The 239,048-nt window shown below is 41.2% G+C and overlaps 15 protein-coding genes, 1 long non-coding RNA gene and 4 other non-coding genes across 30 annotated transcripts; 13 read left to right on the top strand and 7 right to left on the bottom strand.

Annotated features, from left to right (window-relative positions):
* The first annotated feature begins 21,521 nt into the window (after positions 1-21,521).
* On the top strand, positions 21,522-25,338 carry LOC130201574 (peptidase M20 domain-containing protein 2-like). Its single transcript, XM_056426641.1, is given in 8 exon segments — positions 21,522-21,580; positions 21,582-21,894; positions 22,779-22,927; positions 23,026-23,168; positions 23,662-23,816; positions 24,136-24,262; positions 24,438-24,545; positions 24,712-25,338. Coding segments are annotated over 8 exon segments (1,194 nt in total). The 3' UTR covers positions 24,852-25,338.
* A 5,816-nt stretch (positions 25,339-31,154) lies between these two features.
* Positions 31,155-46,592, bottom strand: LOC130202038 (gamma-aminobutyric acid receptor subunit rho-1-like). Its single transcript, XM_056427324.1, has 10 exons — positions 46,497-46,592; positions 41,781-41,831; positions 41,553-41,659; positions 40,373-40,440; positions 40,000-40,223; positions 39,273-39,355; positions 38,749-38,889; positions 38,136-38,288; positions 33,829-34,025; positions 31,155-32,878 (listed from the first exon to the last, which is right to left on the bottom strand). Exons 2-10 carry the CDS (start codon positions 41,810-41,812, stop codon positions 32,558-32,560), a joined length of 1,326 nt encoding a protein of 441 aa, XP_056283299.1. The 5' UTR covers positions 41,813-41,831; positions 46,497-46,592; the 3' UTR covers positions 31,155-32,557.
* A 2,414-nt stretch (positions 46,593-49,006) lies between these two features.
* On the top strand, positions 49,007-60,647 carry tonsl (tonsoku-like, DNA repair protein). Its single transcript, XM_056427323.1, has 28 exons — positions 49,007-49,379; positions 49,469-49,564; positions 50,078-50,220; positions 50,403-50,586; positions 50,699-50,828; positions 50,950-51,121; positions 51,237-51,351; positions 51,461-51,612; positions 51,734-51,886; positions 52,329-52,454; positions 52,639-52,837; positions 52,947-53,002; positions 53,120-53,209; positions 53,310-53,382; positions 53,486-53,649; positions 54,268-54,391; positions 54,499-54,740; positions 55,008-55,473; positions 55,569-55,762; positions 55,937-56,046; positions 56,699-56,855; positions 56,938-57,016; positions 57,101-57,408; positions 58,024-58,195; positions 59,054-59,229; positions 59,343-59,416; positions 59,637-59,770; positions 60,121-60,647. The coding sequence occupies exons 1-28, from the start codon at positions 49,355-49,357 to the stop codon at positions 60,318-60,320; spliced, it is 4,314 nt and encodes a 1,437-aa protein (XP_056283298.1). The 5' UTR covers positions 49,007-49,354; the 3' UTR covers positions 60,321-60,647.
* Positions 60,648-61,731: 1,084 nt separating this feature from the next.
* Positions 61,732-63,621, bottom strand: LOC130202041 (antimicrobial peptide NK-lysin). Its single transcript, XM_056427330.1, has 5 exons — positions 63,510-63,621; positions 63,348-63,433; positions 62,566-62,643; positions 62,316-62,470; positions 61,732-61,843 (listed from the first exon to the last, which is right to left on the bottom strand). Exons 1-5 carry the CDS (start codon positions 63,556-63,558, stop codon positions 61,768-61,770), a joined length of 444 nt encoding a protein of 147 aa, XP_056283305.1. The 5' UTR covers positions 63,559-63,621; the 3' UTR covers positions 61,732-61,767.
* A 2,563-nt stretch (positions 63,622-66,184) lies between these two features.
* Positions 66,185-97,750, bottom strand: stac (SH3 and cysteine rich domain). Of its 2 annotated transcripts, XM_056427325.1 has the most exons (12): positions 97,319-97,750; positions 96,089-96,121; positions 94,102-94,435; positions 88,079-88,212; positions 84,454-84,535; positions 83,550-83,656; positions 82,680-82,761; positions 76,592-76,659; positions 73,783-73,880; positions 69,646-69,697; positions 68,998-69,135; positions 66,185-67,554 (listed from the first exon to the last, which is right to left on the bottom strand). In XM_056427325.1, exons 1-12 carry the CDS (start codon positions 97,430-97,432, stop codon positions 67,456-67,458), a joined length of 1,341 nt encoding a protein of 446 aa, XP_056283300.1. In that variant the 5' UTR covers positions 97,433-97,750; the 3' UTR covers positions 66,185-67,455. The 2 variants fall into 2 exon arrangements, with proteins under 2 accessions (XP_056283300.1, XP_056283301.1); XM_056427326.1 differs by lacking the exon at positions 96,089-96,121.
* Positions 97,751-108,802: 11,052 nt separating this feature from the next.
* mtfr1l (mitochondrial fission regulator 1-like) lies at positions 108,803-114,592 on the bottom strand. Of its 3 annotated transcripts, XM_056427328.1 has the most exons (8): positions 114,496-114,592; positions 113,105-113,216; positions 112,832-112,939; positions 112,619-112,728; positions 111,854-112,065; positions 110,920-111,283; positions 110,510-110,671; positions 108,803-110,340 (listed from the first exon to the last, which is right to left on the bottom strand). In XM_056427328.1, exons 2-7 carry the CDS (start codon positions 113,117-113,119, stop codon positions 110,554-110,556), a joined length of 927 nt encoding a protein of 308 aa, XP_056283303.1. In that variant the 5' UTR covers positions 113,120-113,216; positions 114,496-114,592; the 3' UTR covers positions 108,803-110,340; positions 110,510-110,553. The 3 variants fall into 3 exon arrangements, with proteins under 3 accessions (XP_056283303.1, XP_056283302.1, XP_056283304.1); XM_056427327.1 differs by having other exon boundaries at positions 108,803-110,671; XM_056427329.1 differs by having other exon boundaries at positions 108,803-110,671; positions 112,832-112,918.
* Positions 114,593-115,665: 1,073 nt separating this feature from the next.
* si:ch211-15d5.11 (oxidation resistance protein 1) lies at positions 115,666-127,475 on the top strand. 3 transcript variants are annotated; one of them, XM_056426533.1, is made up of 16 exons: positions 115,666-115,748; positions 116,489-116,702; positions 117,555-117,748; positions 117,990-118,069; positions 119,080-119,226; positions 119,703-119,834; positions 121,361-121,492; positions 121,582-121,766; positions 121,871-122,253; positions 122,353-122,515; positions 123,635-123,815; positions 124,847-124,960; positions 125,945-126,097; positions 126,200-126,295; positions 126,483-126,556; positions 126,644-127,475. In XM_056426533.1, the coding sequence occupies exons 2-16, from the start codon at positions 116,602-116,604 to the stop codon at positions 126,777-126,779; spliced, it is 2,271 nt and encodes a 756-aa protein (XP_056282508.1). In that variant the 5' UTR covers positions 115,666-115,748; positions 116,489-116,601; the 3' UTR covers positions 126,780-127,475. The 3 variants fall into 3 exon arrangements, with proteins under 3 accessions (XP_056282508.1, XP_056282507.1, XP_056282505.1); XM_056426532.1 differs by having other exon boundaries at positions 119,700-119,834; positions 121,874-122,253; XM_056426530.1 differs by having other exon boundaries at positions 119,700-119,834.
* Positions 127,476-127,615: 140 nt separating this feature from the next.
* selenon (selenoprotein N) lies at positions 127,616-134,231 on the bottom strand. Its single transcript, XM_056426534.1, has 12 exons — positions 133,814-134,231; positions 132,934-133,051; positions 132,714-132,844; positions 132,093-132,305; positions 131,893-132,017; positions 131,042-131,179; positions 130,865-130,946; positions 130,222-130,410; positions 130,026-130,131; positions 129,441-129,553; positions 129,230-129,331; positions 127,616-128,996 (listed from the first exon to the last, which is right to left on the bottom strand). Exons 1-12 carry the CDS (start codon positions 134,000-134,002, stop codon positions 128,832-128,834), a joined length of 1,671 nt encoding a protein of 556 aa, XP_056282509.1. The 5' UTR covers positions 134,003-134,231; the 3' UTR covers positions 127,616-128,831.
* Positions 134,232-137,463: 3,232 nt separating this feature from the next.
* znf593 (zinc finger protein 593) lies at positions 137,464-140,004 on the bottom strand. Of its 2 annotated transcripts, none has more exons than XM_056426431.1 (4): positions 139,922-140,004; positions 138,799-139,006; positions 138,041-138,103; positions 137,464-137,887 (listed from the first exon to the last, which is right to left on the bottom strand). In XM_056426431.1, the coding sequence occupies exons 2-4, from the start codon at positions 138,996-138,998 to the stop codon at positions 137,761-137,763; spliced, it is 390 nt and encodes a 129-aa protein (XP_056282406.1). In that variant the 5' UTR covers positions 138,999-139,006; positions 139,922-140,004; the 3' UTR covers positions 137,464-137,760. The 2 variants fall into 2 exon arrangements, with proteins under 2 accessions (XP_056282406.1, XP_056282407.1); XM_056426432.1 differs by lacking the exon at positions 139,922-140,004 and adding an exon at positions 139,204-139,262.
* On the top strand, positions 137,902-155,567 carry rlf (RLF zinc finger). Its single transcript, XM_056426429.1, has 9 exons — positions 137,902-137,994; positions 139,889-140,122; positions 142,219-142,373; positions 144,601-144,682; positions 145,823-145,958; positions 146,083-146,285; positions 148,646-148,782; positions 149,279-149,420; positions 150,130-155,567. The coding sequence occupies exons 2-9, from the start codon at positions 139,943-139,945 to the stop codon at positions 154,720-154,722; spliced, it is 5,628 nt and encodes a 1,875-aa protein (XP_056282404.1). The 5' UTR covers positions 137,902-137,994; positions 139,889-139,942; the 3' UTR covers positions 154,723-155,567.
* Positions 155,568-157,100: 1,533 nt separating this feature from the next.
* On the top strand, positions 157,101-162,290 carry zmpste24 (zinc metallopeptidase, STE24 homolog). Its single transcript, XM_056426866.1, has 9 exons — positions 157,101-157,491; positions 157,880-158,026; positions 158,314-158,517; positions 159,045-159,197; positions 159,344-159,485; positions 159,628-159,803; positions 160,369-160,470; positions 160,600-160,743; positions 160,844-162,290. Exons 1-9 carry the CDS (start codon positions 157,384-157,386, stop codon positions 161,066-161,068), a joined length of 1,401 nt encoding a protein of 466 aa, XP_056282841.1. The 5' UTR covers positions 157,101-157,383; the 3' UTR covers positions 161,069-162,290.
* A 2,865-nt stretch (positions 162,291-165,155) lies between these two features.
* Positions 165,156-166,391, top strand: atp5if1b (ATP synthase inhibitory factor subunit 1b). The gene is made up of 3 exons (XM_056426867.1): positions 165,156-165,267; positions 165,798-165,910; positions 166,088-166,391. The coding sequence occupies exons 1-3, from the start codon at positions 165,199-165,201 to the stop codon at positions 166,227-166,229; spliced, it is 324 nt and encodes a 107-aa protein (XP_056282842.1). The 5' UTR covers positions 165,156-165,198; the 3' UTR covers positions 166,230-166,391.
* A 2,579-nt stretch (positions 166,392-168,970) lies between these two features.
* rpl13a (ribosomal protein L13a) lies at positions 168,971-191,828 on the top strand. Of its 2 annotated transcripts, none has more exons than XM_056425600.1 (6): positions 168,971-169,151; positions 169,392-169,457; positions 170,240-170,341; positions 170,888-170,973; positions 190,936-190,995; positions 191,571-191,828. In XM_056425600.1, exons 3-6 carry the CDS (start codon positions 170,269-170,271, stop codon positions 191,778-191,780), a joined length of 429 nt encoding a protein of 142 aa, XP_056281575.1. In that variant the 5' UTR covers positions 168,971-169,151; positions 169,392-169,457; positions 170,240-170,268; the 3' UTR covers positions 191,781-191,828. The 2 variants fall into 2 exon arrangements, with proteins under 2 accessions (XP_056281575.1, XP_056281574.1); XM_056425599.1 differs by lacking the exons at positions 169,392-169,457; positions 170,240-170,341; positions 170,888-170,973 and adding exons at positions 189,896-189,961; positions 190,183-190,284; positions 190,648-190,733 and having other exon boundaries at positions 169,117-169,151.
* Positions 169,241-169,322, top strand: LOC130202060 (small nucleolar RNA Z195/SNORD33/SNORD32 family). Its single transcript, XR_008833286.1, has one exon. It is a non-coding gene; the product is annotated as a small nucleolar RNA Z195/SNORD33/SNORD32 family (small nucleolar RNA).
* LOC130202063 (small nucleolar RNA Z195/SNORD33/SNORD32 family) lies at positions 170,078-170,158 on the top strand. The gene has a single exon (XR_008833289.1). It is a non-coding gene; the product is annotated as a small nucleolar RNA Z195/SNORD33/SNORD32 family (small nucleolar RNA).
* On the top strand, positions 171,547-175,328 carry LOC130201004 (uncharacterized). Of its 4 annotated transcripts, none has more exons than XR_008833119.1 (5): positions 171,547-171,587; positions 171,774-171,831; positions 172,049-172,401; positions 172,668-174,104; positions 174,735-175,328. It is a non-coding gene; the product is annotated as an uncharacterized LOC130201004 (long non-coding RNA). The 4 variants fall into 4 exon arrangements; XR_008833117.1 differs by lacking the exon at positions 174,735-175,328 and having other exon boundaries at positions 172,049-172,135; positions 172,344-172,401; positions 172,668-174,661; XR_008833118.1 differs by lacking the exon at positions 174,735-175,328 and having other exon boundaries at positions 172,668-172,748; positions 172,935-174,661.
* LOC130201002 (uncharacterized) lies at positions 176,960-181,747 on the bottom strand. The gene is made up of 2 exons (XM_056425597.1): positions 181,440-181,747; positions 176,960-181,385 (listed from the first exon to the last, which is right to left on the bottom strand). Exons 1-2 carry the CDS (start codon positions 181,722-181,724, stop codon positions 180,561-180,563), a joined length of 1,110 nt encoding a protein of 369 aa, XP_056281572.1. The 5' UTR covers positions 181,725-181,747; the 3' UTR covers positions 176,960-180,560.
* Positions 181,998-184,618, top strand: LOC130201001 (zona pellucida sperm-binding protein 4-like). Its single transcript, XM_056425596.1, is given in 9 exon segments — positions 181,998-182,685; positions 182,688-182,798; positions 182,911-183,095; positions 183,185-183,282; positions 183,368-183,525; positions 183,601-183,793; positions 183,963-184,110; positions 184,193-184,271; positions 184,353-184,618. Coding segments are annotated over 9 exon segments (1,221 nt in total). The 5' UTR covers positions 181,998-182,528; the 3' UTR covers positions 184,445-184,618.
* LOC130202061 (small nucleolar RNA Z195/SNORD33/SNORD32 family) lies at positions 189,750-189,831 on the top strand. Its single transcript, XR_008833287.1, has one exon. It is a non-coding gene; the product is annotated as a small nucleolar RNA Z195/SNORD33/SNORD32 family (small nucleolar RNA).
* LOC130202062 (small nucleolar RNA Z195/SNORD33/SNORD32 family) lies at positions 190,021-190,101 on the top strand. The gene has a single exon (XR_008833288.1). It is a non-coding gene; the product is annotated as a small nucleolar RNA Z195/SNORD33/SNORD32 family (small nucleolar RNA).
* Positions 191,829-239,048: the final 47,220 nt, after the last annotated feature.

Genomic DNA, 239,048 nt, shown 5'->3' with positions numbered 1-239,048 from the left:
ATGTGCTTATGTTCCTTTGTCTTTTAAGTCATCAGCTGTCTGGTCCTCATTAACCACTTCATGAAACAATTTATTTATCCATCAACCTGGCGTCATAAGGCAAATCATAGGTCTATGGTGATGTTGCGCAACACTTTTAATTGAACAGAAGACTCTTCACCCAGAAAACAACAATGTTTTTAATAAGAATATTTACATCCTGCATCAGATTATTAGGACAGATCTTCCTTGCAGGGAATAAAGCAGAGAGTATTTGTACTTAATACCTTGTGACTGAATTGTTTATGGTCTGTATCAAAACTTCAAAACCAGTACAACAAACTAAATAAATATAAATGATCAAAGTTCAATATACTTCTTTCATTTCCGATAGACAATTTAAGTATGTCGACCAGCTGTCATGCATGACTTCCTGTTGCAGACGTGGTGGTTTTTCGTAGATTAGGCAACGTGATGGTCAGTGGGTCGAATCCCCTTCATGCACCATTTAATCACATAAAGACCTTTTTTAGGCTCTCTCAGTAGAACACAGTGGTAATCACAAAGATTTAGCAGGCAGTTCAGTGAGTGCTCGCCTGCGTAAACACTATGCAAATGAATGTGACAGGCACAGATGAATTACTCAGGCAGCTCAGAGCTCCAAATCACAGCCCAGTTGAACAGTTTTTTTTCTCAGTGTTATTCCTCATGATTTTCAGGAGGACGAGTGATTCGGTAGCTGCAGTCGTCGCCCCGTGGCTTCAGAGGAACGAGCCCCAAACGGTAAGAGCAGGATCTGGAACAGAGAATAATGTATTTGCCCTCCGTCCAGCTGCAGAGACGAGAGCCCCGAATGGACCTGACATCCATGAGACCAACAGTCACCTGTAATCACATTAGGAGGAAGAGTTGGGAAATGAAATGTATTTTGAGCAGTTCACTAACCTAATTCCTTTTATACTCATCCGAATTCATGCTAACATTCAGTGATATATAATATATCAGCATACTATCAGTTATAAGTATTGCAACCTGCAATAACTGATCTTTTGGCCACTTGAGGACTTTGGAAAGCAGCCGTGAATATAACATTGACATTTTATTAAATTTGGGTTGATATGGCTTGTTTGTCAATTCTATATTTTACATACATCCAACAGATAAGGAGAACACAAGCTTTCATTTGGAGTCATGTCTCTGGCCACTCGATTCATTTGAGTCCAATATGTAGTCTACTTTTATATCTGATTTGGTCTCCAACACCTGTCTTTATTCACAAAAAGCTGAATGAAGAATTAAAGGGACATTGGAAATCACTAAACATGAGTCATCTGTCATCCATGAAACAATCAAATTAATTACAGATAGATATTTATCGTATGAAAATAGAAAAGATATGCATTAAAGACATGCTAATAAACAAGCCTATTGGATTTAGATTGCAGCACAGTGGTCAAGCTAACACTCATGTGTTGCATCATATTCAGATTTCACAGTCTGAGCTTGAATTCTCTCCAGCACATGCATGAAAACGGTTCATACACCAACGTATTCATCCATTCTTATTCTGCTCACTCCATCAGGGTTATTCATCCATTACTGGCAAATGCATCCAGTAAACGATTTCAGAGTGTCCTCACATCCCAGAGGAAGTTCTTTCATGCCAGAGTTACTTTGTGTATCAGCTTTTTAGCTTCATCCCAAGATGAAGATATTGCAACACAAAAAAAGATGACATTAAAGAACAAAGAGTTTAAAATTGGTTTGGGATTAGATTTCTTGTGTTTCTCATTTAGCACAGAGTTAAAGCATCCAAATAGTGCATTTATTAAAAATGCTGCTCACTGGTTTCACTGCAGTCAGAGGAATTTAAATGCAGCATAAAGGTGTATCATATATATATATGCAAAACATGTGCTTCTCTTCTGGTGCAAGCATGGGTTTGCTTGCATTTTTCAGGAAAAGCTAAATATGTCAAGTCTCGTAGACATTGTACATCAGCCGAAATGCATTTGTGGTAAGCAGTAAAGAGCGGTTTAACTTAGTCGGTCAGTCTTGATGGATGTTAGCGAGTGTTTCGCATTCAATTCCACGTGAGGCATTACCGTTGTATTGACTGTTGGTAATACGTGGGTTGTGGGTGAACTCATCAGTATTGAGCGAACACAACCAACATTGACTATAATAAAGGGAAAAAAGGCTCCATCTGATGCTGATGAAAGTTTTTCTCCTCCTTTTGATATTTGTCATTCTCCCTTGAACTTTCCATTACTGCCTGCACACTTTCATAAAAGCATATTTTGCAAATAATAATAATAATCATTTATTTTATATAGCGCTTCTCTAGACACTCGAAGTCGCTTTACAGTCCAGAGTCCAGTAGTCATACACACACACACAGTCATCCCGGTGGTGGTAAGCTACATCAGTAGCCACAGCTACCCTGGGGCAGACTGACGGAAGCGTGGCTGCCAATCAGCGCCTACGGCCCCTCCCCCACCACCAACATTCATTCACATCCATACGAACCGGGGTGAGGCTGCGGAGCATGTCTTTATGATGGTGGGGGAAACCGGAGTACCCGGAGGAAACCCACGCAGACACGAGGAGAACATGCAAACTCCATACAGAAAGGACCTGGAACGACCGGGATTCGAACCCAGGGCCTTCTTGCTGTGAGTTAGTTCATAGTTTCATGGTGCACTCTATTATGAAAACAACTTCTCATCCAATAATGTTGTATTCACAGTTCAATGCAGCAAATCCACAAGAGGTTTAATAAAGTCTCAGGGTCATGATGGCAAGAGTAGAGAATCTATGCCAAGCCCTTCTTGATAAAAGGCTTGGGTCAAAGGTGAACATTAGCGACAGATGGCATTTCATCTCCATCTTTTAATTGCTGTGACAAGATACTTAACGGTGTATTGTACAAGTGGAACACATCCACATCAGGTCTGGGAAGCATCTGGTACACCACCTAACAACCACCACTGCAGGACATCTTACGAGTGTAAGCAGAGTGTAGAATAGATTATGTGATCTTTGTGGTCACTGGAATCAACTCTTGGATGCAACAATTTGTTTACATTTTCTGTCATGGTCTTGCGATTTAGTTGTAGATTGTTTCTTATTCTATTCTGAAAGTCCTTCTCCTCTCAGGTCTTGTCTTTTATTACTTACTGCCTTTGTGCTTGTCGGCCCTTTGACTTTCACCTGTCCTTTGTTTTCTTACTCATTTGTTTGTGTATGTGTTTGTGATCTGTCTTAAACTCTTGGTTTAGTATGTTTGTTGCTTCATTAAATAATTAAATACAAGTATTTTCCTCGAATCAGCCCTTGAGTCGTCTGCATTGGGTCACACCTGCCTGTGCTGCTCCATGCATCCCAAAATGTACACATTTACACCCATGTTGTTTCTTCCTGGACAATTTCTGGGAAAGTATTTAGAAATTATCAGGAATTTGTGTTCAATTGTGAAGTTGTGTAGTCCACCAAATCGATTGATGTTAACAAATAAATCAGTGTCGTGGATACAGCAATAATATCACATAAAGACAGATTTAATAAAAATCCCTGTCAGGTAGAGCTCATATCTCCCCCTCCTACAGCGATTACAGCCATCTGGGCTGGAAAAAAGATTGATGGCTGCAGAGCATAAACAACCCTGCCGGCCGCCGGCCATCAGCCTTCATGCTGAACTTGGCGAGCAGAGGCGATTCCTTCACTTCATAGCGAGATAACCTCCCCACTTCGCATCACTTCACAGCTTGTGGCCTCATCGACTTCAGACTTATACGTACGTGGCTAACCCTTGAATCATCTGTGGATATTATGCACGAGGACAGACGATTATAGAACAAGTATCAGCAATGAAAATAAAGTTCAGAAACACCTGTGGAAGTTCTAGGAGGCTTCACCTTTTCCCTTTCCTCGCCGGCTTCTGAAATGTAATTTGTCCGCGGTTACTTTGGCCAAATGGAATGAATGTTTTTCAGGCTGCTTTGAAAATTTCAATTGTTCTTTGCTTTCAGTGATTTGTTTGTTTCTTGCATCGATATTATTATTTATTCTCATCCATCCCTCAAGTAATAACAGTGAAGCCATGCAGAAAACGATTGTTCTGTGTCTAGACAAGTACATTTATTCATCTTCTTTTCTGATTTCTTTCTGATTTTGATTAACAAATTTCCCCTTGGGGATTAATAAAGTATCTATCTATCTATCTATCTATCTATTTACAAGCTGAAAGCATTATATAAGCAGTACTTTGTCCTTGTAAGCATTTCAGGTGCATCACCATGGAGACATGACTGCACAAGGTCGCCCGGCTTACAGCAGCGAGTGTGTGTCTGTGTGTGCTTTTGTGTGTGTACATTTGTGTGTTTAACACTGCAGGGACTTTGAGACGACACAAAAGAAGTCATCCAAAGTTGGTTTAATGTTTGCGGATGTGAAAAGCAGTGGGTGATGAACGAGTCATGTTCGGGTTATGTTGTTATTTGGTTCTATAGACTCGTCTGGCTTGTTGTGATCCTTCGGGTTAGACGGCTTTTTCTTTCCTTATTAATGCCGTGTGCCTGTAATTTTTTAAAAGATTGACAGATCAAATTATTATGTTGTCCATTGTTTTACTCCGTGTGGTTTCATCAAAGGGTCACTACTCAGGGTCACGGTGCTGCTTTAAAAACATGCTCTCATAGAAATGTATCCCAACATCTCAGTGTGAACGTCTTAGGAAAACTGTTATCTTAAAAATATCTTGTATTCAAATTATTATGAGTGTAATGTGAACATAGCCACTCGTAGTGATACACCCAGAGAGAACTAGCACACAACTCTGCAGTTCACCGAAGCACCTTTTTAGTATCTTTAAGCTCATTGTTGGTACAAACTTCACTATTTGGTTTGGTGTCTTTTTTTCAGTAAGAACATTTCTAAAAACCTGCTCAGCACCAAGCAGCAGACCGACACAGCCGGTGACCAGCTGGTTAACGTAGCAGAACATTTAGCAGCTAGAAGAGCCAGAATGTGCAAATCAGAGCTAATGGAGGATGAATGTTAGGGAAAGGAAGATAAATTCTATTCAGCAGGAGAACAAAACTGCAAATTTGGCCTCAAGCGGCCAACGGGACACAACTGGTTTAAAGAAACGTTGAATTTAGCCAGCAGGAGTTGATTTGTTTGAGATTATTTTCAGCAACATATTTGGTGCTCGAGTGAGAATGTATTGCACCATGTGGAATTAAATCCAACCAACAGTCCCCATGTTCATCGTATAAATAAAAAAAAGTCCCACAGTGCAAAATTGTGGTTCATAGTTGTGTTTCTAACAATGGAGCTCAATGGCACTGGAGAACCAATCAGGTTTTGGCTTTATACTTGTTAGTGATCGATTCATGATTGGTTCAGTCGGTCTTTTCTTGTTGACAATAAGAAAAATCACTTATCCTTTCATTTGTGTTATAAGCCACAACACAAAGCATGTTTCTCAAAGATAAATTAGCCTAGTTTGTATTTGCAGGTTTCTTGCACCTCTTTTTAGAATATGTGTAACATTAGCAGCAAATGTGTTATATCAGTTCTGGCTCAGCGGTTTGAGACAGTGTTGGGTTCACGCAGGTTCAACCCTCATCAGTCTTTCTCAAATACATGTTTGTGGATGAGGTCAAAGATCATGACCACCAGAGTCAGGAGTTCATTGTTAAGTTGTGATTGATTGATGACGTGTCATGCAACAACACCTGTTCCTACAAAGAATTTAGCATTTTATCAATTTTATTTTCTAATGAGCCCCAAATTCAGAGTCACTGAGTGTGAGGCTTTCTGTGCATTTCACAGTTTGCTTTCCCAAGTGTGTGTGTGTGTGTGTGTGTGTGTGTGTGTCTAAGAGAGAGAGAGAGAGGTGTCTGTGGCGTCAGAGGAGGTGTCTAGATTACTTCTTTGATGTACGAGCTCTGGGAGCTCGGGACAGACAGCCTGATATTACGTTGTTAAATCCGAAAGGTTTTGGATATAATCACTTGAAGAAGTAAATGTATTAGTAGCGATTTGTTTCTCATCTTGTCTTTGAGGTGTCATTATTGTCCCAACAGCCATTTGGTTCTGTTCAACAAAGCTAACATTAACACTGTTGACATCTGAAAGGATAAAGTATGTCTTTCATTTTCATAAAATATCAGGCGTCTACAAAAAAGCTTCAAACGCTTTCTGTCCTCTTTTCATTTGTGCCTGCGAGACTTGCATGCTAGAATCAATAATACTTCTATTTGTATCAAAAATACATTTTATCCTCCCGAAGATTTTTATTTTGTGTAGGTAATGTAAAGACTAACAGATATGCCAACAGTATTACATCCAACAAGAGGACACATGTCTCTCTCTTCTGAAAAATAGCCTGAGTGATATTGAAAAGAGATAAATACAGTTGAAAGCATCACCGTTCTGTTCTGTTTGTCTCTATTTTGTTTTGTAACTTGTTTTATCTTGAAGCTGAAAGCAAAACAAAAACTGTGGGACAGCCTCCTAAAAATGTAAGATTGCAATTATCGGAAAAAAAACCGTCTTTTGCTATTCTACAAACAAGAGAAACTCAGATTGAGGCGTTTATCTTCTGCTCTGGGATCATTCAAATAAAAAAGGATTTGTCTCCTCTGAAGCTTAAATGTGCTCCGTAAATGACCTGCTATTTAGTGGGCGAGCAAATTAGACTTGACCAAGCATGGCGATAGAATGCAGAACGTCAGTGCGTTTCATCCGGTGTTCGGCGGCGCATGCTTCTAGTGCAGGGGTCAGGAACCTTTTTGACTGGGAGAGCCATAAAAGCCAAATATTTCTAAATATATTTAATTGAGAGCCATATAGTATTTTTAACAGATAATAAATTAAATATGTCTTGCTTTTAATGCGACTGCTGGTGCTGCATGATGGGGGTGGACACTGCGCGCACACGCCGGCATCGGAGCTCTGCGGCGCGCGAGCCGAGAAGTGTTAACGCGACACGTAGAGACAGAGTGACATGCTGCTGGTTAGATACGATCAATAACAGACGTTTAGTTTAATAAAAGAACAAAGACGTCTTTAAGAAAAGGACCTGACATTACTTCTGCTGTACAGGGGGGCGGGCGGAGATTTTTTTTTTTCAAACTCAAAGTTGTCTGCGAGCCATATGCCGTCACCGGAAGAGCCATATTTGGCTCGCGAGCCTTAGGTTCCCGAGTCCGACCCCTGTTCCAGTGCAATAGTGCATTCGAGCATGTTAAAGTTCACTGTCACCGTGGAGGCGTAGCACCCAGCCTCCGGTTCCCCTCAGGTAAACACTGTTCGCTCTGGCAGCACATTCGCCTTAGTTAGCATCGTTAGCGCTGTTAGCACCATTAGCGCCGTTGGCACTGTTAGCAATGTGATGCCGGCGCACCATCATTATGTTGGGAGCCGTCGAGAGGCAATCCCAATGCTCCTGTAATCCAATGTCACAGATATAAATCAAATTAAAATATTAACCGAGAGAACATAAAAAGTAAGATAAATGAATCACGAATAAAATAAATAGAAAGCTGAGGGTCTAAGTGGACACATTTGATGGCGGTGTTATTGTTTTAAATTTTTTTTAAGTAAGCTGTTACACAATTTCTTTGGAGGGATAATCAGTGATTACCCAAAAGCAGGAAACTCTTTTCATAATGGGCTCTCTCTGACACTGCTGCTTCCCATTTTAATCAGGCTGTGAACGGCGTCCCGTGGTGAGTTTCCCTTTCTTCACATCCTGCATGATCATTGTTTAGAGCAGAGAGTAATCAAATGGCTGTTGAGTGAGACTTTCATGGAAATTACAGCTGCAGTAACTTACATTTTAATTATTGCTGTCTTCATCTTTATTACACTACAGGTAATCTATCGCAATTTGAACAGCATGATTAACTATTTAAAGCCAATATAATACTGACACATTTTCTGACCACCGATAATTACATAGATGTAGTTTTAACAGGGGTCAAAATCTATAAATTCAGTTCAGAAAAACTTAAATTGTGTTTATAAGGTAAAAAATAATTAATATTGAGTCCATATTAAAATCATGGTCTGTTTGTTTAATGTAATTGATTCATGCTGTTTGAAAATAATAATAATAATAATAATAACAATAATAATAATAATAATAACAATATTAATTTATCAGTTGATACAACATATCACTCACACATATCGGGTTTAATCTCCATCAAACATGATATCAAAACAAATGAAAAAGTATTGTGCGGATTAGCCTCTTGTAACACTAATCTTCTACAAAATCAAATGAGACAAAAGCAATTTCACGAGCACACATTATCTCACTTTAGCTATTGGTGTAATTCAGGCATTTCACTTTTCAGATTCAGAAATATGACCTCTGGACCCGCATGCAGCAAGAGATATATTAAAAATTAAGTTACATTTTTGTGGAGGGAATTAATCGATTTTTTAAATTGTTACACTCAAATACAAACCACACCAGTAAGCCAATCAAAGGACCTTGATCGGTGAGATTAAGGTTAAAACACCAACTACACTATGTGAAATGTCAACTGAGTTCAGTCTCAAATATTAATCTTGTGCTTGGCAGTATAATATTATTTTTAATATCATCCATTACTGAATGAGCTTATTTAAAAGAATATTTAGGAAAATATTATGTTAGATAATCCTACATATTTGCTGTGCAGACATATTTTCTTTGAACACTTTACAGGTAGAAGGGGGTACACATCAAAGCTGGTTTCATTTAAACCCGCAACATCTGAAAAACAACATTCCCATGGTGTCTGTCGTATAACAATTAATCCAGCTGTGTCAGCCGGGGTTTAATTTTTTCTGTGCGAAAGTATTATTCACGCACAACAGGTCACCAGAGTCTAAAAAGAATAATAAGCATGTTCATTATTCAGGATTAGCTATGAATTCGAGAGAGCCGTGGCAATCACATTAGCCGATAAACACAGAGGACAAGAAAGACGCCTACAAGTTCCCGTGGGAGAGCTTCCAATTAACACTTGAGCTTTGTCTCTGACATGACGGCTGGCTCAAGAATGTGAAGAGATGGAAGGACATGCGGCGAAAGAGCGAGGGACAACACAGGGAGGGAAAGCATTCATTTGTAAAGGTGAAAGATATGTACTCTGTGAGAATTATGGTCTTTAGAAAACAAGTGTACACTGTGAATTTTGTAATAACTATCTTCATGGTTTGATTAACCTTGGTTTCTAGCTCTATTCCTAAGGGTGTTTTCACTGCTGCAGCGAGGCTCCAAGGATGGAAATATTAGTCGGTCTCTCTGTCCTTCACAAGTAGCTCAGCAGCTATTAGATTGATTGTCATTACATTTTGTACATACCTTCATGATGCCCAGAGGAGAAGTCCTAATTACTTTGCAGGAGCCTTAATTTTGCATTTAGCGCCAACATGAGATTAACATTTGTGTTTTCTTTAGTCACAATTATTGGAAGTATTTCCATTATTTGAACATTTTAAATACGGGCACATGCATGTGGACACAACCCCTGAGGAGGAATTTTTTGATGGTGGTTTACCGATATCAGGTCAAAATTTGTATTTGTCCAACACAAAAACTGCGTTTAACACTTATTAGCCAATGTTAATATGATAGATTTAGAGTAATAAAGCTCTATATCACGCAAACGTTACAAATAGATCGATTTTTGCAAGTCAGTTTGTTTGTAACTTTTGATCTTGCGACGCTTTCAGGAGATGTGCAAAATGTTCTTCACGTTACACTAAAGATTACAAGCACTGTGAGCATGTGAGGCATTGCATACGCTCGAAGCACCGCTGTTAGCATCGCTGTTAGCATCGCTGTTAGCATCGCTGTAGACTCTTAAACCCGAATAATATCTGCAAATCCCACACATCTTAATCGGAAAATGCTCCTTTCGGAATAAGACTTTATTTGGAAAACCCAAAAGGAATATAATGAGCCATATCAAATTCTGAATATTGTCACATTTGGAACTAGAATGGGCACTCGGTAGAGTGCATACCTTCGCATATCACAAGATTGGGCATTGAATTATGAACATTTTGGCATTAGTTGCATGCCAATTGGACAAAAATTTATCGTGCTATGGTAAAAAAAAAGATTTGGACCTTTCCATGACCTTGAATTCCATGTGATTCAAGAAGATTTGACCTGTTCATGACCTTTGACCTTGACCTTTGACCCGATCGATCCCAAAATCTAATCAACTGGTCCCCGGATAATAAACAATCATCCCACCAAATTTCATGCGATTCGGTTCAATACTTTTTGAGTTCTGCGAAAGATTTTGACCTGTTCATGACCTTTGACCTTGACCGTTGACCCGATCGATCCCAAAATCTAATCAACTGGTCCTCGGATAATAAACAATCATCCCACCAAATTTCATGCGATTCGGTTCAATACTTTTTGAGTTCTGCGAAAGATTTTGACCTGTTCATGACCTTTGACCTTGACCTTTGACCCGATCGATCCCAAAATCTAATCAACTGGTCCCCGGATAATAAACAATCATCCCACCAAATTGCATGCGATTCGGTTCAATACTTTTTGAGTTTTGCGAATAACATGCATACAAATAAATAAATAAATAAATACACGGCGATCAAAACATAACCTTCCGGCATTTTCAATGCGAAGGTAATAATAGTTACCTTCGCATTGAAAATGCGGAAGGTTATGTTTTGATCGCCATGTATTTATTTATTTATTTGTATGCGTGTTATTCGTATAACAAAACAAGTTTTAAACCGAATCGCATGAAATTTGGTGGGATGATTGATTATTCGGGATTTTGATTTTGGGATCGATCGGGTCAAAGGTCAAGGTCATGAAAAGGTTCAAATCTTCTTTTTACCACAGCGCGGTCAATTTATATCCAATTGGCATGCAACTAATGCCAACATGTTCATAATTCAATGCCCAATCTTGTGATATGCGAAGGTATGTGCTCTACCGAGTGCCCGTTCTAGTTGAATATGAAAACGTCACTCACGACCGTCGAAGGTGCCGCACGCTTATATTTAAGCGTTAAACTAGCGTTACTCTGTCACGAAAACACTGACAACTAGAATGGGCACTCGGTAGAGCGCATACCTTCGCATATCACAAGATTGGGCATTGAATTATGAACATTTTGGCATTAGTTGCATGCCAATTGGACAAAAATGTATCGTGCTATGGTAAAAAAAGAGTTTGACCTTTCCATGACCTTGACCTTGACCTTTGACCCGATTGATCCCAAAATCTAATCAAATGGTCCCCGGATAATAACCAATCATCCCACCAAATTTCATGCGATTCAAGAACATTTTGACCTGTTCATGACCTTTGACCTTGACCTTTGACCCGATCGATCCCAAAATCTAGTCAACTGGTCCCCGGATAATAAACAATCATCCCACCAAATTTCATGCGATTCGGTTCAATACTTTTAGAGTTCTGCGAAAGATTTTGACCTGTTCATGACCTTTGACCTTTGACCCGATCGATCCCAAAATCTAATCAACTGGTCCCCAGATAATAAACAATCATCCCACCAAATTTCATGCGATTCGGTTCAATACTTTTTGAGTTCTGCGAAAGATTTTGACCTGTTCATGACCTTTGACCCGATCGATCCCAAAATCTAATCAACTGGTCCCCGGATAATAAACAATCATCCCACCAAATTTCATGCGATTCGGTTCAATACTTTTTGAGTTCTGCGAAAGATTTTGACCTGTTCATGACCTTTGACCTTTGACCCGATCGATCCCAAAATCTAATCAATTGGTCCCCGGATAATAAACAATCATCCCACCAAATTTCATGCGATTTGGTTAAATACTTTTTGAGTTCTGCGAAAGATTTTGACCTGTTCATGACCTTTGACCCGATTGATCCCAAAATCTAATCAACTGGTCCCCGGATAATAAACAATCATCCCACCAAATTTCATGCGATTCGGTTCAATACTTTTTGAGATTTGCGAATAACACGCATACAAATAAATAAATAAATAAATAAATACACGGCGATCAAAACATAACCTTCCGGCATTTTCAATGCGAAGGTAATCACTGTAATATTCTTTCTGACTAAATCTAGAATATATGTTTGCTGTAATCTTGGTCCTGCTTGTGCACTGACTTAATATATTTCAATGAAAATTATCATGAATTGTATTCTACTTTTAGTCTTCCTGTGACAAAGATGCCTCGTGCAGGCTCCTCTTTATCCGCCGGTCTCTCCTCTTGTGTTGCTTCACAAAGACCGTCAAGCCTGTCGGTGGGCGGGTCCATTCTGACACAGCAGTTTCCCTCGTGCCCCTTGAAACGGTTGGGGAAAAAAACATATTTCTCTTGTGTTGTCTCCGACCTTTTAGAGACAAAAACTGAACCCTAATTGATCCCCCAGGCTTGTCTGCAGACTTCCCCCACCCCCGGTTGTCTGGCAGTCTAACCAGTCAATGTTTTATTTAAACGGTTTGTGCTTGTGGCAATTATCAGAGATGGGGTATCCTCTGAAGAGAAGGAGGCGTTTCTTCCCTCCCTTGGAGCAGAAAACTGAAATTAATTCTGCTCCCTCAGGAACTCATAGGGGGAATTTAGAAGACATGCAGCATACAGTGCACCGAGGAGAGTATACAACAACCTTTTGAACGCAATACATGTCATCTTAAAATCAGGCTAAGCTGTGGTCTGTTCTGCACAATCAATTACGTCAACTGTCTCTGGGTGTAGCAATTATTTTCAACAAGTCTTCCTGTTGCTGATATAAAAAAGAGGTGTAACCTACAAGAAAACTGTAATACATAATAAATAATAATAATAAATCTGCTTGGTGTTTTTTGAGGACAAAAGCTTTTCAGATTTCTTAGCGCTGTTGTATTTTCTGTAATCATAAAAGACCATCCAACAACTTAGTTAGAGTGTAAGTCGACCTTTTGCACACACCCTGTTGTCTTATTGCAACCCCTCCGTGGAGGGACTCCTCGCACTCCCACTGTTCTACACACTGCCCACAAAAGTTGATGTTATGCGGGAAGACAGCAGCCTTTTCAGCGTTGTCGCACAAAGAAAGGCCACTGCTAGCCGTGCAGACAGACAAGAAAACATAGGATTCAGACGGAAGAGAGGAAAAATGTGTTCTGTTCAAAAAGCAATCTAGGTTGTGTATATTCATGAGACATTTTCACTTTGGACTGTGATGTCTTTGCACTGTGTGGATAGCCCTAAGACAGCTCTTTATCCAAATCTACCATTGCATTTGGTGCTCCTCTCTTTTTCTGCACAGCAATCATGGCTCCTACTGCCTGTGTAGACTGTTAACTTCATCCTCCATCCATTACAGACAAATCACTTCCTGTCTGTTGCAACCCGAGATGAGAAAATGTGTCACTATCAGTGTGCCAGAGGATCGTTTCTGACAAGTGTTAGGAACAGCACATGTAAAAGCTTTTTTTTTACTGGAAATGACTTGAAGCAGTAATAAACTGTTTAATTTACAATAAACAAAGACAATAATGTAAATGGACAATGTGGAATTTCGGCTCTCAATGAGTCATTATTTAATAGAGTCCACATGGGAATGCCCTGACAGTGTAACAAATAGTTCACATTATTCAGAGACCAGGCTGAACCGACGTTCAATCATAAACCATCACAAAAATAATAACAAATGCTGTGCGCTGCCATCCCACCCCCACTCCACCGCCTGAAGATGCAGGACGACTTGATAACCGAGGTGTTAATGTATTCCAGCTCGGCGAAGGCAGAGGCCTACTGTGTGCATTGATGTGGCCATAATGACAGAAACGGGGCTGTCAAGTAGCACATGCACCCACACACATGCACACTCATATTCCTGAGGCCCTCAGGTGATGTTTTCCTACTACCGACCAGCTTGCTGCACGATATAGAATGTTGCAGGCTGGATTTCCGGGGGTCTCCTCTAAGGGTGCATTTTGTTAGTTAGTGATGCTGACAGGACAGAGGAAGCACGACTGACATGTTGTCAGTTTCTTTCAGTCAGCCGCAACCTCATGTCTAAAATCAGGCTCATCAATGACTTGTCAGAGTTCATATTTGTCTGTTGGAAAGAAAGTGAGGTCATATAGTTGAGGGTGATATGGTAGCCGGTTAATGCGGAAATGAACAAAGATGACAAGGTTTCATAAAAAATGCAAATGCTCATGGTGTACCAACATGTCTAGTTTGTCATTCAGTAGGTTTTGAAACACAGCAGCACATTGTTTGCAGAATAGGTAGATGTCACGTAAAGACTCATAGTTAATGGCTTCAACTGTAGTTCCAAACTTGTGTTCAAATTCTGTTAATTTTGTTAGACTTTCCTATTTTTTTTTCTTTTCTTTTTTTAAATTACAGGCCTCTAGGAATAAACAATGTCACCAGTGATGAGTTGCAAGGAGAATGTACTACCAGGTTAGAGCGCACAGATTGTGTTCCGTCTTTATCTGTTTTCACATCACAGTGACAATTTTGGACAACTGCTACATGTATTTTAAGAAGAACGGACTCAGATTCAATTCAATTCAGTTTGTATAGCCCAATTTCACAAATTACAAATTTGTCTCGGAGTGCTTTACAATCTGTACACATAGACATCCCTGCCCCAAAACCTCACATCGGACCAGGAAAAACTCCCAAATAACCCTTCAGGGGAAAAAGGAAGAAACCTGGAGGAGAGCAACAGAGGAGGATCCCTCTCCTAGGATGGACAGATGCAATAGATGTAATGTGTACAGAAGGACAGATTTAGAGTTAAAATACATTCAATGAATATGACAGAGTGTATGAATAGTTCATAGTAGGCATATTCCACGATGGAGACCTCCACGATCCATCAGGCAGATGGCGGTGGGGAGGAGGAGTGGGCTGTGTCTCAACAGGACAGTGGCGTAGTCATGAGCAGGAATTCCACGACCCAGACGATCCATCAGGCAGATAGGATCTATGCCGTCTCATAGGGTCCGATGACCCCATGAGACGTAAAGTCAAAAGGACTTCGGGAGAAAGCAGAGTTAGTAACGTGTGATTGAGAGATGAAAATTCATCCTTAAGGAGAGAAAAAAGGAGATAGGTACTCAGTGCATCCTAAAACGTCCTCCGGCAGCTATAAGCCTATAGCAGCATATCAAGGGGCTGGACCAGGGCAAACCTGATTCAGCCCTAACTATAAGCTCTGTCAAAGAGGAAGGTCTTAAGTCTACTCTTAAACGAGGTGACTGTGTCTGCCTCCCGGACTGAAATTGGAAGCTGGTTCCATAAAAGAGGAGCTTGATAACTAAAGGCTCTGGCTCCCATTCTACTTTAAGACTCTAGGAACTACAAGTAGTCCCGCATTTAGTGAGCGTAGCTCTCTAGTGGGGCAATATGGTACGACAAGCTCCTTAAGATATGATGGAGCATCACCAATCAAGGCTTTGTAGGTTAAGAGAAGAATTTTAAAAGTGATTCTTGATTTTACTGGGAGCCAGTGCAGAGCAGCTAGTGCAGGAGTGATGTGATCTCTTTTCTTAGTTTTAGTGAGAACACGAGCTGCAGCATTCTGGATCAACTGGAGGGACCTAAGAGATTTATTAGAGCAGCCTGCTAATAAGGAGTTGCAGTAATCCAGTCTCAAAGTAACGAACGCGTGAACCAATTTTTCTGCATCTTTTTGAGACAAGATGTGCCTGATTTTTGAAATATTACGTAGATGAAAGAATGCAGTCCTTGAGATTTGCTTTACGTGGTTAAAGGACAAGTCCCGATCAAAGATAACGCCAAGATTCTTTACAGTGGTGTTGGATGCCAGGGCAATGCCGTCTACAGAATCCACATCACCAGATAATTGATCTCTGAGGTGCTCAGGGCCGATTAAAATTACTTCGGTTTTGTCTGAGTTTAACATCAAGAAGTTGCAGGTCATCCATGTTTTTATGTCTTTAAGACATGCTTGAATTTTACAGAGTTGGTTGCTCTCCTCTGGTTTTATCGATAAATATAGTTGAGTGTCATCTGCATAACAATGAAAGTTTATGGAGTGTTTCCTGATAATATTGCCCAAAGGAAGCATGTATAAGGTAAATAAAATTGGTCCAAGCACAGAACCTTGTGGAACTCCGTGATTAACGTTGGTGGTTATCGGTCATACAAATACAAACTGAGATCGATCTGATAAATAGGATTTAAACCAAATTAGTGCCGTGCCTGAAATGCCAATCGACTGCTCCAGTCTCTGTAACAGGATGTCATGAATTGGAAAAACTTCTTAATGTGCAATAAACAAAAGATGAGGAAAAAGATTAGATTGTAACAACAATATTGAATGATGCTTAATATCAGACTATCAATATGTTGAAACTGCTGCTGTACAAATGGTCACTCCATCGCTCTCTGTCAAAATAATAATAATAATAAAAAAGTCCAAATCATTTCTTACAATGCATTTTTATTTGAATCAAGACACGCTTTTGTGTTGGCTTGGGCTTCCATACTAAAGCTAAAGCAGAGGCACAAATACATTCATATGTGGACCACACTCTGTGATGTGGCCAGACACACACACACACACACACACAAGCAAAGTCTGTTTGTTTCAGCTCCCATTTCAGACTGAGCAGTGTCATCGGGAGCACGTCCATAGAGCCCATCAAACCAGCCTTCCTGCTGTTGTGACGCATACAGGACTGTCTCAGAAAATTAGAATATTGTGATGAAGTTCTTTATTTTCTGTAATGACATGCATTCTGGATTCATTACAAATCAACTGAAATATTGCAAGCCTTTTATTCTTTTAATATTGCTGATTATGGCTTACAGCTTAAGAAAACTCAAATATCCTATCTCTAAATATTAGAATATCATGAAAAAGTATACTAGTAGGGTATTAAACAAATCACTTGAATTGTCTAATTAACTCGAAACACCTGCAAGGGTTTCCTGAGCCTTGACAAACACTCAGCTGTTATAAATCTTTTTTTTTACTTGGTCTGAGGAAATATTAAAATTTTATGAGATAGGATTTTAGAGTTTTCTTAAGCTGTAAGCCATAATCAGCAATATTAAAAGAATAAAAGGCTTGCAATATTTCAGTTGATTTGTAATGAATCCAGAATGCATGACATTTTTGTTTTTTTAATTGCATTACAGAAAATAAAGAACTTTATCACAATATTCTAATTTTCTGAGACAGTCCTGTATATCACAACTCATGCATCACTCCCACTGGGCGGCTCAACATAAAATATCTATGCTGGTTGAAAAATGGAATGCTTGCTCGGGCATGTATCGTGAGCTCAGTGTCATGAGAGGTATTGTGGATGCAATCGCTTTTACTTTTGTCTCTAGGGCAGTTGGCTTTCTTCCTGCAACTATTTTATCATCAGAATCTAAAGGGATGCGCTGTTTAAGACAACTATCTTGCAATAAATTACAAAAATAATTCTAAAATGAACATTTGTGCAAAGAATCTCTGGTTTTGTGGAAGCACTGCTCAAAAACAAGTGCAATAATGTGAAATTAACCACATGCTCTTAGGGCAAATCCCTGAATAAGACAATGGAGTGACACATGGATGCTCCCCTTCGATGTCACTTAATTGATACACAATGGAGAGTGTCGGCATCAGCGGCGGGGCGTAGAGTAAGCTGACAGACAGGCCATGTCAGATGTCAGCTTGCTCAGCGCTGTTCAACATGTCTCCTCCTGTGACTGACAGACGCCCCCAATTAACCTCCAACTCAATACAGACAGAAAACACATACAAGTACACCTGCTCTCCCACACACACACACACACACACACACTGGGTATGTGTCAGCTGTGGAGCTTTGTCTTTATTCATCCAGCGCTAATTGACCTTATTTTACAAGGTTCTCCATTAGTTCCTCTTTGTTTAGTTCTTGTATGGTTTGCTTGCTGCATGTCTCCAGTCATCTGAGTTTCTACAGGCAAATACATCAATTCATTAATATTAAAATAATATTGTCATGGTTTATCAATTCATTAAAAATGTTCACGGTGAAAATGTGAAACACAGCAGAATACCGATATATATTCACTTCTAATTAAATGCAGAACCATGAGCAGAAGGAGCCTTCTTTACCAAAGTATGTCACTCTGGGTCCCTCTAGTGTGGTAACAGACGGATGAGAGAGGGAGTTTAATCCTGGCCTGCTATTCATTGCATACAGCACAGCACACAGGCCTGAAAGAAGGCGTGTGGTTAATCTTGATCAAGTTAATTCGATTTCAATAACATCGAACAAATGTGCTTTGGTTTGTCTCGGGTTATGTTCGATAGCACTTCTAACTGCAGCCTCCAAGATACAGTTTGCATATGTTAAATAAAACAGTTTAAACTAAAGCTGGACTCTATAACCTTCACGAAGGGAGGATTTATTACAGGTACTGGTGGAATGTAACATGCACTGGATATATTTACTCAAGTTCTGTTCTTATAGTTTTGAGGTCATTGTTCTTTAATTATTTACATTGTATGTCTCACTTCAATTTGGACGAAAATACTGTTTGATGCATTCATGTGACAGATTCAGCTGTTAGTTCATTTGTATACTAAGATTGTTAACACCATATATAAACTAATACAGTATGATATACTGTAAGAGATTAAACTACTCCGCAGCATAGCTGAATTGTATTGTATTTCACTTATGCTCATTATCTTGCTCTAAGTTGCATTAATGATATAGTAAAAAAAGAGTGAAAAAAACCAGGTCACTAGTACCGACCAGAGGTACTAGAGTGACCTGGTACTGGGTAAAACTTATCCATTTCCTGTGAGTGTAAAAACACACAAAATCATCAATCACACCCAAAAATATATTAGTTTGACCCAGTGAAATGGGTGTCATATTTACATTAGCTTTGGGTCCTAAAATAAAAGCAAAAAGGGTGGCAAGTATTACCCAGTGATCTTGTTATTGTTAATATTTATAGTGTGTCAATACAACAAGTTTTTTAAAGTCAATTTGATCTTAAAATGTCCACCACAATAGTATATGACATTCCAAAAATCAATATGTGACATACATTCATAAAAAGTTGACTGAGATGAATTCAATCCTCTACATCAGTGGTCCCCAAACTACGGCCCGCGGGCCGGATGCGGCCCGCCTCCACATTTGGACCGGCCCCCTGAACAATACCAGACGGGTTCGATTTATTATTTTTCACCCTGCCTGAGATTGCAGTGAGCCGTGAAAATGTGAAGTGGTTAAAACATCTTTGATGGGACGGTCGGTCGCTCGGCCAATCAGCGTTCAGATGTCCACAGCGTTTGGGAAGTTAGGAATTTTTGTCCGCTACATCTGCTGCTGTCCGGTGGAGCGATAACATTAAAAACGATGTGATTTAGCATATTTTTAGTGTCGATACTTCATTAAAAGAGCGATCAGAGCGCACGCGCTGCTCCGTTAAATGCGCGCACAGGTGAGCACACTCTCACTTCTCACTAGCACTAGCTAGCCCTCCAGCAGACAAGGGAAACGTTATGTGGCCCTCTCAAGTTTGGGGACCCCTGCTCTACATATATCTAGATCTACCGACATCTACTTCAGGCTCCGCCCACTCTACATGGACTGAACGGTGCAAACGGTTTCCAGGACAACAGATTGAGGTATTGTGGATGCAATCGCTTTACTTTTGTCTCTAGGGCAGTTGGCTTTCTTCCTGCAACTATTTTATCATCAGAATCTAAAGGGATGCGCTGTTTAAGACAACTATCTTGCAATAAATTACAAAAAAAATTCTAAAATGAACATTTGTGCAAAGAATCTGTGGTTTTGTGGAAGCACTGCTCAAAAACAAGTGCAATCATGTGAAATTAACCACATGCTCTAAGGGCAAATCCCTGAATAAGACAATGGAGTGACACATGGATGCTCCCCTTCGATGTCACTTCATTGATACACAATGGAGAGTGTCGGCATCAGCGGCGGGGCGTAGAGTAAGCTGACAGACAGGCCATGTCAGATGTCAGCTTGCTCAGCGCTGTTCAACATGTCTCCTCCTGTGACTGACCCCCAAATGACGAACCAACTCCAAATTAACCTCCTCCCAATACAACAGAAACACATACAAGTACACACCTCCACCACACACACACACACACACACTGTGTCAGCTGTGGAGCTGAACTTTGTCTTTATTCATCCAGCGCTAATTGACCTTATTTTAAGGTCTCCATTTCCTCTTCTTTGTTTAGTTCTTGTATGGTTTGTTTGCTGCATGTCTCCAGTCATCTGAGTTTCTACAGGCAAATACATCAATTCATTAATTTTAAAATAATATTGTCATGGTTTATCAATTCATTAAAAATGTTCACGGTGAAAATGTGAAACACAGCAGAATACCGATATATTTTCACTTCTAATTAAATGCAGAACCATGAGCAGAAGGAGCCTTCTTTACCAAAGTATGTCACTCTGGGTCCCTCTAGTGTGGTAACAGACGGATGAGAGAGGGAGTTTAACCCCGGCCTGCTATTCATTGCATACAGCACAGCACACAGGCCTGAAAGAAGGCGTGTGATTAATCTTGATCAAGTTAATTCGATTTGAATAACATCGAACAAATGTGCTTTGGTTTGTCTCGGGTTATGTTCGATAGCACTTCTAACTGCAGCCTCCAAGATACAGTTTGCATATGTTAAATAAAACAGTTTAAACTAAAGCTGGACTCTATAACCTTCACGAAGGGAGGATTTATTACAGGTACTGGTGGAATGTAACATGCACTGTATATATTTACTCAAGTTCTGTTCTTATAGTTTCTTAAATTATTTACATTGTATGTCTCACTTCAATTTGGAGGAAAATACTGTTTGATGCATTTATGTGACAGATTCAGCTGTTAGTTCATTTGTATCCTAAGATTTTTAACACCATATAAAAACTAATACAGTATGATATACTGTAAGAGATTAAACTACTCCGCAGCATAGCTGAATTGTATTGTATTTCACTTATGCTCATTATCTTGCTCTAAGTTGCATTAATGATATAGTAAAAAAAGAGTGAAAAAAACCAGGTCACTAGTACCGACCAGAGGTACTAGAGTGACCTGGTACTGGGTAAAACTTATCCATTTCCTGTGAGTGTAAAAACACACAAAATCATCAATCACACCCAAAAATATATTAGTTTGACCCAGTGAAATGGGTGTCATATTTACATTAGCTTTGGGCCCTAAAATAAAAGCAAAAAGGGTGGCAAGTATTACCCTGTGATCTTGTTATTGTTAATATTTATAGTGTGTCAATACAAGTTTTTTAAAGTCAATTTGATCTTAAAATGTCAACCACAATAGTATATGATATTCCAAAAATCAATATGTGACATACACATTCATAAAAAGTTGACTGAGATGAATTCAATCCTCTACATATATCTATTCTAGATCTACCGACATCTACTTCAGGCTCCGCCCACTCTACATGGACTGAACGGTGCAAACGGTTTCCAGGACAACAGATTAATTAGCCAATCGACCTGTGCGTCCGCATGGCGACGCCGCCGCGGATGAAGGACGCGCTGCAGCGGTGCATCGACGTCAATAAAGACGAGCCGTCCCGAACTCGCCGGAAACGAGACGCACGCGCACGACAGGCTGGTCGGCTTCTTCTCTCAGGACGAGACATGGACGGTGGAATCTCACTACCGATTACCGACCGCCTTCCGGGCCAGCTGGGGCCCGGTCGGCGGCGGGGAGGGAGAGCAACCGGTGCTCAACGTGGGCTTCCTGTGCGAGTACGACGCGCTTCCGAGTATCGGGCACGCGTGCGGTCACAACCTGATAGCAGAGGTGGGAGCCGCCGCAGCCCTGGGGCTGAAAGCTGCTTTAGAGATCCAGACCGAACTCCCTCAACCAGTGAAGGTTCAGCCAGATGACTGCAGCTGCATCAACACACTGGCACAAGTCAAACATTGACAGCTCAATGTTTTAAATATTTTTGTATTACTTATATTTGCCATAACTTATTCAGTCTACAGCTCAGAAGATAAAGTTTTTCACAATATTTTGCCCATATAATAGTCGAAAATATATCTTTTATTTTATATAAATGCATTTATTCCATAGATTATATCTATATATATATATATAATGTATATTATCTGTTTTATTTATTAAGTTAATTCTAACTTAAGTAGCCTACTGATATTAAGGAGTGTAAAACTGACTCGTACCCTCCCGAATTAAGTGTCAAAAATAAATTCAATAAAACTTAAGTAAGTTTTGTCTTTTTTCTTTTCATGGCCTCACCATACCTCAGCCATCTCCATTACTGACAGAGCAAAAATCCTTCAACTGAGGAAGACTGCAAGATGCAGTTGAAAGTCGTCTTCACAGATTCATATACTTTGTTGGCGTGCACATACTTGGCATATAAAGCATTCTGTTTTAGTTTGTATGTCTTTTTGGAGCTTTCAACTGCATCTTGCAGTCTCCCTCAGTTGTTCTGGAGATGGCGGAGGTATGGTGAAGACATGGGGCCCAGCTTGAAAAAGAGAGAGAAGTGCAACCCCTGTCTCAAAAAGGGCAGCCTTTGGTTACATTTAAAGCCAACTCCATCCACTGAGAGACGGTTTAAACTGAATTTAGTGAAAAAGCTAGTAATTGGATGTGAGTCAAAACCACTGTTTCCATGTCAAGAGTGAACTTCCACCTTATTTGTGACTTTTTTGTCCAGTGAGGCGGACTGACACATGTGAGCTGACGTGATAATGTCAAATGACTGAATTCAACGTTTTCTATGCCAGATAATAGTTCTGGGAACTCCTGCAGAGGAAGCTATAGGAGGAAAGATCGACTTGATCGAGGCAGGAGCCTTCGCTGACGTCGACCTCGTCTTCATGGCTCACCCGGCTCAGCAAGACGTGTCATTCCTGCCCTGTGTCGCACTGGATGTGTAAGTTTCTGCTTTCAGCATTTATTGATCCACAACTTGCTCTTTAAACCTCTCCGTATTCCAAATCACCCTTAAAGCATGACGCTGATGTCACACAGGGTGTCGGTAAAGTACCACGGGAAGGCATCGCATGCCTCGGCGTACCCTTGGGAGGGGGTGAACGCCCTGGATGCTGCTGTGCTGGCCGACAACAATCTCTCTGCACTCAGACAGCAACTCAAGCCAGAGTGGAGGCTTCACGGTGAGGAACAGGCAGAGGCTGCGATCAACCGAGCTTCAACATTCATCTAAAACAATCTCACCTCAAAGTCCATGTATTGCTTCAACCCACAAAGAAGAAAAGTCTTTATTGTCCTCGGAAATAATGGACCGTGTAAACTCCATCTGCTGGGTGACGCTTGTGATGCATTTTCAGAGTTCAAAATGAATGCAACAAAATTTGCATTCAATCATTTTTGAAAACTTGGACGTGTTTGTGAGGTCTTCATATTACGGGGAAGTTATACACGACCAGTTGTACACTAATTAAATGAGGATAGCAACCATAGGGTATCTATGTTAGGCAATTTCTCCAAATATCTGTAACATATTTTGATTTGCCTTTTTTTAAATAAGGGAAGGGCTGTTTTCCCTCTGATGGTAATTAGAAATGACGCACAGTCCAACCTGGATAACATGTGCAATAGTTGAGTGTTGCATCCCATCCTCTATTGTTTCCATCTTCTCCACGACAGGTATCATCAAACATGGAGGGGAGAAGCCCAACATTATCCCCGCCTACACCGAGTTAGAGTTTTATCTGCGCACTCCGCGGGTTAAGGATCTTTGTGACCTGAAGGCTAAAGCAGAGGCTTGCTTCAGGGCTGCTGCTGTTGCCACCGGCTGCCAAGTAAGCTTACCTAAACACGTTGTCTTCCCATTAGCAGCGCCGTAAGAACAAACGGTGTATGTAGATATAACTGAGCAATGCAGCTCTTCTGTTATATAGCATGGCCCTTTTTATCATAGCCCTGTAATTATGCTCCGAGGGTTGTTCTCCTCTCACAAGTCACCGCTCTCTTCAGGCTGCCTTCCTCCTACGTCTGCTTTTGCTTCACTTCAGGGAGGTTAAACTCAGACAACAGGGCATGCATGTTGTTCCATATTCTGTTGATGTATTATAGTAATCTTTTGTTTTATGGACGACTGCCTACCTGTGTTTCCTACAGGTGGAGATAATCTACCCGAGCCACGGCTATTGTAACATTCTGCCTAATGCCACGCTGGCAAGCCTGCATGAAAATAATGCAAGAGCTTTGGGGATCCAGTCTCCAGAGCGGTCCGCTGACTTCTCTGGTATGTGGAAATACAAATAAATACAGAAATGGATATTATTTACACTTGAGAATATCTTTCTTTACCTGCCTTGTGAAGAAGTATGACAGCAGAACAGCAATTTCCACAGTCTTTATTGTTGTTCACTTAATCACCAAATAATCGTCATCACAGGGTATTTATATATATTTGGCAGGTTCTACAGACTTTGGCAACCTCTCATTCATCGTCCCCGGCATGCATCCTTTCTTCTACATCTGCACCGACGCGTTTAACCACACCGAGGAATACGCCGAAGCAGCAGGTACCGCAGCACTGGGAGGGGAGGTTGTTTCTTGTGATGAAATTGGATTGTACTGCGATCAGACAATTTCAGACATCTTCATCTTTCCAGGTCACTTGGTTTGTCTGTGAAGTTTCTATTTGCTTCGATGCTTTATTTCCCCCCTCTGCTCTTTCCCCTGTGCCAGGAGCTGAAGAGGCCCAGTTGTTCACCCTGAGGACAGCCAAAGCTCTGGCTATGACAGCTGTAGATGTCGTGTGCTGCCCTGCTCTGCTGAGGCAAGTGAGGGAGGACTTCCGCCTGGCCAAGCTGAAGCGGGAGAAATAACTCAAAGGCAGCAGTACAGCCCTGACGGTTCCACAAATACCATTGCTTTAATAATAATTATAGGAATTTTAATATAGATGTGGTTAAAGGACAGAACCGTAAAATTACAACTGTGTTGTATACAATATTTTTGACAACGGGGCCTCCCTGAGTTGCTCGGTGTAACATGGCCTTTCCTCTAGCGCCACCCTGAGGATGACATCTTTTATTTTTATTTTGTTATCTCCTAATAACTTTTGGATGGATTTCTGTCCAAATTTGAACATGTCTAATTCTATCTGAAATATCTGCAGAACTAATTGCATTCACAGAATCATCAGCTGTATTTCTCATTTAGCACTTATTAACAAATGTTGGCAAGCTAAACTCAGATGTGTTGGCATTCATGGCAAAGCACCACATATTAATATATCGATGAATATGAAAAGTATAAACTAAAGTGTTTAAGAATGTGCCTGGAAATATGCAATTAAACTGTATAGCTTCATACTGTGTACTTCTACTTCATAGGAAAATATTAGCACTGCATTTACCTGGCATTCTTTTTTGAATTTATGTTGCAGATGTATTATTATAATTCATTAAATTATCATGGATCATATCAGAATTGAAAGCTCCACCTTGATGGTGAAGTAAATCATGCAGTAAATTGAGACTAATTTTTCATTTGAAGTAAACATTTGAATGTAGGGAGTTTACTGTCAATTATTAAAAGTTTAACTATTAATCGTTTAAATTCAGAGGACTTTTTTGAGCAGGCCTACTACTTCTATCAACATTCCCAGTGAGAGAACGGGTGAAAAATAAAGCAAGGCGGCGTTTGCTTGGGCTCCCAGGTTTCTAAACCCACCTTTGACCAACACACAGTCGCTGTTTCCTACGGTCAGAAATTTTGGTGAAATACACTTAGCGGAGGTAATTCTAGCAGTATTAATTGCTTTCTATGACATAACAACCACCGCAATTTTAAAGTAAAGCGTGGATTTAATTAGAAGAGGAATTGTGACATTATTTGTCGCTTACTCAACATATTGGTTAAATTCTGCTTTTAGTTGGCTTTCCGTTTGTGTTGACACCAGAGAAGTGAAGTGGCTGTAACTTTAATTATCCTGCATCCGTGACATGTTTTCAGCATCCAGCTTCAAAAGCGAACTGCAAAGCTGCTTTCTACAAAGGCCAGCTGCAGGCGACATGCTCTCCTCAGTCTGCAGAGCTCTGAAGCCGGCCCTCGCTGCCGAACAGAGCACTTGTTTATTAATGTTCAACGTGTCGTGACACACTTTGACCGAGCACTCGCTTGGATCCCCAGGAATACAACCATCAAGTGTGAAGTAGATCGGATGAGCATTTTTTGAGCTATGTGAAGGACTAACCCAAAGACACACAGACACAGATTCCTTGCTTTAGAATTAATTGTAATTTCCACTCATGACTTTTCATTCATATACACTACCGTTCAAAAGTTTGGGATCACTTAGAAATGTCCTTATTTTTCAAAGAAAAGCATTGTTTTTTTCAATGAAGATAACATTAAATCAATCAGAAATACACTCTATACATTGTTAATGTGGTAAATGACTATTCTAGGTGGAAACGTCTGGTTTCTAATGAAATATCTCCATAGGTGTATAGAGGCCCATTTCCATCAACGATCACTCCAGTGTTCTAATGGTACATTGTGTTTGCTAATCGCCTTTGAAGACTAATGGATGATTAGAAAACCCTTGAAAACCCTTGTGCAATTATGTTAGCACAGCTGAAAACTGTTTTGCTGATGAGAGAAGCTATAAAACTGGCCTTCCTTTGAGCTAGTTGATTATCTGGAGCATCACATTTGTGGGTTCGATAAGACTCTCAAAATGGCCAGAAAAAAAGAACTTTCATGTGAAATTCACCAGTCTATTTTTGTTCTTAGAAATGAAGGCTATTCCATGCGAGAAATTGCAAAGAAACTGAAAATTTCCTCCAGCGGTGTGTACTACTCCCTTCAGAGAACAGCACAAACGGGCCCTAACCAGAGCAGAAAGAGAAGTGGGAGGCCCCGGTGCACAACTCAGCAAGAAGACAAGTACATTAGAGTCTCTAGTTTGAGAAATAGACGCCTCACAGGTCCTCAACTGGCAGCTTCTTTAAATGGTACCCGCAAAACGCCAGTGTCAACGTCGACAGTGAAGAGCCGACTCTGGGATGCTGGCCTTCTAGGCAGTGGCAAAGAAAAAGCCATATCTGAGACTGGCCAATAAAAAGAAAAGATTGGTATGGGCAAAAGAACACAGGCATTGGACAGAGGAAGATTGGAAAAATGTGTTATGGACAGATGAATCCAAGTTCGAGTTGTTTGGATCACACAGAAGAACATTTGTGAGACGCAGAACAGGTGAAAAGATGCTGGAAGAGTGCCTGACACCATCTGTCAAGCATGGTGGAGGTCATGTGATGGTCTGGGGCTGCTTTGGTGCTGGTAAAGTGGGAGATTTGTACCAGGTAAAAGGGATTTTAAATAAGGAAGGCTATCACTCCATTTTGCAACGCCATGCCATACCCTGTGGGCAGCGCTTGATTGGAGCCAATTTCCTCCTCCAACAGGACAATGACCCAAAGCACACCTCCAAATTGTGCAAGAACTATTTAGGGAAGAAGCAGGCAGCTGGTATGCTGTCTGTAATGGAGTGGCCAGCACAGTCACCAGATCTCAACCCCATTGAGCTGTTGTGGGAGCAGCTTGACCGTATGGTCCGCAAGAAGTGGCCATCAAGCCAATCCAACTTGTGGCAGGTGCTTCAGGAAGCGTGGGGTGACATTTCAACAGATTACCTCAACAAATTAACAGCTAGAATGCCAAAGGTCTGCAATGCTGTAATTGCTGCAAAAGGAGCATTCTTTGACGAAAGCAAAGTTTGAAAAAAAATATGAATACTTCAAATACAAATCATTATTTCTAACCTTGTCAATGTCTTGACTATATTTTCTATACATTTTGCAACTCATTTGATAAATAAAAGTGTGAGTTTTCATGGAAAACACGAAATTGTCTGGGTGATCCCAAACTTTTGAACGGTAGTGTAGATTCCCAGCATACAGGTTGATTCAAAACTTCTCTTTGAGAGATCACAGATGTGGTGTCCCAGCAGGTTCTGGGTGTCTTTTTGATGCGTTATCCTTTTCATGTCTTTTATCTGCAGGGATGCCTTTGTTGAAGTTTTTTGAGGGAGGATGATGCACAAAGTTTGAATTGTCAACTTTCCCTTCGGGGATGTTACTTTTACAAAGAAAGGTAACAAAATAAATTAAAAGGAAGAAACATTCTTCAACGTAATCCACGCATTTGACTGGGAGCAATCTGAAAATTGTCCGACTATATCCCTTTAAGACACGTGTGAGCAGATAATGGTATTACAGAATATGCAGTTTATATGATTTGGCATGAAAGCTCATCAGCAAACATGTTCAATAGAAAGGAGAGTGATTCTGCAGCTGGTGGCAGTCCAATGTCTGATAACTGTGAAATCCTATTCTACAGCACTGTTTGAATATTCTTTATGAAAGAGCAGGAAAATAGGATGAAAATGTGGTACCGAGACTTCAGAGTTCCTACCAGAAAAATGTTTTAGCAGATTTTAATTGATGTCTACAGAAGCAATATTCAGATCAAGCAATACTCATCCATGCATCTCAATCCGTTTATATGTGTACATCCTAAATGTCTTACATGGAGATTAAAAATGTAAAATATTGTGTTGTTCAGCACCCAAGCTCTGCTCAAATAATGTTCACATTTTCAGAAAAACACATTTATTAAACATTTTTCCCATAAATAACATTTTTCCAGAGCTTCATTTAACATGTGTATGTTCGCTCTTTAAATTGTTAGAAACCCCCAAAAGATATTTTTTGATATTATATATATATATTATACTTTGTTAGGCAAAAGATATTTTTATATATCTTTTGCCTAACAAAGTATAATATTGTTTTAAACTGAAAAAGACAATACAACTAACAACTAACAGTTGAACCTCAAAGCCCCACAACACCAAACAGAGGAGATGAGCTTCAGTTGTGTCAAAGAAAAAGGGACATTTTCTAAAAGTGCATACCATAATCCGTGTTTTGTATTTAATTAACATAGATTATCTCATTTGTGTTTAGTTTAGTTTAGTTTAGTTTATTGGACATAAATACAATACATGAAACAAAAGGTCACGCATCATAAAAATATCAAGGATAGCACAAAAAGTCACAGACTTATTTCCGTTGTGGTCCTTGGTCTTGGCACAAAAAATACACACATTCACACATTACCAACCTACATCTTAAAAAGCAATACAGTAATACACATAATACTACATTGACATACAAGTTTAATCATGGACTTTTTCTAGGAGCCATTTCCTAACGTTCCCCTTGAAACTAATTGGGTTCAGGCATTGTTTAATGGCCAAAGGCAATTCATTCCACTCTTGAGCTCCTATGTGAGCAAATGTGCTTTGCCCCATCTTTGATCTACACCTTGGTGGATGCAGGTTGGCTAAGCTAGATCGTGTTCCATAGCTGTGCACTTCCCGAACACTAGGAAAATAGTTATTAAGATATTTGGGGCCCTATTGTTGACTATTTTGTGCACCATGTTGAGCCTAAGCTGAGCCACTCTGGCCTCAACTGGAAGCCAGTTAAGTTCCTTAAAGTGGCTTCTCCCAACATGATCACAGGGGCCGAGTCCCATCACAACTCTTACCAACTTGTTTTGTGACACCTGCAGTTTTTTTTTGGATGAAACTGACAGCCCCCCAAACCATGATACACTAGCATAATCAAAATGACACTGCACCAGGCTGTTAGCCAGTAGTTTAAGACTTTCCCTGTCAAGCAGATTGGCCTTTCTAGCCAAAAACCTGGTGCGGGCATTTACTTTCCCCAGCACCTGTATGGCCATTCCCTCCCCCCCAAGACTGTCCTCTAACCAACAGCCCAGGTACTTCACTGTTGTTTTTGCTGCTATGACCTCACTGACTAAATCCACCTTGAGTCTCGGAGCCTTACGTAATCTAGGTTTCGATCCGAACAAAATAGACTCAGTTTTCCCTAAGTGAAGTGATAGTCTATTGTCGGACAGCCAGTTACTAATCTTGGAGAGCTCTTCTCCTAACATTCTTTGGAGCGTATTCAACTCTTTATGCGAGATGAGCAAGGTTGCATCATCTGCATATAAAAACAGATTACAGGAACATGCATCACTCATATCATTAATATACAGTAAAAATAATAATGGTCCTAAAACACTTCCTTGCGGCACCCCGCAGTCAATTTGTCTGGCATCCGACATAGAGCCATTGACCTCTACTTTCTGGTCTCTGCCTGTCAGATATGAAGCAATCCACCTGACAGATAAATCGTTCAGACCCAGAGCCTTCATCTTACCAAGTAATAGACCATGGTTTACTGTGTCAAAGGCCTTTTGGAGATCTAATAAGACCATTCCACACAGTTTCCCATCATCCATCTCCTTTCTAATAAAATCAGTTAGATACAGGAGGCATGTATCTGTAGAATAAGATTTCCTAAACCCTGATTGAAACTTGTATAAAAGGCTTTCTCTACCTACATATTCCGATATCTGCTCGTGCACCACCTTTTCTAAAATCTTGGATAAAACACTCAAAATGGACACAGGCCTATAATTACCTTGCTCGGATCTACTCCCTTTTTGTACAAGGAATAATCTTTGCGTGTTTGGTGCTACTTGGAACAATGCCTTGCTCCAAGGAGAGGTTAATTAAGTGGGAAACACAGGAGCTATTTCACGCACCATCTCTTAAAAACCGAGCAGGAATGTTGTCTAGGCCCGTGGCTTTAGCTATATTGAGCTCGGCCAACAACACAGCTACCTTCTCAACTGACACCTTGGACATGGCAAATGAACCAGCCAGTACCCCTCGACTAGAATAAAACCTCTGTGTAAACTCCTCTCCATATACACCAGTCTTAGGAGGCAATGCTTCAACAAGTTCTTTGGCTACAGAGGTAAAAAAGATGTTAAAATAATTGGCTACCTTTGCTTTGTTAAAATCAATCTTGCCATTGATATCCAAGCCAATATTGGGCTTGCCGCTGTTGGCCTTTCCCCCACATCCCAAGTCTTTCAGAGCTTTCCATAGCTTCTTTGGCTCATTTTGTTATCCTTTATTAGGTTCATATAGTAGTCCTTTTTTGCTACCTTAATCCTTCTCTGTGCTTCGTTTCTGCATTTTTTATATGCATCAGCATCTACTTCCTCATGAGATTTCAGAAACCTCCAAGGCCTCCTCCCTTTGTTTTATAGCAGTTAAAATATCTGCGTTAAGCCACGGGCTTGATCTCTGCTTTACCCTAACTTGTTTATATGGAGCCAACTTATTCACTATACTAAGGAAAATTTGATTAAACAGATCCCATGCACTATCAACAGAATCATTTTCCAACACTGAAGACCAGTCAATTTTCCTAAGCTGCTCTCTAAATGTGTCAACACAGTAGTTCTTAAGAGATCTGATTTTAATGATTTTATGGCTTGAAAAAGTTTCTCTATGGACCTTCCTGGTACAAAATGTGATGAAATGGTCACTAATCCCATATGCAATCACACCATGATGCGAGATATTATATTTGTCTGACACCATAATAAGATCGATGGTTGTTTTAGTCTTTTGGCTTACACGAGTAGGTTCATTAACCAGCTGCTTTAAATCAAAAAGTTTACTAAATTTAGAAAAAGCACCATATGTAGGACAGCCCTTGTTAGATACATCACTATTGAAATCTCCCATCAGAATACATTCATTTTTTGTTCCATCGCAGCTAGTCAATAAATTTTCTAGATTTTCATAAAAAGTACTTTGATCAGGCGGTCTGTAACATACTCCCATTAGCAATGGTTTCGTTTTGGGCAGGTGAATGTCCAACAGAATAACTTCAACCTCATCGCCCAGGTCCTTTTTCACCGTGAAATTAATATCGTTTCTCACGAAAGCACAGACCCCGCCTCCTTTTTAATAGACATCATTATTTTTGCCTTTTTACTGAACTTTATCAGATCACAAATGCAACGCAGTAAGTAGCTTGAGAGCAAAACAATCGCATTGATACAAAGATCACGAGAAAATTTAATACATACTGAGTCGTACTTATGTGCTGCTCTAAAAAAAAATCTAATTTAAATAATCTTGAGACTGGTTTTCTCAGCCAAGAGTCAGATAAGAGGCTTGATACCACTAACAATCTAACTTTCCACCAGAAAACAAATAAGCCAAACTATTTCTGAAAGTATTTTTAGTTTTCCATTGATTGTCAAGTATAGTTCATATGGAAAAGAGAAGGAATCTGTCAGAAATCTGTTTTCACTTCATGTTTTCGGTTTTGAAATGTGGTCGAAGAGTCACTGCATCGGGAACTGAAATGGCTCTGGAACGCACAGTTACACAGGTTAATACATCTCTGTGCTGTCAGTCTAAACAGCTTTCTATCAACAGCATTATAGTTACAACATGAACATTTGATCCATTGACATTGACATCCATTGTCTTGTTGGTCAGTATCTCATTTATAAACTCTTCAGTTTGAAGTGGCTGGGTCGAGAAGGCAATGGTCCCCAATCTGTCAGAGGTCTGAAAAGCATCATATTCAATGTTTTCTTTTCTTGCTCTTTCACAAATGAGCCACACTCCAAGAGTCTACTTCTTCATTCCGGGTTGCGAGTAGATGGACCAGTAGATGATGTTAAAGAGGATGTACGCTCCAGGAAACAAAACCCTTGAGTACTTGTCTATGGCGTGGGTGTCTATCCAGATGTTCACGTAGCCTCTTGATGGCCTAACCTGGCCTGTGATCTGCGGGTCATTCAGGGAAACCTGGGCAAACATTCGATCCTGGCGACCGCCGTTCTCTGGCATCCCATAATTCCCTGTGGTGTTGACATCTATGGAACCGTAGCCACTGATCTGGGAGTCGATCATCATGTCGTCTGGGTCGCCAATGCCGCATGTACACGGCAGCTAGAAGGGCATGAAGGAAACAAAGTCATTTTTACACTTTGTAATCTATTCATTGTAGACACTGTTTTCTATAAAGTCAAAAATGACTACAAGATTATAATTAAATTAGTTTGGTAAATGTTTAGCAAACACGTAGGGCCTTTAAATAGCTTCTGCATGAAACATTTGTGGAAGGATGTTTGTTCTAGAAATGTTCCTCGGGGTATGTTGGCAATTTGGCTCCATATGCAGCAGCATTTGGCAGATGTAGAATAGCAATATAGTACACAAGCTGTAGTCCCAGAAATAATTTGCCATAGCCTCGAGACTGAGCCAATTTAGAAAAATATTTATCTGTTTCTTGGAAACGCGGATTAAGTGTTAATTAATGTTTCTCAGTGTTTATAATGATATTAATGTGTACAATATTTTAATGTAAAATCAGGTCATCCTTGTCCGATGTTGACTTAGAGAGAGCTATTAATGTGTCTGGTTCATTTTCACTTGCTTTTAATGAGAACATTTTATATGCAGCTATTACTGGGTGTAACGAGAGTTTTAACAGTTTAAGGACAAATCAAACCATCCCATAGGGAGATGTAAATCATATGAGCTTCATTGTAAATTTGATCTTTTTGTTTGAATATTAAGTAATTTCATTTCCCCTCTAAACCACATATAACAGTCATGATGTCCTCTGCACAGATCCAAATCTATGTGGTGAAGAACATGTTTGTTTCACAGTCAAACGGTCGTAATTCATAATGTATAAAAACATCACAGTGTTTACTTGCTTATTGAGAATGAGTAGATCACACATTAATTATGTACGTCCTATGAAACAAAATGTGATGTGAAGACTAAAGCTTCTTTTACTCAAATGTTGTAAATCAACATTTCTGAGTTTAATTGTGTTTTTAACTGCAGGCAAAGAACAACCACAAAGAGAAGTCACATTAAATCACACTTACTCTCTCTCTCAGTTTCCTCTCTTTCCTCTCCTGCACGGTGGACAGGTAGTTGACTGCCGCGTACTCTATCACCGACAGGAAGACGAAGACAAAACTGACCCAGAGGTAAACGTCCACTGCCTTGATGTAGGAGACCCGCGGCATGGAGGCGTTGACCCCGGTAATGATGGTGGACATGGTCAACACGGTGGTGATGCCTGGAGTGAAAAACACAAACAGTTAAATCATGCTCGTCAGGGTCAAACTCAATGCTAAATATAATCACCTTCCTAAAATAATGACATACGTCATTTTTATAGGTTTTTCATAAAACACAAACAATTTGACCACCTATCATATGATATTGTGACATATTATCTTACAGGGGTAGAATCACATTATGTGTTCAACTGAGGATGTAGGCGATTTTACCAGAGGTGGCCAGTAGACTATCATGAGGAGATGAGGCAAAATAATATTTAAAAAAAAAAGATTACTTGGGCCATTATTTTAGGAAGGTGACGATATGATAGAAAGGCCTGTGCATGAGAAATGTATACCCTGTTTCATTTTGTGACCGACTTGTTGAATGACTCGGGACACAACAACCTGCAGGTCGGGAACCCATGAAAGGGTCAACAGAAGGTCAATAGATTGAGGACAACACATTTTTCTCTGCTTTTTCTTTAATCTTGGCTTTATTCTCATGAATTAACACAAAGCATTGACCTCCTCAGTCCAATAAGAATGTTTTTAAATATACAACCAGGAATGGAAAATCACTTAGAGCTACTTTAATCTACTCATAGCTCAGAAAACCTGTGACAAGTTGCTTCAGTTTGAAGAGATACTGTCACATTTGAGGAAATATGCTAATTTACTTTCTTGCTTAGCGTTACATGTGAAGATTGATTCCACTCTCATGTCTGCAGATTAGATCTGAAGCTGCAACCAATTAGCCCAATGACTGAAAACAAGAGAAAACAACTGAGAGAGGGCGAGTGCAATCACTGGCACCGACAACTCAATGGCAACTCACTGGCACCTCAGTGGCAAGTCTGTGGCAAGTGCCGCTCGGTGCCAGTACTCAGCGACAACTCACTGGCACCTCACTGGCACCTCAGTGGCACCTCAGTGGCAAGTCTGTGGCAAGTGCCACAGACTTGCATAGATAATGTATTTTTTTAGACTTACTTACAATATGCAATACGATATTGCTGTACAATACTGCTGTACTATATTGAATATTGTTTTGCTACTACTACGTTTCACTTCGTAATATATAACACTTATATACCATGATATGTATAATGTACCCGCCTTTCTTTAATAATAATAAATATATAATTAATTTTTTTACCATGTCATACTGTTATACCTCCATGAAATTCTCCTTTGAGGAGATGCCACTGTTAGTCTAAAGTGTAAGCACTGGCACTCAGTGACACTTGCCAGCAGTTGCCAGCAGATGCCGCAGCTAGTCAAAAAGTGCCACGACTAGTTAAAAGGTGCCACAGCTAGTCAAAAAGTGCCACTACTAGTCAAAAAGCGCCAGCGGACGGAGGGTCGGCCAGGCGCGTCTGCGGCATGTCTGCGCATTGACGAGTCTGCGACGACTCAGTGACAAGCTCCACTGAAGTGCCCGGACAGCGGAATAAATCACTTTCATGATCACAGAATGGAGGAGCTGCGGTTTAGCTAGATAGATAGATAGCTAAAATAGCTAGATACACAGATGGATATATATATATATATATATATATATATATATATATATATTGTCTTTTTGTAGATACTTATTTACAATATGCAATAAGATAGTGCTGTACATAACTGCTGTACTGTATTTAATATTGTTTTGCTACTACTACGTTTCACTTCGTAACCTATTACACTTATATACCATGATATTGTAACGTCTCGGACGTTATGGCACTGATGACACGGAGACGGGACGACGTTATTAATCCTCCCTTTATTAGGCATCCACCAACACAGACAGCTGCTCCTCTCAGTTTAGCAGCTCGAACGTCAACAACAACGGTTCCCGTCAACCACCCTTAACTTCCGTTTTCCGACAGGTTAACCCGCCTCCTCTACTCCGCCAATCACAGGCACGCCCCCTCGACCAGCACGCACGGTGCCACACTGTGATTGACAGCCACTTCACAGGGTCGCTACAAAATGTATAATGTACCCGCCTTTCTTTAATAATAATTTAAAAAAAAGAGATATATATATATAATTTATTGTTTTACCATGTCATACTGTTATACCGCCATGAAATTCTACTTTGAGGAGATGCCACTGTTAGTCTAAAGTGTAAGCACTGGCACTCAGTGACACTTGCCGGCACTTGCCAGCAGTTGCCAGCAGTTGCCAGCAGTTGCCAGCAGATGCCACTACTAGTCAAAAAGTGCCACTACTAGTTAAAAAGTGCCACTACTAGTTAAAAAGTGCCACTACTAGTCAAAAAGTGCCAGCAGACGGAGGGTCGGCCGCAGTGACGAGTCTGCGACGATTTAGTGACAAGCTTCACTGAAGTGCCCGGACAGCGGAAGAAATCACTTTCATGATCACAGAATGGAGGTGCTGCGGTTTAGCTAGATTGATAGATAGATAGATAGATAGCTAAAATAGCTAGATACACAGATGGATATATATATATATATATATATATATATATATATAATTAGTGTCTTTTTGTAGACACTTACTTACAATATGCGATAGTGCTGTACATTACTGCTGTACTATATTTAATATTGTTTTGCTTCTACTACGTTTCACTTCGTAATATATTGTAGCGACCCTGTGAAGTGGCTGTCAATCAAAGTGTGGCACCGTGCGTGCTGGTCGAGGGGGCGTGCCTGTGATTGGCGGAGTAGAGGGGAGGCGGGGTTAACCTGTCGGGAAACGGGAGTTAAGGGTGGTTGACGGGAACCGTTGTTGTTGATGTTCGACCTGCTAAGCTGAGAGGAACACGCTGTATGTGTTGGTGGATGCCCAATAAAGGGAGGATTAATAACGTCATCCCGTCTCATCAGTGCCATAACGTCCGAGACGTTACAATATCATGGTATATAAGTGTAATAGATTACGAAGTGAAACGTAGTAGTAGCAAAACAATATTAAATATAGTACAGCAGTAATGTACAGCACTATCTTATTGCATATTGTCAGTAAGTGTCTACAAAAGACACTAATTAATATATATATATATATATATATTAATTAGTGTCTTTTTTATATATATATACACACACATCCATCTGTGTATCTAGCTATTTTAGCTATCTATCTAGCTAAACCGCAGCTCCTCCATTGTGTGATCATGAAAGTGATTTCTTCCGCTGTCCGGGCACTTCAGTAGAGCTTGTCACTGAGTCGTCGCAGAACTGCCACCGCGCAGACATGCCGCAGACGCGCCTGGCCGACCCTCCGTCTGCTGGCACTTTTTGACTAGCTGTGGCACTTTTTGACTAGTAGTGGCACTTTTTGACTAGTAGTGGCATCTGCTGGCAACTGCTGGCAACTGCTGGCAACTGCTGGCAAGTGCCGGCAAGTGCCGGCAAGTGCCACTGAGTAGCTGCGGCACCTGCTGGCAAGTGCCACTGAGTGCCAGCGTCGCTAGGGGGATCTCGCCCCTACTGAAACAACTAGCCCTGCTCTGTCAGAAGGTTCAAAGCCAACCAGCACTTCTAAATATCATTCATTTTAATGTGAAATATTGTTTAATTCTGAAATAAACCACAGTGTACAGAGTGTGGTTTTATGTGCCAGATGAGAGGCAGCATAGCTGTTTTCCTTTGTCTGCTTTCTGTCTTCAGCTAAGCTACGCTAACCACCTCCTGGAAAGAAATCTGCCCAGCAACACTTCTAAAGCTCACTAATTATAATTGTGTATCTTAGTTGATTAAGTGGAAAAAACAACAACTTGCGGTTGTTTGGGTTTAGTGCCCGTCTTTGCCCGGGACTAGTAACTTCCTGGAATCTCATCTCGTAAAATGAGAGATAATTAATGAGACGGAGAGTCCGGTTTTGTTTCCTTTGGACAGACCCAGACTAGTTGTTTCCTCCTGTTTCCAGTCGTCATGCTAAGCTAAGCTACCTCTACCTTTAGCTACGGTAGAGTTGAGACCGGTGTTGATCTTCTCATTTAAATCTCTGGAAGAAAACAGTGTAGAGACTTTTCCCACATTTTTGTTCACTAAGAAGTTGGGAACCACTGCACCCAGTTTACATTTTTATTTATGATACAAAATAATCATTTTGCAAAGCTGGGTTTTTATTGCTAAGGCCTTGCCCTGTAAAGGAAACGATCCTACCTAGTGGCACCCTGGCAGGGACGGCCCGGCGGTCGATCCAGAAGGACACCCAGGACAGCATGACCATCAGAGTAGCGGGGAAGTAGGTCTGCAGCAGGAAGAAGAAGATGTGGCGCCTCAGGGTGAAGTGGATGTACAAACGATTGTACCAGCCTGGGAAGAGGAAATATCACCATTACATTGTCGTATGTTAGCTGCTGATACACTGTAAGAACACTCAAAGCCGAGGTTCCCAGCGATTGTGGCAGTGAGAGATAAGACGGAAACTCCTTTATGTGCTTGAGGGTGCTGTCGGGAGCTAGAAAGTGACACGCAGTTATAGGATGCTGCAGGGCTCACTGTGGCTTCTCAGCAGAGTACAAGTGGTTGTCAGTAGTTTGATTCAATTTGTTTCGCTGGAAGGATTAAATATTAGTCCATTATTCTTGGTGTGACGTTCAAAGGACATTTAAGGCAGACTTAATCCTTTAGTTGGAAATGTCTTATAAAATAAAATGATATTCATTAAAGTTGTAATTCAAGTGATCTCGATGTTCTATGCATGATGGTCCATTTGCATATTCAGTTCAGTCTACTATATGTGGAGGAAGTACTTGTGTGGTGGATTACATACCTGTGCTGCTGTAGAAAGCCAGCTTGGTGGTGGTGTGAAATTTCTGAATGAGGAACTGGGACAGAGATATCCTGTCGTCCGTGTTCAGGGATTCGTTGCCTTTCTTCCAGTACAACATCAGGTCGTCGTCTGTGTACGCATCTGCAGGGGAAAGAAGTTAAAGTAGGAAAATCTGTCAGACTTAGTATAAACTTTGTTGGATGTTGTGATAATAAATGAGGCACAATTTAACAAGACATAAAAAATGTTAAGCATCACTGAACGGTAATAGCCATTGGAATATTATGGCGTGATATATCTGAGATCTCATGAGATATCTGGTGAGCAAACTGGACATTTTGGCTCAAGGGGAGCACAAGAAAAAAGCTTATAGACATATCCACAAAATGGAAATGGAAAAAAATGTGCGTATGTGCTCAGGAGCCTATATGTGAAAAGCGTGTCACGTCGTTGGTGAGGAGAGGTAAAACATGTTGGATCCACACTCTGGAAAACATGAATACTTGTTTTCCATTTCCACTTACAGCTCTCGATCTCCAGCGAGCAGGTTTGAGTGTCCAGAGGGAAGCGGCTGAGGTCCATGTTGCACATGGCGGTGACAGTGACTCTGCCGGGAAGATGGACACAAAGGAAAACAAACACTGTAATTTAACTTCCTCAAGTAACAGCAATGGGGAGTTTACAAATGTTTGTATATGGGTTGCTATGTCAGTCGACCCAAAACAAAAAGTGTGTGGTCAACAGTGATGTTTAACCCTCCCCATCACGTGGCCTGCACACTTTCTTTGTTTATAACATCTTTATAGATATATAATACATATATTTCCTGATTAAATACCAGTTCAGAAGTCCCTGCAGTAAATTGATGAAGGTCACACAGAATGTGTCGTTCTCCTCTGATAACTTGACATATTTGTTTTCTTCAGATTGCAAATTGGAAAATGAGACAGACATGTTATTATTCCACAGAATGTATCACCTGCTGTGAAAATCATCAAAGTAAATCATCAAGGACCTTTAGCTATTTGATCTTTTTATGTTTTATGTTTTTGTAAAAAATAATTCTGACGTGATGTTTTTCTTTGTTTTTGCAGCACGTGAAAATATACCTTCGCCAATGCTTTCTATTTCAGTGATGAATGACCAAGATCTTTATTTTAAAAGGTATTTTTATAAATAAACACATATCTGGATCTCTCGTCTGACTCGTGTCCTCCTTGGCTGAGTTGAGACTCGTGTCCATGTGTTTACCTGAGGCTGTAGAGGACGTTGCCGTCAGGGTAAACCCTCAGCATGACGTTATCGGTGGTGGTGTCGTGGATAAAAGAGCGCTTGGAGTGGATGAAGAACATGTCAGGAACCCAAATCTTCTTCACCAGGCGACTGTCAAAGGTCATGCTCTGGTTATTGGTGCTCGGAAACGACAGACGCTCGTCCTTCCAGTAGTGACGCAGATACAATGTCATGGTGAAGTCCTATAGCCCAACAGATTGCTCATATTAATCACCGGTTTATCTTTTACATTCAATTGTGTTCGATTATCATACATTTTAAAGTCAAATCTGAGTGAAATAAAAGTATGGTGTTTTATATTATAAATACCAACAGGCTCTTTCATACTTACCATATCCACCTCGGAGATGGTGTCCAGAGATTCAACCTGAACATCCACTCCAACGGGAATCGGAGGACCTGAAAGAAAATGGACTCAGTTGAAATATTCATAAAATAAAAAATGTTAACGATTTTTTGTCTGCGTAGAAGCTTGTTGAGCTCTGCTTGATTACCTTTGCATTGAAAATGTGGAAGGTTATGTTTTGATCGCCGTGTATTTATTTATTTATTTGTAGCCAATGCGTGTTACTCGCATAACTCAAAAATTATTAAACCGAATCGCATGAAATTTGGTGGGATGATTGGTTATTATCGATCGGGTCAAAGGTCAAGGTCATGAAAAGGTACCAAAAAAGTGTCTGCGGCGAAGGTATGCGCTCTACCGAGTGCCCGTTCTAGTTTTGGATGTGATGGTGGGTGAAACAGTCAAGATGACCATAAGGGGCTGTTTGAACCTTTTGTTTTGAAAATCACGTTTAGTAAAAGAACAATGACTCACACAAATGTCGAGCAACTGCCGTGTCGGTCTGGCTCGGATTTTACTTTTGACCTATTTCCGCCTTTCTACTCCGAATCATCATCCACCAATAGCACACTAATACAATCAGGTCACATTAGTGGATCAAAGATGATTATAGCGGTGGATGAAATCAAGCTCTCTTTTCCACCTCCAGCTGAGACACGCTTGATGTATGAATTCAAACACAGCGTCACTCGGTCTGTTTTCAGCAGCAGATTTCCGTGTGATTAAAAGTAGTCGCGGTCTGATCACAACAGCATGTGTCATGGCTGATTTCTTTGTACTTAAATACAGCTCTCGTGTTTTTTGAATGACAACACAATATAAAAGAATACCTAAAAGGATTATTAATACATATTTTCTTCCAATCTTCTCGAAAAAACAAAAGCCTGTGTACCCTTTTGACATCAAATCCCTTTTAATACGCAGTGATAATGATAAAAAAAGATGTGCATCAAACCTCAAGTCATGGAAAGAACCGCGCTGCAGTTGGAAACCCAAGCACAGCTTGCATTGATTGTGTCATTAAGATCTCCAAGAGTTTAATGTTCTCTCCCTAACGACCGCGACACACGTCTTTTCCTGAGCGTGTCGTGTGCACTCAACACTTCTGAGCTTCAAATAAAACCCTTTTTATTTAAAAGCTCTGAAGTAAGATTCATTTTCTGACCTCCGAATGCTGGCCTCATGGTGAAATCATGGTCGTCAATTCTCAGGAGTTGCTCAGATTTTGTCATCAGAGATTTTGTCATGTCTGGACTTCGCTTGTAAATTGGGCTGGAAAACAAACAGAAAAGAAAGACGTGTGGTCACAATGAGCCTTCAAGGGTTCGGTGAGTCCAAATGAACTGGACAAAGAATCAAAACTGGTCAAATCAAAGATTTTGAAAAGACTTACTTTCCAGAATTGTGACCTCCATCTCCATCCATTCTGGTCTCTCTTCGCGACCTGATAAGTTCACAACAGTAAAACATAAATGACACTCTTTGTCACAAAGCCGCTTTATTATACAAAGTAATTGAGTTGCTGAGCTTTTATAGTCAAATTAAATTGTTCTTTCTTTGTTACTTTCTTTCCAAAGTATATTTTATGTATGAAGAGTTCCAACAATTTAGCGTGTTAATTGATTAGTCGATCCACGGAAATTAAATATGCAGCTTTTTTGATAATTAAACGATAATTATCAGTTCCTGTTTATGGATTAAGAGGGTTTGATGCTTTTCTTTGTCGTTTGTGAGCCTTAGCTGAATATCTTTGGGCTTTGGGCTGTTGGTTGACCAAAGTAAGATATCTCAAGACGTCACATAGGACGGTGGGAAATTATAATCACTATTCGTAACTGACAACATGATTACATGTTCCAATCTGTCAGTTCTATATTTTACAATGTTAAACTTAATATCTTTGTGTTTTGGGCCATTGGTTGGAAAAAAAATATTAACTTAAATCTTGTTTTATGAGAAATGATACTCGTCACTGTAGATTTAAATCTATTAAGTAAAGACTATATCAATTACATGAGAAAGTAATCCGGACACATCACACATTTTATCCACAAAACGCCACATTTTCAAAAAAGCATTTCCTCATCACATCTGGTTTAGAGGAATCCAGCTCTTCTCTGCTGTCACTTATCAAGAGGGTTGTCTCTCTATACTTGTCTTTCAGGCCGCCTTTTCAGTTCACGAACAGAGAGAGAAGGAGAGAACAAAAGATTTCCTCAAACCCTAAAATGGATTATTAGAGTAGAGCATGCTGTGACAGACAGGGACAAATCCCTATGCCTATCCCTATACATGCATTAAGGAAATACCACAGAGGGAGCGAGAGAGATGGAGGGGGGAGAGGTGAACGGCACGAATGCAGAAGAAAAGAGTGTTTCTCCGGCTAGCTGCAGAGCTCTGATGGGCAATGGGTGCTACTCGTCTGTGTCCATCCAGCAGCTGGTTCCTAATCCTCTTGGCAGAAATGCTTCTCCAACCCCCCTCTGCCTGTCTCCGCCACACAGCACACTGTCTGTTGGCTGCTTCTGCTCTGCAGCTTGGACCTGCATGCCGACGTCACTGCAGGAGCTGCATCAGGTTGATGGGCCAGAATACTCTAGAGATCACTCTGGACACATGAGTGTATGCAGAGAGCGTGGCAGAACACACTGAAGTAGAGACAAAGGGATTTAGAGTAGATGGCTGCCTGGGCTCGGCTGTACAACATGCAAAGGGTGTAATGTTTTGATTGTATGTGCAATGATGGTGGTGGAGGGTAACTCAAGTACAATGTTGAGGTACTGGTGCTTTATTTGAGTATGTCCATGTTATGCTACTTTATATTTTATATTCCAACATTAGCTATCTAACAAGTTACTAAATAGTTACTTTGCAGATTCTTGAGATAATTTAAGAAAGAAAGAAATGAGATTATGGATGGAAGACTTGTACTTATCAACTGTGACATTGCCAATTTCACTTCCAGTTGTGGTTGCTTTGGTTCTTCAACAATATTGTTTGTAATAGCTGTTGAAATTCTTTAAAAAGCCCCACAGCAATCAATAAATGAAATGCTCTGACAAAGATAAATATGTAGCCACTGCAGGACTGTATCCGTCCAATCTGATTGGCCAGGCTACCTGCCTATACGTGCACACACTCTGCTCATGCATTCATTGGCTGTCATCCGAACAGCTGAACGTGGGGTGTCTGCAGTCACTCCTGACACATTTTGCAAAAACTATAGGGAGGCTGAAAAACAAAAGCAAACTATGTGGTATCTCACAAAACTGCTGAGCATAGTAAGAATAATGGAGAATTGTCACTCAGTCATTAAAACCCTCCCTCGCTTTAGATGTGGAGGTGTGAAAGAAAAGCAAAAGTAGAGGGAAATCCAAAATGTATTTTTCCGTCGCAATAATCATCAATCCACCATTCAAAAAATCTAAAAGCGCTGACTTCGTACCACAGCTGAGAAGATTAGTCGATTAATCAATTAGTACATTGACAAAATGAATCAGCAAATATTTGGACGACAGCAAACGTGTTGGTTCTAATCAAACGTCAAAATGTGTTATTTTTCTTTCTCTTTTTTGAGAATATATTGAATATCTTAGTCTGTTTGGTGAAAACAAGACATTTGTAGACATACATTTTTTCGCTTTAGCAAAATATGAAGGGTATTTTCAAAATGTTTTGGTATTTTATTAACAACAAAGAATCTATAGATTTATCGGAAATGACAATAATCATAAGTTGCAGCCTCACTGAGCTATTGTTGTGCTCACAGCACCTGCCAGGTGGTCAAAGCCATCTGAGGGTGTTATTTAAATTATTTCTGACAATTTAGTTGTGCATTTAATGTTCATCTTTTGAACACCTAACAGCTGTTTTATGATTCAAACGGTGCTCCAAAGATAACTGAACTGAAATAATCAAATTTTAATTTCTAATGTACGTCAGACTTAAGATGCTGTATTTAGTTTTGTACAGTGAAAGTCCGATTTCTGTATGTGAAGCTGCATCTCTTAACCCTTGTGTTGCCTTAGGGTCATTTTGACCCGAATCAATATTACACCCTCCCCCCGCCTTTGGGTCATTTTGACCCGATTCAATGTTTCACCCTCCTGTTACCTTTATATTTACTAACATATTTTACCCTTTGGGTTCAATTTGACGCCAGCAATTAAAACCTCCAGAAAATTATTAGAAGTAATATTGTTTTCCAAGTTTAAGTGTGAGGCACTTTATGTTTGTTTGTTGACAACCGAAAGAACACCGACATTAAACATTGAATGGGGTCAAATTAATCCTAAAGCGGGGGGAGAGTGTAATATTGATTCGGGTCAAAATGACCCTAAGGCAACACAAGGGTTAAATGTGAATATTTTATGGTTTTCTTTGGGTTTGGGACTGCTGGTCGGACTAAACAAGACATTGTAAGATGCCACTTGTGGCGCTGGTCATGTTTTTGTTAAACGATTAATTGGGGAAATAATCCTAAAATGCATCAATTGTGAAATTAATTGCGCTTGCATCCTTTTGTACACAGCAGTTTTGAATATTACGATGATTCATAAATAATTATTTATGACAATTGTGCTATGTAGTTAAGCATTCACCTTTCTAAATACCCATTCATGCAAAAAATACCTATTTCATATAATTGTTATCATACTTCATTAAGTACCCCAAATTGAACTGGATCATGAAAATAATGATACATTTTCCAGCATCAATTTATCAGCATTTCTAATGTGACAAATATGCCAATAGTTAGAGTGCAAATGTTGCATTTCTTCGACCAGAGATATGTCAGGCGGCCCCTCCACATTCTGCTCGCTGCACTAAACAGCAGTGATACAACTTTTCATGAATAAACATATTCAAACCTATCTATTTACATCCCTTCCAATGTTGATGCCAATTCAGATCCCAGATCTACTTCAGTCGCATCCATAGGATGCAATAACAAGGCAGCAATTAGCCTAAATAATCACCTGGAAATGACATGTTACAACTACTGCCAGTGCACTCAAAAAAACGATTCAAGCCCTTCTTAGAGGTGACACATTTAAATTTTGTTTGATACATTTAAATAAATCAATTACAAAACGAAGATATTTATATTGAATGGGTGGAACGCAAAATGTATGAATACTTTCATTTATTAGATTTATTTAGGTTACACTCACAAAAACGATTCAAGCCCTTCTTCGAGGTGACACATTTAAATATTGTTTGATACATTTAAATAAATCAATTACAAAGATAGATATTTATATTTCATGGGTGTAACACAAAATGTATGAATACTTTCATTTATTAGATTTATTTAGGTTAGATGGTGTGCATATCAACTCAAAATAAATGTGTTTCATGGAGGATACCCTTTGCGCATGCGCCTTCTGAAAATCAGTTGTTTGCATGAGGTGAAGACATTTTCAGGGCTGTTCAGTGATGTAGTGGCTAGCACTGTCGCCTCACAGCCAGAGGGTCGTGGGTTCAATTCCCAGTCGGGGCGTTCCTTCTGTCGGGAGTTTGCATATTTTGTTAGTTAGTTAGTTTATATTTTGAGTTGGACAAACACAAATTAATTTAATTTAATGAATATCGTTATTTTATTTGAGATGTATTTGATACAAATGAGTTGGACTAAATTAATTACATTTTATTGCACTGATGTGCTAAATTTGAGTTGGAGTTGCATATAATTATTGGATGGAAAACCTGCCAACAATTTAATTGAGTTCATCCAATGAGTCATTTGTTTGAGTGTGGGGAACACAGTCAATAACTGTCCGGTAGCATTTGTGGGAAAAGAGAACACAACATGCACTAGTGGAAGTGGGGATTTAGGTCTCCCTCTCTCTCCACTCTCCAATCTGCCATCTGAATAAATCTGTTTCCATAGGGTGAGGGATCAGCACAGGTGACACAGGAAAAACTGGACAACATCGTGTTAACTTCAAAAAACATCTCTCAGAACATAATGAAGCCCGTATGCATGGGAACATAGCTTTTAACAAAAAAACATGTGCAACAAATTCATCCATTTAAAACCAGTATTCATTCTGTTGAGACAATTAAAACAAATGCATTCCAGGCTTAGTGACTCCTTTGACATTACCTGTTCTGCTTGTCGGTCTCCAGCTTGTTACCCCTCGACTGGGGAATCCTCCCAGCTGCACCTGCGAGCCAAACACAGAGGAGAACAAGGACAGCATCCACCTGCATGGTTCACATTCCCCAGAGGACGGACCTCTCGTGCCAGTCAGAATCGGCTCCCCTCAAGGGTTCGGATCACTCTGCCTTGCAGAGACATTCCCTTCATTCCCTTCTCCAGCGCCGGAGACGATAAGAGGGATGAAAAACAGCAGCGGCCGCCACACTGAGCTATTCTACGGCCTGAGTGGAAAACATCCTACGGTGTTTAATCTCCACAGTGGGAAAAGCAATTTTGACTAAACCCATAAATCCTTGAGCGTCAGATGGTACAGATTTGATCCCTGCAGCGGCGGATGTGGCTGCCTCTCTGCGCTCTGCTCAGCTCTGCACTCTGATGTGCTCTTCTTCAGTTTGCACCGCCCAGAAACACCGATTCTCACAACGATGCGGCGCATTCATCTGTTACGGTCAACGGTTTAGAAATGCAGATTCACCGAGGCTGAGAGGGAGCTCTGTGTCTGATGTGAAAGGCTTCTCGGATCCTTCTGATGCCGGAGTCTTGTGTCTGGCATGTCAAAATAAATATCTGCCGTGACTGCAAATGTATGGGGGGTTCTGAATGTGGAGTTATGTTCACGTCTGTCTGAGTTTTGTTCACAGAGGATTCACATTTGGGAATATTTTGGGATGCGCCAGAATAATTATAATTAGTAGCCTACACAGGTTGATGTGTTGGCAAAGCCAGCAGAAAAAAAGAAGAACTACATTTTTCAAACAACAGACAACAGAAGTCTACACCATGAGAGGATGTAATGTATGTAAATAAATGTTCCACACAGCTTTGTTCCTCTGTTTTGTCAGATGATTGACAGATAAATACAGGACTATGCAACAGACTGATCATCACACAGCTATCAACCTGCTTCAACCAGCTCAAGAGGATGAATAACCAGTGTATTGTTCAGCATGGCATGAGAGGCTGCACCACTGTGTGTCCGTCAGGGCGTGCTGTCCATCTGCATAAGCTAATCAAAAGACGTCTCAGTGCGTCACCGGCCATGTGGCCTCCTTTTTTCTAGCAGACTGAACAGTTGGATTATAAAATCATGTATTTGGGTTAGCTCTGTAAACGTCGATCTGAAAATTGGTGTGAGTAACGTCAGGAATTGTTTGTGTTTCAGATTTGTACAGCAGTTCTGCTGCCCGAGCAAATAACAGCTATTCACAAACTAACAAACAATGGATTTATACACAGATCTTTTTGTTATTCTACAGTGGTGTTAAAATATAATCTGATAAGGAATTAAATAAAACATTAACTTGCTTATGATTGTGTGTTTACTAATTAAATTAAAAAAAAAGATGCATCAGCCTCTTTGAACCCGGTGTCGTCTTGTGTACCACAATCGGCTTCAATGTGTAGCATCACAGCTTTACAGGGTGAGTGGAAAGGAGAATGCTGTTACCACTAGTTAGCAACAAATAACAGTATTATTACACTAGTTTAGTCTTAATAATATGTACTTAATATTAGAATTTGCTTTCTTCAATGGTAAGTAATATGTTCTGGAGAAGAGCAGGTATTTCAGTGTGTCTTGTATATCTAGCAGATGTTCATGATATTTCATAGAAGTAGAGAGGGAAACGTGAAACTTTATATTTATTTACATTACATAATCCCTTCAATTTGGCCATTTATTAATTGCTACTTCTACTTGGAACATATATTTTGTACTACAATAAAGTTCTCATATAAACCGATACAAATATAGGATCTGTGCTAAGATCAAATAAACCAATTGCATTGGCCATGACACCTTGGCAATCACATTCAACTAATTAGGATACATTATGATCTGACTTCCAATCCTGTCAGTATTATGAGGTATTTCAATATTATTTGTTCCTACCAATTCAAATAATTCAAAAATGTTTCTTCTTCTCCTTAGAAAAATGGGATCCTAACTGTTGAAATGTTTTGGCCCCTATTATTGCCAAACTGTTTTAATTGACTACTGTGCTGCACTTTGTGACACTTTGTCTGTCATAAGTGCAGTATAAATAAACGTTAGTTACTTACTTACTTATTTACTTACTTACTAATTACTATTCCCTATAAACATAAGTCTCTCTTGCTACAGCAAAAGGAGCATCCGGTTTAGATGGTAACCTTCTACCAAGTTGACTGTAACACCAAAACCACAAGAAGGTTTCTCTTGACCTCGCCCTTCTTTTTGTTGCCATGTAGAACTACGTCACGCTCTGACGTTAGCCAATGAACGGTACTCAGAAGTGAGGTCTGTTATTGTGCCCGGACTTTAGTCTGCCAGATGGACAGGCACACTCTGCAGTCTGCAGTACACCATCCACAGACTTATTAACACATCTTATACGGTATTTTTAAGTGCTAAGTTATATTGACGTTAGCGGTTGAGGGCAGTGTAGAACGCAGGACTTTATAATCATATTGAGCCAAGCGGGATGTGTGCCTGAGAGGCCGTGATCGGGGCATAGTTACTCCACTTAGTCACTGGCTCCCGGAATACTGGCGGGGCTTTGCAAAGTTGACAGAGGACTGGTAGCTGAGGCAAACTGATGTTTACTGCACGGTTTCCCTGGTCGCGCTGTTTGATGAGATGTTAGACACGATCGGATACGTGAATGACAAGCAGGACATTCATTGACATGCACATTGAAGAATAAGTGAAAGCGAAGGAAATAAGTTGGTTTGTTTATGTTTTGCCAGCTGGGGCTCGCTAAGCTAAACGCGCTGCGTGGTGGTTCGCTAACACATCGTTTACCCATCAGGGCCGCATCACGATGAGCTCCACACGGGAGATTAAACGTACGTTTTGATTAACGGTGTTGTAAGACGCGTGTTTATCACGTTTGTTTGTATTGTTTACACTGTTGACTCGTGATGTTCCTCTGCAGAGCTGCAGAAAGCAAAGAGCAAAGCGCAGAGCAGCAACAATTTAGGAGAGGAAGCGAATATCTGCAATCAGCTCGGAGAGCTGCTGTCCAGAAGTGGTAAGTGGTTCATAATATTCACAATATTGAATTTACTGTTGAGTAAAGATCTGTATGACAGTAGTGGGAATCTAGTAGGAACATATAGTATAATGTATACGGTCTTAATGATACAATACAGATAAGGACACATCAGAAGTGTTCAAACAGAATAGATGGCAGTAATATGTCTAAATAATACTGATTATACTGAGTTACTCATCATGTGATAAATATATATGGATTAACGATTGTTAGTTAAACTGCTCCTAGTGTGAAATAAAGTAGTTTAATTAATTAACTTGTGCTATAGAAATCTGAATTATTATTATTATTATTACTTGTCTTTTATTTTGAGTTATAATCCCTGAAAGTATGCAATCATTTCTGGTGTCACATGTCTGTCCCTATGCACATAATAATAATAATAATAATAATAATAATAAAACCAGGAATGTAAAGTGCAGCTCTGGCATTACTGTCCTGTTCTTAATGTACTCATTCATCCCCCCTCCTATTTGTTGTGTATCTCAGGTGATTATGAGGCTGCCATTAGGGAGCACCAGCAGGAGTTGTCTTTCTCTGAGGTGCTAAACGATGTGATTGGACGAGCTGTGGCCAATCGTAAGATAGGAGAATGCTACGCAGAGATGGGAAACATCGAAGCCGCTTTGAAAGTGAGTAGACTGGTCTGCTTCATACAGAAGGGGTTTCTGTGGCCATTTAAAGTAATTATTTCAGCTTGTAATGTCAGTGCTATAGTGATGCAAAGGTAGCGGGCAACATGCCGGCTCATATGGAAACGCTCCGTGGACATTAAGAAAGCATTTCAGGCGTCGTATGTATTTTTCTTCTTCAGCACCAGCGATGCCACCTGGACTTGGCTCGCTCTGTCAGAGATCATGCTGAGGAGCAAAGGGCACTCGCCACGATTGGTCGAACCTACCTCTTCTGTTATGAATCGGACCAATCGAGGAACAGTTTGGAGCACGCAGAGGATGCCTTCAGGAAGAGCCTGGCCATTGTAGATGACCGCCTTGAAGGTCCGCACTGTTTTCATGTACTTGTTTGTATCCTCTGGGTTTTTATGGAGCCTGTTAAGTTATCTAGTGCTCATGGTTTTTGTAATGTTTGTTTTCTTTTTCTTTCTTCCAGGGTCTGTGCCGGAGCGAGAGATTAGAGAGATGAAGGCCCGCCTCTTCCTCAATCTTGGTCTGGTCTGTGATCATCTCGGGGAGCACAAACGTTGCAGCGAGTTCATCAGACGAAGTGTCTTTATTGCAGAGTAAGAACCTCTTCAACTATAACTATAATTTGTTTGGGTACTCTTAACTTACAATGATTGTGTTTTGAAGATGACCGTAAAGTATTGGTAATTCTGCTTTCTACATTCTAATCCTGTAAAGGAAGAGTAATCTGCTGGAGGATCTCTACCGTGCAAATTTTAACCTGGGCAACATTTACTTCCGTCACGGTCAGCAGTCTAACGCTGTGCGCTGCCTGGAACAGGCCAAAGAGTGTGCAAGGAAGATCAAGGACAAGTTCAGTGAGAGCGAGTGCTTCCACTGCATCGGCAAGGTATACACCATCTCTTGAGAAAGCTTTCGCAAAAATAGTCAAATTGCAGTCACGTGTTCTGTTATCGTGGCTGTACATTTTGTAACTGGTGCATCTCCATGACATTTATCCACAGGTGCAGTTGTCTCTGGCTGATTTTGTAGCAGCCAGGCGCTCTCTGAAGAAAGCCGTCTCTCTGGGTTCCCAGCAGCCACAGGACAGGCAAGCAGTGAAGAAAGCTTTTAAATATGGTAAAAGAGCAAGTCTGTTTACCTACTCAGTCATGTTGATTATTTTTATATGGGATTGTTTTTCACAAAGATAGCTGAGTTGATGGCGTGGTTTGTTTGAATTTCATAGCGGATAAGGGTTGTAAATTGGAGGAAGACTTGGGGGAGGATCAGGGCAAAAGAGTTACCTCCCATCAGGCCGTGGGGCTGGCAGAGCAGCTGGGGGACCTTTACTGTAAGGTCGGCTGTTACAGAAAAGCTCTGGATGCATATCAAGCTCAGGTAAAGAACATTTTAATGTTTATTTGAGCACCCAATATCACTGCGTTTGAACTTCTCCCCGTTTAAGTGCATTTACATAATATATTGAATTATGTTAAGTAGCGTTTTCTATGTGTTGCAGTTAAAGGGCGCTGAAGCGTTGGGGAAGCCTGCAAGGGAGCTGGCTGTCATCCATGTGTCCCTGGCTGCGACCCACACAGACCTGAGGCAGCACAGCGAGGCAGTGGAGCACTACAGGCAGGAGCTGGCTTTACGACAGGGCAGCCCGGCCGAGGTATGCATGAACTATATGATCATAGTGACAATAGTTGGGTTTCGCGACAACAGGTTAATCATGTATATAATATACAATATATTGTTTGAGTACATAAAATAAATCACAGCTGAATTACCTTTATGATTTGGGGAGATGACCTGATTGGTTGTTGATTAGCAGTTACTTTAAACTGTCCAACTGTCCACATAATTTATCATATTCCATCCACCCATCCATCCATTTTCATTCGCTTATTCCGTGGTTGGGTCTGACCCAGACTTCCCTCTCACCCGCAACATTTTCCAACTCATTCTGGGGGATCCCGAGGCGTTCACAGGCCAGCTGGGAGATATAATCCCTCCAGCTTGTCCTGGGTCTTCCCCGGGGTCTCCTCCCAGTTGATCATATTCTAAGAATAAATCGTCCCTGTGGTTTCATCACTTGTCTGTGTGTATACCAGGAGTGTAGTACTTGGCTGAACATCGCGACAGCTCAGGAGGAGAGCGGCTGTGCCTTTGAGGAAATGGAGGGCAGCTACACTGCAGCCTCACACTGCGCTCAGAAGTCTGGCCAGACCAGACTGCAGGTGAGCTGAAAAGATGAATCGGATACGAGAACGTCAAACTGGATTCAAAAAGCAGATTCATTCACAGGTTTTCATACCGAGTTCCCCTTCAAAATAGCTGCCAATCCATATACTATGTGAAGAGAATTATACTTTCTAAAGGTTTGAAAAGCCGATGCTGTGTCCACTCACTTCTCTCCAACAGAGACGCGGGCTGAGGCTCTGGCTGGCGGCGCAGAGACGACACGGCTCATCGCAGATTGATGACACTGAGGCGAGGCTGCAGGAGCTGTGTGCTGCTGAGGGCTGGGCTCCAGATGCGAGCGATGGGGAGGACGAGGAAGAGGAGGAGATGGACAACAGTGAACCTCTGGACGACAGCGATGTCGTTCTCTCAGACTCCGGTAGAACTGACATTCTGACATCGCGAGACAAATTATAATATTTCCCAAAGTTATCATATGTTTCTGTTTGTGTATTTGTGTCACATATTACTTTTCATCTGGCTTGTAGATGATGATTTGGAAGGTTATGACAAGATGGTATCAGGAAGGAGGAAGACGGGAAGGGTGAGTGATTTGGATCTGTTGTAATTTCCCCCAGCAATCATCTCATCTTTGTAGTATATGTCCTCCCTCTGCAGTGTTTCAGCCTCTGCTCTTTTTGTATCCTTTTTCCTACTTTAGTGGAACAAGAGGAACGAGAAGGGCGAGACGACTCTGCACAGAGCTTGTATCGACGGAAACCTGAAGCAGGTCCAGTATCTGGTGGAACAGGTGAGGAAAACAAGTCATTTTTGTTTCAAGATAAGAAGAGAGTTTAAAAAAAGACAACCTGAATTGTAAGATAACCAATGATGCTCTGCTTCTATGTCAGGGTCACCCAGTGAACCCAAGAGATTATTGTGGCTGGACTCCTCTTCATGAGGCCTGCAACCACGGTCACTATGGTAACTGATTTCATAATAACTTAATATCACCTTGTTTAACAGGGTTTTTCTTTGAGTCGGAAATAGAAAAGAGCAACTCTTGCATCCTCTTTCTCTCGTGCAGACATTGTACCTGTGCTTCTGGAGCACGGCGCGAACATTAATGATCCAGGTGGGCCCTCGTGTGAAGGAGTGACGCCTCTACACGATGCCCTCTCGTGTGGCAATTTCAATGTTGCAAGACTCTTGGTGGAGCGAGGGGCGTCTGTGACCCAACGCAACTCTAAGGTGTGTGTGTGTGTGTGTGTGGCATTTTAACCTCTGGTTAATTACAGGAGCAGGTTCTGTGGTAGTAATATTTACCAATGATTATTTCACTGTAATATAAATGAAACTCAGAAATCATGACACTTTTTAAATACAATTTATTCATTTAAAATACAGTACACATTTATGTCTCATGTAATGGATATCATTAATATAACTTAAGATCATGTATATATGTTTGTTTTTCATAATGAAACCATTAATTACATCTTCCATTTAATTCCCTCTTAGTTTAAATGGGATTTGCGTCACAATTACAACTTCATATTTATTTCCAGTCATGGAGGCTTGGTCATGATTCCTGTCACCATAATCTAGTTAAAAATTCCACAGCGGAAATACTTGAAATCTAAAAGGTTATAAAACATTCATTACATTATTATAGCGGCAGCTATTTGCCAAGCAAAGTTCTGGTGGAGTTACGAGGAAGAAGTCACTCTCACGCTGCGAGTTGGAGCCTCTCTTGTTGGTTTTGGTAGCCCCGGTTGTGAGTCCCAGTCTGCGTCCTTCTGGTTAAAGAGTTTCCGCCCCTCTGAGAACGCTGAATGTCTGCCTCATGCGTCCTCCATCCTCTGTCAGGGTGACACCGCCATGGACACCCTGCGGCAGTGGCAGAGGACGTACAGCAGAGAGTTGGACAGTGACGCCAAGCAGCAGTGCGTCGCTACCGAGAGACTGCTCAGGAAGGCACTTGCAGGGGGAGGTGAGGCCTTTACATCATCAACAGTTCAGCCCCGGTTTGCCTTTAAAAAAAATATCCTTTCAGACACTGTTCCCCCCCCCCCCCATACTTATCTCTGTCTCACACAGTGCCCGGTGCTGCGGCCCCGGCCAAGGCGTTCGATGCGCTGCAGGACAGCCAGCTGTTTGATGCTGAGATGTCCGAGCCGCTGCTGTCCTCTGACGGGGGCCGCTCCTCCAGCCAAGACCGGCCCCGGGCCAACAGGAGCTCAGAGGTGGAGGCAGGACCCGCCAGCCCCAAACGGTGGACGGGCAGCGGCTCAGCGCAGCGGCACAAAGCCAGAGGAACAGAGGCTGCTGTCCTGTACGGGGTAACGTCTGCCAAATGCCTCCTTAGATAAATACTTTTTACACAATTTAAACTGCCGGTTGCTCCAGTGGATTGTGCTCCAGGAAGGAACCGTCACCGCTGCCAGCCGCAGTAACGTAGAAGGCTCATTGTAGCATACAATGTGATGTCAGAAAGGTCTGGAAAAGTTGTAAATGACCTTGGTTGCCCCTTCAGAAACCACGGCACTGAAACTGAACTCTTGATGTCTACAATTACTGTCCGTGATTTGTCTGCATGTCTTCCTTAGAATAACAGCAGCTCCTCAGAGGGCAGCGACTCCGAGTGCCAGGTGAGTCCTCTCCGTGCCGTCCGCCCTCGACACAGTTTCCCAGCGGCCCCGAGTCAAAACAGGGAGACCAACCCGATCCCCAACTCCGGTCGAGAAAGTCTCAGGGAGGCGCCCGCGCCATCTGTCTTTGCACGAGAGGAGTACCACAGTGCCATTCGAGGCTTAGGCAGCGCCAAAAGTCTTCTCCAGGGTCCGGCACAGCCTCAGTTTTCCAGCATACCAGCTGTTTCATCCAGCAACAAATCCGCTCTGGTTCCCGAGGAGGAGTATGTGGCTGATGACTGGCTGGAGGATGATTTGGGGGAAATGCAGCCAAAGAAGAAGAGGAGGCTTGTAGTGGATCAGAGTGGGATGAGAGGGGAGGACGGTGCCTCAACATCAAGAGGCCAAAACAGCCTCTTAAACTCTGACTCGGCCTACAGAAGTAATGACTTGACTTATTTGTCTTATTTTATTTCCATCCACATTTATTTACTTTCTGTACCTTCATTATGACCCTTTTTCTTTCATGTTCTGTAGTTCCTTCGTCCTCCAGCAGGAGTCTCCCTCTGAAAAAGAACAGCATCCTGAAGCCTCGACAGGTCAAAATGACTCAGATGCCAGGGATGGTCCGGTTGGGCAGACGAGAGGTCAACAGGTCACACAGCCCTACAGTTACAGACGAGGAGGACATGAGACCTGAAACGCCACCATACCCACAAATATTCATGCAGGTGAGAAAGATTATCTGATGAGTTGGAGATGGAGTCAGTTCTACTGTGGAAAAATACACAATTGGACAAATACTGCATTCACATGGAGTCAGGCAGACGTGACGACACCTTCTGGACGTGGCAAAACAAACAAAGTCTCTTCTTTGTATTTTTTTATTTGTCAATACGTTTTAGCCTGCAGCTCATTGTGTTGTTGCTGCTCCTCTGGCGGGATCACTGCCCCCACCCATCAGAATGAGGGTCAGAGTTCAGGAAGATGTTTTCCTCATCCCAGTTCCGCAAAGGTCGGTGTATATGTCACTTTTGCATGATATTAATGAATGACACCGTTCAAAAGTTTGGAGTCACTTAGAAATGTCTTTATTTTTCAGAGAAAAGCACTGTTTTTTCAATAAAGATAACATTAAATTAATCAAAAATACACTCTATACATTGTTAATGTGGTAAATTAATATTCAAGGTGGAAGTGTCTGGTTTCTAATGAAATATCTCCAGGTGTATAGAGGCCCATTTCCATCAACTATCACTCCAGTGTTCTAATGGTACATTGTGTTTGCTAATCGCCTTAGAAGACTAATGTCTGATTAGAAAACCCTTGTGCAATTATGCTAGCACAGCTGAAAACAGTTATGCTGGTGATATAAGCTATACAACTGGCCTTCCTTTGAGCTTGAAGTTTGAAGAACAAAATTAATACTTCAAATATTAATCATTATTTCTAACCTTGTCAATGTCTTGACTATATGTTCTATGAAATGTTCAATTCATTTGATAAATAAAAGTGTGAGTTTTCATGGAAGACACAAAATTGTCTGGATGACCCCAAACTTTTGAACGGTAGTGTATTTCTGTGGACTCCACATGGGCGTCGACTTTAAGCACCGTGCTTGTGGTTTTCCCTGCGTTCATCCGTGTCCTCCCTCCGCTGTGTCCCAGTGAGGCGGCCTCCTGCACCGTGTCCTGGCTGTGTGAGCAGGCCGCGCAGCGTTATTACCAGAAATGTGGCCTTCTGCCTCACCTCTCCCTGCAGAAGGAAGGGGCTCTGCTCTCCCCGCAGGACCTTCTGATGGCTGTCCTCCACACCAATGAGGAGGTAAGGACTGGCTTTAAGGGAAGTATCTTCGTTATATGACTTATTTCCATGGAGTGATGCAGGCGGTGTTGTGCTGTTGTAGGTTCTGGCCGAGGTTTGCTCCTGGGATCTTCCTCCTCTCCCTGAGCGCTATAAGAAAGCCTGTCAAAGCCTGGCAGTGGGTGAGCAACACACACAAATGCCCACAAATGCAGACACGCACATTTTTGAAAAACCCCATTGAGCTTCTGTCCGTGTCCCTGCAGATGAGAACAAGCGTGTCACCCGGCTGTGTGAGGTGCAGGATGGGAGCTCCTCTGTGTCGGTGTGCGGCCTCAGCCTGGCGGCCTCTTCCCTCAACCCGCTCCTTCGTGCCCTAAAACTGCAGGCCAGCCTCACCGAGCTGCATATTTCCGGCAACCGTCTCCATGACAACCTTCTTCCCGAGCTGGTTGCCACGACAATCACCATGCCTCGGCTTCGGCTGTTGGACATTTCTGCCAATGGCATTACAGGAGACGGGCTGGAGAAGGCGGTGAATGCTTTAAAGGGACAGAGTCATCCTGCGTTTCCGGTAAAGAGCCAGGACGGAGTTTTTTTTTCTTTTTCCACTCACTTTGATTTACATTGTAGTTAGTTTATTTAATTAATATTATCGTAACTTTAAAGCGGGCACTCACCCTTAATCACAATGTATCTTATTTGCCCACTCTTTTTACAAGCAATGCAGGTAGTTTCTGTTTTATGTGCAGCGATTTTGCCTCCACCAAGGCACTGAACAAAATAAATAAATTCCCTCGTATTTAATTGAATTTTAAAAAGTAATGGAAAGACATGCTGCGGTTGGATTCAGTACTACACACAGAATGCTAGTCTATTCTATTGTATTGCCTTTGTGGCAGGATTCTTATAAATACAGAGACGGTTTTACATTTTCCTTTTCAGAGTCTAAAAGAACGGGTGTGTCAGAAAAAGCTTGTCCTCCTTGTTGCTATTTGGGGAAATAGATTTGAGCAATTCAGGAAATAACAAGCCCTTCGTACGTCAAAAAAAAACCACCACAGTGTTGAAACAAACACCATCACACATCTCACACTCCTTGCACATCTTACCGTCACACCTGAGAATGACAGTTCAACACATTTAATCTCTTATGCACGGTGCTGTTTGTTGTTGTTTCCTCTCACAGTGCCTGGAGGAGCTTGACCTCAGCATGAACCCGCTGGGGGACAGTGTGTCCGAGACCCTGTCCTGTCTGCTGTCCTGCTGCCCTCTGTTAGCCAAGCTGTCTCTGCAGGCCTGTGGCCTCACCGCTCGCTTCCTCCAGCAGCATCGGCTGCTGCTGGCCAACGCTCTGACAGGTGACCGCCTAGAGTCCCTTTTCACACATGGAGCCTATAAATTGTTCAGGAACATGTCCTGCACGGCGCCATTTGTGAATGGAAGCGGAGGAAGTCTGCACCGCCACTTTCCTCCCCCAAGGGCCTTTCAGGGGAAACGTTGGTACGTCCGTGTTTGGAGTGAAGGGCAGTAACGTTGAAGAGATAAGCCCATAGCCGGTTACGTCCAACTACATTGTTTAATTATCCCTGACTTGTTGAAGGTTTAGCATTTACGCCCAAAGCTTTCGTAGGTGAGAGAAAAACAGCTCCTCGAACGCCATGTGGATGAAAATGACGTAGAAACACATCCGGACTCCCTCCATCTTCTTCTATTGAGTTTTATGGGGATCGGTATTCAGACGTGTCTCCCTTGCCCCCATCTGTTCCGGTTGTAATGCAGGTGTGAATAGTGGAAATCACAAGCGGGGACCAGTAATTTACAGGAAACCGTGTGTGAAAGAGGCCGAGTCAGAGTTTACTTCAGCTCAACTAAAATGCCACTGATGTGTTAGATGCCAGGTTAGTTATTGGGATGGATAACGTTGTGTTTGTTTCAATAGGTTTTAAATTAGCGCTTGAAGTGTGTGTGATAAGCGGAATGAATAAAGCTAAGAGTGTCCTGTTTTATTCAAATCCTTGTTTGAGAGGTTTAAATTACAAGCAAGCTTTTGTGTCGCGTTTTTTTAAATCGCTCGACATAACAACATCTGATATTATCGTATTTACAATCCAATATGTATCAGAAACCAACATATATTGTCCTTTAGCTTGAAAGAAAGATATATATATTTTTACAATGTGTATATAAATAAATAGATTAATACTCTGATCTTTCAGGAACCGGCCACCTGAAATCAGTGTGTCTATCCCACAATGCACTGGGCTCCACTGGCTTTGAGCTCGTGTTAAAGACGCTGCCTCTTCGCTGTCTCACACACCTGGACCTGTCTGCAGTCTGCAGGGGTCCGGCAGATTACCCGGCGCTGGAACACCTCACCAAAATCTTGTCGCAGGTACACACATGAAAATCGCGTGTTGTACTATTAAATATACGGATTTCATTCATGAGCTTTAGGTGTAACCTCAGGACATTACAGACAAATATAAGCATTGGTCTTTGTTCTAGGATGAGTGTTCACTGACCCACCTGAGTCTGGCAGCAAACGGGTTGACAGACAGCAGCGTAGCCACCTTGGCCAGGTGAGTGTGTGTGTGTGTGTGTGTGTGTGTGCTGCATTTTTCTGATAACTATATTATGATATTATGATTGGATCCATTAATGCCTCGAACATTAACACAAAGCCAAGTCCTCTTTGTCACAGTGAACCATCTTTAATTTAGGATTCCTGTGGTTTGCCTTTTGTTGGCCTCTCTATGCAATCATCCGTTTCTCTGTGAAACCTTTTGGTTCTCCGTTCAGGTGCCTGCCCTCCTGCCCGACTCTGGTGAGTCTGAACCTCTCAGGAAATCCATCTGTTACCTCAGCAGCACTTCACAACATCCTGGCCTCACTCCGAGAGGCTTGTCGACCTCTGACCCTTCTAAACCTGCAAGGTGTGTGCGTGTGTGCGTGTGTGTGCGTGCGTGTGTGTGTGTGCGTGCGTGCGTGTGCGTGCTGGTCCAAACCTACGTGTTATTTTTTATATCCAAATTGCCCTGGATGCTCACTGCCGTATATCATCTGTCACAATAGATTGTCTGTGTAGCAGATGTGAGATTTATTTTGGGGATTTGGGAGACAATTGTTCATGTTGACTTGTATTTTTTGACTGTGAGATCAAATAAATAATCATTTTAAATGTTAACAGTTAGTTTACATTTGAACTGGTGAGGATGTCTGTATTAAGTATACTATTTTAACACAAAGGTGGGCTAATATAAGCTCCTTGTTGCTTGGCCCACAGGTTGTGAGGTGTCTGGCCCCTGGGACAGTGGCGGTCTGGATGGTTTGTCAGAGCTGGTCAAGGATCTCCGTCTTTGCTCTCAGGGGCTCAACAAGCTGGACCGGCAGGCCTTGAAGCAGAGCTGGGACACAAGTCGGTCCCGCGGACACTTCATTGACCGAAACAGTAAGTGTCTGCTCACTGCTGCCACCTCCTCGTGATGGAGGGGAAACGGAGACGACGGCTGATCGTAAACCACTGACGCTGAACTTTGAGCCGTCTGAAGACATTAACACACAACTTGTATAAGAGGGCTTTTCCTTCAAGGGTCTGCTTGGTTAGCAGCGATCACTTGAAGACTGGGCTTACATCTTCGAAAGGAGCAAACTGCCAGCGCCATGGCATCCACGGACATTCTGTGTGGTTCATATGTTTCTGTTATTTATGTGCATCTGTGAGAGCCTTGAGTGTGTTTGTCGTGGTGAACCCACTGGATACTGGATTGTATAATTTCATATCTATAAAATAAAATGTAAGTGACTCGTGAAGCTTTCGTCATTCAGTGGCCTATTTGTGACCACTATTAAGGGATTATTGCTGGTTCATATAAATCCTGAACGACATATTTTACTCATTTGTTTGACAATATCGGAAACAGATTGAACATAAAACCTGCCGTGCCCTCAAACACAACCTCGCTAAGTGTGTCATATCCTGGCCGATGCAACGTGCCCAGACTGAACCTGTGGGATGGTGTGATGAGGCCAATGGGCGGTCTTCCAGACATTTGGCTGATGGGACTCTTGTTCAAAGGTCACTTTGAAATAATGTTTGCTGCACTGTTTGTACATCTGTTCACTTATGCAACATATCTTGGAAGAAGACACCAGCTGTGTACTTGTAAACTGCATTTTAACATGTATACCAGCTTGTATAACCTATTTCACACCAACTTTAAGTGGTTTTTTTTCTCCTTTTCTTTGCTGTGGTGAGACCACGGTATTGAAAGCACCCAACAACATCCTGTCAGAGGAAGGTTAGGCAATGGTTGCTTGTTTTTGCCATCTGTCCATCCTTTAAAAACTACACACAAACTGGAAGCCATGAGGGGGATGCATTTGTAGTTGATCAGTAAAAAAAAAAAAGCCCACTTTTTTTTTTTTATGATCAAATACAAATGCATCTACTGGAAAAGTGCTGAAGGCATTGCTATTTTTTGGGTGTAAAAGTGGAGTTCAAGTATCCTGAATAAAGGTTTCTGAGAAGCTTTACCACAAAACAAGAACCTCGTCAGACTATTAATATTATGTTGGTCATTTTGAATATGAAATGCAGCTTGCATAAAGGGATATACATACTTGATTACAAAATATTTTTTAAGAAAGTTTGAGCGCCTGGTACTTTTATAGTAAAAAAGTGATAGATATAGACCAACATTTTAGGTATTATATGTATAAGAGTGCAGATGCAATTCTAGAGTCACAGTGTCTCGTACTACAAAAACTATTCTTGAACATTTTAAATGCAATCATTTATTGATATATGTGCAGATTATACGTTACAGACATTGCAACGCTGTAAGAAAGAGAGTTTTGATTATATATTCTATGCACTAAGTATAAGTCAGACAACTGAAGTGCATCTTATTTATTGTTCATGCATACAACGTCAGATATATTCATTCATTTCAATCGGTAACTCCTCGTCCCTTGGATAAGAGAGCAGGTCCAACGACTCCTTGGGCCTGAAGAGAGCACATCAGGGACAAAATAATTGTAATGCTTTGTTGAATCACCTGTTTTCTGATCGAGGCAGCCAACCAAAAAAGTGACTGCGATGTGTTATTTCACAGTTGTGGGCTAATAGACGGATACCCACATGTATGTGCACAAGCACCAACAAAGTGAGTTTGTCCCCTATAAGTAAAAGTGTTCTTGTAATGTTTTACAGAATGTATGTAAAGTATCAAAAGTTATCATTATGCAGAATGGATTATTATTAATTTTGGATTAATGCAGTTGGTCGAAGTGGAGTTAATTTAATCTACAAGACAAAAGTGGAGAGTATCATGTTTCCCTCTGAAAGTATATGAAAGAAAAAGCATTTAGGAGTTGTAGTAATAGCAGAATACACATTTTTGTGGAAGGGCTTTTTGAAGAAACACTATTTCAGATGATGTTGTTAGTTAATAATAAAATGGTGGGCCGGTAACTCACTTGCAGGCTCCAGTATTGACACAGATCGTCTTCACATCATCAGTCGTCGTGAGCTCCTCAACTAATTCTGCGAGGTGCGTCTTCACAAATTTGCTGCACAGAGGTTTTAGGAGGCCAATTTGTTTGCAGACGGACTTCAACTTCAACACCAGGTTCTGTGAGAGAAGAAGAGCGCCATCATTGCTCATGACAATGCAGCAACAAGGTCATCCTGCTCCCCGAGCCGTCGGACCGCTGCACTATGCTTCACCTCCGCAGTGGCATTGGGTCCGATGGCTTTCTTCACCTTGTTTAAAGCCCACTTGCACACCCAGCACAGACCTGGAAGCTGCAGATGAAAAGGACACATACTGAGCAAAGGGATGTTTACTAAAAATAATACCGTCTGTGATGGAAAGGCGTTACATAAGAAGTCAATAAAAACCTAATAAATGGTTTCATTAGGGATGCATTCGTTGTAAGACCATATTGGGACATTTTAAATGTTTGTCACGAGAACATGGCAATATAATAAATATATTTTATCAAAATATCCTATATGTTGAAATCAGATAAAATGGGTCTTTGTGAAATTGTTGACATGCATCTCATCCTTTTTTGTCAGTGTCCATGAACAATAGCTAATATTTGAGGGGAAAAAGGATATACACGTGTTACAAAAGGATGCATCAGTAATAACAATCCTATCATGATTAATATGTGCTTCGAAGGGACTATTTTCTGACAAACATGTACTTTTAGTTTTGATACTTTAATTACATTACTTTTACTTTGCTAAAGATCTGTACACGTCCATCACTATAAATCATAAGCCTGAGTTTAATCAGGTTGTCTTTAGGCCGGGATGAGCAATACGGTCAGGTTTAAAGTTTTGATTGGCGTCAGTCTGAAGGTCAAATGTACAGTTACACACATGACACACACATGACTCATGAGACATCGCAAATAGACAAGAGACGCATTGTGGATCATATCAGATTTTGATATTTGCAGAGTGTCAGAGTGTCAGAGTGTTTGAAGCAGCCACATTACTTTGCCGGCATTCACAGAGATTTCCACTTCCAGCTGCTTCCCATCATCAGCGTTGACCTCGAAGCTTTTCCCGTGAACTGTCCAAACTGTGAAGAGACAGAACAAACAATGTTAAGTTACCACGATAAAGACAATGTTACAATGAGAAATACATCAGCTCACCTGAACATGTCACCAGAATGCACACAAGGAGGCCTGAAGATGTTTCCATTGCTGGCAGTGAGCGGTGATCTCTGAGTGTGTGTCCGGTGATAACACCTCTTATACACAACAGAGGTGAGGGGCTGCAGAACAACACTCCTGCAAGCCCCCGCAGATGGAAATTCAAACCGCAAGCTCATCACAAACCTTGACGTGGTTTTGTTATGAGACCACCGTGATGTGAAATCGTCTTCACACCACCCACTCATGCAGACTCATGTTTCCACTATCCGGTGTTGATGCTGAATGTGCATTCTGCTCTCATCTCAGTTGTGTTGCATGGCAAGACTTTTATGTGGAGACAAGGCATCAAGAGCGGCTCATCAGAAGAAGCTCAGCTGCCTTTGAGACGATGCACGTAAGTATATCATAGTGTAGTGTGTCATAAATACTGTAATAATATAGTTTTTTAATATGAGAAACAACAACATTAGAAAAACATGGCATAAACATCTCATAATATAGTGTGCAAAAGAATGACATAAACAGAAATAGTGGAGTATGGTGCAAAAATATTTCATTAAACATTTTATGGGCCATAAATATGTAATTCAATGATTTGTAGTACAGTATGACATTAAAGAATCAAATCTAAATAACATACACATGTCTTCACTGTTGTCCTGGAAAAAGTCATATTATAGTATCCAAAAAAAGTTATAATGGTATGCCATAAAATGTAATAAATAAAGTAATAGTTATTCAAGTGTGATTAGAAAAAATGTAGCGTATGCCAATAAACACATCATGATATATTTTGCCATAGTATAGGTGCCAAAGTGGGTCAATCATTGTGTGGTATCTGATACATTGTAAATTAGTACCTCTGTTGTTATCTATTGTTTGTTCTGTAAGAACTTTTTTTTTTTTTACTAACTTAAAATGAACTGTATTCTTGTGCCTGTAGACAAACAGCTATGCATACAATACAAATAGTTTACACTTTCACATTATTTGTTGTCTTTCTGTCGTGTTGATTGTTGTTTGTCATGTCCAAATGTTGCACCTTCCGCCAAAAAAAAATCCTCGTTTGTGTAAACATTCCTGGCAATAAAACTGTTTCTGATTCTGATTCTGATTCTGAAAAGTTGCTACAGCTTTTGCGGTGAAAGTGTTAAATGTGAGTGAAGTGTAATTTCCAAAGTCATAGGTGTTACTTGTGTGTCTCACGAGTTCAGAGCCACAGCACTTGGTCGTTACTCCAATGAACCAACAGGTGGCGCTAGAGTCAAGTATGTAAGAGCTGGCGGCATCCTGCAATGGCGGCCTCGTATGAATCATCACACAGAAGTATATATATATATATATATATATATATATATAGATAGATAGATAGATAGATAGATAGATTTCAATTCAACTCAGTTTATTTTGTATAGCCCATTCTCACAAATTACAAATTTGTCTCGGAGTGCTTTACAATCTGTACACATAGACATCCCTGCCCCAAAACCTCACATCAGATCAGGAAAAACTCCCAAACAACCCTCCACGGGGGGAAAAGGGAAGAACCCTTCAGGAGAGCAACAGAGGAGGATCCCTCTCCAGGATGGACAGGTGCAATAGATGTCATGTGTACAGAAGGACAAATTAGAGTTAAAACACATTCAATGAATATGACAGAGTGTATGAATAGTTGGTATGAGGCATGGACCATGATCCAGACCTCCGTGATCCATCAGGCAGATGGAGGTAGAGAGGAGGAGTGGGCAGAGCAGATATAAAACATCAGCACCAGTACACATCAGCCAGATCCATTAACGTGATGTGACATCAAAGAACCGGCCAAAAAGTGACCTTGACCTGGACAAGAACAAGGTCGATTTGCTCAAATCTGATTGGTGGAAAAGGGAAGAAAAAGGTAATTCAGACTCATTCTTCAGCGAGCAATACATTGCCCCCCGGCTGGTTGCCAGAAATCTGAATCATGTCTCTCCATCTTCATTTACCACAACATCACTTTTAGAACTTTTCATCCATGTTTGCATCAACATTTTCCTTGACCAGTTTAAGTATTAATGGTCTATTTTAAAAAGAGCTATGTTTTGGTGGTTATTACAATTATTTTTTTTATTCGAAGTTGTTGAGTGACCTTTGTAAACTTAAATCGTGTTAATGCTTTAAGTTTCAGACAGCTGTCGTCTTCCTTTTTCAACATTCAGAATGCCATAATGACATTTTCCAAGTATTAAGAGATGATCATTGCCAGCTATTTTTATGAAGTTTGAAGGCACTATTCCATAGTGACTGTCCAATTGGAATACAGCAAGGTAAAACTAACTCATTGGACAAATTCATTGTCTTATTGGTCATTGGCTAAGTGGCTAAGTGTCTTTGTGCACTGTGAATAACTCCAGTTGTTTTCTCTGTCAACTAAATAACATCATAACATGCATGGCGCATAATTTTTTAGGGGCCCACTTGAGTGAATAATGAGTTTCTTAGTGGTAACTGATGTATGCCCAAGAGAGGAGAGAGAACCATGACAGACATGTAAGAATCATTCTGAGAGACGTAGGATGAGATATGTGAAATATTAGGTATGTATGTTTTTTGAGAATTGATTGGAATAAACTCTGTGTTGCAGAAAGAACAAGAACACAAATGAGACAGAAAACATCATAATACACTCATGGTTGTTGTGATAAAGAAGACATTTTAATCTTGTATGTACACTATGTACAATGGGGAGTTCTTGGACATTCAATAATAACAAGTTTCAGTGCAGAACAACCTTCAAGAGATATACTATATCTACTATGACGCAACACCTCTCCATCCACGCACTTAGCTGGAGTCTGTACAGGGAGAGCTGTTTAGAACCGACAGTGCCGAGGAAAACCGCACAAGAGCGATAACATTAAAGTCAACAGGCAAACTACAAATGCGTCATGTTTTTACAGGCGCCACCTAGTGGTCACAGAGCACTCCTTCCTTCTCGTCCCTTTTATGGCAAAGAAGCTGTAAACTCTTTGACAAAAACAACTTCAAAGAAAGACATTTAAATTAAATCTAATACAATCTAATAGATTGGACATAATGCAAGATTTACAGTTTTGTGTCCACTGACACACCGATTTGAATTTGTATCTTTTGTTTCTGATTCTAATGATGCTACGAATGTATATTACCATCGTTATTAAATTAAATTCACGTTTGCTTTCAATGGAATATATAAAATTGTGGAATGTTAGGCTGAAAATAATTAGAATTGGTGACTTTGAGTCTTTGAATGTGTCAAACTCCTCTGAAAATTCTTCCACATCCGATGTGCTGTTTTACACCTAAAACAAAAACATTTTCATTTCTGTCTGAGGACTGCGTTTCCTAAATGGATTTGAAGGGATATTTGAGGCTGCAACGAAAGTAAATGTTCCTATTGTTTTGAATGTGTTGTTTATTCTGATCTAATGTTTTCTTCATCTTCTGACATCAAAGGAGTTTGTCATCCACAAGACTCTGATATCTGATCTCTAATAAGCTTTTTCTTGGAACATAATGGAAAAGCATGAGAAACTAAACTATTTTTAAGAGGAATGCCATTGTATGCAGTGAAATCTTGAAAAATAATCATTGTAGTAAGTACTTGTTTCCTTCTCTTTAGCTTAAACAACCAGACGGGCAGTCCCCTTTAAAAATAAGGAGGAAAACTAAGGGACAAAGAAACAGACATTGGCTCTTTGAATTAAATCAAATCCAGTGAAATCTCATGTCTCTCTGCTTACAACAAACGGTCTGTGTCTGTGCTGCGAGGGAAGAAGGTACCGACACTCTGACCAAGTGGAGTTCTCATTCACAAAACCATCATCATGTTTAAGTCCAACTCCGAATTCCTGATGAGAAAATCTCTCTCTCTCTCTCTGTGTGTGTGTGTGTGTGTGTGTGTGTGTGTGTGTGTCTCTTTGTCTCAGATGATTTCCAGAACGTCGCAGGGCACGAAGCCTCTCTTCTTTCCACTCGCCACTCTGATGAAGCCGCTGTGCTCGCCCTCACTGCTCACACAGATCTGAGGAAAAAATGTAACGCACTGTTATGGTAAAACAACAAAGAACAGAATGTAAAGTTGATAAGTACAGTCAAAATGTTCATAATTCAAACATGTTCATAATTCAATGCCCAATCTTGTGATATGCGAAGGTATGCGCTCTACCGAGTGCCCGTTCTAGTTCTGTTATGACATTATCCTGTTTACATCCACAAATGAAATCATATAGCCTCACGATATCACAATTAATTGAAATGCTGTGTCAATATGAACATCGATAACTTTAAAACAACATTAATTATTCAACCCCCTCTCGTTGTAGCCATTGATTGCAAAAATGTGATTAGGTGCAGTATAGAAATAAATGTTGAATTGTCATAGCACACATACTACTGGGGCATTAGTTTTTCATTAGAAATACACCATGTGGCCGAAAGTATATTGACAGCCTGTTGACATACAGTTACTTTTAGTCACCTATTTTAAATGTTGATTTTATTCTACGACATACTACTTACGTATTTACACGTGGTCTTGTGCAAATATAACTTTCGGGATTTAAAAAAAAAGATGATACATGAAGAATACATTCTGTTCTTTTTAATGAGCAATTAGGTGACCTCACTTTCCTTTCATTCCAACTCAGTCGTTGACCCTCATGATGGACAAGAACACATTGTATTTCCATGCTTGCTCTGAGGACTCTCAGTATCTTCCCTGGGGTTTGTGTGACAGGAAAAGAAAGCCAGCGGGTCACAGGCTCATTTTGTTTTTTCGGTGGTTTCATCTCCACTGGGGGTTACTTGCTTCAAGTCTCCTATGATTTCCAACATGCCCTGGAAAGCATTGTGGAAAAAGGAGCCTGATCTATGTACAGTCAATACACCAGAAATGCTAATCTAATGGTCATTCTCTGGAAGGATCCTCTGTCAGCCAACTCCAGTTGAGCTTTCCAGTGAATACGCACATGCAAGGGTAGAGGTGTAGGAGATACGAGGCTACGTGGGAGATGCAGGTTAGTAAGATTGCTAAAGAGCGGCTTCTCCAACCCATGATGAAGAGGATGCTCATGTGATGAAGCTTGCAAAAGTTTGGTTTTAACTAAGTCCTTGTTATCAGCTTCAAGTTTTTTCTGGCAGGTTTCTTGAAAGGCATTTATTCACAAGAAGGTTGCAGAGATTCTTGCAATAATTCCATAAAATCCAATATGTGTTATTTAACATTTCTGACTTTGGTGCTCTCCAGTGGTACCATAAACATTTAAAAAAAGTTGCAGACATTCAGGCAGTTTTTTGCATATTTGTGAACTCAGTGGGCATTGGACTTATATTTACAATACATTCCACACATGTTGTCTTTCATTTGATTTTGAGATTTTCCAGAACAATTCCACAATTGTTGTTAATAAACGGTCAGGAATGATTTAGAATAAAAAATAAACTATCTTCAGGGAAGCATTCATACCTGTCCCTCCTTCAGGGTGATCTGGCCTTGTTCTTTACAGCCGATGAACGTCCTGTGACACCTGAACACGTGGTCCTCAACCCGCAGCTGATGAGCAAAGGCTGCTGGGAAGAAACCGATCCTGTCCTCAATTACCCCCTGAAAATAAAATCAGCAAATATGAAAACAGCTGACCCCGTGGTTGGGTTGCATACTACACAAGAGGATTAGAAACTGGGGGTTGGTTACAGTACATGTAAACATTTATATTGTGGATCATACTATCTTATATATAGCTAGATCATAGACATAAAGAAGATATACTGTACATGTCTTCATGTTCAGTACTTATACATAGTCGTGTGTATGCATGTTGGAAATCAGGTAAAGTCTCGCTGTTCAAAGATAGGCCAGATGTCTTTGTTTATCTACAGCCTGTAGAGAACAGCAACAGAGTTAAAACGCGAGATGAGTTTTTACATGGTCTGGTGGCAGCCGGCTGCCTCTGTGCAGTCACAGTTTGGCCCTTTTGTGTCCCTAATTTATCTGTCATGCAGTTGTGTCCCGAGGCAGCCTGTTGCCTCGCTCCTATAATCTCCAGCTCGACTTCCTGTAATTCATCAATCCATTTTTTTTTTATGTGGGGTAATATGTCGGTTTCGTACCTACCTTCCACCAGTCGTCATTGGAGTCATCAGCCAACACGATTCTGTCTCCAGCTCTGCAGTAACGAGCAAAATAAAGTACAAATTATTCAAAAACATGTTATCTTTTCATCTGCATTGTCCGATAAAGCAATTCAACATAGAGTCCCTCCACACAGCCGGTCACAATAGCTCACCTTAGCCCCGTGCTTTGGTGGTACATGTCTACAAACACATTTTAATTATAGCAAATTACCGATTATCCTACGATAAAAGGTCAATGCTCCAATCATGGGTCATCACATGCTGAGAATACTGACTTTTTCTCTCGTACCTATGAGCCTCAGTCTTAAAGCGACAACATTTATGTGTCATGGCCTTCAGGTAAAGTAAATGTGCAAACAGGTTTAATTTGTTTGTTCTAATCTACTAGAAACATGAGCAATAGTTTCAAGTCATTTTATATATATACACTACCGTTCAAAAGTTTGGGGTCACTTAGAAATGTCTTTCTTTTTCAAAGAAAAGCACTGTTTTTTCAATAAAGATAACATTAATCAAAAATACACACTATACATTGTGAATGTGGTAAATGACTATTCTAGGTGGAAACGTCTGGTTTCTAATGAAATATCTCCATAGGTGTATAGAGGCCCATTTCCATCAACTATCACTCCAGTGTTCTAATGGTACATTGTGTTTGCTAATCGCCTTAGAAGACTAATGTCTGATTAGAAAACCCGTGCAATTATGTTAGCACAGCTGAAAACAGTTATGCTGGTGATATAAGCTATACAACTGGCCTTCCTTTGAGCTTGAAGTTTGAAGAACAAAATTAATACTTCAAATATTAATCATTATTTCTTACCTCGTCAATGTCTTGACTATATTTTCTATTCAATTTTCAATTCATTTGATAAATAAAAGTGAGTTTTCATGGAAGACACGAAATTGTCTGGATGACCCCAAACTTTTGAACGGTAGTGTATATATATATATATATATATATATATATATATATATATATTAGAAGATTAAAATGTTTGTATTCAACTCACAGTAAATTCATTGCTGCTACAGTCAAATCAGCGAACAGAATCAATGGTCATTGGCTAAAAACAAGAAGCCTGCTTGAAAAAAATAAAAAAATGTATATTTATATTAATATATACTGTATCTATATATATATGTGTGAAATTGTGGACCGAAGTTTTTAGCCACATCAAACAAGGGGGTACTGGGTTTGGCAAAGGGTGAATTAAGCAACACTGAAAAGCTCCACCTCTCCACCAGGTCTCTTTAAAATGCCCTCTTACACACACATGCCGTACACTCGAGCATTAGAGAAGCTGTTTGTGTTTTTTTCTGATTGAATGCAACTTAATCCGGTTTGCTGTGACTAATTCTTCTTTGTCCAGGAAATGAATGAATCATTTTACCCCATGTACCATAATTATTAGCATCTGTTCAAAGCCGTCGGCTAATCTGACGAATAAAAATCAAAAGGGACACAAAGTTGAGCCAAATGTTGGTTTACGCAATTCCCCTTTTTTCTTCCTCTTGTGGTTTAGTTCCAACACTGACTGTCCTTTGCTTTATATGACCGCCATGACTCAGATAACTCTGTTTACTTTAAGTGAGAAACAGCACAACACCTGACATTGTAAAAACTTCTTCGGTGAAAACAAAGCAGACACATGTTGTTTCAAAGAATAACAGGAAATGCACCGTACGAACATCTCTGAGAAGTACTGTGACATCAAATCAGGTGAATTATGAAAACAAGAACCATGAAAGGGAGAGAAGTGGTTGGTGAAATCATTGTCTCCGAAATAACAAAAAGGAAGAGTGGGTTTCCTGTATTCTAAAAGTGCAGAACTCATCATCATTACAATCACCACATAGTTGAATGTAATCAGGTAATCAGAGCAAGTGGCTGCAACCCAAACTAATCACAAACCTGATCTTCTCACTTTTGATTAAAGATTATATTTCTCCCATCATCTGTATTTTAATGTCTAAGCATTGTATGTATTAGTTACTGTCTGCAGAAACACATTGATGGAAGCCTTTCACAAGAGAATACATGAGAAACAAAGCTTGGTGAATTTAACAGATATGAGTGGAAGAGAGGAGAAGTCAATGAATAATAAATTATGCCTCACGATGGAAGTTGTTCTCGACATATCCACACACGCGCATATCCTCTGTGTGTGTGTGTGTGTGTGTGTGTGTGTGTGTGTGTGTGTGTGTGTGTGCGAAATGGATACTTGGGCTGGAGGACTGCTCGTGATGAATACTCTCTTTCTGAGGGCTTATTTCAAAGCACGTTACAGACGATGTCCTCTCAAGCACGGTGAACGAGTGGGATGCTATCTGCAGCCTGGCTTTCAGATTATATTGGGGATACTAACATAGACTCAAGTCCATTCTACAGACTAAGTGTGTATAATATTACCTTCACTGCCGGGCTTAGTCACACCAGATTTACTTTTAATTGCTGTTCTCATCGACTGCATACAATTGTTTGTTTTTTCTTGAGCAAACTGTGCATAGTTTCTGTGAACCTACTGACTTTATTGTGCTGGTGTTGCAGCAGCTCTTTTTGCCAGCACTCTGTTGACATTTCTGTGGGAGACATAATTGCTGTAGGAATTTCCCGATGTCTCCAACTCGGTATCACAACGGCTGACGAGAAAGTATTTTCTGTTTTTTTTTTTACTCCATATTTTTAGTTAACCCTCCTGTTGCCTTCGGGTCAATTTGACCCGATTCAATATTTAACCCTCCTGCCGCCTTCGGGTCAATTTGACCCGATTCAATGTTTAATGTCGGTGTTCTTTCGGTAGTCAACAAACAAACATAAAGTACCTCACACTTAAACTTGGAAAACAATATTAATTCTAATAATTTTCTGGAGATTTTAATAGCTGGGGTCAGTAAATATAAAGGTAACAGGAGGGTTAAACATTGAATCGGGTCAAATTGACCCGAAGGCAACAGGAGGGTTAAATGGGTATTTACCAGCACAAATCAAGCATCTCATCATTTAAAATATGTTTTTTCCCACATTCAAAAATAATATCTCCCCACTTACCACTGGTACACTGTGTAAGCCTCGTGTGGGAGCTAGAAATATAGTTATTTCCAAAGACTCTCAAGAAAAATCTAAAAATACATGAGATTGACTGATATTAATATACCATTATGACGCACACACAGCGACACAGGTACTATTAATGAGGCCACTCCAGAGAAATTAATCTTTGAGGACCATTACCTTCAGAGAAGAAGCTAATTAGTGCGTGTTGTCAATCTATTATTTTCTTTTTTTTACTTAATACACTGGTTACATAAGATAAAACACAGACACAGTAATTAACAGAGAACAAAATTCCTGGCATTAAAAAGCAGATGAATATTGACTAGGAGTAGACATCTCCTCACCAGCATGTCATCTTATTTAACAACATAAAAGCAACACTATGTGTACATGTGTATTCTGTGTGTTTGTGATTGTGTGCCTCGCTCTTGCATTAAATGACTCTATATGAGCATAATGTACACTGTGATTGCATTTCCCAGTTTCTTTGTTTGTTTATCTTTGCAAACTCACATGTGTTGCTGCAGAGTTTAAAAGGGAATTGCAAACAGCAGGTGCAACATGCATGAAGTTCATTATTATCTTTGCATTGAAAATGCGGAAGGTTATGTTTTGATCGCCGTGTATTTATTTATTTGTATGCGTGTTACTCGCATAACTAAAAAAGTATTAAACCGAATCCCATGAAATTTGGTGGGATGATTGGTTATTATCCGGGGACCATTTGATTCGATTTTGGGATCGATCGGGTCAAAGGTCAATTTCAAGGTCTTTTTACCATAACGCGGTCAATGTCTATCCAATTGGCATGCAACTAATACCAAAATGTTCATAATTCAATGCCCAATCTTGTGATATGCGAAGGTATGCGCTCTACCGAGTGCCCGTTCTAGTTGTTTAATGCGACTAACAGATTCCATTTATTAATCTTATATACAAGGCACCAACATTCATTTTCTCTGTCATTAATGCTGTGTGTGCATGGCAGGCAATGCCTATACAAGCCATCAGTATATTATGATTAACGTGTTAATTAGGAGAAGACGTGTGGAAACTAACCTCATGTCCAGGTCATGGCTGTCTTGGGGAGAGAAGCTGAACAAGGCCACGTAGGTGTTGAGTTTAAGGACATCCTTCTGTAGTTGGTTCTGCTCCAACTTGGAGAGACACAAGCAAGAAAACAGATCGATACACAGATGTGGTTTTGAGTCTCTTGGGAAAAGGAAATCATTGCTGACAATTTAAACAAAGCTTGTAGTCACACGTTAAGAAAACAACATCATATTCTCTATTGTCAATTCTCTCGTCGTCGTATCTCAAAATAGTCTTTTGGCATTCACACAGGCAGGAGAAGCCCTTGTTTACAGAACACTGCGAGGCCGGGTAGCAGCTTAAATTGTCCTGCAATCTGTTCCTCTTAATCCACCGTCAACATGAGTGGGAGAACCAGGAGCGGCGTTTTCAACGCACAGGAAGTTAAAATAGGACAGGGGTGTGGGTGGAGAAGAAGTTGTCAGAGAGGTGTTAGAACAATTAGCAGGGAGACGAGCCTCCATTCTGGGGCTCCTCACACCTGCTCACAAAGCTGGTGGGCATCGTCTTATTTCTTCACTGATACCGTGAGTCTGAATCCTGCCTGCAGTCTCCATGACATGATCCCTCCAATTGATAAAGTTATGAGAATTACTTTTTAAGACACACTCTCTTTGTGGTGCTGTACAGTTAATGAAAAGACGCGTTGCTGGTCTTCTGTGGCTCTCCAGGCATCATCCATGCGGCAATGTGCCTGATGAAAGAGTTAAGTTGAAAGCAGCCGTAAGGCAATCTGCTTTTGTGGCCTCTGGGTGAAAATAACAACATCAAGCGGTGGCTCTCCGTTACCGCGAACTAAGAGCTGCTCAGCGCCTTGAGAGGCGGAGCGAGAGGTCGAGATAACTGCATTCTTTGTAACTGATCTATCTGAAAAGAAGGCAGTATTTGAAGTGAAGGGCAGTGTGGTGAAAGAAAAACAAGAAAGAAGGAATTGGAAGAGCAGTGTCAATTTGTTATAATCTGTCGTAACCCGTGAAAATAACCTCAACATGTTATCACCGTATACACCTTTTTTATGATGAATGTGTCAGCCAAGTTCTATTTACATATCCAGCAAACACAGAGCAAGGATGGCTTTATGAAGTCTTATTTCTTGCCAACTGGCAATTGCAAATCCAATATTCACTCTTACTCTAACCTTGTTTTGCTCCACCAACTCCTGAGAAGAATATCTTGCTTTGTAACAGCTAAATGCTCCATTATTGCTAAACATAGTCATTTTAGGTCCGCGACAGACTGAAGTCCTGACCGAGGAACCTATTAACTTAAATTTTATTATTATTATTATTATTATTATTATTTGATCCACTGTGTTATAAAAATATTGATTTGTGCAGCTTCAGAGCTAATTTTTAAAATAAATATTAAAGAAACAGTTGTTACACATTTCACATTTTCTGCAATAACAAAAGCAACAGCAGTTTGTCTGTATGAGCGGAAGCTGCTTCAAATGGACAAATAAAACAAAACAAAAACAAAAAGCCACCAATGACAAAATCAAACTTCCCAGAGAATCCAACCCCAAAAATAAATTCCAGCATGATCCAGACTATTTTACTGTGAACTGATCTCAGGTTGATTAACTCTAAACCTGAACGAGTGAACAGATGGGGATGCTGTGTGTGACTGCATGTGTTCCATTTGTGCGTGTGAGCCTCTCATCTCAAATCGGCGGCTCCTTCTTTGGCAAAGCTGTTTTCGAGTGTTTTTCTCTGCTCGTTAGCCTGCAGAGCCTCCATCTGTCCGTCCGCCAGCCTGAGCTAATGGACCTGTCGGCTGACAGACAAACTGCCTGTTGCCAACTGTGCTTGGTCCAGCCTGATAACGCAGCACAATGCACGTCACGTCTCTTCCCCAAAAAGGTCGGCTGAACTCGTAGATGGTATTGCAGAAGATAGGTGTATGCCTGTGTGTGGGGTTTTTTCCGTGTATGGTTATTTATAATTTTTTGTGTTTGTCCTGGTGTCTGTGGTCTTTTTCCATTGTTGACAATGGAAATAAACATGTTAAACTATCAAAGTAAACAGAATAGATGGCTGCACATAGAAAATACGTGCCGATAGCACTGGTACTACAAACCCCATCATGGAAGATAGAAAGGAAAAGAGCATTTTGGAAATCTGCACATTAAATATTTAGCGTTACTCTGCAGGGGGTGCCAAGATATTCACAGAGGTTTATCACCTTTTCTCTCTCACAGGCATGAAGTGTGCACCATCCAAAGCAGCAGATCCAAACATTACGTAAGGTCAAAGCTTCTCTCTATCAGTGCTGGCCAGTGGTTCTGTCAAATCATGTACGATTTGTGACAGCAGGAAAATAAGTTTTCCCTTAGAGTCCTGGGAAATTCAGCAGTGACGATGGAGGCGAGGGGCAAAGTGCAGCATGCACAGAACACAGAATGAACTGGCTGGGTATCAGTTCTCAGAGAGACCACAAAGAGTTCAGGCCCTGGTCAGTGAACAGAGTCTGTTCTCAGACTGCACCAATAATAAACGTTACTGCTGGACTCTGAGCTGCAGAATCACATTCAGTGTGACAAATGAGGAGAAAAGTACACGCCCAGAGTTGCTGACAGGACAGTTTAAGTTTGCCATTCCTCTAAAATAGTATGCAGTACTTTCAGTTACATTTTTCTTATTTCTCCAGTATAGTTTTTTGCTAAAACACTTTCTTAATTTAAAAAAATAGCCCAAATTGTTTTTGTCTATGAGAAATATTCCTCTCAAAATGTGACAGCTTTATAGATATGTAATTAGACAAATTAATTTCTTACCAGCATTTTGTCAGGTTGTCTCTCTGGCTGGAGGTAATGATCTGAGCCGTTCTCAATAACTGTGGAAACTGAAAGGTAAAAAAAATTATAGAAAGAAATCAACAACCATTTAAATAAACAATATATTTGGTTAAAAGCCCTGTTTGCAGCCTCTAAAAGCTGCATATTTTTGTTAGATTATATGTTGGACACGTAGAAAAACATACTGATTATATCCTACTTTAAGAACTGTGCCAGAAAGGTGGCACAAATTATGATCTCTCCCGTGAATAATTACAACAAATCATAAAGGCAAATGTCATAGCAATTAACTGGTGAGGTAGCTTGTCTGCAGCTGGAAGGACGAACCTGGTGGCACTAAACCACGAGTCCCAAATTCTGTTATACTGCTGCAGTATATTGGATTGTGTATACTTATGCAGTATACTCATCTATATTATAAAATAATGTATTAATATGGCTATTATTATTACGACAATTACATTACACCATAAACTGTATCTTATAATTCCTGCTGTACTCTATGTAATACTATACCATGTTAATATCATATAGTCTTTAACCACATCATAGAGTGCGTAGTATTTTCTATATTAATACAGACAACACAAAGTATCATTACATAATCACAGAACATTAGATAGGTTCATGTCATTTATGTTCGCTTTCTCTCATTCCAGGCTTCCTGATTGTTCCTGATTGTTTTTGTCATCGTACTCCATCTCTGTCATCTCATCAGTCCCTTCGTCCCACCCCTGATTGGTCTTGTTACCATGTGCTTACCCCTGTCTCCCAGTGTTCCTGTCGTCAGTTCGGTCTGGTCTTTTTCTTACCATATCGTTTAAATCTTGTTGTCCTTAGTCTTTTTTTGATCCTCACACGTGGCTTTGCTTTCATTTGTTCACTGCAGAACCTAAAATAAAATACTAAATAACTTACTTTCCGTCTGTCTCCAATTGTCATTGGTTCCTCATGTCCTTCCTGTTCTCATTTCTTAAACTGCGACAGAAGGCGGACTGACCCCCATTTGGACCCAGCCGCCAGACCGCCGTCGGCACGCCGCGTGAGCGTGATTTTTTTTTCATCACGAGGAAAAACTGGAAAATGAAACAAAAAAATACAAGAGAAGAGAGGAGGCGGGGTTCAGTTCAATTAGATACACAGATGCAACAACTGCACTGCCAATGAAAAAAAATTTTTTCATTCATCCCATCAACAGACTGCTGGTGACAGACGTCATCCACAAGAATTTGCCTGTCAATACTCTCAGCCACCAACCCAGGTCGGCTGTTTCTCCCCCACGTGGGCTGGCTCTTCCGGAGAGGAGGAGGAGACTCTTGCAGTGCAGAGAGCCTTAGTGCAGTGTGATCTGCATTTCAACACAACCAGCAGCTTTTTATAAGTGTTCAATGTGCCATTTAGCAGCTAACGCTGCAGCCGCAGAATCTGAGAGCTGCAGAATTATCTGTTACACATTCATCCATAGATGTTTTTTACTGGATTTGACCCTGCTCACGAGATTTTTGCTAGCGCACCACTTGACTCGGAGGCCGCCAGCTCAAGCGCAACGTCAGGTGGTTGATTTAGTGGTTGATTATGCCATCAGCAGCCGGACAGCGGATGGACAGTTCCGAGCGGATGGCCTTCCGCCTTCGGAGGCTTCATGACATACCGAACGAACTGCGACTGACCAGCTGGTCTCATCTGGGAATTCCCATCGCTGTGGCCATCCGGCTCGAGCAACTGCCTTCGAAAGAGAGAGAAAGAGAGAGAGAAGCGAGATATTGTTCCCAGCAGCTTCCAGAATCGCGAGCCTCGCGGCCCGCCGGAGGCAGAGTTACTGGACCATCAGAGGACTACACTCAGACACTACAATGACCGTGAACCCAACCCAACCACCAGGCTTTCAGGCTTGGAGGAGAGAGAGCGCCGCGTGAGGTTGTTGTTGTTTTTACCAGCCGGGGTCATCAATCCGCCTGCCCCGGAAAAAAAGAAAGATTCCTCAGTCAAAAGGAAGGGTGAGCAAGCAAAGTTCCCAGACTTCCTCCTCGACCTGTTACTCAGACCATTGGTTAATAGATCAGGAGGGCTGACAGCCTTTATTTACTGGCCCAATCAAGTCACAGCTAAAAAAAAAAAACTGCGCTATATCATCCTGTGTTAGTGCCAGTGTTAGACGACGGCGGCTTGTTTACCCATCCATTTACCCATTGCACTGAGCCCGACTAGATATTATAAAATAACCATGCAGAGCGAGCATTTTTTCATATTTTTTTTGCGACTCAGCAGCTCGATTATTTTGGGGGTTTTCTGACAATCCATCCACAATCCTCACACAGACTGGCCAGGAAAGTTATAGACTGGGAGAGAGAGTTGGGGGGCAGGTGTAAAACCCGCAACCTGTTAATGCACCAACAGACTCTAGTAGGATCATATAGATCACCCTGACTATCTGATCTACACAAGGTACCTTCCCATGATTTAAGCCATCAAGTCTCAAGCCTTGTCCTCTCACCCCTTTTGACTTTCCCATTGATCTTACTCTCTCCCTGGGCCCCCCAAGGGAGGGGAGACTGATTTTTGAGACAGAGAGAACTGAAATGGATGAATACTCTCATCTTCCTCAAATCAAATCAGGATTATCCTCGCTTTCATCAGCGCCAGCCGGAGCTTGTGGGAAAAAAGAAAAAGAAAGACTCTCTCTGAGACCCTACCACTAAATGACATTACGGGTGACGTGAAGTGATCCTCCCTCTGCCACTATTCATCTGCTTTTGAACTGCTCTCAAAGCCAGATATTTCACCAAGTTGTTTTTTAAGAAATGCATATCATGGGTAGAATATAAACAAGGGAGTGGAAGACTGGATTCAACACTCAGAATGGTCACTGAGTACTTGGTAATGTTTTTTGACTGTGCAATGCACCGCTGTTTTTCAAGCTTTTGTGAATGAGTTTTGCGGGAATCTTGAATATTTTGAGTGCGTCTTCCACAGATTCTTAACAGAAGGGTGATACTAGTCTCACCTAATCATATCCAAATGGATCCTGCGAAGTCCCAGCATCCCAGTGGCACACACCAGAGGAAAAGGTTCAATTAAAAGGTTAGTTTCTCCTGCTAGTTTTATAGAAGTTCAATTAGAATGTAAATTTCTGCTGCTGCTTCTCTGCTCCTGACTTCTCCTTCTATTCAGGCGGATCTTTGCTTTCAGGACTTCTTCAAACTTCTCAGAGATAGATTCAGATCCACCATTATTCCACCTATTCAGATCCAGTTTATGGTCGAGGTATGGGTGGAATTGAGCAAATGAGGGGGAGGGAGGAGGTTTCTCTGTTCTGCAGAAGACACAGACAACATATCCATGCTTACCTGTCGCGAAGTTGACAAACAACGGGCAGCGCGGAATTATGGGGGGAAAAAAGGTTTAAGCCTAAAAAGCTGCCCTCGATGGGAGGAGACACTGGAGGAGGCAAGAGAACAACGTTTTAGTCTGGACAGATCACAATCAAAAACCGTAGTCCCTTTGTCAAGACCATCCCTTCAACCAACCACTTAACCGGTAAGACCCCTCCTTTGAGTCAGACGTTAAAGAGGCAAAAGTCATGAAAGTCAGTCGCTTCACGCTTCCCAGCAAAAAGCTTCAATCTAGTGTCCCAACAACCTGCTGTTTGTTCCTGAGGCTCTGTCTCCAAGGTCATCCGTTAGGCTCACTCACTCATCAATGTTCAGGATTCAATTCAACACGCAACCAAATATCAATGATTCAAAAACGCTTCTGTATGCCATCCATTGTCGGTGTGTGTGGTAGTATGGCCGCATGTGTCGGGTGTGTAAGTGTGCACCTCTCCAGCCGCAAGTTAATCCCCCATCGTCACATTTCACACGGATTTAGACATTTTTCACAGGATTTTTCATCCAGAGGCAAGACTACGGTTAGTGATAGATCGATTCGATCAAATTGATGGACTTTCATCCAGATGGCTCACTTCTTCTGCCAAAAGTCACACAGAGAAAGGTCTGAATCAATCACGGTCATGTCATGATGGATCCATGATCCATCATTCCCTACACATTGTCCATTTTCATTTTTCTGGATTTCTTTTTGTTTTGTCGAAAGAGTTTTGTTCCGTCATCATCATATCCATCAGTCATCAGGATGTCGGCCTCAGTCAAATGGACACAGAGAACCAGACCGTACGACGCCTGAACCGCACTCCGAACCGTGACCACTGAACCAGACCACCTGGGTCGCCACCTCCCCACACCACCATACCCTTCCACCACGGCCTCTCTCTCCATTCCATTGTGTCAATGGTTTTCCTCCCCTCACTTTTCCCAAACTTGAAGGTGTGATGGGAAGGTCGGCACATTCCATATGATCGCCAGTCGTCAGCAGCTGTTGCTCGGTGTCTGTGGCTTCTCTCTTCAGTCTTTCTCGGAATGCAGGCTTGCGGGAGCTTCATCGAGGGTCGGGTCTCCCTCTCAGTCCAGGCCAAAAGGGTTGGGCTCAAAGACTTACCACCCCACCCCATGTCGCCCAAAAAACTGGCGCTCGAGATGTGGGTCCGCTTCCAGCGTCTGCTTGCGCTGCAACCAGGACTGACCTTGCCACCAACGTTTTTCACTAGTAGAACCGAGCCGTGAGAGGACAGCACTTGTTCCCGGCCCCGCCCCCCAGTTCTTTGAAGGGGTGACGTTTACAAGGTCCGGTAGCTACTGGACTGGAGGTCCGGGGGAGGGAGGGCAAGCTGACTGTAGACTGGGAAGGTGGTGGTAGGCTGGAAGCTGGATAGCTGCTTCATTTATAAATCGTAAGACTCTTATCCTTTTTAATTTACATCAGCCTGGCCCATCAGGAGTTGGCCCTAGGGGGGGTACTGTGTTGTGCACCATATGCTAGAGCTAGAGATCATTCATGGCTTTATGCTCGCTCTTCTCCTTCTTTGTTTCACCTTTTCACTGCTGTCTCCACCCCTCTCTCCCTATCAGCCTGCCTGTCAGCCTCCCTGATTGGTCCCACCCTGTTGTGCTTAACCATGTGCTTAAATTGTCCTGTCCCAGTGTTGGTCTTCAGCCTGCCTCAGGTCATGATGTGGTGTGGTTATGCTGTGCTCTTTGAAAAGTTTTTCTCTCCTCACGTGATTTTTTTTTCATTCACTGCAGAACAAAAAAAATAAAGTACTTATAAATACTTTATCTCCCCTCCGGTCAATTGGTTCCTACTTCCTAAGTGTCTGAGCTCGTAACAAACATATTATTCTGCTACACTGTTAACGTACTAGACTTGCAGATATTAATCATAGCGTGTCACTTTATCGTGTAACTTCTCAATCTAACTTGTCACTTCCTCCCAAGTCTGTCTTTAATTGCTCTTCTTGTATTTGCATTCTTGTATTGTTTCTACTTATATCAGTTGAATATGTTTACATTGTATTTTATTTCACTTTAATGCTGCTGTAACAGCGTCCCTTAAGGGGATCAATAATGGCTTTCTTCATCTTGTCTTATCCCATCTATTTGAAGATAGTGTCGTATTGAGCTAAGTCTTTTTTTCCATTAATCAAACCACTTTCAAGAAACTAGAGCAGCGACGTGGCCGACGCCGACAAATGGCCCAGGCTAAGAACACATACGTTCCTTCTTTTGTTAAGTCAGGTGCTATTCTCTGAAGAAAATTGCTCTGCAGCATTGTATCCACGCTCCAAATAGCATTTTCCAGTGCAAGGGAGAGGAGCACCTTTCTCCTGTAGTTCTGCCTTCACTGCTCAGAGTGAATGCACCAGATTGCAAAGGGTCAGGTCAGTGCCTTGCCCTTCACTACTAAGTCAACAGCTGCACACAATGCAGATTACAAAAGAGAGGTCCAAATATTTCTTTGGCCTTTTTCTAAAGGATATTCTCGAGCAAGGTCAGAGTGAGCAAGCAACTTCAGTTCTGTGGACAACAGTTACGAATTTTTGAAGGTTCAGAGGAGAAAAATGTAATGTTGCAACTTTCTCAGACCCATGAGCAATGCCGGTGTGTTTTTTCGATGTGTCACGGCATGGCTGTAATCCAGACGCACACAGTGAACCGCAAAACATCCTCACCATCATCGTTGTGTTTTCTCGTCAGCTCCTGCCTGCTGCTGTGAGCCACCACTTCCTCTCGAACCTGATCCAAGTCACTGGTCTGCAGAGACCATTCAAAGATGATTTGAAAGCAGATAGAAGAGATTACACAGATTAGATGGAGAGAGAAATATACAGTAATGACAGATGGAGAGAAATTCACTCCTGTAATTCCGCTAAAAATAGCGAAAGATTCCCTCACGTTCACAATACAAACAGCTGTTTTTGAGAAAACTGTAGTGTCGCAAACATGCTGGTTTTGAGTCTGCATTTGGAAACGATTATCATAACCCCCGATGAGATCACGTTGTCTCTAAGAGCCTCCACAAAAGAGACGTCCATTCACTAACAGCTGCACAGGTCAGGATGGCCTAAACACAACAGCTTTCACTTGTCATCATACAGAGCCGCGTAGCCAGACTGCGTACACAGTTTAGATTACATTAAAAGTGGTACGCTGTGAAACACAGATTTACCGGTGTAGTCCATAGGGACAGAAAGGAGGCTGGAGAGTGTAGCTTGTACGCTACAATCGGTCTGGTCCATCTTCAGAGCTGTAACATGAGCGTTCGCACCAACGTCTCCCTTCATCACTGACTGTACCCGACTGCCTTTATTGGTAGTGTTTACAGCCCTGCAGCAGCAGTATCTATTTAGACCATCAGCTACAGTATGTCTGTCGCAGTGGGACGAATTATAACAAGTATAAGATATCAAGTGGATTGTGACAATCTATATGTGCACTATAGCTTGATGAAAAGAAAACTGAGAGAATAGGATAAATAAAACAGAACATTTTCGTGACCGGTATTTTGGGTTGACAAACCTGATAAATGATCCTTTTCTTACCGAGTTTCTGTGTGGCGACTCAGAGCCGCTGGCCCTCTTGGCCTTTTGTGCAAGCGACGTCCCAAACCTCAAGGCCTCATACACAGGGTCCACCTTGTTGCCACAGGCTTTAGAAAAGAATGAAGACATGATGGCAAACTAATGTTACACTTTGAAGTCATCCATGTGCTGCTCTACAATGCTATACAAACATCTCAAGTGGAAAAGGGCTTCTGGAAAAATGAAGGAAAGTTTTTGCTTTCGTGGATGTCATCCCACACAGACCGTGTTTACATGCATTCGAATAACTGGCTTCGTCGGACTGAAATCGAATTATCCGTTTCATGTAAACACCTTTGTTCGACTATGTGCGGTCCGACTACGATCCGATTAACACCCCTGGATAACTCGATCCGATCCGGTTTATAATTCGACTATCGCGGCATGTAACGGTGAATTGGATTAGGAACTGGACTTTGCGTCTTTGCGCATGCTTGAGATCCCGCCGCCCTCCTCCCCCCTCCCTCCCTCCCATGTCGTGACCCAGAAGTCGAAAGAGTCGAAAGAGACGATAATGTCACTATTAACATCATGCAAGAATAGGAGAGGGATGTAGCTTCGCCTTGCTCTCTGCTCGCCATCTTTCTCGAAATGTTGATGTTGTTGTTGGTTGTTGTTGGTAGTGGTGAAGAGGTCAAGCGGAAATGGCTGTATCACCACGAGTTGTAATGAAAACAGCGCCACCTATCGTATCGGATATGACATGCTTTCGGCCAATGATTCGAATTACTCACTGCCATGTATATTGGGATAACAGCTGATCCCCCAAAAGATAGCATAGTCCGACTAAAGCAAGATTCGAATTATACCATCATGTAAACGCACTGACTGAGTTTAAATAATTATGGAGATTTAAGGTGCTCACCGATGGGCATGACTTCTTTGATGTAGCCATACTTTCCCTGGATCAGTAATGGAGAGCTGTAGTACCGTCGAAAGCCTTTCGGCTGAAAAACAGAGAGGGAAGAAAGAAAGCTCAGCGACCGACTTTCAAGACAAATCAATACGCAGCACCACAGCAGCCCGACGTTGAAATACTGCACATAACTCTCTTTAGCCCGACGTTTCTGAGCACAAGTTCTGCCATTATGGTTGTCGGACATCACTGTTGTTAATGTTAAACAGACATCATACTATCATTCGAATGACAAAATATTAAGCACGACAGGTCTAAATCGTGCATTTCCATCGTAATTAATATCTGATTCGTTCCATACAGAGTTGAACATGGATGTGTTTCACGTACCAGATAGGAATAGTTTTTTATTAAAGTCAATGTCTTAATTATTTTTACTCATCATGTTATCCCTCCATCTCCAAAGGCCCTAAAACATATATTATTACCTTCACATTGAAAATGCGGAAGGTTATGTTTTGATCGCCGTGTATTTATTTGTATGCGTGCATGCGTGTTTGCGTGTTATTCGCATAACTCAAAAAGTATTAAACCGAATCGCATGACATTTGGTGGGATGATTGGTTATTATCCGGGGACCATTTGATTAGATTTTGTGATCGATCGGGTCAAAGGTCAAGGTCAAGGTCATGGAAAGGTCAAAATCTTCTTTTTACAATAGCACGGTCAATTTGTATCCAATTGGCATGCAACTAATGCCAACATGTTCATAATCTAATGCCCAATCTTGTGATATGCGAAGGTATGCGCTCTATCGAGTGCCCATTCTAGTTTATATATCCATTACCAACCTGCCTCCAATCAATACTTCCCCATCTCTTTTTAATCCTTCTTCAGTAAAGAAGATAGACAGGAAATTGAAATTCTCCTCAATCACTGGGTTATGATTAATTTATATATATATTCAGCTTTTTGGCATTTTTTCTTCTTCTAAAAAGTATCCTGGATAAATATTTGTCCATTTCAATTCTTTACTGGATGTAAGGATCAGCTTTGGAGACCTGCATCTCATAGGACTGCTTTGTATCTGTTTGCTTACACTTAATGTATTCAAGTGATTGGGATTCATTCTTCATTTTATACTTTTAGAGAAGGCTAAAATATCCCACCCTGAGCTCTTCTGGCCCATCTGGAGAACTGAGATGTCAGATTTTTAGGGTCAAACTCAAAAATAAATCTGGTTAATTTGGCTACAAACATCACTGTTGCTGTCAGGGACTTCATTTAATACACTGATGTTGTGATGGCAGTGATTGTGAGTTTGGGGGGATTCTGGGGATTCTTTAATTCCCAATATGCTTGTTTCTGTTCATCAAAAGTCACTCCACTTAAATTATTTATTCATGCACAGATGTTTCAGGCAGCGCAGAATAATGCACAAACATACCAAAGTTGTACAGAAACAAACACTCTTATCAGTTTTAAACCTTATGGAAAAATATCTGCCTGAATCTGCAGTGCATGAACTAATAATTGAATTTGAGAGCTGCCTTCTTCATGATTTTGGATTTTGAAGATTCAGCCCATAGAAATTAAGTAACTATTGTGTCTTATACGTTTGAGCACCTGGGAAAGAAATAATTCTGGATGATCCTGTGGCTACAAACTGGAAAAACTGTTACTGGAGTTGTCGTGACAGAAACTGTGAGTCAGAAGAAGCCAAAGCAACTCATTTTAGTGAGTGGTCAGCTTGTTAGCTTAGAGCTCTACATCCTGGGTAAGTTTCAAAATGTCACTAAAAAAACAAACTATTCATCCACAGAGTTATTGAAAATCATAATATATTAGTATCATTAGCTGATTGTTGCCAAAGCTAAATGTGAAGGAATGTTATGTGACCAAACTGTTAATGCCAACATTTCTAAACTATATCTTATGAATTCACTGTCACTGTTTCAGTAAGTAAAGACGACTCGTGAACAAAATGGTAAAACCCTGGTTTCGTGGTTAATAAAGATTCAGAGCATGATGTAACTTTATTTCTCTGCTCAAGAGTTCTCAAACCAAGAGAAACAAGCATGGCTGCTGAAGTCTACAAGTTTAGAGTAAGTTGAATTTAGAGCTGTACTCCACTGGGGGAGCTTCCTTTTTTATCTATTGACCTCTCAACCTCATTTTCCACGATCATATCGTCAAGCCTCGATCATCCCTCAGGCATCTAGTGGAGAGATGTCTCAGGGCCGCCTGTACAGTTAGTATTACTTCCATATAATTCCATAGGACATCTTAAATGTTATTCTCTGCTGATTATCACACACTCAGCTTATTTCAAATTTCCTCTACAATTTCAGACATATTTTCTCAATAGTAGTGTAGCCAAATACTGTGGGCAACAAGGCAAGAAAAGGTAGGAAATCACACATAAATTTCCCTGACAGTGCTACAATGTCGTGCTCCTCAGTGTGGGATATGTGTGAATGACTAAAGTGTCCCAGTTCAGTCCTCACTGCCAGTTTGCTGGACTGCTATGAAAGTTAAAACAATTTCGTGCAGCTGCCTATCGCTGGTGTAACTGAATCCTCCCCAGTAAAAATGCTCAGCCCTTCCCAACAGAACAACTCCAAAACCAAAGGGTTACATTTTACTGGAGGTTCACATACGATGGGGGACGAAGATGATTATAGCCAACAATTTCAATTATCATCACCCAAAAATAAGGAGAAGCCCCAAGAAAGTTGGTTGCTGGGAGGGAAAATGATATACAATGAATGACAACAAGGCTTGATTTCCCAGTCAAAGGTTTTTAAGTGAGGAGGTTATGAAAGGACATGGTCATGAAGTAATACCGCGGAAAAGCTGACTCATTGACTAGCGAATAGTTCCCCCCCCCCCCCCCACACACACACCAACAAAAAAAAAAAATTACGTTTTAACAACAGCTTTTCAGTAAGCTTTTTTGAAAAGCTTTTATGAGCATAAAGGGTTCAAGTATATCCTCAACTGTCAAGGGCTCATGATTCTTAAAACTAACAGGTACTGCCAACTTTCCCATTTTTGTGATAAAAGCTGAAATTGAATAATTAAAATGATCTGATAATTGTTCCAAATCATATTTTACGCCCCTTTATTTCACAAACATCCCATGCTTGAATTGCATATAAAAAAACAGACATCCAGGCTGAAACTGTGAAATGCCAAACACATCATACCACTCTCACATGGGACATCTTCAGTGGAGGTTATGACGTGGCTTTGGGGTGATTGTATTGATTCTGTTTCAATGGTTTATGCTGACAGCAGCATGGCAGAACAGCGGTGAGGTCAACATTTCTGTAAATAGTGCGTTGCATTGCTATTATCTAACACGCAGGCAGACAGAGTGATGATATAATGATTATGAGGACGATGACGAGGATGGATGGTGGTGACAGATGTACCAGCACACTCGCACTTAAAGTGTGATTTCTGAATAAGCACATTCTCGTGGGAAACGATCCCACAGACAATTCTAATATGTCTGTTGTGGTTTCTATCATACTGACATCGTAAGTATAAGCTCCCAAACTGCTGACAGCAAAGAGAGAAAAGTACTGAATATCTTCACGTCTTTATTATTTGGTGTCAGGCATCTTACCAGTTTGCCCACGCAGCGCTGCTGTCCCACTCCATTCTCACATTTGTGATGTAGGCTCATCTTGCAGGCTTTGCAACGGAGGCCATGCTTTGCCGTGTTTCCCGCCAGGAACACCACATGCTTGGCGGTTGTGCCTGATACACACACAGAAAAAGAGGCAACAGGTTCAGATATATTCTGCGGGAACTGAATTCAGACGGAGTCCCAAAGTAAACAGCAAATTACATGGAGAACAAGAATAAGAAAATATTGTTCAGAACGCAGTCTTACAAATGAATGAATTAATAATTAATTAATTAACTGTCTTTAAATGCTTATTTGTAGTCTAGGGTTTCTGAAGTCTTTCCCAGCATGCACGAGGGAAAACCTGTGAAGAGACATGTGGAACATTATTTTAGGCATGACATTTAGCAAATGTGAAACATAATCTGTATTTCTGCAAATCCATTTCAAACAAACTGTCTGTAATTGACCAGGTGCTATCAACACCATGAGAACCCATTTCAAAGTGCTGCCTGTGTGAGCCTCAGCCTCAATTATTTCATAAGTGACTCACAGTTGCTGGAATAAATTAAGATCAATCTGATTTATCATTGAACCAAAGTTATGCAACACTGCAACAGCAAACTTTGTGCACAATAATGCACAGAGGTGTGTGTATAAGTAACAGAGATGGATGAGGAGACAACAATGAGAAAGATAGTTTTTTAGAAATGTGAGATTGCAAAGAGAAAGGTGTTGGCAGAGAATAAATGCTCACATGGCATCCACAACAGATTGCCTCAATGAGATCTTTAATAATGAGGATTCCTGGGCCGGGGTTCTGTCATTGTGTAGGAATTAGTAATTACACCAGTGGAAAATCCATCTTTTTCGGTCATCTTAGATTGAATTACATTACAGTAGTTGTTTACTGCTAGGAGGGAGTGACATGGCCAGAACTTAAATAAAACACCATGTTTTAATAAATATTCTGCATTAAAATAATAATAAGTTTGGCTGACTGGCTGACCTTGACTTCCAGCTGTTACTGGACTGTGAAAGTGTTCAGTGTAAGACCACATATATAATAATAATTTTCTTTTCAAAAGGGTAATGTTTAAAATAATCCTCACAAAAGAGAAACTTAAAGAAGGGTCCCTGAGAAGAATGATCATGTTACACATAAAAGGAATAAAAACACCACTTGCAGCCAACAGTGGTGTATCATTTGCCCGCCATTCCACATTAGCAAGAGACGACACGGCTGGTATTAGTTGTAGCCTGTCAGATATGACCTCCAGCTCTTTATTGATCAGTCAATGAGCGTGTGCCCTGGCCTGGCCCACATTCTGCATGCATGCATTTGAAAATGCAGACGTGCAAAGGATTCATCGATCTTCAGTGTGCGTTAAGAGCACTGGGAGAATAATCGGAGAGGTAATCCTCACTGAAAGATTATCAACGCTGTTCACATTTGTCAAGTTGAGTCACGTTTTTTTGTTCATTGTGGTGAATGGGCAATGTGGCAAGGACACACTGTCCGCATTTAAGTCTCGATTGCGGCACATTGAGTTTAGTGAGCAGAGATACCACTGTAACTATGAAACCAAGCCGAACACCTGATCCCCGAACATGACAGCAAACACAAGATTCTGTGGACTTAAGGTGCAAAGCACTTTGTGTAGTTTACTTAGTAAACGGGGGGGGGGGGGGGTCTCTGCTTGCTCTTCATGTGCTGCAATGTGAACTGTTGTCACGGAGCCGGGCAGCAGTGGCAGGAACACAGTGATGGGTGGAAAACTGGATCTTATTCCCCATTTTAAGCTCTTGTGTTGCTTGGCTGAGCCCGACTGCCACAGAGCTGGCAGACCGAGAGCAATGAGATCCATGGCTGAACCTCTCACCGTTCAGCGAGGATCGACACAAAAAGCAACAAGAGCAGAAGCAGAGCGAACGAGCACGACCTAGTTCACTCTAAATCAGGTCAACGAAGACTTGTGAATTTCATTCTGTTATCTTTAAGACACCCTGACTCAAGTTCTTGTCTGTTTCTCTGAATATGCAGGAAACAAAGGAAGTCCTTAACAACGAGTTGTTGATTGGCTTGTTTGAGCTTACTCACTCCAACATGGAGGGATAATGAGATGCCTCCATGTTACTGCGTCACAGCTGCGAAAGGAACACACCACTGTGTTTCCACAGACTGATACAAGAAACTGACATTGTCGACGTCCTTCAGTAATGGTTGGGTAATTACTTAATGCATGTGTGTGTTTAGGTGCTTTTTCCTGCAGGCTTGGAGAGGAGGCCAGGACATTACAACTGTGGGGAAAGTGCAGCTCTCAATGCGATTTGCCCTTTCTAGGCTACTTTGCTTTTAAAGTCGATTCTTCATTTATACAACAGTAAAGGACAAGACTCCTGCCAGATTTCCCATACCTCTTGCCTCAAATGTTTTTCCCACACAGTGTTTCTTCCTCAATTTCACAATCTTTCTCCAAACAGACCGCACACTCGCTTTGTAATCGCCACACATCGATCCATCAAGCCACCGTTCTTACTTCACGCCTCTTGATTTTTGTGTGCAAATAACCTTAATAAACTCCTCCACCTCCTGTTGTTATTAAGCTCCTCAAAACACTAACCCGAGCAGCAGTCTTTGGTTAATTTGCATTCTTTAATTAGGTTCTCCCACGGACATTAGTTGGTGGTTTTATTTACCACTAAACATCCCATTTACCCATCGAGACAATTAGCACAATAGAAACACAATAGGAGCGAGAGTAACGCTGAATAAATACAGGAAAATGTGGTTAGATAGGCACACTGAATACACATCTTAGTTAGGTTGCAATAGTTCTCCTAACTTCTTCCTCTTCCTCTTCTTCTTCTTGAAGGAGCTCTCCACCCACACAGGTGTTTTTAATTACTCTGGCTGATTAGACAGCTACTCAGGTTAAAGTTGGGTGGAGCTGTGCTTAACTTTATGACCTAATCACAATGAAGATGTGTTTGATGTACCGCCCTCACAAGTGCATCTTAATTAACAGGCGAGTGAAGGGGAGTGTCAATCACACAGTCCTGGAAAGAGGTCTAATCAGGCAATGCTAGTGAAAACACCTGTGTGCTGGACGGTGAGTGCGTTGTGGCCAGCGGTTGAAGCTTCACCGTTCTTGTATTGGCCGGAAAGACAGAGTTTAAACTGGCTTTGACTTTTTTTAAGTCCTAAAAGGAGTCTCCTCTTATTTGTATCTAGTGACAAAGAAGAGTCAAGCAGACGAAGTGTTGCCCTTGATCTTGGTTAAAAAATAATAATAATAAAAAGGGACTAAAACATATGGTTTGCACTATCCTGTTTAACTGTATGAGCCGGTCTCTTATAAACAAATGCTTTTCAAACTAAGATACATGCCTACAGAAAAATGGTAATATATTTATGGCTCTATCAAATATTTATTGATGTAGTTCTGCTTCATCTTGTAAACCTAATGAATGAGTCAGTGAGCACTTTAATATAATTCAGCCACTTCTGTTATGAATGACACGATTAATTTGTACAAGCTTTTTGACAAGACAATAAAGTATCCTCATCTAAGAATAAGGTGGGTGTTTACAGGCTGACTTTGGCAATATTACTATATTGTTATAATCAACGTATTAGGGTGCTTTGGGAATTGTAAAACCTTTTGTCTTAAATAGTGACATTGATTATGAGATTGCCTCTAGAGGTATTGTGAGTGTGCATTTCATTTAAACCAATTAAAGTTCACCATATCAGATTATATACTATATTATTTTATCTTTTCAACTTGTGTTTATTAGGCAACAAACAAACAAACATTTCAGTTATCAAACATTTTTCTTTTCTAGTAGAAAACAATATTAATATTATATTAGTTTCAGTGGCGTATTTCTATATTATATTTGGTTTTATCGACAAGATGAACAAATAAAAATCATATCATTGTATTTTGTACTTGAGTGAACCAACAATGCGGTTTCGTGCACACTGAAATGTGTAAATGTGTATTTAGTTGGCTGTGCACTATATTCCTTCCATTACAAGTATATCTTCTACGTATCACAAGCTTATCCGTCATTATCAATGTTATAAAACACTTGTAAACAATTACTACACTGTTTTTATTCCATAAACATGCATCAATTTCTAATGGCCGGGCCTTATGATTAAATAATCATAGTATGCTTGTATTATTAGTTTGAGCCCCTCCACCATAACTATGTATTTATCTCCTGTAGAAAATACACATACAACACATACAAAAACAACTTCCCCACCCTGTCTCTCTGCTGACCGCACTGTGTTCTCATTAAAGCAGGATAAGTGAAGAAGAGGCCAGCGTCTCTTTTCATGAGTGGACCGGAGGACTCGGCACCTATCACAGAGCCAGGAAGGTCTTACATCATACTTTTATTATTAGAGACCACCAGAGGCCCATTCAAGGCTTCGGCCAGTGCATGCGTCTCACTGGCCACACACTGGTGTAAAAAAACAATGGTCATAAATGTGTATGAATATGTTCTATGGTGGGATGAACTTTGGTTTTGCTTGAGCAGTAATGAAGCCACCATGGATTTGTATCAAGCCTTTGAAGAGCATTTATCAAATGTGATGGAACACCTCTATGCATTCGATCTACAGAGGTGGGAAACAGATACCTGTGGTAGCACATGTGTGTCTGCTAAAGAGCACTGTAAACATGTGTACAGGATGTTTTGGCCACTTGAAAAATCATCTGGAAGCACAACACTGACATAGTATCAACTTTGAAGTTGAATTTGCAAATTTGTCAAAAAACAGTCGCTTATTTCGGATCCAGCAGATAATGAAAAGAGAAATATTTGTCTCTTCAGCTGCTAAACGCCCCACTGTGTTTATCAGCTGGTTGTAATGTTGTCTGTCTGCTGTTAGGTGCTGTAAGTTGTTCAGCATGCTGTGGCTGGAAACAGTGTTAATGAGAGCGGTGAGCGTGAACTAAGAGGAAAGTAGTGGGCCTGAAAACCAAAACAATGAGCTGAAACTCGCTATAAAGCCCCTTTCACATTACACATCTGATACATTGTTAACATTAAATATATTGAGCATAGTTGCCTTCAGATGTGCTGATTCGTTAAATAACCTACAATGTCCAAATCGCTAATATGAATATAAAGTATATCAAGTAGTTTTTATTTTTTTATTTGACATGTTTATTTTAAATCAAGTCTGTAACTGAGTTTTAACTCAATCTCCTTTTAAATTGACTTTTGTCAGGTTAAAAGAGGGAGACTAATGTCCATGTCAGTATACAGTATATATACACATGCTGTATACAGGCTAACAAATTCATAATCAGGGGCCCGTTGAGCTGATGCTGCGGGCCGCCCTTGTCATTATCGTGCTGCAGAGGCCCTGAGATATAAAGACTTAGTGGTCCCTCAGTACTGATGGTAACAAGGAGGGGAGCGGCCAGAGAAACCAGAACATCTGGCGAGGGGAGAGCAGGAAGAGGAGCTGGCACTGCTGTTGGCTATCTGACACGCGAGCAGACAGATGGAGGGACCTGGATCAGTGTGCCAAAAAAGGACGACTGAGGCACTTTGGTCACGTCAGCAGGTCAGGTTGGATGCTCAGGTGTCAGGTGCCTAAATGTCAGCGAGGGTTTGGATACATATGCCTTGTGTGTTCATTCTGACTAAAAAATGTGATACCTCGGATATGAAAACAAAGGTTGGTGCTTTAGGAAACGATACCCTCTTACATCCTGCTGTGTCCATCCCATATGTACATATTATTGCATTAGTATTGCTCTTATTTTGATTCTGATGACAGAAAAATTGTACTAATAACTTCAATCAAGTTATCTGATGAAGGTCTCATTATGAAAAGTTATTCTCAATGCTGTGATTGCAAAGTTTATTCGATAATGCGCAGGGCTTTTTTATTTTTTTTGTACCTCGCTTCCTCCTCGTCTCTAGTCACTGTGCTCTGTTTGCTATTCGGACCACACGAATGAAGGCGGGCGGCATTGTAACCGTACCTACGATCATGTGGTTGCAGACGTCACAGAACGTGGGCTTCTTGAAGATGTGCTCCATGAAGCAGTGTCCTGCCGAGTCTACCTGCAGCGGGTTGCGTGACTGGGAGCGCGATGTGGGCGGAGGTGCGGAGGGGATGGCCGGAGGGACCGGAGGGATGGGGAGGTGGGTGGTGTGCGGAGGGGCCATCCCGATGTTGCAGAGATGGCCCGTGCTGCTGCTCACGTCTGAGAGCAGCTCCGTCTTGTTGTCGTTGCTTGTTCGGAAGAAGTTGTCCGCGCTCTTGCTGCGGATGGTCTTGGTCTTGAAGGACAAGGAGCGCTTGAGTCTCTGCAGCTGAAAATTAGAGGGAAAAAAGGTTGAAGTAAAATGGAGCAAGGGAGAGAAACTGATAGTTGAAAGGAGAGAGAATGAAAGAGGACAGAGGAATTCGGTGGCGTGAATCAGTTCCTCTAATAACCTAAATATATTACAAACTCAGTCTCTAAAACCTTCTGGCAAATGTCTCAGTGTGCGATGGCCGATAAAACTCCATTGAGAGGGGCAACTTATCACTGCACAATGAAAAGCCTTCAGGGTTCCCCACCTGGAAGGTAATGTGATTTCCCGGTGAGAGCAATGCGTCAGGAGTCTTTCTCACACGCTTTGCCGCCATTCCTGGCTGCAGCCTCTATCAATCTCCTTAGGCTCCTCTTTTGCAGTAATGCTATTCATAACACTCCAAACTGACAACCCTCATTTAACCTCTCAGTGTGTACTTCCTCCTCCATAAATCAAACTTAATCACGGGCTCAAACACACAAGAAAGAATCTTTGAGCTATACTGGATTTGATGTAATGCTTCTGGTTTCTGGCTGCTGTGTGGCTGCAGGTCTCTGATTGAAGAAATGTATTATGTTTCAAGTGACTGATGGGTAAAGAAGGACCTCTAAGGATGAGCACACAGTACAGGCCTATAACTGTGTGGAATTACAGTTGTCCTGCTGGGTGCAGAAAGCTTGGTCCGTCCTGTTTTTTCCAAAGTATTATCGATGAACACACAGACACTGTTTATAAGTGATAACTTGTAACTGATTTGGAGTTGAGTATTTCAGACTTGAAATACACAATACAATTAAGTGAAAAACAAACGTACATTGTGAGCTGTTGATGTTGTTGGCTAAAGCATATAAACAATTAGAGCTTATCAATGAAGCTTTGGTTTGGTGAGGATCAATCAATTGAACGGGTCACTGTAGAAAAAATCAATTTGGAACCTTTCTCCACCGTTACCACACACACACACACATGTGAATGCACAACAGACATGACCACACACAGCACACACACATTCCTCTTGTTGTTCTTCACTTGCATGGCTGTTACACACCCTGAAAAGTAAGTTGATGGTCACACATCACAATAATGTTAACGCAGTTACGTCTTGATAAGTGAATTATATACATAAGCCATTTTTGACTGGACATTCTACAGGTGTTGTATCTATTTAAAAAGGCTGTATTGGTAAAGGATACTATACATCTTTTCTGTAAGGTGGTTTTATATATCTAAACTTAAATAAAGATCTATCTAAATGAATAAATGAGGCGATGTGCATGCATTGAGGAGCTCATGCTGGGTTTGATGGCACCAAATCTGTGGGGGCTTCTATCCGAAGCAGAGAAGGTAAATGGGGGCTGGACCAGGTAATGCAGAACAAAAATTAAAAGAAAAAGCCAGCTATGGCATAAGATTATATATCAAATAATTGTTCATAAATAAATGTAATGATGCATCCTCTATACAAATAGTGACCTTTAGAAACATGAGTGATGGTGGATGGAACTTTATCTGGCATTGATGCCGCTAAAGTGATCTATCTTAAAGAGCAGTAAAAGTTGTAACGCAAAACAACTTTCTTATCTTTATGTACATGCAGGTATGCTGTTATGTTACAATGAACTAGAACCAACAGTGCACGCTAGAGTTTACACAAGAGTTGAGGCTCACCTTGCGCTTGTGATGTTCAGGCCTCACAGTATTCTTAAAGGAGGAATAAAAACACAAACAAAGCTTCACTGTGTGGAACTCATTCTACTTCTACTGTCTGTAGGGATGACTAAACACTTATATAATCACTTCTTAGTCTTTCTGATGTGTTCTCCTGCTAATAAAATGAGATAATGGAAGGGAGTGTCGTTGTTTGGTAGAGACTTTCTGTGAAATGTCAGCCAGGACTCTTGAATAGTGACCAGATGTGCCAAAGTAAGAGCTCACATGAACATGCTTAAAAAGACACAGAGAAGAGGGCATATCTGTGATTCTGATTTGGAATTCCCCTTTCCTTTTTGAAAATAATAAAGATAAAGTCTCATGTGTCATTTATATGCGCCTCGAGACAGGAGAGGAGAGCTGATCCACTGGCATCACGACACGTCCAATATTGTACTGCTTGTTGTAGCCCGGGCAACATGTGACCGAGATAGATGGCAAAACGCCTGAGGCAACAGCTGTTGATCTCTATCACACAACCTACTTTCCTCCATCAGCCACAAATTGAAATTACAATCCCATTTTGCACTTATTTATTAGTGTGCACGTAATAGGAACACCATATTACTTATTTTACCACTCCAGCTCACTGTGAACATGTGTTTAGGTTCATCAAGAGCTTTAAATAGCCGTCACACGGTCATTGATCCTGCAACAATGAATACAACATTTTTATATACCATAAATCTCATATAAGTTGTGGCCTCTACCCTAAAGAACCCCCCCCCCCCCCTTCCATCACTATATGTATACGAAAGTTAGAAAAATAGAGTGTGTATGTGTGTGTGTGTGTGTGGGGGGGGCTCGTTTGTGAGTTTAAACTGACTTATTTACATTTTTTTTCTTCTTATATGGTACATTATCATGATGCTATTCTAGTGGTATTACATTACACACTGAGGTCTTTTGTATTCATGATGAGTCTGTAGTGGCCCTTCATGGCACTTTAAACGTTTTTTTGATCTGTCCTATTTTTACAGCTGGTATGGTATCCTCCTTAAAGGTCTTCGTGTTAGGCTAATGAGGCTGCTTTAAAGGGGTGATCAGTCTGAGTCATTGATGTATTTTTTTTTAAGCCACATAGTTTAAATGCATGTTTTTCTTTTTTGGGAGCTGCATGGTCCCTGTTGAGTCGATTAGTACGGATCCAACAGTATATCATCACCAGGGAGGATACATCATAAATACCTTGGTTTCCTGCTGGCTGGCGTTCGCCGACGGGGAGTTGAGAGTCTCATGCTGGTCCCGTTCGTCCTCTTTGCCCCCACTCTCGTCCTGAATCATGTTGGCCGGTGGGATCATCCTCTCTTTTTGGGATCTTTAAAAAAAACTGTTGCTCCGTAGAGTTTGCTTCCTCCCAAAGGTCTTTAAATCGTTTCCATTCCTCTGTAGTCACCGTAACCTTATAGGATAAGAGGAGGGGATGTCATTCAGCCCCACTGCTGCTGCCGCGAAGGGAGAGATCCGAGTTTCATCCGCCGTAAAGAGAAGATGAGAAACACGTTTTGTGGAGGCTGAAATAGTGCTTTCCAAATCAAAAAGTTGAACGCCAGTCCAGTTCCGCCTGAAAGTGCCCCGTCCTTCTAAATGAGGCTGTCGCGTGTATCGTGTCGTCGTGCGTAATGCCGCCAAGACATCTCCAAGTCCACGCTGCGCTCCACACACTGCCAACCCTCCGATGGGAGGAGAGCTGTAAGCGATCATGGGAGGGAAGGATGAGGAAGGAGGAGACATGTGACACAACGACTCTGTCCTGCCAGAATTCAGAGTGAAGACGTCTCAGTGTAAAAAACCCGGATAATCAAAGTAGATCACTGCAAAGTAAAACGATGTTTAAGAAGATAGACACGTCGTTTCATGTGTTTTGTTATAGATACAGATATATTATATAAATATAAATATGTATTTATATATATATTATTTTTTTATAGATATACATATACATATATACTATTTATTTATATATATATATATATATATATATATATAGAGAGAGAGAGAGAGAGAGAGAGAGAGAGAGATATTATATGTTGTCCTCATTTTCAGTCTAATTGACATGGATTGAGAGGATGTTCCTTAAAATAAATGCTTTGGACAGCAAGGCTTTCTCCTTTTACTCAAGTTAAGTCAAGATTAGGGAGAGGACATTGTTAAATTTAAGAACAGAAATAAAATTAGACATCATTTTTAAATGACTAACTCAACATGGTTTATTTCCGGGAGTTAGAAGAGAAGCTCGATGAGTATTGAGGTTTTTCTGTTCGCTAGTGTTGGCTTTCTCTAAATGTGAAGCTGCAGCATTCAGGCTGTCAAGTTATGTGAGATTAGTTTAGCATGAAGACCTGGGGGAAGTCTGGCTATCTCCCAAAAGTAACTTCCTACCTGCCAGTATCTGTAAATCCCATTGATTTACCTTTGTGCAACAACAAAAAAAGAAGCTCTTATGGAGGGCTAATGTGCCTGATCTTTTTTTGGAGGGACCACCAGTTGTCAGTTACGACTACAACAACAAACCAAGCTCACTGTTAGCAGTTGGTTAAGGTGAGCGTACCTTCCAGACTGTAGCCAAAGGTTACCTGTTGAAAAAAGAGAAGAGAAAAGAGAACCCCAAAAGACGAGTGTTTGAAGAATGTTAATTTTCAAATCAATGTTCTCACCTTGCTGAGCGACATGTTCTCCAAAACGTCAAATTATTATTTAATGAATATATATATATATATATATATATATATATATATATATATATATATATATGTACTGAAAGGTGTTGACTATGTGTTGAAATCCCTCAGGGGTCAGCCAAGGAAACAATGACACTGTCATATAAACACGTCGATAAGCCATTGTTCAGGACACGAACACCATTAAGACACGGGAGCGTTTGCCGTGACATATCACCGGCCCCAGATTGGATGTGATGCCCGCTGTGGTGATACATCACGCTGCCTCCTAAAGGCCCCCCTGTGATGTGATTGTCCATTAAGTTATATTGCGAGAGGAAGGAGGCAGACGCCAGACTGCAGCCTCCTCACTCTGACAGCGACGCACCGTCACAGTCCCAGGAAGTGAATCTACATATCCAGTTTAGTTTCTGCTGGAAATCAGAAGGTCAAACACGCAGCTACATCCCCTGACTCGAGACTTATATCATCTAAAGAATAACCATTTTAGGTCTTTTACTAAAAATGTGTGTTTTCTAAATTACCCTTAGGCTTTGACTTTTTAATGTGTCACAACATTCAGTACTTTTTGAGTTTTCTAAGGCTGGTGTTGAGATGAAACTTTGAGAGACCACCAAGGAGCTGAGGTCGTAGCCCACCACCCGAGACACAAGACGGTCCCCCGAGTTAGTCAGAGAGCCAGACGACCAGAAAAATGAGTCAATGTTGGATGTGTGCATGTATGTCCACTTGGTGTGTGTGCGTGTGTGTGCGTGTGTGTGTGGGTGTGTGTGCGTGTGTCTGGTAACTGTGAATCATGTCAGCAAAAGTGCATGAACAGTTGTACCAGGAAGCCAGAAGAGAGTGAGAGAGCGAGATGTGTGAAAAGAGGGGATGACAGACTGATAGAGATCATTATAATACTTCTCGCAGTGCCATCGTAGTGGAGGGAGGGCATGAAAAGACGAGAGAGGAAGACCAAGCGATGGAGGAGAAGACGACAGAGGATCTGGGAATATTCCAAGTGGGAGGTTTCAGCAACGTCATTTTTTTAGGATTTCTTTTCTCTCTCACAATAATGATTTCTGTTGATAAACTATACGAGACTTTAATACAAGTCTTAGAGACACCAGCGTGACCTCCATCCGGTTGTTGTTTTCCTGCCACCTGTGTGTAGAAACGAATTTGAAATGTTTAGCAGATTGCACATTCCTTTCCAGCAGACATTTCCGTTTGCAGGATCAGCGTCAAACTTTCCAGCAGAAACAGCTTTCACAGTTTGGTTTTTACAACCTGCTGTGGTCGTTTGCATGCATTTCTTAGAAATGTATTCACTTTCTCAGGGACTGAGACATTTTTGAAAGTCTGATTGCCACAGAACTGTCAAACCCAACAGACCTGAAGAGGTCTCGACCTCTTCGTCAGTGGAATCGAGTGCAGACTGTGAGGAACTCGTCGATTGGATGATGATTTATTAATTTAAAACTTCTTGTTGTGAAAAAACAATATCTATGCTGTGCACTTAACCGTGCCGTTGTCAGGATCACGCTTGGTATTACAGGTGTGTTGGCAGACCATGAGGTTGTGTATATTAGGGTGTGCTGAAAAATGTGTGTCTTTGTGTGAATAATGCTCTGCAGTAACTGTGCTTCACCAGCTGTTTGCAGGTCCACACAGTTGTAAATGGTTGTTTGAGAACCTCGCTGCATCTGTAATGACTTCACACGTCAAGGCGTTGCATTGGTTAAAAAAACGGAAAAAAGCATGTCACAGGAGCTTATTTCTGGCTTTGGAAGATTAAAAAGATCTCCAGCTGTCTGTGTTGTCGCTAGTTGGATTCAATTAATTTGGATTTAGCATATCCAGTCTACCTGAAGAAAGATATTAATGTACATTGAATATAGCCATTTGTTTTTAAGGTAACAGTTATTACTCACTATTCGGAGCTAATACAGGGTCTAAAAAATACATGCACTTTTATGGATTCAAGCATTAATTACACACTCTGAGCAAATTCTACTTTGTAGCTTAGCATGCTAACATTAGCCAATTCAGCCAGAGTTAAGGTTGATGAGGATGTAGTTTTGAAAGGTATTTAATAATGAAACAAACTGGAACTAGAACGGGCACTCGGTAGAGCGCATACCTTCGCATATCACAAGATTGGGCATTGAATTATGAACATTTTGGCATTAGTTGCATGGTAAAAAATAGATTTTGACCTTTTCATGACCTTTGATCCGATCGATCCCAAAATCTAATCAAATGGTCCCCGGATAATAACCAATCATCCTACCAAATTTTATGCGATTCGGTTTAATACTTTTTTTCTTATGCGAATAACACGCACGCACGCATACAAATACACGGCGATCAAAACATTACCTTCCGCATTTTCAATGCAAAGGTAATAAGAAGTGGAATGAGAAGAAAAGTCAATGGGTCACCAACGTCATTTGGATTAATCTTTAGGGGATTAATGAAAACATTTCATCACATTTCATCACAATCCATACTAAATGTGTCGAGATATTTGTGTTTCTCCAAAGTGTGACCACCAACCAACCAGCCAGGACCATAATGAGCCCCTTAAAACAAAGACAACATTATATTTGATCTAATAAATATAACACCTGTAGGCATTTTCTTTAATCATTCATTGTCATTGTTCATAGATAAAGGGCTTCTGTGGTAGCTACTGCTTCCGTTCCTATGTTACAACACATTTTTAGGAAAACAAGCATGATGAAAGCTGTCGAAATTGAGAAAGATTTGTTTTTAAATCATAATGGTTTCTCTCTCTCTCTCAAGCTTACTCAAGTTTCCTGCTCACATCGGTTTCTGGTGCCAAGAAGACTCACAAAGTTATAGAGCTAACTCATCATTGTAGTATCATAATTAATGATCCATTCATTTGTATCATTATGTGCGCTTTTTTAGATATAATACAACACTGACTTGTTATAAATTCCATTAAAAGGTGACTATAGTTTTGGAGGTTATTGTAAGTTATAGAGCTAACTCATCATTGTAGTATCATAATTATTGATCCATTCATTTGTATCATTATTTGCACTTTTTTTAGATTTAATACAACACTGACTTGTTATAAATTCCATTAAAAGGTGACTATAGTTTTGGAGGTCATTATAATTTGTATAATCAGTGGATCTTTTGAACCATGATGCTTTTTAATTTAACACTGCAGCAGTTCTATAATTTATATGGTTCATATTTTATTGCAAGGCATTTATATTTGTCAATGTAATGATTTCGTGCTAACAGCAAATGAAGCTTCATAATAAACACTTTGATCATATGTCCTGGAAAGTGATGGATAAAGACTAAAGTTATTCTAAGTGGTAGACATTGCCCTTTAACGCCTGCCATCTAAAAATGTTAGCAATTACCAATGACCCAGCCTGACATTATACACACACACACACACACACCCCACACACACACACACACACACAGCATGTGTTACAGTAATGGGCAAATGGATTCCCTAGAACCAAAGCTAATTAGCTCATCTTATTATGAGACATCCTAGGAATAGTCTCTGCAGGGTACACAACAAGTAATGAGAGATAGATGGATCCTCTGTGTGTGTGTGTGTGTGTGTGTGTGTGTGTGTGTGTTTGAGAGTGCGTGCATGTGTGTTTGAAGGTGAGAAAGTTCACCTTAGAGTTAAAAAGTCAAATTATATTAATATGGAAATACAACCCAAAAAAAAAAGTCTATATAACTTTTAAGAATGTATCATTTGTCATGACTCAGACTTGCTTGTATTTAAAAATGACACCCCCTTTTAATCAAAACATTTACACTATTATTATTATAGAGTTGTAGATGAAGAACATTAGCCCGCTTGTGTCTGTTAAATGTGAAGCTAAAACCAGCAGCCGGTTGGATATTAAACAAATTAGATATATTAAACAAATGAGATAATATGTGCTAATTAAAGAACATTTAAGGTGGATTTTGTTATTTTCAGACGATCTTCTCAATAAACTCTTGGAAGGAAGAAGGAATGTGACTATGTGTACTTCTTAAAATCACCATATAATTGAAATGAGTTCAAACATAACAGGTTGATATTAACAATCTAAAGATTATGAAATGCAAACTTTTTTTCAGCATCTCTCACTTTAGAGGTGTACAACTGACATATTAAACAAACATTGTCCATTTCTCTCACTGGACACTGATCTCAGTGAGTGCATCTGTTCAGATCGGAGCATTGTTCTTTCATCACTGTATTTTCTCCATATGACGCATTGGTGACCGCTCTCGGACCGTGTAACCGGTCTCCAGCTGGTCAGAGCAAATGGGCCGAGGCTAAAAACAGCACCGAACCTCAGCTGAAAGTCTGCCTCGCTGAGAGCATCACATCGCAAACAGTTGACCTTATGTGAGAGCGATACAGGTTTTGATTTTATTGGTTTTATTTTTAAACATGTGGAATGATTGGCAATTGTTTGTGGTCACAACATATTTTGCTCAATAAACACAAATTCCTTATGTGCTCTACAGGGAATGTAGTTGACTGAGTTATGTTGATAAGTCAATCAATCAACTCATGTCAAACATGAACATAATAAAGCTTACATTTTAATATGTGTATGCTTGATAATATAAACATACTTCACCACAATTTGTCATTTAATGCTCTAAGTTTTTCTGTTTTAATTTCTTCACTGTTAACGACTCATCTACTCTAAGATTTATAGAACATTTATGGTTAAATATGTATGTATTGAACCAAACACAGATGATCTCAAACTAAACTTCTGCCTGTGTTGATTGTTGTGAAGAAATATACAAATTTAATTTTGAACAACAATGGAGGTCAATAAACTTCACAGGATAAATTTATTCTTGGTTTTGTGTTTTTTTTCAATGAGATTAGTTAACAGAAGAAAAAGATTATATCATATAAACATATACATATACTTTGTACAATGAATACATATAGAACTATTCATTCATGATATATTGAAGTATTCATATTATACTTCATCAAACATTCAATTGGTGTAGAACCACAAGTCTTTTGTTCTTACAGTTTGCCTGAAGTGAGCTGTTTTATTCATACCACATGTTGCCTCAGCCAAGAAATCTGATTTATTAAAGACGGGATCCAACCATGCGATTAATCACATGCAATAAATTGGCTTTATTGGTTGCTATGCTAATTCCTATGGTAACATGGGAGCTAGTTAGTAATCTCTCTGTTTCTTTCCTGCTTTGGATTTCTATACATTTACACTTTTCTGGAGATTCTTATTATATACCTAAGGACATTCCTCAAGTGTATTTATGAGCTTTGCCCGTCGGATGCAACAGGGATGTAATACCCATAGCCACAGGTCTTAGTGAAATGATGAAGACTATGCTGTTTTCTATATTCTGTTCCTACCTTTAATCATATTGGTTTTTAGTCATATATTTGGCTCCAGTTGTTTCATCTCTGGTTGTTACCATCCAAGCACGACTTTCCAAAAGTACCTATGATGTTAGAATTTGATGGTGGTGCTAAACCAATTACCTAAAATATCTAATGGCTTTTTTTGAGTAAGAGTCTGAAGACTCCTGTTGTCTTTGTAGCAATCGTGGTTATTTGATAAATCACAGTTTTATGTGGAAATATTCAAAGCTAAAGCACAATAAACTGAAATGTGTTTAAACAGGGCTCACAGCAGGCTAGTGTCAGCTGAAAGCAGCTCTTGAAATCAAATATTTGATTTAACCACCATAAATGTATAAATAGTGTATGACCAATGTAGCTACAGTACTTGGAGAGCATATTGACATCTGCCATTTAGTTTTTTTCCTACAAAATCTGCATCATTTATGAATGGCTGACGCATAGGTCATGATACTGGGGTACCATCTGGGACTCACAAACTGGCTCATATCAATTTATTATCAAAAGTGACTGCGCTGATGGAAAAGAGAGAGGATTAAGGAGAATGAGCGTATTTTCTTTGTCTCTCTTTCTTTAGGTGAATTTCTTTAACACTATCATGAACCTGGGACCAACTTTATTTCATTGCTAACTTTTTAGAGGCTATTTGTGTTCTCATTTTACAATACGACCATTTTCCTCTAGCCAGTTGTCACCCATGAGGAGCTGGCAGTCTGAAACAAGGCCATGATGATAATTTGCTCCAATTAATGGCGTAAAATGATGGATAGGAACACACTGCAGATACCTCGGTGCTGTGCTGTCCTAGTACAGATGCCATCACTCTTTAACCCCCTCGTACTGTTCACTCTTGCTTCTTTTGATCCCATTCATCACTTCTTCCATCCTGGAGGCCACCGTTAAAGCCAACTTCACACTACACAATTTTAAAAGTCGTCACATCGAACTTTCTGTCTTGTATTAGGGAATCTTATATTGTCCTGGTTTTCTTTCCGTGGTTAGATAACAGGGTACCACTCTCATGTTGGTCATTTAAATGTATTAGCGTTGATTAGCATAAAGAGCGAAGGCATTGATTCCGGCCAAGAAATGCACGTAAAACCACAATATGTCATTTGTACACTAAAAACGAGAAAAGGTTATTCATTAATTATAGCTTTAGAGGAGCTGTGGTTTGTTACAGAGCTATCCGGTTGTTTCGGCGTCCAGTTCTTTTGCTATAAGACATGAGAGAGGTTTTCATGTTCTCATAAAATTATCAGCAAGGAAGCAAATAAGTATATTTCCCAAAACTACTGTGTTTCATTAAGGTGCTAGAAGATATTTGCATCTGCTTCACAGGAAACACGTTGATCTTAAACACAGCGCGCACACAAAAAGCATCAACGGGTCCACAGTGAGAGGCAGCGCAACGCCGCACTTAGGGCCCATCAGCAGCTCCACTTATGGACGCAATTCGCTTTGCATCACAGAGCAACAATCATAGAGGGCAAGCCCGCTAATAAGACAGAAACAACACAAAGGTCCTAAAATAGAAACAACAAGGGTGAATTCGACGGAGCTGCAGCCGCCCTCGTGGCACTGTTCCTGCTGTGAGTCATAAGTGTTAGTTGTGTGTCTTGATGACGCGGACGGATGCGTGGGTGACAGTGGGGGAGGGTGGGGGGGGGGGGCAGCAGATGCATTGCTCGCGTTCCCCCAGACCCTTGTCTCAGCTTCATTCAGCTGGTTGTTGCTACGATACAACATGGGAGACGACACTTAAAGTCAACACGCAGACAAACACACAAGAGCTGTTGTGTTTTTACACATTCAGAATTTTATTTTCCTTCTATTTCTGAAACTATCGAAATGTCCGGCCCGAGTTTTAAACAGCATGCAGTCGAACCGTCGTAATGTATCTGTGAACACTGCTGCTGCGGTGTGTACAATGGCCTTTTTAGTCAAATGAAGAGCATGAGGAGTTGTATTTCGTGGGTTCAGGGCAGCTCTTGGCTCTGGGACTCTCTTCATCTCGTGTGGATGATGAGGAGGAGAGTTCAGGAGCTGTTCTCATCATCATGAAGCTCGGGAACTCTGGTATTTCCTCTTCCAAAGTTGAAGGCCAATCAGACTATAAAACCTTTAAATTGATGCCAAAAAAAAGGGTTACAGCTTCATAACCCCATGAGTAACTAACTCTAAACCCTTGTGTTAAATGCACTTGCACCCAGATATATAAATGTATTAAATAAACATTGAGAAATAATTAGAGTCTCCCAGATTAAATGTTGACACGAATATATTAATATACATAAAGGCATATACTTTTTATAGAAGGGCAAACGTTTTCAACATTTCATCAATGTCGTCTCAATCCACACCACCAACCAAATAAAAACCCTTTCGCAACATTTGGAAAACTTTATTTTATTTTTGCAACTTTGCAATTCATATGTATGTTGTATAAGGGAAATGATAAATAACATGTTCAAATGCACAATTTTAAAAAAGATCATTGAAACTACTGGTTTAATTTTGTTTTCAATCAGGCGTAAGGATATATTAAAAACTTCGGCTTGAAAATATTTCACTGATGAATCATTTGTCTTTTGCTTTCTGGAAAGCTAGAAATATTATTTTGGGAAACCAGTTTCCAAAAGAACATTTTGTTGAGTTGCTTCTCTTTGCTCATTATCATGCACTTTCAACTATCACTTTGAATTGGAAATGCTTATGCAGCTTTTTAAGACGTGAACCGTGAATGAAGGCCTTTCCTGTGACTCCCACGGGGTGCCAATAACTAATAGGCTCTCCTGTGACATGTTTCCTGTAACACCTGCTCAATGAGCGTGATGGAGTGATCTGTGCTCCCCTGGCTTTGCTTCAGCACTGCAGCTCACAATCAACCACCCTGCTCGAAACATTTGTCAGACAGATTAATCAAACCCACAGACCCGAAATACGTTTCTTTCCAAAGTAAAACTTCAAAATACACAAGACAATTCTCCCTCCAGGTAGGAAAACGAAAAAAGCAATTCCTTTGACCACATTGCCCTTGAAAGTAACAAATGAGCTTGAAACCTGGCAGTCCCTGAGCAGCTGAATTAGAAAACATTGGAGGAAGGTTTCTGTTTCCAGTGGCAGGTCTTCTTGTGAAGAGCTTCCAGCAACATAAGGAGACATTGATAAAAAGCTCTGAGGCCCAGGGAGATGGAGGGGCCACGCTGACCCGTCAGTGTGACGGACGCTCCACCTGTCGGCGTGTTTGCTGCTTCACTGCCCGCTTGGTGGAGACACATCACAGGTGGGGCAACGTTGGTGCCTTGCAAGTTACAGTGTTAAATCAAACTCAAGTAATAAATAAAGTTAGAGGAGGGGTCAAATACTCAGGGGTAAGATTTGGATTTTGAGGGGATTGCAAATACAGATGCAGGGTGGTGTATACACTCACAAGTAAAAGATAATTAAGGGGGTGCCGGGGTTGTTTTTTATTGTTGTCGGGGGGGTTTTTGGAGGGGGGGAGGGTATGTGTGTGTATGTATGCATGTGTATATGTATGTGTGTGGGTGGGTGTAGGGGTATGTATAGGTGTGTGTATATATATATTTATGTTTATGCCTGACATTTTGTTTTACTTTTGTTTACATCACGAAACAAATTAAAAAAAATAAGTGACAAAAAAAGAAAAAGTAATAAAGTCACGCATTTACATATTTCTTTTTTTTAATGTTCAAACAGTGACGGACAATAAATTAACAGAAATGATTGGTTAATCTTTTTAGCCAGACTAGCGGTGTGGCTCTCATGACCATATCTGTTCGGCCTCGTCCCAAACACAGGCCGTGAAATGCAGATGCTTTGTCGTGCTGCTCGGCATCACAAGGAATACGATGTCACCCAAAAAAACACATTCCAAGTCTATTTTGATTTACTGAAGTCCAAACTCATCAGATCACGATTTCAGTCCGACTCGAATTTACAGCCACGCACTAAACACCCTTTCGTCACTATAAAGAGTTAATTTCACTTACATTTTTACAGAAACAGCAATAAAGTCACCAAGTGTGAGGACTTTCAGCATTGTCACTTTGAACTGAACGCTTGTATTTATAGGTTTAACAAAGCCTCGTTCTGGCACTGAGCTCTACTCACTGAGCTCTCCACAGACATCTCCCACTATCTAAAATAGGTAGGAAGTCCATTATGGAAGGTAAAGAGGGACAAAGTAGGCCAAGGACTCACACAAAATAGACTGCGACTCACGGAAGGGCCAAATCATCATGGGAAGTAATGTGGGTTAACAATAATTAAAACTCAGTGTTAAAGCCATTAGCTCCAGCGCCCTTTCTCTCCATCTTCTAATCGTCCCATTCACTGACACCAATTCATTTGATTAGTGAAATCAGATGAATCTGCTTAAGACATTTGTCAAATCTGTGTGATATATTTCAAAGGTTTATCACACATTTAAAGTAGCTCTGTACTCTATTATAGAATTTAAAAAACTCAAATGTATTTCATTCCCCTGCACTGTCCCCATGTGGTGAAAGTTGGCACTGCAAAGGCAAATGAACTGTTCCCACAGTAAACAACACATGGTCAGTTTCAAAACATCAGCCGATCTTTATTTACAAGTCCAAACATGACAAAAAGAAAATAAACATACATGTGTGGTGGCAGGTTCGACCCAGCAAATGGTGACAACCCATGACAAGAGAAACAAAGTCAAAAAAGATTTGAGGAAAATGCTCAACTAAATTCTTCTCTCTATTAGCAGGGCGAGCGATGCAGTTGGCAGTTTGCTGAGTAAGGTTGAATATCTTCAGTAAAGACACACGATTAATATATTTAAACTTGCATATAGTAGGTTTTTCTCATCCAGTTACTTTATACTTCACTCTGTCCAATGAGGAAATGAACTATTGAGAAGATCACCGAGGACAAGCTTAGGGCCACCTCTGGCAGGGCGAAACACACTTCAGCTCCACAGCATACAGTGACACACACACACACACACACACAACTGCAAAACTACACGCAAGGACTCCCATTGGTCATGCAGGCATTGGCGTGATGGATATTCTTTTTAAACAGTGACGTTGGGGGTCATGTTAAACAACCCACACACAACTTGTTTGAGAGAAAAACATGGGAATCTTAATAAAGATGAAGGGCACGTTCAGGAAAGGGCTAGCAATGAGGAGTGGGGCTGAACAGACAAGCCCATGGCACTTGAACTAACAAGGGGATAAAAATCAGGCTTTTTAACAGATCCGTGGAAAGGCGTCGACAAGAATATCATCGTCATCATCGCAACTCACACAACAAGCAATTTACCCATGTGTCAAAACTCTGCTTACAGAATGTTCTGTAATGTTGAATCATAAAAAGGTGGTTTCAGCGAGTACTTATAACAATGTAAATGTGTGTCTAGACACCTGTATATAAGCTTGTATCCATCATTGCCTTTACTGGAAACACAGACGATGACAAACAATGGTGGGTGCACATTTCACTCATAAACTTCCTTTGATTTTTACACGACACACTTACGTTTCCGTTTCGACATCAGTCCTATGGTTCAGTGACTATTCATCTATATTAATCACAAACAATAGGACAGGCGTAAGAGGTGCAGTGGAGCAAGCAACATGATGTACACAAAGCTGCGCACATCTGCCAACTCACCTGGAGTAATACAAGCAGCAAAGATCTGAAGTTCACACACAAGTACTTTTCTGCTTGTACAGTAGATCCGTTTCATCTGTACATACATTTCAAGTATTTTAGAGGGCTTTGTGATGTATGACCAGCCCCTCCACGATGTCCATTAACAGTGAAAGAACAGCATCTAAAATCCAAATAGTGCAGACACACATGAAGCTTCTTGAGCGCTTTCTGTTGAGAACTTATTCAAAAATTAATTTAACATAAAAGTATTTCCAGACAGAAATATACTGGATGCAATGTGCGTTTATTGTTATTAAGTGTTGGCAGATCCGCCTCACACTGCGCCTGCAGATTAGATTTTGAATGTCTGAGACAGTGTTTTTGTTCTAGCTCTGGCTGACAGCTATTGCCTTGGGCCTGAGGAGCAAAGTTGCGGATCCATGGGTACATATTCCACAGGGAAAAGCCTAAGATAATGAAGAGAAAATAGAAAAACAAAAGCTAAGAACCCACAAGTGAGCTAAAAACATTCTGCCACTGATCGCATTATCAACGACAGGCTACCACATGCCTTCAAGGGCTCATTATACAAAATATATATATTTTTAAACTTTCTTCAACCCTGTCCTGACTTACATGGAGCACCAGTATCGGGTGTCGATGAGAAACACGTGGCCAGGCTACTTCCGTTTCACAGCGTCAGTATCTTCTTCCTTCAGGACAAACTTTTTCCTCAGAGCTTCTGAAATTAGAGACGCGGAGTCCTCCTCTCTGAGGGACGTGCAACCTCGGTTGTACCTGAAACGACACCCACAACAACAAAAATAATACAAACCATGTCCGAGAGGGTAAAAAATGATTCATGAAGAAATATTAGCACATCAAATATTTATTGTGAAGATTATTCCTTATTAAACTAAATTGTTAATCGGTGTATTTGCTTTTTTTGCAGAGTGTGAGATAAGAAGACGGATTCCACTCTCGTGTCTGAATGGCAAACAGGGCTTTATAAGACAAACACATAAAGACCAGCAGCCAACTCTCACCTGTCCTTGCTCATCTTCATGCGGTTCATGTCCTTCAGGATGTCCATAACATCCGCAAAGCTGGTAGACTTTGATAGCGACACTGTATCCTCCTCTGCCTCCCGGAAGTCCATGGTGGGTCTGTCAAGGTGAAAGGTTGCCGATGCCGTCATGGAAACAGGGGGCACAGGGTCAGGGACGAGCTCCGACACCACAGAGACCACATCATCCTCCTCCTCTTGATCCTCCTCCGTGACATCACTGATGACAAAGGAGGCGGCAGCTGTGGCGGCCGGCTGGCAGGGCGCCGCCTCGAAAGGCGCCATGGAGAAGCTCATACTTGTGTCATCGGGGGAGAGCAGGTCAGGGGTCACGGGGTTGGAGTCTGAGAGGAAGAAAAGCAGGAAAGAGAAGAGTTGTGAGTTGTGTGTTGAGAGAAACTGATCAAAATATCAAAAGCACAGAGAGAGAAATGCCATTTCTAATGTGAATTTAATTTGAAGCCGGCATACGCTGCTGTTGCCTTCAGTGGCTCCTCCAAGGCCACGTTAGAGCTGGAGAGGAACGCTGTGGGAGAGTCTACGCTCCAAGCAATCACATTCCCTCTTTAGCAGTATGTGAATTCTTTGTGAGACAAGCATTTATAAGGATTACCGTCACATTACCTACCTCACAGATTGACTATTATATTAAAAACACACACCATCACTGAGCATGCGCGCCATAACTCTATGAGGATCATAGTCCCACAAAGACAGTATAACATGGACCTAATAAAGCAATTCTCATTCCACACTGTACTGAGCAGCTTCAGGGATCAAAATCTGAAGTATCAATAAAGAGTATCGAGTTAGGTGTCAAACCAGCTCTCATATCCCGAATCTTTATCAATTATAATCCAAGTTCAAGCTCTACAGTGGACAGGTCTATATTGAGAGTACATTTGGTTACCTACCAGAATCACTTGACACAATCTTGGCGATCTGTGCACGGAGTCTGCTGAGCTCGTCTTGCAGGGCAGTGGTACGGTTCAGCGCCGTCACCCCAGGCTTCCTAAGGCCCTCCATCCTTTTGCCTTCACGGCGGAAGTTGGGTACAGATGAGTTCCTGTGGAGCACCAGGAGAGGCGTGGGCCGCCACTCGTGTTTCAGAGGTCGACTGTCGGTCCTGAAAAGAGAAGAGTGGGCGATAAGTGTCCAGCTTTTGAAGTATGCTGCATGCCATCTCATGTCTCTTTACCGTTACCTATTCTTGAGAAGATGCAGCCCAATCCAATAAAAGTAGAATAAATCATATCTTTGTTAAAGTTATAATGTTCAGTTTTCACCACTACCTGCAGCTGCAAAAATCAGCTAAGAGTTCAACAGTGCACTGCATTTCTGTAGGCTGTTTATATTAGGCACCTAATGAGATGGAAGATCAGAGCGTCTGAAACAATGCAGTTAAAGATCAGTGACTTGGCACTAGGGCTATTATTTTAATAATCGATTAATCTGTCGATTATTTTTTTGATTTTTTGGATACAACATTTAAAAACACATTCATTTCCAACCCTTTATTCAAAAACAGACAATGCGTTACTTGCGCGAGTTTACTCGACTATTTGTGGTTCATTCACACCTTAGAGGGGGTGTGGCTTTTCTCTGTTGCCGTTGGAGCCCTACTTTGCACTACTCCATAACCTTAATGGGTGTGTCTCAGGGTGTGAGTGGATATTTACCGCACTCTGGCATACGTCTCCTCTTCATCTGCAACAATCCAGGCTATGTCTGCCAAGGTAGGAACAATGGGGCCATCCATACGGCGAAGAGCAGGAATGCCCGGTAGTTCCTGATGCACAAGGACACGAGTAAATATTGCATTTACAAAGGGAATATAATTGATAGATATAAACAAGATATAACATGCAGGACATGTAGGATTATATATTTACCTGGAAGCATGCTCTTTGTGGAGGTCTGAGTGGAAGAGTGGAGCCAATTCTTCTCACAACACTACGGGTGGATCCATGCGGCTTATTCTGCCAGATAGGAATAACTTCCTGTAAAGCATATATTATAAAAAAACAGTCTCTGCACAAAGTAAAATACTTAGACGTCAGTCTCTGAGTCTACCATTTGCATACCTGCACAGTCATGTGTGAGGAAGGCAGTGTTAAGCTATACAGTTTTAAGGAAATCATTAACAGCAGAGGAAGTAAGCTTACTGCATCTGTTTCCATGGTGACGATGGAAGTTGCACACCAACGCTCGGTGCCGACAGCAGCCGATGACGGAGCAGTTCAGTGCACAGATGCCATGTCACTGCTACTGCCAACTCTTGGAATATAAATGTGTGATTAGCTAAGAGCCTCTGTCGAGACACACGCAGGAGGAGAACACTGCTTCATTTCACCAACCAACACAAAAAGGAAACTGCTTAGAAATGATAACTAAGCATCGCAAAACGTAATGATTATATGACTGCAGGTGCTCCAGTTAACATGCGGCCCTGTTAACTGGAGACTTTCGGTCGAACGCGTCTGTTGTCGTCGTTACGGCAGTTGTTGAGAATAGCAAGAGAGCACGTAGCTGTCCTCGTGGATGCCGTATTGTTCTTCTACGTGACATTTTTGCACTAAACAGGGTCGAAATGTTATGTCGATTATGGGCTTTGTTAAAAGGAAGGGCAATTTGCTAACTTCCCGTTTGAACCCATAAACACACTAGGCCTACGTTTCAACTCGAGGACGCTTTCCCTCAAAAAAACTCAAAGAGGTTTAGTCCGGTCTGTTTACGTGAAGGTTTGACATTGAATTGTATAATTAAACAATACGGCATGTACGAGGACAGCTAACGTGGTCTCTTGCTATTCTCAATAGCTGCCGTAACCACAACAACAGACGCGTTCAGCCGTCATTCGCCAGATAACAGGGCAGCCTGTGAAAGCCTAACACCGGTAACTTTTATTATGGTCATGCATGAGCTGGATAGAAGCAGTTTCTTATATTCTTGTAAGTTGTAAATTATCATTATAATATAGAGAGGCCCGAGTGCTGTACAAGGGGCTACAGCACAAACATGGCCTGTCACACGCAAGCCAACATAAAGCATTATCAATATATGTCCGAACAAAACAATTTATGGTTATATTTGACTTTAGGAGCTAATGCTAAACAATCAAAAAGCATGAACGCGTGATCTAATTAACAGATATGTAAAGGTGTGGCGAACCAATTCATACCAGCGTTGGTACCATGTATATGCTAGTCTTCTCCTCGTGATACTATAAGGCCACACACACATTCATGAGCAGGGCAACAATAGCCAGCTAGCCAATGATCTGCATATAAACAGCTGACATTGAATGTTTCTGTATTCACGACACCGTAGCTGGAGAATTGGACAGCAGCTTTAGAGCGGTGGTTTGTGGACACCATTGCTCGGTTGATCGTCAGTCGGTAGTTACGTTACCTCAAACACAGCGGCCGTCTGTTAGCTTAGCAACAGCAATAAAGCCCCCTGGTTGACCCTCAACGAGCACCGACATAACTATTGTCCACCATGTTACTCTTCCGCTCACGAAATTAAAATCAACGCTCGCAAGAGCGCAACTTACGGTAGATTTCGCCTGCAAATGGGACCGCCGAGCCGTTCAATTATTCACGAGCAGTCACTTCTCCTCTTCGTCTTTCAGCTGGGAGTTGTGTGTTTTCGCTCATTAGGCCGGAAAACCTGTTCCTCCCATTCCTGGGATTTGATTGGCTGAAGGCCCGCGAGCTTCCTCCATCGGAACCTGTGCAACAGCGCCCCCCAGAGGTGGAGGGGAGCAGATACGACATGATAAACACTAAACAACTGTAACGTTACTTTGGAAAAAGGGTTATTTTGATCCACGACATTTGACAGGAAATCTTGCACTCACTTTAACTTATTTCTTCTTTTATGTTGACTGAATTATACATTAATTTATTAAATTAACTATAGTATGCTGCATCTGAAAATATTAGTATCTTTATTTCTCCTGCCCTCCTCTCTACCTCCATCTGCCTGATGGATCGTGGTGGTCTCCATCGTGGAATATGCCTACTATGAACTATTCATACACTCTGTCATATTCATTGAATGTATTTTAACTCTAAGTATGTCCTTCTGTACACATTACATCTGTTGCATCTGTCCATCCTGGAGAGGGATCCTCCTCTGTTGCTCTCCTGAAGGTTTATTCCCCTTTTTCCCCCGTGAAGGGTTATTTGGGAGTTTTTCCTGATACGATGTGAGGTTTTGGGACAGGGATGTCTATGTGTACAGATTGTAAAGCACTCCGAGACAAATTTGTAATTTGTGAAATTGGGCTATACAAATAAACTGAACTGAATTGAATTGAATTGCTTTGCTTGTAAACCCTATATTTCCTCATCCTCTGTGGACCTGCGTGTAGAAAAAGCACAATTTTACTCTTTAATTTTAATAATTTTAATCTATAAACATAAAGCATAGAAATACGAAAAGTCTGTTGGCGAAGATCAAGGCACATTACACGAGAAATACATCACATAGGGGGAGGGGGGACACACACACCTGATGATGGATAAAATGCACAATATCCAAACTAATAGAAAATAAATTAAAAAACGAAGAATAAATAAACAAAAGTAAAGGTCCTAAACATAGACTGTATATAACTCAAGATGTATCAGTCCCATCTACTTCCGCCTTCACTTCTGTCAGTCGGCCCACCGGGATCTCTCTTGACTGGGCGGAGCTTACATATTGAACTTGTAACTGTTCTCTGCAGTGATATCACAACACTGCAATATGAGGACACGCTCATACGACCGCCACCCGTCTCCATCCCTGGGCAAGGCACAGGTCTGTAACTATACTGCTCAGCGGACATAATGCTCCCATAAAATATTCATCTCGGTTGAGCTGCTGATGCCACATTTTGTTCTGCCAGAGCAACAGACTCGATCATTCTGTAATGTCGTCTAAAATGCTTAACGTTACTTCACGGGGATTATTGCACGCCCAGCATCAACAGGAAGCGGTCTGTGATCCCTTTAGTTCTCTGATCATCTGGGTAATGTGAAGGCTGCTGGACAACAGCATGTTGCTGCTAATGCAGAGATAACATGGTGTGAGCCTTGAGATGCATGAGATGCTGAAACAGGAATGTAGCCAGAATGCATTCCTGTGTGTCCAGAAAGGAACAGATTCTCTTTCGCCATGTCTAGACGAAGCTGTGCGCTGCTAAGAGCTAAAATACAGTTTGTTACCCATTTGCACCATACGCCTATTGATGTGTCATATTCTTGTACTCTATATTATTCTATAAATATTAAGCTATTGAAATGTAAACTGTACCTAGCCAGCAACCTTGGGCCACAAGCTCACATTGATAGTAAACACACACATGTTGATTATATGGATTGATTGATTGATTGATTGACAACCTGGCTTCATAACCTTGCAAGATGTCTAGCTCACTTCCTTATAGGGTCATATAGCTGCAGGTAGAAGTTTTACCGTCCCTTCTCCCTCCATCTACCTAGCCCTAGACTGATATTCATAACATTACCTCATGTCATATGATTTCCTGTCTTGTGTAGGTGTAACTGGGGCAAAAGGTAGGCATGGGGAGTAAAAGGAGGAGGAAGGATGCCAGCTGAGCCCCTTGTCCCACTGCAAACACTGCCAACGTCAGACTAAAGAAAGACAGACAATGGCTCAATCCGTGAGGAGGACGGAAACACTAGGAGCCATGGACCATGAGCCCCAGAGGGACAAGACCAGGACCAGCTACTTTGGCAACGTCAAGACCAGGTCAGGCCTCTTAATACATGGATTACTGGAGAGAAAACACGGGGAAAGCTCTTAGCAGACATGTGACGAGTTTGGCGTAACATTAGCTTCTTAGAGAAGACACAATTCAGTCTTTCATTATTCTCATAAGAGTGGTAACTTGTCACGACTATCATGAAGAATATGTCATGCCAGACTACGATACGAATAGTAATGCTTGTTTAGCACAAAATGCACATTTTCATCAGCTTGTTTCATACGCTGTCACTGAAGGACTTCATCAAAGAGCATCATGTGGGGGAGAGCTACAACAGGAACTATCCATTGCTCAGACAACACCCACTGCCCCTATAAATAACTCTGATCAGACTGTGAGCGCTGCTCTATTCAGTCAATCACACTTCAAATTCTTTAAACAAATGAATCTTTCAATCTCTGCTCAAAAAGGGGAATCCAGCCTGATATATAATTAATATTTCAGTGTGGACATTCAATGTTCAACTCAAGAAATAATGGAAACCTAATTAATTAAATTAGAATGAAGATAATGTGATGTGCTGGAAAGCTACAAACACTTGTAAGAGGACCTTTGAGGTTAGAATATTTTACCTGGCTTTCAAAATGATTTTTTTTGTCTTGTATGACTGTTTTTTTACTGGTTATTAGACAAACCAAGCACTTTGAAGATGCCACCCTGGGTTTTTATAGTGTTGTGATTGTCATTTTGTCAGCGGGTGAGGTTGAGGACCCAAATGCAGAAACAGAGGGTGAACTTTCACCTTAGTTTCTCACATGCTCTCAGTGTTTTGTAGAATGCATTCAGCAGATGTGTAACCTTCTTCAATACATCGTGATATAATCTGTTTTTCTCAGGCTGGGTTCCAAGCTTCCTCCTGGTGTCTCTCAGCCTCCACACGCTAAGCGGCCCTGGGAGACTCAACCTCAGGCGCGAGTGATGCAGGAGCCTGCAGCCAGCGGCCAGCGGCAGCACCAAGCCACCGTGAGCCGGCCTCTCAACCACACCCCCCACATCAGAAACCCCAAACTGCGGCAGTACTACCTGCAAGGTGCATCATTGTTTGATATCTATTTATATGCACTAAGTAGAGGCAAAATGCAGGGTGATTTCTGGGTTGAATTTACATGTTATCATACTCGTACAAAGTCTGTTTGCAATGTCAAGTCTTTGCATAAAGTTATCTTCATACAGGGAAATGAGCTTGTTGAAATAATCTTGTTTTAAAAGGTGATGAGGCACCGGAACTCGGGATGTTTTTGTGTGACAGAAATAGTCGTTTCCCCTCACAGAGACTTCATGGGACCTTAACAATACCGCAGTGAAGCAAGAGCAGATGAGAGGACTGTCAGATGACAGCACAGGCAGCAGGGTGAGTCACATGTTTTTATTTATGACTTTGTGTCAGACTATTGTACATAGAGGAACACGGCTTGTGGGAACAAGTGAGACATGAAGTCGGGAAGCGAAAGACAGATAATAGACTTATGTTATATGGTCTGATGAGATGTGCTAGATAGAGCAAGCCTTTTGTGGCTGGTAATTGGTTTCACAATTTATGGTCATGAACAACTTTGATAAAGAGCATCCAAGGTTCAGAGTTGAGTGTCAGACTCTTGTAGACTCTTCCCACAAGCGCCATGGGAAAACACAGTCGGTTTCAGAGCCTCTACAACAAATACAGCCGGAGGAATGTATGTTCAGATGTTTATTCAAAGGTATTTGTCTGCTGGGTTTTTTATTTCGCTAAATATGACAGCACATTTTGGGGGACTTTTTTTCTTTCTGCTTGAGATAATCCCGGTATTTTTCATGAATGTGGAAAGGGCATTAATGTTCATAACTAAGTGTTCCAGTCTAATTTGTTTGATCTTTGTTTGTAAATGATGTTCATCGCCTTTTCTTTTCTTACTGAATCTCCTTTTGTATTCCCTTTTCTTCTACTCCCTAAAGTCAAAACACTTTTAATCATTTTGGATGAATGCACAGTTTATGCCTCAGCGCACACACAGCTCCAGACCCATCCACATGCTTGCAGCCACACAAAAAACACAAAGTTTCTTTGTTCTCATAATCTGTCAAGTGTCGGAAATATATTTTAGGTCAGTGGGTCCATCTGTCAGCGGATGACAGCTGTGATCTATCATATTTAAAGGTTCACATCAGATTGCCAATTTTTTGAACTGATTTTATAGTAGGAGCATGCAGTGAGATCTGCAAAACAAACAGCAGTGGGTATTTGAGTCCATAATTATGATTTCCTCCGTAGGCCGCTGCGTGAATGAATATGGATGCAAAATCACATTGTGCATGAATGAAGAAAAACGTCTTGAGATCTGGTTTGTCATCAGATTTGAATCTTTTCTTTTGTTTGTTTTTCAGGGTCTCCCCGGGGACACGGTGTTCAGCGTCTCATCTCACTTCAACGGTAACAACACATCTTCAGTAGAAAAGGGCCAAATAGATCACCATCCCACCATTTGCAGTTCAAATGTACGCTCCTCGTCTGCTACCCTCGTCCCCAGAGAGGTAAGCGTGACATGTAAGCAGATGATGGCACAGTGTGTATGTTGTGTGTGGAAAAGGAAGGCAACAAAACGGGTTTCTTTTCCTGCAGTTGCTGACTGGATATGCAAAACAAAACATTTCCCCTGTGTGTCTTATGACTTCAGCTGCATGTATTTAGCTTCAGGAAGGAAGTGCATTGCTCCGTCATCTTTAACCCATTCAGGAAATCAATTCCTCACCACGAAACATATCCTTGTCAGCAAACTCCGGCTGATAATATTACATTTGTACTTGTAAATTGTTGTATTTTAGCTGTAAAGATAGGCCACCCCTCATCGACAACCCCCATGTGTGACATGGAGCTAAGATTTGACTACAAACAAAGCGAGGTGGGGAGATGCTGGCCTGTAGAAAGAGGAAGTAGTCACTCCTGGCATTGGGTTGTATCTATTTCAATGTCAGAGCGATTCTTTATCATGGCTTCCATTCTGAAGCAGCTGGTCGTCCCGAAGGGAAGAAATTCTTCCACCGGTCAAGAACTGGACTCAGACTCTGATCCGAAACGAGAAGCGGAGGCGGATTTTCTACCTCAGTCTCCCTCACCAGAAGCAGAATATGACAAACTACTGGTAAGAAAAAAACATATTTCTTTACTGCATGTTCTGCATTTGGAAATTGAAGTGAAGAGCACATGTGTTTGAGTTGTTGACGAGTTAAGTGGATTTAGGAATCAAGAGCAGAATACGTACACAGTTTTAAACAAAGTCTATTAGCAACTTTGTTGGAGTAAATGAGGGGTGAAAGTAGATCCGGAGGTTTGCGTTGGAACGGAGTGGGGAAAGCAGAGTATGGACCAAGTATTGATAGGCCCACAGCAGCCATTTTGACATCAATTTGCCTGGTAAAACACACATGTGATTAAAAAAAAATTATTGGCCCTGTTCCATTTAGGTGGGCTAGGACCCTGGTATTGTTCATGCTGGCTGTAAATAGAATGGGACCTTTTTCGGTTTTAGCAACTACAACCGGTCATGGGGATGAGGGGTCGTCCCGTAACCACAAGGTACCCGGGTCGATCCCCGCTCTCCCCACAGTTGCATGTCCTTGAGCAAGTCACTAAACCCCGGGCACTTCACTGCAGCTCGCTGTTCCTTAATAACTGAGGATGGGCCAAATGCAGAAGAGAATTTAAAGAAAGATAAATTAAAATGTTTACATGTCTTCATTAAAATTACATGATGCTGTGAAAAGGGCTCAACGAGAAAACCCAATTGAACCATGCACCATGATGAACAATATGTTGCGCTGCTGGACATATTTAGCAGGATGTTGATTGGCAGCCGGAGAGAGATTTAGTAGCACACCCAGACAGACGGCGAGATAAAAGATGAGCAGCAGACAAACCAAGAAACACAAGGAATGGGTGACACAGAAACCCGCTCGGAATGAGGAAGAGTTACACAAACTATGACAGTTGCTATCAGTTCACTAAAGTGGTTTCACCTCTAAACTTATCAGATGGATGAATGAAAATAACTGTTCAAAGATGTCAAATTATTAAATTATTTCACAACAAAATTAAAGGTTAGACAAATGTGTTAGACTAAACTTACCTAACTAAATCAAATACATTGATCCATTCAGAATCTAATTATGTAATACATAATAAAATGTTACAGGGAACATTTTACTCATTAATGACTAATTTTACTTTGATATGTTAGTTCAATTTAGCAGATTGTGTGCTTGTGCAGGGCTTTGGGAATATTTTTAAACTGGGGTATTGATACTTTTACTAATGTAAAAAATCGAAGTACTTCTGACCAGGAGAATGATGCTGTTCTGGGGTATAGAATATATATTGACCTCTTAATGCTACGAGTCAAAGTACAACTTCAATTGTCTTCCATAAACCTCTCGCAACACACATTTAAACGTAGTGTGTTGCATGAGATCTCGCTTGTATGAGAGGATCCTAAAATGAAAGTGTTCACAACATTACAGTGTCTATCATTAGGGAACCAATACATATACAGAAGTATTGCTGTAAAGACGAGTTGAATGGTTAAACAATCCTAAATCATTCCAGCTTTCGGTTGATCACGAGGCACAATTTGCGATTGATACACGCTGATACGATGTGTGATGCTGACAGGATGTGGAGGCGGTGCCGATGCCTGATGGACAGCTCTGCTTATTGGCTCTGCCGCCAGAGTTCTGCCAGGGGGAGGGACCAGAAGACATGCAGTACCTCAAACTGTTCTGCCGCAACATCACAGACCGTAAGGTCGGTGTGAACAGCTCGTCCGTCTGGTTTCAACTCTCTCGAGCAGTGGACGTCTGGACGCTAACATCAGCACTTCCTGTCTCCGTCAGGGTGTCGTTGCAGGTATCCTGTTGGTGACGTCCAACAAGATCTTCTTTGACCCGTGCAAGACGCATGCCCTGGTGAAGGAACATGGCTGTGAAGAATACCTCGTGTCCTGTTCAGTTGATAATCTGGCATCTGTCTCCTTCTTCTCTGACATCTCACACATTCGATTCAACACATCCCAGCAGAGGTCAGCACTGATTCCCCGTTTCTAAACTTAACACGCACACAAACATAAGCACACGCGCGCCAAAATGAAAGCCAACATTTTAAAAAAAAATCATTTCCCATCAGCAGAAAAGGCAAGAACATTGTCCAGAATTTGAAAACCGCCAAAAGCCGAGGTGGCGGCTTCCCAAACCCAAAAGAGGAGTCGCTCCCAGCTGCGGTGTCTTTGGCTGCATCCGATTTGTCTCGTCTGGCTCTGAGCCGGACCAAAGAGGTCTCTCGGGAGGAGGAGGATGCTGAGAGCAGAGACATGGCGAAGGCTGAGGTGGAGCTTGAAAGCAGCCCTCTGGAGGTGCTGTCGGAGCCGCCTGGAGGCGACCTGGGAGTGGCTGTCCTGAGCAGCGCTGCCACCGTCTGCTGTGGAGGTCAAGAGGCGGAGAGTAAAGTCACGACGGAGCTGCTTCACACCGATGAAACGGGGATGTCCTCTGAGAAGAGTCCGACTGCAGGTACGGATGTGAATCAGGATCGGTCTCAAAGATGGCTTATTGTTTTGTTTCTATTCTTCTTCACCACCACTCAGCCCTTGCTCTTTGTTTTACTTTCAGCGCCTCGAAGGTCATCAGCTGTAAATCCCGGGAGTCTGATGTTTGTGCGGCTGCGGGTTCAGTCGTCTGCAGGAAGGGGAAAAAAGGGCGCAGGAGGCCTTCAGCTCGGGTCGTCGCAACCTTTACAGAGAAGGGATGCCTGGCTCGCCCTTTCACAGGAGAGGTACTCAAGTAACTAATGACAGAGACATGTAAATGGACCAGAGATTTAAAGGGACACTCCAGCAATTTATTATCCCAGTTACAAGAGAGCTGAGGCAGTTGACCTGCTGTTTGTGTGGCAGAATATTTTCCTCATTTCTCATATCGGTATCTTTGACCATTGGTGCTTTATTTTTAGTTGTGGCCTCATCTGAAACTTAAATAATTGTGAATGATTTGTCGTTGTACATATTCCTACCTGTTCTTTAGGATTCCACCTACTCCTCATGTTTCTTCGTCCACCCTAATGTCCGATTGAAGAATTTGCCCTCTTTTGCTAACATAACTGTGACACTTTTTTAGTATCCTAAAACACTTACGCCTACGTTTCCCACAATGCTACCCGGTAGCATCTTTCATTAGGATCCTCCACTTTTAAATACAAACTTCATTCAAACCCCACACATCCAGTTGTTAACTCTGGGTTTTTTATGATGAATTTAACGCCTCAAGCCATACAATAACCCTCACGACATCGCTACGACATCACCTGGCTCCTCCAGAACAAATGTTTACAGCAGTTTTCACAGGCTCTGTTGTGCTCAACTGAACCACCGGTCCACTTCAGCCTGATGCTCACACACTCCGTCTACTTGTGCTGCTCAAACCGATCACTTTAGTTGATTATTTCCTTTCTCTGTATACTAATTTATTGTCAGTCAGTACACATTTCAGTAAAAGTACAAAGGTTAGGGAAAGGGCGAGTATGGCGTCCAAACAGTAAATATTTAACACCGTTGGGAGGTAATGAAACACAGCCACTTAAATACTTTACTAGATTATTTACATATTCCAAACTTGAGTATTGAACATGTATTTATTGTGCTGCTAATGCTAGTAGTTAATACTATTCCATTACATTTCAGGAAAAAATATAGTGCTTTTTCCTTATTTAATAATTCTAATTCTACATTTAATTACCAGTTACTTTTTAGATCCAATACTCAACCTCAGTTCAAATAGAATCACTCATTTGATAATATATTCATTCATGATGTCATTTCTGGCCGTGTTGACGCAGCTGTCGGGGCTGTTTGTCTATTCTACATGTCTGAGTGATTACTTGTTTTTCCCCCTGCAGCTCTGACGAGCTGTATGCCTACCTCACACACTGTCGGCCAGACTTGTGTATATTTGAGGGAGGGGAGGAGGAGAGGGAGGCGGACCGGGACGAAGAGGAGTTTGTACTCATTGAGGACAAAGAGGAAGAGGACGAGCAGGTGTTCCAGAGGCACCGCAGCTCGGGAGGTGACGACTGGGAGGTGAGTAGGTTCATTTCAGCCTCAATAAATGTTCCGAAGACTTAAATGAAATCACTTCTTGTGCTCTTCTTCCTCTCCCATACTAGTCCTACGCGAGTGTTTTAAGCTTATTATCAGCTCATGCGAAAATTTCATGTGATTGTTGTCAGCTGAGGTGAGGTCAGATCTCCTAAAACAGCACCCGTTAGGCAGGTTTTGCCAAATGGGTGAAAGAGTTTGAGTTGCGTCGGCGAGACCTGAAGGAGAAGGACATCGACTGTAATCTTGAGATGAGAAGAGATTAAAGTGTGGGTTTGTGTTTGAAGGAATATTAACTTAATGCAACAGTGTTTTTTAAATAATCTTCAACTTTACAATCAGCTGGACAATCACTTGGTTTTAATGTGAGTAGATGTATTTGCGTTGCTCCAGTCTTTTGTGAGATTATAATTATTTGTTATTTTGGGAACACTTTTAGCTGGCAAAGCTCAGAAAACTAGCCTGGATTATGAGCAGGTCTCGAGTGGCCTTCTGAAGGCACATCGGCTTGTGCCGTGAGTTTTCTCGTGAAGATGAGTAATTTTTTGCTCTATGGTGCAAGAAAATGTACTCCATCCTGAGTGTTTGGTGAGAGGTCTGTTACGTTACCCAGGTTTAGTGACAACCGGCTCAAGGAAAGTTCAAGTGCCTCGATCAGACTGTTTCCTCCCGGTGTGTCCAGTAGGGCAGAATTTGGGGTACTTTGTTGACCACTGGGTGCTTATGTGTAAACGGAGACCTCGGTTTGTGAGTGGAGGGTGGTAACACAGGTTGTGCTCCTGTTTAAATACCGTCGTGACATCCAGAACATGTCTGATGGCCATCAGCTCGCTGGCCACCTGGGTGTGAATAAGACATGTCGTCGGGTGTTGCACCATTTCTTCTGGCCCGGCTTGAAGAAGGACGTGGTACAGTGTTGTCAGTCATGTCATGTATGTCGGGGTAAGCTAAATCAGACGGTCCCGCCTGCACCATTGGGCGACTGTTTTATAATTTATCAATGTTTTTTGCAGATGGTGTTGATGGAAGAGAGTGACAAGCCAACGCTGGTCATCGACAGGGACCTGGACGGACTCAACGATATCGTAGAGAGCAGCTGCATTTTAGAGGCTTCACATGTCAGAGAGGTGAGACACACACACACACACATTTACAGCAGTCTATTAAAAATTAACACACATGCACCAGGTTTTTTGTAAAGCCAACACTAAGTTTGTGTCTTAGTAACTACAAGCAGTGACTGTCTGAATCATGGTGCGCCAGCAAAACGTTCTGATATTTCTCCTGAGACCGCTTTCTGACTATTAACAATAAAAACTATTAATAATAAACTGAAAAATCATATCGACAGGACCGCAAAAGAGATGATTAATTGTGACTTCAATGGGACTTTAAAGACTTTAGCAATGTATCAATCGGTTGCTCGGAGACATCGGCTGCCTTTCAATTAAAAGCAAACTAAAACAGGGAGTCACCGGCTGTAACAAAAATATGTAACATCAACGTTTTAAGTGATATTCAGCTTAACTGCCAATTGTTTGTAAATGTGGGTGAGAATGTTTTATGAATTCTAAATTAAATCTGTTTAGCTTCTTAAAAATTCTTGACATAAAATCTGCAATGTTGGTTAATTAAGTTATTTTTCACATTGGTTTTACAATAGCAATTGTTTGCATTGTTATTTATACAGCATTTCTATAAAATATCAATCAGATATGTAAACCGGATATACGGTTTCATATACAGTTTTTATTTAGGATATTTGTGATATGCATTTTATTATTATTGCGATAATATTTACTTTACTTGACCATAATCCTTATGTCCTTCACTTCATAGAGCTTAAAAATTAACAAGATAGTTTTGTCAGTTGGTTCAATCAGCTGTTCAGTTAGCTTCACTTTAGGAGTTAGGCGGTGTGAATATTTGACTAATCTCTATGTAAGAACTAGTTTGTGTGGTGGAGCTTTTCTTTTAAGCAGATCTCCATTTAGAAAACACTTGTGGTCAAAACTGTCACTTGGAGTAGAAGAGCACACACATATTTAGATCTCAGCGTCTGGCCCTGTTCATGTGTGACATCCTTCCTTCCTCCTCTAATCTTCTCTCAGCTATGTAAAGAACTTCCTCCGAGGATAGTTGGCTACAGCTGGCAGCTGACTTACAGTACGTCCCGTCACGGCGCCAGCCTCAAGTCCCTCTACAGGAAACTCAGAGCCACAGACTCCCCTGTGCTGGTTGTCATCAAGGATGCACTCGAGGAGGTAACAAAAAGAAATTCCATGTTTCCTCCCATATTAATTCTGGATGTTGTAATATCTTTTAAAAAATGATTGGTGCTGTCTCTTGTGACATTTCTTGATCAGATATTCGGGGCCTTCCTCTCTCACCCTCTGAGGCTCAGTGAGACGTTCTATGGCACAGGAGAGACGTTCCTCTTCATGCTGCATCCTCGCTTCAAAGTGAGCACACAAGTGTTGTTGGTTCAGCCCATTTGGAAAATATCTGCTAAATATTTTAATTCTAATTTTGTTGTGGTCAAACATAAAAAATTGTCTTCAAGAAAAGGAATGGATAACTGCGTGAATCATATTTTTCACAATAACTAACAACTGTTTTGTGGTGATTGATTCTGCCTTTTCTCTGTAGTGCTTCAAATGGACTGGAGAGAACTCCTTTTTTATTAAAGGAGACTTGGACTCCTTTGCTATTGGAGGAGGCAGGTAATGTATATTCCTTTTTATTTAGTCTGAAAAAAAAAATTCTGGATAGTCATTTCAGTCTTTTCCCTTTACTCTCTTTTTCTGCAGCGGTCACTTTGGTCTTTGGGTGGATGAGAATCTGTACCTGGGTCGCAGCAGCCCCTGCTACACTTTCAACAACTGTTGCCTCTCAGAAACTAACGACTTCCGAGTCATGGAGCTGGAGGTGTGGACGTTCACCTGAAAAGGTCGCCTCGTCGCCACAGATCAGCTTTATCAAGACGGCCTTTCCTGTATCACTGAGCAACAACATCACATTAGTTTCATGGTAACATCCATGTCAAAAACTATTACAAACTGATGGATCTCTCCATGTGATGAAGTGCTGAGGATTTTACTGAACTGAACACGGCTGTTTCACAGTGGACTCATCGCTGTTGTTTTGGCAGAAGAACTGAACTCAGTAGACCTGAATTGGATTATTTTAGTCCCAGAAATAAGTCTCAAACTGCACTTTGCTCTTAATGTGAATCAGTAACTTCATGATATCTCATCATTTATCATGTGAACTTGGCAGTACACCTGTATAAAGCATATAACTGTGTTCAGTGAATGTTGGACATTTGAAACACCTATTCATTATCTTACGAATAGACGTCTCTATTGTAAAAACACACATACACCGTTATGGGTTTGCATCAGTTGGTGTCATAAGTCAATATTGGAAATTATCTTGGGTGCACAAACATTTAAAGCTCCACATAAAGAAACGCCTTTCAATTGAAAAACATCTGAACGTGCAATGGATTGTAGCTCATTCATTAATATTCTGAACTCTTCATTTCAAGTGCTGACTCATTCACCAGTGTTTTCTGAACGCGACAGATAAAGCTTTCAATGAATGCAGTGTTGTCTCAATTAAACTGTATCCATAACAAGCTTCATGCTCTAACCAAGCACGTCTCCTTTGCTTACATTGTACAGAATAGTAGATTAGTTAGCACTCAGTGATCGTTTAAACATCCAAAAGACATTTGTATGATTTATTTATCTGTGCAGCGCATTGCAAAAAACACACGATTCAGTTTGTACAGAAAATGTTTTTATTTATATTATTTCACCTTTTGTGGTGTAAAAGATGGCACTGGTATAGAGAACAAGTGTTTTCCCCCTAAAGGCTCAAATCAGTCAGGTTTCACCTTTCACAAAGTTAAATGCAGACTTAATGTTACTCTCAATGCTATTACTACTTAACTATTACTATTTAAATGATTTGTTAATCTTTGTTTTCAGGGACACTAGGACCTGAAGAGGGAGCATTGTTTGTCATGACTGGAAAAAGTGAAAATGAGACATTGTGGAAAAATAGCTAAATGGTAGATCCAGACTTTGTTGTTAAACATCAAGGGTTTACACTTGTCTAGCTAGAGACAGGAGCAGATGCAATGTTTTGACTGGATCCTTACAGCAGAACACGGTATCATGTGCCTCTCAGTTCAAGAATCGCAACTATAACCATTTGGTTTCATTAAGTTTTATAAATATGAACTTCGACAGCTGTTCTAGCTGCAGCTTAGCTTCTGTACACATTAAAAACAAAGCTCTTTGGTGTAGTTACATCTTCCTCAAAAAAAATATGATATAATGCTCAATAATCAACACTTGGTTTAAAAAATTAAAAAAGGAATAAAATTATGTTATGTGCTGCAGCCCAGTTTAGTTTTTCCTGCTGCTTTTGTCCCCCGAGTCAGAGGGGCGTTCCCTCCAGCAGCCTCAGCAATAACATCAGGCGTTGCCCGGCCCCAAGAGAGCTTTCGAGCGACGTCTTCACAAACTGCTGAAACGCAGCTAGAGGCAACAGCTGCACCTGCCCCCCGTCTCTGGGTACGCTCAGCAGCAGGAAACCACACTCAAGTCATTGAATGTTGCACATGAAACACCGGGATGGAAAAGGAAAAAACATGCGTGTTAAGATGAGCCTCTGTCTCTAATTTATATGAACTGTAAGCATCGGCTAACGCACAGAGAGACGATTTAAATGTGTTAACATAAATATGTTACTGCTTTTTATCCCTGTACAATATACTATGTTGACAGTATCGATAGGTTTTCTGACCAGGCGATACGCCCAAATAAATAGCAGCAAAAGGCAAAAAATATGGTTTCTGCTGCCAACGCCGATGAGAAAGCTTCTCTACGTAATTGTTGGAGGCTTTTCCGTATCTTGGGTCATTGCCCAGAGGAATGATGATTGTTTCCTCCCGTTTAGTCTCTCGGGCTCTATCACCAGCACATGTTACTGTGCCAGGTACTCCTTGGCTTTTTCCAACCCCTCCTTGAGGAAACTGATATAAGTGGACGTTGAGGGGTCCTCAAACCCACCAGAGAAGCTGAACGTTGCTTCCTCCTCCGGTTTCATGGCCGTCTGGTCCAGGAAGAAGTTGGCGTTGATATGGTGGACCTTAAGCCAAACACAGGAAGTAGATGCAAGTTTTAAGTCTGACTGGAAATTGTTCCTTCTTTTCAATGAAAGATTGTGAACATTAATAAGTACCACTGAGATGGAACACATTTCCCCCTGACCTTGCTCAATCCAAGGTCAAAACAATGATTGTAACAACAATTATAAATGCTTCAATAAAATAACTTTACTTAACAGAAAGTGCATGCAGATAAAAAGAGTACAATATTTACAATAGTTCCATTGGGCAGTGCCACCATCATCTCCACAGGGAAGTTGTACTTCTCCAGGTGTAATCGGGCCTTTTCACTCAACACAGGGTTCTGCTCATCAGTCTGTTTAAAAGCACAACATTTGAACCTGTAAATGGAAAATTAAACTTCTTTTCAGTCCGCTAATCACTGGCTGAGTGGCTCTGGGTGTTCCGCCGCTCTAACTGCTCACCTGCATGTTCTCCAGCTCTCTGACCAGAGACCAGCTGCTGATGAAGCTGTGGTTGAGCAGCGCCAGGACGGGCGAACTTTCCAGGACTGTCTCCCGGAGAGTTCGCCCCGAACCTACAGAGGTGAGGAGGAGACACATGTCGAAGAAGTTCAAAATGTAAATTTGAGCTAAAACGCTAAACTAATGATAGTGAGCAGAGTGAGTCGGTACTGTGAGCAATATGGCAATCTCTTCTGAACAAGGCTGCAGCCACAAAGCCGCTGAGTCTATTGAATAAAGATGAAGTATACTTTTTATTTGTAAGAGGAAAAAGTATTCATTCTTTTCAACGTTGAAAAGTATCCATGCTATATGATATGTAGAATTGAGCTAATCTTTACTCATAATAAATTGATAGAATGGCTTTAAGAGGCTTCTAAGCAACAGTGAAGGTGTTTCCACTGACTAAAGACTACAGTAACTCCATATTTCCCAACCAAGCGCCCAGATTGTGGAAGCCATGCTTGAAAAAATGCATCACTTATATAAATGTACGTCATCGATTGGATGTAGTCCATTTAAGCAACGGCCATACAGTGTTCTCACCTCAGCAGGACTGGTCGTCTAATGCCCCCCAAAGCAGAATGGAATGCACCAGTTTATTCTCCGCTTCAGCTCGCTCAAAGGCTTCTGAGAAAGGCAGGTAGGACACCTGGGAGGGAGTAAGATGAGGATGTAACGGTTGCGAAACCCCCAAATTCAAGCCGACAATGTGTCGAATAAATGCTTAATGGGTGTTCACCTTCTTGAAAGGGTAGAGGGCGACCTCTAAGCGCCGGGTGGCTTCTTGCTGACTTATCTCTGAGGTCCAGTGGATGTCCTCAAAGACGAACTGGATCGGCTCACCGCTGCCATCCCGACTGTCGATGATGTTGCCCTCCTCATCCATGATGATGGAGGGTGTGGACGGGCCCGTGGACTGCAGCTCCAACTGTGAACACATTCAGAACTTTTTGTACAATAGCATTTTTTTGTCATTTATTTTACTGAGGAAAATCTGAAAAAATATCGTTGACATATTTCTGAGAGAATTTAGCACATTAATCATCTGTGAAATGTTATGTTTTAGGTTAAAGTCCATTCAGAAAGCGTGAAAATGACTCAATGAGGCATGGAAATTAAAAGGAAATTGTACCCGAGCCTAATGGTCCTTAACAGGTTTGATCACCGAAAACAAAAAAGGAAATTTAATTAAGAGGACACGCTGTGATGGAAAGTAAATGAGACAAATCTCCTAACACCCAAAAGGTTATAAATTGTGCTGAATGAGTTTTAAACTGCCTTAACGACCGGGAACTAAATCAGGAGGTGCTGGAATATCACATAAATAAAGAAATAGAGACACTAGTCTGGTCTGAAGTGTCAATGCATCACTTCAGCTGTACCTGTGGCAGATATCCGATGTCCACCTCCATGTTGCTGCTCTCACTGGCCCCGTACAGCCACTCCATGTCCACATTCAGGGACCTGACACACAGCAGGATATATTGCAATAGAACTACAGGATGCGGAACGGGGACTGCGTGCACCAAGCGAACAATGTGTGTGTATTCAGGATTTACCTGTCATTGGGGACGTGGAGGTGAAAGCTGCGGACATGAGATGCATCTTTAGAGAGAACAACGTTGCCGGTGAATTTTCCCGGGGTGAACCAGAAGGGAAAGTCTGGAACATCATTGAGCTGAAATTCTGCATGAATCCTGACGAGGTGAACAGAACGAGGAGTTGAGTTTGTACCACGAGAGGTGTTTTATATGTATTCTGTTAATATGTAACAGGAACACTTTGTTATAGCCTTCTAGGAGACAAAACCAGCCATTTTGTATAATGTTATACATGAGCAACCATCAGTGGTAGATTGATTATAAACTATCCAGGCAGTTATAGACTGTCTATTTGCTAATGTTACATAACATGGAAGTGCCGTTGTAAGTGAGGACTGTGTAAAAACCTCTTCAAATTCAGACATCTTGTATTTGAAGCTGCAGCTAAAAAGCACTGCAAAATGTCAGAAAGTCAAACCTGAGTGAAAAAAATAATGAAATTCAGCATGTTGTATAGATCTGGGAGTTTCTTTCATTTACAAAAGTGGCTCTCCAGCATCTGACAGATCTCACATTTGTGTTTTGACTCCAACAACAACAAATTTAAAAACAGGGACGAAGTACTTGAAACTGCATTCGTGCGGAATAATAATACAACATTGACATCAGAGTGAAAAGGACTTAGGCTGAGCATGCTGATATTAGATTGAAACCAGTGGCTGCCTGCCAGGGACAAAATACAAATTGATAGAATGTTTTGGATATTAGTCAGCACTACTGTGAAGTATACATAATGTTGTAGTCAATGGGTTTGGAGGAGAAAAGGCACTTCTACGGCCTTTTATGTCTCCCCCTAAATTGCTTCTCACCTGAACACAATGTCATAATAAAAGTCGCTGCTGGCACGAATGCAGACGACTGTGCCCTGAGGTGCAAAACGTGACTTGATGAAGGGCCGTGGGTGGAACATACTCAACAAGGAGTGGATGAGAACCTGCGGCAGGATGAGAACAGCTCTCAATATACGGATTATCACGAGGCTCTGAACACTGGTGAGTTCTTAAAATACCTCTTTGCCCTTTGGTGAGGGAGAGTGGTAACGATTGTTGGGCAGGTACCCGGTGAAGATATTGAGCTCGCTAGGAATCACCCACCACGTGTCGCCCACTTCCCCCTTGTTCTTTGGGGGCAAGAAGGCCCTAAACTGGCTGGCAGAGAAAGAGGAAAAAGGCACTGCTGGGCTCTTCCATGAACGCAGCCCACTCATTGAGCTGTGAGACACCTGCAAGACCAAGAAGCAAAAGAAAATCAATTTATCACGAGTGAATTTTTCAAAATTAAAAGAACTGTTTCTACAAAAAATATATGTTACAATAGAATCAATCTAAAATTATTATTATTATTAAGTTTATTATCTGCTATTTCATTATCAATCAAAGTCTTGGTTGCTTACATATTTTTGAATGAACTGCATAGACGAAGAGCTGACGTGGACAGAGAAATTGTATTGCAAAAGTAACGAATATTAATTCCATTAATTCTAATAATCTCAAGAATCTTGAGGTGAGGATTTTTATTTTTAAAAGATCCTAGTAATTGTGTGACTATATTTAAAACCCTTGACGCAAACTAATCTGTGATTACTAGCCAGTCGTCAAGAGAGAGAAAGAACAGGGTGGCCTGGTCTTACCCCGAGGAAACCATCTTTGCTCTTTGTCATAGAATCGAGCAGCAGAGGCTGCATTTTAGCTTCCACGGTTAAAGTCTCTCCATTGGGGTCATGGGTCACTTCCTCCTCAAAATCCACTGGGGGTGTAATTCCTGTTAGGAAGCCACAGGGATCACATGCAACATGGGATTATAGGTATTGAAAAAATGGGACATTAGGTGAGAAAGATAATGTGATTTACCTGTGAGTTTCTCAACAATGGGTTTAAACTCCTCCGGACTGAGATACAGGTCATGGTTGGTATCCAAGGAGGAGAAGAGAAAAAGACCCTCTGCACCCAGGGTTCGAACACTCTCTTCCTATTGAAGGGGCACATGCGTTAGACTGACCCTTATTGTGAGTTCACATGCTTCAGGGATTTTCGATGCATCTTCAAAATTATGACAGTGATCTTTCTCGTCACATAAAACACAGATATATATATATGTATATAGATATATATATATATATAATTAAAACACAGTTGTAGATGCGTGGTCTTCGGTTAACGAGTCCTACAAAAATATTTCCATGTTACTATCATGTGTTGTCCCTGTTGTCAGAGCACTCATTCAGCCTCAGCCTTGCCCTGGTTGGATAAAGATCAGCCCAGAGGCCACAGATGTGTTTCTCAGACTGACTGTGCCAACTAGCGTCTGTACAATGGAGGAAGAGGGGGAGGGAAGTACAAGAACAATTTGGAGGACCCTCTGTAGCAAACAAGAGTGGGTTTACACAAGCTGTGACTCACATCCACCTCCCCTAATAAAACACCATGGGTGGAAAACTGCAGATGTGGTGTTTTGTGGCGACTGATGTCTGACAAATAATGACCCTGAACACACCTTCTTGGGAGATTAGCAGTGAAATATAGCAACTACATATTCCAACAGTAGTGTGATAGTACTCACTTAATATAGGGCAGAAAATGCACCTTAAGGTTAATGCAAACTTTCTATTAATACAGACATTTTACATTTCATTTACGTTTTCTAAGCCGTTTTTAAATTATTTTCAGTTGTTTTCAAGTTAGCATCACTAATTAATTTATAAGACGTGTGTAACGTTATCACAGATCTCACATGACGCTGGAGAAGCTGGGCATCCTGATAATACTTGATCCCAAAGGCGAGAAGAGGGACAGCGGCGAGTATCAGCAGCGTCCAGATCCCCCTGAAGATCCAGGACCCGGAGCTTGGACTCAGATGCCCGTTGCGCTGTGAAACGTTGCTCTCATCCTCGGGGATTATTTTATCCACGTCTGCGGCCATCCTCGACCTCCAACACAGCTATTTGGACAAAGACATGATCGTCGGATGACGTCCCCAAAAAAGCCACAAGAAGGAATCGTTCAGTATAAACTTTCTCCGTAAAAGTGTTTAAACTCCAGCGGCACCTCCGTTATCCTGTAGGCGGATACCGCGCGTCTGTTACGGCCGTTGCAATCACTGGCAACAGCTGTGAATTGTTAGCTAGTAGCAGCACAGATTTATTATTTCCCACATGTTATATAGAGCCATATGGAAGTGGTAAAACGCGTCAAGTAATAAAGTACTAGCAGGTTAGCCAGGGTTAACCCCGGTTATTCAAAACAAAAGCACGGTGCTATCCTCTGCCGTGTTTCACTAGGTTACATACATTTTACCACTTGGTGTTTTGCTCACAACTTTGCAATTATGTCCGATTTTTGGAAATACATTATTTAAACGTTTGTTCCGGCCACGGAATGCTCATTAATTTCCCCAGTTGCTGACGTTACAGCATCGATGACTTTATTTTGAAAGCAATAACCGGAAATTGGCATTTACATTCCCTCTAACTTTGTGAAGGTTACTGGCACAGTCGCCACATTTAAAGTGGCAATGTTGCATTGTTCATCCAAGGAATGTCTGCGAAAAAGCCTCAATTACATGTTTCTCTGCCAATGCACACTGTTATTATTGTGTTCGTTTCATGTTTACCAGTGGACGGGTCAGTTTCTGCTAAGCCTTTAGCCTTTCCACACGTCCACGATGTTGTTGTTATCAGAATCAGAATAAGCTTTATTGGCCATATGGAATTTGACTCCGGTTTCACTTACACTCAAATCGTCCTACATGCATGTAATTTACACATTTAAAAATAACAGGACGCATTAAAAAAAGACACTGAAGAAAACAGATGAGCAACAAAATGTACAAAATAAAACATAAAACAACAACAGTGGCAATGAGCGGGAGTGTTAGTGGAGAAAGAAAGTGGTGATAGTGCAAGTATGTGGATGTGTCTGATTAACTGTTCATCAGAGTGAGGGCCAGCGGGAAGAAGCTGTTCCTGTGTCTGCTGGTTTGGGCGTACAGGGCTCTGTGGCGCCTACCAGAGGGGAGGAGTTGGAACAGCTTGTGTCCAGGGTGTGAAGGATCTGCAGTTATCTTTCCAGCCCGCTTCCTGACTCTGGAGGTGTTCAAGTCTAAGATGGAGGGCAGGCTGGAGCCAAAAGTTCTCTCTGCAGACCTGACTACCCGTTGTAGTCTGACTCTGTCCTGCTTGGTGGCCGATCCAAACCACGCAGTGATGGAGGAACAGAGCACAAACTGGGTGATGGCAGAGTAGAACAGGATCAGCAGATCCTGAGGCAGGTTGTACTTAGTGAGCTGGCGCAGGAAGTACAACCTATGATGGGCTTTTTTCCTGATGTTGATGTTGGAGGCCCACTTCAGGTCCTGGGAGATTGAGGTACCCAGAAACCTGAAGGTCTCCACCGCAGAGACAGTGCTCTTGAGTATGGTGAGGGGAGGTAGTGTTGGGGGGCTCCTCCCAAAGTCCACTGTCATCTCCAGTTTTGGGCTTGTTATGCTCCAGGCTGTTTTGATCACACCGGAGGACCAGCCATACAACCTCCTGTCTGTACGCAGACTCGTCACCGTTCTTGACGTGACCCGGTGATACACCCCGCACAATAACCAGAGTAAACTGGAGCCAGAGACTACTGTACCAAAATGAAAATGGTTTTATTGACGAGGAGACTATATTCTCACAGATAAAAGTGTACAAACTAGAAGGTGAGTCATGTGGCTTCACAGTCAGGGAGGTCATTGTAGAGTTAAATAAACATTAAATAATGACACAGAAAACCAAATAAAATGCAACTGTTCACGGCAAACATACAACAATAAAATGCCCATGTATGATTTCTAACACTGTTATCCCCCCTTCAGCCCAGCACAAAATCCAACAATATAAACCTAAAAAGGCCCAAGCAATTGACCAATTTAAAAACAACACTAACAACTCATATGCCTAGGAAAAACAGTGGTTGCTCATTTAGACTGTTGAAAAACTAAATAAACACATTAATATAGAATGGGAAACTGAACATAAACATTTCATAAAAACATGCATTGGGAGAGTATAGCTAACTCTATATTGGTGAAGCAGACCCCTCCCCGAGTTGGAAAACCTGCACATGAGATTTCTGGAGTACAGCGTCCCTCACCGAACACAAGGACTGATAACACATTTATGATTTACTCAACAATGAATTTAAAAGACTCAATCATATAAAATCATGCTTTAAAAAAAATTTAACAAAAGAAAGGACAACCTACCAACTTAGTCCCCCAACAAGGCCTCAGCTGCTCTCAGGTATTTGACTAGAAAAAGCCCAGGTGAGCTTCCCACCCCTTTTTATAAACTCTGCCCCCTTTACCTGGGTCCTTAATTGAAGGCTGCTTTTGGCCTGCCTTACCACATCGATGAGGCCGATGACCGTTGTGTTGTCTGTGGACTTCAGGAGTTCAACAGATGGGTCCCCTGAGGTGCAGTCGTTGGTGTAGAGGGAGAAGAGCAATGGGATGAGCACACATCCCTGGGGTGCGCCAGTGCTGATAGTCCAGGTGCTGGATTTTATTTTTCCCAGCCTCACCTGCTGCTTCCTGTCCATCAGGAAGTTAGTGATCCACTGACAGGTGGAGGCTGGCACGCTGAGCTGTGAGTTTATGCTGAAGTACCTCCAGAATGATGGTGTTGAACACCGAGCTGAAGTCCACAAACAGGACCCTTGCATATGTCCCTGGGGAGTCAAGGTGTTGCAGCATATGGTGCAGTCCAATGTTGACTGCACCATCCACCGACCTGTTTGTGTGGTAGGCAAACTGCAGGGGGTCCAGCAGGGGCCGTGATGTCCTGCAGATGTGTCAACACCAGTCTCTCTAAGGATTTCATGACAACAGACGTCAGTGCAATGGGCCTGTAGTAATTAAATCCTGTGATGGAGGATTTCTTGGGGACAGGCATGATCACGGAGCGCCTGAAGCATGATGGGACTTCACACAGCTCCAGTGAACGGTTGGAGATCTGCGTGAAGGTGGGGGCCAGCTGGTCAGCACAGACTTTCAGGCAGGAGGGGGACAATAACTACATTTCACATTTACTTTTTTGGAGGTTTTCATTCTGCATAGTGCAAATGTGGGCATAAACAAAGGGTTACCAGCCATCAGCAATTAAAATCCCAAGATAGATTCAGACTGCTGTCAATATTTGGCATGTGTTCGACCATTACAAGGCAAATCAATAACTTCATAAATGTGATTTTGCCAATAACAAGACATAGAACGAAGGCCTCTAACTAAAGTTATTTTAACCCAATTGGTCGCAACCTTTTTTGGTTTGTGATGCTTTAAAATTAAGTCTATTTGTGATTCTTCCTTTTAGGTTATAAGAACAGGGTGGACAGGAATCATGTACACAAAAACTGGGGAAACAATGCTTTAATTAAAATTTGTCGTCCTATATGAACACATTCAACGTGTTATTGTTTGTTAGTATTCCACAAATACTTAATATTTAGATAGGCTCATGTTGCATTACATTAACCAGATTAAGATAAACCGTTTCTGATTCTGTTGATAGAAATGATGTCAGCTGAAAAGATAAGTTAAGTGTGTCACAAAAATAACATTTAACAATGCACTCAACACTTGTGACAGCAAGAGATAATGTAAGCATCATTCATTTTGTAATAGCATTGATCAGTTCAAGTAAGCAGCTCTCAGTCCATGTCCTCTTCCACGGTCTGTGTCTTCACTTCAACTTTTTGTGCAGGGATGTAGGAGCCCATCCCCGCCGCTCTATCGGCCTCCTCATGCGTGTAGGGCCCCTCTCTGAGCTGTTTCAATCTGGATGGAGAAAGACAAAGAGGGAATCTCTGAAGATTACAGGGATAATTGGCCACTGCACAGTTATAGGGGACAGAAACTAGGCAAACAATTTTCAACCCAAAAATGTGAGTGTATAATACAAGAATGCATGGATGAAATATGGTGCCTTACCGTCTTTTGTGCACTTTAGTTTTGAAGTGCTCTTTCATGGACCTCAAATCCACAAAATATCTCCTGCAAGACATGAAGTACACAGTGTTAGACGCCAACTGCAAAATATAGTTTTATTATAACTTAAATCAGGTAATTTGAATGAGTTAAAGATCTCTTTTTCAAAATTGACTAATCACAACCAGTAACACAGAAACAAGACGAGTTGCTTTCAGGATCGGCAAGACATTCTGTCAGTTTCAGAATCAGTACAGTCAATATCTGGGCTTCTTGGTATTCTGCTTAATAGCACCAAATGTTAATTGAGAAATAAACTGTGATGTATTGTTGTGGATTAAGCTAAGGTGCAGAATTGAAGGTAGGTGAAATAAGCCCCCACCTCTACCAGCTGCAACATGTGATGCCTACAGACCAATGCGTCAACATATATTAACAATAATGTACATTATTTTGAAATGTGCCATTTTACATAAACGCTTTCAAGAGGGTAAGACGATTTTGATGCTAATGCACATTTATTTTAGTAAGATTTTGAATGCAGCACTTTGTAAATTGCCACTGTGATAATGCCACTTAAGTAATATATCAGAGTACTTCCCCCATCCTTGGTTAGTTCAGCTCATCTACAATGTGTGATGATATTAAGTAAAGGATGAGGACCAATACGATGATGATGACCAAAGTAAATGACCAACAACAAGTGTTATCCTGATTCAACCCGCTTTTAAGACAAACCGGTACAATTCATCTCAACTCACGCGCAGTGTAAACAGTAGTGTTGAGCACATCCCGTCACATCGATGTCCACCGCCTGATGGAGCAGAGCGGCTGCGATCTCAGGCTTCATGTCTGCGTGGATCTGGTCCAGATCTTTAGTCTTGTGTTTGTTCTTCCATGTCCTTCCGATGTGCTTCTTTGCGTCACTTTTGTGGTTTCCCGTTTGTCTGGACTTGCCCATGATCGATCCTGGAGAGTAGAAACCCGTAAATCCAGATATCAACCAATGTAGACGTTTTATACACGGACACGGACTTTAAGCTATCAAATCAGGTCTTGTGGAGTACAATGTGTATCCATCAGAAATGATCAGCTCAAGAAAACAAGTGATTTAGCAGATTTCCTTCTAAAAAACACCGTCGTATACCAAGTTAAGCTTGTCTTACCTTTAAACGCGTGGCCGAGAGGAAGCTATTGTACTTCCGGGTCAAGGGACGTACAAAGAAAGTGCATTTCTGTAGGGGGCGCTAAACGTCACTATTTAGCAAACCAGGTAGTAAAAAGAAAATAAACATGATGTCACACTATAATCATGAAATATGAGGAGTAAACCAAGTAAATGGATAAATCAAACAACAAAATACACAGATTAACATTTGCCTCAGCCCATTTTTTATGTTTATTTCCTGAATTAACTCTCACTCATATTAGATTATGTACATGTCACATATTGAGTGGGAAAGCATTCAAATAGCAGTACTATTTTACAATTAAATCGTGTTTATTCAAAGTGATTTGCCAAGTGCGAAAATGTGGAGCTATCGGGTAAATGTATGGCCAAGCTCATGATTTCCAATGAAAGTGTGGTTATTATATTTAAATCTGTAACAGAAGTGTATATGGTTGTCGTTTATTAATAAACGATAAACTCAAAGATGACAGGTCATAATTGGAATTAAGGGAGAGAAAAGAAAAAATTATGTTAGCGAAGGAATTAAATTGAAGTTTACTAATTAACAGCAACCTACAGCAAATAATAGAAATACACTGATATCTCATTTCTCCTAGTCGTCCCAATATCCCAATATGTTCGTGTGAAGTTCAACCGACATATCCTAAACATTCCGACAGCACTTGAAGGCGGCGTCAGACCGCACTGCTTACGCGCTGTGGCGGAGAGCGAAGATGGCGGAGAATAATGTCGAACCGGAGCACGAATGGAGCGACCGGGCCCTGGACACGGCGGACGACACTCTGGTGGCAATGGAAACCCTGCTGGCCACACTGAGAGCCTTCGAAGACGTCCTAAGGCAGCAGGAATTATCCACAGCGGCTTCCACGGAGTACTGCGACAACTTCTGCCAGGTAACGTACACACTCAGCAGCGTAGCGACCGTTAGCTCCCCGGTAGCTCACCAGCGGTTGTCTTTTCTAGCTAATCTGCGACGATGCTGGCCCACTAGCTATCTGTTCAAGTTGAGGGTTGGCCTGTAACCGTGCAGCTACTGCGCTGTCTTCTTATTCGTATTCACGCTTGCATATACTATCACGCTTCGACATTGTAACTCGTATATCGTTAGGCTAATGGTCATGCAACGTGACGTTGTCAGCTGAGTAATGTGTTGCCCTGGTTTAAGTTTTTACGGTGAGCTCCGGTGAGGTGACGTTAACTCGCGCAGCTTGGTCTAATTTTAAAACTCACTGATAAAGGGAAACCTCACGGTTGCTTGTTTACACATGGCATTGCCACAGTTTGTGCATGGTTGCTTGTGTGTGGGGCGGGGTGGACTGTTTATCCAAATGTACTCGCTAGTTGCGCCGTAATGTTGTTGTTAGCGGCGGCGAAAAGGTGAAGTCAGGTCATTTACAGAAGTTGTTCCAAATAATTTGCATGCTTTAACTTTAGCTTAGGTTGTCGTGTCAAATGCTGCGATGTCAACCGTTGCAGTGTATATTGTAGGTCTGACATGATTTTTCTGTTGATGGAGTCTTGGAACAACGGAGACTTTCTCATTCTCAATTTTATATAATCGTGAGTAGGTGAAAATAGGGGAAATGTCTTTATGTCCACCTTCAGGTGGTAACGTTCGCTGCTTTATAAAACAAGCACTTTCACTGCTCAATGCAACTGTACGTGTCTTCCAATAAAACTGGGTCACCAGCCAAAGTTGATAGTAGAGAATAGTTATTCATTAGCCAGGTCACTTACAGTTGTACTGTGTTAGGCTGTGGGCTGTTTAAACAATACGTGCAGGTTTGTTTAAAGGTCTCCTAAAGTGATACTCTCATGCACGCATATGAATGAAAAAGATATTGAGATCCTTTTCACTTTGTAATTTCCTGAACAGTGTGTTGTTGCTATTAGAGGTAAAACAACACACGTGTGCATGTATTTGTGTGTGTATCTATGTACACACGCATGTCTATGATAAACACACATAAATACAATAGTGCAGTGCAAATATGATGGAATACATTTTGAATGACTAATATAATCAGGTTGTTTTATATGAAGGACGTAGGTGGATATGTACAGTATATGAAAAATGTATATAGTGTAAAGTCATGCATTGAGTCATGCTAGAAAGTAATTTCTTCAAAAATAAATATTTTAATGGACACTTTTTTTTGACGAACATACTGACTTGGATAAATTTGTTTTTGGGGTTGATATTAAACCACGTTTGTTTTGTATTCATTTTCTGTTTAAGTCGGAAGGAGTCTGGAAGTAATTAGTACACTGACATGGGTCTCCAGGGTTGAAACCTTATTCTTGGCTCCCTTTGAGGGAGCACCATATATTTAGACTGAAGGGAATTAATGTAGTGCCTCTGTAGACATAAGCAACAAGCAGCAAGGGTTCTGCTGTCTGGAAAAGGGGACTTCTGGGATATAGATAGTGATCATTTAATATGTGATGCAGCAGGCTACACACATTGTGCTCCTTGTTCAAAGTAAAGTTGCAATAAGAGAACAGAACATTTTCTGTGCTGCAATATCTCAATTGTAACATATTTTAAAATGTTAGTATAATTTAGAGAAATACATTTTTACATTGGGATTTTGTTGAATAAATGAAGGTAATTAATTTCACAATCATTATACATTTCCGTAAATAATTAAAGCGATAAGATAGAACTGTATGTGTCCCTCCTTATCTGAGATTTGTTTTTTGTGGATGTTTGCTCGCTATTGAAGGTTCAGGTTTTTGGCATGCTGTGCGGTCGGATCCCGTCAGGCCCAATCATGAGCATCTCACACCAGACGGGGTGTCAGATGGGATCAATCGGGTCTAGACTTATCTCCCTTAGGTGTCCACTCTTATCTCCCCTAGGTGGGGAACCTCTGTTTATCGAGACAAATGGCTCTTTCACCTGATCTCTTATGTTTACTGCGGTTTTTCAGAGTACTTTACTTTGACCATAACTCTTTTTCTTTGTTCACATGTTGTGTGTTTGTAGGCACTGATGCACTACGCTGGGAGCAGGAACTCCATGGAACACGGTCTGCCTCTTCTGGAGGTCTACTGTCTGTCCATAAATTGTTTTGCTGCGGCCCGATCTCACCTCACTGCAGAGTCGGACCGAGTCGCCCTTGTTTTGAAGAGACTAGCTTTGTGAGTACTAAGAAATAGATCCAATTATAGCAAGTATTGTTTATCTTATGTCTATATTCAGCAGCTTGTGTTGTGGAGCCCTTTTAAATTTTTCACCATTTAGGTTTAAGGATAAAAGATGGTCTTCGTGTATTTTAGTAGGTCTTTAACATCCTGGGAACACAGGCTGGCCATTTTTAGTTTGCCGAATGCATTATTAATTCAGGCATTTGCTTTGAACATTTCACTTATCTGTACTTTGGATGATACAGTTCAGTTCTTCACTCGGACATCAGGATACACCCTAAAGCGGACTGGATGAATGTGCAGCTTGCTGGGTTGTTATTTGTCTTTTCGACCCATTTTCAAAACGGGGAGGGTGTTATGGAAATGTCTCGTTTCTTACATACTACTAGGGATGCACCGATCTGATCGGCGCCGATCCATATCGGCCGATATTCCCGTTATCGGTTTTGATCGGCGTTATCAAAACGGCCGATCAGATGACGTAACATCTGCGAGAACTATCAGACGTTTCAATCGCCGCGCAACGGAGACGATGCGCCCGGCGAGGGCCGCAGAGTGAGAGGTCAGAGGGGATCCTCACGCACCGAGCGGCGTCCCCGTCCTCAGAGTTGAATCTCTGGGTCAACTCAGCCGACTCACACATGTCTGAGCCCCTATAGACTGATGCTCACGTTAAACGCATTCGATAGGGAGCGTGCGAGGGTTTTGATAAAGTTAGCGGAAGGATTTAAGTGACAACATCCGGTTTTGCAAAGTTAGCGGAAAGAACCACGTGAAACCACATCCGTTTTTCAAAATAAGATGTCGACAAATCATACACTAGCATATAAAAGTAAACAATGAACTGATTTTGTATCTAGTTTCTGAGATTTAGCTTAAATTATGCTAACATTAAAACATTTTTACTGTACCAAGGAAGAGTTTATACAAATAAGTCAGACTTTTGTATGTTAAACAAAGTCCTGTAAATAGATTTCCCCAAGAGTTCCAGGAAATAAATAATGCAGATGTGTCCCATACATATCTGAAATCCCCTACAATAGCAATCAAACAATTTTAATGCATCAATTAGGACATTTTTCAAAGTAAAAGTCCTAAATGTTTAAAGAAATCTATATTTTCTTTAATGTTTGAGTTGCTTTATATATGTATTTCCTCATAGTCCTAGGCAATAATGCTACACAATAAATAGAATGCTTCAATCGACACCGTGATCGGTATTATTGGATCGGCAGATACTGATTTGAGTGATCGGTGATCGGTGATCGGTATTATCGGTGATCGGCAGGTACTGATTTCAGTGATCAGTGATCGGCACCAAAAACCTGATCGGTGCATCTCTACATACTACCCAGCATATCAAGGTTCTGAATAGATAATACAGACATCTGGGAGTTCCTGTGCTTGCCACCACCCACATTTTCCAATTACTTGTATATCACATGGGTGTGTTGCCGCCCATGGAATACATTGTTTTTTGTCTCTAAGCTGTAATACAGTAATAATTCCAACTTTGCTAAGTTAGTTATGAATTAACCCTTATAATGGAGACAAGCATGCACAAACTGGAGTGTTACTTTTGGTTAGATGTGATTTCTTTTGTACAATAAAGGGTTCATAAAGTATATCATAATAATAATAATATTGCATTTTATTTATATAGCGCTTTTCCTAGTACCCAAAGACGCTTTAAAACATTTTTTTAATCATCCTAAAAGCTATACAATAAAAACAAATTAGTTCAAATAAAAATAATATGATCATAGAGCACACAATCACACATTGAAAGCAAATTACCGCATTGACTTATTTTCTTTTACTGATACGGTCATCTAGAGATTCATAATGTCTATTGGTTCACCACGCCCACATTACTGCTTCCATCACCCTTCCTACGTATGCAAAAGTTTTTGTATTTTAAGTTGAATACAAAGACCGCTGTGTAAAGTGTGATGCAACATAAAAAACATGTCACCACTCTTCATTCCTTTTTTCAAACAATCCTCATTGACATATTTAATGTATGGATATGTGAAGTTAACTCGGAGCTTGAGAATACTTTGTTATACCACCAAACATTTTGGAAATATCACAGAATGTATTTATTATACTTTACAAACTTCAAGGATACAGTGTTTATTTTTTCATGGTTTAGGAATAAAACCTCCATAATTATCCTAATTAATATAAATCCCTGTCAAATTGTTGTCATTTCTTGTAGGAGCTGTTTTGAACTGCTGCTGTCAGTGCCTGAGAATGAAATCCCATATGAAGCCTGGGTACAGTTCCACCACTCTGTTCAGGTACTGGACCTTATTTCAAAACATTGTTTGCTGATGGGTTACAGACCTCTCCTCAAGTAAAATAAGGTGTAAAGAAAAAGACCATTCTGTTCGTGCCTCAGCAAGTGTTATCAAAAGCCTTCCGAGAGGAGGCGATTGAAGTGCGAGGAAAAGCTTCTCTGAGGTGGTGCAGAGTTAAAGTTCTGTTTGCTCCTTGTTCAGTCTAAGCCACCTGTGTTTATCACGTCTAACTTATCCTTGGTAGATAGTTATATATATGTGAATACATTCTTGCTGGACATAACTGTGAAATACTATGGAGAGACATAGAGAGACGTATTAACTCATTGCCAGGCGGACATCAAGCTAATGAATATAGTCCGTGTTTTTGACGGCAAAGGAAAAGTGAAAACTGGGACGCTTGAGCTCAGCTAACTTAACCTGACAGCTGTCCGTGTGCACAGTACAGTGATATATGTTTATATAAATAACAACTTCCAATCTCAAAAAGGAGGAATGGAGAGATCTTATTCTGAGTTGAGTTACTTGATGCTGGGTGATATTTGAATGTGATGACAAAACACATTGTTCAAAGAAATGACTGACGGCCCATAACAGCGGTAGCTTCAGATAGTCCTGAGTAACAAACGATTAAAACAGGAATTTGATTCTGACATAAATTAAACCTTTGGTACGTGCGCATTGAATCACTGAGGAAATAAAACAGAGAGAACCAGCAAGCAGGTTAGGTTATCTGTGACCACAGTAGCTGACCCCAAGTTTAAATTACCTCTCTGAAACTCCAGTGTTTGCCTTAACTCGGGATTAACAAACAGTGTTTTCACGAAACCCGCTTTCTGAAATGGGGTCCTGAGTGTTTTCAGAGGTTTTTTTGAAAAAGTAAATGCATTTTGCTTACAGATAATGGTATGTTATGTAGTGATATGAACTAATGGCCTTTTTAAATAGTTCCTTTGTAAAACTAATTAGCTCATGAAATTATTGCATTGTAGTATTGGAACTTCTGGAAGGGTGTAGCAGTGTCGGAAAAAATGGCTTTATTTATTCGATTTTCTGAATTATTTGTCTAGTTTTCAGGAACTGAACAAATGGTTATTTAAAAATTGTATTTAGATATAAAAAGGTATGTGTCTCCTGCAGATTGCCCATGATACCTTGCTGCAGTATGGTAGCACAGACCTCCAAGCGTTACTCCAGATCACAGGAGAGGGAGGAGCGTGGAGCAACCCTGTCCTTACATCTCTCCTCACCGGCCAGCCCACCAGCCTAGAAGAAGGTTGGAATATAATCAACATTTCTAGGTCATTTCATTTGGACCGCTTTACCTTTTAGCACTTAGTGTCGCGTTGGCCGAGTGATGGTAGTTTGCTCATCAGATCTTCTTTGCTTTCTGTCGCTAGTTGATGCATACATCAGCTTGGAGGGTGAGGGCTTCATGGAGATGCGTGTGAAGCACCTGGAGAAGATGGGGGAAGTGGCCAAAGCAGTGGTGCTGGCCAAAGCGTGCACTGAATGCAGCGTCATCTCCAACCAAGCTACTTTTCGACAAACATTTGCCTCCCTGCTTTGTCACCTGCTGCCCAATGAAGAGGCCATCATGGAGGTATTGCACCACTTTGTGTTTGAACAGTGACAGGAATACTTTCACTTGACTTTAAGTTATTGCCATGATGCTCTTTTAGCATCGTCATACAGTTGAGCCTCATTTAGTCAGCTTTGACTACTATGATTAAATGTTGCATAATGACGATGGTTCAGACAAGCAAGACAAATCTATTCACATATTGAGGTGGCCGCAAAACCTACAACCTAAATGTTGCAATCAAGATTTAATGAGAGGTGTGAACAGTTTAAAGTAATGGTTACATATTTGAAATCTTCTGCTCAACATGCATGAAGAGACGTATGTTTCTGGCAGCATGTGTTGAGGGCTCACAGCAGCCTGTCAGACTCTGGCAGAGCCCAGATGATGCACCATCTATTGTTAGCAGTTGAACACACAAGCATCGACTGGTAATATAAAATAGATTTTATTAGAATACTGAATAAAAATGTGGTAATGTTTGCAGGCCAAATCTTTTAAATATAAATATAAAAAGGTGTCTATTTATATAGTGTGCCGTCTCCAAAAATGGAGCCTCAAATTCACATGGAGACTTAAGAGGACTTTAGATTGAGGAACAATTCAATTCAATTCGAAGTCGCTTTACAGTTCAGAGTCCAGTAGTCATACACACACAGTCATTCGGTGGTGGTAAGCTACATCAGTAGCCACAGCTGCCCTGGGGCAGACTGACGGAAGCGTGGCTGCCAATCAGCGCCTACGGCCCCTCCGACCACCACCAACATTCATTCACATCCATACGAACCGGGGTGAGGCTGCGGTGCATGTTTTTATGATGGTGGGGGAAACCGGAGTGCCCGGAGGAAACCCACGCAGACACGAGGAGAACATGCAAACTCCACACAGAAAGGACCTGGAATGACCGGGACGACCGGGATTCGGACCCAGAGCCGTCTTGCTGTGAGGCGACAGTGCTAACCACTGAGCCACCGTGCTGCTTTAAGTCTACTCTTAAATGAGGTGACTGTGTCTGCCTCCCGGACTGAAGGTGGAAGCTGGTTCCATAGAAGAGGAGCTTGATAACTAAAGGCTCTGGCTCACATTCTACTTTTTAAGACTAGGAACTACAAGTAGTCCCGCATTTAGTGAGCGTAGCTCTCTAGTGGGGCAATATGGTACTACAAGCTTCTTAAGATATGATGGTGCATCACCAATCAAGGCTTTGTACGTTAAGAGAAGAATTTTAAAAGTGAATCTTGATTTTACTGGGAGCCAGTGCAGAGCAGCTAGTGCAGGAGTGATGTGATCTCTTTTCTTAGTTTTAGTGAGAATACGAGCTGCAGCATTCTGGATCAACTGGAGGGACCTAAGAGACTTATTAGAGCAGCCTGATAATAGACTTGTTGTGGCATCTTTTTTGTCTTTCCAGCACAGCTTTTCTGATCATAAGAACAAAGAGTTGGCATTGACTCGGGCAATGATCTGTGCCATTTTAATTTGGTTTAGTTTGTTTAAACCAAAGATACTTGTGTAGCAGTCGTCCTCCTTATACTCACAATGCAAGTCCTCCGTAAACTCATTGTTTGGTCTTGCGTCTGGACTGGCGGGTATCTCCACTCCCCCACATTTCTCGGTATGTTGTCAGTTAAAAACCTTGTTGGTTCAGTCCTATATTATCGTTAGAGCTGTTGAAGGATCACATGTCCCACTATTGGTCAACCCCGTATTCTAACCTTTCCTTACTTTTGATGCATATAATCGACCAATTTATTGAAATATTAAAAGTTAAATTCAATATAAAAGCCTACATATTGTGTTTGTGTATTGATCTTAATACCTCACTACATTGTTTTTTGTGTTTGCTTTACCATATAATTGTTTCTAGAATTTTCATTTTGGAAATTATTAACATACACAAAATATAAGACCTTAATTCTTGTTTGAATAGTGTCCTTTCTACTTAACATTATAAATAATCCTATATATTATTGGAATATCAGGTGGCTGTCATCTGTACTGTATTTTACTACATTACCATGACAAATTAGTAATACAAATGTCTTGATTTGCATAATGGGCTTTTTTGATTTGTTTAATACAATCTTTGAAAGTAATTCATGTGACCGACAACTGATGGTGAAAACACAGCATTTTTTATTGACGTTGACAAAGCAATCTATACCTGATCCGCTTCAACGTCAGCTTGAGTACCAATCTGACGTCATAATGGTGTATCCCTAATTGACATTTTAATTTGAGCATAATTTCTCACTGGGTCTAGAGGAATTGATTATACTCAGTATTACACATGTGATTTACAAACGTTAATTTAGATAATGCATAGAGGGCGTCTTGTTGTAGTTTTTAAGCCGTCAGCATTGTGTTTACTCCTTGAACAGATATCCAGACTTGACTGTAAGGATGTACTGGAGATCACGTGTAGTTTGGAGACCGAGGGGGAGGAGAACACCGCCTTCATCTTGTGCACAACTTTCCTGACACAGCAGCTACAGCAGCAGAGCCTTTACTGCTCCTGGTGAGTCGTCAAGCCAGGAGATTTGGTGGACTGCATGTAAAGTACATTTATGTATTTATGGCTGCGATCAAATGAAAGGAGCCTGAACAAATAAGTTGTTTCCTTGTTCTTGTTGTTGTCATCAAAGAGTCAATCAAATGAGGGTATAGTTTTAACCCTTGTGTTGCCTTCGGGTCAATTTGACCCGATTCAATGTTTCACCCTCCTGTCGCCTTCGGGTCAATATGACCCGATTCAATGTTTAACCCTCCTGTTACTTTTATATTTACTAACATATTTTACCCTTGAGGTCAATATGACCCCAGCTATTAAAATCTCCAGAAAATTATTAGAATTAATATTGTTTTCCAAGTTTAAGTGTGAGGTACTTTATGTTTGTTTGTTGACTCCCGAAAGAACACCGACATTAAACATTGAATCGGGTCAAATTGACCCGAAGGCAACACAAGGGTTAAGAAGGACATTTGAAAATAACTTACTTCTTTTCTATCCAAAGGGAGTTGACCCTGTTGTGGAGTAAGCTTCAGAAGAGGATCGACCCCTCATCGACCCCTCTTCTGGAACGATGCCTTCAGCTAGGTGCCATTGCCAAAACCGTCCACCATTTGCTTTGCTTGGTCCGCGTCATTCAGACAGGGGTGAGCCCAACAGCCATACTGTCCCTTTGTAATACTAGTTTGAGTTGGTGCATTGGTTCTATACGGTTTTCCTTTTCACCAGTTAGACAGTGTCTCCACTAGGTTGTCCAGGTCAGTTCGGTTAATTTTGCGTGTCATTTCTCAAAAATTGTAAATGGAACAACTCCATTTTTGGTGCCAACTTAATTGAGGTTCCAAGTGAGCTGATCAGAGAGAATTGTCTCCCGGCATAGATGACGTACTGCACAAACCCGCCACTTTAAATTGATTTTCTTCCCTCGATAGCGTCTGCAATTTTCACTTGACCAATTTAGAAAAATGGCAGCGTTCCTCTGTGAGATGATCAACTGAGAATCATCAGCTACACTGAGTGGGTACAATCTGCAGTGGAAACGGGCCTGGTACTTAAATTGGGTCAAGCCGAGCCGAACCACGCAGTGGAAACACCGCAGTAGGTATTGGTACTAAGGAGCCTCAGGAACTAAAAGTTGCTATTAAGAGCTTCTGGATTGTTTTTTTTTACAAACCAGAAAGAACCAGAACTATTTGGAAAATCAGTCCGATACCAGATTTGTATTCATTATGTATTTGACCAGAGTCCGTACAGAACATGCTAATTATGTTTGCTATGAATTGCTTTGATATTTCAGAATGAATACACTGATTATTTAAAAGGGCTAATGCTAATATTACATCACTTTATTTTCAGACGGAGGAAATAGGGATACCTGCCTCAGTAGAACTTTGTGTCAAAGCCCTGCAACTTCCAAAGCAGGATGACTCGGACTCGAGGATCTCTGTCTGTAAGACAATGTCCTTCCTACTTCCAGGGGATCTTGAAGTATTGCGTGCCTGCCTCCTCACAGAGTTCCTGCTCGGGCCCAGCCAGGACGTCTTCGGGTCCCTTCGGGAGGTTTACTTACGCCCAGACCAAAAGTATGGCCAGGAGATTGAGGTCATATCCAACTCATTACGCTGCGAGCTGCTATTAGCACTGAAAGCATACTGGCCTTTTGACCCTGAATTCTGGGATTGGAAAACTCTCAGGTGTCACTGCATTGCCCTTTTAGGGTTGATGCCGGAGTCCGAAGAGGAGGGGGAGGAGGAGGGTAAAGATGAGCCACAGGGAATCACGGTGAAAGTAGAATCTGAGCATCAAATGAGGATTGATGGACATGTTGATGGTCCTTGGCAGTCTTCTGACTTCCCAGGCAAATCAGAAACAAAGAAAAACAGGTTCTGCTGTCAGATTTGCAAGAGGTTGGTCACTGACACCCAACTCGTTCACCACTCCAGAAGACATGAAAAGGACAACAGACACCCCTGCCCTCTGTGTTTGGAAAAGTTTAAGAGCAGAAGGGATCTTGTGCCTCATCTGAAAGACCATGTGCAGAGTGCAAAACATCTCGACATAAAGAAAGAAGATGGGCAGACACTGATGAATGAGGCTGATATTGAACCAGGGGAGATCACCGTTGACCCTTCCTTAATGCAGTATTACAAATCCACACGTGATCCAGCTGTGCTGCACCACATCGTGCAACAAGCCAAGACGGTGAAGGAGACAGATGTGGACAATGACGAGCATGTCACATTCGAATACATTGACCAACACTTCAGTGTCCAGAACCGGGATGAGTATCCGTGCCCAGGAACCGGGTGCACTCGGACTTTTAAACATTCCAAGTACTTATATGTCCATTTAAAGTCCGAGCACAAAGGGGATGAGGGTGTGAAATATTTTCATCAGGTGAGAGACGAGCGGGAGAAGTGCGTTTTTTGTAAACGCCATTTTGCTTCTGCATACCATCACCGCAAACATCGAAGAGTTCACTATGGTGATCTGCCTTACATGTGTGTGGTTATGGATTGTGGCGCTCAGTTTGTTACTTCCAATGAACTCGTCACACACAAACAGACCCATGGCTATCACCTAAACTACCAGTGTGACCTCAAAGATTGTTACGTCACGTACTCAGACCTGGGACAAATCTATCACCACGAAGCACAGCATTTCAGAGATGCTGCCTTTACCTGCTCTAGCACTGACTGTCATAAATACTATTTATCCAAAAAAGAATTTATGACTCATTTATCCACACACAACATCACCTTCTCTGAAGAAGACTTTGAGGCTCAGAGAAAGGCAAAGCGGAAACTTCTTGGGACGGTTACTGAGGCAACAATACGCTCTAGTAAATCAGTTGATGATAAGGAGACTGTAAATGGAGAAGTCCTAAACGCTTCTGCAGTAAGTTGTGCTTCCTCTTTGCATGCATCAGATAGCAAGGAGCCCAAAGCTACAACGACTGACAGCAAGGAGCCCAAAGCTACAACGACTGACAGCAAGGAGCCCAAAGCCACAATGACCTTGGTTGCGGTGTGTTTTGATGGAAGTAAGTTCACCTGTGGTTTTGAAAAGTGTGGCATGACCTTCTCCAGAGCCAGAGATGTCCAGAGGCATTTTAAATGTGCCCACCCAGAACACCTTAAGCTAGAGAACAAAGAGCACAAACATGACAAAGAGCGGGGCTCAAAGTCCAAAGGGATAAAGACTGAAACTGAGCCAGACAGTAAGGAGAAGGGAAAAGAGGAGTACTCGACTCCAGTTCAATCCATGGAGGCTGGCGATGAAAGAAAAGAAGCCACTCAGCCCAAAAATAGCAAAACAAACTCTTTAAGCCTTCAAACTGAAAATGATGGTCTGAGTGAAATTCTCGTTGGGCTCGGTAAATTGGACCTGAATTCTTCATCAGCTCGCAGTGTGAAAAGTGAGGCCTCTGAGTCGACTCCATCCAACATAGCTCTTCATCAGGCAATCATGGCAACACCTCCCGTTGTGTTGATTCAGAAGAAGCCCTTTCTTGAAGAGAAGGTTAAAGTCAAAACTGAGCAAGCAACAGAAGCTGCTGAAGAAGGCAGTGTGGACTCATTAGCCACTGCTAAGCCATTTATCTGTCGGATCAAAGATTGCTGCTTTAGGACCGCTCAGAGTTTCAGCTTACGCCGCCACTATAACACCAGACATGGCCACACTATAGAGCAGGCTAAAAAGTTGACAACATCTTTTAAGCCTTACGTGTGCCAGCTTTGTTCCTGGAGTCACAGACAGAAAAATTTGTTGAGGTCGCACTATATTCAGATACACAACCTGAGTGAGACTTTGGTGGACAAAATAAGCTTTGAATCTTCACGGTTTAAGGGAAAAGACTCCAAACAACATGCATCTCAGCTCTTGACAATGCATGGGAAAAAAGTATGGAAGAAAGTGCTCCCCGAGTTGCAATGCCAACAGGAGAAAAAAAAATCAACTGTGGTAAGAGAAAATGGACAAAATTTACTGACTGACAATCATTCTCCGTCTGAAGAGATCGGAGAGGGAAAAGAGAAAGCCGACGATCAAAAGGGACAAAGTGAGGATACGACCACACAACAGGTCAGAACTACAAGACGTCTGGTAGCCAAAAGTAATCTCTGCTATATTTTGGATAAATTCAGTAAACCCTTTCATTGTGTCGCGAAAAACTGCGATGCTGCTTTTTCCACCCAGGGAGGCCTGGTACGCCACCTCCAGCTGATACATCATTACAATCGCTCCCAGCTCTTGTTGGAAAAAGATTTTGATGCGCATCGCAGACCAGAAGTGAGAAAAGAGCCTGCCAAGAAAAGGCCGTTGCCTAACTTCGATGAACCTCAGCCCCAGTACAAGTGTCACTTTGCCAACTGCACCTCGTCCTACCACCTTAAGAGCAGCCTCGTGCGACACACTCGTGATGTACACTCTCAGCCACAAGACCTAATAAGATGCAATTTTGAAGGATGCACAAGGGTGTTCAGCCATAATGATGCACTTAAGAAACATACACTTTATAGTCACTGTGAGTATTACGATTCACTGGTGGTACGTCTGCAGAGCACTCACAAAAAGTCAATTACTGGATGCCAAAAGAAGCTTATCGTCGCAACACAAAGTCCCCGGAAAGAAGAACCCAGTTCAACCACGCAAGCTGAGGGGTCCAGTCCAAAGCCCGACGTGAACCCCGAGTCAGAGGAAATGAAAGAGGAGACGACTGTGGAGAAGAAAGTGTCAGGAGAAAATAAAAGCGAGAGAAGAAATCCCCGCAGCTGGTATGCCGTCAGATCTCATGAAGAAGCGCTCCAGATGTGCCGGGATCGCTCTATGAGCGTGGCCTACCCGTGCATGGTCCAGGACTGTGATTCTGTTGTCGTGTACTTGAAGAGCTTGCACCGTCACTACCTGAACGTTCACCACATGAGTCGGGAAGAGCTTTCTGAGAATATAGCGGAGCTGGTTTTTAATGCGAAGCAACTGGAGGAATTGATTCAGAGGAAGTCGGTCAGGCCAGCAGTCCAGGAAGCGTGTACCCCCAATGGAGTTCGCAAAATGGAGTATCAGGCAGAGCCAGAAAACACAGGAGGGCTACCTGCGCCCATGAGCTTACACAACATCAAGGCAGAGACAAAGGAGGATGCACTGGGGTTCTCTGAAGAGGAAGAGGAGCATGAGACGCCACCTGTTGAGAGAAATGGCGTCCTTGTTGGCGCAGATGAGGTGCTTTACGGTGAGCCGAGCACCGGTGGGCAACCCGAAGACACGGCTGCAGCCACACAGAACGGTCAGAAACCGGAGGAGAGACTAAGCTTGGATAAAATCAAACCTCTTCTTCGTCCCCTCACTGTTGACCTCTCTCCACCGTGCTCGCTGCGCTTCACTGCCGAGGAGGCCTTCCTCGGCGTATCGAGCACCAAGGACGGGGGCAAAATGTCCAACGGTTCAGCACCGTTGCCGACTCTTGTTCGCCAGCCATTAAAACGGAAAAACGAATTGTCTGAACCGCCTTCAAACCTGAAAGACACTCGGCCTCACAGCCCTCCGCCACACCCTTTTGACATTGTCGCCTATAAGCCGACTGACTATGATTCCTCATTCCTGAGGTTTATCCAGGAGACGAGCCCAAAAGACAAGAATACCGTTTCTGGTAAACGGCGAGACTCTTTCAGACGTAGTTGTTCTGTGAAGGAGAACAACCAGCTGCGAATCTCTCACACCCGCAGCAGGCGCACTCATTCCCCGCTGCTGAAGCCCCACGCGATGACCAGAGACTTCACATCAATCCAGAACTTGAAATCCATCTTGGACAAAGCCCTGGCTGGGTGTGGGGACCTGGCGATTAAGCAGCTTCAGTACCTCAGACCTGTCGTGGTCCTGGGGAGACCAGTGTGCAGCACCAGCCTGCCTGGCCTCTTTCCAGCGGACAGCAAACTGCTTCTTGGGAGTTAATTTAACTGAGCACCTTTTTAACATAGCCATGACAAATAACACTGTATTTTTACAATCTGTACCAGTATTTTTCTTTCTCCCAAAATATTAGGATTCGCTGCTTTTTAAGTTGCCAAACTGATTAATTACAGAAATTATATTAGCATTAAGATCAATAACGAGCTTAAACGACGCACATTGGATACAGGTGGATTGTGTTTTTTTTTTTTTTTACATCTGTGATTAGAAAGCTTTCAGATAACACCTGTTATGTTAACTCATTATGAGTATGTATATACTGTAGTTATGCAAGATAATGTACAGATTTTCAGATTGTTAGAAATGGTCATTAGTGTATTGCAAGGCCTTCTCAGTTGTGTGAAAATATGACTTCAAAACATTTTCGTTCCTGAAAAAATACAAGAGGAATTATGTTTTATTATTTTTCACTTTGGTTTCTATTAAATATGTGTTGGAATGCAGTGGACATGCATCGAACACTTTTTAAAGAAATAAATGTGGAAACGAAGCCCTCTACTTTCTGAAATGTGTAAGTGACTTTATTTTTTTTATATGCAAAGTCACGGAAATGGCATCGTGGGAGCTGTTTGCTAAGTTGAAAATACACTTAACTAATTTAAAATCATCTGTGTTGTGTCTGTTATTCCACTGCCTGTAATATAGTATTTACTATTAATGGTACACAATAAGGTGCTGTTATCAGAAATTTAGTGTATGTGCGTGTGTGAGGCAAATGTGTTGAATTAAAGTTTCACATAAACATTCTGCAATACTGCAGCATGATAATATTGTACACAGTGGGAGATTGTTTTTATATGTTTCTGATAAAATACTATACACGCTTATATGGTCGGGCTCCTTACAGTTATAGGTTATTTTCTTTTGAATAAAACTTCTGTTTGTATTTATTTTTTTGCGTCGGTAATAATTCTACACTGACCATAAAATATATATTTTTTTAAATTTAAGACCCAAGCTTTAAACAGTAAACTACTTTTGCCATACTACCTCTCAAAACCACCAACCATATTGTTAAACAATGCCGAGGTCCTTCTTGTGGCACTGCAGTGTACATTATCGTAAAAGGGATGATTTATTTTCATTATTTTAGCCGATTGTTGTAAACGACTATACATAGTTTATTTTTGTTTAAAAAACAGGGAAATCATACATTTACATTACATGTCATTTAGCAGACGCTTTTATCCAAAGCGACTTACAATAAGTGCATTTCAACCTAGAGTATAAACTAAGAACAACAAGAATACAGAAAGTAGCATTTCCTCAACATAGTCGAACTACAAAAGTACCATAAGAGCTCTCTAAGTGCCACTGAAGTGCAAATCTGTGTTTTAATCCAGATATAGTCGGAAAAGGTGTGTTTTCAGTCTCCGGCGGAAGATGTAGAGACTCTGCTGTCCTGATGTCAGTGGGGAGCTCATTCCATCACTGAGGAGCCAGGACAGCAAGCAGTCTGGATTTCGAGTGATTAGCTCGAATACATAAAGAAAATGAATGAGAAACAAAAGTACGAGTTTCCTCGAAGGATGTATACAGGGGCTCAGGGCCTAAACGGCAGCTGACCTGTCTTAACAACAATGGGTGTTCCCAGGAATTGTGGCTCCACCTACTCAGCTTGGCAGCGTCTTCGCCTGTATTTATTTATTTATTTGTATGCGTGTTACTCGCATAACTAAAAAAGTATTAAACCGAATCTCATGCACTTTGGTGGGATGATTGGTTATTATCCGGGGCTCATTTGATTAGATTTTGGGATCGATCGGGTCAAAGGTCAAGGTCATGAAAAGGTAAAAATCTTCTTTTTACCATAGCACGGTCAATTTTTATCCAATTGGCATGCAACTAATGCCAAAATGTTCATAATTCAATGCCCAATCTTGTGATATGCGAAGGTATGCGCTCTACGGAGTGCCCGTTCTAGTTTTTTGTGTTTTTATTTCTTTATTCAACAATTGTACATGTACAATTTCATAAAGTGCCACTTGGAAACGACAAAATACATTTAACTAATAAGCCAGGGGGTGCCGAACAAGTGTCGCTATCTTGACAACTCTCCATATGTTCGTTCGCTGGCTCACTCTTAGTTAACCAAGTGAAGTTTAGCAACTGAAAAGTATTCGACAACTCTTTGATTTTTGACCTTTAGCAATGTATACCGACTTTGAATGTTTGAGTTAAAACCGAACGTAAGAGTCAACCATGTATCAAACTAAAATGTGTGTTGTGTATCTTCTCGTATGAGTTCATATTAACGCTCGTGATTAACCGACAAATGTGTAACTACAATTAAACTCAGTGGCGGAACCAAAGTTATCGTCGTCGTTTTCCGGGGGTAGAATTTGTTGCCACACCTCGCAGTCAGGTTCCCATCTCGCATGAATGGAACGATATTAGCTGTAAAAGCCTGTAAACTGGCTGTATGGATCTCGCAGTTCGCATTATTAGTCGGTATCTGTAGATTGAACGTGGAAACTGTTTCCTTTATTCAACTGTAACGTGTTGTGTGTCCGTTTGTGTGGAGAGTGGGAGATAAATAGCCGCTAGCCTAAAACTACCAGTTCTGCTAGGTGACGTGAACACCACGTTTAGCGCGCGAGCTCGTCAGCCAAGCTCCAACAACAGACCACAAACAGAGCAAAGATGGTTGAAGGTATATTTGACCTGCCGGTGGAGAAGCAGATCTTTTATGCTGTTTTGGGATTTTCGTGGACGGTGTATCTATGGGAAGCATACCTTTCTTACAGACAGGTAAGTTTGACAGCATCCGGCTCAAAGTTACTTTGAGGGTAAAAGACACTCAATCTCATTAATTTCATACAGAAGCTAATGTTAGGTAGCTGAAACTGATGCTTTTTAAATGTTTTTGCACATTTAAGGGTACTATAAGTTAATACAACATTATTTGTTTACCTATCTAGCTAGTTGTTTCACAGCCTTTATATAACAAACACCTGTGCAAATATACTGTGTATAGATACGATCAGTATAGTTTCAAGGTTACGAATGGGTCAGCAGTGTTTTCAAATGTCTTTTCACTTTGTCAAACTATGACAATGTATTACATTTCCGCCTAACAAAGTTCTCTAATGAACTGATGTGTATGTAACATTGGTGCTGATCTCTTCCCCCTTCACAGAGGAGGACATACAGATCAACAACACAAGTGCCACAGGAACTCTTGAAGATCATGGATTCCGAAACATTTGAGAAGTCGCGTCTGTATCAGCTGGATAAAAGCAACTTCAGCTTTTGGTCTGGACTCTATTCTGAGACTGAGGGGACGGTAAGACAACTAGTCATTTAAAAGCCATCCATCACTTGACTTGTGCTTTCACAATAGTTAGCGAGGATGTGTTGATATACGTCAGCTGTGAGTGTCAAAAAGTGTGTGTGTAACTTATGTCACTTCAAATGGACATAGAATGGCACAGAGTACTCAGATTGTTGAAGTGAAAGCTCTATTGTTTAGGTCACCATGTATATCCAGTTGAACAATTTTCATTATTTATATGAATGCAATGTGTTAAATCTTCGATGTAATGGGCTTATGCTATCCTTAAAACATTTCAGTTGATCCTGCTCCTGGGTGGAATCCCATTTCTGTGGGATGCTGCTGGTTCTGTGATGATTCGCACGGGATTGGGTTCAGAGTACGAGATCACCCAGTCGCTCGTGTTTCTGACGCTTGCCACCCTGTTCAGTGCCTTCACTGGACTTCCCTGGAGTGTGTACAACACATTTATCATAGAGGAGAAGCACGGCTTTAACCAGCAGGTACACTGACAGACTGCACAGCATACATGCTCTTTAGGCCGGAAATCGGCTGTTAAATATTTGTCGGTCCTTCCTCGGGGAGAACAGCAGCTGTGATCAGCTTGCCCACCATAATGTATTTTAGCCTACATGGATCCAACATGATTTTGAGATGTCTCACACTAGCATCCTCTTCTAAAGCTGCAATGGAGGTTGTGTATTTTGGCAAAACAACAATTGGAAACATGAAATGCATGCAGATGGACAGCAAAGATGAACTAATGCAACAGGACCTCATTATCTTTGACTGAAAGCTTCTCATCGTGATTAAAATATTGTAACTAATATGAATTCAAGCAAACCACAGCAGCTTTCTCCTGGAACAAAACAAAACACTCTTATACAGCCACATTTTAAGTCCAGTGTGGTTGTTTTATACCTAAAATATCACCAGTTTATGACCCAGACCATTATTAGTCAGGCATTCAAATGCACACACATATCTTTCACCATTGCCTTTCTAAATGAATGTTTTGCACTCTTCTCAGACATTGGGGTTCTTCGTCAAGGACACTGTCAAGAAGTTTATTGTGACCCAGTGTATCCTGCTGCCTGTCACATCGCTGCTCCTCTACATCATCAAGATAGGTGGAGACTACTTTTTCATCTACGCCTGGCTCTTCACCCTGGCTGTTTCTCTGGTTAGTGCTCTGTGCAACGAGTGTTCTTCTGTTAACCAATAGGATAACTTGTTGAAAAGGCATCTTTGCGTGACTCTGGAACTGCACTTTGGCTGGTCGTTTTGTACTAGAAGCCTGTCAACGTCTGTCTTCTCCTGTGTCCTCAGGTGCTTGTCACAATCTATGCTGACTACATTGCTCCTCTCTTTGACAAGTTTGCTCCTTTGCCAGAAGGAGAGCTGAAGACAGACATTGAAGATATGTCCAAGAGTATAAGCTTCCCCCTTACTAAGGTGTATGTGGTTGAAGGTAAAGTAAGACTCCAAACCTGTGAAATCATAAACATTTCCTGTTCTTTTCATTTAACAACTTGTTGTCTTTTTTTTATTTTTTTTATGCGTAAAATATTTCTGCAGGTTGTCTTAACTAAAACGTTTTGTTCTATATCCAGGTTCTAAGCGCTCGTCGCACAGCAACGCATACTTCTATGGGTTCTTCAAGAACAAACGCATTGTACTTTTTGACACTCTGCTGGAGGACTACTCTCCTCTCAACAAGTCTGGAGAGCCACAACCCGAGCAGCCAAAGAGCGAGGATACATCCGACGAATCAAAAGCCAAGCCCAAGGTTACATGCTCATGAAGTTTATTCAGTTCTTATTGCACTCTTACAAACCAGTATATAGTATTTTTTGTAAAACAGCACGCAAAGTAATCAACATGGATTGTCACTTTGGACTTCTCCATCCAATAATGGTCTCATAGTTTCTTGACATGGCAACATTTTGAGTAAGATGCCATTTCTTTCTGAAGGAAACATAGCTAATTGGCAATGCAAGCAACAAGAACAAGAACGTTCGGTTTTTGGAACGTACGACTGGTTTGGAAGTGCTCATTCTGAGCGCTGTCTAGAGCAACGCCTGGCTACCCAGAGGTGGAGACTACAAATCCAATCAGAAGTAGCAGCCTGTAGTTCTTCCTTGCATCCAACTTCATCTCCGTCCTGCTTTTTCTGTCTAATGAGCACACTAAGGAATTAATTAATCAACTACATTTATCATCAACACTGAATCAACAGCACATATAACTATTAAAGTTCATTCGGCCTGTTTCAGGGACACCTGTGACCTGACAGTCGTCTGATTGTCTGGCTGTGTAATTCAACAGTGGTTCCCTTACATTGACCTTTACAGAACAAGAAGGGATGCAACAACTCGGAGATCCTTGCTGTCCTGGGTCATGAGCTTGGCCACTGGAAGCTCGGCCACATGGTCAAGAATATAGTCATCAGTCAGGTGACACGTTTTCTTCCTCGGTGTCGGCATCAAAATTACAAGTTGGCCCGATTACACATGATCAAACGCCGACAGTTTAGGTGTCAGTTGACATGCTGATAACATCCGCTTACTCTGTTGTTTCTGCAGATGAATTCCTTCTTGTGCTTCTCCCTGTTTGCTCTTCTGATTGGACGCAAGGAGCTGTTTGTAGCTTTTGGCTTCAATGACAGCCAACCCACATTAATAGGCTTGATGATTATCTTCCAGTTCATCTTCTCCCCGTACAATGAGGTGAGTGTGGGATTCATAAACATAGCTGAGAGCTAATTATATATAATTTCCTCTATAACATCCGTGCCAATTTGTATTTGTATATCTTTTTTCTTTGCAGGTCCTGTCCTTCTGTCTGACAGTCCTGAGTCGCAGGTTCGAGTTCCAGGCGGATGCTTTTGCCCGCGGCATGGGCAAAGCCTCCGAGCTCTGCTCTGCCCTCATCAAGCTCAACAAAGACAACCTGGGCTTCCCCGTGGCTGACTGGTTGTTCTCCATGTGGCACTATTCCCACCCTCCCCTCCTGGAGCGCCTCAGAGCCCTGGGCAGCATCAAGCAGGACTGACGGGGCTGGAAGGGGGAGGGCCGACTGCTGCCTCCTCCAAAGTGCTTCCGCAGACCGCTCCTCTGCCCTGTGAGGCACCCTGGTCTTTTTCTACCTTTCTGACCACCCCACCCAATCTTGTTTTAGTCAGTTCTTTACTTGCCCTACTTTCTGATTTGTTCCCTTGGAACCTTTGTTTTAAACAAAACCAAAACATATCAGCACAAACCAGCCTAAACAATATCTTAAGTCTGCACTCTTTCTACAGAGACACAGAATATGCACTTGCTAAGCGCAATACATTTGGGCAATGCGTGTTTAGCAAGAACTATTGTTGGAGCACAGGTTGCATTCAGCAGATTGACCTGAAGGTTTAGTTTCTGAATTTATTCTATTATCTGTCCAATTTGTTTACGCTTCCTTTTTAGAAAAAGAAAAAAAAGACTTTCATTTAAAAACCTGAAATTTAACATATAATTATGTGTTTCTGTTGTGATGTGAATAAGACATCCAACTGTGAGACTCATCCGTTTTTTTAACGTGGTCAATCCTACAGTATTCTTGAGTTTTTATTTATTGTGGATTTGAAAAACAAAAAGACATGAAAACAAACACTCAAGCCAATGCTTTTGCAAATGCACAAGCCGGAATTGGATTTGTCTCAAGTGCAACTGTTGCTTCTTTAGAAGTATCTCCAGGCGAGCTCAAGACTAAAAATCTTAATCTAGTCATCAACTCAAATTCTCAATTTTGCAAAGGAACTATGCAGATACTTAGTCATGGTGAAACAAATGTGAGTGCCTCTGTTTATCTGTTTTTGTTCAGACGATGGACGCATTATGAACAGAGCAGTGCAGAATATTTCATTTGAATTTAGTTTAGACATCATTTGTTTTTACATGCACTGCAGGGAACTTGTTTTATTTTTTCTAAAGCATATGTTTGCCGAAAATGTTCCAACCATACCTGTACATATGTAACTTAAGCGAGTTTGAGTAATGGCGTATGATGTGAATTGTGAAAACTGTTGACTGTGGTTTGAAGTTTTTAGTTTATGCTGTGTTTTAGTTTCTTCTCTTGGTTTCTGGTGAGCCCAGAGTTACCTGGCGAGCAAGGTATTGACAGGGGACTTGGGGAAGGGGGTCCACGAGGTTCCTTTCACCACAGAAGCCAGTGTTTGGTTTGTTCAGCGAGTGAACTGCATTCTCTCTTTAATGCGTTCAATAAAATCCTTCAAAGCGTTCCTTATTGGTGATGGATCTATTTGTATTTCATTATAAATTATTGAAAAAGTTGTGAAAATGGAAACATACTGTATAGTTTTGAAATGATTCAAGAAAATTATCTGTTAGAGAAACATTACTTCTTTAGATACTTACAGTTGCGGCATTTTGTCAATGAAAATGTTAAAAAGGTAACGGAGGCAAACTCCAGTCTCATAGAATTGTTTAAAAGAGCATATGTCAGATTGCAGTAAAGGGGCAATGTCAGCCATATAACGCTTTCTAGATCTTAAAACTCATTCAACAGCATACATTAAAGCAAAATGGGAAAAGGAATCTGGGATAGATATTTCTGAGAAAGAATGGACATTATTATGGGAATGGAAATGTACCAGTTCAATGAGCTGGCGAGAGTTTAACTGGAAAAATTGTATAAGATATTTCGTGCACCATCTCAGACATCTCATTATAGCGATAATATTCCTGTTTGCTGGAGAAAGTGTGGACACCAAAGCGCAAACCATTACCACATCTTCTGGGACTGTCCCATCAATAAAAACTTTTGGAAGGCGGTACACAATGCTTTACAGGACATCTTTCGCAAGGACATTCCTTTGGACTTTAAGATTCTGTACCTTGGAAATACACCTCAAAGTTGGCTGAAAGGTGACAGACACTTGATAAATGCAATGCTGGTGGCCAGTAAAAAGACTATTACCAGAAAATGGTTATTACCAGAGTCCTACAATTACATCATGGAGAGACATTGTAACAGAAATCTACGGAATGGAGCAGATTACAGCTCATGTTAACCATAGAATGGAAACATTTCTTAAGCAATGGCAAAAGTGGTGCAACTATGTCACAGATAGATGGCCTGACCGTATTTCTTTCCTTTATGGAAAATGATTTCTCCATGCTTTATTTATAGTTTTATTACAATGGTATTGTTTTTATTTCTTTATTTTTATGTGTTTGTTTTTTTACTTCTCTTTATACATAAAATCTGAAAAATTTAAATATTTCTATGTGAGATTCTGAACACTAATAAACTTTAATTATTTATTTTTAATAATAGTTGTGAAAAGGTTAAAGTAAGTGTGTGTTCCTAAACATGACACAGCATGGCTACATCCTTTAGGTCTTAGTTTTCAGTAATAGGCCTACGGCTTGATGAGTTTTCAGTAATCATGCCAGCATAATCAGTCTCTTATACTTTTTAATGAATGCATTACTTGTGGACAGAAATGTAGTATTTCGTAGAATTCATTGAGCACTCGGTCTGGGAACTGAAATTATGATTCATGGATTCATTGTAGCTTTCTAATATGTAACTGTTTTTGCCACAAAGCTTAAGATATAAACAAAAATCCAAGGTTTTTCCTTTTCTTTCTGGATTTGTATTATGTCCCCACAACTTTATTTGAATATGAAATGATAACAAAGAAATCTTAAAAAGCCTGTAAAATGTTATGAGAAATATAATGAAGAATTGAAAACAAATGGTCTGTGATCGTTATTTAAATCGTAATGTGGACAAAAGGAACAATGCATTGTTGACTTACAGGAACAAAGTAGAATTTCATGTTTGATGATGAGATGAGATAAAATAAGATAATCCTTTCTTAGTCCCGCTTTGGGGAAATGTACAGGTTTACAGCAGCAAAGTAGTGCACACAAGACATGAGATCAAATATAACAATAGGCAGTAAACGGTATATAAAACATGAACAATACGGTAACTGAATAATATATACTATAATATATACACAGGCAGAATAAATATGGCTATTTCCACAGTGTATACTATTGATATTAATATTGCACAGGTTTAAGTGTTTTGTGGTCTACTGGGAGCTCAGCTGGTTGTGCAGCCTGACAGCAGCAGGAAGGACCTGCGGTTGCTCTCCTTCACACACGGGGGGTGAAGCAGCCGCTGTCTGAAGGAGGTGTACAGAGCTGCCAGATTGTCCTGCATGAGGTGGGAGGTGTTGTCCATCAGGGATGATATCTTAGCCATCATCCTCCTGTCTCCCACCACCTCCACCGTATCCACTGGACACCCCGGCACACTGCTGGCCTTCTTGACCAGTTCTTTCAGTCTTATCCTGTCAGCTGTGGACATGCTGCTGCTCCAGAAGACCACTGCATAGAAGATGGCTGATGCCACCACTGAGTCAAAGAAGGTAGCACTCCTGAAGACCTGTTTCCTCAGCAGAATGAGTCTGCTCTGTCCCTTTTTATAGTGCATGTGTGGTCAGACCAGTCCAGTTTATTGTTCAAGTGAACACTCAGGTACTTATACGATGTTACAATATCAATGTCCATTCCCTGGAAGTTCACTGGTTCCGGGAGAGAGTGTTTAGTCCACCACCAGTTCTTTGGTTTTTACCTGAGTTGATCTGGAGGCAGTTCCGGGGTCGCACCATTCTATGCAGTCCGTATTCCCTGTCGTCGTCGTCGTCTTCGGCGGAAATGAGTCCGACGAGTCATCATTCAATAGTTTTATGATATTGATCGATTCAAGAAAACATAAAAAATACAGATCTATTTATGGTAATATTTGGTAAAAATTGACATTTTAATAACTCTTTTTTTGAAACGCCAGAAATTAACGTGATGACATCACCTGCATAGAGGACGTGCGAAATCACGTAGAAACGTTTGAGACCATACCATTACGAAAAAGGGACACTGTGTTATTCCTCCCCCTATATTCAACTCAGTGTTACTTCTATTTAAATCATATTTATTTGCGTAGTGTTGGGTAATGTTTATAAATCGTTATTTCTTTCAATTTCCCATCAGACCAACTTAATGCTGGAGTCGTCGCCCCTGTCTGGCTAATAATGGCGCCGTCCTGTGGCGTATTTTGAGGACAAGGACACAATCCCCTGTCACAAGTGTTTTCACATGTGAGTATCAAACATGGCGAGATTTCTGAGGCCGACGGTTCGGAGTTTTGTCACCTCACAGCTGAGAAAGTCATCCGACCAGGTAAAACACGTCCTTGAAACACAATTTGAGTGTTATACTGCTGTGTGAGAATCATTTCAAGTGAATTAGCGTTAGCCTAATAGTTTTAGCTAACATAAAGCTTTCCTCACAAGTAGGTAGACCACAGCTGGGGACTGATTGTAGTTCAGAATACTTTTGTCGTAATGCAATTTAGGGACCGATATACAACAATGCTCTCAATTACAAAGGATTCGTTTAAATCGCAGCAAGTTGTGGCTAAATATAACTCCTGTAGTTGCGTGTTTAAAATGGCTTGGGAAAGGAATCCAGTTCAATGTATTTGTTTTGTTCTCTGTAACAATGACACTAAAACATCTAAACGTTTCTGGTCCGTTCCAAATGCCTCAATTATCACTTCGCAAACAATGAATCCTGTTGACCTACTGACCTTCAGAATCGGGTCATTTTCATCTGGTCCAACTGCTTCTACCGGAATAGCCACTGTCTCTTAACCATATTCTCAACAGAGTATTTGTTTCTATGTTAAACTTTCCCCCGCCCTGTGTCAGCTAGGTGAGCTGGGAAAAGGTGCAGGAAAAGGTGGTGGCGGTGGAGGGTCCATCAGAGAGGCCGGTGGGGCCATGGGGAAGAAGCAGGCGGCTGAGGAGGAGATGTACTTTAAGTATGCCTTTCTTTCTTTTACAGCAAACAAATGTGGACTAACCATATAAGTGTCCTTTTTAAAAATTAGGATCTTACCATACTGTCCTAATTTATCTTTGTCCATACTTCGTTTCCTCCCACTCTTTTCTCACTCTTTATTCTTATGCTCCGCTCTCACCCACTATCTGCACACAAGGCGTAAGGAGCGGGAGCAGCTGGATGCATTGAAGCAGCATCACCAGGAGGAAATCGATCACCACAAAAAGGAGATTGAACGTATGCAACGTGAGATCGACCGCCACAAGGGAAAAATCAGGAAGTTGAAGCACGACGACTGAGTAAAACCCTCCTAAGGAAACCAGAATCAGTATTCTCACCAATCCAACCAGACACCTCCAATACTTACTCAGCTGCATGCATTGTATCACCTCGACGGACATCAATGTAAAGGAAATTGTTCTGTAAATGCTTGAGAGTTATTAAAACTGTTCATAGAGTTATTATGGTGTCCTGTGAATCAAGTTCTACAACTCCTTCAAGTCTTTTCCTATTTTTGTAGGTGTGGTCGGTGATGTTTTTTGCATGCAAAACACTAAAGTCAAAACAAATGGTTATTTGTGATGCCTCACATGGCAACAACTTCACCAATTTTATTTCTTTGTGTGATGGAGAAATACATTTGTAATGTAAATGGCATTGAAAGTTCTATCTTTTAGTGCTGTGATAATTAGATAAATAGAAAATCCAATTCGAGTAAATTGCTTGTTTTTACAATTAATTATGGAAAACTACCATTCTTTTACCTGAAAATTAATTAATTTTAAATATTTAATGTTATGGGCTGTTGAATAAATGTAATTTACTGATTGAGTGATTAATCATGAGTTATGATGAGGTATAAAACATGTGTAAACATTAGGGCTGTGAAACGATTAACTTTTTTAATCAGGTTAATCACAGGTTTATGTGGATTAATCATGATTAATCACATATTACCGATATTCTCGGTATATTTTGTGAGAACATAGAGATTTATGACAAAAGACGGATATATACATTTATACATTCTTCTATACAATGGTGCTGCAACTCAGCAGTTATTTAGCAGTTTTCTTCCATATGGAACATTAATACATATTCATCCTAAACAGAATGTTTAACCCTCCTGTTACCTTTCGGGTCCATTTGACCCCTTTCAATGTTTAATGTCGGTGTTCTTTGGGGTCAATTTGACCCCAGGCTGTTTTTCACTGTGTCAAACATATCAGAAATATCAACTTTTTTATTTATTTGAAGGGCTATTTAGGTAGTCAACAAACAAACATAAAGTACCTCACACTTAAACTTGGGAAGCAATATTAATTCTAATAATTTTCTGGAGGTTTTAATTGCTGGGGTCAAATTGACCCCGAGGGTAAATTATGTTAGTAAATGTAAAGGTAACAGGAGGGTTAAACAGAACATTTTTCTCTTGTTTGTCAACCATTAACTCCACCATGATACAATCTAAAGGCCTCTAGTCTTCCTCTAGCAGCTGCTGAGGCAAACTGACTGTGTGGGTTTTCTTCATGAACTGGGCCGTGATGAAAGGGACGGCGGGGACACCGCTGCAAAGCTGAAACCTCACCGGCCCGGACACGGACAGGTGGACAGATTGATAAGTGACTTTTTTTTTGCTCGGTCCCGATGCGCGCGCACGGAGCTCTGTGGCGAGCGAGACGGAGATCGATAAGTGTTAACGCAACGCGTAATAAAAGAACAAAGACGTGCTATAGAGAACATGTCAGGGGGCGGGCCAATCTTTTTAATGTCATGCGATCTACCAACACTACGCCGCGATCGACTGGCAGGTCGCGATCGACGTGTTGAGACCCTGATCTACAGGAAGTAAAAGTCGTCACAAGGTTTCCGGAGTTGAACCTGCGGAAGGATCATTACCGATGAACAGACCGTCTGCATGAGAGCGGACAGAGTTCAGATTGAAGTGGTGTATTGGAAGCTCATTTTGCAAGTGACTTTTTTTTCGTCCCGATGTGCGCGCACACGCCGGCATCCGAGCTCTGGGGTGCGCGAGACGGAGATCGGAGTCATGTTAACGCGACACTAGAGACAGAATGACATGCTGCTGTAGAGACGACCAACAACAGACGGATTGGAAGCTCATTCTGCGCATGCGTTAAATGCGTAAAAAAAACAAACGAAGTTAAACCTGTAATTGAATTAACTGAGTTAACGCGTTATTTTTCACAGCACTAGTAAACATAGGTAAATAAATAATGAAGTATTTAGGAATATGCCTGTGTCGACGTTGCCAAAGAAATACTAAATTTAAATGATTTTTGTGTTCATGGGGTTGTTTAATTTTGGATTAGATTCTGCTTTCGTTATGCATATAGTCACATGTCAATATAATTAAAAGACCACAAACTTGCACAGTGAATATGGGACCGAGGGCCCTGAATTAGTTGCTCACTTAGCTTGATTGGTAATCTTTCATGGAAGCACACAGGTTGCGTACACTGGCTTTCCGAAATAAATAAATCAGTGTGCATGAGCTCTACATGCACACTCAAAGATTTCAACGTTTTAATATCCAGTTGTTTCCAGGACTTTGTAAATGTCCTGACATTTTTGTTTCCTCTAGTGTGCATTATCTCTAAATACATGACCAAACACAAGCAAGTTATAAAGTAACATGTCTTTTCCTCAATTAAGCAAAAGCCCATTTGAGTATGTATTTTTAGCCCTATATTGGCAAGCAGTAACAACTCTTTTTTTAAAGACAAATTGAGAATAGTATGAAAGCATACATTTTCATTTGGGAATCAAAAGAGAATCACTATGATAAATAAAAATATCCATATTGTAAGTAAACCTCTCCCTCCATACAAACGGCGGCAATAGATCGTTTGTGCACACTCCCCATGAAAAAGAAGAAGAAAAACATCGTCACTTCCGCCCGCCGCTGCCTTTTAGCCGGAGCAGCCCCGTCTCTCTTTCTTTTCGCGCAGCATGGCTGACCGGTTCAGTAAGGTGTGTAACCCCTGCACAATGATTAGCTTTTTATTTTATTTAATCGAAGGTCAATCTTTTTTTTGTGAAGTTGGAAGGAAAGCTGACTTCATTAGCTGTTAGTGAAACTTAATTCCAGAAATGGTACCTTTTAAAACCTGCTGTTTCTGCTACTTGATGGCAGGGCCCACCTAATGCTAAGCTACCCGGGCGGCTCGATGCTGTTGTGGCCAAACAGGTTCTGCTCGGTAAGTTTTTTTAAACGTAGACTTTCGTGTAACGCTAAAATGTGACTGAATAGTTTTTGCTCAAGCCTGTACTGAGGCCATGTGTAACATCTGTCAATGATGATGAATTAACAGTTTTACTTGAGTTTAACGACCATGAGAAAACTCACATGCACTACCATCTGAGACGGGATACTAGTATTAATATAAATTTGTGGATTTGTTTGAATGTCCAAACGCTAAATCAAGGTTTTCTTTTAGGACACCACGTGTTGGTGCTGAGATGTGGAGGAATCAACATTCCCGGAAACTTTTACCGCAACAAGCGTAAGTAGAATACAATACATGCCTGTGAATTAAGTTTCTTTCATTGTTCCTCGTCCTTCATATACTTGTCAGTGATGTTTTAACACCAGGGGTCCCCAAACTTTTTCCTAAGAGGGCCACATAACGTTTGCCTTGTCTGCTGGGGGGGTGCTAGTGAGAATGCGCCACGTTAAATGCTGTCTGAGCGCGCCACTCGCTGTGAGTGCTGCGCGCGCAGACAGCATTTAACGGAGCGAAGCAGCGCGTGCGCTCTGATCGCTCTTTTAATGAAGTATCGATACTAAAAAATATGCTAAATCACATCGTTTTTAACGTACGGGTACTTTGTTAGTATCGCTACACCGTGCAGCGTGACAGCAGCAGATGTAGCGGACTAACATTCAAGCTAACCTAACTTCCCAAACGCTGTGGACATCTGAACGCTGATTGGCCGAGACGAGACACGTCCCATCAAAGATGTTCTATTGCGAAGAGCACCACTCCACATTTTCTCCGCGTCTCACTGCAATCTCAATGGCAGCGGGCCAGGTGAGAAAAATAATAAATCGGAACGCGTCTCTGGTATTGTTCAGGGGGGCCGGTCCAAATGCGGAGGCGGGCCGCATCCGGCCCGCGGGCCGTAGTTTGGGGACCACTGTTTAACACTGTTCGAGTTTCAATGACCATGAGACTACCTTACATGCACTACCATCTGAGACATGGAATACAAAATTGCTGCCCCTGCCTAATGCTGTGAAGTATTTGTAACTCTGATTAAATGTCTATTATTCACCCCTCCACAGTGAAGTACCTGGCCTTCCTGCGGAAAAAGATGAACACTAACCCCTCTCGTGGACCGTTCCACTTCAGAGCTCCCAGCAGGATCTTCTGGAGGACTGTTGGAGGCGAGTTTGTGACATTAGCTTGGAAATGTATTATTGCAATACTGATTAAAGATTCTTCAGCAAAGCATGTAGCATACATATACAGTGTAAATGTAATTTAATGTACTTGTAGATTGTGCTCAAACATTCTTTGCAGAGCTCAGTTCAAGATGCGTAAATGTTCTCCAAGTGTAGGCTGCACATGGAAAGAGCATTACATTATCTCATGTAATATTATTTTTTCGGTAACGTTAATAAGACGGTGCAAAATATGTAGATGACCTATTGATTTTAAAGTGGGCCTTTCTAAGAGAACACAACAATGATCCACTTTTGTATTGATATACTTTTGGAGAACTGATTTGTCTTGTAAAGTGAGGTAATTTGATCCAGCACAAGTTGTTTGCTTGACGGTGATGAACTCTTTATCCCAAACTGATCATCTTTGATGAGACACTTTCGGATCTGATTCCTGAGTTGAGTGCTTGGAAAAACTAAACCGTTGCTACAACTGCATTTGTTATTTAAAAATGTATTTAACCAACAAGTATTTTCTCTGCTCACCAGGCATGCTGCCCCACAAAACCAAGCGAGGACAGGCTGCTCTGGATAGACTGAAGGTGTTTGATGGTATCCCCCCGCCCTATGACAAGGTGAATCTCAATGAACATCAAAGGGCCACAATATCGCCCCGTTTGAACTATGCATATTAAACTGCCGTCTGTGATGATACTTTACCAGCCTTCTTTGAATATGACAATGAAAAGAAATTAAATACAATATCTGAGACGAGCCGTCTTATCAAGAGTTAGATGTGTTGTTTTCGACTATCTGATGTTGGTTTTTGTTCTACAGAGGAAGTGCATGGTTGTTCCAGCTGCCCTTAAGATTGTGCGTCTGAAGCCCACTCGCAAGGTGAGCCTCAAATATTGGAAATCAATGCACACTCGAAATATATGATTTTTAGTCGTATGGATTTGAATTGTGGAATTAGAAAATGCTTTAATTGACCTGCTGAAATACTTTCTTGAAAGTGATGAGCTCTTTATTCCAAAACTGATAATCTATTGATTAACCAAATTGTTTCAGATTGAGATTGAATATGTTTGTGTTGACCAATTCAACTTTTGACAAAACTGCACTATTGCTGTAGTATTAACGAACAAGCATTTTCTCTGCTCATCAGACATCACGCCCCACAAAACCAAGCAAGGACAGGCTGCTCTGACTGAAGGTGTTTGATGGTATCCCCCCGCCCTGTGACGAGGTAAATCTAATTTAACATCAAAGAGCCATGGAGATTAAACTATTGTCGTCTGTGATGATACTTTAACCAGCCTTCTTTGAATAAGACAATGAAAAGAAATTAAATACAATATCTGAGACTAGCTATCTTAGCAATAGTTAGATATGTTGTTTTCTACTTTATCTGAGTTTGGCTTTTGTTCCGAAGGAAGTGCATGGCTGTCCCAGCTGCCCTTAAGATTGTGTGTCTGAAGCCCACTCGCAAGGTGAGCCTCAAATATTGGTTTAAAATGCACTCAATAAATTGGATTTTTAGTCCTATGGATTTTAATTTTAGAATTATGCTTTAATTGCCCTGCTGTAATGCTTTCTTGAAAGTGATTGAGTTTGAATACGTTTGTTTGGACAGGTTAAACTTTTGATAAAACTGCATTTGTTGCTATCTGATGTATTTAACGAACAAGTATTTTCTTTGCTCACCAGGCATGCTGCCCCACAAAACCAAGCGAGGATAGGCTGCTCTGGATAGACTGATGGTGATTGACTGAAGCCCCCCCGCCCTTTGACTGGGTGAATTTCAATGAACATCAAAGGGCCACAATATCGCTCCGTTTGAACTATGCACATTGAACTCTGCTGTCTGTGATGATACTTTACCAGCCTTCTTTGAATAAGACAATGAAAAGAAATTCAATACAATATCTGAGACGAGCCGTCTTATCAATGGTTAGATATGTTGTTTTTACTACTTTATCTGATTTTGGCTTTTGTTCCGCAGGAAGTGCATGGCTGTTCCAGCTGCCCTTAAGATTGTGCGTCTGAAGCCCACTCGCAAGGTGAGCCTCAAATATTGGAACTCAATGCACACTCGATAAATAGGATTTTTAGTTGTATGGATTTGAATTGTAGAATAAAAAAATGCTTTAATTGACCTGCTGTAATACTCTTGAAAGTGATGAGCTCTTTATCCCAAAACTGATCTATTGATTAACCAAATTGTTTCAGATCGAGATTGAATATGTTTGTGCGGACCAATTCAACTTTTGATAAAACTGCAATATTGATGTAGTATTAACGAACAAGCATTTTCTCTGCTCATCAGGCATCATGCCCCACAAAACCAAGCAAGGGCAGGCTGCTCTGACTGAAGGTGTTTGATGGTATCCCCCCGCCCTATGATGAGGTAAATCTAATTTAACATCAAAGGGCCATGCAGATTAAACTCTTGTCATCTGTGATGATACTTTTACCAGCCTTCTATGAATAAGACTATGAAAAGAAATTAAATACAATATCTGAGACGAGCCGTCTTAGCAATAGTTAGAAGTGTTGTTTTCGACTTTATCTGATTTTGGCTTTTCTTCCACAGGAAGCGGATGTGTGTTCCAGCTGCCCGTAAGATTGTTTGTCTGAAGAGTCACACATGGGCTTGAATTTTAGAATTGGCAAACTATATTCATCACTTAAATTAAAAAAATGCAGATCTGGAATTTCAGCACCTTTTTTTTATACCGTTAAAAACTCTACAGAGAAGACATTATATTGTCATGCATAAAGTCAATACTAGTACACATTTAAGAAAAACCAAAGTCAAAAAATATGCCATTATAAAAGGAAATATACACTAACAACCAAAAAGGGAAAATTAAATGTAGAACCAACAAACTTGTGGGAACAAGAACTGCATAGAAGGTCGACATAACTTAAATGAGTTTTTAAGAAGTTACTGATTCTGCGAGCCTTATCTCCTTCGGTAGGACGAGGGGCCCTGATGACAAAGGCACGGTCACCTTTTGATTTAAAACCTCGACTTTGGAACAGCTCACCGAGGATCGAAGGCTGTAGGCAGGCTCGTATGTGGCTCACGTTTCAACAAAGTACATACCTGCAAACTTGTCACCTTTCGGTGAAATTTACCGTTTTGAACTCAAAATAGGTCATCCACGTGAATCGTGGAGATCCGAAGAGTTTTTGTTTTGGGGGGCCCTGGTCACCTGGCCCGCTGCCGTTGAGATTCCAGTGAGATGCGGAGAAAAGTGTGACGTGCTGTTCGCAATAAAACATCTTTGATGGGACGTGTCTTGGCCAATCAGCGTTCAGATGTCGACATCGTTTGGGGGTTCAGGTTAGCTTGAATGTCAGCCCGCTACATCGGCTGCTGTCACGCTGCACGGTGTAGCGATGCTAACAAAGTACCCGTACGTTAAACACAATGGCTGTGTCTACTACCGCGCACTTAACGAAGTACACTGCATTGCAGTGCACTGCGTCGCTGATGAAGTGCTGTCTCAAATGGAACACTTACGTTAACCACTTGGCGGAAGTGACGGACGCAAATCTGTTCACGGCACCCGCGAAATTAAGCCGGGAGTGACGTATGCAAATCTGCTTGCGATACCCTAACCCTTAAACTGACAAAATGAATGCACTTCTTGCCCTCTTGTTGTCCCTTGTTTACCCCTTTCTCCACCCCATGTAGAAACTGCGATACCTCCACAATCGCGGCAGGAGCCTCCGCCTTCTGGCTGAAGTCGAGATGGTATATGTAAATTTAATTGTGATTTTGCCTTACCTTCACAGCATAGCTTCATGTAGTAGTTGCAATTAAATTCTCCTCGCTAGGTATGCTAAATTCTCAATTATCTTTGTCAGAAGTAGCCTTCTTCTTTGCAATCCACATACACACCATATGGAAATAAAACATGACAAATCTGTACATGTTTGTCCCTAGATTCCAATTAGTTTTAAGAATTATCGACTGAAATGATAGGCATCATCTGCTTGAATTCACAGTAATAGGCCTACTTTGACTGACTGTACTTTTATACACATCTCTGGGGGTTATTTGGGAGTTTTTCCTGGTCCGATGTGAGGTTTTGGGGCAGGGATGTCTATGTGTACAGATTGTAAAGCACTCCGAGACAAATTTGTGAAATTGGGCTATACAAATAAACTGAATTGAATTGTTGTAGTGAAGTTCACCCTGATACAGGAATCAATTAGCAATTGAACACACAGGCATATTAATTATTGTTACAAACATGCATCAATTCTAATATAAATCAGAAAATGCAATAAAAGACTACAAAACCTCAATGACAACATTTTATTGATAAAATGACTTACATATTAATATAATCTTCCCTTCCCCTCCCCACACACTCTACAGCAGCCACCCAGTCCCAGGCGGCGCTGCCGTATCAATGTTGCAATGCCACTGCTGGCGTTGTATTGTGATGGCCACAGTGACATGAGGGTGGACTTCAGGCTCACCCGAGAGTCATTCAACGCCCTCATGGCTGTGCTGGGCACTGACTGACCACGGTTGGGGCCCCGAGATCTCCTGTCTAGTTTTTATTTTTTGGCTTGCCACCTCCTATCGGGTGGTGGCCAGGGCCTTCGACAGGCCCCGGGCTCAGTGCATGATGCCAGGGTCCTGAATAACAGCCCCATCTTCTATGAGCAGTCATCCCCTCCACCAGGATACTGTATCCTTGGGGATGGTGGCTCCCCCTGCCTGTCCCAACCCATCTGCCTCATGACCCCCTTCAGGCAGCCTGTCCACCTCCAAGCTACAACTGCTGCCTGTCAAAGGCGAGGTGTGTTGTGGAGAGGTCCTTCGGGATACTTAAGACGCGATGGCGGTCCATCTTCTTAAAGGCCCTGGAGGTGGATGTGAGGTTTGTGCCAGAGGTCATTGGAGCCAGATGCAGATGTCGGGAGGGCAGCAGAGGACCAGCACCAGCACCTCCAGGAAACGTCTCTGGGGCAGGAAACAGAAATAGGATAGCCATTCAGTGCTATGTCCCAGACCACGATTACATTTAAATTAATACATACACGACATAAAAAACACAACGATGATTGAAAGCTACAATTATTTCAAGAAGGACAAGCTTAGATAGCTATCGTAACGGTATTAATTATCGGGCGGCGTGTTGGTAAACGTTCGCGGTGTCATGTTAACCCGTTATTAAACTGAGCATATCCATTGTTAATCCATTATTAAAATTGCTATTTCGATTGTTTAACAGAACAGCCGTTGTTTAACACTGTCCGATGACTGACATAGCTATCTGTCGTCGGACTTGCCGCTGGAGCAAGCGCCTGGAGCCGACCTGCCCCCGCTCGTCAAGCAGAAAGTGTCCGATAAAAGTGCACCTTCGTCGGACTGGCCGGGTGGTGGATTACCCAGCTATTTTATCATAACTGCCATGCAGATCCAATGGCATCTAATGCTACCTAGGTATGCTCACTAATCTGAGAATGGCATGTTAGTAGTACATTGTAATACCAGTACAATGTGTAACTACCGCTGATACTTACATTTACGGTCTGTAGCTTCGTGGTCTACCGCTTGTGCTGTCCGCCATTGTTTTAGAAATAAAATGAAAAGCTGGCGAAAGGGCTCCTCCTCTTCCGCTACGTCGCCAAGATGGCGGCCGCTTAGGGCGAGTAGTGTCCATCGTTTTACACTACATTTTTTGCCCGTTTGCAGTGCACCATCCGGGTACTTTCAGTGCACTGAATTCTGCTGGTTTTTTCAGTGGCGCACTTCGAACACTGAAAGTCAGTGCTCGAAGTGCTCAAGTGCGCGGTAGTAGACACAGCCAATGTGATTTAGCATATTTTTAGTATCGATACTTCATTAAGAGAGCGATCAGAGCGCATGCGCTGCTCCGTGTCGAGCTGTCTGCGCACACTGCGCTGCGCAGCGCTCACAGCGAGAGAAGAGGCGCAGCTTTAGAGACCGACTTCGGCTTAAAAAATAAAAAGATGCCAGAAGTGAAATGTTTCATTCTGTAAAGTTCTGTAGCTACAGCTGCTCATCCTGATGAACTGTATCTGGTCAGAGACTAACGGCCTCATAGTGTATCATCAATGCTGTGATGGAACCATGTAGTTTCATTCATATCTGGCTGTATTAATACTAATATTACTGTCATTACCTTCGCATTGAAAATGCCGGAAGGTTATGTTTTGATCGCCATTTATTTATTACCTTCGCATTGAAAATGCCGGAAGGTTATGTTTTGATCGCCATTTATTTATTTATTTGTATGCGTGTTATTCGCAAATCTCAAAAAGTATTGGACCGAATCGCATGAAATTTGGTGGGATGATTGTTTATTATCCGGGGACCAGTTGATTAGATTTTGGGATCGATCGGGTCAAAGGTCATGAACAGGTCAAAATCTTTCGCAGAACTCAAAAATTATAGAACCGAATCGCATGAAATTTGGTGGGATGATTGTTTATTATCCGGCGACCAGTTGATTAGATTTTGGGATCGATCGGGTCAAAGGTCAAGGTCAAAGGTCATGAACAGGTCAAAATGTTCTTGAATCGCATGAAATTTGGTGGGATGATTGTTTATTATCCGGGGACCATTTGATTAGATTTTGGGATCAATTGGGTCAAAGGTCAAGGTCATGGAAAGGTCAAACTCTTTTTTTACCATAGCACGATACATTTTTGTCCAATTGGCATGCAACTAATGCCAAAATGTTCATAATTCAATGCCCAATCTTGTGATATGCGAAGGTATGCGCTCTACCGAGTGCCCATTCTAGTTTGTTAAGTGTTGAAAAAGTTGGTAAAAAGTGAAACATACAGATGTTTTATTTATTACTATTATAGATAAATATACCAGTCTCGTATTTATGGTACCATATTACTCTGTCAGATAACCATAGCGCCATTCTTTTCACCAATATGTTTTGAGAGGAAGGATGACTTGATGAACAGAGTGTGAATGGTGGGACTGTCGGGTAAGACATGTGGCGATTTAGAAATCAGGTACGATTGTCTGAGAAATCTTTTTGGAGGGAAAGATATAATGGGGCAAAATGTGGACTTGCTCCCTCGGCTTCTCTAGAAAGATCTGGGAAACTTGGATTCCATAGTCACATGTCTACGACAAGCACAAGATTCCCTACTACTTTACCAGAAAATAATGCCTAAAGACTAAGAATTGTGGCTGTAGTGATTATATACAAATCTTTTTTTTCAAGATTCTGAAGTAGCACTGCACTCTTATCATCGACGTCAGAGCTCTACGTTTCCCCACACACACATTGAAAACTGCAAGACGAGCTGAAAAACACAACTAAAACGGGGACAGTTAAATAACTATAAGAGCTATGAAAAAAAAGCTGAACTATAAAATTATAGCTAGCGATTTTCTCAACATTTTAAAGGTATGCCGACATTTGAAGCTTTTAATGTTGAAAATGTTTAAGGGGATTTGAAGCTTTGCTCCATAGGAACCTATTCATTATTTATTCCATAAAAATATTAATCATTTGATAATGTGGAAAGATAAAAAATATCTGAAAATGTACAATAAAAGTTGAAGGTTGTCAACATTAAAAAGAAAAAATGATTGAATTTGCTGAAAGTATGTAGATCTTAGAAGCTTTTAAAGTTGAAGACTTTCTCTATTGTGATCCCATTCAAATTATTAACCATAACATATTTATAATATGAACAGTTGAGTTAGAAATATGTAAAGTCAGAGCAATCATGAGCTCAAAGAGCTGAATATTTTAATATTCGAGCAGTTTCTGTAGCTTAATATATGAAGGAGGAGAAAGTGTCCAAAATATGTACGATAGAAATAGGAGAAGAAGTTTCTTAAAGATTTGAAGAACAATAGTTGGACTGCTGAAGCATTCCAACTAATCACCATTCCACTATGATTTATCCTATTCAGGGATGCTTAAGCTGACATTGGACTGCCTTCCCCCGGGGTTATGGTACATCCTGGACAGGTCGACAGTTTATCGGCACAAATAGACGCACCCATTCCACTCATATTCACACTTACATTCACCAATGAACCTAAGCTGCCAGTCTTAGAAAGTTGGAGGACCCAGAAGGAACTCATGCTGCCACGTACAATATTTTGAACATTAGAACTTAAAGTATTTGATTAGTTTTAAATTAAGCTGGTGACGTCCTGGGGTTTATTAGCCCAATTGCTGATGGGATGACGTTTTTTGTGGCGAGAGGTCTTGGCAACGATGGACCGCAGCCTCCTGCCAGAGGGAAGGGACTCACTGTCCGGGGTGAAAAGGGTTGGCTACAATCTTTTTATCCGCCTCAAGAGTCCTTTGGGTGAAGAAGCCAATTACCCTCAGTAGAGCAACTGATACGCTGCAGTCTGCCCTTGTCCTCGGCAGTGGCTGCAGCGAACCAGACGCTGATGGAGGAGCAAAGGATGGACTCGTGATGGAGCTGATGTTCAGGGGACACTGGGTTACGGTGGAGCCGAGGAAGCAGAAGGACTCCACAGCGTTGACGGCTTCACAGAGGGTGATGGGTGCAGGTGGGCCTGCGTTTCCACAACCATCTCCATTATCTTAAGATCAGGGGTGGGCTATTAAGAGAAACAGACCAATAGACTGAACATTCACCTTCAAAATGAAAGCAATGCAGCTTTATTCCGTGCATGATGTTCACTTATTTACGTTTTAATCCTAATTTCCCATTGACCAGGCAAGTCAGCGACAACCAAAGGGTCGCGGGTGGCCCGAGGGCCGTTTAATTCCTAAGTCTGCTCTAGAGATATTATTGGTCATGATTATGTAACTTCACTCGTGCCCCATGCAGTATCGTGAATTCTCCTTGAAGAGAAAACGTTACACTTGTGTGACATTTATGCAAGATGCCTCAGTTATCACACCATCTAACTTGACATACGAAATGTAACTTTTAAGCGCTGCAATGTTCTTAACCCTGCATCTCTCCCAGGAACTGAGGATGGTGAGGAGCATAACAGTAACTGAAATTCAGAATCAGAATCAGCTTTTATTGGCCAAGTAAGTTTGCACAAACAAGGAATTTGTCTTGGTAAAGTGACTCTGTGTGCTTACACAAAATATACATTGCAACACAATACAATACAAAACAAGAACAAAACAGTGCAGTACAAAACAAACAGTGCAAAACAGTGCAACGGTCTAAGAAGTTTAGAAAGTGACTTAACCCTTGTGTTGCCTTAGGGTCATTTAGACCCGATTCAATGTTTCACCCTCCTGTTACCTTTATATTTACTAACATATTTTACCCTTTGGGTTCAATTTGACGCCAGCAATAAAAACCTCCAGAAAATTATTAGAATTAATATTGTTTTCCAAGTTTAAGTGTGAGGCACTTTATGTTTGTTTGTTGACTACCGAAAGAACACCGACATTAAACATTGAATGGGGTCAAATGAATCCTAAGGCGGGGGGAGGGTGTAATATTGATTCGGGTCAAAATGACCCTAAGGCAACACAAGGGTTAAGAAACTGGTATACAAGCTGTTATTTTGCATACTATCAATGCATGCCTCTTTCCTGTTAAGTAATAAAGTACTTATGTGGACAGGTCATCTGTTAAGTGCAGGATGTATACATCTGTATTATTTGTGACCATGCTGATCTAGCATTCCTTTTGTCTGCCACTGCCTGAAGCTTAAAAAGATTTAACAGCGGGTAAAGTAAATGTACCACCACACCAGTAGATCATAAAAGACTGTGCCCTTTTTCATCTGTTACCTCCCAAACTACAATAGTTATGTAATACCGTATGTATGTATTATATTACGTCGAGAAAAGTCTTTCTCGATTGAAAGATTTATTTTAACCTTCAAAGCACGGTTGTCTTTTAGTTGATTAAAAGCTCCTCATTTTGGCAAACTGCTACATAGTTATGTAAGAAAGAATTTCGCCATAAAGCACATATGACAAATTGTGTTATCGATCCAAAGAAAAGATCAATATGTTTACCATTTTGCACTTGCAAAATAAACATTTGTGGACAAATAACTTTTGAGGTCACAAAGACCTTTAATAAAAGGTGACCTGATCTAACAGGACACGTGTCTGATCTGGTGACGTTGCTAAAAGGCTTGTCAAATCATCCCCCTAAATTATATATTAAAAACATGACAATACACCCCTGAAGCTTTTAAGTGGCTATTGAAAAGATAGGAAGCTGTCATTGGTGGTTATTCTGCCTGAGGATTTTTTTTTTTTTTAAACATCACTCCTGGACATGTATAAATGTGGCAGCAAGCTGTACACTTGGGGACTGTCTGGGTCAAACTGCTGTTGAACCATGGCAAAGCACTGGGATGTCGCCTCTTTTGTGGCAGTAGCACTGCTCGCATGCTTAGTTTGGACAGAGGTAGAAGCTCAGGGTTATGGTAGAAAGGGCGCTCCCCCTCGTCGCCAACAACCTGGTCACTTACCATCGAGACAACAATATGGTCATTCATCATCGGGACAACAACCTGTTCACTTACCATCGGGACAACAATATGGTCACTTACCATCGAGACAACAATATGGTCACTCATCATCAGGACAACAACCTGTTCACTTACCATCGAGACAACAATATGGTCACTCATCATCGGGACAACAACCTGTTCACTTACCATCGAGACAACAATATGGTCACTCATCATCAGGACAACAACCTGGTCACTCATCATCGGGACAACAACCTGGTCACTCATCATCGGGACAACAACCTGGTCACTTACCATCGGGACAACAACCTGTTCACTTACCATCGAGACAACAATATGGTCACTCATCATCAGGACAACAATATGGTCACTCATCATCGGGACAACAACCTGGTCACTTACCATCGGGACAACAACCTGGTCACTTACCATCGGGACAACAATATGGTCACTCATCATCGGGACAACAACCTGGTCACTTACCATCGGGACAACAATATGGTCACTCATCATCGGGACAACAACCTGTTCACTTACCATCGGGACAACAATATGGTCACTCATCATCGGGACAACAACCTGTTCACTCATCATCGGGACAACAACCTGGTCATTCATCATCGGGACAACAACCTGGTCACTTACCATCGGGACAACAATATGGTCACTCATCATCGGGACAACAACCTGTTCACTCATCATCGGGACAACAACCTGGTCACTCATCATCGGGACAACAACCTGGTCACTTACCATCGGGACAACAATATGGTCACTCATCATCGGGACAACAACCTGTTCACTCATCATCGGGACAACAACCTGGTCACTCATCATCAGGACAACAACCTGTTCACTTACCATCGGGACAACAATATGGTCACTCATCATCGGGACAACAACCTGTTCACTCATCATCGGGACAACAACCTGGTCACTCATCATCGACAACAACCTGGTCACTTACCATCGGACAACAATATGGTCACTCATCATCAGGACAACAACCTGTTCACTTACCATCGACAACAATATGGTCACTCATCATCGGGACAACAACCTGTTCACTCATCATCGGACAACAACCTGGTCATTCATCATCGGACAACAACCTGGTCACTTACCATCGACAACAATATGGTCACTCATCATCGGGACAACAACCTGTTCACTCATCATCGGGACAACAACCTGGTCACTCATCATCGGGACAACAACCTGGTCACTTACCATCGGGACAACAATATGGTCACTCATCATCGGGACAACAACCTGTTCACTCATCATCGGGACAACAACCTGGTCACTCATCATCAGGACAACAACCTGTTCACTTACCATCGGGACAACAATATGGTCACTCATCATCGGGACAACAACCTGTTCACTCATCATCGGGACAACAACCTGGTCACTCATCATCGGGACAACAACCTGGTCACTTACCATCGGGACAACAATATGGTCACTCATCATCGGGACAACAACCTGTTCACTTACCATCGGGACAACAATATGGTCACTCATCATCGGGACAACAACCTGTTCACTTACCATCGGGACAACTATCTGGTCACTCATCATCGGGACAACAACCTGTTCACTTACCATCGGGACAACAATATGGTCACTCATCATCGGGACAACTATATGGTCAATCAACACTCGGCCTAATACCTGGTCTACCATCACCCGGACATCAACCAGGTCGATATAGCCAATATGGATATGGCAACAGACTTGGCAATGGAGATGGTGGGGTACATCGCCAGAACCACGGCTCTAAAATGCCATTCGATGATACCAATCCGCAGAGCCCCCAAATCCCATCTTCCAATTACGAACCAGTTTTGGGACAGAATCCTCATGCCGACAGTTGTGAAGTGGAACATAACGTAAGAATCAAATGTGGACTTCCTGGGATCTCTCCTGATGGCTGCAAAGCCATACACTGCTGCTACCATAGCGATCAGTGCTTTTATGGAAAGGCCGGTGAGTTTTCAAAAGAATGTCATGCAATTGATCGTATGGAAAGATGCAAAAATGGTGATCTTCATCTTAAACCTCTCAATGCTTATATATACATATGTTATTATGCCACCAGTGACCGTCCAGTGCACCAAGGACGGCCAGTTCATCGTCGTAGTAGCGAGAGATGCCACTCTGCCCAACATCGACCTCGAGTCAATTTCACTGTTGAGCAAAGCTGAAGGCTGTACACATGTTGACTCTAATTCAGACTTTGCCATCTATAACTTTCCTGTTACCTCATGTGGAACCGTTGTTTTGGTAAGACCATGAGTTCCTCAACTTTTCTACCAGTTAAAAAAAAGTTACATGTTCACCCCATAATGTCATTTTTCTTTTACCTTTTGTAGGAGGAGTCTGGTGCTATAATCTATGAGAACAAAATGCTCTCCACATATGAAGTGGAATCCGGGAGTCGTGGAGTCATTACCAGGGACAGTAAATTTGAGTCGGTGATGCTTTCTTAAAGTAATATTGTAATATCTAAATAACAGATCTGGCCATGCAACATAATGCCCGTTTTCTCTTTTCAGATTGCTCTTCCAGTGTAGGTACATCGGCAGCGCTGTTAAATCTTTGGTTGTAGATTCAGGAATTATAGAAATGATTCCAACAATTGCTCTTATGGGACCCATCCGAGTAGAACTGAGGTTGGGTAGTGGACAGTGCTTTGTAAAGGGTTGTTATGAAGGTAATCAAATGTCGACCTGCCAGCGCTGCTGTGTTTGTAGATGGCTGTCATGCTAACTGGTTCCTGCTCTCACAGAGGAGGTGGCCTATACTTCGTATTACACGGACGCTGACTATCCTGTGTCCAAAGTACTGAAGGACCCTGTGTACGTGGAGGTTCAACTCCTTGAAAAGACAGATCCCAACCTTGTCCTGACTCTTGGTCGCTGTTGGGCGACCACAAGCCCCAACCCTCACAGTCTGCCCCAGTGGGACATTCTGACAGACGGGTAACTAAAACACCAATTTAACTGTCCTGTTAATGACAACATGTTCAACCATTTTTGTCAGAGTTTACACTTCTGCTCAATAGGATTAGTGTTAGAGAAAATACTGCTGACTTCCTTTTTTCATTTAATTAGAGAGGATTTGCCTTAATGCCATTTTCTTTTCATCCAGGTGTCCATGCAGGACTGATAACTACATGTCCTCACTGGTTCCAGTCGATGCCTCCTCTGGTCTGGCCTTACCCAGTCACTACAGACGTTTCTTTTTCAAAATGTTTACCTTTGTTGACCCCATGTCATCTCAACCCATGAAGGAACAGGTAATGATTGAATCCATTGATGATAAACTGATTTGAGAAAATATGTTTGTATTACTCTGCTTACATGGTTTTCTTTGTTCAGGTGTATATTCACTGCAGTACAGCTGTGTGCACTCCTGCAGGAAGCTGGTCCTGTGAACCAATGTGCTCCGGAGTAAAAAGTAAGAGATTAGTTAATAATCTGCAGAATTAAAGGACCAATATGCTATCAAATCTGACCATGTTTGTTTGTCTGTTTGTAGGGAGAGGTGCCAGGGCTTTGAGGGAGACCAAATCTGAGCCAAAGGTTGTGGCTTCTGTTGGACCAGTGATCATGGGTGTGCCTTTGCAGTAAGCAGCAGTGTCGAACTCAAGCTTTTGGTCGAGATCATGAAGTAAATGATTTGCATTTGACTTACTGTATATGGTAAGAATTGAAAAAAAGAAGACAAAAGTGTGCTGCAGGAAGATTTCAACTGTTTCCCAAAAATATTGCAGACACATTTGTATTAAAAGATATTGTCTTTGATTTGCTGTCAATGCTTTTTGATAACTTGTGTGCATAATACTTGTTTATTATTAATTGTGAGTGATGTTTTAACAAACAGGTTACACTGGAAGTAATATGTCATGGTTATTCGGAAACAAAACAAATACAAGACATTTTTCTATAGATAAAGATATTTTTATTTTTATTTTAAGCACATAAATTGTCCAACCTTTATAAGACACAAGGTGCAGCTGCAGTGGACCCATTTCATATAGTTGCGTTCAATTCAAAATGTACAGGTTAGTTCACCGCTTTATCTAAAACAAAACATTCTGCCTTCTCTCCCAGGCCTGGCAAATCAAACACTAAAGAAATTCCTTTACTGAAGAACAAATCAAGTTTTTCACAGTTATCCAGGCAAAAGTAATCAACATGAACTGAAATCCTTTAATTAAACAATACATCCGTTATGTCCTCGTTGATAGGACCGTTAAACAAAACATGAACCTCATTCTCAATTTCCCTGCGCTCACACAGCAAACAGACTCTGTCCTCATCTGGAGTGGAATTAGACCCACCAGTCTCCAAAACTAATGGTAATGTTCCTCAACGTAACTGTGCGAGATATTTGTCTTTTGTTTAAGTTTTACTTCACATAAAGTTCTGCACTAAAGCTATTCTTTATGAAACAATAAGTGAGTAACTTTAGTTTATTTACATTAATTAATTTTCTTTTAACGTTAACATGGACCACAGAGGTCAGGGCGATGGGCCTGTACTCATTAAGTCGCAATCTTTTTTTGGAGTGTGGGGGGGGGGGGGGAAGATGGTGGAGACCTTGAAGCACGTACATGACATGTCTCCAGGCAGGTGTTGAAGATGTCTGAACACCGGAGATCGCTGATCAGCACGATGTTCACGGTGAAGGGAGAGGCAGTCTGGAGTTGCTAGATTCAATTCAATTCAGTTTATTTGTATAGCCCAATTTCACAAATTACAAATTTGTCTCGGAGTGCTTTACAATCTGTACACATAGACATCCCTGCCCCAAAACCTCACATCGGACCAGGAAAAACTCCCAAATAACCCCTTAGGGAAAAAGGAAGAAACCTGGAGGAGAGCAACAGAGGAGGATCCCTCTCCTAGGATGGACAGATGCAATAGATGTAATGTGTACAGAAGGACAGATTTAGAGTTAAAATACATTCAATGAATATGACAGAGTGTATGAATAGTTCATAGTAGGCATATTCCACGATGGAGACCTCCACGATCCATCAGGCAGATGGCGGTGGGGAGGAGTGGGCGGAGTCTCAACAGGACAGTGCGGGCGTCATGAGCAGGAATTTTCCGACCCAGACGATCCATCAGGCAGATAGGATCTAAATCTCATCATAAGTGACCCCCCCATGAGACGTAAAAAAAAAAGGACTCGGGGAGAAAGCAGAGTTAGTAACGTGTGATTGAGAGATGAAAATTCATCCTTAAGGAGAGAAAAAAAGGAGATAGGTACTCAGTGCATCCTAAACGTCCCCCGCAGCTATAAGCCTATAGCAGCATATCAAGGGCTGGACCAGGGCAAACCTGATTCAGCCCTAACTATAAGCTCTGTCAAAGAGGAAGGTCTTAAGTCTACTCTTAAACGAGGTGACTGTGTCTGCCTCCCGGACTGAAATTGGAAGCTGGTTCCATAAAGAGGAGCTTGATAACTAAAGGCTCTGGCTCCCATTCTACTTTTTAAGACTCTAGGAACTACAAGTAGTCCGCATTTAGTGAGGCAGCTCTCTAGTGGGGCAATATGGTACGACAAGCTCCTTAAGATATGATGGAGCATCACCAATCAAGGCTTTGTAGGTTAAGAGAAGAATTTTAAAAGTGATTCTTGATTTTACTGGGAGCCAGTGCAGAGCAGCTAGTGCAGGAGTGATGTGATCTCTTTTCTTAGTTTTAGTGAGAACACGAGCTGCAGCATTCTGGATCAACTGGAGGACTAAGATTTATTAGAGCAGCCTGCTAATAAGGAGTTGCAGTAATCCAGTCTCGAGCAAGAAAACGCGTGAACCAATTTTTCTGCATCTTTTGAGACAAGATGTGCCTGATTTTGAAATATTACGTAGATGGAAGGATGCAGTCCTTGAGATTTGCTTTACGTGGGAGTTAAAGGACAAGTCGATCAAAGATAACGCCAAGATTCTTTACAGTGGTGTTGGATGCCAGGGCAATGCCGTCTACAGAATCCACATCACCAGATAATTGATCTCTGAGGTGCTCAGGGCCGATTAAAATTACTTCGGTTTTGTCTGAGTTTAACATCAAGAAGTTGCAGGTCATCCATGTTTTTATGTCTTTAAGACATGCTTGAATTTTACAGAGTTGGTTGCTCTCCTCTGGTTTTATCGATAAATATAGTTGAGTGTCATCTGCATAACAATGAAAGTTTATGGAGTGTTTCCTGATAATATTGCCCAAAGGAAGCATGTATAAGGTAAATAAAATTGGTCCAAGCACAGAACCTTGTGGAACTCCGTGATTAACGCTGGTGGTAGATGCGGTCAGGACTGTCCCTTTGTCGTTCAGATGGTTAGCCAGACGGGGTCTTTTATGGAGTGGGGGGCTTTAGGCTTGGTGATCTGTCTGAGGCCTCTCCACACAGACGCAGAGTCACTTGCTGAGAGCTGGTGTTGCAGTTTCTCAGAGTATTGCCGTTTAGTGTCTCTCCCCGCCTTGCTAAACCTGTGTTTTGACTCCTTATACATGTCCTTGGCCCTACTCCTAAACGCCTGTTCCTTTAGCAACCGTAGCTGTCTGAGTTTAGCTGTTGACCTGGGTTTGTCGTTGTTATACGCACCCTGGTGCATGATGGGACACTGCTGTCGTCACAGAAGCTGATAAATAATTGTCTTATCTACTGATTAAGTGATTATTTATTCGTTGCAGGTCTAACATGTTATAAATGAAATTGTAAAATAGTTAAATAACGAATTATAGGAAAAGGTATAGAATAACTGATATTTGGAATATTTAGAGGCACGGCTGCATCGCAGCAATAGAGCAAAGGGTTCAAACCTGGATCTTGTGTGGTCCTTCTGTGTGGAGTTGGCATGTTCTCCCCGCAACAGTGTGGGTTCCCTTCCGGTTCTCCATCTTCCACAGTCATGCAGCTCAAAGTTAATTGAAGACTCTAAAAAAGGTGTGAATCTGAGCATGAATGGTTGTCTGTAATGGAATATTCGATTAAATTACCTTATATTTAATTTAGCGTACTCTTAATAGTTTGGATAATGGACTGGAATGGTAATTTTCCAATTATAATGTGCATCAACGTAAAACAGTAAATCGCAGCAAATCTTAACATATGCAAGGTTGACATGATAAAATATTAGCTAAAATGTCCATAATACACACTGACCACCGACGACAAAAAAAGGCAAAGTTGTACAACTTGATTCACAACACACCATGGAAACAATAATCACTCTATGAACGGTTTTAATAACTCAAACATTTGCAGAACCATTACCCATACATTCATGACCGTCCTGGTGACACAGTACATGCAACAACCTGAGTAAGTAGTGGAGGTGTCTGCCTGAGTAGGTGAGAATAATTGTGGTCAATTTTCTCCGAGTGATGCTGCTCGAATGTTACTTAGGGATAAGAATGGGAATAATTAGGAATATGCACCGTGTCGATTTTGACACACATCTCCACTGCAAATGCATTTTGTCAACATGGGCTTGTGTATCATTTCAGTTGATATTCTCCAAAAAAATGTCCATTTCATCAAATAACCACAAACGAACGTACGCAGTGAATATTGGGTCAATGAGGGCTCTGGGGTAGTTGTATTAGAAATCTTCCCTTGAAGCACACAGGTCACACACACTGGATTTCCGAACTAAATAAATAAGTGTGCATGAGCTCTAAATGCACAACACGATATTGGCAAGCAGTAACAACTCTTTTCACCAAAGGTCCATGTTTAAATCTGATAACACAACATGAGAATAGTAAAAAAAAAACAAGAGAGCATCAAATTATTATAAATACAAAAAACATAAGTATAATATATAGATATATTGTAAATAAACTTCTCCCTTGTTTTTTCCCCTTTATTTTATTTTGGAGGGATAGATAGCTCTGGTTCATACCCCAGTACAGTAGGTGGCGGTAATGCACTTTTTGTTGAATGCCATTCGCCATAAATCCCCAAAAAGAAGAAGAAGAAGAAGAAACTTCTCCCTCCGCCCGAACGGCGGCGATCCAACTTTTGTGCACACCTCCCACGAGAAATAAAACATCGTCACTTCCGGCCGCCCCTGCCTTTCAGCACGAGCAACCCCGTCTGTCTTTCTTTTCGCGCATCATGGCGGACCGGTTCAATAAGGTGTGCAACCGCTGCGGAGTGATTATCTGTTTATTAGCTATTTAGTGCCAGTTTTATCCGATACTTTTTAGATAATTTACAGGTGATAACTACGGTACCTGTGGGTGATATGTTGGTTGTTTTCGGTGTTACTCTTAAGACTTGATTTCAGGACATATTTGAGACCGCTCGTCTGAGTACATGCCTTCATCATGGCAGCCTCCCGATCTCGGCTTTGCCGTTAGCTGGCTAGCTTAAACATGTGTTGTTCATATTTACGATCCAGGTAACTTACGCGCTAATGTTGTAACATTACTTGTAAAATTACATTGTTAAACGTATAACCACGAGATCTATCTAATAATGCTAGCTAACGTGTCGTCGTGCCTTTACGTTGAAGCTAAGCTAATGCTATGTCCTCATCGGCGAGTTACATGTGGCAGTTATCGAAATGCTCGTGAGCTACAACGTGTATTTGCTTTAAATATTCATTGAATCTCAAATGTGACCAATAACTTTAGTAACGTTCAAGTATAAATGCGAATCTCCCGTCTGATTTATGATATGTTACCAAGTAAGTTCATAGGAAAACTACCAATTAGGCCGAAATGGTACCATTAAACCGTTTTATTTTAACCTGCAGGTTCTGCTACTTGATGGCAGGGGCCACCTCCTCGGACGGCTCGCTGCCCTTGTGGCCAAGCAGGTTCTGCTCGGTAAGTTTTAAAAAAGCAAAGACTTGTGTAACGCTAACATGTGACTGAATATTTTTTGCTCACGCCTGTATTGAGGCCATGTGTTGCATCCGTCAATGATGATGAATTAACAGTTTTACTTTAGTTTAACGACCATGAAAAAACTTACATGCACTACCATCTGAGACGGGATACTAGTATTCATTAACATGACTGGATTTGTTTGTCCAAACGCTAAATCAATGTTATCTTTAGGACACAAAGTGGTGGTGGTGAGATGTGAAGGAATCAACATTTCCGGAAACTTCTACCGCAACAAGCGTAAGTAGAATACATGCCTGTGAATTAAGCTTCTTTCATAGTTCCTATTCCTTCATATCCTTGTCAGTGATGTTTTAACACTGTTGTTCGAGTTTCAATGACCATGAGACTACCTTACATGCACTACCATCTGAGACATGGAATACTAAATTGCTGCCCCTGCCTAATGCTGTGAAGTATTTGTAACTCTGATTAAATGTCTATTATTTACCCCTCCACAGTGAAGTACCTGGCCTTCCTGCGGAAGAGGATGAACACCAACCCCTCTCGTGGACCGTTCCACTTCAGAGCTCCCAGCAGGATCTTCTGGAGGACTGTTAGAGGCGAGTTTGTGACATTAGCTTGGAAATGTATTATTGCAATACTGATTAAAGATTCGTTGCAAAATATTTGGTTTAGATAACCTATTGATCTAAAAGTGGGCCTTAAGAGAACCCAACAATGATCCATTGTTGTATTGATATACTTTTGGAGAACTGATTTGTCTTGTAAAGTGAGGTAATTTGATCCAGCACAAGTTGTTTGCTTGACGGTGATGAACTCTTTATCCCAAACTGATCATCTTTGATGAGACACTTTCGGATCTGATTCCTGAGTTGAGTGCTTGGAAAAACTAAACCGTTGCTACAACTGCATTTGTTATTTAAAAATGTATTTAACCAACAAGTGTTTTCTCTGCTCACCAGGCATGCTGCCCCACAAAACCAAGCGAGGACAGGCTGCTCTGGATAGACTGAAGGTGTTTGATGGTATCCCCCCGCCCTATGACAAGGTGAATCTCAATGAACATCAAAGGGCCACAATATCGCCCCGTTTGAACTATGCATATTAAACTGCCGTCTGTGATGATACTATACCAGCCTTCTTTGAATGAGACAATGAAAAGAAATTAAATACAATATCTGAGACGAGCCGTCTTATCAAGAGTTAGATGTGTTGTTTTCGACTATCTGATGTTGGTTTTTGTTCTACAGAGGAAGCGCATGGTTGTTCCAGCTGCCCTTAAGATTGTGCGCCTGAAGCCCACTCGCAAGGTGAGCCTCAAATATTTGATATCAGTGCTGACTTAATAAATCTGTTTTTGTGAGTCTTACAATAATTTTAATTGTAACATTTGCAAATGATGCAAATACTTTAATTTAACTCCCACAACAGTACTTTCTTGGCTGTAGGCTTTTTTCCTCCAAATGCTGATCATTTATTGATGAGACACGTTTTCGGATCCGATTACTGAGTCGATTTGGATCAAAGTTTTGCTTTTTTATATTAAAGCTTTAAACAAAATTTTTCATGAAAAATCAAAGAACGTGGTGTTATGTGGAATTCCTCCATCATTTAAAAGAAATATCTGCGGCAGTACATTTTGACCTGCAGTAGACGAAAGCAATAATTTGTGATTGACAACTTACAGGAACCAAGTGTAACATTTTATATATGTATTATATTGGTGACATGCATTTGTTTAAACGGCTGATTCATCAGTTAAACAGTTTTACTATATTGATTGCTTAAAATCTGATTGTATATCTGTTTATGGTAATATTGCCATTAAATTTAGACCTGCCAGTGACTCACTGTCCCTTACTGACCGTGACCCTTTCTTTCTCAGTTCGCCCTCCTTGGGCGTCTGGCACACGAGGTCGGGTGGAAATACCAGGCCATCACAGCCACTCTGGAGGAGAAGAGGAAGGAGAAGGCTAAGATCCGCTATGGCAAGAAGAAGACACAGATCAAGCTGACCAAGCTGGCAGTAAAGAACGTTGAGACCAAGATTGCAAAATTCACGGACGTTTTGAAACTATATGGAGTCCTTGTTTGAGCTTGTTGTCTCTGGCCAATAAAGATGAATAAATGTTTATAGAAAGTACAGATTTTTTTTCTTATATTGGCTGAACACGGCATTTAGTTGGTTTATAAATTTCGTCCTTGCTAATAACAATGTTGACTAGATAAGATCTTAAAGTATGGAAAGGGACATGTAACGCAGGCCTCGTTTCAAAACACTCCGTTTACTTCTCATGCACTTGAGATGCAAAGCACTTAGGGCCATAACTACAATACATTGGTTATTTGTGTAATCAAGGTTCTAATGAACCAAATTAGTTTTAAGACCCTGCTGTACTTTTAATCACTCTTGAAACCTTATCTTGCATGTAATTGGAAAGATGCTGCATACTTCCCGAAACTGCTGAACAATAATCTGGCAAAGGAAATCATGTTGTAAAAGCCAGCGGTGTTCTCAGCAGTCTGAAACCCTACATCATGATGTGGGAGGGAATGGTGCGAACATGGTTTTGGACATGAGGGTTTTAAACGTGTAGACTTTGGAACGTTTAATTTTAAAGTCTACAAGTTATTAATTCTTAACAGCTGTCATTTGTCACAAATTAAATCCAAGGGTAATATACAATTTGACTAGTCCTTAAATACCTGCAATATAAATGCTTAAGTTAAATTGACTTCCTCAGATACTTTTGTAATAGGATCATTAAATTCACTGTAAAGAATCTTGGCGTTATCTTTGATCGGGACTTGTCCTTTAACTCCCACGTAAAGCAAATCTCAAGGACTGCATTCTTTCATCTACGTAATATTTCAAAAATCAGGCACATCTTGTCTCAAAAAGATGCAGAAAAATTGGTTCACGCGTTCGTTACTTCGAGACTGGATTACTGCAACTCCTTATTAGCAGGCTGCTCTAATAAATCTCTTAGGTCCCTCCAGCTGATCCAGAATGCTGCAGCTCGTGTTCTCACTAAAACTAAGAAAAGAGATCACATCACTCCTGCACTAGCTGCTCTGCACTGGCTCCCAGTAAAATCAAGAATCACTTTTAAAATTCTTCTCTTAACCTACAAAGCCTTGATTGGTGATGCTCCATCATATCTTAAGGAGCTTGTCGTACCATATTGCCCCACTAGAGAGCTACGCTCACTAAATGCGGGACTACTTGTAGTTCCTAGAGTCTTAAAAGTAGAATGGGAGCCAGAGCCTTTAGTTATCAAGCTCCTCTTTTATGGAACCAGCTTCCAATTTCAGTCCGGGAGGCAGACACAGTCACCTCGTTAAGAGTAGACTTAAGACCTTCCTCTTTGACAGAGCTTATAGTTAGGGCTGAATCAGGTTTGCCCTGGTCCAGCCTTGATATGCTGCTATAGGCTTATAGCTGCCGGGACGTTTTAGGATGCACTGAGTACCTATCTCCTCGTTTGTCTCCTTAACGATGAATTTTCATCTCTCAATCACACGTTACTAACTCTGCTTTCTCCCGAAGTCCTTTTGACTTTACGTCTCATGGGGTCATCGGACCCTATGAGACGGCATAGATCTATCTGCCTGATGGATCGTCTGGGTCGTGAATTCCTGCTCATGACTACGCCACTGTCCTGTTGAGACTCCTCCTCCTCCCCACCGCCATCTGCCTGATGGATCGTGGAGGTCTCCATCGTGGAATATGCCTACTATGAACTATTCATACACTCTGTCATATTCATTGAATGTATTTTAACTCTAAATCTGTCCTTCTGTACACATTACATCTATTGCACCTGTCCATCCTAGGAGAGGGATCCTCCTCTGTTGCTCTCCTCCAGGTTTCTTCCCTTTTTTTCCTCCTGAAGGGTTATTTGGGAGTTTTTCCTGGTCCGATGTGAGGTTTTGGGGCAGGGATGTCTATGTGTACAGATTGTAAAGCACTCCGAGACAAATTTGTAATTTGTGAAATTGGGCTATACAAATAAACTGAATTGAATTGAATTGAATTAAGTGATTCCTCATCAATATTGTTCCCTCTTCGAGACTTTCCTCTCTGAGGCATATAGTTAGGGCTGAATCCGATCCTAGGTCATAGATCCTATCTGCTCGTGGAATATGCCTACTACCAACTACGCCATGGACCTGTTGAGACTCCGCCCACTCCTCTCTACCTCCATCTGCCTGTTGGATCGTGGAGGTCTGGATCGTGGAATATGCCTACTACCAACTATTCATACACTGTCATATACATTAATTGTGTTGTTACTGTGTTTTAATTTGTCTACAATGATTCTGTCTGTTCACATTACATCTATTGCACCTGTCCATCCTGGAGAGGGATCCTCCTCTTGCTCTCCTGAAGGTTTCTTCCCCTTTTCCCCCCATGAAGGGTTGATTGGGAGTTTTTCCTGATCTCATGTGAGGTTTTGGGACAGGGATGTCTATGTGTACAGATTGTAAAGCACTGAGATAGATTTCTAATTTGTGAAAATGGGCTATACAAATAAACTGAATTGAATTGAATTAAATCTAAATATTTTGCTGTCTGCGTCTATTAACTTCTTGAATAGGATTATGGGAGTTCAATGCAATTTTTGCCTTTGCAATATTTACACGCTTGCTACATTGTTTTATTTTACAGATGACGAGACATTTAAAGACAGTTTATTAAGACTAATATCCTTGTGTAAGTTGTGTCGATTCAAACGTTTTCATGGGAAGCAGAGTTCCATGAAAGTCATGTAACCTGTCGTCTTCCAACTGCAGTTGAACCTCTCTACCAGCAGGGAGCAGTGTTGTGCCTGACTTCATGTGATGTGGGATCATGGTTCTTCAAAGTAATACAAACATATATATAAAATTAACACATTATTTCAGCGTTTTAAAAATGTTGATTAGAGAAGAAAATAATACAGATTACTGTTTTCCTCCTGCACCGAGTTTAAAAAGATAAAATATATTGTTTGCTTAAATTATCTTTGTAAAAAAGTGTATTTTTTAAATGAAAAATAATGGAAGCCCTCTAACGACATTCCCATCGGCCTCAGATTAACTTTAACATTTAATTAGCAGATTATGGCGTGTAAACTAAACATTATTGCTGCTGAACATCGTTGTGACTGTGAGCACTGCCGTGCTGAAGCACAGTCAACAGATCTGCTCGTAGGCTGAACTTGTCTTGTTTCTTTACAAAGTACTCCAAACTCTTTGGCAAGGGGTCACAAATGCCGAAAAGGTTGGTGACCTTTACACAAATGTACCTGAGACTAGCTTTATTGTGTCTTTGTGCTGCTAAATTCTTAAACAAAATATAATTCACAGAGCTTAAATTGTTGCATTATTTACGTTTAATAATGTGTAACAATCTTAATCTTCATAACTGCTCAGTATATTATCCCCTTAAACTCTGAAGGCTTCTTTTTAAATGGATGAACTGCAATTTGAGGTCGCCTCTCGTTCCCTTTTCGCTCTCTCCTCTTAATCCCATTTCAGACCCAACATGTACATCCTCTCGATTCTGATGCTGAGACGAAACGCTTGAAGGACGACCATCAACAAAAACCTGCCTCTGCACTTCCGCCAAGGATTGCAACGTCTTAAAGTGATTCATTGTATTTGTGTCATATGGCACATTTCATTTGGAGTGACAACTGAGGCAAAACGGCTTCTAAATTAAAGCCTATGTTTTGTGTGGAGGATTTCTTGTATTATCCAAACCTGGCAAGACATCCCGTACTTTCTATGTTTGTTTTGCCTCCTTCTGGGTCAAAGATGTACACAAAGTCTACAAACACACATGCCCTCCCTAGAAGAAGCGGTAAGGCACCCTGAGGATCAGGCGGGAGGCCAACCTGCCGCCTGCCTACCTGCAGAGGAGGAGGGACGTCGTGTCTTCAGCACACAGACGGAGACATCCCTGCCTCGGCTCCAAAAAAAGAGATGTGTGGATGACGCTTGCGGTAAATCGTTCTCTAATCACACAATCCGAGACGGACTGAAAAGACCTTTATTTGTCGGCCACGGGTCCAGCGAGCCCAGCCTGCTATGGGCTACAACAATCATGGGCAAGAGACGCTCTCCTCCTCTTCTAACTGGCTGGTGTTTGGTGTTCAGTTTCAGAATGACAGCGTCCATCTGTGTGGGAGATATTCCTGAGATGAGATTTAGAGCCAAAGTGAAACATGAGGGATGTATAAAATATACAGATTTTTTTCAGGCACAATTTGTTGTAATTGTACATATCAGTTTATATAAGCGCAGCATCTGCTTCGGGACTGTGGATGAGCGTTTCCCATGACAGCTGGCATCGTGCCAACTTCTTTGCTCTGCTTTTAAATGCCGTAACCACGTCAGAGCTCTGAAGCCAACGAACATTGATAAAAGAAATGTTTCCCCTTTTTCCAGCAGGCCCGTCGTGCCGACAATCTACTGTCAGATGTAATCTCCTTCACAGCATTTAATATTTAAACATGTAGTAGAGAGGCTGTGCGTGTGCAGTCTGTATTTCACTCAGAAAGTGGAAGAGCAGGCTCGGTTAAGAATCCTCCTTTCAGAAAGTGGAAGCTAATTAGCTTAGATTGCTAATACCGCCTCTAATTATAACAGATCTTGCGTGTCATTCATGATGCGCCCGCTGACTCATCGGCACACGCTGTTTGGAGCTCATCTCGCATGAGCTGCCTTTCTTTCAATACTGTCCAAACCCACAGTGACAGCGCCGGTTATTCTGGGATTTGAACGTGTGTCGTCAAACACTAGCGAGGCAAAACAGTAAATACAATTTAAATGTGTTCTTGTGTGATCGAGTAGCCTCCAACGTATCAGAACCCGACAAATACAAAGACTGATTTCTGAGTACAGACTCATTTTTTAAGTCTCACTCCATTTTAGTCGAACAATGTTAACCTTTATTTGTCTGCCCTTGTTGTGACACACCTGAAAGATTATCCCACATCCAAAGCCCAAAGGTGTGAGTAATGAGGACGAAGTAAAGGCTTTCTCATATGCCAACACCAGCTGATTGGATTTTAAGCCTTCATTTGATGTCTCATTACTACGGAGTCTGTTCTCAACTTCATGCTCTTGAGTCATTATCGCCCACAAGGATAGCTTAAAAAATCAGATTAGGAAAGGGGAGCACATCGGGTTGCACAGTTTGAATATCACACCTAATTTATTCCTGTTGAAAAGAAGCTACATTTCTGTGTGTGGGTCTGTGAAGAAGTGCCATAGGCGAGCCAACTCCCTGCTTTGAACAGTAGTTGTTCCGTTCTCTGCTGATGTCACCCTTGAATGGGAACACATTTATTTTGTGTCTCAAAGACTGATTTGAGAAAATAATGACAAAAAGATAAAGAGCGAGAGAAAGAGATCTGGAAAAAGAGTTTTGGAGTTTGCTCAAACGAATAATACCGAAGACAGAATTGAGAAAATCGCAGACCCGACTGAGAAGCAAACTTCCTGCAAAACAAAAACTGCCACATGAATATAATTCAACTCCCATTATTTGTCTATAGATAGACCGGCCACTGTACTCTGATCAATAGTTTTGGTTTTTCTCCTCAGTATAGATATTGATTTATACGATGTATTCATGCTGATGTCCTGTATGTGACCTCTCCTGCTGTCCCTCACATTAATAGACAGATAATTGCGCTCATTGGTCACTGAGGTACAGCCCTTTGACATCTTCTCATCTTTAGTTTTGATGTGACGATGATCAACCATGATGTCACTAATAGGTTTCATGGTGGCAGCGAGGCTTATCGTGTGAAACTGGAAGAGCTCACGTACGTCCACGCTCACAGACTGCCTCAGCCTCACGACGGAGACGGCTGCTTGAAAGAATTATGGTTGTCAGGGTGAAGAACAGTTCAAGCCAAACTGACCAAGCATGGAACAATCTGATGGCTTTTACTACAAATTAGAGGGGTCAAATAATCAGGGGCCGGATTTGTGTTTTCAGGGAAATGCAAATATAGATGCAGGGTGGTGTATACAAATGTACAAGTAAAAAATAATTAAGGGGTTGCTGGGGTTGTTTTTGTTTTTCATTTATTTTGTTTTTGTGGTATATGTATGTATGTATGTGTTTATATATATGTCTGTATATGTGCACGTATATATGGATATATATATATATATCTATTATTGTGTCCTGTTTTATGTATGTGTATGTATGTGTGTATATGTTTGTATGTGTATATGTATGTATGTATGTATATATATATATATATTTTATGTTTATGTCTGACATTTTTGTATTTGTTTTCTGTTAATATGTCTAAACGAATAAAACAATGTAAGTGATAAAAAAAAAAATCATGTCTAAAGTGCCAATTATATTTCATTGTTTACAAATAATACCTCAGTAAAAGTGTCTGCCTACCGTCACTATGGTTCCTTTCTATAACATGCATTAGAATTGAATTTAAACTATATGCAATTTAATACCACTTATGACACCAAAGTGGATACTGGGTTACGAGTACTTCGTTTGGGAATCACTATACAATAGTACACATAAACAATATGCATGTACATATGTAATGACGGAGGTCGCTTGTCCCTGCAATATACTGTAGACGAACACACATTTGACCGAGCCGTTGATGGCAGGTCATAAGTATAAACGACCTCTTTACTTGACGTATGCACCTGTGCAGCACGGTGAAGCATTCTCATCAACATGAAATGGAGTCGGGCATGTCCCCGGCTTGTTTATATTCACTGGCCTCTGAGTGTAATTGAAGTGATTCAGAATGACAGCAGTGCAACTCGATTCATTCAGTCATGCTGAAGTCATTACATCATGTACAGATAAGAGCGGCTGGACAATTCAGACGAGACCACGGCGGTGAGAGATTGCAATTGGGTGCAATTTGCTCTTCAGAGGCACCAATTGGATTCAAAAATTGAGATCCGGGACCAATCATAGAGACCGTTATCAAGTTCACACACACACAACTACACACACACACACGATACAATGAGCTCATAACGGTGTTGAAGCACGAGTCTTTACAGCGGCCTGGCGCTGCTCCGGGTACGTGGCCTCATGTATTGCTTTCAAGTTGCTTGAATTATTTAAGCATATAGTCACTGAAAGCTATCGTGTGTCATACAAAAGTGCAGGTGGATGGAGCAATGGAGTAGCAGTGGTCGTTAGGATCTCCAGGGATGTCGTATCCCTGGTGACCCCTTTACAAACGATGGCTGTGAGAGTGAAACGTAAATATAATTCATCTAATTACATTACATAATGAAATCGAATGTGATCTTGAATGTGGAGATACAAAGTTTCTAAAGACACCCAATATGTCAGGAGGAATTTTGTGAAAATATGTATCATTGCAAAAATATGGATTCTTGGGTTTTGAATATTTCACAAAGTAAACATCACATTGTTTCCACGAAGAGCTGCAATAAAAGGATTTACAATATATGCAACTGTCATACAGAATGGAATTAGCTTATTTCCACAAGAAGAAACAAGAAGCTGTTGAGGGCTGTTCAGGGTTTTAAGAACTTCTTGTCTATGTCAGTCAAAAAGTACCAGAGACATCTTTAAGTCCATTATTCCCAGATGACAAATCCATCCCAGCAAAAGGTAAATCTCACATCCATGTTTTGGTACTTTGGTTGAACAATTATTTTAAGGAAGTTTTATTGATAATATCACACCATGGGCTTGTTTTGTACTCTTATTACCTTCGCATTGAAAATGCGGAAGGTTATGTTTTGATCGCCGTGTATTTATTTGTATGCGTGCGTTATTTGCGTGTTATTCGCATAACTCAAAAAGTATTAAACCGAATCGCATGAAATTTGGTGGGATGATTGGTTATTATCCGGGGACCATTTGATTAGATTTTGGGATCGATCGGGTCAAAGGTCAAGGTCATGAAAAGGTCAACATCTTCTTTTTACCATAGCGCGGTCAATTTGTATCCAATTGGCATGCAACTAATGCCAACATTTTCATAATTCAATGCTCAATCTTGTGATATGCAAAGGTATGCGCTCTACCGAGTGCCCGTTCTAGTTTTAATATGTGAAGCTGCCTTAAAATAAAACAAAATCTTAAGCTGTGTAGATGTATATATTATAAAAATACTTCTATTCTCTAAATGTGATGATTGGCATCATGAGACAAACAGGGTTGCATAATAGAGTACCCCTTGTCCTGTAACATAGTCTCATATATTCAAACTCAGGCATCCTTTGGCTTTCTTTGAATGTAAACCCTTTATGATTGTGGAAAAAGGAAATATAACTTATTGTCCGATATTACTTTTTTTCTCCGTCGCTCAAGGCTCCAGCGTTTATTCTCTTTGTTCCATGTTCACTTCACATAATAAGCAGCGTCTTGGAGTTCATCATCTGCAGTCTTTTTCACAGAGATATTGACTCATTTCACTGGTAATTTCTGAGGTCATTCGTGCTATTTATCTTCTATCATGTTATTTGTGTTTATCAGTGCGTGGATGCAGTTTTCTTCATCAATAATTATGGGCTTTTAAAAGAAAAGCAATTTCGCAGCTTTCTGAGTGTTGCACCTCTAATTTAATTATTGATTTTACTCCCTATGGGTGTTTAATATTGTAAATATGTTGACTGTCAGGGATTCAGCAGCTGAGACACTCATACTGAACTTGTGTAGCTGCCTTGTCGGTCGTATAGCTTTTGGCATCTTTTTCATGAAAAGGACCAGTACAGTGGCCGAGATAATACCTTGCATTTTTAGTAAACATCTTTCGTTACAATAAATGAACGTTAAATTGGTTAAAATAATAATTATTAGACACATTATCCTCTTGAATCGATTTATCGCTTATCATTATATTCAAATTCAATGGCGTTTTCCCCAGGAAAGAATAGATCTCACAAGAAGTCCTGTGGAAAGTTTTAACCTTCTCTTTTACAAATTAAGAAACTGCAACAGGCAGAAATCCAAAGAAATATGCCATCCATTCATCCATAGATGTGGCAGAGGAAATTTAATTTTAATCAGCTTTAGAAGGTAAAACCCAACAAAAGGGATGCTGAATGACCCAACGTTTTAGCTAACATATCCAATCACATACAAATACAAGAACAAAGATAAAGAGAGGAAAGACAAGATAATGCAATAAGTACAAGGAATACCTTTCTCAATTCAGAAATCTTAGCAAAACAGTCTGAATGTGGCCTGAATTGTTTCTGCATTCTTTCATCCTTTGGAATCATTGAGCTACGAGTTACTCCTTTGATTATGCAACCTGATTTTCCACAGGAGGGTAAAGAGCGGCGTTATCAAAGTTCAGGGATGCTATTTTTCATTATTGTTCTACGTGGAACAATAAACAATTGCCGTGTATTGATTCTTGGTTGGCTAAATACAGCGCAGCTTTCTATTTATGCCTGCAATCAAAGAGGCAACATAGATGATATTACAGATAAATATCCTGCTAGATTCTGTAAAAAAGTGTCTTGACTGGTTGATCTTCAAATGAGAAGGCATTTAGCCTGGAGCTCGGCGGAACAAGTGCATTTCACGTGGAGTTAATGCTTCTTTCCACACACATCTGGAGGCATTCCTGCTGCCTATCGCGGTAAATTAAAACTGGCATTTCGACTCATACTGTGGAATGACCTCTCGGCCACACGGCCCATGACCCATTAAGGCTTCAGATGCAGGCATCCACCTCTGTGCACACACACACACACACATTATAAACTACCGCGTTTGATGGAGCGCCTTCAGAACAAACGCCACCTCTAAGTAATCAGCGTCGACCCTGACCAATGTGAACTGTAAAATGATATGTTGTTGTCTCAGCTTTAATCAGGCTGCTTTGCTTGTAATGAGAGATACAGAGTGAGGCTGTTGATGCCGGGGGACACATGTCACACCAATGTGTCCTTACTCACGACAACAAAACACCACGGTCAGGTTCAAATGTCCGCAGACAAGCTGAGGAAGGTCAAGGCACAAGTTACATTCTTACACAGACAAGATCTTCCAGTGATACATATACTGTGTGAGGGTTACATATAAACAGTCTTGAGAGAATTGTGGGATAAACAACACGCACAAATATGCAGTCATCCCCTCCTACTCCCCGACATATCAACATACATGCACACACTTGGGGATATGAGCAAGATATAGAATTGCTCTTAAGAAATATGTCAATGCACAAATCCCCCCCGAGTGTGCTGGTTGTCCACCGCCGCCAGAACACGCAATAACCACAAAAGCTCTTTTTATACACTCCCTGTTCCCAAGGTCATATATAAGCCACAGCAAATATAATGATCTTCCGCATAACTTCGAGCCATCTGCATTCTGCACAAGCAGCTCATTTCCTCTCCGGAGTCCTTGTGGCTTCACGTCTCATAGGGTCCATTGGACCTGGCTGGGTCTGATGCCATGGCCCTGCTGATGCTCCGCCCACTCCTCCTCTCTACCTCCATCTGCCTGATGGATCACGGAGGTCTGGATCGTGGTCCATGCCTACTACCAACTATTCATACACTCTGTCATATTCATTGAATGTGTTTTAACTCTAATCTGTCCTTCTGTACACATGACATCTATTGCATGTGTTCATCTTGGAGAGGGATCCTCCGCTGCTCTCTTGAAGGTTTCTTTCCTTTTTTCCCCCGTGAAAAGTTTTTTTTTCTATTTCTTGGGAGTTTTTCCTGATCCGATGTGAGGTCCTGGGACAGGGATGTCGTATGTGTACAGATTGTAAAGCCCTCTGAGGCAAATTTGTATTTTGTGATAATGGGCTGTACAAAAAAAACTGAATTGAATGTCTGTGTCTGCTGGATGGGTAGCGACTTCAGATGCTCTTCAGTGTTGACATCAATCTGCACCGTCCTCATGCTTGTTAGTCATAAGAGAGGGAGATACTTCATCTGAAAGCTTGAGATGAAAGAAGTTCAAACCTAAGCTCCACACCATTTGAAGCACATCATTTGCATAACATCCCATATGCCGGCAGATTGTCACTAATTATTAGTGTGTGCAGGTATTGAATGTGAACTTTATAATATGCAAAATACAACAAGAAGAGTAATTGCTGAAAGGATCCCTCGAGCTATTCTAAGACACTCAAATTAAACATAATGTTTTCACTTCAACCCTTTGACCTTATGTTCATTATTTCACATTAAATGCAAATAAGCTAAAGAAATAAATCCCTCTATTTTGCTGTAAAACATACAATTCATTGTGATAACTCAACTTGGGGTCGGTCACATCAACCTACCCGATTAATGTGAACATTAGGAAGGAAACAGAGCAATACCAAAGTCACACTGACATTTGTAAAGATGCTAACGTCTACAAATCATAAGCTGACTCAGCAACTTGTGTGGTTTGCTTCATATCTTTGCAGGATGAACATAATGATTCAACCCTAATGTTGCCACGTGTGCAGAAATGTTCGTGGTTAACGCTGTAACAGGTGATTAACCTTGTGAACTGGTTAGATTTAGGCTACAAAAATAGCTTTTGGTTTCACACAGGACATGAACACTAGTTCCCTGGGTGAAAGTCCTGTGTTGGTTTGACCTAATAACTGCCCCTCCAACCGACCCGAGGAGGACTTTCTCGCTGTTAACACTCTTGTCTGTTGCTGTGAGTGTCTAATAATGATGCGGATGGGATTAGATTAGAGCTAGTTGAAAGCTCGGTCTGTCTCACACAAACACCCTAGGGTGAGGCATTTGAGACTAGGTTGAATATCGAGTGCTGTAGTGGATGATATTGTCTTACAATATTGTAAGTAACCTCCAGCGAATCTTGTAGTATCTTGACTTCCGGTTCAAGGAAGTGTCGCTTGTAAATGATGTCATCCAGGTCAGGGTTCAGATCGGAGAATAAAGATGGACGCATATTGCGCCGTATATGATCACACGAGTACAGAGTGTTTTACTTAGACAATTAAATGTCAGTACACACACGTAAATATTACATGGTGTCAGAATAGTTTGCTTCTCATCGAACCTGACGACGGAAGATGGAGGAACGCAGGCGTCCCCACGCCACGGATGGATTGGGAGTCATCTAACCTGCCCGACGCATGGAGAAAGTTTCGCCAACATGTGGAGCTAATGTTTTCCAGGCTTGTGTGTCATGGTAATGTCGTACCTTTGTAGTTGCAGCATCATGCGCTGTAGGCGCGGCAGTGCTGCTGCGGCGGTGTTGCTGCCAAGAGTTTCCTCTTTAGCTAAGTGCTAAAGAAGAGGAAGGAAAGTGCAGTTATCTACTCCTGTGGATCGGTGAGAAAGGCAGAGATGTATATAACACATGGACCCTCACGGCAGATGAGAGAAAGGTACTCCAAACGTAGGATACTATGGGAAGTTTGAAGGATATGCAACGCCCAAAGCTAACTCCATTTTCGCGAGATATAAATTCCATGAAAAGATACAAACGGATTGTGAAAGTTTCGACCAGTTTAGACTGAGCTAAACCTGCTAGTAGCTAAAGGACTGCAACTACCCTAACGCTGATGAGATGATTAGAGACCGGATTGTTTTCGCTACAAACTCTCCAAGAGTCCGGGAGAAATTACTCTGTCATGGTCCGGATCTCACGCTCGAGAAAGCGACAGACATTGCGCGCTCACACGAGCTATCGCAGCAGCAGCTAAAGACGATGGGTTTCCCTGCTGCTAACACAGCCAGCCAGTCTGTCCATGCAGTTCGCAGAAGGCCGTTCAGTTCCGAACAAAGATACGGACGAAAGTTTCCTGGCGGCAACGACAGCAACAGTGTCACGCACGGCAAGGAGTGTGGAGCATGCGGAAGAGAACACGGTCGCACGAAGTGCAAGAAGCCCAACCACTTTGCTAATATGTGTAGGATGAAAACACAGTATCAGCCAACAAAGTACAAGCCCAAGAGAGTGCATACTGTGACAGAAAGCACGGAACAGGTACCAATGGATCTGTACATTGACACTATTATAAAGAAAAACGAAAATACAGCAAGGGAACAGACATTTGCAGAGGTGGAAATAGGGAAGGCAAGGCACAAGCTAAAGCTCAAGATAGATACAGGTGCCCAGGCTAATGTGATACCAGTAAACATATTTCACAAAATATTAGAAAGTATTACATTAGGTCCATCGGATAGCAATATCTCAGGATATGGTGGACAGAGACTTGAAGTGAAAGGAACTTGCAAGTTAGCATGCAGATACAGGCAGAAAACAGCCATGTTAGATTTTGACATAGTGTATGAAGAAAATGCCCCACCTGTATTGGGCCTACGTGCATGTTTAGATTTAAACATGATCAAACTAGAATGGGCACTCGGTAGAGCGCATACCTTCGCATATCACAAGATTGGGCATTGAATTATGAACATTTTGGCATTAGTTGCATGCCAATTGGACAAAAATGTATCGTGCTATGGTAAAATAAAGATGTTGACCTTTCCATGACCTTGACCTTGACCTTTGACCCGATTGATCCCAAAATCTAATCAAATGGTCCCCGGATAATAACCATTCATTCCACCAAATTCCATGTGATTCAAGAAGATTTGACCTGTTCATGACCTTTGACCTTGACCCGATCGATCCCACAATCTAATCAACTGGTCCCCGGATAATAACCATTCATTCCACCAAATTCCATGTGATTCAAGAAGATTTGACCTGTTCATGACCTTTGACCCGATCGATCCCAAAATCTAATCAACTGGTCCCCGGATAATAAACAATCATCCCACCAAATTGCATGCGATTCGGTTCAATACTTTTTGAGTTTTGCGAATAACACGCATACAAATAAATAAATAAATACACGGCGATCAAAACATAACCTTCCGGCATTTTCAATGCGAAGGTAACTAGTGCACATGGTTGACGCACAACCAAAAACACACGCCAGCATCACAGAAGAGTTTGCTGACGTATTTGAAGGCATTGGACTATTCCCTGGAGAATGCACCTTTCACCTTAAACCCTCAGCAACACCGGTGGTTTGCCCACCACACCGCATCCCATATGCCCTGCGCAACAGACTCAAAGATGAGCTTGATGATATGGGAAAAAAAGGACATAATCCAAAAGGTCACAGAGCCGACTGAGTGGGTAAATGCACTCGTGGCAGTGGAAAAACCTAAAACAGGAAAGCTTAGGGTGTGTTTTGATCCCCGCGCCCTAAACAAAGCTATCCAGAGACCCCACTATCCACTTCCCACTATAGATGATGTCACACCAAGACTAGCTGGAGCACAGCACTTCAGCGTACTAGATGCTAGATCTGGATACTGGACAATAAAACTCAGCCAGGAATCATCCATGCTGACCACGTTCAACACCATCTACGGCAGATATCGGTTCAACAGGCTCCCGTTTGGAATAATTTCTGCACAGGATGAGTTCCAGAGGAGAGTTGACGAGGCCTACGAGGGGCTTCAAGGTGTCGCAACCATAGTGGATGACATTCTGGTGTATGGCCGCACTAAAGAGGAGCACGATGCCAACCTACGCGCCATGCTGGAGAGAACCAGAGAGAAAGGAATAAAGCTCAACAAAGACAAAAGCATCATCTGCGTAACTGAGGTGAGCTAATTTCGACATAAACTGACAAGAGAAGGCATCAAGCCCGACCCCAACAAAGTCAAAGCAATTAAAGAAATGAGCCCCCCACGCGGCAAAGCAGAGCTGGAGACCATACTGGGCATGGTCACCTACCTCTCCAAGTTTGCACCCAGACTTTCAGAGACAGTCGCCCCGCTCAGACAACTGCTGAAAGAGAACAGTGAGTTCATGTGGGACTCGAACCAAGATGTTGTATTCCAGCAAATGAAAGACTTACTAACACAGGAGCCCGGCCCAGTGCTCACATACTTCGACCAAACAAAAGAGGTGAAACTACAGGTCGATGCTTCAAAATGCGGCTTAGGAGCAGTTTTGCTTCAGGGAGAGAAACCAGTCACATATGCATCCAAGACACTGAATGAGACCGAAGAAAATTACGCTCAAATTGAAAAGGAGCTGTACGCAGTGCTCTTTGGATGCAAACGCTTTCATCAATATCGGTACGGACGACAGGTGGCTGTCGAGTCAGACCACAAACCGTTGGAGTCAATCATGCGGAAACCCTTGGCAGCAGCACCGCCGCGCCTACAGCGCATGATACTGCAACTACAAAGGTACGACATTACCATTACACACAAGCCTGGAAAACAAATCCCGGTCACGGACACGCTATCCAGAAAGCCGATTGAGTGTAATGATAACTCTTTAAGTGAAGGCATGGATTTACAAATCCATACGGTGATCAGCAGTGCACCGGTGAGTGATCGCAAAATGGCAGAAATCAAAGCCGCTACAGCATCTGCCTCATGCAAAGGAACCGATGCTCTCCCATCCTATCCCAGAACGACCTTGGCAAACAGTAGCCACAGACTTGTTCGCATGGAACAGTACTGACTATATAGTTCTTGTTGACTATTATAGCAGGTACTTTGAGGTAGAGAAAATCACCAACCTCACATCTACAACTGTCATAAAAAAGCTGAAATCCATGTTCGCCACATTTGGAATACCACAGACTGTCACGACTCAAGAAGCAGGACCCAAGAGCACGACTCCAAAGTTCAGGGGTATCAAAAAGGGTTTATAAGAAAAACAGAAAATCACAGCTATGCTGGAAAATGACTGAACAAAGTACAAAACAAAATCACAACTATGTTGGAAAAGCAAACTAGGACAAAAAACTACACTATAAAGAACGATCATGACGAGACAAGAGACAAGACGATCTGACACAAGACACAGGTAGACACAGGCTTAAATACATGAGGAAACGGGGAACAGGTGGACACAATCAGGGGTGGAGCAGACAATCACACTAATGAGGACACACCAGTGCAGGAAATAAAGTTTCTGAAATGAGAGAGGACAGTTACTACAAAATAAAAGCAGACATGGAAAACAGGACTTAAACCTAAAACTTAACACAATCGACGAGACATGACACAGACAGTAGTCAGTGACAATGGACCTTGCTACAGTTCACATGAGTTCAGAGGTTTTGCTCACGCATGGGACTTTGAGCAAACCACAAGCAGCCCGCTGGACCCGCAGAGTAATGGTTTGGCTGAAAAGACTGTTCAGACTGTCAAAGCCCTCATGGACAAAGCACATGCACAGCAGATAGACCCGTACCTCAGTTTACTGGAATACAGAAACACACCAGTTGATGGACTGAAGTCGCCAGCGCAGCTGCTGATGAGCAGGCGTTTGCGCTCAATTCTACCAAGCACAGAGAAACAACTGCAACCTGAACTGGTCTGTCGCAGCGTAGTTCACAGCAGAAGGCAACTGTGCCAGCAGAGACAAAAACAATATTACGACAGGAATGCTAGGACACTACCGGCACTACCAGAAGGAGCTATGGTCCGCTTCCAGCTTCCAACAGGGACATGGGAACCCGCAACAGTCGTCGAGCCAGCAGGTACCCAGAGATCCCACAATATTCGCACTGATGGAGGTCACACGCTCAGGCGTAACCGGCGTCACCTCTTGCAGACGTGTGAAAGTGGAGAAGATCCGGTACTTCCACCAAAACAACCACCAGATGGAGTTTGAGGACACTGAGTCTCAAGCAGTACAGCAGGACCCTGCAGGTCATACAGGTTCCAAAGAGCCACCAGACTGTACTACCAGAGATCAGGCCACATCGTGAAGCCACCAGACAGATTGAACTTGTGATACCCAGCATTAGAAAAACTGAGGGATATGTTCATGAAAATGTTACATTTATCATAGTTGAAATGCCATTTAGTAACAGCTGTTCATATCTGATAACTGATAGTTTGTGTATCCTTCAGTAATCCAATGTTCTTGCAGATTTGGCATACATAACTGGCCATATTCAGTTTGTTCGGAAATGTTTAAGTCAGTGATGTTTACTATTTTATTTGGCAGCTATAGTCATGTTTATTTCAAAAGAAGGGGGATGTAGTATCTTGACTTCCGGTTCAAGGAAGTGTCGCTTGTAAATGATGTCATCCAGGTCAGGGGTCAGATCGGAGAATAAAGATGGACGCATATTGCGCCGTATATGATCACACGAGTACCGAGTGTTTTACATAGACAATTAAATGTCAGTACACACACGTAAATATTACAGTGACATCTTTCATTCAATGTTCTGCTCTGATTCGTGAAAAAAATACGTCACTTTACTGAAGCTAAAGACACTAACTGCTGTTAAACTGTGACTTTAAGGCATTAGACGTCTCACTAGACAGTGAACTGTATCTGTATTCAAATCCTGTATGGATGGGATTATAATTAGATTACATGCTGCGGCACCAGAGGAGATGAGACGCGCTTCATTGACAAACTAAATATAGCAGCGAGCAGTTAAATGAGAAGAGTTTAACCGACTTCAAGCCGCGGACAAATTGGGGTTTTGTTTCTGTTGACTGCATAAAGCTCTCCGGGGAATCTTAGATGACACATACAGAGGCAGAGAGAGGTGTTTGAATACAGAAACTCCCATGGCGATAACATCTCTAATGAGGCGGTGTACAAGAACAGCGGTGCGTCCTGATACTCGGAGCAAGGCGCTGTCCTCCCACGGACCCACCTGCATGCCGGCAAATGGGATTTAGAAGCTATACTTTCCAGTTTATTTTTCCTCGATTCTAACAAATAGGGACATGATATCCACGAGCACAGATAAGGAAGGGCGGCGTATAGTGCTCAGAGAATTGAGAATTGATCGTGACGACCCGTAATGACGCTCACTGAGTTGCACATTCAGAATTGATTTTCTCTCCCGTAACACACTGCAGTCATAATGAAGCCTCTCTTTGACGATCAGTCATGATTGTACAAGCGAACAGTGTCTCCATCTCAAGTGTGTTCTGCAGTACAGCCACTCGTTCTGGCTTTACCTCCTAAATCAATTCTCCAATAAGCAGAGCTCGTCTTGCAACAGCCTTTAAGACCTTCGACTTTTCCTCTCACTTTAGATCTCTGTTCATTTCATCCTCTCTTTCAGTTACCTCTTTGTTGATGTTCCTTTCTTCATTTGTACTTATTTTTAATGATTAAAGGGGGTAAAAAAAAGAACGGATAGAGACAATATTATATACTGCTCTTTTGATGATTCACTGTTACAGCAAGGATGCTGTGAGCACATTGACCGGAGGATGATCCAGTGTTGATCTTGTGTTCATAGTCGATGTGATCTAATCCCTACTCCTCATATTGGCAGTTCAGGCACGGCACTAATTTGGTTTAAATCCTATTTATCAGATCGATCTCAGTTTGTATTTGTAAACGATGACGCCTCGATAACCACCAACGTTAATCACGGAGTTCCACAAGGTTCTGTGCTTGGACCAATTTTATTTACTTTATACATGCTTCCTTTGGGCAATATTATCAGGAAACACTCCATAAACTTTCATTGTTATGCAGATGATACTCAACTATATTTATCGATAAAACCAGAGGAGAGCAACCAACTCGGTAAAATTCAAGCATGTCTTAAAGACATAAAAACATGGATGACCTGCAACTTCTTGATGTTAAACTCAGACAAAACCGAAGTAATTTTAATCGGCCCTGAGCACCTCAGAGATCAATTATCTGGTGATGTGTATTCTGTAGACGGCATTGCCCTAGCATCCAACACCACTGTAAAGAATCTTGGCGTTATCTTTGATCGGGACTTGTCCTTTAACTCCCACGTAAAGCAAATCTCAAGGACTGCATTCTTTCATCTACGTAATATTTCAAAAATCAGGCACATCTTGTCTCAAAAAGATGCAGAAAAATTGGTTCACGCATTCGTTACTTCGAGACTGGATTACTGCAACTCCTTATTATCAGGCTGCTCTAATAAATCTCTTAGGTCCCTCCAGTTGATCCAGAATGCTGCAGCTTGTGTTCTCACTAAAACTAAGAAAAGAGATCACATCACTCCTGCACTAGCTGCTCTGCACTGGCTCCCAGTAAAATCAAGAATCACTTTTAAAATTCTTCTCTTAACGTACAAAGCCTTGATTGGTGATGCACCATCATATCTTAAGGCGCTTGTAGTACCATATTGCCCCACTAGAGAGCTACACTCACTAAATCCTCTTTTATGGAACCAGCTTCCAATTTCAGTCCGGGAGGCAGACACAGTCACCTCGTTTAAGAGTAGACTTAAGACTTTCCTCTTTGACAGAGCTTATAGTTAGGGCTGAATCAGGTTCACCTGGTCCAGCACCTTGATATGCTGCTATAGGCTTATAGCTGCCGGGGGACGTTTTAGGATGCACTGAGTACCTATCTCCTCTTTTTTCTCTCCTTCAGGATGAATTTTCATCTCTCAATCACACGTTACTAACTCTGCTTTCTCCCCGGAGTCCTTTTGACTTCACGTCTCATGGGGTCATCGGACCCTATGAGACGGCATAGATCCTATCTGCCTGATGGATCATCGAGGTCTGGGTCGTGGAATTCCTGCTCCTGACTACGCCACTGTCCTGTTGAGACTCCGCCCACTGTTGAGACTCCGCCCACTCCTCCTCCCCACCGCCATCTGCCTGATGGATCGTGGAGGTCTCCATCGTGGAATATGCCTACTATGAACTATTCATACACTCTGTCATATTCATTGAATGTATTTTAACTCTAAATCTGTCCTTCTGTACACATTACATATATTGCACCTGTCCATCCTGGAGAGGGATCCTCCTCTGTTGCTCTCCTGAAGGTTTCTTCCCTTTTTCCCCCCTGAAGGGTTATTTGGGAGTTTTTCCTGGTCCGATGTGAGGTTTTGGGGCAGGGATGTCTATGTGTACAGATTGTAAAGCACTCCGAGACAAATTTGTAATTTGTGAAATTGGGCTATACAAATAAACTGAATTGAATTGAATATTGTGCTGCTTTATGCAGTATCTAGACGCAGAAGGTTTGCATGTGGTTAACATTATGAAATGGTCACGATTAATATAGTAACACGCGGTTAACTTTGGGAAAAGAATGTTGTTATGTTTAGTCAACAAAGCAACTTGGTCAAAACATCATGGTTTGGCTTAAAATAAGACTTGTAATTTAATTTAAACTAGGGAAGTAAGGCCATGTGATTCAGTGACATAACATCGCGCGGTTTAGCACCATCAGTAAAAATCACTCAACTTTTGGTTTCACAAACGTCCGTCCCCTGTGTAAAAGTCCTGTGATTGTTTGATCACTGATGGTCATTTACAGGGTATTAATACGGACATTTAAGTAGTTTAAAAATGAGATATTGTTTTAAACAAAACAAACAAGCAACCTAACGTAATCTCATTTGTCTCTCTCTCCTTTATTCTTTGATGGTGTATACATTATTCTAATGGTTGCTTCAAACCTCATTAAAAACCCAGTATTATACACTACCGTTCAAAAGTTTGGGGTCATCCAGACAATTTCGTGTCTTCCATGAAAACTCACTTTTATTTATCAAATGAATTGAAAATTGAATAGAAAATATAGTCAAGACATTGACAAGGTTAGAAATAATGATTAATATTTGAAGTATTAATTTTGTTCTTCAAACTTCAAGCTCAAAGGAAGGCCAGTTGTATAGCTTATATCACCAGCATAACTGTTTTCAGCTGTGCTAACATAATTGCACAAGGGTTTCTAATCAGATATTAGTCTTCTAAGGCGATTAGCAAACACAATGTACCATTAGAACACTGGAGTGATAGTTGATGGAAATGGGCCTCTATACACCTATGGAGATATTTCATTAGAAACCAGACATTTCCACCTAGAATAGTCATTTACCACATTAACAATGTATAGTGTGTATTTTTGATTAATGTTATCTTTATTGAAAAAACAGTGCTTTTCTTTGAAAAATAAAGACATTTCTAAGTGACCCCAAACTTTTGAACGGTAGTGTATATTGGAAGAGCAGCAACACACACGTTTACTTATGACGAGGAGAGATGGAGAGAGAGAGTGTGAGCACAAGGCAAAGACAAAAAGATATTTGAAGTGTTCATAAATTGGAACTATGTGACTGAGTGAGAGTGAGTGAGTTGTTGAGGAAGCCAATTACCTCCCCACATCAAACCACTAAACAGCGTTTGCTTTTCCCCCTGAATGGAAATACAGATTTTCACTTTCAGCAACATAAGAAAACATCAAGTAGATTTTGTGTGAATAAGGTCCCTTTGTACAGGTTTTCCAGACTCTCGGATGTAATTTAATTATATTTGAAAAGTTTTCAGATTAGATTTATTCCCACACAAATACCAATAAAACCCCCCAAAGTCTGCTTTTGATGTAATGTCCTCTTTTGTTCAGGAGAGGCTTCAGAAAAGTGAAATACAAATAATCCAAAAATAAAAAGTTGTAAAGCAAACTGTTTCCATTATTGTAATATTGGTAACCTTAAGGGGATTGCACATTGCTTTTTCCATGTATGGCAAACAAGGTTTGCACAATGGAACAATATCTTAATATCACTTTGAGTTGAGGTTAGTGAAGTTCAGTTGAGTTCAAGCTCACAAAACAAAGTGTGAATCTTTGTTGTAAAACTGCTTTCATTGCAAGACATCTTGAGAAGCAATACAACAACCAAGACAATTTATAAGTCTCAAGTATTTCATTTATACACCCCTCTGAAGCTAAACACATTTGCACTTTTGCTCCAAAGCGCTTCACAAAGAAAGACATCTACGCTTACCCATAACAACATACATGTGCATAGATGTGGAAATAAAGCACCATTAAAATAGAAACAAGTTTTAACACAATTTTAAACCCAAGGAATTGGGTAAAAACTCAAAGTCCATGTCTGCAAGTGGAACAGAAAGGGATGTGAAAGCATGTCGTTAAAAGATGTAGTGTACGGTCCTTTTGCACATTGTCCTATTTAAATATTTATTTTCATTATTTATTAATGTAATTTACAAAGTTTGTTTGAAATAGTTTCATTACTCTCTCATTCAGTTGCGCTGCTTCCGGTGCAGCTCATATACATTGGAACTTTTATCCAATCAGATTTCAGGTCCTTCTTTTAGTGTGTCTCATTTATCTCCTCACTTTCCCTTCTTTTCCTGCCAGGGTGGAAAGGGTTGTGCATTTGTTTTTCTCCCTTTCTGCTACAAGTTTTAAATCTCTGAAATGATGGCACCGAGTTTCTTACGACACACATTGCGTTTCTGACTGATCATGTATTTCAAGTGTCCGGAAAATGAGATTTTTGGCCAGTCTGAGCAACCTCCCATGAATCAACCACAATAAAATAAAAGATATATATATATATCACAGTAATGATCAGTGTAACATATTTATTTTACAGCAGAAGCTTCATGATTAAAATATGCATATATCGTGAATAGTAACACCTCAACTGTTTGACACAATCAGAGAGGCATGTCAAAATGCTGACCTTAGTCCTGCGGCATAGCAGACCAATTGTTCAAATTGTTCTAAAAGCACCAAAATTGGCACACATGTAGATTAATATATTCTAAACATTTTTGGATATGGAGGCATTCAAGATTAGCCCTGTGGAAGATATGGCGGCCATTGTTCAAAATGGCCGCCATTTACCATTAGCGTCATTACATAGACTTCATTATGTGTCGTTAGTATGGTGCTAGATGGGCCAAAATTCCTTTTTTTTACATCAGAATTAACATCAATAAGTGTTTAACATATATTTAGATGAATCTTCTCAAAAATGGCCCCCAAACTGGCCGCCATTTTGTGGAAAAAGTGGACATTTGATGAAGATTCCAATACTCAATGACATAATACCTCTAATAACCAGTACATGATTTCAGGAACACACTTTAATTGCTCAAGTTGCTTTTTTATTTCAAATTGCTGGCAAAATTGCAATGGAATGGTAGTCAAAATAATACACAGAGTACGGGGAGTTTACAGTATGGTCAGATTGTAGTTATATAGTCGACCAAAAGCCCAGTCTCTAGGCACAGTACTTACAGTTATACATTTATGGATAGATCTAATATAAATGAACAAATCTAAGTGGCTTCAAGAAGAGGACACAATAAACAGTTGCCAATACAATAACTTTCAGTATTGTGTAATCCTGCTCGAAGAAATGAGTCTGCTGTTCCTGCAGTTGTGATCTCTGCTTGTACCAGTGCTTGGGTCCACCCACTTCCCTGCAACCAGTCACCCAGGGTCTTCAGTGCCGTCATCTCAATATGCAACCCCCCGAACATCACCACCAGTTGGTCTTCTCCATATGTGTCTGGCCACTTCCACTGGATCTGTTTTGCTAGAGTGAATAGTGGCTGGTCGCAAGTCAGAACTGGAGTTTGGCCTGGGTTGAGATGTTGAACTGCATTCCTGACTACATCAATAGAGTGTCTGATCATTGCCACAGTGTGAGCACTCTCCTGGAACAAGGGAAGCAGGGACGTTGGTGTGATGACTGGTTGCTTTGGATCTTGGTGCCTTGCATGGTATGCAGCCCATGATGTGTTTTCACAGGCCTCAACATAATCTTTGAGAACACTTCTCGTGTTCTCCAGCCACATATACTCATCTTCTATGTGCTGCTCAAAGTTGTGGCGTCTAAGAGAGGTCACAGAAGTAGCTGGGATCGTTTGCCTTTTGACAGAGGAAGCAACAGGACGTACATCCGTGTAATATTCTGGTAGAGGCTCAACCGTCTTTGATCCAGTATCACGCCCAGTGAGAGCAATGCTACGATCCACTCCCTCATCTGCACACGTTGGGTGTTGCAAAAGCGAGATTCCTGTTCCATGGAATGAATTCTTGGCTGTGGTGGCACTTGGGTTGTGGTCAATGTTGTCCACAGCCGCAGTTGTGAACACATTGCTACGCAGGGTAGGCGGGCAGACCACTTGCTCTATGCGGTACAGCTGACACACGCTGTTTCCCATCTGGGCAGAAAGACGCAGGACTCTGTCATATGAGATGCTTAGGCCCAGAGAGAAGAGCTTGTCCACAAGTCCTCTCTTGCGTGTTTCAGCATGCAGCATCAGCCCAACATAGGTTGGAAGAGGAGTTTCTTGAGACGTACTGTGTCTGACAGCTGGAGGCTCCTGTGTCTTGGTTGCTCCCTGTTTCCGACTTTGCTTGACACTGTTGAACTTGAGAAGCTGCGCAATGGAAAGAGCTGCTTGTCTCGAAGAGGAATGGCTTTGGTTCTTGATGCTGGGGCCATCCAGCACCATATTTACCATTGCAACTAGTACGTTTGGCACAGAGTCCTCCTGACAACCGCCCGGGAATGATCCACGGAATCGGTCAGTGTCTTCAAACATATATCGCCGAACTATCTGTGCAGCACGCGCAAGGTGAACTGCCTCAGTGTCACAGTCTTGCTCGCAGGCTTTGCCTAGCGCTTCACCAATGTCTTCATCAAACGCTAGTAGAACATCTCGGCCTTTGCTCTGGGATCTCAGGCCTGGTAACTGGGCTAACAGGCGCTCTTTCAGCCTTGTGCTATTAACTTTCTTGCACAAAGCAACCCCGAGCTGTTCCATTCTTGTCGTGTATAGCTTTGCAAGATCTGCGAGTCTGAAGACTGGGGCGGTGCCCTCTTCTAGGTGGGTTTCCTCGATATACAGGACCAGTTCAGCCAGTACGATTCTTGACATCACACCTTCATGGTCAGTTTTCTGCTCGGCTTCTACAGTGGTCTTTGCACGATAGTAAAGAGCCAACAAACACTTGGAATGGTACTTGGCCTCCAGAGCCACCATATCACCCATGCTGAGCCTGGCCATGAGTTCATTGTCCCCAACTTGCGCTGCACACTTCCGTGCGCGTGTGTCCACCTGGAAGGTTGCTACTTCATGTAGGGTCTCTGTGCCAGACTTTCCACAGAAAAAGCAGGAGGTGCCGCTGGTAGTGGCTTCTGAAGAGTGTGTTCTGGCGCTTGCCTGGGACATTGTCAGTACTACCAAATGCTGAGCTGCTTGCGATGAGTCTCTTCTCTGCTCTTTGTAGCATTGTGTTATTGTATTGGAGCATACATGTTTTATGCCACTTGGCCTGGTGGGCAACCATTGTCGCCTCAACACCTTGTCCTTCATCTAGTCTCTGTAACTTAACAGTTCTTGGCAGTTTTCCTAGTTCATCAAACTTGACCAAGTTTGCAGCCATTGTCGTGTATCCACTCCCAGGGTCTCGGCGTTTAGACAGTACTGGGCACACAAGTGACTCTGTTGTCTCCTCTTGACATACAAGACACAGCTTCCAGTTTGTCTCAGGAGGTGTTGTGGGAGTACGTTGCTCAAAAGTATCGACCAGTTGGAACTTCTTTGCCATGGCTGCAGTCTGGAACAAGCGTCTCTGATGTCAGGTGGTGCTGCTGCTGCTGTAATCCACCACCAGTTGAATGGTTATCAAAGCCTCACCTGCAAAGACACAAAACACCACCATGTTACCACAAGCTACTACTACAAGTACCATGACTATCAACACTATACTATTACTGCAGCCGCCATCACTGCCACCACCGCTGCCGCTGCAAAGTAAAATTCATTTTTCTTGTAAAATGGTAGCCATTTTATTTGGTAAGCACACAAGTATGTGTAATTGTACACTACTTATCACCTCTAGCACACTTATCACCTCTAGCATCCACAAAAAGACAAATTATGGTACATATTCAATGACGCTAATGGTAAATAGCGGCCATTTTCAAAAAATGGCCGCCAAATGTGCTACGGGGAGAATCTTGAATGCCTCCATATCCAAAATTGTTCAGAATGTATTAATCTACATGTGTGCCAATTTTGGTGCTTTTAGAACAATTTGAACAATTGGTTTCGTATTTTTTACTATGCCGCTGGGCTACCTAACTCTGAATGTATTCATGATGTTCACCTGGAAATGGCGAGGAATAAATAATGTCTTTCCCAGAAAACTTTTTCTTCTGGCCCTTGTCCCCATTCAGTTCTCTAGAGCTTTCCCTCAGAGCAGAAGGAACTCACTGAGAAATAGAGAAAATGAGAAATAATTTCCCTCTGGAGGTGGAATTAGATCTCAAACTCAAAAGTAAAGTGTGTTGGCTGAGGGAGCATTAGCAGGAAGACGCTGGGTAACTTCTTGATGAGTTATGGACATCTAACTGAAATAGAGTCTGTATCTGAAATGATAAGCACTGAAATCTACCAGTATTACTCACACCATATTATTTTTGCCAGGCACTCGTATGACATTTGTGGAAGTGCTTTGCATGTTAAGCGACGTTCCCTATAGACTCTTTTATAGCTATAAACAACGGTGACATAAGTCAATGTTTGCACACAGCTTGGCAACAGAAGTACGGCAGAGTACAGCAGCTTGCCGAGCGATGCAAGGGCTTCAACAAACACCAGATCCCAAATGCAGCCACAATAAATGAACTTTCCTGATCTGTGCTCTCATAGTGATTGAATATCGTACATTGACAAGTGGGACAATATTTAATAGCCAGATATATCCATGTATTTGGCGGACAAAACTAACATGTCATATATTTATTTATTCCAGACTCATGAGTCCATAAAACAACAAACACAAATACAACAACAATATATAAAATACAATACAATACGAGGACACAGGTCCAATCATTGCAGCTAAAAAGTCACTCGTGGTTAAAAAAGATCTTAACACTTCCATTCCTTTTTCCATTGCTTCCAGAAACAAGCCAAATACCTGGTAGCACTCAGTTCTGGGTCAGCCAAGGCTTTTATAACTAAATTCTCTGAGACACTCAATCAACATTTAAATTTATATACACTACCGTTCAAAAGTTTGGGATCACCCAGACAATTTCGTGTCTTGCATGAAAAATCACACTTTTATTTATCAAATGAATATAAAATATAGTCAAGACATTGACAAGGTTAGAAATAATGATTAATATTTGAAATATTAATTTTGTTCTACAAACTTCAAGCTCAAAGGAAGGCCAGTTGTATAGCTTATATCACCAGCATAACTGTTTTCAGCTGTGCTAACATAATTGCACGGGTTTTCTAATCAGACATTAGTCTTCTAAGGCGATTAGCAAACACAATGTACCATTAGAACACTGGAGTGATAGTTGCTGTAAAAGGGCCTCTATACACCTATGGAGATATTTCATTAGAAACCAGACACTTCCACCTAGAATAGTCATTTACCACATTAACAATGTAGAGAGTGTATTTCTAATTAATTTAATGTTATCTTTATTGAAAAAACAGTGCTTTTCTTTGAAAAATAAAGTCATTTCTAAGTGATCCCAAACTTTTGAACGGGAGTGTATAACATTCCTCAAAACAGCATTGAAAGTGGGAACATAACGGGCCACAAACATCTGACTTGCACATGTCCATCTGGGAAGCTCGAGCAGGATTCTGAATGCATCATTAAATGCCACCTGTCATGTTGCAGCAATAAATGAAGTCACAAGATAACTCACATACCGTGTCAAGGCTGACTAGTCGGCATGAGGATTTAATGTCTCGGACGACCTCGACCTTCTTCTCGAGCTCCTTGTGAGAAACCACATGTTTCAAGATGTAAATGCTTCATAAATTCACAAGTGGAGTATTTCATGATGTATTTTTACAAAACGAGAAAATCTCCTTTGCATTTAGTGTTTTCCACAGACCTATTTGAGGCATTTAACGAAACACCCATTACAAAAAAAGCCCATTGACTTTGAGATGAGATTACCTGAAGATGCCAACTCACACTTTGGGCTTTTAGGACTCATTTTTGCAGCACAAATGAGCAAATCATGAGGAATCAGAAATGCATCATTATGGTCGTGTAAAGTAGGCATTCACATATTTCCAGAAAATTAGCCATTTTCTGTCCTAGGAGCAGAAGCACAATTTAAGTTACAGTCAAGACAAATTGGGCATATTTAAATACAAAATGCAAAACATGCATGGGTTCACAACCTGACCGTTTAAGTGTTTCCTTTGATGGTATTAGAAATTGTTAAGGCAAAAGAATGTGATTTATGTGATTCAACATACTGAGCTGCGGTGTCCTATGTTTTGATGAGACTTGGCTGGATGCTGGGGGGCCGGAGGACAGTGCAGTTCAACCAGGCGACTCTTCTTCTGTCTACCGCTCAGGCAGAAGGGAAGGAGGCGGCGTGTGCTTAGCATGAATAATGCATAAGCAAAAGGAAACAGAACTGAACTTGTAGATTCTGAAATAATTAGTGCAGTTATGCCACATAACTGTCCTCATGCTTACATGTGCACAGCATCTTTCGGACAGCAGCTCTGTTTTGCTTTCTGCTCCGTTCATATTTTAGAGAATGTACTGTAATCAATATTTACCTCAATAAAATATTACTCCTGGAGTATCAGTTTGTGTGAACCATAAACAGATTGATTGAAAACACAAGGTTTGTGCGCAACTTGAACTTTACTTTAGTTGCGAGGAATATAACATTGTGTGGGATCTGTCTGCTGAGAACAGCCTCATGGAGGTGATATTAGACTAGTACACCAAACTAATTTGTGAATGCATACATTTCGCCTTTTTTAGAGAAATTCTGTTCGGCTGAGACACTCTCTGTATTACGTTCTCTTCAGAGGCCCAAACTGCATGATGTGATTGCAGCCACTCGTGAAGTATTTACACATTTATGTGGTGATACCTAGCCTATATTTGGTATGTGTCAGCTTTTTTGGTTTCCTTTCTAGAACGTAACACTTTTTTCCTGTTATACTGTCATTATATTTATCGGGTAACAGCAAATAGTTTGTATGTCTACTGCTTGGGAATCCTGTCTCCTTCTTTTAAACCCTAGTGAAAAGCTATCTGTGTGACCGCCTTTCCCGTCTTTGCCCTTGTTGGATCCAGTTATGTATGAGGACGGGAATGGTGACTTGGGTCTTGAAAGTAATGGCAGGAGCAGATAATCAGTTGTGGGTCAATGGGTGATTTGTTACCTGTCTAATACTTAAAATTCCCATTGCCGTTTCAATTTCCTCTCTTTCTCACTCCACTCTCTTCTCATGTCACTGTGTGAATCTGTGAGAGTCTAATGACATACAACGGAGATCTTTAATGTCTAGGATCACCCATGGGGAAGTGAAAGCCCAGGTGAGAATGAGAGATGGAGGCAGAGGACTTGCTTGCATCGGAGAGCCCAGATGAATGCATATTTATTACATATGGCTGGATTACTCATGTGTATGCTGACATCCTCCTTAGATGTCTTTCTTCCTCTTGCAGACATGCATAGCAGACTATTTATGCATGGAAAAGCACAATGTCATTCTTTTTTTCTCCAAATCTCAATGTTTAAATATACATGTTTTGTCCATTCCTCTTTTCTAATGCATTATCATTGTGTCTGTGCTGCCAGTCCTTTCTGTATGGATTCCCCCTGAGACTCTAATACTCAACTCCAACAAGCATAAAGACACAAACAGTATGCCAGCCTGAAGCCCCCTGGAGACCAATGGTCAGAAACAAACAACAATCGAGGTTTGTTTTGCCCCGAAAAGACAAGCAGGACCACACAATGACAGAATAATGTATATATGACGCTCATATTTATTTATAAATGATATGTTGTCTAAATGTTCTTTGTTGTTGTTAACTGTTTGCACTTTATTATTTTATCACTTTTATTACTATTATGATTTCTCCCTTTATGTCGGACAAGAGACAAACATTCTTTCGATTTTCTGTATGTTCCACAAATGGAAACAGTTACAACAGTTAGACTTCGACTTTGATGCTGGGAAACAAACTTTATCAAACTTCTCTGATTTGTTTCTGTAAGGGTTACAGGTACTGGAACCCAAAAGCACGACAAACACAGGAATGCAGGAGGAGGCAGTTTACTGTATGTTTCAGGCAGGGTCAAAACCAGGTAGTCAGTCCAACAGGGCAACAAATCCAAAAAAGGGGCAGGCAAAATCTTGAGTCGGGTTAACAGGCAAACAGGGTCGTAACAGGCAGGAAAGGAATAAACTCTAATAACGCTGGAAGATTTGGCGGTGACACACAAGACAATCTGGCAGAGGACAAGTGGAAGTGAGGGAGCTAAATAGTGAGGGACTAATGAGGTGATGGGCTGCAGGTGAGAAGGGCGTGAGGACCAGGTGAAGGGAATGAGGGACAATCAGGTGAGGATGACAGGATCTGGAATGACGGGAGAGTTAATTAAACATGTAAGCAGGATGAATTTAACTAGGAAGGTGGGGAATTCGTGACAGTTTCACAGAAGTCAGTTGCAGATGTTCACTTAACCCTGAACAGCAATGGTCTAATCATAAATTAGTGACATTGATTAGGCTTAGCTTTGGATTTCTCACACATTGACATGGGACGCATCAACTGCTTTTAATACTGACGTTGTTCACATGAATGGCGTTGGCATCGGGATTTGTTTTGTTTGGACTGTTTTGAATCATAAAGGGTTTTGTCACAGACCTGGTGAACCTGGACTCAACCTTTCCTTTCCATCCTTTATTCCCATGTCTTCTACTGGAATCATATAAGGGAGGATGCTGACTTTTTCCCCTGACAATTAGTTTTAACTTCAGTCTTGCATATTTAAATACCTTTACATGGACTCAGGAGCTAGTGTGGATTAGTTTGCTAGTTAGAGTTGTCCTTTCAGGTGTTAATATGTTGAATATCATGTACCAACAATACAAAGTAACTCTGCCATTGTTATCAGTGGAAACTGCATGCTGTGAACGGAGACCTGAGAGGTGCCAACAGCAGTCCATCTACGGGTTTCCTCAGCGATGGGAGCTCAGGGAGGGATGTGGAGGGAGTCCTCATTGCTAGATGGTGGAGATGTCGTGTGTGTAGCCTGTATGGATACGGCATTTTCAATGAATTTCCTTCATTGCTGTGCAAGGCAGAACATGCTGACGAGCACAAACAACTCTACTGAGAACTAGAGACCACATTTGAGTTTTTCGCAACTTTCCACAAACAGCCAGCAGCAGCAGCGACTTTGTCATGAATGAATGGTTAGGTTATTTTGAAATCACTCGATAACAGTAACTTCATACCGAAACTTGAGGTCTTTCTCTTTCTTGGATGAAGCGAGATATTGATGTTTAGTTTTTCTTCAGTTCTGTCTCAGAGGCTCCTGAAGACATGAAATGTGCTGGGGAAAGAAGAAGGAGTAGTAGAAGAAGAAAAAGTGGTAAATCAATCTTAGCCGACGATGTGTGTGTGTGTGAAGCCTTTTGCGTAGTAACTTGATGCTGAACATTTGTGCTTGGTTAACTTTGTAACTTGTAAACATTGTTGAAACAGTGGAGTTAGGGTTTAGGCAATAAAACCAGTTGGAATTAGAAAAAACAAAATGGTTTTCCTGAGAATAGATATGCTTGTAACGCAACGTAAGCTCTGACCGTAGAGCCATGTGACTCTGTGAAAAACATCACAGGACATAATATCATCAGTAAAAATCACATGAGAAACGAACACTGATCCCCTGAGTAGAAGTGTGTTTGGTACAGTTTTATAACCTAAATCCTAGAATATTATCTATATATTATACATTTTATTTTGGCCTCCCTCGAGGCAAGTTCTATTTAAGTCAACTATTGTCAATTTACTGTAGTGGTGCAATGTGTAGAATTTGATTTATAATGTATCCAAACAATCTAGATGTACAGTCATCAGTTAGATGGAGCGGGCTGGTTAGCATGCCAACGTCAGTAGCTATATCTGCAACATAATGCAAAAACATCTTTGACATAATGTCAACCTTCTAATCTCTTCACATTCAGTTGACATCCCTTCTGTTGAGCAGAATAACAAACGGTCTGTTCTTGTCTGACAAAGAGACGTCTGGAAACTGTAGCGAGAGGAGAAAACTGATGTAGCGTTTCCATGTTTGGCTTTGTTGATTTCGCTTTCAACCCTGGCCTGGAGAGACAGACGTGAGATGGAAGTGAAGGGAGGTTTGGTTCAGAGTCATCTCTTTGTTTTCAGGCTGTTGCTGAAGGCGACACTTTGTTGGTTGTTTCAGAAAAGTTTTAGTTGACTGCATATATCAATTCTGAGTTTGTTTATGCTGGGGCAATGAGTCTTTTCTGGCTTCAAGAACATCACAAAAAAAGCAATGCGTTGTTATTCATGTGTATAATTGAAAAATGCAGATGACTAATATGTTTCTGAACAGGTCAGAACTTCTTCAAAGGGTTTTATTTTCCTTATTTGACGAGCACAAATGAATCATCATATGATGGGTGGAGCATAGGCTTAGTATGCATTGCCCATTTATTTTCACTTATTTTTCCACTTATTTTTGACCATCAAACAGATGTTGAGTTAAGGTCCATTTTCGGGAGAAACCTCTACTATAGGCATTTATCTAAAAACAAAAATAAATCCTGAACTATAAAATGTCATAATCAATATTCTCTTTTGACCAAATCAGAGCGAGTGTTTTGACTTCTTCTTCTTCTTTACTGCTGTAGTGGGTGTACTGGTTGGATGGATGAGCTAATAAGTGATTCAACCTATTTATTTAATCTGTATACAACAAAAGGGAAGAGAGATGAGGTGAGAGAAAAAATAATTCGGACCATAAATCATGACAGCTGATTGTGGTCTGCGCTGTGAATATTTCCTCTCGCTTCCCTGTTCCTGCATTCTCATCAGCACCGCTCTCTCTTGTCCGTCCGTCGGTCTTTCTCTCAAAAGCTTCCTCTCTCCATCTTGTTTCCCCGTATGTGACTTGATTTGGAAAGCATTAATCACAACAAGCTAGGTACTCTTTTTTTTCCCGTAGAAAAAGTATATATGCCCAATTATACACTCCAGTAAATCCCTGTCAGTGACACAAGAGTTAGAAAGGAATTGCACTCGCTTGGTGGGACTTTGAGTGTCATCTCCATCAATACAAACGATGGAGACCCAAGTACTGGAACTACAGTTTGTGTTAACAAGCAAAAGCTTTGATAGTTTGGAAGCACACAGCGAGAGCAGGACAAGACTGAGATTGAGATTAAACAAAGCAATTTACAAGGCAGGCTACAATCAAAGCTTTAGCAAATAAGAAAACAAAATGTGTCACTTTTATAGAAACTTGCATGAAAGCTCTCATCAATATATATGACAAAAGATGTACTCTGAAGGCACATTTCCTGAAACGGGAGGCAAGAACAGTTGCAGCATCGAAGGGAGTGCTTTTAAGGGTGGCCAACGCATCTGTGGGGACCAAAGGCGCACATTAAATCTGGACGCAACGCTAAATGGAACATTTTACAGGGTGAATACATTGTCAGCTCAGGGAATAGATCATCAGCGTGTGGGTGACCTTCAATAAAAACAAATCACATTAGCTTCTCTCATCACAAGCCTCAAGACAGTTTAATTGTCCATGACGAAACTCCAGGGGCTCCATCCACTACATGCTTCAGAAATGATTATAACATACGATGCACGTGTCCTTGAGGCTTCTTGCATGATCACACATGGGCTGCGAGTGTGCTGTTGGCTTTTGATTGGTTGAACTTGTCAAAGTCACAGAGGAGATGACATCATGCCAAACAGAGCTTGTTAGCTGCTAGCTGTTCCCCGGAAGCGCCCGTGCAGCCGGGAGGCTGGGTAACTGATTGCAGGAAGAGTAAGTCTATACAGAAGCCCGCTGTGCACCAACCACTTCACGTTTCGAACCAGTTTTCCCTGCTCAGCGACACACCCGCTGAGGAACACACTCTGGTTATCGGGAGCTCTATAGTCAGGAACGTGAAAATAGCGAAGCCGCGGACCACAGTCGTGTGCCTCCCGGTGGCCAGAGCGGGCGACGTGGAGTCTTGTTTGAATCTGCTGGCTCAGGACAAGCGTAGATACAGTAATTGTAATACACGCCGGTGGTAATGACGCCCGACTACGCCGGTCGGAGATCACTAAAATTAATGTGGAATCGGTGTGTGCTTATGCCAAGACATTGTCGGACACCGTAGTTTTCTCTGGTCCTCTCCCAAATCTTCTGAATGACGAATTGTTTTGCCGAATGTCGTCATTCAACCGTTGGCTGTCGAGGTGGTGCCCAGCGAATAATGTGGGCTACGTAGATAACTGGATGACTTTCTGGGGAAAACCTGATGTGATGAGGAGAGATGGCATCCATCCCACTTTGGATGGAGCGCGTCTCATTTCTGAGAACATGACCAAGTTGATCACCGGACTTAATCCATGACAACCCAGGGTTCAGATCAGGAACCGGGAGCAGAGTTGTAGTTTAACACCCTTCTCTGCTCTTCCATTCGAGCAGTTACCCACCCACAACTCTAGAGTAGAGACTGTGTCTGTCCCACGGCCACTTAAATGATATAAATCAAAAGTAAGCAGAAGAGGAGTCGTACAAAATAACCTTATACAAGTTAACACCATTATTTCAGCAGTGCAACAAAACAGGACAATTACATGTGGACTCCTAAATATTAGATCTCTGTCATCTAAAGCTGTGTTACTAAATGATTTAATATCAGATAATCACATTGATTTATGTTGTCTAACTGAAACCTGGCTGAGTCATTAAGAATATGTCTGCCTGAATTAATCGACTCCTCCAAGTCATATTAATACTCACATTCCTCGAGGCACCGGCCGAGGAGGTGGAGTAGCAGCCATATTTGAATCGAGCCTATTAATTAATCCTAAACCTAAATTAAACTACAACTCATTTGAAAGCCTTGTTCTTCGTCTTTCACATCCAACCTGGAAAACAATACAGCCAATTCTATTTGTGATTCTGTACCGGCCACCAGGTCCATATTCAGAGTTGATATCTGAACTTTCACAATTTATATCAAGTTTGGTTCTTAAAACTGATAAAGTTATTATTGTAGGAGATTTTAATATCCATGTGGATGTTGATAATGATTGCTTTAGTGCTGCATTCATCTCCTTGTTGGACTCGATTGGCTTCTGTCAGAGAGTACAGAAACCCACTCACAGCTTTGGCCACACGCTTGATCTTGTTCTTACTTATGGCGTTGACATTGAGCATTTGAAGGTCTTCCCACAGAATCCTCTTCTGTCAGACCACAACCTTATAACTTTTGAGTTTATACTACCGGAGTGTACACCGTTAGTGAAAAGTTTCGACACCAGATGTCTAACTGACAGTGCTGTAGCTAAATTTAAAGAAGCGATTCCTTCTGCATTTGATTCAAAACCACGTCTCAATATAACAGAGGACTCCTGGTCTAACTTTAGTCCGTCCCAGATTGATCATCTTGTTGATAGTGCCACAGGCTCACTGAGAATGACACTGGACTCGATAGCCCCTCTGAAGAAGAAGACAGTGAGGAAGAGGAGGTTTGCTCCCTGGTATAACCCTCAGACCCGCAAACTAAAGCAAATGTCACGAAAGCTTGAAAGCATATGGCGTTCAACTAATCTGGAAGAATCCCGCTTAGTTTGGCGAGATAGTCTTAAAACATATAAAAAGGCCCTCCGTAATGCCAGAGCAGCCTATTACTCATCAGTTATAGAGAAAAATAAGAACAATCCCAGGTTTCTCTTTAGCACTGTAGCCAGGCTGACAGAGAGTCACAGCTCTGTGGAGCCGAGTATTTCTATAGACCTCAGTGGTAATGACTTTATGAACTTCTTTAATGAAAAGATTTTAACTATTAGAGGCAAGATTAATAATCTCTTGCCTTTAACCCGTGCCAATCTGTCCTCAAGTGGAATGGCCTTGGAAACCGCTGTATGCCCTGATGTATATTTGGATGGATTTTCTCCCATCAACCGTGACCAATTATCTTCAACGGTTTCTACTTCGAACACGTCTACCTGTCTCTTGGACCCCATCCCGACGAGGCTGCTTAAAGACGTTTTGCCTTTAATTGGCAGCTCTCTATTAGATATAATCAATGTGTCTCTGCTAACAGGCCACGTACCACACTCCTTCAAAGTAGCTGTAATTAAACCTCTCCTGAAGAAGCCCACTCTGGATCCAGAGGTGCTGGCTAACTACAGACCGATCTCTAACCTCCCCTTCCTCTCCAAGATCCTTGAGAAAGTGGTCGCAAATCAGTTGTGTGAGTTTCTACATCATAATAGTTTATTTGAGGAGTTTCAGTCAGGATTTAGAAAACACCACAGCACCGAGACGGCACTGGTGAAAATTACAAATGACCTCTTAATGGCAGCAGATAAAGGACTCCTCTCTGTCCTGGTCTTGTTAGACCTTAGTGCTGCATTCGACACCATTGACCATGACATCCTGTTCCAGAGACTGGAGCAGTCGATTGGCATTTCAGGCACGGCACTAATTTGGTTTAAATCCTATTTATCAGATCGATCTCAGTTTGTATTTGTAAACGATGACGCCTCGATAATCACCAACGTTAGTCACGGAGTTCCACAAGGTTCTGTGCTTGGACCAATTCTATTTATCTTATACATGCTTCCTTTCCTGTCATTGTTCTGCAGATGATACTCAATTATATCTATCGATAAAACCAGAGGAGACCAACCAACTCAGTAAAATTCAAGCATGTCTTAAAGACATAAAAACATGGACGAACTGCAACCTCTTGATGTTAAACTCAGACAAAACCGAAGTAATTTTACTCGGCCCTGAGCACCTCAGAGATCAATTATCTGGTGATGTGGTTTGTGTAGATGGCATTGCTCTAGCATCCAACACCACTGTAAAGAATCTCGGCGTTATCTTTGATCGGGACTTGTCCTTTAACTCCCACGTAAAGCAAATCTCAAGGACTGCATTCTACGTAATATTTCAAAAATCAGGCACATCTTGTCTCAAAAAGATGCAGAAAACTTGATGCAGTCTTACTTCGAGACTGGATTACTGCAACTCCTTATTATCAGGCTGCTCTAATAAGTCTCTTAGGTCCCTCCAGTTGATCCAGAATGCTGCAGCTCGTGTTCTCACTAAAACTAAGAAAAGAGATCACATCACTCCTGCTCTGCACTGGCTCCCCGTAAAATCAAGAATCACTTTTAAAATTCTTCTCTTAATCTACAAAGCCTTGATTGGTGATGCACCATCATATCTTAAGGAGCTTGTAGTACCATATTGCCCCACTGGAGAGCTACGCTCACTAAATGCGGGACTACTTGTAGTTCCTAGAGTCTTAAAAAGTAGGATGTGAGCCAGAGCCTTCAGTTATCAAGCTCCTCTTTTATGGAACCAGCTTCCACCTTCAGTCCGGGAGGCAGACACAGTCACCTCGTTTAAGAGTAGACTGAAGACTTTCCTCTTTGACAGAGCTTATAGTTAGGGCTGAATCAGGTTCACCTGGTCCAGCCCCTTGATATGCTGCTATAGGCTTATAGCTGCAGGGGGATGTTTTAGGATGCACTGAGCACCTATCTCCTCTTTTTTTCTCTCCTTAGGGATGAATTTTCATCTCTCCATCACACATTACTAACTCTGCTTTCTCCCCGGAGTCCTTTTGACTTCACATCTCATGGGGTCATCGGATCCTATGAGACGACATAGATCCTATCTGCCTGATGGATCATCGAGGTCTGGGTCGTGGAATTCCTGCTACCAACTACGCCACTGCCCTGTTGAGACTCCGCCCACTCCTCCTCTCTACCTCCATCTGCCTGATGGATCGTGGAGGTCTCCATCGTGGAATATGCCTACTACGAACTATTCATACACTCTGTCATATTCATTAAATGTATTTTAACTCTAAATCTGTCTGTCTGTTCACATTACATCTATTGCACCTGTCCATCCTGGAGAGGGATCCTCCTCTGTTGCTCTCCTGAAGGTTTCTTCCCTTTTTCCCCCCTGAAGGGTTATTTGGGAGTTTTTCCTGGTCCGATGTGAGGTTTTGGGGCAGGGATGTCTATGTGTACAGATTGTAAAGCACTCCGAGACAAATTTGTAATTTGTGAAATTGGGCTATACAAATAAACTGAATTGAATTTAATTGAATCTGGTAAAATTCGCACAGGATCCATTTTTGCTTGTCTTTGAAATTTTGGGAGAGAAGATACATTTAAAAAAGGCAGATCCTGAAAACTGCACCAGTGACCTTCTTCAGCACATACGTTTATCTTCAGACAGGAAAGACTTCCTGATTCCTGCCTTTTCATTTTTTCAGCAAATTACAATCAGAGCTCCCCGCTAAATTTCAGCCGTTCAATTATTGCCCTTTTACTTGAGAAGATTATGATAACTGTGCAATTACTGTAGACTACTTATAATGTCATTAGGAAATACAAAAGAAGTTGGCATTGAATTAGTCTCCCCTGCTGTGGTTACAAGCGGCAAGACCAAGAACTCCCTGAAGTAATCACACAGACATGTATATCTAGAGGAAATGTGTTTGGAGTCACTACGAAAGCAGATGACGCAAAGTTACGTTGCTAAACTTAAATGTGCCTGAAACTAAGAAAGCCAGAGATGCACAAACTAACTATATCATCATTTCTTTCACAGATTTCATTATAATACAGGTTTGAACAACGATATACATCAGGGTTTGGATTGCACATGGATGCCCACTGTGAATCACTTTACATACAAATGTTCCTGCTGCGTAGCAGCTTTGCTTACAGGAAACGTATCTCTACATTTCCTCTCATACAATTCGAAAGATGGAATCAGCGACAGAGGGAGGAAGCTTGAGTTCACCGCTGCCAAGGGAATTTGTTTCCAGAAGGTTGAATTTGACTCACATCTATACATCCCATCCCTATACACCCTCTCTTCTTTCAAAATGTAACCATATGGAAATGCGGTGACAAAGCATGGCTAAACAATGAGGATTGCAGCTTGCCTCGGGCAAGTAAACTGTCCCGTCGGGCTAGAAATTATAGCATCGTGCAAGAAGTAAAACATAATTAAATAACTTGTTTCCCGGTACTGATGATGGAAATGGGCCATCTCACGTCCTACTCATCTCTGTTGAGGGGGTCCACATGTGCAGTAGTGATTGCAATCATGGCGGCGGGTAAAAACAAAGTTCATGAGGAAAAGCGCAAGTGAACATTTAGTTGCGTGGCATTACAGGACGTGGGAGAAACTCCAGATTAATTGATAGAAATATACATTAAATATGCCCAACGTCAATAACTAATATAGTTATTGGAGGCAACTAAAAATACATATTTTTTTCACCATTCCAAACCGTTTATTGTATATAGGGCAGCCCTGCTGATGAAAGTTTTTGCCATTTTCAGAGCCCCCATTAGTGTACACTAGAGGGCATTTCAACGCGTTTCCTTGAATGTAAGAGCACTGGAGTAAATTAGTTAGCAGGCCAACTAGGACTCCAAGCAAAAAAAGAGAAAACGTATGATCTTTATAGCAATTTTCACAAAATACTTGCCCCTCTGCCCAATTAGCTTGCATTACTGGGAATCTTCCTCTTTGCTAAACTCCAGAAAGCCTGCAGGCTTCTTGAAATATCATGAAATGAGCACGTCTTCAAATGCAAATCATGTTCTTTGTGTTGGTGCTGGAAAAAAAAGAAAGAGACCGTACAGAAGAGGAAACAAAAGAGGAGACAGTACTGGAAACAGACAGCAAACTGACATTAGAATATAGTGGGAGGAAGTGTTTTTATAGAGGAAGGAAGTGCTTTTCCATTTTCCAGTGACAGAGTCTTTCCCCAACTTTCGACTGTGAGTGCGATATTTAATTTCCCACTGAATATATTTGTATAATCCGCGTGTATGGAGAATGAATGAATGGAGGCCTCGATGAGTCTGACACTTGGTTACATGTTTGTCACATGACAGCTCAATCCACAGTCATCCAGCTCGGACCTTCAGGTTTTTTGACACAAGCAGTGTCAATGTCTTACTGGAGCTGCGAAATTGTGAGAGCAATTAAAAGTGAGCGTTCCAATCAGAACTGCGGTGTGAAAGTGGCTGAGCATGAACCTCATACATGATTCAGGGAGGCTCATCGGGTATAATGAACACACAGCAAGAGACAACACAAACACTCTCAGCTCAGAGGCGATGGGATGAACCAGAGTTCGGTCCAGAATTGTTGGCATACAGTGTGAGACTGTTGTACTTTTGCTTGATTTGTGTTTATTTCCAAAATAAATCTGTAAACTAAATGTTCACAGGTCCGTCCATATCCATCGATATGTTTATAGATATAAAGATAACTATATATCTATATAAATATATATTATCATTTATCTGACATCAGATAAACTTACAATAATATTACATTCATACATCGTAGACACAGCTACAGGGAGCAAGTCAGGGTTAAGTGTCTTGCTCAAGGGCACATCGACTAGGGGGGGATTGAACCACCAACCCCCTGATATATAGATAAAGATATATAGATACGTAGATATACATATGTGTGTGTGTCGTGTCCTCCACACACATGCCACTTTATTTGCATGCACTTTAACTTAAACACACGCCACGCGTAACATACACTTTTAACTAAAACACACCACTTGAAGCACACACCCAAACACTTTCACATTACTTGTTGTCTTTCTGTCGTGTTGATTGTTGTTTGTTTGTCATGTCCAAATGTTGCACCTTCCACCAAAAAAAAATCCTCGTTTGTGTAAACATTCCTGGCAATAAAACTGTTTCTGATTCTGATTCTGATTCTGATACAGTGTTTTTACTCGTTAAAAAAAATATTATGGAGTTACTCTTCGTAAGTTTTTATAGCATTGTCCAAATTGTTGCAATGGAATATGTTTATGAGTGTAAAGGGAGTCTGTCCCAGTGGAAATTGGTTCGATCTCTCTGTTGCCTTCAGCATTTCAGCGAGTCTGGGTAGAATAGGTTGCGCTGTTGGAGTTCATTACACCACAGACCAGAAGGCTAAACAGTTTCATCACTTTTATTATCCTGATTTTCATCAATATTTAGTGAATAAAGAGGGCAGTGCAAAGAAAAATCCTGGTTCAACATGCAAATACCCGAAACAATTGCTAATGTTTAATCAAGCCTCCCAACACCCTGAGGATATTTTCCAATATACAAGAAATACGAGTACAATCCAGAACATTGAGGCTCAAACCGGCTCTACAGCAGTGTTTGATCCTTGTGCTAATTATGTGGGCAGCCGAATCAATTTTCCATGGTTTTAATTCCCATTTTTGTCTGTTTGCGAGACAAATCAATCCATACTTTCTTTTTATGTCCGCATGAAACACCTTTTATAGACGGTGCCTTTGCCAGCCTGTAGAAAACACAGTCTTTATTTGGTTGCAAAATACATTTTCAGTGGCATCTGTAGACCACAGGAACATGTATCTGTATTGCTATTTTTGTCTTTTGATGCACTTTAACAGATGATCACCATAAATCTTTTTTTTGTCCTCAGCTTTCTTTTTTCAGCATCCTTAAGGTTTTACAGCCCTTAGAATGATGAATCTAAATAATTGTTGCCTTGTAAACTGGAACATCTCTGCACACAAATGTAAACATACAGATGCATGCATTCACACATCTGTGACTATGTTCACATCTGCACTAATGTTCTCTTGTTTTAAACCAAAGCATAACAGATTTGTTGTTTTGCCTATTGGTTTCAGCCTATTTATGTTTGTACACCACCAAACAAACCAATAGCTGTACGTGACATGGACGGAGAGATAACTAATTAATTGGAATGTTTTGGTGACTGGTTATTCATGCGATGCACAAACCTGCAGGGGAAAACAAGTTTGACTGACAACCCATAATGCAATTCATCTGTGCTGGGAGGATTTATTTATCTTCTCTGGTGAATTATCCGGATATGAGCATTATCTTTTAACAATAACTCAGCATTAATTATAAATAAATCAGGAGAGAAAGGTATTTAGAGTTTAACAATAATTTAATACTATTGCATCTTAAAATAGAGGCTGTCGGACTCCATCCTTAATTAGGATAAGCCAGGGGTAGAGATGCTGATATCTGCGAAGGCAGAATCCCCCCATGGAGTCCAGCCACTGGTGGTGGTGTAGAAGAAGAGTTGCTGTAAGCTGATTGGAGGAGCCTGGGGTGGAGGAGGGTCCATCGGTTTGAGCTGAAATGACAACTGACAGCAGCAGAGAGAGGAACATATTTAAAAGAGCTGCGCTGCCTCTGATTGGTTCATTCATCATGCCCGCCCCCCAATCAGCGGATGGAGTAATCGCTGCAAGACTAAGAGACTCTGAATAAACCGGAGTGTAAAGAGTGTCTTCCTGACTGAACTTTTGCTCGAGCTACATATAAACGTCAGCTGTTAGTCGCCGTATGGGGCGCTGACAACAGTGGCCATGAGGCGTCGACTGCAATTTGACCTGAGAGAAATAAACAAGTATAATGATTGTGTCCTTGGTAGATTCACAACTCGGTCTCGAAACATTTTGCCAAACTAGTGACTGATTATATTGAAATATTCAGCCTCCTGCTAATGTATTCTACCCACTCACTACTGGGAAGTCAATTTCTTTTAGTTGCATTTGCGATCTCGTACAGCTCGCCGATTGCAATCCACTGAACAACCGTCGTCACATTTGCATTTAACATCGTTGTTTACAAACTGTGAAAGTCAAACTCAAACAGACAAATAGTTATATAAACCTATGGATTTTTTCTACCTTCGGATCTTCAACGGCTAAGACAGGAAAGTGCCATCTCGAGGTTTGATCTCCTGGTGATCCTTTCTCTGATTAATCCGGTCGATCAATGTGAAAGCTTTAGAGCGGAATTTATTTTCCTAAATCCCGGAGCGTTAAGGGATAACTCCGTCATCATGATATTACATTGACCAAACAAACAAGCAATTAATTGTCCAAAAATGCTCTTTGAACATATTACTGAGGCTCAGGCTTCTTGATTGGACGTGGGAGGGGAGCAGAGTACTGAACGCTGGTGTTTCACACATTGCATCATGTTGGCCTTCACCGTCTCGAGGTCTGGCTTTGACATGCTAGTTGCTGTTGTTTTGATAACGCAGGACAAAGCTTTCCTCTGACGGCAGTGTGGGCGTGACAGCGTGCCAAGTCGCCATACGACTTTGAGTCATCGCGGTGTCCGAATGATCAGGTGGATAAGAAGTGTGGGAAGCAGAACCGGCCCACATTCACCTCGCCGTGACCAGAACCAGCTTCCAGTTACGTAACAGTCTTCTTCCCCCACTTGTCAATGTGTCGTTTCCAGAGTTGGAACTCAGTGGCAGGACTTTGAGGTCACCAACAACCAGGGGAATGTAGTGTGTGTGTGTGTGTGTGTGTGTGGGAGTATTTAATCACGTCATAGAAACAGGCATGTTTGATTTCAATAAAAAATTATCAAATTGAAAATGTACTTTGTTTATTTATAATTTATAATCTAGTGTCATAGCCTCCAATAAATCCCTGGGCATTTATTTATTTAGAAGCTACTCCTCAGGCTGGTTTATTAAGCAATTAATTAAAGCACTGTAGGAACTGGTGACTGCGGTTATCATTGTCTTCCCTTTTTGAGGCATCACATGCTCACACAGAAAATAAATAATGTGCCGTGGAGAATCATTTGCTGTGAAAGGCCAAAGCAACTCATTCTTGACATTTACATACTTCAAGAATATTGTTTAGAAGATGAAAATATAAGAATATTAATATTTAATTTTCTTCAGGGATAATATTTCAGGCAATGACTTACTTTACTACACCTGGAAAGGGGGTGAACAATAAAACATTCCAATATTTTGGTTTCCCTGGTATGCTCTTCTTCTGTAGTGCACTACGTTGAGTATTATCCAACCATCAAAGGCTCGGAGCAGGGGCAGCTTTGAGGTTTGGGAAGGGGAAAGAGGAAAAGTGCAGCCACATAACATAAATATTCTATCGCACTATTTTAGAGGTCCTCACTATGTCTTTCTCTGCAGAAGTATAATAAAAAGCACACCTTTATCTTCCCGTATTGATCTCTCGCTTACAAAGGTAGACAGCAGAAACAAAAGAAAAACTGAATTTGAGAGAATACGGTATCAAGTTTCAAAGCGGCTCAGCAAAAGTCTGATAGAGTAAAAATGTAAAAAGTGTAAAAAAGTCTAATCAGATTAAATCAACCCAATCCTTTTCGATGTATGTGAAGTAACAAACTTAATTACTAAGGCTGTGACAGCACTTTCTTTCTTTACGAAATAGAAAACGACTGCTTTTGGGTTTTGTCGGGCAGTCTAGTCTCGAAGTGTGTCGAATTTCACTTTTTGATTAAAAAAAAGTAGATGATATTGGAACAATGGAAATAGAAATTTCGTATTTGCTTGTTAACAAATAAACAAATATAATGGTTATCACAGGTCTGTATGAACATGAATATAGTGCAACATGCTTATAAACGTCTGTCTGCCACAACTACGTCCAACCATTTTTTGCCATTTAAGTTGCTTTTGCAGCAAGATAAATCTAATGTCCTTCACTCATGTCCTTCAGATCCTCTCTTGGCTCCTAGGATGTTGCTAAGTAGACGGGATATGTAATCCCTTCAGTGTGTGCTCAGTGCCCCAGGTTTTTCTCTCTGCTGGGCATGCCTGGAATACCTCAACAGGTTCCCAAACTGTCTCAACTGGTTTTGATTAACATGCAGTGAGCAGTGAGAGGTCCCTCTGATATCTGAGCTCATCCCGTTCCTTAGGGGGAGACAAATCTCTGTGGGAAGAAAACTCATTAAGCCTCTTAAATTCATGATCTCTTCATTTCCGTCGCTACCTGGATCTCATAACTGAAGGTTGTAACCACAGAGACACTGGCCAATCTAGGACCTCTTCGCGAGCTTCTCCACGGCTGTTTAGCTGGAGCTTCAACCTTCAACTGCTGCCTTGCATTGATCTCCTTTTGGGGGGGGGGGGGATTATTCAGTTTTTTGTCGTTGTAATTATTTAAAGAAAATATTATTAGGGCGAAGGCCCTATTGAAACTGTAGTGTTTAAAATATATATAAATATATATATATATATATATATATATATATATATACACTACCGTTCAAAAGTTTGGGGTCATCCAGACAATTTCGTGTCTTCCATGAAAACTCACTTTTATTTATCAAATGAATTGAAAATTGAATTGAAAATATAGTCAAGACATTGACAAGGTTAGAAATAATGATTAATATTTGAAGTATTAATTTTGTTCTTCAAACTTCAAGCTCAAAGGAAGGCCAGTTGTATAGCTTATATCACCAGCATAACTGTTTTCAGCTGTGCTAACATAATTGCACAAGGGTTTTCTAATCAGATATTAGTCTTCTAAGGCGATTAGTAAACACAATGTACCATTAGAACACTGGAGTGATAGTTGATGGAAATGGGCCTCTATACACCTATGGAGATATTTCATTAGAAACCAGACGTTTCCACCTAGAATAGTCATTTACCACATTAACAATGTATAGTGTGTATTTTTGATTAATGTTATCTTTATTGAAAAAACAGTGCTTTTCTTTGAAAAATAAAGACATTTCTAAGTGACCCCAAACTTTTGAACGGTAGTGTATATATATATATATATATATATATATATATATATATATATATATATATATATTAGGGCTGTGAAACGATTACAATTTTTAATCGGTTAATCACAGGTTTTTGTGGATTAATCATGATTAATCACATATTACCGATATTCTCGGTATATTTTGTGAGAACATAGAGATTTATGACAAAAGACGGATATATACATTTATACATTCTTCTATACAATGGTGCTGCAACTCAGCAGTTATTTAGCAGTTTTCTTCCATATGGAACATTAATACATCTTCATCCTAAACAGAATGTTTAACCCTCCTGTTACCTTGGAGATCGATTTGACCCCATTCAATGTTTAATGTCGGTGTTCTTTGGGGTCAATTTGACAGGCTGTTTTTCACTGTCAAACATATCAGAAATATCAACTTTTTTATTTATTTAAAGGGCTATTTAGGTAGTCAACAAACAAACATAAAGTACCTCACACTTAAACTTGGGAAACAATATTAATTCTAATAATTTTCTGTAAAATATGTTAGTAAATGTAAAGGTAACAGGAGGGTTAAACAGAGCATGTTTCTCAACCATTAACTCCACCATGATACAATCTAAAGGTGGACAGATTGACAAGTGACTTTTTTTTGGTCCCCTCGCGCGCGGCGCGACGCTCTCTGGCGCGGCGCGCCAGGAGATCGATAAGTTAACGCAACGCGTAGAGACAGAGATGACATGCTGCTGGAGATACGATCAACAACAGACGTTTAGTTTAATAAAGAACAAAGCTATAAGAGAACATGTCAGGGCGGGCCAATCTTTTAATGTCATGCGACCCACCTCACGCGCCGCGTCGACTGGGCAGGTCGCGATCGACGTGTTGAGACCCTGATCTACAGGAAAAAAAGTAAAACAAAGTTTCCGTGGGGTGACCCTGCGAAGGATCATTACCGATGAACAGACCGTCTGATGCGGACAGGAGAGTTCAGAAGTGGTGTATTGGTATCTCATTTTTTTTGACTTTTTTTTTTTCAACGACCAACAACAAGACGCGGTTTGGAAGCTCATTCTGCGCATGCGTTAAATGCGTTAAAAACAACAACTAGTTAAACCTGTAATTGGATTAACTGAGTTAACGCGTTATTTTTCACAGCACTAATATATATATATATATATTTCAAAGGTCTCGCATTTGGGTATAAAGAAATGGCTCTATAGCACCCCCTAGAGTTGTTTTTAAGTTTGAAAGGCCACACCCATCATCACCGATTAACTTGAAATTCGACCCACATGTTCAGTTCACATTCCACTCTACAAAAACGTAAATCAGAGCATTAAGCTCTGCCGACTTCTATGTGAAAGGCTGTTTAGCATGTCACTGTTACTCGGAATCTAAAAAGGACAAAGAAAGACTTGCATTACAGCAATTATTTATAACGCATTAAATAAATATATTTTTTACAATAGGTTTATTAAGAAGCACAATGAATTTCTGCTCAAAATATCTCACACCTTATACAATGTGATGTAGTTACACTGCTACAATCATTTTGAACAGATTGAAGATGGAAAATTAAATTGTTTTCATTCTGAGGTTACAAATCTTCAATTTAACCCTGTTCGGTATGAGCGTGACTTTATGCCCTTGTAAGTTGTTTTTCTGTAGATATAATTTAAAAGAAGCTCAAATAATATAATAAATAAATAAAACAATAATGATTTATTCATATCTCAAAAAATGTGGCAGTGGCTGATGTTCGATTTCTTTCATTCAGATCACAGCTGTGGTGGAAGTGCTGAGATACAAGGTGCAGGGGAAATTATTCTTTTGGATCAGGTAATAAAAACGGTCTTGGTCATTGTAAAGGTTACATCGAAAAATAAACTATTTCAAGTCCTGTTGGTTTTCGCAAATACATGTTTGGTTAACTTCCCCACCTTCACCAAAGAACATTGCA

Source organism: Pseudoliparis swirei, chromosome 11 (genome assembly GCF_029220125.1).
Source record: "Pseudoliparis swirei isolate HS2019 ecotype Mariana Trench chromosome 11, NWPU_hadal_v1, whole genome shotgun sequence".
Lineage (NCBI taxonomy): Eukaryota > Metazoa > Chordata > Actinopteri > Perciformes > Liparidae > Pseudoliparis > Pseudoliparis swirei.
This window is presented reverse-complemented; position numbering and strand designations above follow the sequence as displayed.

Excerpts from the sequence above, each read along its gene's own strand:
- LOC130202038 (XM_056427324.1), bottom strand. The coding sequence starts at position 41,812 with ATGGATGGAGATGGAGGTCACAATTCTGGAAA. Across the intron at positions 41,660-41,780 it reads GGAGGTCACAATTCTGGAAA|CCCAATTTACAAGCGAAGTC; the intron begins GTAAGTCTTTTC and ends TTTGTTTTCCAG. Across the intron at positions 39,356-39,999 it reads AACGTCCTCTACAGCCTCAG|AGTCACTGTCACCGCCATGT; the intron begins GTAAACACATGG and ends TCTTCCCGGCAG.
- tonsl (XM_056427323.1), top strand. The coding sequence starts at position 49,355 with ATGAGCTCCACACGGGAGATTAAAC. Across the intron at positions 53,650-54,267 it reads TGACCCAACGCAACTCTAAG|GGTGACACCGCCATGGACAC; the intron begins GTGTGTGTGTGT and ends ATCCTCTGTCAG. Across the intron at positions 59,417-59,636 it reads AGCGTAGCCACCTTGGCCAG|GTGCCTGCCCTCCTGCCCGA; the intron begins GTGAGTGTGTGT and ends TTCTCCGTTCAG.
- LOC130202041 (XM_056427330.1), bottom strand. The coding sequence starts at position 63,558 with ATGGAAACATCTTCAGGCCTCCTTGTGTGCATTCTGGTGACATGTTCA. Across the intron at positions 63,434-63,509 it reads CATTCTGGTGACATGTTCAG|TTTGGACAGTTCACGGGAAA; the intron begins GTGAGCTGATGT and ends GTCTCTTCACAG. Across the intron at positions 61,844-62,315 it reads GTCAATACTGGAGCCTGCAA|GCCCAAGGAGTCGTTGGACC; the intron begins GTGAGTTACCGG and ends TGCTCTCTTCAG.
- stac (XM_056427325.1), bottom strand. The coding sequence starts at position 97,432 with ATGATCCCACCGGCCAACATGATTCAGGACGAGAGTGGGGGCAAAGAG. Across the intron at positions 84,536-88,078 it reads AGCGCTGCGTGGGCAAACTG|CCGAAAGGCTTTCGACGGTA; the intron begins GTAAGATGCCTG and ends TCTGTTTTTCAG. Across the intron at positions 73,881-76,591 it reads GACAACCTGACAAAATGCTG|TTGGAGCAGAACCAACTACA; the intron begins GTAAGAAATTAA and ends TGTCTCTCCAAG.
- mtfr1l (XM_056427327.1), bottom strand. Across the intron at positions 111,284-111,853 it reads GATTGTGTCAAGTGATTCTG|ACTCCAACCCCGTGACCCCT; the intron begins GTAGGTAACCAA and ends TCTTCCTCTCAG. Across the intron at positions 110,672-110,919 it reads ATGAAGATGAGCAAGGACAG|GTACAACCGAGGTTGCACGT; the intron begins GTGAGAGTTGGC and ends GTGTCGTTTCAG.
- si:ch211-15d5.11 (XM_056426530.1), top strand. The coding sequence starts at position 116,602 with ATGGCTCAATCCGTGAGGAGGACGGAAACACTAGGAGCCATGGACCAT. Across the intron at positions 119,835-121,360 it reads CAGAATATGACAAACTACTG|GATGTGGAGGCGGTGCCGAT; the intron begins GTAAGAAAAAAA and ends TGATGCTGACAG. Across the intron at positions 122,516-123,634 it reads CTCGCCCTTTCACAGGAGAG|CTCTGACGAGCTGTATGCCT; the intron begins GTACTCAAGTAA and ends TTCCCCCTGCAG.
- znf593 (XM_056426431.1), bottom strand. The coding sequence starts at position 138,998 with ATGGGCAAGTCCAGACAAACGGGAAACCACAAAAGTGACGCAAAGAAG. Across the intron at positions 138,104-138,798 it reads CACTACTGTTTACACTGCGC|GAGATATTTTGTGGATTTGA; the intron begins GTGAGTTGAGAT and ends CATGTCTTGCAG. Across the intron at positions 137,888-138,040 it reads ACTAAAGTGCACAAAAGACG|ATTGAAACAGCTCAGAGAGG; the intron begins GTAAGGCACCAT and ends TTCTCCATCCAG.
- rlf (XM_056426429.1), top strand. The coding sequence starts at position 139,943 with ATGGCGGAGAATAATGTCGAACCGGAGCACGAATGGAGCGACCGGGCC. Across the intron at positions 145,959-146,082 it reads GCCCACCAGCCTAGAAGAAG|TTGATGCATACATCAGCTTG; the intron begins GTTGGAATATAA and ends TTCTGTCGCTAG. Across the intron at positions 149,421-150,129 it reads TCCGCGTCATTCAGACAGGG|ACGGAGGAAATAGGGATACC; the intron begins GTGAGCCCAACA and ends CTTTATTTTCAG.
- zmpste24 (XM_056426866.1), top strand. The coding sequence starts at position 157,384 with ATGGTTGAAGGTATATTTGACCTGCCGGTGGAGAAGCAGATCTTTTAT. Across the intron at positions 158,027-158,313 it reads ATTCTGAGACTGAGGGGACG|TTGATCCTGCTCCTGGGTGG; the intron begins GTAAGACAACTA and ends AAAACATTTCAG. Across the intron at positions 160,744-160,843 it reads TCTTCTCCCCGTACAATGAG|GTCCTGTCCTTCTGTCTGAC; the intron begins GTGAGTGTGGGA and ends TTTTCTTTGCAG.
- atp5if1b (XM_056426867.1), top strand. The coding sequence starts at position 165,199 with ATGGCGAGATTTCTGAGGCCGACGGTTCGGAGTTTTGTCACCTCACAG. Across the intron at positions 165,268-165,797 it reads TGAGAAAGTCATCCGACCAG|CTAGGTGAGCTGGGAAAAGG; the intron begins GTAAAACACGTC and ends GCCCTGTGTCAG. Across the intron at positions 165,911-166,087 it reads GAGGAGGAGATGTACTTTAA|GCGTAAGGAGCGGGAGCAGC; the intron begins GTATGCCTTTCT and ends TCTGCACACAAG.
- rpl13a (XM_056425600.1), top strand. The coding sequence starts at position 170,269 with ATGAACACTAACCCCTCTCGTGGACCGTTCCACTTCAGAGCTCCCAGC. Across the intron at positions 170,342-170,887 it reads CTTCTGGAGGACTGTTGGAG|GCATGCTGCCCCACAAAACC; the intron begins GCGAGTTTGTGA and ends TCTGCTCACCAG. Across the intron at positions 190,996-191,570 it reads GCCTGAAGCCCACTCGCAAG|TTCGCCCTCCTTGGGCGTCT; the intron begins GTGAGCCTCAAA and ends TTTCTTTCTCAG.
- LOC130201002 (XM_056425597.1), bottom strand. The coding sequence starts at position 181,724 with ATGATGAGTGAACAGGTTGTTGTCCCGATGATGAGTGACCATATTGTT. Across the intron at positions 181,386-181,439 it reads TCCCGATGGTAAGTGACCAG|GTTGTTGTCCCGATGATGAG; the intron begins GTTGTTGTCCCG and ends ATGAGTGAACAG.